This window comes from Lineus longissimus, chromosome 1 (assembly GCF_910592395.1).
Source record: "Lineus longissimus chromosome 1, tnLinLong1.2, whole genome shotgun sequence".
NCBI lineage: Eukaryota > Metazoa > Nemertea > Pilidiophora > Heteronemertea > Lineidae > Lineus > Lineus longissimus.
The window spans coordinates 22,594,177-22,845,208 of NC_088308.1; the positions used below are offsets into that span (position 1 = coordinate 22,594,177).

The 251,032-nt window shown below is 40.9% G+C and overlaps 19 protein-coding genes and 1 long non-coding RNA gene across 51 annotated transcripts; 11 read left to right on the top strand and 9 right to left on the bottom strand.

Annotated features, from left to right (window-relative positions):
• The first annotated feature begins 6,102 nt into the window (after nt 1-6,102).
• Nucleotides 6,103-26,459, top strand: LOC135492391 (coiled-coil domain-containing protein 33-like). Of its 8 annotated transcripts, XM_064778874.1 has the most exons (24): nt 7,083-7,398; nt 8,242-8,503; nt 8,799-9,056; nt 9,291-9,517; nt 9,824-10,008; nt 10,720-10,853; nt 11,120-11,229; nt 11,597-11,701; nt 11,868-11,959; nt 12,078-12,204; nt 12,472-12,604; nt 13,212-13,345; nt 13,641-13,712; nt 14,868-15,023; nt 19,801-19,961; nt 20,272-20,516; nt 21,091-21,179; nt 21,367-21,562; nt 21,706-21,773; nt 22,031-22,129; nt 22,280-22,393; nt 23,662-23,738; nt 23,983-24,033; nt 25,343-25,429. In XM_064778874.1, the coding sequence occupies exons 1-23, from the start codon at nt 7,345-7,347 to the stop codon at nt 24,017-24,019; spliced, it is 3,135 nt and encodes a 1,044-aa protein (XP_064634944.1). In that variant the 5' UTR covers nt 7,083-7,344; the 3' UTR covers nt 24,020-24,033; nt 25,343-25,429. The 8 variants fall into 8 exon arrangements, with proteins under 8 accessions (XP_064634970.1, XP_064634944.1, XP_064634927.1 ...); XM_064778900.1 differs by lacking the exons at nt 7,083-7,398; nt 23,662-23,738; nt 23,983-24,033 and adding exons at nt 6,103-6,343; nt 23,203-23,262 and having other exon boundaries at nt 25,343-26,459; XM_064778857.1 differs by lacking the exon at nt 23,983-24,033 and having other exon boundaries at nt 25,343-26,459.
• A 5,930-nt stretch (nt 26,460-32,389) lies between these two features.
• On the bottom strand, nt 32,390-47,036 carry LOC135492438 (BTB/POZ domain-containing protein KCTD5-like). Its single transcript, XM_064778930.1, has 6 exons — nt 46,774-47,036; nt 46,270-46,378; nt 43,685-43,776; nt 41,230-41,325; nt 38,751-38,876; nt 32,390-36,182 (listed from the first exon to the last, which is right to left on the bottom strand). Exons 1-6 carry the CDS (start codon nt 46,969-46,971, stop codon nt 36,153-36,155), a joined length of 651 nt encoding a protein of 216 aa, XP_064635000.1. The 5' UTR covers nt 46,972-47,036; the 3' UTR covers nt 32,390-36,152.
• A 136-nt stretch (nt 47,037-47,172) lies between these two features.
• LOC135492429 (ATP synthase subunit d, mitochondrial-like) lies at nt 47,173-49,055 on the top strand. Its single transcript, XM_064778919.1, has 5 exons — nt 47,173-47,387; nt 47,720-47,816; nt 47,989-48,066; nt 48,261-48,323; nt 48,630-49,055. Exons 1-5 carry the CDS (start codon nt 47,266-47,268, stop codon nt 48,783-48,785), a joined length of 516 nt encoding a protein of 171 aa, XP_064634989.1. The 5' UTR covers nt 47,173-47,265; the 3' UTR covers nt 48,786-49,055.
• Nucleotides 49,056-53,167: 4,112 nt separating this feature from the next.
• On the bottom strand, nt 53,168-85,509 carry LOC135492445 (ubiquitin conjugation factor E4 A-like). Of its 6 annotated transcripts, none has more exons than XM_064778961.1 (18): nt 85,444-85,509; nt 75,435-75,543; nt 75,005-75,157; nt 74,552-74,655; nt 73,838-74,005; nt 59,889-60,021; nt 59,118-59,329; nt 58,726-58,911; nt 58,483-58,600; nt 57,961-58,179; nt 57,593-57,850; nt 57,095-57,351; nt 56,649-56,803; nt 56,309-56,501; nt 56,075-56,188; nt 55,459-55,962; nt 54,913-55,064; nt 53,168-54,689 (listed from the first exon to the last, which is right to left on the bottom strand). In XM_064778961.1, exons 1-18 carry the CDS (start codon nt 85,444-85,446, stop codon nt 54,572-54,574), a joined length of 3,156 nt encoding a protein of 1,051 aa, XP_064635031.1. In that variant the 5' UTR covers nt 85,447-85,509; the 3' UTR covers nt 53,168-54,571. The 6 variants fall into 6 exon arrangements, with proteins under 6 accessions (XP_064635031.1, XP_064635046.1, XP_064635054.1 ...); XM_064778976.1 differs by lacking the exon at nt 85,444-85,509 and adding an exon at nt 76,551-76,592; XM_064778984.1 differs by lacking the exon at nt 85,444-85,509 and adding an exon at nt 76,517-76,545 and having other exon boundaries at nt 75,005-75,145.
• On the top strand, nt 63,339-73,468 carry LOC135492484 (uncharacterized). Its single transcript, XM_064778995.1, has 2 exons — nt 63,339-63,730; nt 69,831-73,468. Exon 2 carries the CDS (start codon nt 69,881-69,883, stop codon nt 72,905-72,907), a length of 3,027 nt encoding a protein of 1,008 aa, XP_064635065.1. The 5' UTR covers nt 63,339-63,730; nt 69,831-69,880; the 3' UTR covers nt 72,908-73,468.
• On the top strand, nt 76,587-91,638 carry LOC135492494 (ethanolamine-phosphate cytidylyltransferase-like). Of its 3 annotated transcripts, none has more exons than XM_064779015.1 (17): nt 76,587-76,717; nt 77,867-78,059; nt 78,516-78,558; nt 79,130-79,175; nt 79,626-79,711; nt 80,017-80,092; nt 82,036-82,105; nt 82,566-82,613; nt 82,972-83,050; nt 83,285-83,302; nt 87,043-87,181; nt 87,490-87,566; nt 87,815-87,892; nt 88,127-88,192; nt 88,634-88,699; nt 89,055-89,143; nt 89,464-91,638. In XM_064779015.1, exons 2-17 carry the CDS (start codon nt 78,010-78,012, stop codon nt 89,546-89,548), a joined length of 1,116 nt encoding a protein of 371 aa, XP_064635085.1. In that variant the 5' UTR covers nt 76,587-76,717; nt 77,867-78,009; the 3' UTR covers nt 89,549-91,638. The 3 variants fall into 3 exon arrangements, with proteins under 3 accessions (XP_064635085.1, XP_064635076.1, XP_064635092.1); XM_064779006.1 differs by lacking the exon at nt 83,285-83,302 and adding an exon at nt 84,975-85,016; XM_064779022.1 differs by lacking the exon at nt 83,285-83,302.
• Nucleotides 91,639-93,891: 2,253 nt separating this feature from the next.
• On the top strand, nt 93,892-115,409 carry LOC135492516 (synaptotagmin-17-like). The gene is made up of 5 exons (XM_064779033.1): nt 93,892-94,114; nt 100,131-100,220; nt 105,813-106,670; nt 110,741-110,861; nt 111,829-115,409. The coding sequence occupies exons 2-5, from the start codon at nt 100,191-100,193 to the stop codon at nt 112,179-112,181; spliced, it is 1,362 nt and encodes a 453-aa protein (XP_064635103.1). The 5' UTR covers nt 93,892-94,114; nt 100,131-100,190; the 3' UTR covers nt 112,182-115,409.
• A 1,531-nt stretch (nt 115,410-116,940) lies between these two features.
• Nucleotides 116,941-132,021, bottom strand: LOC135492525 (prosaposin-like). Of its 7 annotated transcripts, none has more exons than XM_064779053.1 (19): nt 131,876-132,021; nt 130,465-130,610; nt 128,514-128,591; nt 128,070-128,135; nt 127,568-127,762; nt 127,276-127,314; nt 125,953-126,075; nt 125,389-125,451; nt 125,114-125,173; nt 124,509-124,733; nt 123,185-123,359; nt 122,475-122,629; nt 122,171-122,251; nt 121,702-121,851; nt 121,284-121,467; nt 120,395-120,489; nt 119,870-120,041; nt 119,426-119,523; nt 116,941-119,136 (listed from the first exon to the last, which is right to left on the bottom strand). In XM_064779053.1, exons 1-19 carry the CDS (start codon nt 131,910-131,912, stop codon nt 119,092-119,094), a joined length of 2,187 nt encoding a protein of 728 aa, XP_064635123.1. In that variant the 5' UTR covers nt 131,913-132,021; the 3' UTR covers nt 116,941-119,091. The 7 variants fall into 7 exon arrangements, with proteins under 7 accessions (XP_064635123.1, XP_064635134.1, XP_064635115.1 ...); XM_064779064.1 differs by lacking the exon at nt 123,185-123,359 and adding an exon at nt 123,884-124,058 and having other exon boundaries at nt 120,395-120,486; XM_064779045.1 differs by lacking the exon at nt 123,185-123,359 and adding an exon at nt 123,884-124,058.
• Nucleotides 132,022-132,468: 447 nt separating this feature from the next.
• Nucleotides 132,469-137,154, bottom strand: LOC135497823 (glycosaminoglycan xylosylkinase-like). The gene is made up of 8 exons (XM_064787804.1): nt 136,548-137,154; nt 136,160-136,283; nt 135,745-135,831; nt 135,414-135,523; nt 135,137-135,311; nt 134,694-134,879; nt 134,208-134,267; nt 132,469-133,893 (listed from the first exon to the last, which is right to left on the bottom strand). Exons 1-8 carry the CDS (start codon nt 136,876-136,878, stop codon nt 133,674-133,676), a joined length of 1,293 nt encoding a protein of 430 aa, XP_064643874.1. The 5' UTR covers nt 136,879-137,154; the 3' UTR covers nt 132,469-133,673.
• Nucleotides 137,155-138,729: 1,575 nt separating this feature from the next.
• LOC135492560 (ras-related C3 botulinum toxin substrate 1) lies at nt 138,730-156,327 on the bottom strand. 2 transcript variants are annotated; one of them, XM_064779114.1, is made up of 5 exons: nt 156,174-156,327; nt 151,610-151,681; nt 151,075-151,192; nt 150,570-150,632; nt 138,730-144,686 (listed from the first exon to the last, which is right to left on the bottom strand). In XM_064779114.1, exons 1-5 carry the CDS (start codon nt 156,206-156,208, stop codon nt 144,396-144,398), a joined length of 579 nt encoding a protein of 192 aa, XP_064635184.1. In that variant the 5' UTR covers nt 156,209-156,327; the 3' UTR covers nt 138,730-144,395. The 2 variants fall into 2 exon arrangements, with proteins under 2 accessions (XP_064635184.1, XP_064635178.1); XM_064779108.1 differs by lacking the exon at nt 138,730-144,686 and adding an exon at nt 145,558-148,205.
• Nucleotides 156,328-157,834: 1,507 nt separating this feature from the next.
• Nucleotides 157,835-160,679, top strand: LOC135497895 (aquaporin-8-like). Its single transcript, XM_064787933.1, has 5 exons — nt 157,835-158,148; nt 158,516-158,642; nt 158,940-159,187; nt 159,612-159,761; nt 160,131-160,679. Exons 1-5 carry the CDS (start codon nt 157,940-157,942, stop codon nt 160,177-160,179), a joined length of 783 nt encoding a protein of 260 aa, XP_064644003.1. The 5' UTR covers nt 157,835-157,939; the 3' UTR covers nt 160,180-160,679.
• Nucleotides 160,680-161,690: 1,011 nt separating this feature from the next.
• LOC135492575 (calpain-8-like) lies at nt 161,691-170,376 on the top strand. Its single transcript, XM_064779123.1, has 19 exons — nt 161,691-162,081; nt 162,977-163,046; nt 163,544-163,654; nt 164,092-164,245; nt 164,849-165,026; nt 165,319-165,399; nt 165,676-165,764; nt 166,067-166,226; nt 166,502-166,589; nt 166,820-166,965; nt 167,268-167,485; nt 168,013-168,043; nt 168,218-168,332; nt 168,588-168,655; nt 168,887-168,955; nt 169,149-169,227; nt 169,428-169,544; nt 169,705-169,766; nt 170,088-170,376. Exons 1-19 carry the CDS (start codon nt 161,884-161,886, stop codon nt 170,112-170,114), a joined length of 2,061 nt encoding a protein of 686 aa, XP_064635193.1. The 5' UTR covers nt 161,691-161,883; the 3' UTR covers nt 170,115-170,376.
• A 1,471-nt stretch (nt 170,377-171,847) lies between these two features.
• On the top strand, nt 171,848-174,994 carry LOC135487018 (retinol dehydrogenase 12-like). The gene is made up of 6 exons (XM_064770306.1): nt 171,848-171,855; nt 172,273-172,373; nt 172,735-172,932; nt 173,598-173,666; nt 174,236-174,455; nt 174,641-174,994. The coding sequence occupies exons 1-6, from the start codon at nt 171,848-171,850 to the stop codon at nt 174,870-174,872; spliced, it is 828 nt and encodes a 275-aa protein (XP_064626376.1). The 3' UTR covers nt 174,873-174,994.
• Nucleotides 174,995-205,313: 30,319 nt separating this feature from the next.
• LOC135492584 (alcohol dehydrogenase class-3-like) lies at nt 205,314-210,081 on the bottom strand. Its single transcript, XM_064779136.1, has 10 exons — nt 209,949-210,081; nt 209,408-209,509; nt 208,845-208,986; nt 208,391-208,478; nt 207,973-208,114; nt 207,453-207,669; nt 207,065-207,195; nt 206,531-206,660; nt 206,007-206,145; nt 205,314-205,717 (listed from the first exon to the last, which is right to left on the bottom strand). Exons 1-10 carry the CDS (start codon nt 209,955-209,957, stop codon nt 205,687-205,689), a joined length of 1,131 nt encoding a protein of 376 aa, XP_064635206.1. The 5' UTR covers nt 209,958-210,081; the 3' UTR covers nt 205,314-205,686.
• Nucleotides 210,082-210,510: 429 nt separating this feature from the next.
• Nucleotides 210,511-215,575, bottom strand: LOC135492592 (alcohol dehydrogenase class-3-like). Its single transcript, XM_064779143.1, has 10 exons — nt 215,438-215,575; nt 214,717-214,818; nt 214,126-214,267; nt 213,773-213,860; nt 213,367-213,508; nt 212,977-213,193; nt 212,289-212,419; nt 211,702-211,831; nt 211,258-211,396; nt 210,511-210,959 (listed from the first exon to the last, which is right to left on the bottom strand). Exons 1-10 carry the CDS (start codon nt 215,444-215,446, stop codon nt 210,929-210,931), a joined length of 1,131 nt encoding a protein of 376 aa, XP_064635213.1. The 5' UTR covers nt 215,447-215,575; the 3' UTR covers nt 210,511-210,928.
• Nucleotides 215,576-215,662: 87 nt separating this feature from the next.
• On the bottom strand, nt 215,663-222,407 carry LOC135492634 (calmodulin-A-like). 2 transcript variants are annotated; one of them, XM_064779206.1, is made up of 6 exons: nt 222,291-222,407; nt 221,075-221,174; nt 219,442-219,472; nt 218,332-218,475; nt 217,194-217,436; nt 215,663-216,810 (listed from the first exon to the last, which is right to left on the bottom strand). In XM_064779206.1, exons 2-6 carry the CDS (start codon nt 221,078-221,080, stop codon nt 216,782-216,784), a joined length of 453 nt encoding a protein of 150 aa, XP_064635276.1. In that variant the 5' UTR covers nt 221,081-221,174; nt 222,291-222,407; the 3' UTR covers nt 215,663-216,781. The 2 variants fall into 2 exon arrangements, with proteins under 2 accessions (XP_064635276.1, XP_064635266.1); XM_064779196.1 differs by lacking the exon at nt 222,291-222,407 and having other exon boundaries at nt 221,075-221,517.
• Nucleotides 219,109-225,258, top strand: LOC135492602 (uncharacterized). 5 transcript variants are annotated; one of them, XM_064779161.1, is made up of 8 exons: nt 219,109-219,226; nt 219,944-220,064; nt 221,913-221,981; nt 222,166-222,202; nt 223,002-223,145; nt 224,088-224,229; nt 224,453-224,559; nt 224,763-225,258. In XM_064779161.1, the coding sequence occupies exons 3-8, from the start codon at nt 221,964-221,966 to the stop codon at nt 224,786-224,788; spliced, it is 474 nt and encodes a 157-aa protein (XP_064635231.1). In that variant the 5' UTR covers nt 219,109-219,226; nt 219,944-220,064; nt 221,913-221,963; the 3' UTR covers nt 224,789-225,258. The 5 variants fall into 5 exon arrangements, with proteins under 5 accessions (XP_064635231.1, XP_064635248.1, XP_064635240.1 ...); XM_064779178.1 differs by having other exon boundaries at nt 221,916-221,981; XM_064779170.1 differs by having other exon boundaries at nt 220,000-220,064.
• An 852-nt stretch (nt 225,259-226,110) lies between these two features.
• LOC135497958 (uncharacterized) lies at nt 226,111-228,085 on the top strand. Its single transcript, XR_010448980.1, has 2 exons — nt 226,111-226,204; nt 226,818-228,085. It is a non-coding gene; the product is annotated as an uncharacterized LOC135497958 (long non-coding RNA).
• A 2,560-nt stretch (nt 228,086-230,645) lies between these two features.
• On the top strand, nt 230,646-240,730 carry LOC135492646 (gamma-aminobutyric acid type B receptor subunit 2-like). 5 transcript variants are annotated; one of them, XM_064779214.1, is made up of 15 exons: nt 230,646-231,138; nt 233,476-233,613; nt 235,254-235,424; nt 235,650-235,763; nt 236,214-236,279; nt 236,573-236,788; nt 236,936-237,178; nt 237,431-237,494; nt 237,717-237,806; nt 238,191-238,341; nt 238,524-238,656; nt 238,822-239,052; nt 239,338-239,676; nt 239,989-240,121; nt 240,439-240,730. In XM_064779214.1, the coding sequence occupies exons 1-15, from the start codon at nt 230,905-230,907 to the stop codon at nt 240,540-240,542; spliced, it is 2,427 nt and encodes an 808-aa protein (XP_064635284.1). In that variant the 5' UTR covers nt 230,646-230,904; the 3' UTR covers nt 240,543-240,730. The 5 variants fall into 5 exon arrangements, with proteins under 5 accessions (XP_064635284.1, XP_064635290.1, XP_064635298.1 ...); XM_064779220.1 differs by having other exon boundaries at nt 239,989-240,109; XM_064779228.1 differs by lacking the exon at nt 238,822-239,052.
• Nucleotides 240,731-240,737: 7 nt separating this feature from the next.
• On the bottom strand, nt 240,738-248,139 carry LOC135492674 (organic cation transporter protein-like). Of its 2 annotated transcripts, none has more exons than XM_064779266.1 (10): nt 247,688-248,139; nt 244,840-245,023; nt 244,508-244,611; nt 244,113-244,267; nt 243,479-243,647; nt 242,963-243,187; nt 242,477-242,703; nt 241,895-242,076; nt 241,384-241,535; nt 240,738-241,049 (listed from the first exon to the last, which is right to left on the bottom strand). In XM_064779266.1, exons 1-10 carry the CDS (start codon nt 247,831-247,833, stop codon nt 240,968-240,970), a joined length of 1,626 nt encoding a protein of 541 aa, XP_064635336.1. In that variant the 5' UTR covers nt 247,834-248,139; the 3' UTR covers nt 240,738-240,967. The 2 variants fall into 2 exon arrangements, with proteins under 2 accessions (XP_064635336.1, XP_064635328.1); XM_064779258.1 differs by lacking the exon at nt 247,688-248,139 and adding an exon at nt 245,993-246,506.
• Nucleotides 248,140-251,032: the final 2,893 nt, after the last annotated feature.

The following is a 251,032-nucleotide window of genomic DNA, read 5'->3' on the forward strand; positions in this document are numbered from 1 at the left end:
AGCAACAATGACAGAACAAGTTTTTTCAGGAGTTGAAATGTTGGTTTTATTATTTCTGTTGTGAGTATGTATCTGTAAATACTGCTGGCTTGATTGGATATGAGCATTGAAATACTGTAAACCCAGAAAGACTTGTATGCCTTTTATTTGCATTTTTCACATTTACAAATAATCATGATTATATATCACACTTTCGCAGTAACAAAAAAAAAATAATTGAAATTACTATTGCGGGATGCCAGAGTTGTCAAAGGGCCAGGACGAGGGCCTCTTTAACATAACTACCAGAGTCACAATCAAGTGAGTAAGGGTCTTTAATCATGCCAATCAAGGGTTTGAATAAGGGTCTCGTGCCCTGGGGTGGTTGATTGAACAGCAGGATCCTTATACCATGACATAATCTCTGGTCTACCCCCAGGCAATGGTTACGCGAACACACGTCACAATAGTTCACCTTTTCATCCACAGGGGGCTCCATTGAGCCCGTCTCCAGAATTCGGTATTGTATAAATTTAGGATGGCATGATCTCACCCTGACCAATTTAGATAGCAGCCACTCAGTTAGAAGGACAATATTTCTTTTATAGTTCAGAATTAACAATTCTCCTTTACCCATGTAATGAGGACACCTCCCTCTGAGGGGCAGTTTTATTTCTCAATTCATGGTGTGTAGGACACCTTCAGCACCATCAGGCATACATCCAAGTCAGATTTTTTCAAGTTTTTTAGTTTTGATTTCAATAGTGATTAGAGAACAACAAATAAAGCCACAAATAAGAGGAGGCACGCACGCCTCTGCACCACCCCTTGGTGCACCCCAGAATGCTGATCTAGGGATTCTGGAAATTTCCATTCCTGGCATTGATACATGAACATGTAATTTCATTTTCTATAACCAGAATCCCACATTCAAGGGTTAACCGAATTTAGAACGAGTTGAGCAAGACTACACCCCTTACTTGTGGCCGTATCTCGACCCTCTCCAATTTCAAGCCGAAAAGATAGCCGCATCTCTCTCAGCCGACACAAGTGTGAAGAGGCATCATCGCCTCAATAGTTCCCATACTCCGTCACAAAAGAAACCCCTCAACACGTCCACAATCCAAAATAACATTGAATAGAGATTTGAAAATTAGCATATTTTTGAAACTGATACGGAATAAGATTAGGGATTTAAATCGATTAAATGATTCTGAGCCGTCTCCTCCACTTTAAATTATTGCATCATTTCCTCCATCTCGCAGGCCAATAGTTTTGTTCGAAATTGCGATATTTTTGGAGGTTCCAAAAATACTGTAATTGAGCCTCTAAAATGATATGCTTGGACCCTTTGATGAATTTTGATTCAAATTCTTGCTCGCACGTATTCGTCCAAATTTTCTCCAACTTTGCCGATGGACTTTCAAAATCATGGGTAACATCTAGACCAGGTGATAAATCAGATTCTTAACTGAATCATATTTAAGCATGTGAAAAAAGGTCCATGTATCAGAAGCGATACCATTTTAAAGGTCAAATCGAGCTCAGTTACTGGTAATGGACTAGACAGTAAAGTGTTTTCCGCAAGGTCACTAGCAAACGTGCCCTTCATACATGTACGACATTGGATATTTCCTTTAAAATATCACAAACAGATGAGTATGCCTGATTAACTTTCAGCACTTCTCACAAAATCTAATCGACCATGTCAACGGATTTTCCAGATAGAAATTTTCAAATCTTAACCCGAGAAATTGAAAAGGCATCACAACTGATCAAAAATTCTTAAGATGCCATTGAAAATTAAACGAATTGAATTATTCCCATGACCCAGCCTCTCTCACTGCTTGTGTCATCCCTAATTGCCAATTAAAAGGTTTTAATCGTTGAACGAGAGATATTTTAGGAATGGAGCGAGAAGGCAATATGTTGTATCACTGCTGGATGTTACACTTGGCATGCTAGGCAGGAAGGGAGATACCCAATTTGGTTTCTATTTTTATTTCATTGGTTAGTGGCATCACTCCCCTCAGGTTGGTCGGTGATTAGGAGGCTCAGAATCTGGGGGTTGGTCCGGAGGAGGTTGACCGATGCTTTTCAAGGACCAAGATTAGCTGGACAAACAATAGAGGTCAGCTATAACAAGATTACCAGACAAGGGCGAGGAAGCTAAAATTAGCAGCTTACATAAACTTGTGAATGACACCACTTCCGATTGTGTCGGTGACATTTTGGGTTTGAGATGGCAGAGTTTATCTTGGACACAATCGTAATTTGTCAGGAGGAATGACGGTTGTGACAATGCAGCCACAGTGAATGTGACGGGAGGAATTCACTTATTCAGGTGGCATTTGACTGCTGCCCTAAGAGATCTATACGAGAGTAAAGTAAATATAAAACTAAAGAAATCACTTGCTGTGGTCATTTGGAAAGGCTTGAAGTGAAGTGGGGTGGTGACTAGATAGATTTAAAGATATGATGTGCTTTTCATTTTGGCTTTCAAGATGATAATAGAAATTCTTTTGTTCTGGCCTTTGACAATGTGTGAGAGGTCTTGACATGAAGTGGTCAAGAAACATGATAAAGACCTTGATAAGACACGGTAAAAGACACCAGACAATGCCTCTCGAGCCATTGTCTGGCGTCATTTACTGTGAAGATCTATCAGGTGGTTCCAGCGTATTTGGCAAAGGGCCTATAGATCTCCTGTAATCACCAAGGTGGAAAATTATCCATAGTTTTGAAAAATTAAAACTCACCATTTTGTGCCAAGGAGTCTGATGATACGGACTTGGCAATCTCCTTCAGTCTCAGCAACCGTGCTGCCAGCTCGTCAATCTCTCCCTGAAGACTTTTAGAATCCACACAAGATGAATTCCGCGTCGACACGGAGAGCGAACTCGAACTGTTATATTTTTCAAATTTTGGAAACTCGCTGCCGTAACAATTTTCATAAATTCTGTCATTGAATGATTTCACCTTTGGACTGGAAGAGCATGATTCTGTAGCTGAATTTTGCTTAGCATTTCTGAAAGTGGGAACAAAGTCTGATTCTGGATCATGCAAATTTTCCGACTCAAAATCTCTCCTACTCTGGTCAGTCCAATTCTTTTGAGCTTTATTCTTGAATAGGTAGTTCTCAGCACCATCAAAGTTTTCATAAGTCCTTTTATCACTGTTGATATCGATATCAACAATCGTACAAGGCCTGCATCTATAGATACCAGATCTTGCTGACGCAACATCGTAGCTTTTACTTCGGCCGTGGTTTCTCATTATGGGATGGCCATCAGTCATATCAAGTCTTTTCCGCATTACACCATCAGGCAGAACTTCTGCTCCTTTAACAGAAATCACGTCATCCGGAACACACTCATAAAAGTCTTCTTTTTTGACAATATTATTATTCATTTCGACATAGTACCCACTTGGATCCTCCTTTTGCAAATAACCATTCATATCCAAATAATCATCGCTGAGATCGAATTGCGGAAGGTCCGATCTTGGCCTGGGGGCTGGAATCGTTGGACGATCAAACTTCACCCGATCCTTACGTGTCAAAGTGCCAGCACGACTTTTGGACCCTACTGCTTCATTCAGCCTGACATAAGACAAATCATTATCCGAAGACGACTTTTGCCGGCAGCTAAAGTTCCCAAAATCTGTCCGAGAGGAATATCTTTTTGGAACGACAGGTATCATAGACAAAGTTTGATGTCTCTCTGCATGCGATTCTGACGTTTTTTCCCTGATTCGTTGCTGCCTGTTAAGGTTGCGCACCCTGCCCTCTGAGAGGAATCCATACTCGTCACTTGGGTCGCTATTCCAGGGTTTACATCTGGCAATTTGTGATTGTCCATTATAGTTGTTCACAGGGTTTCGGTGAGGGGTTTGTGGCACTCGACATGGTGAGTTGACCTCCATGTTGATGTTGTTATCACACCTCTATGAGGACTCAAGAAACGCTTGGTCTCATGAGAGCAATCATCTGGAAAGGGACAACATCAATGTTAGCCTTAGCCTTGCGAGAATGTACACACTAAGCATCCAAGTGCATCATGTGCATGTCGTGCATGTTGTGCACTACAGATGGCGTGCATCGTCTTACAAAATGAAAAAACTTACCATCAATTAAATTGTCCAAATTCAAATTCTGCCATCAATAAATTCTGTTTCCACACTGAAGTTTTAATTTTGAATATGTCTTCTTACATCCTGACATGTCTACTGCTTGTGTCATTAATAATTTCATTCATGAAACAAACGGAGAACTTTGGAGAAAACCACACACTTCTGAGACTGAGTGACAGCTTCCTTGTTTGGATGAAGCGCCAACGAGTCTCGCGCAAGCCAGACCACGATTGTTAACAATAGAGCCGTTTCGAAACGCACAATGTGACGAACTAAGGTCCACGAATGCTTCAACGTAAGAGTATTGTTACGAGATAACATTAGTAGAGCATGTAGGAGACTCATTAAGTGTAGTTCGCCCCTAACTTCACTGAAAAGCTATTAAAATGATATGATTCTTTTCTAATTCTACTGTGATGTAGGCCTTGGGCCCTTTGATAAACAAATCCTTGGTTCCAGGTGGAAGTGTAATGAAATGTACTTTGCTTGGCATGGCCGAATTTCACTTCATGGCCTGGACACGAGGCCTGTTGGAAATTGACCTAGTATCCAGGCCATGTGGGACCTTGTGTCCATATCAGTCACTGTACAGTAGATTGAATGTTTACCTGGAGACAAGAATTTGTTTATCAAGAAGGGTATGGCCTAATTGGGGGATTGGCCACGTTGTTCTGATTAGCCCTTGACCCGTCCACCTCGGCAGTAGGGGCCTATAGTATCCCACAACTGATTGAGGAGCTCAAGGCCCCTCACAGTAGGCAAGGGTCAAGGGACGAAAGTGCATGAACTGATGAAGTAAAAATTATTATAGTGATATATATATGATTTAAGTGGTTGATATCCCATTGTTTAAAGATTTGATTAGACCAGTAAATTGATTGAAGTCGGCAGGCAAGGGTTTGTTGAATGCAAGACAAAATCGTAGCGCTAAAAATCGATGACGGTGACAATTGTTTTGAGAAAAACGCGACATGAATTGTCAGCCCAAATTGTCTTGGCTTCTTCAGTGACTTCTGACGTTCTGTTGCTAACCACCCCTTATTTCTATTTCTGAAAGGTTCATCAATAAATTGGCGCTTCCGAATTACTTGTGCATGGTAGTATTTTTGTGAAGTAGTCAAAATAACATTACCCCATCATGAATAATGAATACAATTATTGACTAAGTAGTGGTAAGGTTTTATTCAGGGTGTGTGGTTTCACCCTATTCATAGCTATTAGCAACGAAAAAAACTGCGATGGGCTGCTGAAAAGGCAGGGTAAATGGCTATAGTTGATGGCCAGCCATTGCAAGTGGATCTATGATACGACGGAGCATCATCGGTAGGTAGAAGATCGCTCTGATTCATCCTAAGAAATGATGGGTTGTAACAGCATGCTTCCTTGGTGTCGGAAAACAGGATGGGATTTTCAGTCAACTTGTGTCTATTCAAATTCAATGTCTTTAATGTCTACTTTGGTCTTATCATGCAGAATAGCGCCTCACATCAGTCAATTTAGACAGTCATTGTGCGAGTTGTGGTTACATATCAATTCAGCCTCTGTACTGGTCACAGCTAATTTCCTCACTGCATGAAATGAAATGAAAGGGGGGGGGTACAGTGAGCGAACTGAGGCCGAGGGTGCGATCCTGGAAGCAAAAGAGGTTGGGCTCTCTCAGAAAAGGATGCCAGATACGCACTATCCATGCATTTGAGGCCTAATATACTTCAATGAAGCATGACCAATTCTTATTGTCCATCAAAGTTGAGCTTAACTTTGGCTTCACTTTCTATAAAGGCCTACTATTCATAAACTTGATGTCAACCGATCACCCTATGGTTTGAATTCAAAGCAAATAAACAGGGCATATTATAAACTTATTCTGACGGTGACAATTGAAATGGTTCATCTTCAGAAATTCCAAGCTTATGCATTGGATGAAGTATTTCATTTCATGTTAGGATATTCATATACTGGAGCGCTATGATAATAGCCTACAGAATAGTTAACGTTGGGAATATTTATAACGCCTTGCTCGCTGGGCTTTTAGGTTGTCCCTCGTGACCGTGGAGTGTGAAATTTTCTTTTCTTTTTAGGCACAGCGCGAGACGGGACAGAAAGTACTTGTCATTTCCGAATTTGGGAACTCACTGATAGTCAATTAGGGAAATCCTTCATACTGGGTAGTTGTACAGGATAACTGGAGTTGGTGACTACATGCCCTACTATTGCCTGAGGATTTTTACTCTTGGTGAGTACTGGTATCTAGTTTTGGGTTCAAATTTTGGTCCTCTAGGCCAGCTTATTACAAATATCATGAAGGTAAAATAAAGAATTATATCTTAATGCCGCTCAGTTTAGCATGGGGATGGAGGAATGAGGGATACATGTCCCTATGTTCATTTCAGTTTTGTGCATGAATCTGCCATCTGTCGTTTACTTCATGTTCCTGGTACAGGTCGCCCTCAAGAATCATAGTGATCTCTTTAGTCTAAGTCTTAAAAAAGGAGATGTGCCTAATTACATGAATTACAGATTTTTAATTGAATGCCAATTGATGATATAAGTCGATTCGGTTACATTGGTGCACTCGAGAATACCATAAACTTGCAGCCTCAAACATTTTATTTGCAATTGGGTTGTAATGACCTGTCATGCCAGTTGTGTTTATGGTACGGTTTAAATCGATATTCCTGACATATAGAAGCCTAATTAATCCCCTGTCCATTATGTGATATCATAGTTTAATGCCCATGTTGTCAACGCACGGCGCAAGTCACTCACTGTTTTACTGAATATCAATGATATCTCGTGCTTTGTTTGTATTGGTGATTTAACTTGGTGATAAATTGTGTCGATTGGCAAATGTGACATTTCTTTTGATGTCTTCGAGTGCCTCCGGGTATACAGCAGAATACACAGTTAATCAGTGAAATACTCATAATATACAGCAGTTGCTGAGTTGAGTCTCTCTGAGTCAATATATCATAGGCTCTGGAAAGGAGAACATGTCCACTGCTGTTGAATTCTCTCTGGATTGACTGGGAATTTTGGTCTTTGCATGGTTTTAATTTCTGATAGGCTGTTCAGCAGGACATCCTGTCACCTGCTAGCGTATGACATGAGGCTGTTCTTTGCTACTTAGTGTGTCTATTTCTGCCGGTGTCAAATATGGAGGTGTATAGAAAGTAGTCGTACATACATTGTCCATTTATTTTGTTGGATATGTACATTTTAGACATCAATTGAATCATGAATATCTCACCAATGATAAGCCCAAGGGATCCAGTCACTGGCATTCTGCTGGTAGGTAATAGCACTCTAAGTCCAATTCCACTCATCCTGACAATATCAGGCCATTTCACTCTGGCCTCAAACTGTTTTTCTTACCCGGGTTGTGGGTAAATTGGGAAATTGAGGAGTTCAAAATTGTGGGGGTGTTCACGTCAGATCCTAGTTTTTACCCTGTAGAAACCAGGGTAGAAAGTGTGAACACCATAAGTTACCCGGTCTGCTGTAAGATCTGTTGTTAACAATGGTCATGTCAGTGAGAGCTCCTGTTTATGATGATTGGACTTGTTGCCAATGGGTCCGTCCTGCTGGGTCTTTCAAATCCATGGGTCGCTGTCACATCTGATAGCCACCCCCACCCCTAATTGCATTTGAAGGGTCTTTTAATTAACTCTACAAGTACACAAAGAATAAGGTTAGTTTAAATCACAGATCTAGTTGAAGGACAGGAATTTTCCAAAAGCCTCTACCTGTGCTAATGGTATTATACTCTTCCGCCCAATGTGAATTGTCCATCGGAACTGGAGACTAGACGAATGAAGAATAGCGAGGAATACTGGCCAAAGGACACATACCATCCTGACAACACAGCTCTGGGGCTATATATGGATGAACTCGCGAGGACAGCCGACTTCTCGTTGTTGAACAGACTTACTATTGAGCGTGCATCACAAAATTTCTCTAAAGCTGATGTACTTGATGCTCCTCATCCTCACAGTGCAACACAACTCACTCCCTGCATGTTTGTTTTTTTGTTTTAAAATCACATGGCCGCATCATCTTTTGTTCAACAGATCATAGAGTAAATCTGTCGTCCAGCTATGTATGTGTTATCTTTGTTGACTTTTTCACTTCCAGACTCCAGCCATGGCGATGGAAAACAAAATCCTGGAATTTATGTTCCAAATCCACAATGGGCAGTTCAACAAACTTGGAAAATTCTACCTAAAACTCTCCGTTATAAGCGTGTTCGCTGATAACTATGATGGCGTAGAAGTTACCATCAACAATGATGAGCCAGAGGGAAATAATTACGCAATCACGGATGCTGTCATTCAGAAGACGGAAGATGAGGAGTTAGACTTTTTTCAGAATGTCTTCAAGTTTAGGTTACCAAAAGGTAAATGTTCTGTTATTTGTTTCATTTTTGTCAGGCAGCTTGAGGCAATTGCAGTCTAAAGAACTGAATGAAATGAGCGACACGGGGAGTTTAACCCACAACCATCTATTATCATACATTCTGTATTGTAATGCGAACCAACACAAGTAATTTTTCGATAAGCACCTCGTTCTCTGATCAAAATCGGAAAAAATTTGCGTCAGCTAGAAACAGCAGCAATACACACAAAGTCAAAGGACATGAAAAATCAGTCTTGAAAAAAAGCTTGCATCAGAAATATAATCTCCAATTTCAGGTTTCTGTAAAAATGATAATGCCCATGATGTCTTCCTCTTGGCCGAAGCATTTGACAGCCCAGAGGGAGACGACGATGGCCTTCCAAAAAAGACGGGTGAAGCGAAGTTTGCGATCTACCCTCGTACGAATGCGCCAAGGATTGACCTGACGGTGGCCCCTGGGGAGGACATGTATCACTATTCGGATGTCTTGACGTTATTGAAAACCCTGGAACAAGAAGATGTTGAAATGCATTGTGGCAGAGTCAAGTTTTCAGGTGGGGACGAATTTCCTAAAGAAATGAAATGTAAATTTTTAGCGATATTTAAATGATGAATCAACTAGAACCTTTTGGTTAGGGACACTGATTAAAAGTGGTTGCACATGGACAGCATCCCTTACTACGTTACTTTCCTTTAATTTGGCTTAAAAATATCATACAACAATATGCCCTATGTAACTCTTATATAAATATCCAAGTCAATTCTGGGTTTCGCTATCATAATTTCAGTGTCATTGCGTGAGGTTTCAGCACGGGTGCAGAGAACACCAACACCAACACCAGAACCCACCCCGCAACCAACCCCGCAACCAACACCAAAACCTGTGACACCGCCACCTCCAACTCAACGGGAAAGAACTCCACCACCGAAAAGAAAAACGACACCTCCTGAACCTCGGTGGAACTTACCAACGGGCGATACACCCCCTTTGCCATCTCAAAAATCTTACAGTTTGGTAAGTCTATATTACAGTTTGGTAAGTCTATATTACAGTTTGGTAAGTCTACATATCCTTGATCATGTGTTCTCCACATTTACAGCTGGCAGGAATTGACGGTGCTCCAAAATTGGAGTTTCCATCTTACTAAAAAAAGTATGTTGAGATGGTATTGAAACCCATTTCCCTGGCTAAAGTCGTCGCTGCTTGGCCTATGGTGCTGTGGTAGAAACCGGAGTCATAAGCATAGTGGCACCAAATTGGAAGAAGAAAAAGGGAAGCTCACTTCAATGGTATTTGTAACATTTTATCTCTTATTTCCAGACTGCAGACAAACCTTTATCAGAGGATCCGAACAGTCCCCGAGGGCAGGAGCGTCATCTCAACGATCACTATCTCTTCAAACACGTGTCTAGACCTGGGACAGAGGACATCACAGTTATATTCCATGGTGCTACAACCTTACCCCCTGTCAGCAATGGGGCAACGCCATTACCATTTGCCATAGCGTAAGCATGCACTTTTCTTCTGTCTGTTGGGAAAGCATGCTTATCTGTAGAGTAAGAGAGTGGGGTACATACATGTAATCATTGGTACCTGTAGGTGGTAAACGGTGATTGGCCTGACATGTCCCATCTTCAGGTCTAGGCGTTTGGTGGTGTACTGGCGGGTGGGGTGCTGATGTTTGCAAATGCACAATCTTTCGTATGAGAATGTGTACCAGAAGATATTCGTAATGGTTAGTTGACTACATTTCTAGGTCTTACAGTCGGACTTTAAGATACGATCGTTGGTAAGATGTTATTGTTGTGTTCATGTTTATTCACCAGTTAAAAAGTGACAATGATATCAATGTTCTTTATTGAATAGTTGTAGCTTTTTTAAGCCCGGAAATTTTTGCCTTTTGACACTTTATGTCATTTCTATAGTATAATTCTGTTAGGAATTTTTTGGGTATTTGATTGATATTATATTGTTGTACTTGATGTAAAGGATTTTTCAGTTAATTCTTTCATGCACTTTTGCAGTAGTTGTAGGCCTAGTTGTTGCTGTCCTTGACTGTGTGAATACTGTAAACAACCGAAATTTCAAAATGCGCAAAATAAAACACCTTAAAAAATTGGCAGTTACATACTCTGTTGGACATGGAGGAGATGTTCAGAAACATTCTCGTTCTGTATCTTCACCGTAATTTCAAAATCGCCTATTTTCGATTCCAGTAAAACAAAAAGTGACGTAGACCAGCAACATAAGGTAGAGACGGTTACTCATACGTCAGAGCATCCTACTCACTGTCCTATGTGGGAAGAGACAGTTACGTTGAATGTAGAAGATGTCAAAGCAAAAAATGAAGGTGAGCATACTGCCTGGGGGGAGGGGGTCACTTCAAAAGATGGAAATCCGTGTCCATAGAAAATTTTTAAAGCCCCTTACGGTGGGCAGGCGCTGGCAGTGAGCAGCTTCAATCCACACTCCTTTAACGGGGTGAGAAATAAAATCTACCTGAAGACAGTATTGCAATTTATTATTTGCAAGTCATAGTTTTTGTTTCAAAATCGAGGCTTCCCTAAAACAATAAGCGTGGCCTCAAAATTATTGAAAACTATGTTTTTATTCCAGTGTTGATCATGACTGTAGCAGACAAGAACTCACGAGAAGTGTTGGTCAGTTATAAATTACCCATTACTCACCTAGTGCCTTTCCATCAGTATCATCTAGAAATGGTCATGGTAAGGAAGACTGACTTTTCTTAGGATTTGTAGCTGCTTTGATAAGCTGATCGTTACTCATACACAGTAACAGTCTATGTGTCCTGTCAACGACATGGAAATGGTGAGCTACTACAATTGAACCTCCTTAAGTGGACACCTCTGTGAGCAAGATACCCTCGTTTGACCTCTGACCCCCGCAGATCAGTTAGCTGGATTCAGCCTGATGTGCTAACATGTGGACTATAGGGCTCACAGTAGGGATCCATTTAGAAACTCGTGTATGACTTGATGCCATGCATCAAGCAGGTCAACATTTGTGTTGAAAAACATCAAGCTATAGGAAGATTTTCAATTCATTATGCCCACATTAAATTGTCAATTTCAGCCTTCGAAGGGTGTGGTGAGTGGTATACGATTATATGCAACTATTTTGAGGAAGACCACCACACTACCCAGAGACTTATCCTGTCCAAATTATGTGGCTTTTGAGGTAGGTCGGTCAGATATTGCCATTAACATGAGCAAGTCCAAAAGTGGGACAGGAGTACAACCATAAACTAAAAGAAAGAACAAAATCGAATGCTTAAAAGAAAACTAATAAAACAGGTTGTGAAATATGCCTCGAAAACATATATTAGTTGTCTTTTCCCTTTCAGTGTTTATTGAGAGCAGTACAGAAGCCGATGGTCAACCCTGTAGGACCCCTCATAGCCGTGGCTCGAATAGTATCAGACTTTCACTTATACAAGTAAGTTATTTATTTGCAAAATACTGTAACAGTAGTCCTGTAAATCGGCGATGTGGAATCAAACTTATCAATACTTCAGGAGGTCCGTATTGTCAGGTTCTATCATTTTTCATTCCAGAAAAGAATTGTTACATGACGATATAAAGTTGGCCGGGATAACTCTCACTACAGTCATGTTCCCATCTCCTCATCCATCGTCTTTCCATGTGCCGCTGCAGGTTGACTCATACCAAGGATGTCCACAGGTAAGACAAGCTAGGCCAATGAGCGAGTTCTTCTTCTTCTGTGCTCTCAATCTCTGATGGGGAGTTCTGTCTGAGTGACAAAAGCAGTGGCGTGATAATTCATCCTGGTCACTGTTAAGCTCTTCCTTGATGCTGGTTCCAGATGCCCAGAAATCCTACCTTAGGCCTGCTACTTTTAATAGATAATATGATAGTATAGTTGGCACCAAAGAGAAATTGATACAACATTCATGAGCCACAACAATATCTTATGTCTTCTCTCTTCAGCTTACCGCCCCAGGAAACCCGGATGTCCAGCCGATATGGAACCACCCATTTCTGTTCAGTAACCGTCGAGATGTTGCTACCCTTTTCACGTCGACTGCAGCTCTTGTCTTGGAATACTACACATTCAATACTGGTGAGATGCTATTTGAATAATCTTAAAGGGAACTGGAACCGCCGAGCGATTTATTCAACTTTTCGTCAAACTTCCAACTTCCTATTCGAGTTCAGATTTGTAGCTCCGCCCCCAGTGCCCGAGCATGCGCAGTTCAATTTGTTGTTATTGAGAATCATGTGAGAATCACGTGAGTCATGCGATCTTTCATTCATGAGTTTTCGTAGTAAATTCCATAGTAGTGACGTCACTCAATGATTGACAGCTAGGCGCCATGTTTCATTCATGCCTCGTTCTGATCACCCGATACGCGGGAAATGAAAACGAGGTCATACGAACTGGCTTGGCGGTTTCAGTTCCCTTTAAACTAAGTAATGACTATCAGTTGGGGGATTGTCCTGACACCAGATAGAGCATATAACATCTGGGGCAAAGGGAAACAGAGGACCTACATGTAATTCTGTAGGACAAGAAAACTTCTCCATTCTCAAAGCGCTTTAAATTCACGGGCCTCGGACCGAGAGCTAAGGTCTGGAGAAAGCATGCAGATTTCTCAATAGGCAATAGACATTGGTTTCATAGGGTAAAAATTCAGTTGGTTTTTAGAATGAATTTCTGTGATTTTCAGTGATGACGGAGGCAGCATGGAGTATCCAGTCCCCTGTTGGATACTCCTCCCTGGTCCTCGATGAGAACATGTACAAACAGTTGACTCGTGGAGACGGCAGGTTGGGTCTGCGCATCAATGGCTTGCCCATTCAAGTAAGTCTTTTCTGATACCGCTCGTCAAAGTATTTGTACAGTACCCTATTAGTGCTACTCCACTGTGCACTAATTGGGTTATAATGACCTATAGTCTATTCCTTTGCCTGGCGAAGACCGTGATTCAATAAATCGCACCCTAAAACATCTCAGTATATGGATGTGGTAATGAAAGTACCTTCCCTATGTCGCATGCATCTTCCACCCTAACTATCAGTTTAAATTGATTATCTATATCGTTTGACAATGAAGTACGCCAATTATTCCCCTAAAACTTTCTCATTTTAATTGACAGGGCACAGAGTTAATGTGTAAAGAGGATGCTGTCCCCACAGTGGGCCTTATTTTACGTCTCATTACAACTGAGGTAAGTACCAGTGCATCATTCACATTCCTATTTTACCCCAAGAAATAACTTTTGGGTAATTCTGTTTGAAGTTGCGTCTGCTTTCTGAAATTTGATTTGTTATTCTCTTTCAAAAAGGTCAAACATTTATTGACATGTAATCTAATAATGTTGTTACCAAATGAATTATTTATTCTGTTTCAGGCGTTGGTGCTCACTCATTCATTCAGAACATTTGCTACACGATGGTTACTATTTTACACATTTTTCAGGGCCACACCGCACATCGGGATTGGAAGGACTTGCTCAACTTTTAATTTTTTTCAGCTAGAGAAACTAGATCAGATGTTCAAAAAATTACTAGATTTTAATAAGGCAAGGATATTGAAAGTTTCCAAGTCACTTCTTGCATGTTGTGTGTTTATTCAACCTGGGTTTAAAGGGAGACTATAGGCAGGAGCCAGGTAGGTTGGATTAAGTTACACAAAATCGCTGATAGGGGTCTCTCTTATCTAACAGTGCATCCAAACCATTCACATGAATCCTAATCCTTTATCTGTGCATATTTGTCACTTGAAAATCACCAATTTGAATCCTGCTCCTGGCCATATAGTCCCCCTTTAAAAGATTTCACTTGATATTCACTTGACTTCATCCCATAAGTCTGTTATCAATCTGTCTCTGTCCTGTTATCTTTTAAAATGAGCTTGTTGGTTGGTGGGTGGGGAATGGGGGTCATATATTCTTAAAACCACTCCCCTGAAGACCATTATCAAATAGTACAAAGTGGACTAGATGGCTCCCGTATGTGAAGTGACTTTATTGACTAAGATGATATGTGAGCATGCGCATTACATCAAATACATATATGGATAATGTATGAACAAGATACTATGACAACCATTTGACCTGTGGTACATGTATTTGGTATCTGAAATTGTTTGTCCAAAAAATCAGGATCGCCCAAAATCATTTCTGCCTAGATTCAGAAAACAATATTTCCCTTGAAGGCCATTTAATGACATTTTTGTAGTGAAGATAATAATTCTTATTTTATTTCGTGTTTCAGAAATTGCATGCTGGATGCAACGCGTAGCATACTAAACCAAAAATGAGAGCATCAAGGAAAATAGAAAGCCACATCCAACTTTTAAATTTCGTTATCTTTTTTCACAGCGTCCTGACAATCTAAGCCAAGTCCTTCAGCATTCTTATGAAAAGTTCCCTGCGATCAAAATCACCTACGAGGAAAAACCAGAATCACCCCCACCAGATGAACAGCCACGGCAGAAAGACCCACGCTACTATTTACAGTACAAATTGAAAAATGCTGTAAGAAATAGTAGGAGTAGGAAATGTGTGCTTTGTTTAATAGCATCTCTTTCCCTATGCTTCCCCAGCTGAGTATTTCCATGAAGTCTTGAGAAAGATGCATATCAAATCATTCGACTTATGTGGAATATACTGACATTCATATAATTTGACCAAAAAAATCTTTTTCATTTGAGTTGGCAATTTCTCAAGATTTCATATCACAGACTGCCTTCCCCAATGCAGACTGAGATGCAGAAACCAGCATAGCTTGCTAGAAAAATCCTCACCCCAGAGAGTCAGCATATTTTTTTCTTTCTCACGCTTATTCATTTGCAGCCGCTTCTTACACAGTATAGGGTACATCACATATTACCTTTCAGAGGCTAATCTTTAGTCAAACAGTGTTATTGGTATTCTAAAGTAGCTGTAATTTCACTTTGCAGTTTGCTGTCATGTAGAGTAGCCCGCATTACCCTTAACTTGGTTCCACAAGGTCTTTTAATATTTGTCAATATTTTGTATAAGTGTCTTCAAAAAATACAGTTCAATATTTTAGTATTGCCAAACACTCATTTTAGTATTGCTAACAAACAGGGAGCTAATACTTTTGTAGCTATTTTCTTACAATTTTGAATTTTTGGTGACGATAATATGGAAGATTTGACCTAATTTGCTGTCATTGAATTAATCTATAAAATTAGCCAGCAAATTTGGTTAAATCTGACATGCATTATGAAAAAGTGGTTATTTTGATTAGGTTATGCAATATAAATCAGGGTCCTCTACTGCCTCTTTAATAGAATGTGTTCATATGCAAATGTCAAGGTCATCTTTACATTGACCTTGATATACTGTGACCTTGTGGAACCAATTTGACCTTGAGGAACAAGAAGACAGTTGCAGAAAGTAATTTTTCATTTTGTCATAGCACAAACTCCAGGTACTGTATCATTAGATGAGGCAATTGCTTTACAAACCAAAATATATTTGAGTGGACCACTTTGTCATATTGGTCTAGTGTCAAGAAAATTGTGTGAAAATTAGGGACTTTATTGCCAAAAGATGGCAGTAGTAGTAGTAAGTGGTCCAATACAACCTTTTGCAGATGAAATTGACATTGGTTGGAAAGGTATTGTGTATTGGACTGCCACTGGTCTGTTACCTATCTATGATAAAGTTCCTCATTGAATGTGGAGCGACTAATTTCTCTTGTCAGATTGAATGATACTGTACCTGGATATGAACTGATAACTACCAGTAATGTCGACACTTCTTCTAATACTAACAAACATTATTTTAACCCCTAGAACATCTCAGACATCTGCCGCGGTATTATCAATACATTGCTCCCTGTTAAATTAACATTTGATGATGATATAATAACTTATGTCAGTAATTATTTTGGGGGGAAACTATAATGCTGTAACCTCTGTGAACACAGCCTAACATTTCCAAATGATATTCACCAAAACTCTGAATGTCCTGACAACTTTTCAGCACCTCCCTCACTGATGGTAAGCATGCCTCCATTAACATCACTAATTGCTCTCCATTTGTGCTTTCTCTATATCACATTTTGTTTTGAAACAACTGTGTGAATTTGTATCCTGCGTGAATTTTGCTTGGTCTATACTGTACCCGTATTAACCTGAACATTGACATTTTATACTTGCTGGTGTAAAGTCTATTAGGGTTCAACTGATGGATTGTACTACTTTACCTTACATGTACATGTAGCCTTTCGGTGAGAGTTGCATCCAGTCTGAAAACGATATGTCTTATATGTACTTCATTGATTTAGTATGATGATCAACAAACCAGTTCAGACGTGTTTGCCAAGGATCATGTGACACAGCCTGACGAGACGACTCAGGTTTCCAAAACGGACAACGTGACTAAGAGGCATAATCAAGAAAATACGGGAACTGTTCAAAAAGATGTGGAAAATAGGAAGAATGGGTTAACTACGATCCCGAATGATTCTTCAAAGAAGAACTCCCTTGTGTTCGGTACGCCTCTCATTTACGAGGACACTATGCCGTCCTACACAGACCTGGAGAAACTTCACATCGACCTGTCGTACAACTTTGATGGCCTGGACGAGATCTTGCGCAGCCATGCACAGCCACCTCTCTACTCGGATCTTGGTGAATTGTTATCGACTGGAAGAATAAGTCGTCAAGTAAGGCATTCTGTGTCAACTGATCCTGATCCCAGCCTCAAGGCCTTGAAATTACAGACTGTAGTAGGTTCTCCTGTAGACATATGGAATACCTGGTACCACGACTTCCCCATCTTGACCCTGTGTTATATGGACCCGCGGCTATGCTGTCCCAGACCTGGCTGTGGGAGAGTTAGGTTAGGGAGAGAAAGCCTTCCCCCTAAAGCCATACACCTTTAGGGGAGGATTGTTTGGGCGTTCGACCTTTGCAGCACCCTGTAGCCTCCCTATTTTCTCTATGGGTGAAGGTTAGAACATGAAGAAACCGCATGAGCACGCATAATACATTCAAGATACAACCCTCCAACATTCATGTCGCTGAATGTGCACCTGTCTTTATTGCTTGAGAATGACAACTTTGTTGAGTTAGTTGGGATGATTGTGCATTCCACAGGAAAAAAACATCTTGACACGCAAGGTTTTGATGCACTAGTTTGTGTGTGTATTTTTATGACAACTAAAGTGCCTGAAGCACATGGGGTCGAAACAGGTCCCAGTAATCATGTTTATTACAGTACCTGTTTATGACAGCTAGGTTTTAAGTTTTACCCAATAAGTTTATCTCATGGTAACTGTGATAGATACTGTGATTGACTTGTTTGGTGTGACACTTGTCTGACCAGCCTGAAGGTGGCTGCTTATTTCTTAATCCTTCATGACAGAATACCTCAATACTGGTTGTCAATTTGTTTTGGAAAGAAAGTGAGGAAAATTGTAAACCGCTGAAAGTTTTACCTGGTGTTTGACCTCACAAATGACCTTGATTAGCCACATTAAAAACTGCAAACACTTTGATGCTCCCCACCTGGATTCCTTTTGTTGCCATTTGTTATGGAATTCAATACAGTTTGATTTATAGGTTTATAGGCTTACCCATCATATATCTAAGTTCATATTGAGGTGCAAATCAGTTTAATAGATATAATGTCATGCATGAAATATTCAAATAAAACTCCTGATTTGTATGAGATAATGGTTGAATTTATAACTATTATGAACTTGAAGGGGAATTTTATCACTTTGATATAAATTTCTTCATGTCAACCCTAATAAATCAATATCTTTGATTAATTCATGATAAGAAATTATTCATGCCAGTAATGCAATTCATATTTCTAGCACATAATAATATTTTCACGCCTGGCTATTGCAGTAAGGTCCCCTTTATTAGCCTCCTGATCCCAAGTAGGCCTATGGCTAATATTTGATCGCGTCTGATGGACACAAACATGCCAGTGGGGACCCCCTTCTTGCCCCTCTGTATACTTTTATACCAATACACACAATAGGGTTTAGGTTACTTGCCATTGTGGTTAACCTGTTACCGGGAGACCAATATAACACTCGAACTAACCTGTACGGACATACGTCACTGCGGATCGGAATAATATTGTCCTATACTCTTGACATGCAAACGCTATAGAGTTCAATAAAAATCCATACTGTTCAATAGGAATTCTATATATCGATTACGGAATGTGCCAGGATTGGCCTCGGAGATAAACTCACTTCTAAAACAAGATGTAGTTGCTGGATTATACTGCAAACTTTAGGATATTTAGTATACGTATTTGGGATATTTTCTGGAGTGTTGACGCAAGTTGACCACCTTTTCTGGCATCTTTTGTGTTATTGATTCGTGCCAGTTGTGGGCAATACATTTTGTAGTTCAAGATGGCTACTATGTACTATAGGCCCTACACCACAGAGGTAAGCAGTTTTACTGGTAAATGATCATATCAATTAGGCCTATTCATGGCAGTTGTAAAGTGCTTTGGGTGTGTTTAAGATGTACTGTTAATGGCACTGACAGCTATCAAGTTCACACTTGCAAACGTATAAATGTACATTTGAATGGACCAGTGAAGTGACCTGCCAAAGTGCAAATATGTTGATGTATGATGTCATCAGCAAAATCTGATGAAATTCATGTTCAACTATTAACTTGGGTGACGCTTCCCAATATCAAGTGGTATTGATGATGATGTTGTAATTAATGTTGTTGTCCTTACTGTTGACGATATCAACCACATTTGTCAGGAGCCTCACTACGTAGGGATGCAGAAAATTCTTTATGGTGATGGTGATGGTCATTAGTTCTTTTCTGTAAACATTTGTATGTTTCCATTAAATATCCCCTTTAACATTTCTGTCAATTTATAACCATATACCAACCTTCATGCATCTCCGGCCGGTCTCCTTGATTTTTATAGCACACATCATAATCTAGATTCAGTGCTATTAAGCATTTGATATGGTCCAGCATATAAATAATGCCACGATTGCATAGCAATTTGATTAAAATAAATCTATAATACCGTCATGTGTAATCAAAATACAATAATCACCAATTGATTAGGTTGGCCATGATCCAAACGGTATTGAATATTAAAGGGGAGTCATCCCTCATGATGTTTTGCTATTTTTTGATAGCCATCAGCGGATTATTTTGTTTTCACAGCCTGTAACTGCATTCTGTAGTTGAAAAGGGGCTTCTTGGAGTGTCGTTTAGTTTTATAACGCATTTCTCGACAGTCAACATTTTGCCTAAACATTCCTCGATCACCTTTTTAGCCGGTAAAAGATGGTGACAACCTACCCTCCCACGATGCCATGGACACGATCCTACCCGAATACCAGTACATCTTTATGGATCAACATGGAGGGGGACAGCAGCAGCAACCAGGACCAAGCACAGCACGTCAACCACCACCACAAAAACAGATCACTGGCGGGTAAGAACGGGTTAATCATTTGTCCAGGCTTGTCTTCAAAGTCGTACAGATGTATAATGTGTACGGCTTCTGAACATCCACTTGCCTGATTTTGCCAATATAGGCACTACATTTTATACTGTCATTCCATTAGGAAAAATATGAGCTCCAAGTTGAAAACAGGATATTTACAGTGCCAATGTATGAGATAACAAGTCGTCCCTTAACTTCATTTATTATATATTGGCCCGTCTCTACTTTCTCATGGGAATTCCATCAAATTGTCTACTCCTGCTTGAAGCACTCCATTAATTACCATCTTCTCCTCCAGAAATGACCTTGATAAACAGCAATTCAACCTTCTTGACCATCAAATGAACGAGTTGGACCGGTACCGCCTTGCCGTACAGAAGATGGGCCAGGACATCCTCTCGTTGCGAGAGCAGGTCAGGGACTCCGAGATGACGAATAGTACACTCAAGCGAGAAGTCTTACGCTACAACGACGCCACAAAGTATTTTCTCGACTCATCGGACATGGACGGATTAACGAAGGCAGAATTAGCAGCCAGATATAGTAAGAGTTCTCTTGAAAACTTTTGAGTAGTCACACTTGGGATTTTTGAATGTGATGATAAGTGTATATTCTATTGAGACTTCCACATGATGACAACGGCATACTCTCCTCATAACATGAAAAAGAAGGCTGACACTTCTGTGGACATTTATCATATTGAGGTGTTCACTTTCATACCTCAGGGAGATTTATGTTATTTTTGTCTCCGGGCTTATTATTATGGGCCTTTTGTGTATTTACTGAATACTTCTTGAAGGCACTTGTAGACAATCTTTAGTGGATATATCGAGTGGTTTGGTATTGATAGTATTAGATTTATTTTGCAGTATTTGATATTGTATATCTACAGTGGAAACTCCCTTATCGGACACCTCTCTAATAAGGGCACCCCCTCTAATAAGGTCGTTTTGGTCCCAAATTGGTTGTCTTCATTGAATTTGACCTCTCTTATCAGGACACCTCTCTAAGGACAGCATGATATTATAGAAAAATAAATTTGTTGGGAGTTTTCAAGGTTGTGGATCCTGTGCTAGTTTTGTCCTTCATACCCAACTATGTTCTTTGTCGCTTTCAGTTTCCTTAAAACAGACCCTGTCCAGTCAGACAACAGAGCTTGCTCATTACAAAGAAAGAACTCAAAAATTACAAAATGAATTAATAAAGGTGAGTCTGTACTCATTGTCATTATCATTATAGGCCTCATGGCCCGTTTTCAGATCTTTGCATAAAAAGGAATTTCGTCCACATCAGGTTACACATCAACATATCCATCTTAACCCACAATGTTTTGAGTTGGCATCCAACTGTAATGGTAGCCCTTGATAAAACAACAGTTACATCTCCATTTCAGAAAAACGATAAAGAAAAAGAGTACATTCGACTAAGTCAGGCGCACAAAGCCCAGCAGGATCTTCTGCATCGACTGCAAGATAAACAACAGAGGGAGTCCAAGATGAAGGAAGCATTTAAGAAACAGGAACAAGTCATTGAGAAGATGGAGAAGATGTTATCAGAGCAACAGAAGGGAAAGGAGAAAGACCCAACAAGTAAGATTTTCTGGGCATGTTGTGACACGTCTAGCTCAGTTTGTGCCCATCGAGTTGACTAATCTCATCAATCACTCAAGTTTTTATGTTCTGGTTGTTTGTTCTCCTTTTGATGAATAATTCCCTCTTTCTTATTCTTGCAGAGGATGCAGCATATCAGGCATTACTGGCAGAGAATAGACGCTTACGGGATAACCTGAAGGAGGAAAGGGTAAGCTCATATGGTGGATTGATTCAAATTCATTTTGTAAATGCGAAATTTCAAACTGTCCTGCAAACTGTTAGGCCCAAGTGATGAACAGTATTGATCTTTAAATCCCTTCCCCACCCCTTTGTTCTTTCTACCTTAGTCTAAAACGCGCTTAGTAGCTGCCCCTTTGCATCCCTGGAAGATTCCAGGATGCCGAAGTGCTTTGAGAAAGTAGTCGTTAGTAATATGCTTTATAGAATCCGACCCTTTTTCTCTAGGCTGATGCAAGGCGGGGGCCTGACGACGAGGATGAGAAGTTAGAGCTCTATCAGCAATTAGACAAAGCCCAGGGCCGTATCATGGGTTTAGAAAAGCAGGTAAGCTAAGGTTACTCATCGGTCTCTCTCTTCTGCTTTTTATCTGCAATTGATACCAAATAAATACAATCTTCGAATATCTGTACAGTTGTTTACTTTTTGCTGTACCAAGTACTCAGATGTTGAAGTTTTGACCGTTTTGTTTTTCAGTTGGCTGATAATGCACGGAAGTGGGGCAAAGAGAAGAATGAACTCCTGGTGCGACTCTCAGAGATGGAGCATGGCCTGGGACGGTCGGGGCAGAAACCACTGCAGGATTATCTTGTAAGTATCGTCTGGTGACTGACCAACTGATAAATAGTGAATCAAAATGGTATCACCAAGAACTTCCCTACGTCACTTGGTAAAGGCGCACTCTATGATATGTCCAGTTGATTGTCATTATGTACCTAGTTTTAACATGTTTTATCTTAAATCTCTAATTGACTTTTAATACGACCTTAATCCTATCACACCTACATTGTAGCTTGCCAACTGCAAGAAAGGTGCTTATTCAGACATAACCATAATTATTTCACATTTTGCATATTCCTGTTGCACGAATCTAAACAACTGTAAATTGTACATATGTATGTGTATTTTGAACTTTACTTGAGAGCTTTTGGAACAAACTTTAACAACATCCTTGGTTAATCATCCTCCCAGCACGAATCCTTCTGATGATATGCGTAAGGTTTAATTTTACTGCTGCCATGTTTTGATTTTAATGCTCTTATTCAAGTCTACTAATAAAAGGCATCCCACACTCATTTTACATGTAAGGTGTCAGTCACATTTTGGAAAATAGCATCGTCTGAGAACGTTGGTTACTGGTATCGTGCCATCAGATGAGGTCATCTCCATCGGTTGATGGCAAACACCAGGCCACAGACATAAAAATGATGCTCTAGGACTGATATTAAGGGAGGCATAATATCGAGAGAATTAAATTTTATTTTTCTTTCCATGGGAGGAAAATTTCTGGTCTTTGGTCAGTCTGAATATGAGGATCTGCCAGACCTATAAATGTGACTGGCCCCAAGTTAACCTCATAATTTCATCATTACATTTATCCATTTGGTGTCTTTGTGTAGCCAGTGCCTGCTCCCTATTATATGGTGCCCACAGTACCGGCTCCTCTCTGGATCCCGATGGTAACCATAGCAACTAACTGTAAACAAGACCACCACACTAATGGCCGCCATTGAGAACTAATAATTTGATTACACTAGTCACAACTTTATGTCAGATATTTTCATTGGTTTAGGCAAAATTGTAAATTGATAGGTACATGTATCCTGGACAAAACAACTTTACAGGTAACACTGAAACTTATCGTATAATCTGGGTGATGGATACTATCAGTGTGGCGGTCTGTTGTTTATTGTTCATATCAGTGCTTTAGTTATCATTATGCTCAGATTTGCTGCTGCTTGCTTAATGAGGGCCTGTTTTATTTAGCTTGGTTATTATTGAATTGTCCCTTGAGGATGTTGAACCTACTGCTCTTGAAAAAATACGTATTTATGATGAATGCTTGTGCTCCTCTGCAGCTCTCGCCCATGGCAATACCCCAGCTCCTACCAAACCTAAAACCCCCTCTGCCTTCAATATCGGAACGACCAATGACGTAGGTTCAGTTGGCGAGTGTTCGCATGTTTTATATATGGTATATTTCATTTTTCTCTGTCAAAAATGTTTTTTCTTCATTGAAAATTTGTTTGACTGCTGCCACCTTTTTCTCGAGTGTGGAACCAGGTTTAACCTGATTACAGATGAACTATTGAATGAAGTGTGAAATTTATTTCTTCAGTGCAATTTAGTTTATCTGGATTAAAATTGTTTTTAATTTCTTATAAATTTTACTTTGGTAGAGATCTGCCCTTATTCCAATGGGTGAACCGAAAGTGAAGTTTGACTTTGATGTAAGAAAGCAGAGTACATTCATAGTTTAAAAAATACTCACAAGTCACATCCAAATGCCTATTGGCATGCAGAATTCACAATCTTTTTCACAAAATGTAACTTCGGCAGTTTGTGTCATGTATAATCTTCCGTGTTTGTTGCAAAGCATCAGATTGTTAGGTAGTATCAGGTGTCACAAGTGTCACCCTGCGTCGTCTGCTTGCATCGTCTGCTTGAAAATTGAAGACCCATTTTCACTCTACTACTCCATTGTGGTTTGTTATTGCAATGCTTATGAGTTCTTCACTGCATGATTTCACTGCTCTATCATTTTGCTGCTTGCTCCTTTCAATATATCAAGTGCTGTAAAGTGCCTAATTTTTGTGGGTGTTTATTTTTCGCGGAGTTTCACTATTAGATATTACCTAGACTCGTGAAAATAAGTTGCATGAAATCATTTTTTGATTTTTGGAAAAACAAATGAAATTTTGTAATCCACCAAAATAAAAAACATTTTCTTTCCAGAAATTTTAGTAAATTGCAAAAAAAACTACAAAAATTGATCAGTTTACAGTATTTGATAGCCCAAGTAGGCCTATCAGTACCTCCTTAAGACTATCTGTGCATCAGGTAATAGCACTTGTATGTAAATCCTACTTAATATTCTGTACAGATACCAAAAAGCTATGTGCTACGTCCAATAAAGGTAAAATTGTTTTAAAAATGTTCTTAAAGGCCTTGTGCACTTGTGATGTTATTGGGGGTTGGGGGGGGGACTACCACTGATATTGGCCAGACCCCAGGTCATAGCTGGGCATCCTGATCATCATGGTCTATATTCCCTCCAGACGTAGCCGAGGTTGACAGACAAGACAAAGAATTGAATTGTGAATTCACAGCAAAATTACAAATTATGCTGACAAGTGCACTAGGCCTTTAATCAGTTGTAGAGATGTCTGTCTTTTGTTGTTGACTTGGATACCCCTGTATGTCTAGAACAACCTTATCCATATCTTCGACCCCTTGGGATATGAAATAGGCCATTTCCTATGCTTTTATACAGTGCATGCTATGTTCATTTATCCCTCTTCCTTTTTTGGTTGATTTGGCATGTGGGTAACTGATACCGTGTCCTTTCTACTCCATTGATATTTAAAAACTATTTGTAAAGTAATTGCTCTTTGTTCGCAACTTAAAAGTTTTTAAAGTAGAGAAGCCTTTTGTTGCTGAATTAAAGCAACTGATTTAAACATATTCAGTTATTCTTGCCCTTGCAATTCTAATGAATGTATGTTTTAATGAGAAATGTTCTCTGCCTCCGTCTTGCAGGATGATGAGCCGTCAAGAAGATATTCCAAGGCCCCTCGAGGAAACAAGCAAAAGTTAAAGCCGCTCGGATACTAGACTTTTCATCCTGTAATGTTGCAGGGTACTCAATCAATTTCAGGTATAGAAACGACCAATCTGGGACCAAAATCACTGTCCCTGATAGAGGTTCCACAGTACTGGTATATGGAAGTGGGTCTTATACTAAGGTGATCTGAATGATGTGTCATGGCCCCAAAGGTCTGCCTTGACATGGTCAAGCTGTCCAAGAAAGTACAAATTCTGCTGAATCTTAAAAAGTTAAAGACTTTTCAGTGAATGCTTCAAAGTGGTCTAGTGGTTGCTGTGGATGGAGGATGTTGTTTTTCAACTGAATACTCAGGATCGACGTTCAAAATGAGCGCCTTAGTAGGAGCTGTGATAGGGCAGTTTATTTGATCATAGCCATGCTGCAGGGGGATGGGTTGGGGTGGGGTTGAGGTGTCTGAAGAGTCTGCTGAGCAGGTCAAGTGGTTGGTAGGTGATAGGATGTCACGGTTTGATACTCAAGATGTGCAAAAAATATGAATATGAATATTGCCAGTTATGGCCCAGTACATATACCTCTGTTTAAAAAAATAAGAGGAGTATGATTTGAATTTTACTGACCACTGGGCATGTACAGTTCTGTATTGTAATGAAGGGATAAGTCCTTCTCCATTTCATGAAAAAATGGTGCTGAAAGCAAAACAAACCTAAAATCAGAGTGCCAATTTTTTCATGAAATGGGAGTATAGGTCTTAAAAATCACACATTTTCATTAATCATTGTTGTATTGTTGTATAAAACAATTCAGTTCTTTGTTGTAAATAATTCAATTACCTCAAGTTATGAATATAACCAGAATACTTTGATCCCCGGATCCCACTTGCAGTTGTCTTGTCTCGGAAGGCCTGGTTTTGTTCGGGTGTGGTTTAGAGGTCATTATCATTGTGGAAATATTCTCAAGATCTCTAGTTACAATTTCATCATGATTTCTGTTTAGATAATGTTCAAAAGCATTCCACGTACTTTGTAAATACATCTATCGTTGTTCAGGTGTATGAACTTGCAAATAAAGTAAATCATAGCCAATCAGAAACTTCCTTAATACTGATTTATCACACTCCATCTTGCAACTCTGAACCAACCATAATTGACTCATGAAACAGGTGAAATCCAGGCTGGCTGCCTAACCGTCTTCTCAACATGGTGAGGGAGATGAGACAGTCACAACCTGACCGAATCTGCCCTGACTGCCTGACCGTCTTCTCAACATGGTGAGAGAGATGAGACAGTCACAACCTGACCGAATCTGCCCTGACTGCCTGACCGTCTTCTCAACATGGTGATAGAGATGAGACAGTCACAACATGACCAAACCAACCATGTCCAAACCATGTTGAGCCTGGCAGGTTCACGGTCTTGCCAACACAGTGAGAGAGATGAGACAGTCACAACCTGACCGAATCTGCCCTGACTGCCTGAACGTCTTCTCAACATGGTGAGAGAGATGAGACAGTCACAACATGACCAAACCAACCACGTCCAAACCACGTTGAGCCTGGCAGCTCCACGGACATGCCAACACAGTGAGAGAGATGAGACAGTCACAACATGACCAAACCAAACCACCTCCAAACCACACTGAGCCTGGCAGCTCCACGGTCTTGCCAACACAGTGAGAGAGATGAGACAGTCACAACCTGACCAAACCAAACCACACCCAAACCACGTTGAGCCTGGCAGCTCCACGGTCATGCCAACACAGTGAGAGAGATGAGACAGTCACAACCTGACCAAACCAAACCACCTCCAAACCACACTGAGCCTGGCAGCTTCACGGTCATGCCAACACAGTGAGAGAGATGAGACAGTCACAACCTGACCAAACCAAACCACACCCAAACCACGTTGAGCCTGGCAGCTCCACGGTCATGCCAACACAGTGAGAGAGATGAGACAGTCACAACATGACCAAACCAAACCACGTCCAAACCACGTTGAGCCTGGCAGCTTCACGGTCTTGCCAACACAGTGAGAGAGATGAGACAGTCACAACCTGACCGAATCTGCCCTGACTGCCTGCCCGTCTTGCCAACGTGGTGAAATAGATCGAACTGGGCTACCTCACCATCCTACCAACGTGGTGAGAGAGACGAGACAGTCACAACCACCCTGGATCGGACAAGGCTGCCTTGCCAAAGTGGTGCAGTGGGATAGATAAGACAGTCACAGCCAGACTGAATCGGGCATGGCTGTGGTACCCTCTTGCCAAGATGGTGGGGTAGATGAGACAGTCACAACCAGACTAAATCGAACCTGGCGGCGTCACAATCTCCAACGGAGTGAGAGAGATGAGATAGTCACAACCGGACCGAATCGGACCTGGCTACCTCAGCATCTGGCCAACGTGGTGAGGCAGATGAGACAGTCACAACCTGACCAAACCAAACCACGTCCAAACCACGTTGAGCCTGGCAGCTCCACGGTCATGCTAACACAGTGAGAGAGATGAGACAGTCACAACCTGACCAAACCAAACCACCTCCAAACCACGTTGAGCCTGGCAGCTCCACGGTCATGCTAACACAGTGAGAGAGATGAGACAGTCACAACCTGACCAAACCAAACCACCTCCAAACCACGTTGAGCCTGGCAGCTCCACGGTCATGCTAACACAGTGAGAGAGATGAGACAGTCACAACCTGACTGAATCTGCCCTGACTGCCTGCCTGTCTTGCCAACGTGGTGAAATAGATGAGACAGTCACAACCTGATTGAATCGGACCTGGGTCCCTATCATCTTGTCAACATGGTGAGGTAGATGAGACAGCCTGACCGAATCGGACCTGGCCGTCTTGCCAACGATGTGAGATAGACAAGACAGTCACAACCAGACCAAATCAGACTTGGCTGCCTTGCCACCTCTCCAACCTGCTGAGATAGATCCGACAGTCACAACCAGATCGAATCGGACCTGGCTGCCTGGCCGTCTTGCCAACATTTATGCGATAGACGAGACAGTCGCAACCAGACCAAATCAGACTTGGCTGCCTTGCCACCTCTCCAACCTGCTGAGATAGATGAGGCAGTCACAACCAGATCGAATCGGACCTGGCTGCCTGGCCGTCTTGCCAACATTTATGCGATAGACGAGACAGTCGCAACCAGACCAAATCAGACTTGGCTGCCTTGCCACCTCTCCAACCTGCTGAGATAGATGAGGCAGTCACAACCAGATCGAATCGGACCTGGCTGCCTCGCCGTCTTGCTAACATTTATGCGATAGACGAGACAGTCGCAACCAGACCAAATCTGACCTGGCCTCATTGCTACCTCTCCGACATGCTGAGATAGTTACGACAGTCAGAACCAGATCGAATCGGGCCCCAGACCGTATCAGGCTGACTGCCTTTCCGTCATGTTAGCATTGGGAGATATATGAGACAGCTACAACCCCATCAAATAGGGCCTGAAAGACCAACAATCTTGCCAACATGGTGGGAGAGACGAGACAATCACAATCAGATTGAATCAGTCCTGGCTGCCTTGCTGTCTTGCCAACATGGTACGACAGATGAGACAGTCACAACCTGATCAAATTAGGTCTTGCTGCCTCACCATCTCGTTATAACATGGTAGGATAGATGAGACAGTCACAACCAGATCGAATCTGGCCTGGCTATCTTACCGTCTTGCCAACATGGTGCCTTATATTAACTTGCCAGTTTGGTGATATAGATGAGTCAGTCGCAACCAGACCGCACTGGACCTGGCAGCTCTACCGTCTTTCCAGCATGAATCGGGCCTGAGTGTCTGACCGTCTTGCCAACATGGTGTGGATGTGATAGATGAAACCGCCACAACCAGACCGAATCAAACCTGGCTACCTTACCGTCTTGCCAGCGTGGTGAGATAGACAAGACAGGCACAACCTGTCACATAAAGACCAATGGGACCTGGTTGCTTCACCGTCTTGCCAACGTGGTGAGGTAGATGAAACAGTCACAACCATACCGAATCTGACCTGGCTGCCTCATCGTGTAGCCAGCGTGGAAAGATAGATGACAAAGTCACAAAAATACCGTATCGGGCCGGCTGCGTTATGATCTTGCCAGCGTGGTGAGATAGTCACAAAAAGACCGAATAGGGTCTCGCTACCATTGCGATGAAATAGATGAGAATCACAACCAGACCGAAGCGGGTCCAGTTGCCTAAGCGTCTTGGCAGCGTGAAAAGATAGAATTTGGCCTGGCTGCCTAACCGTCTTACCAACTGGTGACATAGATGATACAGTCGCCACCTGGCCTGACCGTCCTGCCCACATGGTGAGGTATATGACACAGTCGCAACCAGACCTAACCTGGCCTCGCTGCCTCTCCATCTTGCTAGCTTGGTTAGACAGATGAGGCAGTCATAACCAGGCTTAATCGGACCTTGCTGCCTTTCCAACGTGTCTCATCTATCTCGCCATGTAGGCAAGACAATGAGGCAGCCAGGTCCAATTCGGTCTTGTTGTGACTGTCTCATCTATCTCACTACGTTGGCGAGATGGTGAGGCGGGTGGCAGGTCCGATTCCGGATGGTTGTAACTGTCTTGTCTATCTCAACATATAAGCAAGACGGTTAGGCAGCCAGGCCCAATTCGATCAGGATATGACTGTCTCATCGATCTCGCCATGTTGGCAAAACGTTAGAGTGCTCGGTCGGATTCAGCCTGGTTGTGACTGTGTAATTCATCTCAATACGTAGGCAAGACGATCAAGGAAGCTAGATTCGATTCGGTATGGTTCTCGCTGCTTAGATTGCGCAACCGTCTTGTCAACATGCTGAGATAGATGAGACAGTCACAACCTGACCGAATCTGACCTGACTCCCTGACCGTCTTGCCTGCAGAATGAAATACATGAGACAGTAACAACCAAACCGAATCTGACCTGGCTGCCTAACCGTCTTACCAACTGGTGACATAGATGATACAGTCGCCACCAAGACAGTTAGGCAGTCAGGCCCAATTCGGTCAGGATATGACTGTCTCTTCGATCTCGCCATGTTGGCAAAACGTTAGAGTGCTTGGTCGGATCCAGCCTGGTTGTGACTGTGTAATTCATCTCACTACGTTGGCAAGACGATCAAGGCAGCTAGGTTCGATTCGGTATGGTTCTCGCTGCTTAGATTGTGCGACCGTCTTGTCAACATGGTGAGATAGATGAGACAGTCACAACCTGACCGAATGTGACCTGACTGCCTGACCGTCTTGCCTGCATAATGAGTCACAATCGGACCGAAATGGGCCTTCTGGCTACTCAACCGTGTTTCCAGCAGAACAAGAGAAACGAGAGTCACAACCAGAGAATCGCTAACACCGAGTTTGAAACATGGTGGGCCAGTCAGGAGGCTCGATTTGGACAGGTTGTGGCTATCATCTTTTTCACAGTCTTGGGAACAAGGTGAAACTCTCAGGCCTGATTCGGTCTGGTTGTAACAGTCCATCTATCTCACCATATTGACAAGACGGAGAGCAACCAGGCGCAGTCGATTTACTAATGGGTGTCTTATCTATTTCACCGTATCGAAAAGATGGTGGAGCTGCCAGGCCTGAATTGGTCTGGTTCGACTGTCTCATTTTATCTCACCATGTAGGCAAAACAGTTAGGTAGCCAGGCTCATTCGGTCTACTTGTGACTGTCTCATCTCACTCACCACGGTTTAGTAGCAAGGTCTGATTCGGTCTGGTAAATCTGTCTCGCTGTGTTGGCAAGACGGTAAGGCAGTCAGGTCTGATTCTCACCTCCGTCACCCTGTATAAAGAAACACGGTGGAGCAGCCAGAGTTCCGATTCGGATAGGTTGTGGCTCTCATCTTTTTTTCGGTCTTGACAGGGCGCCACGTTGAGCTTCGAGGCAAGTTTCGGTCAGGTTGTGCCTGTCTTATCTATCTACCTTCGTTGGCAAGATAGTGAGGCAGCCACGTCTGATTCGGGCAGGTTGTGGCTGTCTCGTCTATCTTACCATGTTGGCGAGGCGGTACTTAAGGCAGTCGGCAAGATTCGGTCTGATTGTGACTGTCTCATCTATCTTACCACGCTGCAAGATTGTGTGGCAACTATGTCCGATTCGGGCTGGTTGTGACTGTCTCGTTTATCTTACCACACTAGCGAGACGGTGAGGCAACCAGACCATATTCGGTCAGGTTGTGGATGCCCAATCTATCTCACCACGTCGGCCAGCTGGTGAGGTAGTCATGGTTGTGACAGTCTCATCTATCTCGCCATGTTGCCAAGACGGTCAGGCAGCCAAGCCAATTTGGTCTAGTTCTGACTGTCTCATCTAGCTCACCATGTGAGATAGATGAGGCAGTCACAACCTGACCGAATTGGACCTGGCTGCCTAACCGTCCTGCCTACAAAATGGGATAGATAAGACAGCCACATCCTGGCCAATTGTACCTGGCTGTCTTACCGTAATAGATGAGAGTCACAACCAGACCAGCAATATACCGTCTTGCCAGTTTTGGGAGATAGATGAGACAGTCACAACTAGACTGCACCAGGCCAAGCAACTCCACCGTCTTGCTTATTTGGTGAGATAGATGAGACAGTCACAACCAGATCTAATAGGGCCTGGCAGCTCTAGTGTGTTGCCAAGACTGTGAAAAAGATGTGAGGCACAACCAGTCCATTCTGGACTCCTGGCTACTCAAGGGAAGAGAGATGGTCACAACCAGGCATATTTGGGCATCCGGACTGCTCTACATTGTTTCAAATATTGTGCTTCCTGGCAGCTCTACCATATTCTCAACATGGTATTGTCTGGTTGTGACTGTCTCTTCTCTCCAGCCTTGTTGGGAACATGATTGAGCTGCCGAGAGGCCTTTTTCGGTCGGTTGTGTCAGTCTGGTCTCCCTAAATGTGCTAGAAACAAGAAACACAATGGACCAGGCCCGACTAGGTCTGGTTGTGACAGTCGATTCTTGATAATATGTGCCTAGATATATCATGGTCCGAGACAGAAAATGGTGAAGGACAAGTTACTGGATAAATCATATTTATTGATAACATTCATACAAAGATTTTGGGTCAAATTGAACCAACCTCGGATACAGTCTACGGGTACGACGACACTGCTTACACATGAAAAAGGTGGCCAAGAACATGCATCATAACGAAAATGCCTGTCTTCATGAAAAGTACCCACCTAGATGCCAAACCAGAGATTGCAATGTTATTGCACAGATGTACTCATCACCCTGGGAAAGGTTTTCCAGCTTGCCGAGTATCAAACAGACTTCCTAGCTTCAGCAGCGTTTTGGAAAGAAATAATTTTCCAATAAAAGCTTTTTGGCCTGTGCTGACTGTAATGTACACTTACTCTTTGTCACTTCCCAGGGTAGGCCAGCCAAGAAGTTGGCAGGCCTGCCTGAATAAGCATGTTTCTCGACTAGACCAATTCGACCAATTCAATATATAAACACACTTTACTTTTGGCTCAAACTGTTTGTGAATTTTGTTCCAATTATTATCACTTGAGGTTTATACATGGTGCTACAACATTTTTTGTGATCCTTATAGTCATATTTTGGCAATTCAAGATGGATTAAGAGAACACACATGTACCACATTCATGGCATGTAGTCTCAACAGCATAAAGTGAAGTTGGTGAGACATTTGCGCTCAAAGTGAATTTGCACCAATAATACAATATCCCTCCATTTCCCGTGCCAAGTCGGTATTAAAGCTGTTGATGCATCTACACGTACATGTAGTCATTACTATGGAATTCCCATATGCGGGTTTCTGAATGGAACCCTATTATCAACAGCTAAGTGATCTGCACAAGGTTTTAAACAGGAAATGAGAGTACGTTTTCGTGGGCAGTGAAAATGTAAAAGTAGGCTAAAATGCTGATCACGCAAAATTCACCTTGTATGGAACCAAAAGAATGATGTCATTGTAACCAACAAATTTGCATATATTGAAAATGGACATTGAACATCTTATGGTACATTTACACATAAAGCTTGTAGGTTTATATAAAGCAAATGGTTTAATTTCGACCAATGGCCATGCAGCCAGGGCATATACATTTAGTGCATGTACTGGCTGCTCAACAAAATTGGAATGGAACTAGGCATGGTGCTACTGACTAGAGATATTGCTTGTCATACCACAGTATATTGCCTGTAATACCATGAAGCTCTTCACTTGAAGGCATTCGACCAACGTCAAAACTGACATGCCCAAAAATGTACATGTATTATCAAGTATGTATCAAGACCTTGCAATGTACTTGGTGAGCGACAGTTTTTCCCCCAACGGAGCAAATTAGATTCCTCTATTCACAACAAAGTTTCCCATTAAAAAGATCTCCACCAGCTTTTGAAACACCTGAATTTGGCAACAATCATAAAACACCTTTAAAAGTCTACATACCAGAGACAAGCAGACAAAATCAAAGATTATATTAGTACATGTTGAACGTTTTTCACCTGAGTGCATAGATTTATAAAATCTCAGCCAGATTTGCGGGTATGATGTAGAGTGGCCAAAGGAGAAATCAGACTGTGATTGTGTTTTGAAGTATTGCACATCAAAGCATGTGACATGTTCTGGGAAAACCACTGCAACCTCAGATGGCCAAGATTGCACCAAACAAAAGGCGTATACAGTCAAAATCACAATATATTGACATTCGTCCTGTTTGCGTCAGTGACGCGCGAGTTGGTATCTTACCATAGTATTACGCATATAATGTATAATGTCCAACGTGGCCGAGTGTTGGCCGGCGTCTATTGCCGATATAAAACAGCTTGTTGTGATGTATTATTAAAATGAGAGCAAATTCAGAAATAAACACCTTGCGGTATTACCATTATTTGTGAAATTGGTCATGATAAAATGCAAGCAGACGACAACAACATGTGACATATAACTGATGTTAATTTGAGGTGGTAGATGGCGCGATCGTCAGTCGAATACGGTGATCAGTGTGTAAAATCGTGCTTTCGGTGCGTAAGTACACTTTAGCTTTGACCCCCTCTCCCTGTACCCGGTACGCAGGCTGTACACATTGGTATCAAGCCTCCCCCCTCGGTGCATACATACTTAATGGATGGCCCCTAAACTGAGTACTTTAAACTCTGAAATGTTCATTGCACTAAAAGTTCGCTAAAAAATCTGTTCACAGTTTTCCATAACCAAATTTCTATTTTTTAGTTATATTATTTCAAATATTGGCCATGAATGTGTGAAAACAAAACATGTGAAAATATCCGAGTTCACAGGATGGAGCCCTCAAAAAGAAGTGTGATTGCACCTTGGTGGGCCTGGCACTCTACAACAACCAACATTTGGAATATCTTACACCCATTTACTAGATGCCATGTTCCAGACATAGCTTATAACTTTACAAGATACCACACTCATGCCATACATTCACTGAAAATACATAAGGCTAATTTGTACAATTATATCCCAGTACAATTATATCCCCTACATTGTAGGAAACAGAGCTGATTGCACACATTTATGCACACAGAGGCTATAACTGTACCAAGCTTTAATTGTACCACCTAACCTAACCCAATAAACAGCATCAAATCATATGAAAGATCATGACTTGAGTTTGTGATACCATGAGGAGCAGAAAACATATACGTTTTATACTGTGAGTGAATACTGAGAAATGATGCAATGCCAAATGAAGATTACACCCCTGACAAGTACAATGGGCATAACTGTTTTTATGTATGAGGTGTAGGTTGGGTGGAACCATTCCTACAGTATATTTCTTTACGTCAAACCAAAAGTTGGACAAATTTGGCAATTTGACACAAAATAGATCTGTGAAAAAAATTCATTTACCCAGAAGTTCATAGTTTACGCTATTTTCTCTGACAATACTTTGTGAAGATGTGTTTCCCAGAAATACAATAAATTAATTGACACACCGACAAATTTGATCGTTGGCTTTGATGAATTCAGCTGAATGATGCAAGCAAACAAACAAGTTGATCACACTGTGAAAACATCCCATAACATTAAAGTCTTGAGCCATAGTTCGAAGAATATCCAGAATCCCAATGGCATCAACGGCAGTCATCGTCCGTAGCTGCACCGTGAAAGACGACGCATATGATTAAAAAGAACCTCACTTTGAAAATAGACAGCGAGTCACAAGCTCACAGACGCCAGTAAAAACGACATGAACATCGTCGACAGTTGCTTCACACAACGCGTCAACACTTGCACACTCTTGTGATACACTGCCACTCATGATTGCATTTAAAAACAAGCCAGCTTTTGTAGGACCTGGGACAATTTTGAAAAGTAACGTACGGTTACTTGAATTCGAGGATTACCCATGAAATTAGAATCATTTCAACATTCAGTACTGGTATGAAGAATCCAGGGCATGAATTCAACCACTGCCTCTCAATCTTCCTTAACATTTTCCAGTACCCAAAGTCAAAATAGCTCTAAAATGGGTGCCATAATAATTTAGCAAAAAGTCGTCCTAAATAGCTTGACATGAAAGTCATGACTCACACAAATACCTCAAGCACATGGTGGCAATTACATGTAGCTATACCAGCCTGCAACTGTCATTTTTTTTCAGAATTGCCCCATAATGTCTCGCCAAACTTGTACAAAAACACACAATTACACCTGATTGGAGAACTCAATGATCTCGCGCGTGTGACGGTAGGCGGACGTCTGTAGTTTCCGAATGAATTTCAGCGCATGGATACACCGACGCCACTTTCTTATTAACAATGGAGGGCATTTTAACTGTCACATTCGAGAACCTTTCTGTTGTAATACCTGAAAAGATACAAAAGACGACAACAGTTTAGTAAACAATCGCAAAGTTCTCTAGGTCTAGGAATGTCCACAAATCATATGTTGGCGCAAAATTTTGCAGACCTAATAGAAAATATGCCTCGGCATTCCACTGCCGCTCTCCTTGCCCATATTGAATATTGATCATATGTAACAGAATAAACCCAAGTGCTTGATTTCGATCCCTCGTTCTTGAGCCCATGTGATTTGGGCATATCGAAAATTATCAAGATTATAGATTATCGGCTTACAATACGCAAAACAAATTTATATATCCTTGGGGTCTTAAAAAATACTTCTTGCATAGGGAGGTTTATTTTACAACTTGATCATGTCTTTTAAAACAATCTGAACTAGCCTGGTGTGCAGTTGTAAGCGTGCGTTATCTACCAAATATAACTCTCAGCCTGCCAAACACGTTCTGAAATGACTGCATATTCCTATCAACTCTCTGCCCAACTTGTTTAAGAGTCTTTCTTCCACACAGAAACCAATTACTTCATGCTTTTTGTGGGCAGTTTATAGGTAATTCCTGACAGATTACAACAAGTTTTATGGTATCCACTGTATCCGCTTGTTTTCGGGAATTTCTGTTTCTTGGCAAGAATCGGGGATGAAAACAAAAGCCGTCTTGGTAAGCAAAGAGTTAAGATTCAGAACAACATCTATTTGTAAACATCTATTGTGCCACATCGTGTTCAAACGTGTTAAAATAGTACACATAAAACACATAAAAAGGCACTTGTCTGTCTTTGAATTTGACCCCAAGTGCTTATGAGAAGGTTGCAGATGAAGTCATTAATCTACTCCAAGACTAACTTAGGTCTGAACTTTAACAAGAGCTTAAAACCATGTGCCCATTTTCAATCAAAAGACAGGTCTGCCAGTTAAGTCAACAAACAGTGTGCAGGAAATCAATGACAGTAAAATGACAAAACACTGTGCTGATGGGTTTTTTAAGCCGGCCTATTATTATACCTGTAAGGCTACGTATCCACAGACTGTTCGCTTGCGGCATTTTTGCTTGTGACTCTCCTGGATGTTCCCATCAGTGGACCAGGGAACATGCTCCGGGGACGACTCAAGTCAACAAGTCCACAAGTTCACAAGGGAACAGTCTATGGAGACATCTTAAACGCATTAACACAGTACATTCTAGGTATAAAATGCCATACCAATTGTACAGTAGATGATCCAAATTCATGACAAACCGATGACCAGTGTGAGTGATAAACACAGACATCATTGTCTATAACAGCTGCTAATTTTCATGATATGTCTATACTTCATACAACAGCTGAAAATAGCCACAATCCCAATTAACACTACACTACTCTGCTAACGAGTTATATTTATACATGTTTACATTTGTTCATGTTTAACCAAATGCAGGACAAGTGGCAATACTAAGTCTTACAGTCCAAATCACAAGTGTCCTGCTTTGAGTCAGTGACGTGCCTCAGACATGCTCAGTTGCGTGCCAGTGACGCACTTTGTCACCAAGGACAGTGATCTCATCCATAGACATTCATTTTCTAAAGCGCTTTGCGACAGACCCTGGTCAACAAAGAGTACTGTAGCCACTATAAACGCCTTGTGTGATAAGGAGAATTGTTTCAAAAGAAGCTGATATTTAGTGCATACATTGATAGTCAAAGTTTTCCAAGATATTACCAGGTAAAAAACGAAGTACTTCAGCATTTGAAGTAATGGTAATACGTTATTTTATGGTAGTAAAACTAAAAGAGTGAAGTCATCACTACTGATACAATTGATATGACACAACTAAGCATATTACCTGATGAGTCATTGACAAGATGGCATTTTTACAAATATTGCGATTGAAAGGTGAGACTTTGCCTCTACATGTAATCCTCATTTCAATCAACACAAACTCATAAATCAATTTAATGGATAATTATTAGGTCATACACGCAAATCAAAACATGATTTCATTTGATATCATTTAGATTTCAACGTCATTGTTCAAAGATAACGCGTGGAAAAAACCCTGTCCTTGCAATAAATTGCACATCAACAAGGTATTATTACAGTCCAAAACACAATTGACATCCCCTAATTTGGGTCATTGAAATAGGTTACACGTAATACACGCGAAACATAGAGAGATATTACGCGTGTTACTGATGTGTCATTGGCGTGCAACTTGATGCCTAACTTTTTTTTGGTCATTTTGTCTATCGCCTGAGTGTAGCTTCAGGGATGAACTCATACATGGGTACTGCCCAATTAATGCAGACCAGTATGAACACAGCCGGCAATGAAAATGAGTTAATAAATGACCACTCATACATGATATGATTACCGTTTAGTAATTACATTACATTACTGGTGTACTCCCTTCGGCTAAAGGAATGACACTGCACCATATAAATGTACCGTACTTTCAAAGACCGCAAATGGATAACTTTGTTTTATTTTTTCATTTTCAGATATCATCCATGAATTTTTATCAAATGGCATTTCACAATAATCACAACTCATTTAAGAGTGGTAACTTTTTTAGATTTTTCAAAACGCCTCACTCACCTTAGCTTTATCTGTCGGTTCATACTCCTGACCGTTTAGAACATTCATACACTCTTTAGACACCACACATAAAAAATCGGCGTGATCCTCGGATCCGTAATTATATGAAGAACCTATATTTATTAACTGAAAGAGAAGGGAAAAGATAATTATCATAATAAGAGGAAATAAAACCAAAAGATTTATGCTTGCTTCTCTCCACCCAGGAGGAAAATGGGTCTGAGATTGGAACTTGAATCATGAATGTAAAGGCCATACCTTAATACATACATCAATATCAAGATCATAAAACCATTTTTTTTTTCTCATTTTGAAAAAAAATTGTCTAATTAGTCAAACTTTTTGCCAGTTGATGCTTGCACTTGCAGCATCATTACCTATGGCTAATATGGCGAATATGGCATCACTCCCAAGCAGTGCATAGATTGATGGTACGTTGTCCTTTTTACTTCACCACCCAATAAAACCCCCCATCCAGTACCATCTGCCACCCAATAAAACCCCCCATCCAGTACCATCTGCCAAAGAAGCTGACCAACACGCCTACAAGCCATCAGGTTATCTCCCATTTACTTGCTTGAAACAGGAAAACATGAAAACATAGGCAAGGCAAGTCAGATGATAAACAATAAACAACAAGGTAGAAGATAACAAAGAGAGGCAGATATTCAAATCAACCTCACGTTTCGCTCCAAGAATTTTGAAAGTGGCAAAATGATCTTCTGTCGGAATCTTTGGTGGTCTACTGACTGATTAATTCCTTTCAACATGTTCAACAAGTGGGTCAAGGTACCATGGAAATTAGAACATCACAAAGCAGCTGTTTTGAGAGATTTTTCAGCTTCTGGCAGGGAAGCTAAAAGAAAGAATGCAACCCCACCTAAGACAGTTCCAACAAATGATGAAATTTTATAACTACCAGGAATTTCTCTAAATCTTTTTGGTTTACTCAGGGATAGCTCTACTTTAAATGCAATATTCAAACAAATTTGGCTTCAAATACACTCTACAACAACGTCCTTAATAGCAGGCAATGAGGGACTTTATTCCCAAAAGGTGGCAGTATATGTACTAGTCATATTGTAGACTCTAAGGATGCTGCTCGGCCAGCTGGTATGTTTGTGTACATTTTCTGATGCATCCTTTAACTGCCCTCTACACTGGAACCTGTTCATAGTGCTTGGCAGGCAATAATTTGTGCTACTACCTTTAACATACCACTGACCGCCTGGATGCACCTTGCACCTGGCAAGGTGAAATGTACCATAGTCAGGTTGTTATGATGGCAACACTGATGAGAAGAAGGCTTTAGGAGTACTCGGCAAATAGAGGTATCTGACAAGTAAATATACCACCCTCAGCTTGGCAAAGGTCGGTAATCACGTATCCTACTTCATGCAAACAGAACAGGATGGTTGGCTATTGCAGCAAGAATTGAGAAAATCATGGTTGAGGAAATTTGATGCATTTAAAAATCATTCAGCAAATATCTTGCAACACTGTTCATACAACATAATGAGCTAAATCGGTTTTGGATTTTTTTGGTGACCTTTCACCTATCTAACCTCAGAGGTGCTAGCTGGGCACAAAATTTGGGGGACAAAGTCCATCTCATACCGTCCATCATGCCGTGAAGGTGGCAGAGTGAATTGGTCAAAGGAACTCTCCTCGAAACAATTGTATGTTCAATATGTGTAAGTTTTTTCTCCGTATCTCATTGATATAGCTCAGAGATTTGATAAATAATGCTTGTAGATGATCTGAACGTTTGAATAGCCTATTTGAAGTTCTTTTTTAGAAACGACTTCAAAGAAATAGTTTTTAGTGCCAATGACGTCATGGCGGATCTGACTAAAGTTGGAGTCGATTCTCTTGGAATCAAGTCGAATATTCGAATGAAACATCTTGACCACAAAGGCTGAGTTATAGCTACACCCTCTGGTATACTGGCAAACGACTTCAAACACAAGAGTAATCTCTTGAATTTCATTATGTCAAACCGCTGCTAAAAATCATCAGCGCCATTTAATCGTTTAATGATTTCTAAAGACTACAGAAGTGTATGTTTGAGAGTGCCTAGAACTCGGGAGTCTAGTTCTCAAACAACCCAGACGCTCTGAAACTGTATCACAATAGAACTGTCAATACAAACCAATGTTAATCGATAGAGCTTATTATCACTTCAACTTATATTTCAAAACCAAGTGATACAGCTAAACCTCCTTTTAGATATCATCAATTTGCTCAATAAATTCCATGATTGATTTGAATGTAGGGTAAAACTTGGGTGTCCTAAAGACAGAGGTGTCTGATTCTTTTAAACGTTATATTTTAAGCCATTTTTACAAGTTTTACTAAGAAAAGTCTTCAGTATCAATTAATAAGAGGGAGTCCTATTGTTTTCTTAACGTTATGACCACTGACCATTTTTACACACTATTAGGTCGACTTGACTCTTGAACCTGAGTTGGCCACAAACCTGTTCGAATTTCCAGCCGTCGGACATGGTTGACACCATCTGTGTGAGTTCCTCTTCTGAACATTGTAACACCCTGTAGACATTCTTTAAATGCGACTGAAAGAGAAACGACAATTAGAACCACATGAGCGGTGCTCGACATAGAGTAAGGAAAACAGGAATCCAAGCGGAAGCAGACGACAACTAAAATAATCAATCATTGAATCAAGTCATTTTCTAGTTTTTATGCACTATGGGGTAAAAATAAAGTTCCTGACTGTTTCGGCTGTTTTTATGGAATATACATCTTGAATTCTGCCAAAATTTAATGATTTGTTAAGAACAGATTCTGGCGCCTGGCAATACAGATGATGACATTTCCTTTTCTTTTGAAAAGACACAAGAGTCGCATGGATCTGGGACTCAGGGTTTTGTTTATCTTTACTTGGGTAGCAGGTGCACCTTAAGATCAAAAGCTTGATAGTGCTGCAGTGAGGGCATTAGCTGATCGAAGACAAAAAGATAAAAAGTTTATGTAACTGTATCAGAGTTCACTTGCACTCTATAGTGTCATCCAAAATACAGTTGAACAACAAGGGCCTTGAAACTACAATTCCACATCAAACAAGCTTTCATTCCCAACTGCCGCTCCCTGCAATCAAAATGGCGGCCCAGCTATCTTTATTTAGAAAATCATTCACACACAACGCGCATACAAGAAGGAACCGTTCTCGAGGCATAACATAACAAGCAGATAATCAGTTCATCGATACATTTTAGGTGCATTATCAAAATTGTTTTGGTCATTATTGAATTTTCGTTGCCTTGGTTACTAGAAAGCAATCACATTTAGAAATCGATATACGAACGCATTTACCTACAGCCAGGAGGTCGCTGTCAGTTGTTCGAGGTTCTTTAAAACTTTCATGAGGGGATGACTAAAGGAAGACAGGCCTTCGTGACTCAGAGTCACAAGTCAAAAAACATTGAGAACTTGGCTGTTTTCTTCATTTTCTTGATGGTGTAATAATAAACTGTGTGCTGCAGCTACGGTATTCAGAACGACACCCCGCAGCCGCAATCAGTCCTTTGCATTTGTCATCGACCACCTGACCTTATCAAGAGCGCTTTGGCGCTGGCAATGGATTTGTTTCTCTGTACTGAGGGGTTCAAAGTGTCCCATACTGGCCATAGTCATAAATAATGCAGCATAACTGCTGATGAAAGTAACAGCCAGTTCGACACATTACTTTATTCATGTTATTGAACCAAACTTTCAAAAGAGAATTTCTCCTACAACGATTTTCCCCACCCCCTAAGGCTGATCAAACATTCCACATATTTGTGCTTTTACTGACGACTGAGCAAATTCAATGCCTCCCTTTGGCCAACTTTCATGTTTTCATCTTTTCCATCAGAACTCAGTGATGCAACCTGTTTTTTTAACATTAAATGATTAATTCTTTAAAAAATATATTCACAAGCTCAGCACAACATCGTTAGAAATTTCTGGGGTTATTTTTGTTGGTCAATCATTATTACAAATAGAAATTCCCGGTGACTTATCCAGTAGCTCTGGAAGTTACCCGCCTCTCACAGGGTTTCTGCAAGAAGTTGATGGGAAAGAACCCAACTCAAATATGCCAGTTGTCAGCCTCTCCTCATTCTCCAAAATAGTGCTAGGAGCAAGGCCCTATTGTTTATATCCGTAACCTAGGAAATTTTTCGCATCTATGTAAAAATTTGATTTTGCGGACAAACCACTCTCCATTGAACAATGTACTGTATAAACATGGAAGAATGACGATGACGATGGATCTGAATGGTAAAACTTGGTAAAAAGATGAAACCACATTTAGGCAAATAAATTCCCCAGCATCCAACTCGAAGGTCCATCACTCATGAAGATGAATGAACGCACAACGAACAGCTTGGCTAACGACTCGTGAATGATCTTATTTTTTAGCAATGAACGGCAGAAACATGATGAAGCCATTTTGTGCCGGCAGCGAGATTTGTTTGAGAGCTAATGGTGGAAAATGAAATGATTATTAGATGGAGATGAGCGGTGTAGATTGCTGATCATGCCATCGGTGGATGTAGTTGGCAGGAGTGGCCTGAAATGTACATGCAATGGCAGTGCAAACATATGTAAATCTTGAAATAAATCGGTGGTCAATTTTCGTTTGGTGAAGGCTGGTGTATATTGTATTTACTGGTGGCAAAGGAAAACAGGAATAAACACTGCCACTGTACAGTAACCAGACTTGTGTTGGTGATGAAAATTGACTATAGAATCATGTATGTCTATCAACAGTGTACATGTACACAGCAGCAATAATGATATTCAGTGCATAAAACTCAATTAGTGACCAAAGGTCATCAGAGGAATAGGATAGAAAAAATATTACCAATGCAAAGCAAAATTCGACAAAAAATCCTGGCTAGATCCCCGAACACACAAAATGGTACTTACTTGGTTTTGCTTAGCATCTCTTTCTCGTATTCGCTCTTTTACTAGTTTGATGAGGTCAGTTATATTGTAAAACTCGGATTCTTCTAGCACACCTAAAAAAGAGAATGACAAGAAAATGTGACTTAAATTATATCAAACATTGCAGTAATCGAGAATAAAATGTTACTTGTTTGGGGAATTTTTAAAGGTTATGGTTAATGCCTTAGACTTGAGAGTAGAAATTTTTGTTCTTTGGTTCTTGTTTGGTGGTGCCTTTGCGAAAATCTCGAAAAATAAATAATTTAACAGTTTACAGTAAACCCAAAATGTTTAAAATCATTTTTCAGTATCAAGGGTATCCTTAAAAGAGAGAGGTTCTACTGTGTTGCAAAATCTGAGCTTATTCCTGCTGCAACGAATTGAGAAAATCTTAAATCAATTACCATGGCAGACTTGAGAAAGAAGTAGCATCGTCATCATTTTCTAATTATAAAAAGGTGATGAGTTCAACAGCCTGACTTAAGGAGACAAGCAAAAGTGTTAATGACTGACAAGCCATTATTACATTTTATTGATTAATTTCTTCCATCCAATATTTTCCATTCCATATCAGAGACTTTGCAGTCGGCAGAAGAAATGGGATCATCTCCTCCTTTCATGAGCCTCTAATCACTTTACTTATCAATCTCACACAAAAGCCTGGCATCGCCTGCTGGTGTTGCCGCGATGTGAAGCCAAAGTTGATTCAGTAGTTGTTGATGCCCGGTCGCCTACCAATACCATGAACTAGGAAACAGTGTTCCCCGGCATTTCATTTTGTCGTGTTTCTGAGCTGATGACAGTTTTGTTTGTTCATCTTTATTTAGCGGATGCCGATTTCGTCCTTTGATACTCATCTAAAAGTGATATTTTCACATTTTCATTGACTTTGAATGTATTTTATTAGGATTTTTGAGTCAACTGGGTGCATTTTTCATTCGAGAAACATACCAATACCCTTTCGGGTCTTTTGAAGTATATATTAAAAAGAAAATGCCCGACCCCAGCCACAATCCACCATCGAAGAGTGTTCATTTTCTTATTGAGGCACGCCACGCAGGCGACAATGTGATATAGAAGGATTCTTTCTAGTAAAGAATCCAATTACTAAGTTCTGATGGCTGCACAGTTTGGCGTGTGCTTTATACTGACTGGCAACGGAAAAGTCGATAACCAAGTGGCTGTGATTTTCACTCGTATCTTACACAAGGAAGCAACAGGAAAGGAAAGTCCATGATCAATAATGGGTAAAAGTTTCATTTTTTAATGGGTTCTGGTATTATTCAACTTATTCCTGGGGAACAGTATCAAAAATAGCCGGCTTATAACGACTGCATGAATTTCAAGGTAGGAATCCCCACTGTCCTAATAACCTATCTCACAAATTATAACGATGCAAGAATTTGACTGAGGAGGTGCGTAGGGATATTGAATCTGCAACAAGTACGAAATGAATAACAGTACACAACAATGAGTCTGACGAAATTTTTTTCCCATAATCCAATCATAACTATTAATAGAACGGCAATATCACAGCATTCTGTATTGGCTACAATCATGAAAGCAAGTATTGCACAATGTACGACACCCAGTGCGGGATCGATAAGAGCTCAACCTCAACAACTGAACATATTGAATTTATTGACGTTCTATAGGTCTCATTACTTGTGATGCGGATGCTGCAGGAACAAAGAACGCATTTTGACGGAACGGCGCCGATAGCGTGCTAACTACGACTAATTAACTCAAGGCAGTAATTGCAATGGCGGCGTTGAGAGTCAAGATCAATACCTTGCTCCACATTGAAAGTAAAGCAACCATCCCAATTTCATAATTGATCACTCTATATCCAGAAGGTCATAGGGAGAAATGAGGCATACATCTGTCGTTCCTTTGACACGACCAAAGCTAATTGGTGGGTCTTGAATGGGTAGCCTCCCGCGGAGAGAGTTGAAATGAAGATGAATCACATGTATTGTACAATACACGTGTGCATTTAATCACTCAGTATGCCCAGCACTAGTTTTTTTACAGTGTAACCTCCCTTTGCGGACACCTCTCTATTAAGGACAACCTCTATACAGATAACAGAACATAAGTTTGGTCCAGATTGGTTGTTTCTATTCAATTTGACCTCTCTTTTGCTTTTTGGTACGACATCCCTCCCACCAGTGGCCCTCATGAAGTTGAACTGCAGAACTTTCCTAAAGACAGGTACAGCTGGACCAATTTTTGACTAAATTGAATCTACACTTGGACTGGAACTTCTTATTGTATATATCGGGATTCCTGGCTCCACCTTGCAGGGTTCGCCACAGGGTTTTCTTAAGGTAGCGTGGTACCCTTGATATCAAAGAAGTTTTGCCAGTGTGCTACAGAAAGTAGGGTGGCCAGCAATTTAAGGGACATAAAGGGTGTCCCTATATAACCCTTTACAATATTACATAATTCTATTAGGGCAAGGTTTGGAGGCTGCTTCCACGGTAGGGTGGAATGCCCTGACAAATGACCTTGCGGACAACACTGACCTTGGTCTTTCATTGCGAATAGAAATAGTTGAAACTCACCTTCTTCAGCTAAATCTTTATTAATTACTAATTTACCATGCCGTAGGTAATTTAGCACAGGTCCAAAATATGTGGGATCTCTGTCGATTAAATATGCTCCATTTTCATCCTGAAAAAGAGGAAGGAAGAATATAAGAAATTTGCAACAGATAAAACTCAATTGAAGTTTTTTCTTCTTCACGGCGGAGAGACGGGGTTCAGACTCAGAATAGCCAACAGGGCCTACTAGTTACTACTGTCACTCAGAGACAGAGACTGACCTGGGGCCTGAGAGTAGCCGGTAGAAAGCCGGTTCAAAGAAAAATAGGCAAGGAAAACTATGCTGGTGAGTGAATATGATGGAGCCAATATGATGATAAATTTACCTATGGAAAATGAGTAAACGAACCATACATCATTGTAGTATGCGACCGATAAGTCTACATGCATGCATGAATGTTACACAGACAGTACATTTGTACAGTACAAGCACTGTCAAAACAAAATGACAGAAAAGAAAAGCACCTTGTCCGAGTTCAAGTCGGGATCTTCTTGGCATAACCGGTATAAAAACGACTTTGGGTCTCTACATAAGGTTGTTCTCGTCGTAGAAAATAACGTTCCTCCAACATTGAGCTTCACCCATTCATTTCGCCGCGAACTGATGTCATATTTTCGATGATGATGGGAGTTGTACTCCATCTCATCTCCAGTTTCCGCCATCTTGAAAACTCTATGCACTGCCAAGCCTACGTCATGCAGTACCAATAGTTCGTCCCCAAAAGGGACGAAGTGCGAGGTGCGTATAGCGAAAATGATTGGTTGACGAATCAATGGCCTGATTGGTTGGCCAGTCTCGTGACGTCAAACTATTTTTACACCGAGGGGTTTTCCTGTAATACTTGGGTGCCTCGTTTTCGAGCGTCGAATGACCTTGAGCGCTGAGCGGCCATTGCTTCCGATTGTCGCACAGAAATCAGAATTTGTCCAAGTAAACCAGTCATAAAAAACATCAAAATGGCTGCTAAACGTATTGCCAAGACGGCAATTAATTGGGCAGCATTTTCTGATTCTGTCCCAGCTGCACAAAAAGATTTTTTTCGTGCATTCAAGGGAAAGTCTGATACATTTGTGAGCCGGTAGGTTGCTTTGCTGTCTTAACATAACTGACTAGGCCTACAGTACACACCGAGTACAAATTCCCTTATAACTCACTTAATTTTCGTCCTATAAAGATGATATTGGTACCATTGGATTCATCAATGCCTCATCAATGCCTTTCCAATGAGCTATGTTTCATTGATATCCATTAACTTTGTTTTTTTTAGTAACATACCTACACACTCGGTGTGCTAAAATGTATGCTGTCAATATTGTCATGATCATTAAATTCATATCCATCTATTTTCATAATTCTGTGTGTGTAATTTCTTGTAAAATTGTCATTCATTTAGTTGTTACTTTATTTCAGTGTCCACCAATACCCAGAAAATCTCCCAAAGATCGACTTTGCTTTATACAAATCTCGATTGGCCAACCCAGCAATGGTGGAACAATTTGAGAAAACTGTAAGCATACATGAAGTAAAACTGCATGACAAGCATCGAATTATAGTTCTACGCCATTAGTAAGAAAATTGAAATTTCTAATTGATAAGAAAATACCGATTGACAGTTGACTAATCTTTATTGCCCACAAATGTTACCCTCTTCTTGTAAGTGACACTTTATATTCTTCCAGTATGGTGGCTTGCAAATTTCATATCCCAAAGACAAGAGAAACGTTCTTGGCGAGATAGATGCACAAGAGAAACAATCTGTAAGTATTTCACATGACTGTGCCGAGATTAGAACCTACAACCTCTTTGCCATTGTGCCTCTGTGAAACAGACGCACCAAAACCGGCTAAATAGCATCTACACAGTATAAGCGAGCGTTGCAGGTATGTGCTGTAACTGCTCACCAGTGAAGTATCTGTTCTGAATTCAAAGATATTACTGTTTGTCCTTTCAGGGCGTTAGCACTGACCAATTCATTCAGGACTCTAAGAAAGCCATTGAAAATGCCAAGGCTACGGTGAGTTTTTCTCTTGCATCTTAAGCAGAATTGTCAGAAATGGCAGAATTGAAAAAACAGTCTGACTGAGTGATGGTGTACATTTGTTATAATAAAGTTTTCTTCATATGTTTCCCCAATCACACCTCAGTATTTTGAAGTAAAATGAGAGGCGCATGAACCAACCCAGATCAGGATGTACTTGAGTCAGATATCCACCAAAAGTGCTGAAGTACCGGGTATCTGTTTTTGGAAAGCTTTTTCTGTAGTCTTCTCTTCAAACTTTTATCACAATGATATTTTCATAGATAGTTCACTACTTTTCAGCTGGCCCATCTGGAAAAATTGCCACCGTACGAAGAACTGACCATGGAGCATATACAAGATTACTTCCCAGAGCAGGCCCTCGATCCAGTCAACAAGCCAACGTTCTACCCCCATACTCCAGACGCCCAACCTACAAATCCACATTTCATTAAGTAATATCAATCAATTTAGGATTTTCTAAAAGGAGTGTAAATGACAATTATTTGTACATACTTGTGTGAGATAACTATAAGAACCTTTGGATGTTTTGAGGTTGCTGGGGAATGTAGAACTATCGTCGATATCAAATATGTGCTAAAAAAACCACACCAAAGCAAAATGTACTTTTAGTTCTGAGACTTGTAATCAATTCCCAGTTTCCTTGGAGTAATTCATAGCAAATGTATGTTCAGTTATGGTACAATAAAGTGTCTGAAGGTTGTGTTATTCATCTGTTCTTTACTTCATTTGGGCTATTTCCTGGTGAATCCATTGACCTGGGTGGATGAGGCCATCACAAGCTGTTTCTCTCCACTTGGATCGGGTATTTTTCTCATAGAAACCAACAATTTAAAGAGGAATCTCTGTTTTATTTCACATTGGAATGGAAGTGAGGTGACTAGCCCAATGTCGTGAGTGATGTGCATGTTGACAATCAGATCATGCTGTTCGGATCAGAAGTCTACCCGTCCCAGTCGATAATTTATTGCAATGTGGAGTCCTCGGGTTGTCTGTCTCAGCTGCATTAATGATGAGCACAGGGACCCTGATGAGACATGGTTGGTCCTGGAGGAAAGGGGAGTCTTTGGGTTGTGACTTGTCTCTCACCGCTGTGTTCAATATCACCACGGTGAATCCTGATGAGACATGGTTGGTCCTGGAGAAAAAGGGGAGTCTCTGGGTTATGACTTGTCTCTCTCAGATGTGTTAATTATGAGCACGGTGAATCCTGATGAGACATGGTTAGTCCTGGAGGAAAGGGGAGTCTTTGGGTTGTGACTTGTCTCTCTCAGATGTGTTCAATATGACCACGGTGAATCCTGATGAGACGTGGTTAGTCCTTGAGGAAAGGGGAGTCTCTGGGTTATGACTTGTCTCTCTTAGATATGTTAATTATGAGCATAGTGAATCCTGATGAGACATGGTTACTCCGGGAGGAAATGGGAGTCTTTGGGTTGTGACTTGTCTCTCTTAGATATGTTAATTATGAGCATAGTGAATCCTGATGAGACATGGTTACTCCGGGAGGAAAGGTGAGTCTTTGGGTTGTGACTTGTCTCTCTCAGCTGTGTTCAATATGACCACGGTGAATCCTGATGAGACGTGGTTAGTCCTTGAGGAAAGGGGAGTCTCTGGGTTTTGACTTGTCTCTCTCAGATGTGTTAATTATGAGCACAGTGGAGCCTGATGAGACAGGTTGGTCCAGGAGAAAAAGGGGTGTGCTTAGGTTTTGACTTGTCTCTCTCAGCGATGTTGATTATGAGCACAATGGGTCCTGGTGAGACATGGTTGGTCCAGGAGGAAAGAGGAGTCTCTGGGTTATGACTTGTCTCTCCCAGATGTGTTAATTATGAGCACAGTGGGTCCTGATGAGACATGGTTAGTCCTGGAGGAAAGGGGAGTCTTTGGGTTGTGACATGTCTCTCTCAGCTGTGTTCAATATGACCATGGTGAATCCTGATGAGACATGGTTAGTCCTGGAGGAAAGGGGAGTCCTTAGGTTTTGACTTGTCTCTCTCAGCGATGTTGATTATGAGCACAGTGGGTCCTGGTGAGACATGGTTGGTCCAGGAGGAAAGAGGAGTCTCTGGGTTATGACTTGTCTCTCTCAGATGTGTTGATTATGAACACAGTGGAGCCTGATGAGACATGGTTCGTCCAGGAGAAAAAGGGGAGTCCTTAGGTTGTGACTTGTCTCTCTCAGCTGTGTTAATTATGAGCACAGTGGGCCAAGATGAGACATGGTTGGTCCAGGAGGAAAGAGGAGTCTCTGGGTTATGACAAGTCTCTCTCATATGCATTCAATATGACCACGGTGAATCCTGACGAGACATGGTTGGTCCTGGAAGAAAGGGGAGTCTTTGGGTTATGACTTGTCTCTCTCAGATGTGTTAATTATGAGCACGGTGAATCCTGATGAGACATGGTTTGTCCTGGAGGAAAGGAGAGTCTCTGGGTTACGACTTGTCTCTTTCAGATGTGTTAATTATGAGCACAGTGGAGCCTGATGAGCCATGGTTGGTCCTGGAGGAAAGGGGAGTCTTTGGGTTATGACTTGTCTCTCTCAGCTGTGTTCAATATGACCACGGTGAATCCTGATGAGACATGGTTGGTCCTAGAGGAAAGGGGAGTCTTTGGGTTGTGACTTGTCTCTCTCAGCTGGGTTCAATATGACCACGGTGAATCCTGATGAGACATGGTTGGTCCTGGAGGAAAGGGGAGTCTCTGGGTTACGACTTGTCTCTCTAAGATGTGTTGATTATGAGCATATTGAATTCTGATGAGAACATGGTTAGTCCTGGAGGAAAGGGGAGTCTTTGGGTTATGACTTGTCTCTCTCAAATGTGTTAGTTATGAACACAGTGGAGCCTGATGAGACATGGTTGGTCCAGGAGAAAAAGGGGAGTCTTTAGGTTGTGTCTTGTGTCTCTCAGCGATGTTGATTAATAGCACAGTGGGTCCTGATGAGACATGGTTAGTCCTGGAGGAAAGGGGAGTCTTTGGGTTGTGACTTGTCTCTCTCAGCTGTGTTCAATATGACCACGGTGAATCCTGATGAGACATGGTTAGTCCTGGAGGAAAGGGGAGTTTTTGGGTTATGACTTGTCTCTCTCAGCTGTGTTCATTATGACAACGGTAAATTCTGGTGAGAAATGGTTAGTCCTGGAGGAAAGGGGAGTCTTTGGGTTGTGACTTGTCTCTCTCAGCTGTGTTCAATATGACCACGGTGAATCCTGATGAGACATGGTTAGTCCTAGAGGAAAGGGGAGTCCTTAGATTTTGACTTGTCTCTCTCAGCGATGTTGATTATGAGCACAGTGGGTCCTGATGAGAAACGGTTAGTCCTAGAGGAAAGGGGAGTCTTTGGGTTTTGACTTGTCTCTCTCAGCGATGTTGATTATGAGCACAGTGGGTCCTGGTGAGACATGGTTGGTCCAGAAGGAAAGAGGAGTCTCTGGGTTATGACTTGTCTCTCTCGTATTCAATATGACCACGGTGAATCCTGATGAGACATGGTTGGTCCTGGAGGAAAGAGGAGTCTCTGGGTTATGACTTGTCTCTCTCAGCTGTGTTCAATATGACCACGGTGAATCCTGATGAGACATGGTTGGTCCTGGAGGAAAGGGGAGTTTTTGGGTTATGACTTGTCTCTCTCAGCTGTGTTCATTATGACAACGGTAAATTCTGATGAGACATGGTTGGTCCTGGAGGAAAGAGGAATCTCTGGGTTGTGACTTGTCTCTCTCAGGTGTGTTCTCTATGACCACGGTAAATCCTGATGAGACATGGTTGGTCCTGGAGGAAAGGGGAGTCTTTGGGTTATGAATTGTCTCTCTCAGCTGTGTTCAATATGACCACGGTGAATCCTGATGAGACATGGTTGGTCCTGGTAGAAAGAGGAGTCTCTGGGTTATGACTTGTCTCTCTCAGCTGTGCTCATTATGACAACGGTAAATCCTGATGAGAAATGGTTGGTCCTGGAGGAAAGGGGAGTCTTTGGGTTGTGACTTGTCCCTCTCAGATATGTTAATTATGAGCATAGTGAATCCTAATGAGACATGGTTGGTCCAGGAGAAAAGGGGGAGTCCCTAAGTTGTGTCTTGTGTCTCTCAGCAATGTTGATTATGAGCACAGCGGGTCGTGATGAGACATGGTTGTTCCAGGAGGAAAGAGGAGTCTCTAGGTTAAGACTTGTCTCTCTTAGATGTGTGAATTATGAGCATAGTGGAGCCTAATGAGACATGTTTGGTCCAGGAGGATAGAGGAGTCTCAGGGTTAAGACTTGTCTCTCTTAGATGTGTGAATTATGAGCATAGTGAATCCTGATGAGAAATGGTTATTCCTGGAAGAAAGGCGAGTCTTTGGGTTGTGACTTGTCTCTCTCAGCTGTGTTCAATATGACCACGGTGAATCCTGATGAGACATGGTTAGTCCTGGAGGAAAGGGGAGTCTTTGGGTTGTGACTTGTCTCTCTCAGCTGTGTTCAATATGACCACGGTGAATCCTGATGAGACATGGTTGGTCCTGGAGGAAAGGGGAGTCTCTGGGTTATGACTTTTCTCTCTCTCAGTTGTGTTAGTTATGAGCACAGTGGACCCTGAGGAGACATGGTTGGTCCTGGAGGAAAGGGGAGTCTCTGGGTTATGACTTGATTCTCTCAGCTGTGTTAATTATGAGCACAGTGGACCCTGATGAGACATGGTTGGTCCAGGAGCAAAAGGGGCATCTTTGGTCCCTAATACATAGTCACAACCATTATGATAAAAAGGATATCGAAAATAAAGTCACAATATGTCCTTTTGACAACAAAATACAATGATAAAAACGAACACTTCAGCTGATCTGATAAATAATTTACTATTGTAAAATTATACTTTTCATTTACATCAATTTGTCTTGGTTAACCCCTTTAGATCCTAGAACATTTTTATGTGTTTCCCCGTATTTCCCTGGTGCATTTCAGTAATTTTCATCCCCCCCCCCCAAAGCACCCCTGTACAAGCCAGCCACTAAATCTCCATAATATTTCACCAATAGATCCCTAAACGACCGAAAACCGGCCTTAGTCTCATTTCTTAAGTAGAGTTGGCGATGGTGTCGCTCGAATAGGTACGTACTGGTGGGCGGTTATGGCCAGCTAGGGATATATAGATGAAAATCAGTGGCCAGACACCAGCCGGTAAGGATCTAAACGGTTAAAAAACATTTACACTGCAATGCATGTAAACGTACATGTAGGCCAACATTGAAGAACCCAATATGTCGGAGGCCAATCATGAAGAAGACGCACAACAAAAACCATTCCACCGGCTGCTATACACCATACACCATACATCATACATCATAATTTTTCTTTTTCCATTGAACAAAATACATGTGCAATTAAATTCCTGTAAAATTATACTTTCCATTTACATGTTTACACTCATTGGTTTTGGTTAAATACACTATTTTACATTGCAATATACATGCACATGTTAGGCCCACGTATGCCCAGGAGGGAAACAAAATCAAGCAAAGCTGGCTGCATCAATCAATGGATTGCCAGATTTTTACCTAGTCGTGTCTTTACATCAGAAAGCATGTTACATGTAAGACCAGCAAAATCTAGTTTTGAAAAATTAAATCTATTCCATTGGACATATACATGTACATACTGTAGCAGTTAAAGGTTATGAATTGGCGGCTAGAGACCTTCAGTGATGCTAGTGGCCACCAAGGAGAATCACAAAGACTCATACCGACAAAAGACAGACGCAACCCAGGACCCGAGCAGGAAACACCTACAGCCATCTCACAGCCAATATCGCCCAAAGACATTGCAAAGAAGCCTGGCACCACAGGAATACAGGCACAGAAAGAGGTAATCTCTTTCAGTATCAAGTTTACGCACCCGTATGATATACCGGAATTTGAGAAGTGACTATGTCAAATACACGTACAATTGATATGGAGAAATATTTTGATTTGCTGAAACTCACTAATGATGACATCAAATTAGTTTCCACAAACACTGATCCTCTCATCAAGTTTTCTTGTACAGTAGAACCTCTATCAAAGACACCCTCTGGACTGACAAGTGGTGTTCTTTCCAAAAGAGAGCTATCCTGATTAGATAGGTCAAATTCAATGGAAACAACCACTTTGGGACCAAAACTAGTGTCCCTACTAGAGAGGTGTCCGCTAAGGGAGGTTCCACTGTACTTTAAAACAAGTCTACAGAAATGTCTGGATTAATGCTGTCATGATTTCTCTGCCTTCATCTCAACAAGCCAACTCCTAATCCTCTCCTTCAGGTCATCCTGAGGTAGGACCATGTCCATGGTCAGAGGATCTCGGTTGAAGGGGTCAAACTGATCGCTGAAAATAACAAAGAAATTTTGAAAATTGGAGTTTTGCTTTAAAAGGTATCATGCAATACAAGAAGTAAGTAATGGGTTTGGAGAAAGATGGTGTACCCCTGTGCTTGAAACTTAAAATCCTTGTAAACAGGTCCAAGTGGTGAGTTCGCTGAGAATCAAACCACAATCTCTTCATCACAAAGCGATGCTTTTTCAATTGCTCCAATATTTCTTTCCCTTACCTGAGAATATGCCTCGCTATGGTTGATCTGTCAACAATCTGTTTTGATGACGGTAACATTACAGGATCTTTCATCAGCGAGCCCATGATCGGGTCCAAGAACTCTTCTGGCGCATCATACACATCCTCCTCAGCCTGCTCTTCCGCAAATGCCTTGAAATATTAAACAGTGATCTTTATATCAAATCATATCAACCAAATAAGCAGAACCAAGTACCTTTACCCTTTGCTAGCTGAGGGTTTTAGCAGTGTACTGTACCCCTCGCCTGCACCCCGTAAACACTGTGTGCCCTGGACCACAACTTGGCTTCATAATAGGATGTGTGAAATCAGCAAAAATCAGAATGCAATTTTTTGGTGAAACAGAGTATAGGTAGGCACTCAGGACTAGCACTCACATTTTGCAATCTCTGCCAGCTCTGTGCCCATTCTTTCACTAAGGTGGAAAGAAGTAACTCGGTCAATTGTCCTGCTCAAGGACACCGAGATTAAACAGTGGTGGTCTTTCTGAGAGTCAAACCCCAGCAGATATCAAGCTCACACCCACCTGAACTTTTTTTGCAAGTCTATCGAGTTCCTCCACCATGTAGACAGGGCTCCTAATCCTGTTCAACACATCACGAGCTTGTACAAACAGTTCAGGGGAATACGATCGTCCATCTCTCGACACGGCTTGGCAGAATTTGTCGTCTTTGCCGAGATTCAGGTAGATCTTGCAGATATTCGAAACGAGTTCCTGAGGCTTGAATTCAAGTTCGTCTAGATTATTTACTTTGAAGTTTTTCCTCTTTGGACCAACCAGATGCAGCAGGAAGTAGTTGAGCATGGCCGCAACCCTATCCACCATCACATGATGCGTCCAAATCGTCTTGATGTTCCCTGTCATCATCTCGATGGTGTGGACCGTATCGTTCCCCATCGAATTATGGTAGCGACACAACATTTCAAGATGGCGGTAATTCATGTCTCGTTCTTGGCGCTGGTCGGCTGGTAACGCATTCCACTCACCTCGTTCCTTCTCATCTTGCTGGTCTTTGATTTGTGTCAGATACTGGAAAAAAGACAAAGCGACTTTACCTCACTGATGTAGTCTCCAAGCCAATAACCCTAAGTGCAACCCAACCGGAGTGGCTCACAATGGAAAATGCCAAAGAAGAACTTACACTTAGAGCCTCATCAAGCAGGAATATGGCATCATTGACTAGAATGTTGATGAATCGTAGAAACAATGGAGGGTTAATGGCATCCATCACTCCTTCTGCCTTCTGAGCTAATCTCTGAAAAAGAAGGAAAGTTAGATATAGTTTGAAGAGAAAAATGACAATTTGTGTGAAATATTTTGTGAAATACATGCAGACTGTGAGGATTTGGGGGCGGGGGATAGGAATAATGCTTACCTGTATCACGGACTTGTGAATGTCTATACCCCACATGTGTTCGAGCACCATGTACATAGGATGTCTGTAGTTGAATTTCTGCTCAAACTCCACGCTCTGTCCGGTCATTTCTATGCTGACAAACACATGTAGAAGTGTCCTCGCTAATTCCTCAATGTGAGGATGATTCAGGAATATCTGCTCTCGTCGGAAGCTGCAAGAAAATCATTCAAATAGTTAATCTGTTTTGTACTTTTGTACTCAGTGTTAAATTTTTGTAAGTTGACCTCAGTGCCCAGAATCGTATCTGAAAACTTTGAAAGTGGCGACAAAAGCATGTCAAAACCTAGATTGCCCTTACTTGGACAGGCCAATGTTTCCATCATCCTTATGAGGTGTGAACGCTTCCAGTGCTTCAGCCAGACGCGCTCGCAGATGTGGGTTCTTCATACGTTCAGGACTTCCCATAAAGACCAAGATCATCGTGAACAGATCTTCGAGACTATCGCCCATCAGCTGAAAGAAGCAACACACTTGAATACAGTAGAACCTATGTTAGTGGACACCTCAATAGCAGGAACATGTGGGACAGTGATGTTGCTCAAAAGGGTCATTTCTACACAATATGACATTATTTGCAAGGTCCCTTGTAGGATATAACTGCAAAATTAGCTGTTGTTCAATGTGTTGGCGTGCCGCCAATTAAAATAAACTTCGATAAAACGATGTGGACTGTGAGAAACAACACTGATGGCTAACATCTGTCGTCTCTTCTTCCATACCATAAATAGACATTATATTAACTACCTCGAAGTTTTCGTCCTTAAATCTTCGCAGGAATATCATATAGTCTATCACATTGTTGATAACAAACTCTGGCAGACACGTCAAGCAGGGCGGAACCTCCTCGCACAACGGGAATGAAATTGGCAGCAGCTGAGATCTATCTTTGTGGGATGCGGCATGGCTCAAGAACTTTGCCGTGGACGTCTGGAGGAGACCCATCATTTCCAGCATACGTGGCTCCGTCAGGGCGGCTTTTAAACACAAGTAGAAGGTCATGCCTGCAAAACGGAACAGGGAATAGATTAGTTTTATAAGGGCAGAAAATATGGGTTTAGTATTGAGGACGATATAAAGAGTGTTATTGCAACATGCGATAGCATCATTTCCAACCATACTACGGCACAGCCCATATGATGTCTGATCTGTCCTTAAAATGTAAGAGCATTCGGGCCAATGGTTAAATTCATACAATAAAAATGGATGTATCTTGTCCTGACGTTAGTAGCTAGCTGTATTCACCTCGATCCATCCTCTCCCTGACCCTCTGGCCAGGCTCCAAATCCGTCGCACCCTGTAACTGAATATCACGGAACAGCCGCTGCATCCGATGCAACTCGGAACTCAAGCGGACAAACTTCTCGTTCACGACATGGAACCCCAAATTCAAGCAGCGATGCGTGATGAAGAAGCACTCGGTGATGAAGTTAAATGAGGCATCATCCAGGGCTACCCTCTCTCCCTCCACAGCAGGGATGAGGCACGTCTCCTCAACCAATCCTGAAATTGGATATCAATATCTTTACAGTGGTAATTATAGTTTAGTTATAATCAGCCTATACAATACTGACATCTCTTAAGGACATGCAGGTTGCGTTCTCAAAACCTACCTCGCATATGAACATTCCTTGCCCTCCCCTCTTGTGTATCTATCACATTCGTAATGGTGTATTCAGGACTAACGGTCATCAGCTTTCTGGCATTCTCAGGGGCACAGAATGGTTGGCACAGCCTCAACAGGACAGCACAGAGGTTCATGAAGAAGCCATCGCTACAGTTCATCTGGTTGTAAATCTGAGGCATCTGGCTCGACCACAGTTTGGCTCGCCCTAAAATAAAACATGATTAAAAAAATTGAGTCAGAAGTTCACAGCAAATTGAAATAGGTGCTTGTCACCACATAAGCTGATTAGAACAATTTTGCCTTCAATTATTTTACAAACAGGATCCAATGCGGGCCCTATTGCATGGTTGAGCCAGCAGTTATGAGGCTTCTCATTTGAAAATGGATCCAATATGTACTGCATGTACTTGCACAAATGAACGGAAGTGACCTTTTAAACACACATCTTTGCCCAAAATAGGCCACAAAAGATTTACAGGTTTACAGTACGAGAAAGAAGAAGTCTTACCAGCATTTGCATGAATGCAGTTGCCGAGCCACTCCAACATGAGGTGTTTACTGTCGCCCTTTGTTGACAGCAGGCTGTAGATGATCACGTAGAGCTTCTCATTCAACAGAGCCAGGCGCTGGAACGAGAATATAAGAATGAAATTTAACAGGAAGCCAGAGAAGACTCGCCTACAATTTCTAAACCATTCAACGGACCTCTGATGGTTCAGAATGCCTGATGAAGAAGCCAGTATAGACCTACCTCCCAGATCCTTGCCTCCAGGGCATTGTGTTCCTGTGCCGGTTGAGCAGACGGCTTATCAAAGAATTCATACGGTCCCGCCTCATTCTTGACAATACAACTCAGTGACAGTAAAGAACCTAGAAGAGTTGTCTCAAAGGATTTGGCATTTTTTATATCCGTCACCTTGCTGTACTCTAAGAAAGCCTGAAATGAAGACAATAAAGCTATATATTTATTTATGTCAAAACAAATTGCAACATGCTTCTTCTTCGCCATACTTTGTCCGATTCTGGCAAAGTAAGTATTTATAGATACTTTGGACTTTGAAGTTTCAGATGTAATATAACGTTTTGTTCAACTATATTTGTGCAAAATCACCCAAAATCAGATTGCCAATTTTTCGTACTTACCTCAGACAAACAAGGAATTTTACTCCCCACAATGAATGTTACAGTATTCATTACATTATGTAACTCCACGTGAAAAATCGTTGGCTCTTTTGTGATCTTCCGTTTCAGATCATCCAAGATGGGCTGGATAACACCAAAGATGGGCCCATCCTCCTTACGAGCTTCCACTTCAACAAGGACTGATATGAGGAAATCTCGCATGATTAAATCCTCTGAAAGGACCAAAATTTAAATCAAAGCATCAGAAAATTTGATAGATTTTTTGTATCATACCGAGGTGATGGCCAATGATGATGAAGTCTGACGGTCTGACGTCACAACGAAATAAGGTGCTTTGTATAGGCATTTTAGGTTGTGAATGCGTGCGTACCCGGTTAGACGCCAGTATGGCCGGTGCGCTCCGTCTTCGGTCAGGTTTTATATCGGAGTTTCCGTCTCCTAGTCTGGTTGCCATAACCCGGCTGAAGAGCCCAGACTACCAAGTTACCCCTAGGCGACCAGTCACATGAGTGTCTAGTTACCTGGGAGACATAGTTTCCGCTAGGCAATGCTAGGGGAAAACTAGTCGGCCGTTGACCCTATGACGAGCTCATCCGCCCTGAGTGACTAGTAACCTTGATTTCTAGTCACCCACCTGAGACAGGTGGCACTGAATTACAGGGCTACCAGTGGCAGGTAGCCAGCCTGACCTGACCTGGGATGATGAAGTGTATGTTCATAATTTTTATCCTGGACAACATTCTGAATCTGAGGTAAGAGGGTTCAGCTTACCTGCACTTTCCAAGATTAAGCTTGCAAGCTGCTGAATTGGTTCCTGTCCGAAATATATTTCGGGCTGCTGGAGACAGGTCCGGGAATTAAGGAGGATAATCTCTCTGCATTTGGATATATTTTCTTGGGAGGCCTGCAATGACACCGAGAAATTCAAAGTAATTACGGATAGTGCATCATTTAACCAAAAATGTTTTGTGATGCCAATAGTGTCTGCAGTTTAAATGTAGCCATTCTCAGATAACTGCTTCACTTCAGTATTCTGATGGCTACAATTAAGCTATTGCTTCACTAATCCAATTTGCAACTGAACAACATGTTTATAGAGATGGTCTATCAAATGGATAACTATTGTCTGCCAGTGTATGATAGCTAACTTTTATGTCTTCAACATTGAGGCCCTAGGAATGTCAACCTATTGAGAGACATTGCTAAAAGTCATCTCTTTCTTTTGATTATCACTCAGCCCGGTATTCACAGGTTGTCAAGAGAATTGTAAGGTATCTTGGTGGAGAGGCAAACCTGGCCATTGAAAGCGGTACTGTAAACCACCAAATTTTCGACTTATATTTTTGCAAAATTTGCAGATAACATTTGCATGGCCGAATGTCATGTCAGCCACACGTCTGCGGCAGCCACTCCTTATATAATTTTTTTTGGCGGAGGAATGTCATCAGCTAGGAATATTGCACCAAATAATTGCATTTATTGGAAACCTTTGTCTGGGGGTTTTATGCTGAGTGATTGCCATGGTAACTAATCCTTGGACAGGGTAGCCGAGATTGTTAGCAATAATAACAGCGCTTTGAAAAGTGTGCCAACGGCTTGTGATAGACCATGTTATTTCATGGGACGAGCTCTCACAATTCGCAAAATGTGTCTCTATATCGGTTATTTTTTGTCCAAATTCGTAAATTTTGACCCTCCCTGTTTTGGCCTTTATTACACAGCAATTGAAATTTAGGCATGATGTTTTCCTATAAATAAACATTGGGCTACATGCAGTGTGCGGAAATATGATTTGTAATCCAAACGATAAGGCGCCGCACATCAGAGAAGCAATCAGCAGCTGCATTGATTTTATCTTTTGAAGTGTGCACGATATCATCACAGGAATAATCATCAAAAATGACTATATCATAGCATCGGCCGAAAATAGCAATGACAAGGAAAACAATTACGGCATCTCTGATCTATTTCACTGATGATGTCAGTCAATAACGACGTTGCTGTCATGGTGTTGGGAAACAGAAGGGATTATACTAGAGGCTTGAATTAGACTAAGAATTTCTGGCACTTTATGTCAATACTGGAGCCAAGCTGTACTGTCAAAAATTACACTTTTTGAAAATTTTCTGCCAAAATCACGGTAAATTTTTAATTTGTTTGTGTCTCCTTGGGGTACGTCGGCCCCCTTACTAGCTATGCCTCTGCAGGTACAGCATTCAGACACACTTTAGGATCTCACTGACATCACCGAATGACTCCTGCCAAGCAGCCGTGTCGCTACATAAATCAGTTCGGTGTGAATCATCATGACACAGGAGACTAATAATCTCGCTTTACCATAGGAATAATGAAGTCAGCGCTACATCTAAATCTATCATTTGCCATGTAGAACCTCTTATTCAAGTAATGAATCTTACCTCAGGTAATTTTTTTCAAATGTGGAGATCACTGAATTCTGGGCAACACCATTCATGCATGTTAGTGCCCAACTATCATTGATAAGGTCAAAATGGGTGAAAATATAGAAAATATCTCTGAATTTGATGGAAATACAGAAACATAGGAAATATCCCAACCTTACCACCAAAATAAGGGAAATAAATGAATGGTTGACCCCTGTGATGAGCTACACATACCCAAACTATTTGTGACACAGAAGCAAAGGAATTCTACTTTAATAACTGGATCGTAACAAGAAATGATATTTGGTCAAAGTATCCTAAACCACTTGTTTTTTGTTTATCTTTCTCAAGCTACACGTTGTACCATGAGGTTTTCCCAGAACTGGCCTTCAACCATCAATCATAACCGACAACATCGCATCTACTCCATCAGCATAACCGTATTCCCGTTAGCTCAAACAAGTCGGACAGTTTCTTGGAACTACATGTAACTCCATTTGATGAAGTGCCATGTATCCTGACAGCAGTTGCATTTACAAATATGGGAGATTGCCCTAATGTGGAAGACATTGCCATAAATTGTTTTCTATGAGTGTCTGGAGAGCTAAGTATCAGGAAAAGTGGTCACAGCAGTCAAAATATTGCCGGGATGTACCTTTCGTCAAGGTTGGCCACGAGCGCCCTTGTTTTGAAGTGTCAAGCAAACAATGTGCAATAAACATATTTACAAATAAAATATTTTGACCATGGTGCCATGAACTGTTTCCAAGAACTGTCAGGATCAGTGATCAGCGTATGATCCAAGAAGAAAGACTGGACTCCTCATTGACCAATCTAAAGCTTCCTACACAGGAAGATTTATCACAAATTTCGACGACGTTTTGTCGCAATGACATTTCTGATTAGCCTAATTTTACAATGACACAGTTCTTTAAGCTAAACACTTCTCTTGTCTTCTTTGAAGCCTTTTTTCTCTAATATGGCGACGGCTAGGATGATCTCATTTGTCTGTGTACTGATCCGGTTAATGTACATTTCCCTGTGTAAATGTACATGCAAAGATAGCATGAGATGGATGCGGTCTTTGATCAAATGCCTAAGCCTTTTCCCAATACTGATGATTTTTAGATGAGCCAGCTTTGAAGAAAAAAGTTATTGAAAATTGATATTTTACAATTTAGTTCCTTCCATCAATGAGCTTAAATAAAATCATAAATATTCCATCAAACAATTCATTCTGTTGGGAGTGTCTTCGATATAGATGATAAAACTGTTTTATAACTATTTCCACAGAAACACAGTGCCTCCAGGTCACATTACATGGATTGAGTCGGAAACTTATACAGAAATTCAGCTGACAAATTTAGTGGAGAAATGATGCCATTACTGCTTCGGAGAGGTAACCTCCCAGAAATTGAGTGTTGAGCGGAAACATGGTTAATACTGCATTAAAGCACTTCAATTTGGTTCTTGTGCGAAAAAAAGATAAGCTATATTCAAATACTGCCAATTGCTTTTAGATGGTAAAGTTCCAGGAAATTCGTCAAGTGGTTGATCCGATAAATAGCACAGAAGTTGCCGCACCGAGGTAGATTGAATCTCGTCAACACTGAAAGGCAGAAACGATGAGTCATCACCGACCCTGGGGCCGACATTCTCCTTCATTGATTTTTCAAAGAACATCTCAACTTCGCTCAAAACAACGCGTCTCACCGTCGAACCAACTCGCGTCGATTGGACAAGGGAAATGCTAATCAAAATGATTATCGGCATTGCCAACAGGTGGCTCTTTGCAGTATTTCTGAGCTGAGTGCTCGGTTGGTGGCAGGTTTTGGGAATAAGCTTGATATTGAGGAGTTGAATGAACTCTGTATGGAAGTTTAATAAACACAAGGAGACATTAGCCAAAAGATACAGCATAGTTTTGCCGACTGTCTTCATCAGAGGAAAATCAAGGATTCTGTTGAATGGATAAAAGTTTATAGGAAGTTTTGAGCAAGAAAAGAGGCTCCAATAAACAAATGAACAAAACTATTATCGGTGGTGTCAATTAAAGTGCGATGGAATAGGATCACATGGAAAGTGAATATAAAAACAACAGCATCTGAATTTGTTTGGATTAAAGCTGGAAGGAAATTCTAATGAACTGGATGCAGTGAATACACTTTGATGCTACCTTCAGGAACAGATGGAACATGACAGTGACCATTGGTAGGTAATAATTTCAATTTCAGATTTCCAGATGCACCATCCTCTGAAGCTTGCAGAACCATCAACTCCAGCATCCAGAGGAGAACTCCTCTTGCTGCCAGAGTTGGCCGATGATCTTGGTGAGCACACACCTGCACAGATCAGGTTGTCTGCGGCATCTTTTGCCCCCACTTTAACTCATCCTTGTCCAAGTTAGCCTGATTAGTTGACCCCAAAAAACCAGCTGATTGGCAATAGTCTTGCAGCCACCTCCTAGACTGGCTGAATCGGTAGCACAACAGGCTGGAGACCAGAATCGAATCAGCCTGACTTCTTACCACCAGTGGAGGTCATCAGCCATCTCCCTACTTCAGTGACCACATCACACTGGGCACTTTTCTGGCATTCAGGCACAGGAGGCAAAAAAGTTCTCTTGTTCCTTGGTCAGTGAAATATTTTTCTATTGAACATAACATCATATGACTGGCTATCTACAGGAGGAGCGGCAAGAATGTCCAATAGGGGATCAGAGGTAACCGTCTCGATGTCCAGTCATAAAGTTGGTCCGCCCTGATGAGCAAGGTCAATACTCCTTGACCTAAGACACAAAAAACAGATCTCACCAAACACTCACTACAATGAACATATACCATGCCCCCAGCAGCAGGATCATGACCAGAATATAAGACCTGTCATTTCCATGTTCCAATAGTAACATGAATATGGCCTCAGACAGAATAGATGTCTGGGGAATTGGCCAACGCCACCTCATTGCTTGATAAGTTTCGTTGATGATTCACGGCGGCATTAGCAGATTTCAGACGCTTAACCTATAATTCTGTTCCGACTGGAAAAAATGGCCAGAGCTTACAAGGTGTGGACTGGGAGGGAGTTGAAATCAGGTGCTGGGTGCTTGCATACTTTATTGACAGCACCCAAGCCCATCCTATGTTTTGCCAGACACTATTCAGTTGTTCCGATGACCTCAACAACCACAAATGGTAAAAAGATCAACACCGCTGAATCACCAACCTAGACATCACCCGGAGTTGGTGAAATCCATGCGTACGATGTGTGTGGATCAATATATACCAACATCTTACTTTCTCGTGGTGAATCACGGCAAGCCAAATCCAGCATCAGGTTCCCACTGTACCTGCGGCTCAATCAATTATTAGTGTCACATTAGAAACATTTGCATGCGCCCCAGAACTTTTGATGAGCTTTTATATTCACTTAATAATTTATTTATTGTCACTTTGGATTAGCCTCGTAGAAAAGCATGGCCATTAGCAGTTAGATTTGATCAAGACGAATGAGAGACATCAAACTGTCAATGCCATCAAGTTCCGTCTCAGCTGACATTTGTAAGCAGCAGCTAAATGTATTCGACCCATCAAATCTATGAAAGTGTTTGACCTATCAAATCTATGAAAGTGATGATCAGAGAAATTGCTGGTCAATCTTCAGATTGGCGGCATCAGCTCTTCACTTTATCAGAGTAGGTTGCTCCTCTAAGGATACAACCACTTGTTGATGAGATGAAGAAGCCAAATCAATATTTGGTGATCATTACTTGCTGATCACGGTTCTATGGCATGTTGATGCTTATTGGTGATCTGCTGCGGCTCGAAACCAATCCATCAATCCTACAAACAATGCTGTATAACCTTTGTTGACCATTGTAACGGTTAATTTGTTCCGGACCATAGCCAAATCAGTGCGGACAGAATCTCGTATTGATCGATATGATGGACAGGTGTTACGAGAGATGTAATCATCAGATGGCTATTGGGACGAGGTAATCGATTTATATCCCAATCATCCGATATGCATCTGTATAAGTTGGAGAAAGATGCAACCAATTTATCAAGACATACACTCCTGTGTTCTCCCCGGGCCCTATTGCAAGGTAGCCAGAAGTAACGCTGAGATCAAGGCTCTGAATGACATATGCACTCTCGGTAGACATTTATGTGTTGGTGATACCATGAATACATTACCCATTTGATTTACATGGTCCCGGAGAAGGTAACGACATGAACAGAATCATAATCATCCGACGTCTGCCTTTGTAGTTTGCCCAACAATCACATATCTCATCAGAGACTATGAATACAGGCTGGCCCGATTTGGGCATTACAGTTTCCGGCCTTGTCTGGGGATCTATTGCATTCTTTTGTGTTGGTTAGCCGCCGTTGAAGAAGATGTCTCTTCTTGGGACTATTGACAGGGCTAACGAAAATTGATTGCCCTGGTTCAGCCATGATATTTTTTATGACCTATTTCACATTCAAGCATCAATCATTTTTGTTGTGTGCATTTTCACCTTGAGAATATATCATTTCTCTTCCCTTATGACAGAAGCCAGTATCCAATTTTCTCCCGAAGCTTAAGCTTAACCAAGAAGACAGATCATGGTTGATATCGCACTTGACTCAAAAAGACTTGATCATGAATATCTAGACCAGAATTCTAAAACATCTTGGTAAACCATACATCAATTGGGGCCCTGGGCACACTGTCAGAGGAAGGAAATAATTCCTACCTTCTGACAACGGATAACAGATATTTTTGCACTTCTCAGAAATCACCAACGAAATTGCTGAGACATAAAATCCAGGCTGTTTTATTCATCAGCGGCTGGTGAATCTATTATGGTAGCTAACAATTCTTACAAGATAGCTCCTCACAGAAGGTTTATCGCCTTTAACATGTCATGAGACTGCCAGACTGGCAAAAACAGCATATTGTCGACATGGAATATCTCAGAGCCGATTATTCTTTCACCTTTTGGGTTGAACTCATAAGAATTCTTAGCAGCACAAGATTCCAACACTTCCTCTGGTTAATAGCTCTAGAACATTATGTCACTATGGTGACCAAAATGGAAAAACTCCCTCTGTAAGCATTTGGAGAGAAGGATTATTCCAGTCACACGCAGACCTAATTTACCAATGAGGCAGCTTAAAACTAGTTGGACCAGATTTTGCTGATGCTGACACACATCGCCCAAGTTCAACCCCAAGGAAATTGACATTTATCTCCAAAGCCTGTTTAGAAATAATGGACTGCCAGTAAATCTTCCACCCATGGGAAGAAAACTTCACCTCCTCTTCAAAAATTTCAATCTTCATAATGGGATTACTGAAATTGGCTTTGGGCAGTCAGGGGATCGCAATCCTTGTTGGGTCGGGTCTTGTAGGCTCAGCGACATCAAACAGAGTTATAATCTGTAACAATTGGGAGACATGACAATGATGATTTTCACTGTGATAAGCTGATTTCTACATGGATTCCTAATACTAACAAGAATTAGATACATATTGTTGTTGTATTAGCTTCTCAAATTGGCAAGAAACCAATATAGGCAAAATGTGTGGGTTGGGTGAAATTAACTTATCCCCTGATTAAGGAAGCAATAAAGGCAACCTAGAGTCAATAAACACGTCAGATGCACGTGTTTAGGGCTGATTGCAGCTTCAAGCTAATACAAGCATTGACTTGTTGGTCTACCAGTCTTACAGAAGCTTTGGATTGGTGACCAATCATCAGCTTCAAGATCAACTAGTATACAAATAGTGGATGTTTGGGAGTCCGATATGGAATTTTGATGGACGAAGAAATGTCATGGCGGACGAGGCTTGGCGGACGAGGCTTTGCGAGTCCGCCATGACATTTCTTCGTCCAGCAAAATTCCATATTGGACGACCTTAAACATCCACTATTTGCTATATTATGCAACCAAATGTCTTGGCAAAGAAATCAATCCAAAGGAAAATAATGGATTAAAATAATTAAAATAATTGGATTAAAACCTTTTAGGATCCGTTACAACATTTTTTTGGATCCGTTACTGCTTTTTTGGATCCGATACGATGTGATGACTTGAAATCACATGATGTGAATCGAGTTACGCTATTGGCCAAGAACATTTGGTAGCATGATATATAGTACCGTATACAGCAAGTAGACTCTGTTACTGGACAAGAAATCATTTAAGCGTGGCACGAACAAGCAATTTCAATCTCTGCAACCTGTAATTATAATTGCCGCTATGCGAGACAAAAAGATATGTTGATGACAGGTCGCTGCGATAAGCATCCAGTTTAATTTGGCTTTGTCACGATGCCACCTTCTTTTGTATTTAGCCCTCCATATTCTGGCTTTAACCAACCAAACAATGACACCCGTTTACCATCCATCATACCTCGATTGAATACAAATCAGATGTATCGGTAAGTGTGTTTCACACATCATCGATAGACGGGAAAATACAGATTGTGAACAAATCGAATTTTGTCTTGATGATCTCATTAGGTTATCCGCGTGCTGTCGAGGAGGTACCCTGGATTTCATCAATCCTGTATCGCTCATGTCAGAATCAGGACAACACACTAATAAAAGAGACACATGAATCATTGTCATTGTCATGAATCAGGAATCAGATATCACACTTAATTGGCACCACCACTGGAAGGGATCTCAGATGATATGTGCAGAGGCCAATGTTCTCACCGCTCTTTGCAAGAAACACGGTGAGATACATGTAGGTCAAGTAGGTCAAGTAGGTCAAGGTCAAAACAGTGCCTCCTCATCAAAAGATGCAGCATTTATAACGAAAAAACATGGCAGATATTGAATCGCCCTCCATCACTGCTTCATTAGCCAAACGTGCGTGTTGCCACATTGCTACTTTCTCAATTCATGATCTCTCATATTTCCGACGTTTTATCACACTTGGCCTCCTCATCGAGAACGCTACAAGTTGCAGGAATCTTGTTGTTGGCAGCTATCAGGGCTGGTCGATTGTTAAATGGCACGATTCTCCCATTGAATGGTTCGATTGATGGAACCGTGGGTGTGAAATGGGAGATTCCATGAGCCATGATAGCATTAATAGCAATTGATCGTTCAACATAGGAGGCAGATTTGCTGTTTTCAACGTGGTCTGCCGCATACTGTTAACCAGGAAATAATTGCAACGTTATTGTCAGTCATACGAACAGCGTACTGGCCCTTTAAGCAAAATAACCAACTCAGCTTGGTTGCATGCTAGGAAACAGTTGCAGCTGCCTTTGTAAAGCAGAGTTAGCAAATGATTAGCACATGATAGCAACTTCACTGAAAACTAGCATGTGTAAATCACTTCATATAGCTAGTTATCTGCCCAAAATCTCCATTTGACATGCCAGAGAGTACCCCAGGGGCTAGTGACACGAGGAGGCAGCCTCAAGGGACGAGGGAACTTAAAGCACCATAAAACACCATAATTATCTCTAAATTCCCAATTACAATACTATAAATTATCAGCTGTAATGAGTAACAATTGAATTATCATTCACAAGATAAATGCATGAGTCAAGTCTGTCATAATGCTATTACGGTAATGAAGAAATATCTTTCATTGATTCATTTACAAGCGGTAGTGGAAACAAGACCCACACAGAAAATACGGGATCAGGTGTTCAACCCTAAGCATCGACACAAACAGATTTGTCAAACATCAGCTTTTGACGTATTGCGCCCAAAATTGTGATCGAGCGCTATTTGAAACTAGCTTTTATTCATTATGTGATGAAGTACCAACATTAAAAGACATATTAGCTGTCCCCATCATCAATAACCTAGCAACAGGTACTGCAGACAAAGAGTCTGCCAACAACCACTGTAACCGCGGATGAGTCACCTCCTTATATTTGGACCTTAGTCATCCAAATAGCGAGACAAGCTACGGGACCTGTGCTATCAGCATGTCTGCCAACAAACGTCACATTGCCGTGCTTGATCATTCTCCCCGAAGAACTGAAGCCACCAGAAATGAAGCCCATGAATTATTCATGCTGTGAAACTGATGGCATTTTTTTTATGGCCTGCAACACAGTATGCTTTATCAGAATAATGTATAATCTTACGATAGTTCCCTTATCCAAAATAACCAAATTTGACATCTGTTTTGATCAAATTTCATGTAAATCTAGATCAAAGGGTAATTTTCATTCATGGGCCCAATAGAGACTTAAAATTCCAAATGATATATGTAATTAAGTTCTTATTGTACATTGAAAATTGTGACGATGATCTCGTTTTATTGGCATCTTCACTTCTTCTATACTTGTAGGTTGATAACTAGGACACGAAGATGAACCCAGCTTGAAAACCGAACCTAAGATGGATGGTTCGCGCATTAATCGTCGCTATGCCCTATGGATTATTTTGATCCTCATCATCGCCAGCTGTCTTGGTCTAAGCTCCGCCGCCGAACCCAAAACGAGAACAGGAGCGATGTTGTCAAGTCACATGTACGTCGAGGAAACACCGGAAATAGTCAACACAACGTCGATGCTGAATTCGCTCTGTCGGTTACACATCAAGAATGACGGTATCATGGAGGATCTTACACATCTGATCATCAACAAGAAAAAGAAATTCATCGAGATCAAATTGAAATTTCCTCGGGGTGTCGATTTGGATATCAGAAATTATAGTAAGATCACAGAACTTGATCATTGGTTCTGGGTAGATAATCACCAGGGGAAGCCACTCCTCGAGTTGGATTTTCGTTTTTATGTCCTGTCGGTTACAAGCCTGTCGATAGATGTCGCAAGCGTTGACGCAGACGTCAGGATGGAGCCGCGGAACTGTTTGAATAAGATGCATTTAGCAGAAAAAACACACTTAATTCAGGACATGTTGATGCGGCATATACACCAGATCGTTGGCGGTGAGGGCCGAGAGGATACATCCTCGGCGGTCTGTTATTCCCGTCTAGCAACCTATAAACTGATGTTGAGTAAACATTATGTTCAGAAGTTTTGTTGTGACATCCCGCTATACCAAGGTGCACCCTGGTCATGTGAAGCTATCGTATCGAGCTACACTAATACGTATGTTGTGATTCTGTACATCGTACTTTTCCTTGTCAGTCCGTTGCTCATAAAGTTTCTCCCGCAAGAGGAAGTTATCTACACCGTTGACGATGATGGTCGTGCACACGAGATGGTCAAATGTAAGGTTTTATACGGAAGGCAACACAGCACGCTTCCACAGGCGGCGAGGAGAATTAACACAAACAACAACAACAACCTTCCCGGATTCTGCCTTTCAGACAGCAGAGACAATTATCGCAACGACAACCTTCACAATGGTCAGAAAGATATTGTGGCCCCCGCATGCCGTTCACCTGAACGACCCGCAGATGTAGAATCAGTCTGTGCCTGCACATCGGGAGTTCCACGTCAGTTCTTGCGCATACATTCACACGAGAGCCAAAATGACTCCATTATGCGTACAAGCATGCTTAGTCAGCAATCCAGTACGTTCAGCCAATCACTGCAGAGCTTACACGAGACCCTAAAAGCCTTCGAATTCGAAATCTACGACAGCAATGGAAATCCTGAAAAGCTCTGCAATGGTTTGATAACGAATCACAAAGAAGATGGGAACGAAATCCACCAGCGCATTATTCCGGTCCGACAGATCAGTCAATTCTCTGACCTCACACTGACTACGCAGGAATCTCAGTCGGGCCAGAATACCCAGCAGCGCGGCACAGAATTACCCATCAGCCTCGAGTTGGAACAGAATGAGGCAAACATCTGCGCAAAAAGATCCGGATGTCAGTACTCGGCCCTGGACAACACTACACCAATTCGCATCTGCACGCCATTGTACTACATTTTCCTGCTTCATGTTCAGAATGATTGGATCTGCCGCATACGCCGTATCAACTTTTTCTGGATTCTGTTCCCGATTTTCATCCACGGGATGGTGATCGGTGACATCATGCTGTATCATGACCACATCACACATCTCTACAACATGGAGCGCAGAATGGGAATAGTTGGAGATTTGGCAGACCTTGAAAACTACGACTACATCTGGTTAGGCGCAATCTTCACGAATCCAGAACTTGTCATTGGGACGGTGTATCTCTCGATGTACTTTCTCATGACGGTAGTCCTAGTTATTGAGGGCAACTTAGCCAAGCTTCTCAACAAACTCATGGTCCAGGATCACTATTTAGGATGCATGAAACTCCCAAAGGAACTCCGGACACCAAAGTCAGAAAATAAAGGCATGCATTTGTTGTATCACAAAATGAAATTCAGGTTATGTTTGATCGCTGAGCCGCGATTTTGGGTATTCTGGTTCAAGCAGTTAAGGTTGTCACTCTGGCCTGAGAAGTCAGAAGGGTGCAAGTCGTGCTGCAAGGCCTTGATCTGTCGACCGATACGATTTTTCACATGTATAGCATCTCTTGCATTGCTTTTTCCTCTGACAAACTTTTTTCCATGGGATATGGTCATAGATTTCTTCAGTGAGATGAAGGAGACAGACAAATTTGCGCGGAGCTGCCTCCGCAGATACAAGAAAAGACAATACGGAAAAGCATTTCTTTTTCTAACCTGCGCAGGTATTATCATTCTAGGGCTTCTCTTTGCACTTTTGATTTTCATATATTCTTGTAAAATTGTCTCGCTTTTTATTCTTTACACGATAAAAGGTGTCATCAAGCATTACATGGAGACATTACCCATCATTTCTATAAAAGTTGTCGCCCTCTATTATCTGCTGAGCACAACGCATAAACTGAAACTGTTTTATAAAGAAGTCAAGAAACAAATATTTGAACTTTGCGTGGAGGAACAGAAAGAGATGAATGAGAAAGAGAAGGAGTTGAATGCGAAACAAGCACTGCAAGAAGTAAACGATCAGGAAGTACAGGAGGATAACAAAATCTTTCTGGTGGCTTACAGAAAAGATGGAATTCCACTCATACCAAAACAACTGTATAACAAGATCTTTGATCGCCATTGCCCCCTCAGAGAGCACGAACTCGCAGCCTTAGCAAAACTCATGATGATTGCAATTTTTCTATTCTATGTCGGTTCGATCATAAATATTTATCAAATCGGCAATATCTCAAGTCTTGGGCAAGCCATAGCGACGTTCTTTGCCGTGACGCTCCCAAAGTTGTTTGATTTTTTCAGCGGGAAGGATGCCGTTGAAGACGACATCCTGAAATATAAGATTAAACACACGATCAGGGAATATGTTGAAACGACTCTCATAAATGGCGATGACGATGATGATAAGAAGGCTGGGGTTGATGAGACATTGGAGCGGCGGCCCAATGGTACTATCAACAACTGTATGTGCGTACCTGCTACACTGGATAGGGAGACACAAGTATGACAGACACGCAGATGAAGTGTTTTTGAGATCGCTCTGGCCAAAGGTACTTTTGTCCCTTGTTAGCGTTTATAAAGAATTTTATTGCACGAAGGTGTTGTTTGTGTGAATTTTTCAATTCATTTTCAATCAATGTGTTTTCTTAACAAGACTGAAACAGACGTTATGATGTGATTATGTAAATAAAATGTAGGTGTTTTTTGTCAAGTGTGAACTGTGCCTATCTGGGTTGCCATGGAGGAAGACAAAGTTGTATCAACTTCTGAATATGTTAACTGAGGAGACAGACTCGGTTCATGCATCCACCATTAGTCTACGAGCTTGGCCATTTCAGTTCATCGACAATCCTAAAGATGGCAACATTGTCGTACTGATGGAAACATTGTTTAGACAACCGACAAGATGGAAACTTTGTGTAGGCAATGTCTCCCAAAATACCCTCAGGTGGATATGGCTTTTTTCACCTAAGTTTTTGCAGCAACTGTTTGTATATTGTTGGTATATCACGGATGTCTTGATTAAAGTCTATGGGAATTTGAAAAAATGTAAAAATGGAATAAAATTTCGTGAAATTGTAAAATACATGTACATGTACTTGTGTTTATTTGTACGATTTAGCACCTCACCCAAAGAAACCTGCTAAAAGCGAGTTGAACTCAAGGGAGCTGACCTCGATTAGATTCTGTGCAAGAGAGAAGATTCGCTACAACATGGTTTGATCATGCTTACTCCTTTTAAGTGACAGGTGGCATTCATGACTTTCATGCCCTTTGATAATGTTGATGAGGACAACGTCAGTCCTATGAAGGGAAAGTGCAAGACCATTTTGCAAAATCGCAAAAATCAATTTCAGAGAAGGCAGATGTTTTTATATCGATAGCCTTTGAATTCCGTTTTTGGTAACCTCAGAGCAGAATAATATAAGACTCCTACCTTCTTTGTGTTTGCATACTGGTTCGTTCTTATGTAGCAACCGGTCAGATATCGCAGCACTTCAATCTCTCCTGCCAAGCTCGCTGCACGAGGGTCAGATACGGAGGGATCTCCGGTCTTGATGACACATTCTCCCGGGCTGCTCAACATCAGGCGCTCAAACACTGCCTACAAGTGGAATGACGTTTTGACAATCCATGTCCAAGTACAAGGGTATAAGTAGTCACCAAAAAGTGTGTTTTTGACCATGATTTTGGTCAAATTCAAAAGGTGCCAAGAGTCAAGACCGAAATAGTCGTAGGGCTCTCAATTGCACTTAATACACACCGTTTAACAGTGTGTCCACCTAAACTAGGGGGCTACTGCAGACAGGACACAAAGGTGTAACATGCACCATTGATGTCCTAGACATCAGATTACCAAAGAGAGAAAGAGACACACAGCCAAGTTGCTAGGTTCATCTACCAAGAGCTGATGACAGCTTGTGTAATATTTTGCAAGACATTCACATTTTAAAAGGGAACTGATCACACTCAAATCCCCATCACTCCCCTCAAATCATTCTTTGGAAAACCGTTGTTATCACACCCCATGAAAATACACTGTCCTTATTTTTAATCTATGGAGAGTGAGTCAGTTCTTCAAAGCCAACTTGAGAGGGAAAAACAGCTCAAATGTGAAAGCCTGTTAACATAGCCTTTCCATTTTCCCTACCTGACCAAGTGAATCAAAATCCAGCCATGTTTGCTGGTCCAGCATGTCATAGAGTTCAGAGAGAAAGACACATCGAGATGGTCTTCCAGAGTGGCAGTCTGCTTCTGAAAGGACAAGAAGTTACATATTTTCCTCTCCTACAAGACCAAATGTGACCGGTAACGGCAAAACCAGGCGCATGTTGCTTGGAGCTTGTCAGGTTCATCCTGAGATTCGGCTTTTTCACTCCTTCGTCTCATTTTTTCTACCGCTACAATATCGAGAGGCCGAGTATATTGAAAACAACTGGTGCCAGGATGTGGCATTGTTGTCTGCCTTTTGTGAAATCTGAGTACATCAATTTCTTCCATTATCTCCTGGTGTCTTTTAGGCTCATCTCGTCTTGGTTGTTCTTGTGACGGGTCGCATATAGTGACTGCAACAGCCATTCAACTGAAGCTGACCTATTCATACCTTTGTCCAAAGTAATCAGAAATATTTTCTGAAGCATCAGATCTGTCTCCGACTTCGCTTGTGCCAACTTTTTGATGTCTTCCTCCGGATTTTGTTTTGGTGATTTGGGAATCGGCAGGCTGCTTATTTCATCACTTGGCTCTGGAGACATAACTGCAGACAGTTTAGTAGAAAACTTTGGATACTAAAACTATAAAACCTACACTATATCAAACAATGACTATTTATTTTAAAGGGAAATCTTGTAAACATTTAGCGCGGTGGCCTGAATGAATGAATGGGTTTGACCCAATATGGGGTCAAATGTAACTAGTTCTCATGCACTGCATTACATGCACTACTTGAAATTTCCCTTTCTGGGAATTGTCCCGTCTGTAGTTTTAAAAGGAGATTCTGAAAGCTTCATATCTGAAAGCACAGTTATTCTTACCTGGAGCAGCTGTTTTGTTGAGGGAAAAATCCTGAGCTTGTGCAACACTCGTAAAGAGTGCCGCAAACGGGTTAGTGGAAAGGTCACGGTTATTCATTTTGAAAAAAATCTGAAACAGAAAATGGTCTTACATTTCGATTGTAACCTAGATGCAATGAAGTCATTTTTTCTAGCACTCGGTAGGAATAGGAGGGTGGCAGGGTTGTTCCTAACCTTTTGTAGTGTAGCCTCCTGTGTGGAGTAGCTATAGGCCTATAAAGCCCAGTAAATGTTCAAAGTGTCAGTTGACATCCAAAATATACAAGAATTAAAAAAACAAGTGCACCAACTGAGGGAGCATGTCAAAATGATAATGAAGCCACATTTTTTTGTCTTTCTAGGGGGGCGGAGGTCCTACAGTCAAAGTCAAGAATGACCTCTGTCCTGCTTCGTGTCAGTGACGCGCAACTACGAGCAAATTGCACACCAATGACGCACCAGTGATGCGCTTATCTCTCAATGTCCTGCGTATATTACAGGTGACCTAAGCGCTGGCATGATGATCGCTGATAACACGTCTTACAGGATGTCAATTGTGTGATTTGGACTGTACAGGATTTCTGCTCTAGAGGAAAGTGGTGAATGGTGGTAGCCTAGGTTACCGTCGTTTTACTGAGTCTGGCGAAATATGACGAGTCGATCGAGACTCTGCACTGGCCACTTAACTCACTGGTCTGGTGGTTACTCACTCACTGCCACGGCACAGTGCCACTGGTAGCACTCTAATATAGGCCTATCTGTCTAGTGAAACAGACTAACGTTCTAATGGGCAAATGAAATCATGAAATAACCTTCAAATGAATCAATAGACCCGATATTCTTGTTACATGCAAAATGTTTGGGATGAGTATGGTACTTGCATATTTCCCCATCACGAAATATATTTTTTCTTCTTCTGAAAAACCTTGCAAATCTAATAAATAACGCAAGTTTCTGGCATCTGATTAGTATTTTAATGAGCTAGTTATATCCATCCATAACCAAGTTACCCTACTGAATATTTTTATCACCTATAAGAGGTTAAAATATTGAATAAAATGTACTTTTTTGAAATAAATTTCATGTTCTGTCAATTACATTATAACCACTGCTAGATGTCGCTCTCTACATCCGGTTCGAAATTTCCAGGACAAATTATTTTGGGCCTCAAATTTCATGATCTAGTCATTCGATTTCTCCACGAAACTGTGTCTTCCACTAGAGATCACAAGAGAGGATTTCCTGCTAACTATCTGCTTTCCAAAGTAATGCAGTACTTTTGAAATCCACACAACAAAGGCCTACTTCTTGGCCCCGGTGTAACATCTGTGGTTGTTTCCCATGTGTCAGTGTTTCCAAACAATAGGCAGCTAGAGAGACCACGACTTTTCAATAGGGGGGATACACAGAAAAACTTGTCAATCTATTTTTGAGCGTTCCCAAACAATGAGGGGAAACACTCAAAAACAGAAACACTCAAAAACATTACACCGGTCGTGGGCCGGGCTGGGCCCGGCCCTGGGCTGAGCCTGCCCCGCCCCTGCCCTTGTCCTGGGCCTGGCCTGACTGCCCTGCCCCTGGAGAGCCTTCCCTGGAGAGCCTGCAACTGTAGAAGTTTTAGTTTGTGTCTGTCGACATTGAGGCCACAGCGACATTGAGTGTGTCGGTGTCACATGGTCAGTGATTCTGATTGATCACGTCCGACAGAGTGTCAGTGTCAGTGTCACTCAATCACTGTGATTTTATCATAGACAATATGACACTTCGGTCCTGACTATGATGATGGTACGGTTTGCGCATAACTGACCAATCAACTAACACCAACAGAGTCAATAAATGACATCAATCGTGCATTATCTGGTGCACAAGGCAGTGTTTCTTGAAGGAGATATGCGTTTATGTCTTTTTTTATGTGCCAACTGTGCCGTGACTGAAGTTCTGAAGTGCAGTGCTTAGCGTGAGGGACGAGGCCGGTCCACTGTATCCAGAGTGTAGGAATTGGGAGTATAAGTTGAAGGAAATAAGTTGCCAAATTGAAGCAGATCTGCAGGAATAAGAAGATGAATTCTGCCGCTGTTACACTGCAGCTATTACACTGCAGCTGTTACACTGCAGCTGTTACACTGCAGCTATTACACTGCAGCTGCAACTAATGGTAGAATTGAGATGGCATGACTAGGGCAAGGCTATATCTAAACTCTGTCATGTCTGTATAGTGGTGCCATCAATCAGAACAAATATTGATATGACTGAATAGAAGTGCTGGTGGCTGACGGCAGATGGTTCAGTTCAGACTAGTAATAGCCAGTTGCAGGTTGTAGTATTGTGTTGGCTACTCTCAATGCTCTTACAATTTACATGAATATGTTTTGTATGACATACTTGGATTCCAATCGATGAATTGTTTTTACCAGGCAAATTGGAAACTCCTCATCTCTGAAGTTCTGTCCAGATTTCAACCACATTTACCGAAAACACCCGAAAAAAGAGATCCGTAAAACAGTGAGCCAGGAGACAAGTTTTTTTTATTCCATAGCGATTGCTGAAGAGGTTTGACATGGCTGAGAGCAGTGAAAAGAAGCCTGTTAGGGTTTACATTGATGGCTGGTAAGTAAATTGTCTATTGAGCCTCTAAGTCAACTTGATTGCAGAATCCCTTGCAGATGCTTCAAGGAGGGGTTTTGGTTCCTGGGTTAGCTATAGAACCTTTTGCAGTGATGAGCTTTTTTTGACTTTTTCAGGGATTCTGCAATTGAGCTGACAAATCTTTATGCTGTACATATGGGGCTTACTTGTTTATTTACTACTTCTCCAAACTTCTTGGTTGGGTGTTTTTTTTACCATTTGTCATGATTGCAGAAAAGGTCATCATGCTGTAACAACTTTCGATTTTGTGTTTTGATTCCTGCATGTGTTTCAGTGTATACAACAAATAGTTGTCAGCTGTCGCCTAGATGCAAATTTTAAACTGTTAAAACTATTCCAATTCATTTACTTTTGTATTATTTCCTATTATTATATAAATTAGTCAAAAATGATTGTAATATTTTTGGCTATTTTCAGCTTTGACATGGTTCACTTTGGTCATGCAAATGCCATCAGACAGGTGAGTGTTGAGATTTAATATTTTCTTTTTTATGAGGTAGGTCTAACGGGCAGATCCAGAGGGGTGCAAAGGGCCTGCACTCCCCCTAAAAATACAAAAGGCTGCAAGACAAATATTTTTTTGAAATGGTCACTTGTGTTCACAACTTCTTATATCTAAATTTTATCTTCTACACTTTAAATGTGTATTTCATGGCTTGATTTTCTTGCAAGGTTTAGTGTCAACAGAATTTTGAATTTAAACGTACATACAGATATGTATTCTGTCAATATCTCTTGTAATTTTAAAGTACTTGATCTTTGTTAAATAGTGTTATCTATTTTGGACTGTGCCCCTTTGCTTTTGCCAACAATAATACTGCCAGCACAGCTTTTAGCATGCTCACCGTGAAAAATCCATTCCCCAGATTGCCGAGAATCTTATCAGGCCTTCCAGCTTACAGAGCAGCCTGCCCTGGATAGTGCTACATCACGTACTTGAGCCCCAGGACAACACAATCCTTGCTAGAGATTGTGACTTGACCTTTTAGTTGTTAAAGAAGTTGATCAACTGTTTTGGTCTATTTCCACAGGCAAAGCAACTAGGGGACCATCTGACCGTTGGAGTTCACTGTGATGGTAAGTAAGTCAGATTTCTGTCTTTGGGAGCCTTGTGGCTGCCTCAGAGTAGGGGTATGTAACCTCATACTTTAAGATGAGGCCCGATTATCAAGGTGTGAGTCAAAACTACCCTGAGTTTTACGTTCATAGACTATTGAATATTAGTTTCTTCCATTGACTGATAGACCAGGTGAAATCCTGCCTACATTATAGAAATGTAGTTCAATAGTCTTTATTTTAAATTCATGAGTGAAGGAAATACCTGTCCCAATCTCTCTATCTTTCAGTTGTTTAGCAATTTTGGCTAAATTCAAATTCAATAATATTATATTGCTTTATCCAAATCCTTTTGAAATGAGGGTGTCGATCCCGAATCCTGGCTGTGATTTTCTGCCCATTCCACATCTTGAAAACAACTATTCTCATCTGATAACTGCCTGATTGTGATGTCACTGTGTTTGTTTGTAGAAGAGATCACGAAACACAAGGGACCCCCAGTCTACACTGAACAAGAACGTTACACTTTGATACGGGCTATCAAATGGGTTGACGAGGTGAGAAAATTATCCTGTTTCCTACGACTTCAATTTAGGCCTTTGGATAACTACAATACTAACTGAGAAGAGTGTCCTTGCCCCAAATGCATGACAATAAAGAACTAAGTCTGAAGTGCAGTAGAACCTCTCAAAAGATACCCCAGGGACTGACAAATGCTGTTTCTAATCAAGTGTCATCAATACTGAGGTCAAATTCAATTGAAATTGCTAATTCGTGACCCAATGCGGCATCCGTAATAGACGGGGGTGTCCGTCATAGTGAGGTGTCCGCTAAAGAGAGTGTCCACTGTTTTGCATTTCAGGTCAAAGAGGCTGCCCCCTATTTCTGCAGCATGGAACTGCTTGATGAGAACAACTTGGACTTTGTAGCCCATGGAGGTAGGTTTTCATTGATGGCTTGATACAGAGGTTCACATAGTGATATTTCAGTTATCAGGCAATGTAGAAGGCTGTGTAAATGCAGTAGCAAAGGGAGAAAAAGACTGTAAAACCAAATAGGGTACCAGCAAAACTACGGCCGTATTCCCATCATAGAATCTACCATGGGCTATCATAGAATCCATGATGGGCTGTCAGGGAATCTAGGATTAGCAAACCTATGTTAAAGTGCATTATGATGCAACCCATCGATATAGAATCTATGATGGAATTCCCATCATAGAATCTATGTTGGCCCATCATAGAATCGGGGATTGGTGATCCGATGTAAATCATGGTTTGTGATAGACCTAATATATTCTACCATGAGCCCATATGATAATACATGTAGATTCTGTAACAGAAACTTTTTCCTGTGTACTAGACTGTATTTGTTTCTTGTTAGGTTGCGTGATATTTGCCCATTCAATCCTTAGGGCTTAGTTGGCATGGAGACAATTTGTGCCAATCCATCAGTGCAAAGTTTAATTGACTCCAGCCTTCCATAAATAAAACGTAATAATGAACCCACCTGGAATATCAAACTCTAAACTAATATTCTGTTGATGAGTGATTATGACAATAAATCTTTAAAATCAATATGACTACCAGATGATAATCGTTAAGTTCCCAGTGATCAGCAGCAAGTGGTCACTTTATATTAGCAGGGGATAGCTAGTCACCAAAAAATGTGTGTTAGAACAAGATTTTGTCCAAAAAGTTTGAAAAAGGGTAATTTTATGTTGAAAATCCATATACATGTAGTCTAAAATGAGGCCTTGGTAAATGGAAAACATGAAAGGAAAATCATGAGGACACAAGGCCAGCATTGCTGAAGGTTGCACAGAAACTGATATGGGGCCTTGTTAAAATTCTTGTCCTGGTTTAAAACGGCATAATCATAATGACAACTGCGCAAAACATGGGGGTAATGTCCTTGCTGAACATGCCGTGGTGGTCAATAGGCATCAAAACCGACTAGCAACAGGGTGACAATTTATATGGTAGATTGTTGTGGATGTTTTTCTGATATGGGCTTTGTTGATTGCAACCATCATCTGACGTGACAATCAGATACCTCAAAGTGAATTCTGCACGAATGCTATAATGCCTCCCGCACCTCAGTCGGTATCAAAACTATAGATGCATCATCAAGTCAAACGCGAGTTTCTGAATGGAACCCTGTTGCGGGCCCTGTTGTCCACATGTTCATCAGGCCTGCTGAATCTATCTAGCTAACTGATCTACGCCAGACTTTTAAACAGGAAATGAGAAGGTTTATTTTCACCGCCCGAGAAAATATGAAAATAAAAATGGGCTGAATCGCTGGTTGTTTGAAATCCCCTGAAATTGTGTACATTGATCAGTTCATCATTAGGGTGTCCATTTCCAGCTAGGGACAAATGACTTAATTGTCCATCTAATTGTATTCCTTTGATACTTAGCAGTACTGGTACATTAGTTACTATGGCTACAGCATTGATAACGATGTCCATTTCCATATGCTGTCTGTACATGCAAACAATAAAGATTCAATACATCAAAATGTCATTTACTGTAAATCTCTTTATGTTTTGCTGCCCTAAACTTTTACGTAATCATCCTTTTAGATTTTGCTTCCATTCATTTCTAAGAATGGATGCATGTTCCAATGCTGAAGAAGAATTGTTTAATACATATTTAACAATCAGATGAACATTTTCAGAGACACATTTATTCAGAGACACATTTATTCAGAGACACATTTATTCAGAGACACATTTATTCAGAGACACATTTATTCACAGACACATTTATTCACAGACACATTTATTCACAGACACATTTATTCAGTATCATTTAACTGTGGCCTGTCTACAATAAAAAACACTGAATACAAATATTGAAGACTTTCTCGGTTGCAGATGATGTGACAGTGTCTGCTGCTACCGGTGTTGATGTTTACGACCACATGAAGAAATCGGGGAGATACAAGTATGTTGTCCTTGCAGCGTCTGCCAAGAGGATGATCTGCTGTCTCCAATTCTTCTACCTCAAAACAAGTTTATTTTCATTCGAGTCATGGTCATTTTGGCCCCCTCTTGTTGTTTATTATTTAAATTTTAGAGTTGAATTTGAAAATTTCATATAGCGTAACTACATACTGAATATAAATTTCAACAATGCTGTTGTCTAGACAGTTAGACAAATACTATACATACCAGTTTTCAGCAAGTTTGTATGCATAATAACTGCACTATGGCATTGTGTGTACATGTAACTGCATTACTATTTTCCTGTACCACCAGTAATTTTGAACGGCGTTCCCATTTAAGAACTGGTCTAAAAAATCTCTGCAAAATTTCAAAAGTCACATTTCATTTCAAACTGCTTATTTTGTACTAGGAGCTTTGAGTCTCACACAACTGATACCGTAATCATCTTCGTTTTTCAGAGAATTCAACAGAACTACAGGTGTTTCAACCACAGATATTGTCGGAAGGTGAGCCTTTATATCAATCTGACCTGGTTTAGCAGAGAGCAGTGTGAAAAGTTCAATCAGAATTCCAATTGAACCTCTATTTCCTTTCTGACCGGGTTCAGCAGACAACGATCTGTAAATCTGTAAAGTTTAATGAAAATTCCCATTGAACCTTTCTATTTCCTTTGAAAAGATTCAGCAGACAACAATCTGTAAATGTCAAAGAGAACTACCATTGAATCATGTGATGTTTTGTTAACATTGTGTGGTTTACAATCCTCACAACATTGTGATAGTAGCTGCACTAACTTCTATCACTGCAACACCTAAACTATACCCAAAATCTTTTTGTTTATCGCCTCGTTTCCTCTTATTTTAGAATGTTGTTATTGACCAAGGCTCATCACCAATACTCAGAAGATAACCTCAACAAGGATGAAGTTGGCGAGATAGGGCAGGTATGACACTATTTCTGAAAAATCATTGAAAACTTGCGGGGGGGGGGGGGGGCAGGGTTTATTCAAAACAGTTTGTTTTTATAATAACAGAAATTTTAGTTATTTTGACCATCTTTTCTGTAAATATCAATTGAGTGAACACAGAACTTTTGGAATTTTGGTTCAGAGGGTTAACAACAGTGGGCATTACTTGAACAATGAACTGATATGTCAATCTTATCCATTTATTTTCAGTCGACCAAAATGCAACCGGTACTTAAACACTTTTTTAAACTCGATCATAGAAAATATAATTGTTGCATTGATAATACATTTTAATGCTGCGTGATGCTCAGTGTAGCTGTTTGAAATAATCAACGCCTCCAATAGGATGCTTGCCAAGAGCACCAAGTCCCAGTGCAGATTTTAACGTTCTATCTTGCATGACCTTACATTTATCCACATGCGGCTCGGGCTAATGGTCTCCATTAACCAGTATTGGAAGAACAAGAATAAGAATGCTGGACTCCTAACTGGGAGGTTGTGGGTTCATATCCCTTCCAAGCCACTGAACTGCTCCCCACCTTTATGTGGAACAGTGTTTTTCAGTTGATTTCTCCTGTGGGTGCACATACACCCCATTTTAAGCAAAGCACCTTTGTATAAATGCATTATTGCCCTGAAACTTTCAGTATAGATTAATTTTTGTTCAGTCTCATTTCTTGTTTTGTGCGTGGAATTCTCATCACTGCCCTTCTTCCAGTGATCTTTTGAGTTTCCTCCAGGTATAGAGCAGATTCTGTCCATAGTATACCCTATTTGTGACCGGCTCTGTCAAAAGAAGGTGGAAGTCACATTACATACATATAGGGAAAAGGGAGAAAAAGGGAGAAAATCTCTTGACAAGTTTTTTTGCGACCAGGAGTTTGCCCCTTGGCCAATTGATAAGATATCGGTCTGTTGGGATTTATTTTGCTAATGTCTCAAATGTAAATAGTATTTCAAACATTTTCAGATGTGATCTACTGAACTTTGTTTTTTTTTTGTTACAAATTAGACACTGTGTTCAGTTAATTACAGGGTGGAGTGAATTCAATGTCTGTTGCTCTCCTATGTTTTGTTTAATTATCTTCACTGCTCATCACATTGCCAAGCTACTGCATTCCGTTGAGTTGTTTGTCCCCTTGTGCCCTCATAACAAAGGATAAAGCTTGATGTGTAGTAGCTCAATCTAATGCTTTTATACAACTAAATTATCATTATTTCGTTGATGATTTCACGAAATGGCCAATCAGCAAATTTTTAATTTTTGCGAAAACTCAACTCAAAGATTCTGTATTTGTTTGAATGATTCTGGATTGGATGCACTGCCCTATATTTTATTATGAAAGCTACTTTGAATATCACATGTAGACATGGGTAGTAGAACCTATATGACGCTGTTATCTCGATTTCAAAAAAATTGTAGATTGGCCAGTTTGTGAAATCATCGACAACTTGTTCCAATGCAAGTGTAGACATCTCGTTTTATTTTGATTTAAAACTTACATGTAGCTAGTGGTTACTTCTTGAGTAATAATGTGCCTCAGAACACAAGACACCACCTATCCTTGATGTTTTGATTTTGTTTTACTGTATTGTATTGTTCTTATGTATTGTATGTAAAGCTATTAAAAAATCCTTTAGAAAATGTTCTAAATTTCAAACATGTTAAAGTGTTTTTTTCAGATAGATCTGGCTAAAGGAACTTGGCTGACCTCTTGTGACTTAATTGTTAAAGTGCAATCAGAAATAGTAATGTTACACAGCCTTGGGTTGCCAGTGTCATATTTGACCTGCTTTAGTTGACCAAGTGAAAGAGCATTAGTTAGGTCTACCCTAGTTGAACCATTACCCATTGTATATTTCAATATATTTGTATGTGCTGCTCTCTTTTTCTGTACAGACGCAACGTGAGCGCATCGACTCATTCTCAAAAGAGCCTATGGTGAGACTCGGTATAGATACATCATCCTTTAATATCATGTGCCTATCTATCTATCTATCTATCGGCAGTGTACATCTGTATCCCTCCTTCACCACTGATATACAGTGGAACCTCTCTTCGCGGAGACCTCTCTATTAAGGACACTGGTTTCGGTTCCAAACCTGTCATTTCCATTCAAATTGACCTCAAATTGACCTCAGGACACCTCTCTATTAAGGACAGCAGTGACTGTTGCAAGTTATGTTGTAGAATTTGATCATAACAGCACGGTGGTTGGCAGCCTCAATTAGATTAACTTTTTTCAGGCAATTTCATTGGCAATCTAATAATGAATGGTTGACTGGCAGATTTCCTGCCAGATTGGATTGGAGGTGATGGAGCAGACTTTAAGACTTACGCACAACACTGACAAATCAGCATGTCTTACCATTGATACAACCGTCACTTTGATCTCGTAGGCTGTCCTTAGCTATTTTCCAATTCCTCCTTGAAAATCGAATTTGGTCATGGGTATCGAGAATGTTCAGCTTTTCTTAGTAGATGATGGTGTTTATACTCATATATATTCTTTTCAGCATAAGAGGAAAGTTCATTCCTGGATGTCCTCTCGTCATATCATATCCTGCAAAGAGTGCTGACCTTACTTCCTTCTTGTGGTTTATTATCCGTAGGCTACTGGAGTTAAAAAACAGTATGCTGTGGATAATAACGCATCATAACCCATGCCCTACCAAGGTGCAAATTAACACAAAACCATTTTCAGATATTTTTCAGTGAAACTAATTGGGTTTTTTTCAGCAAGATAGAGAGGTCTGTACCTCATTGTCTGTGTAATGGTCATCCCATTTCTTTTGATTGCATGGTTTACTGGTTATTGTAAAGAATTACGTTTCATTCTATCAAACGTTGTCAGAGGGCCCTACTTCTCTCCAAATGAATAATTCCAAAAAATTATTCTGCAACTAGAACATTTATTTACCGAAAATGTTGACAGTGTACAAGAAGCCTTTACCTCTTGGTGAATGTGCAAATAAACACGGCAATCACTGGTTTTGGGACAGTGAAAGGTCAAGATTGACTTAATACAGCTGCACGTGGGCTCGCAAGATGTTTTGACACTCGATTATAAAACACGGTGTCCTAAAATCACAGGGTTATGAATTGGTGGGAGTACAAATATAGATTCAGATCAAGATGTGAATGTGCAAATAAACACGGCAATCACTGGTTTTGGGACAGTGAAAGGTCAAGATTGACTTTATACAGCTGCACGTGGGCTCGCAAGGTGTTTTGACACTCGATTATAAAACACGGTGTCCTAAAATCACAGGGTTATGAATTGGTGGGAGTACAAATATATATTCAGATCAAGATGTGAATGTGCAAATAAACACGGCAGTCACTGGTTTTGGGACAGTGAAAGGTCAAGATTGACTTTATACAGCTGCACGTGGGCTCGCAAGGTGTTTTGACACTCGATTATAAAACACGGTGTCCTAAAATCACAGGGTTATGAATTGGTGGGAGTACAAATATAGATTCAGATCAAGATGTGTTTGTTTTGTTTGAAAACTTGTTTTGGTACATGTATGCAGATTTAAGATACACACCTGCTCATGGACTTTACTTCCATAAATGTCCAATAGTACAGTCCACTGGTAAAATCGGAAATTTAACCCGGCTAAAAATTCTTAGCTGGTCTACTGGTGTATACATGTCCAACAGCAAAATGGTGATGAAAATGTTGAATTAGAAGTAATTATTTAAGGAATTGATACTGTACTGGAGGTATTGATTGTCTCACCAAAACCGCGAGGGTGGAGCTAAAATGTAGACCAAAACCGAGGCAAAAGTGAGGTTTTGGCCAACATTTCAGCTCCAACGAGCAGTTTTGGTGAGACAATCAATACCAACAGTGAGGTATCAATTTCTATTCTAAAACATCGGAAATTAGATAACGAATAATGTGGCCTTACATGTTATGGTTGGCTCAAGAATTTTCCATATTCTTTCTTTTCTCTACCAGGATAACAGCACCAAAAGTCCGTACACTGGTACATCCCAGTTTCTTGCCACATCTAAGAAGATCATACAGTTTTCCTCCGGCAAGGATCCAAAACCTGGGGATAGGATTGTTTACGTTGCAGGAGCTTTTGATTTGCTGCGTATCCTTTTACTAAATGGTTCACCAGAAACCATTAAGGGTCATCATTGGCGTCCATGTTTTTGTGTTGAAGAATTAACATGCAAAAATAATACGGGGGAGCGAAATTATTGGCAGAAACCCGGCCAAAATGCGTCATTTCAGAAAACAAGATGGCATCCGCCTTAAGGTCACAGCACTAGGAAATCAATAGAGAAATGAATAGGCCATTGTGATTTATGTCTTTCTGTTCTGAAGTTATGAGATCAGAAAATGTTATATGGTTTGATTCATAGTCGACAGCTGTTGATAATCCTTGACGGAGTCCAGATGTCGGTCATGTAAACTTCCTCGAGGCTGCTTCCAAAAAGGGCGATTTCCTGATTGTTGGTCTTCACACAGACCTGGTAAGTTTATAAGTCAAATAGGAGATCGACAATTGTTTACATATTCAGGGAGGGCAACTTGGTCTAGGGCGTTTGGAATCCTAAAATCCAAACATTGCTGGTTTGTACCCAACTAAGACACCAACACTTTGTCCCTTACATCTACAAACCTGGCAGTCATCTCTAGTTCCTTTCTTGATCCCCAGGGATTCGTTTCCAAGATGGTGATTGCTTTGTGATAACGACTATTCTTCAATGTTTACTTCCAGATTGTCAACCGATACAAAGGTTCAAATTACCCCATCATGAATTTAAACGAACGAGTTTTGAGTATCCTCTCATGCAAGGTAAAATTTGCTTTCAAATTTCTTTCGTAAAAAAGTAAAATTGAAATCTAAAAGGTTGTTTTTATGAGCAGAATCTGTGCAAACTTGAAAAGCAAAAAGGTACAAAAGTCCAATGCATCACATCAGCGTCTCAAAAAGCTGCATGGTTGCTGGTTATTTTGCCCAGCTGTTACTGATTATTTTCCAAGCCATTTTGTCTTTGAATGTTGTCAATAATGCTTTCTTGTATTTCAGTTTGTCAGTGAAGTTGTGATAGGAGCACCATATACAGTCACACAGCAGATGATGGATCATTTCAGTGTAAGCTTAGATTAGATGAGAATACCAAGTCGTGGGCTGAGCGCAAAACTGTTGTAACTGACAAATTTGAAAAAAAATGAGTTAGCCCCAGAAATCAATGCAAAAACATCATATCTACAATATTATTGTGTTGATTAGTGCTGCCTTCTATCATACGCCCCTAAACTACCAATGTAATACTATTGTATCTGCAGATTACTGGAAAACATGAGTGCAAAAACATTGTATCTGCATTCAAAATGGCTTCCTCAAAACAAAAGAGGCTGATGACTGCTGATGAAGTTCAAATCTTTGAAGTCATTTTCCTCAAAACCAAAGGAAGTGTATAGATACAACAGTTTTGCACTCAGCCCACGAAGTCTAGTTTATAAAGTAACAATAGGCTCAGTTTAACCTCTCTAAATTGTAAGTGTTAATAACGTCTGTTTGTTACTCTTTCAGATTGATTTAGTTTGTCACGGCATCACCAAAATTTCACCAGATATTGATGGAATTGACCCATATGAAGTAAGTGCTTTGCAAAATATTTGGTGGGCCACAAAAAGCGAGTACACCACTAAATATGGAATTGTACAAATAACACATTGACTTCACTGTCATATTACAGACACATTAATATATGGATGGTTACCTTGGTGATGGTGTTACACCAACACCTGACACTTTCTCAGCACCAAGACTTGACCTGACCCAATGCCACTGTTCCATCTCCAGTCGAGAGGAGATGAGGTCTCCCAGCGTCTTGCCTTGCCTGCTGCCAGTTTGCCTCCTCGTGGAATGATATTCCACAGTGGGAAAAAACACTCACGAAGTGGCCCTTGATTTCGTTCTTCTGACATGTCTCTATCTGTATGCTTTCCAGATACCCAAGAAAGCTGACAAATTTCTTATGATCCAGAGTAACTCAACGTTGACGACAGAAATGGTGGTGGAGAGGATCATCAGACACAGGTAATGTTTCTTGATACTTAATGTTTTTTTATATATTTTTCAGGGGTAAGGGGTTAGGGGTAGTAGGGGTATAATTTTGATCATGAATTTTTTATATTTCTATATGTATTTTAAAATGAGGTGTATTTAGACACAAGAAGCCCATCTTTATCCATTAAATATCACTTCATCAGGGTATGGGTGAAGGAAGTAGGCAAATGTTGAGGTTGAATTTTATTTTTAAATCACAATTTTAAAAAAACAACCCGTCATAGGGTGGTCAGTAAGGAAAAAAATACTCAACAGTGAACTTGTTTGCATAACTTTCTTTGTATTTGCAGGCTCGACTTTGAGACAAGGAATAGGATAAAGCAGGAGCGGGAAGTTCAGAAAATAAATGAAAAGAAAATGCTGGATGAGCAATAGGAGAAACGTACTCATCCCCCTCCACCCTGCCTGGGGCATCACATAGATCAGACACCACTCCTCTCCACTTTCTCTGTCATGGGCCACTCTCCACGTCATTCAGCTCTTGACCTGACCTCTGCCTCAGTGGATCTTCTCCAGGTTGCGTGTGGTCTACCACTGCTCCTTTTTCCCTGAGGGTGCCATGTCAAGGGACGACGTGTGATGCTCTTTGGCTTGGGTGGAGTTTGGAAAATAAGGGAAAAACAATGATAACGGGGGTATATTTATTCGAATTTGTAAAAAAACTGGAGCTAGTAGTATTCAGATGGTAGATCTAGATAAGAAAGAATCATATGACATAGTTTTGTAGTTGCCTGAATTCTTGTAAATTTCATGAAGAATGATGTAATTATTTTAATAAACATGTACATGTACGACATGGGTGGATTATAAATTTTTAATCAACGCTACATTTTAGAACCTGTAAATTAAAAACTTACTGTGTATGTTTATGGACAATGTGACTAATATTTGAATGTATCTGGAGAATTAGCCATGAAAATGTAGAGAATGAATTTGCTTGTTGGCAAATGTGTTGATTATGTAGATGATAGAAACACTAGAGGGGTATGAGTGAGGTTACCAGGACGTGTTGTCCTTGATGTTAAGTCTTAACAGCAACATAGTGCACAGACAATGCAAATATAGATCGAAAATGACTCTCTGAAGTGTCTTTGTATAGATAAAGAATTGATTGTGTAGATGTACATGTCCTGTGTCAACAGGTTTATGCTGGCTGATAGGTCTTAAATCAGCACCATGTTGGGAACAAATTGGGAACAGAGTTTTCCAGAAATAACTACGCCGCATCTGAGCCAGCCGACGTCTTTCATTAGAAATTAGAAATTTGTACTTAAATTTGAAAGTTTCAGATTGTGTAAATACGTTCTATGCTGTTATGACGACAGATATCCATGTCATTACGATGCCACGATTCAGCACATTTGCATAATAATGGCACTACCGCGATGTATATACATGTAACTGCTTTTCTATCTTCCTGGACCACCATTAAATACAAATGGCATTCCCCTTTCATAGAGAGGTTCAACTGAGCCTATTGTTACATTATAAACTAGCCTTGGTATCCTCATCTAATCTAAGCCACCAGGAAAAACGAACAGTGTACCCCTTTAAGGACACATTTTATCACGATGAAGGCTTCCTTTGGGAGTACGCATGGTAACAACATTTTGTGTTTAAGACTTGTTAGTTTGCATACATTTAAATCTAAGTCATTTTCTCAGAGTGGTATAAATTGATAATCTTGTTTTGTTAGGAAACTCTTCATTAAGATCGCCATTCTAGCATTACAAGCATGTTAAACTGCTGGTTTATATCTTTTAAGTTTTCCTTTTATTCTATTTTAAAATTTTAGCTTGGGGATGATGGATATCCTAGAAGTTATAACTTTGCGAGAAATTTTTGTTGTAAATACAAAACTGTTTACCCAATTGACGTAGAATTTGTTAAGCCTTGCCCTGCAGCAGCCATTTTTCGGCCACCGCTGACACCAATGTTGAACAGTGGAGCTAACAGTTCGTTGGGCGTGTTTAGAGAGGGTGCTACCACGTGCTGGTATGTTTGTATTTTAGATAGCACGTCACCCGCAGAGAAAGGGTTAAGAAAGTCGCACCAATTGCATGTAGGCTTTGTAGGAAAGGCACCAATTATGATGATATATGGGAAACAAGAGCACCAATATGGCACATGTAAGGACTAAGGAAAGTGTAAATCTTTCAGAGTGATATTTATGAAAGTAGAAGAAGTAGATCATCTTTCAGTGCTCTCAAATCAAAAGCACAGTAAAATTTGTAGCCATAAACTTAAACAATATTGATCTCTGTTGATTAGTTCGATGAAGATTTTGTCTGTACATTAAGCACTGTCATTTAATTTTATTGCTATACACAACCATAGATTAGGAGATGCTGGATATACATGATATTCATGTACATGTATATACACCCTGCTTATGTCATTTATTAGAGGTGGCTGTTTATTTGTTCGGTTTCAGTGAAATGGGATAAGTAAAAAGCATATTGCCACATGTACATTTGTTGTTGTTTCTTGATCTTGGACTGCTCTTGAATACTCTTATATTGCAAAATTTTAACCAGCTTCGCCTTTTACGAATGACCACCTTAGCTTTTAGAAAGGGTTTGGAAGAGCCAAATATACAGTAAACAGTGGCTTGTGGAGATGATTTGGTTTGAAATGATATTCTGATCAGTCATAATAATAATATAAGTTTCTGGTGGCATTTCAACCCAAACCTGTGTTATTTTCTTTCATCATCATATCAGATTGTGACTTTGTCCTGATTCGTATGAACAGGCAGTTATACCATCTCTTGCATTATCAGATTGTGACTTTGTCCTGATTCGTATGAACAGGCAGTTACCATCTCTTGCATTATCAGATTGTGACTTTGTCCTGATTCATATGAACAGGCAGTTACCATCTCTTGCATTATCAGATTGTGACTTTGTCCTGATTCATATGAACAGGCAGTTACCATCTCTTGCATTATCAGATTGTGACTTTGTCCTGATTCATATGAACAGGCAGTTACCATCTCTTGCATTATCAGATTGTGACTTTGTCCTGATTCATATGAACAGGCAGTTACCATCTCTTGCATTATCAGATTGTGACTTTGTCCTGATTCATATGAACAGGCAGTTACCATCTCTTGCATTATCAGATTGTGACTTGTCCTGATTCATATGAACAGGCAGTTACCATCTCTTGTACATGTATTATCAGATTGTGACTTTGTCCTGATTCATATGAACAGGCAGTTACCATCTCTTGCATTATCAGATTGTGACTTGTCCTGATTCATATGAACAGGCAGTTAACATCTCTTGCATTATCAGATTGTGACTTTGTCCTGATTCATATGAACAGGCAGTTACCATCTCTTGCATTATCAGATTGTGACTTTGTCCTGATTCATATGAACAGGCAGTTACCATCTCTTGCATTATCAGATTGTGACTTTGTCCTGATTCATATGAACAGGCAGTTACCATCTCTTGCATTATCAGATTGTGACTTTGTCCTGATTCATATGAACAGGCAGTTACCATCTCTTGCATTATCAGATTGTGACTTTGTCCTGATTCATATGAACAGGCAGTTACCATCTCTTGCATTATCAGATTGTGACTTGTCCTGATTCATATGAACAGGCAGTTACCATCTCTTGTACATGTATTATCAGATTGTGACTTTGTCCTGATTCATATGAACAGGCAGTTACCATCTCTTGCATTATCAGATTGTGACTTGTCCTGATTCATATGAACAGGCAGTTAACATCTCTTGCATTATCAGATTGTGACTTTGTCCTGATTCATATAAACAGGCAGTTACCATCTCTTGTATTATCAGATTCTGACTTGTCCTGATTCATATGGACAGGCAGTTGCCACTCCTTGTACGATCAGGTTGTGACTTTGTCCTGATTCATATGGACAGGCAGTTGGCATTCCTTGCACTATCAGGTCGTGACTTTGTCCTGATTCGTCTAAACAGGCAATCTTAGCCATTCCTTACGGCTCAAGTTGTGACTTTGTCCTGATCCGTCCCAACAGATGATTTTAACAATCCCCTGCACTCAGGTTGGGGCATCTCGTCTGACAAAGCGCATGCCGGAAACAAACGACCCCATGATACAGTAGAATGGAGTTTAAACGACCGGTTTCTAATAGTCGTTTACACTCGATTCTACTGTACATAAACATTAAAGCACGGAAACTGAATTGCATCAGGACCCTACGACAACAGTGTAATAGCAGTCATTGTCCATTGGAGAAGATCTCCGCCCTATATTGTCCGATGACGGAGAACGGTTCATGGCAATAATTGAAAATGCTTAATGACTGAGGCACTCGGTATAGCATTATCTTTAGGGTTGACCATAGGCACCACCATTTTGGTCAGAACTACAAATCCTAGAACTATCGAGAACACATTCTAAGTGGCGTAAAGGTCCATTTGAAACGCGGGAGGCTGTTCTCTGGAAATCAAAGAACAGAGTTCTAGTTCCACTCTGGTATAGGCAGATTTACATGTGCTGGAAAAATTGTCTTTACAATCTCGAGTTATAATCCGCTCCCTTCATGACCAGATGACCAGCTTACTTGCCACATTGAGGTATCAAAGCAATCATCGCTAAAGGTTAAATTACTCATCGCACCGCTCATCTTAGCGGGATGATGTTATAGCACGGTAATGATACAATAGCATCTGACATCACCAGCCGGCGTCGCCTGTCGCGTTCACTTCGCGTACAGTTCGATATTCGATTGAACTAGCGCCTTCACTCCAGTCGTCCTGGTAACCACTTTCCAATAATTCTAATGCAGTTGGTATAGTCGGGCCCAGGCACTGCTTTGCTTTTGCACAACCCTTATAAGGGATGTTTAAGTGAGAGGATAGCCACCGACCCCTCGACCGAAACAAGCAGGAAGACAGATTTTGATAAATTACGAACTGATTCTACAACAGGCACAGGTAGGTCCTTCATTTTCTTCCGTTCGAAGTCAGCGCAGACGATAAGCGATCACAGACGGCAATCTTCCCGGTTCCATTGATCTGCCTCCATCTTGAAGTCGATCGATTGGCCCACCATATTGTGGCATATTTTCATCGCCAAACATTCGTTTTGTTGCTCCAAAGGTTTACAATATTTATTCACAGCATGCCTTTTTCACTTGAAGGCGACTCTAAACGTGAAAAATGCGGGCCGCCTTTTTGCAGATGCGGCTTTTCTCTGATCATGAAATTTTGTTTGTAAACATCCTGTCGCCTGGTCTGATCGCGATACATCACACTTGGCACGCTGACACGCACGCGCCGCCAAGGATATCTTTACGGTAGTATAGCGGATTTATAAATAAGCCGTGATAAAAGAGACACAATTGAGACTTATGGATCAATGCATTTCGTGATAGATACGGCCATGACTGGAAAAATCGATTGAGGTTCGATGCGCACGCAATCGTTTCTCGCCTTTTAATCCATCTAATTCAATGATAAGCCATATTATTGCCAGGGGAAAGATTATGATCTACATTGTAGGTGTTGAAATGTCACTTTATTTTCTCAATCCATCGCATCGAAGAATTGGCAGCAAATTGATATCTGAACACATAATCTGGGATAAAGCTTCTAAGGATAAAGATACAGGAAGAAAATGGGTAACATGATGAAGAGAACTCAACATCCCAGTTTCTACCAGTTCGTGCTCACCTGATTCATTTACTAGTTTCATTATTTCTTTATGGTATATCTAATACGCAAATACAGCAGCCTCATGTTTGTAGGAAGAACGTATTCCTTTTCAGCGCTGGACAATCGAGTCCTGTGGGAGAAAGATTTGTTGCTTAGATACGTCATGGGGTATTATTTGCCTCAGCGTATTTGAATCGCCGTCTTCTTCATGTGCACCTTGTCGGCGCTTTCACTGAAAGAATAAAAAAAGCACTGGGCATGTTGTAAGATTCTGCTGTCTAAAGGTGAGAATGGACATACTCATATGCGTGTTTCAAGATACCCCGCCTCTCGATAATTTGTATATATGTATGACGTATGTATATGTAGGAGTAAAAACCCCGCAGTCTTTGGACAGGGAATGGGTATCTCAGCACTTCGAGACTTACCAGGAAGGTTTGCATGTGTTAAAACGTAGGCCTACCTGAACTTGGTGACCCCATCCCCTTGTAATCTATAAAATGACAAGATAAAATAAACATCCTGGGCCCGCGGTTGTTCAACAGCACAAAAGTCACGTTATCCCTATAACGGTTACGTTATCCTTATCTTTTTCATTTAAACCCATTAAAATGTTCACTTTAAGACTTAGCGCTTCCGTTAAAGCTAACGTCGTGTTGAACAACTCAGTCCCGAAGTCAAAGCGTCCATAGCCAGAAATCGAATTTGAAGCATAACGGATGTAAATGTTCAGGGAAGCCAAAGAAATGAGTACTCGACCTTTAAGCAGCCGCTTCTCTAAATTTTCTGCGAGTATCTTACTGCGCAGATACCGCTTCCACCGGATGGTGTTCCAGGCACTTCCTCTCAAGGTAAAGCGCATTTGCAGAAATTTAAAAATTGCCCGTGAATGTTCTCTTCGACATCATAGCGACTCTGGAAACTGATTTTTGCTCAGTATCTTGAATATCAGCCTCATAGGCACCGATATGTCACCAATTTCTATCAAACAGAATAATTTCCCACCTAAAAGAAAATCATCAAAGCAACACAAAACCGGGATCGAATAAACTGCGCCCTTATAGGGGTAACATTATCGACGACCCTTGGGAAGATCTCAGTGGTGGTATTTCTCAATGTTTGCACCTGTCAAGCAAGGACCCCCATTTTACGAGTTGTCGCCAATTCGGGAACTGCCGCCTATTCGGGCGACAACCCCCTCGAAACTACCCAATTCGTCAATGGTAGATTGTAATGTAAGTATAGAAGAAACCAGTGATCCCGGAGTCGCCCTCTATGACGTGCGGGACCGACCGGAATTCGAACCCGGAACCTCAGAGGTGACAGGCGCTGATGTTACGACCAATGCGCACTGTTCAATAATGACTGAAGCTCCGGTTGTTCGGGGATATATGCTTATTATTTTCACTCCTATTTTCAACCGCCGTAGGCTAGCCGCAGCAACTCGTCCTTGATGGCATCATGTTCTCTTCGACCTGCCAAACACTTCCCGTCAACTCCAGGCATCACTCCAGGCACATCGTCTGCCGTCCTCAGATGCCGTCTGCTTCCCAAATGGAATTAATCAGTAGGGGTTTCTGAAGGCACACGTCCAATTAAAGTCCTCATGAATTACGCATATCAGAGAGGGCAATAACATTAAATAAGAATATTGCCCTGGTTACTTCGAATCAATAACAATTTTCTTTTAAATTGAAATAAACGAGGTCTCATTAGAGATTGGACTTTCGTGTTCCGTCAACCTGGGAAAACATTGTTGCAGATTTTGGGAAGCTGCGACCTACATAACGCTTATTGCATATTTTTTTGACATTCTCCTTTCTCAGTTTGCCATCAAAATCGACAAATTGACGTAACTAAATGCCCTTGCTATTTCGCTAAACGCTGTCGCTTTATGATCGGCGTTTGACTCCCCTAGTTGCTTTCACTATTAAAGGGACGACCGAATTGATACCTTTGTCGCCCCTTGTTCCGGAAGTTCCCTGGTTGGGGTGCCGCAGTACAAGATGAAAGATAAATTAGTGGTACATGTACGTTAGCACAGTGGTGCTTGGCGAGGTAACAAGACCGTTGGGCTTCATTTTTTTAAAGCCACGCTTGTACGTTCATGTACAGCTTCTCCGAGCGGTGGTTCATTTTCTGGAATGGCGTGTTGGCCAAGAAAAGGGTTTCCACCCGAGGTTCGCACCAGTAGGCCTACCATTATCTTTTTCCAGCAAGAAATCGTTTAAACTATTAGGGTACTTACATTGTATCAAAAAGTCAATGTAGATATCGAAACGCTTAAAATATTTCTGAATTCGATACTGAAATTACCGAATCGCCCAGTCAATAAAATGTTGCAGGTTATTTTCAAAGATGGAAATTTTAAACGTCATCTTTTATCTAACGACTATGAGTATAATGAGTATAAAATGATCGCTTTCTCGCCAGCGGCGAATTTAAATGTCAAAAGTAAGAAATATTGTCAGAATAATGAGAAAGTGATAAATGCAATATTATGATACTGACCCTGGACTTTTGCGTGAGTCACGTGTTTAGCGTATCTCAGGTAATTCTTCGTGCAATCGTTTTCCTATGAAAGAGTATTGCCCTGAGGAGAGATGGACAACAACGGATAGAAATCCAGGGTTTTCAACAACCCCGCATTCTGTTCATCGGTCCCTTGATACATGTTATTAAACCCCAAAGGAAAATTATTTCTCTTCCGCCGAGGTATGATGTGTAAAAGGTTTAACAACAACCCGAGCAACACCCCTGTATTTCTGATTTGAAGTCTTTTGAATTGAAAACTGAAGATGCACATTTTATAGGATAACATATTTTTCTCCCACTCGGGAAGATTATACCGACGTGAGAAACTCATGAAGAAAAGAAGTGCTTGTTTGTTGGTTATGAAAGTTTTTTTCTGTTTACACCAACTCAGTAGGTTTTTCTTAGTGATATGAAAATGCAATCAAAAACACAATGACGGATCGTTCGCCGCACCTTTTTATAGATATATTTTCCATAGCGTTAAATATCAAAAATGATATTGAATGAATCGTAACGATAATGAGAGTTACATAATTCTAGTTATTGGTAAATAGTTCCCGTAACAGCCCATCATACTGAACCAGGTACCAAGTACAAAATGCAATTTATCACCTCGGGCCCATACTTGGAAACATTGCGTCACCATGGCAACAACTCAGCGCGTCGTATCCGTTGTTTTGCGGTAGCTGACCTTGGCCGTTCTCAGTTTGAAGGCAGACGATGAACGTTATTCTTGGACTTTGTCGGCATTCTCTCCTTCAACGTGATGGAAGTTTAATCCCAATTGTAATGATTACATCTTCAGCCATCATTTGTAGAACTTCATCATGTCAATAATTCAACCTTTTCCAAGAATTTTAATCATGTTGTCGAGTTTAGTTGAAGACACGCAGAAGCCGTAGTACAGTATCAGCAATATCGTGTCGAAATGGTGAATGATTCTGTATACACGAAGGGTAACGTTTCTTCTGTCAGTGTCAGAACTCGTAAAATATCACGATGACTGATTTAGAATACGAAATGTCAGAAAAGAGGCTGATTGCTAATGTCATAGTACGAACTTTCGAAAGGAGAATGATTGCTGATGTCAATTTATACGAACTTCAGTAAAAAGGATAATTACTGATGTCTGAGTACGAATATTTTCCCAGTCCCAGCCAGGTCAATGTCCGATCAGTCGTGAACGACAACCGGGAAAGCCATGCAGCCAATCTAACAAGACAACCGTTCGGAAATTGCAGCTGGAATGGTGCCTCGGGCAACCAAGTTATCAACGTCGGAATAGCCTAACACCCGGTGCAACTGGAATGTCACAATTACTTTCGATTTTTTAATCCCTGGTAATAAAATACTTCCAGCTGCCAGGAAATAATGTCTTCGTCCGTTGCCGGGGCATTCTTAAGTGTCATTGCCACGCCGTCCTTTTTTTGGACCTGAATGATAGGTCTAGACGTAAGCCTTATCATCGAACAAGAACAATAGTTGCCTTGTTATATATGCATAGAAATAAATTCGTTTCTATCGCAAAATATCCCTCTTTACCCCTTGACTATATTTTTTGTCGGCTGCTGGTTAATCAGTAGGGGAGTAATTGGCGCCAAATATGGTAAACATTCACCTCCTCGGTTGAACCACTTTTGAGACAGAGTCAGTAATACAATAACTTCATAAACAGAAATCTTAGCGTGCCCTGATTTCAGTATTGTGAATCCCCGCAAATGGCATCCTTCTGGCAAGTCAAACAAAGGAACCATTTCCTCGTCGCGATGCTGCGACTCGAATGTCATATCCGTGATCATACATGTAGTTCGTGCGTCACCGGCGGCAGAACTAAAAGGCATCTTCAAGAGTTGCTCAGTATTTCAATATGCTCGGCATCGAACAGGAAATGTGAATAGTCTGTTCTTCAATAATGCAGCAGACTTTCGTTATAGGTCATGGTAATTGCGACGCCAGACACATTTCAACAACTTTGGCAATCGCAGAACCAAAGCAAGTTCTGATAGTAACCTGGATTCCTCAAAGCCAAAACCTGGTAGAGGAAGCGCTCATATTTGTTCCTAATGTCACTCCAACTTCGTTATTTTCGAAAGCAAGCAGAGGATAACCATTATCCGCATTGTAGAAATGCGCTCTGAAACCTGTAGCTGCAGGCACTCTTCCCTCGATAAACTTATCGGCGATATTTGTACAGAGAGGTATTGCGGTCCACACCCATTAATGCGCACACAGAGTAAAGCCTAAACCTACTTCTTGGAAACAAATTGCTGTGTTGGAGGCTGACGCGGGGCCACTGGTTCTATACGTGTAGCTGCAGTTTCCTTCCGGGTACACGTTTTAAAAAATGTCTATCTCTTCCCTGGTGATCATCTCGGTCAAAGCTTTGATCCTCCCATAATGGAATGGAACATGGGTTGACCTTTAGACACTCTCACCAGGAGGACAAGGTGGCTACGGGAAAAGAATTCTCACAAAAGATCATCCAGACCTACCTGGGGTACGGCGAATTTCGTCTTTTTACAGGATTTTAGATTCGATTGAATAAATATGGAGACGAAATACCGATAGTGTGCTATAGCACGACAAAAAACAGGCTTAAGAATATCTGGATGTTCGGGTATTAGATACCCTGGGCCAAAAAGAAGAAGAATATATCATCATTATTTCAGCTCCTGACGAAGTAATCGAATTTAACTTAAATGCCCTTCCACGAATGCTGTCCTCACAGGTGTCAGTAAATGCAGTTTCCTCTCTATTTTAGATGTTTGTATTACGCTGACCATCGACCGTGCATCGAAAGTAACATCCCCACGGCTTCATCATGAACAACATTAGCAAGATAACGGAAAAGGTAAGGACATTAGCCATTTTGTGTACAACATTATTGGCAGAAGTGATTAGCTATTCTCTATACGACATTGGACGAATCCGTAGAGGCTGGGACTTTAGGGTAGTACACTTATTGTTGAGTGAATGACACGGAACAAGTCGCAGTATGTGCTATCGCAAAAGGGCGAACTTGGGGAAGGCAAAGTACAAACTATATATAAGGCTGATGTCTTCTTCTGTCATCTGTGTGCTCGGGGAAGCAAAAGTGCATTAGAAGATGGAGTTTATGTTTACAAGATCGAAATAAACGATAAACAACCTTATTTACAATTACACATGACTGTATGAGTAAACAACATATTGTTCACAAGATCTGCCCCACGACACAAAGAGAATAATGAATCAAAGTCTGCAACATGACTAATATGCTCGTGACGTTTGTGGCGTTGAATCGACTTGGGAATTAACGCAGTTTAGCATCCAGGGCTGGCATAAACCCATTAACCAGTCTGAACTATAGGAGTGACAATCTCCTAACTCATCCCCTATCTGCTACTTTGAACCCGTACCAACGATGGTCTCGTATCATAGAAACAGAGAGCCATTCTTTAATTTTTTCAAAAGCTTCCTATTTGGACACTCAGGCAATTTATACCTTAATGACTGACGTCAGAGACAGTAAACAGTGCGCAATAAAAAAAACGTGTTATCCAATGTGCTGTTCTTGACGTTATTCAGATGAAAACACCAATTCAGCTATTTCTTACAAAGGATTACGCATGTCAAGTATTAGCGTTGTCACTTTTTCAAAATGGCCGCTAGTCAGCCATCTTTGACTTTGTTTGTGTGGAACGAGGCTAGGGGCGACAGGTTTGACTGTGTGAATGAATCTTTGAGACAGGAGTGACTATTCGGAACACAGTGACCTCAAATCAATCTGATTCTGAGAAACGAATGAACTTGTGACGTTTGGCATTTCGACACCTTGTGTCTTAAAATTAAATCAGAACCTGTCTTCATTCGTCAACCCGACAGGAAATAGTGAGGCTGGTGATGTTACAATTCTGAAGTAACAGACGTAGCCGTTAATGGCATCCTTAACGAGATCACTACCATTCTGCTATATTCGGAAAACTATTACTTGCCGTTTTGAAGCACTAATGGGGAATGTGGCGCGAAGATTGTAGCTCATAGCTAACATAATGGTACCTTCGGCACCCAGGTGAAAGCATTTGTGATGGAGATTTCACAAATTGAATTTAACTTGAAAATGTGAGTGTTTATGACAGGGAGTTCAGGCGTTAAAAAGTGCAATCTCGAAACACGTAAATAATCCTAAAATAGTACAGGATTTTGGAATTTAGCTCTAATGATTTGATGAAATGATGGATAACGAAATCAAAGAATAAATTCGCTGCATCACATGACTTCCCTTAAATTGGAAAGATGAGGACGTCACCAGCACGTCATCTGAATTTGGCCTGGTGATAAGATGTTGTTGAATTCACTTCAGCTTCATAGCTGCTGCCTCTTTCGGGACCCTGTGTGACTAGTTATAAAACTAGCTCGTTAGGCTTGATATATGTTTGCAGCCTCTGCCTGGACTCCGCGTGATCTATATCAAAAACAAACTCGCTCACTCTGCTAGATATTTGCTTACTCTGCAGAGACCCCGAGCGATTCGCTTTCAACAACAAACTCGCTCGCTCATCGGTTTGATATTTGCTGCCTCTGTCTGGACCCCGTGTAATATGTCATCAAGAGATCAAGCGTGCTATACATCACACTCTGAGTTTATAGATGATGCGCCAGGGACGCAATTTCTTCAACTTAAACATTTGTTTACCGGCACCTCGAGGTACACAAAAATAGCTTTAGGTGAATAAATGAGACTCGTTCAATCAGGCAATGCTTCATTTGAAGGCAATGCAAGGTTTGATCACTCCTTAGGGTCTCTTCATTGTCATACATTTGCTGAATCAATGTTTATTCACCAGTTCGCCCCAGACTGGAGCGAGCGAAGCAGAACGATCAAACACTGAAGATTCAATACGGACGAGCTTCGCCGATTGACTACATGTAACATTCGAACGGACACCGTGTATTTTATCCTAAATGTATTGATACACCAGTGTAGCCACGATGCAGTCAGAAATCGCACGCCTTTGATCTAAGGTATCAAAAAAGTACTTTGCCGCTTATACATGTACAGAGGTCTCCGACTTCGACTTTGAGAGGAAAAACAGTCGTCTGATGACAACTTCAATTCAACTGTGAACTGACGAACGCTTTCATACTAAGGAGTTTTCGCGAATCGCCGAATAGCCAACACGAACGCCGATTTCAATGTTTGGCCTCCTGATTACGAAGTCCAACAAGGGGATAGACGTTCACGTGGACGTCTCGGGGGCTTCGCGAAAACTCCCTCATAAACTACGTGTACCCGCACAAGAATATCAGCAGCAACAGTCAGAACGCGTCATAATCCAGCTTGCAGCTTCTCCATCTAATTGGTTGCAACTGGTTGCGTGCCGGTGGGCGCTCATGTAAGAACTCTCAGAACCATTAACGCAATAAAATGTCCCCCATTTAGTGGCTGATGCATTTCGCGGAGATAAACATCAGAAAGTGACAGAAACAAAAAATGTAAATGTTGCATCAAGCTTCTTTTTTTTTCTTCGCTAAACGAGAAGCAATTCCAAAATGCTATTGATTTTGTCAACGCCTGTGTATCATTTAGATGAGGGGCTCAATAATCATGATCCTAAAACCCCCTCGAACCCCCCCCCCCCTCCCTCGGTCCCTGCTGTTAACCAATAAACACTCGCAATAAATCCTATCTCTATCTGACCCTCCCTATATGGTTGTTTCATGTATATATTAGTATACGGTATAGTATTTACATACAATTTGAGGAAAAGATAAGTTTATGAATCTTGAATTGATCATCAACTTTTGTTCTTCAAAGAAAGGGAAGGTTTTTCGCTCAATAATGTATTAAATACCCAGAAAATGTACCAGCGAAAACAGATAATAGATTTCCCCACTGTTTATTTTTTTCATTGAGGACATGACGGTGCGTTTTCATTGATTGATCAGGAAAATATTTAATATTTACAGGAACCTCCATAAAATCGCTTGTTTATCAATACATGTACATTGTTGTGAGCGTGCTGTCTGTTTACTTTCTAAGGGAGTGTACTAGTGCATTTTGAATTCCGACAATTATTCAGACACTAGATATACATCACAAAGAGAAATGAAAAAATACTTCGAATTCCGCGCATACTTATTGTTGTCAATGGATACGGAGGACTCTCTCTTAGGCCCCTTGCTAAATTCCGTTAAACTCAATATATATAACATAAATAATGAACGTTATTGCATTTACTTTATTGATGAAAGATTACTGAGTACATTTCAGAGTGTCCCTTTCTTCTTCTTCTTCTTCTTCTTCGATCGAATTCCTTGGTAATTCAAGCTGGCAACAACATTCGCCTCATGGAATATTGCCATGTTTGCCAATAACGTCCAACAGGAAACCCAAGGCAATAAAATCAATCCAGCTAAATTGTGCCAGTTCCATCATAATCCCTTGCTTCAACTCTTGCTGAACTTCTCGAAATCAGCAATATCGCTGATGGGAAGTGTTTTGTTGTTGTTCTCGCAATTGTACGCAGACGACATTGACGAACAGAATATGAATCCAGAAACTAGAAGGTCGATATGGAAATATGATCCAGGATTTTATAATTTGTAATGTAAGCAGTTATTGTCAGGATTTGATGGTGTTTTCTATAATGGTACCTCAGAATGCCAAAGGTAATATATAGTAAAATACTGAAACAACGAAGTGAAAATCGGATTGTAATACAGTGTTCTAATCTTTTAACTGTAGGAATTCACCTCAAAAAGTTTGATTCAAAGCGTAATCATTTTCATCATCCTCGTCATCATCATCATCATCATCGTCATCATCCTGATCGTCATCATTACCGGCGTCGAAACACCCGTACAATTGGATTTTTCCGAGGTGGAGTTTACGAGGCTACTGTCCACCTGTCTTGGATCTTTTATTTGCTGGGATGGACACTCAGGTACAAGGGACCACGGGTAGTCTCATCCGACGGACCCTCTTGGATCATCTCATGCCTCAAAATCGTTGTGATGAGACAGGAATTTTAGTTCCTCGAGAGCCACGCCGGTTCATCCAGGAATCCAGGGCCGAGTTGTTCAAAACCATGTTAGCTTTAACGGCGCCGTTATGTCATAACTTGAAAACTTTGCTGGGATTAACTGAAAGAGATGAACGTCCTTAAGGATACTTAACGTAACCGTCAGGGATAACGTGACTTTTGTACTTTTGAACAACCGGGCCCTGGGTTCTTTCCCGGGTCGTGTACTGTTGCGTGGTCGCCAGCAGTGTTAACCACTAGGCTATGAGGCTCCTCAATGACTCTGGCCCAAGTACTCGGTCTATGGAGGTTTCCCTTGACTCATGAAAGCCATACGATTACAAGCAACAAGCAACAAGAGCAAAGCAAATACGATAGAGGGGCTGAAGGCAGTGATGTGATCTGTTAGTGGTGATACTTGCTTTGGGTAAACTGTAAAGTTCATTCATGCCGTAACTAAAAGTGGTATGAATCCGGGGCTATAGCATCCAATAATAGAAGTCAATGGTCAGAAGAAACTTTCCGTTTACGATAACGAAGGTATACGCCGTATAAAATGTTCACGCCATTGAGCTCCTCATTAGAGAATCGAGGCCAGGCAGAAGCCTTGGAACATTCCCCATTACTCTTTAGCAGAGGTAATACCGTTTTCGAGCCAATTATAATGATATATTATATCGCCATTCTGTTCACCATTTGGAATCTTTGCCCTCAGTCATTAACTTTAACGGTCGTAGACATGCCCCGTTTATTGGAGGGCGAGAGGCTGAGAAGATGACCAGAATCTGTTAGTGTTTCATCAGAGGCAGGCAGGTGGAAATGCTGATACAGAAGGAAAATCTTTGAGGGTTTTTCGGTCAACTGAAATATGCCGAGAGGTTATTCAAGTTCCATTCCTATGAACCCGTTCATGCGCTTGCATAACCAAATACAAAATATCTTTGTCTCATATTCTGACGATCGCGCGGTCAGTAATGACAGTGTCCTTGTTGATACGTGTTCCTCGAGTGGGCTTCAAGAGGGTCACCGGGTTAATGGACCCTGGTCCTCAAGATAAGCTAACATCCGCCATGATTTATGCCCAATGATGATTCAAGTTCTCTCGCATCACCAAGGTGGAAGAGCAACTGGCTAAATAGCGATGGCGGCAAGAAACCATGGAGCAATAGAATGATGAAGACATTACGTTATTTTGCCTCCAACGTCGTAGTTAAAAGAATTCAGTGTATATTTGAAAGACTCTAGTCTTATCAAATGGTACCAGGGCAAATCTTGATAACATCGACCCTCACGAAAGGCCTGAACCGGTAGGGCAAATAAACGGAATAAAGGTGATAATACCTTCAATTGCAGTCTGAGATTTTAAACCAATCAGGGCTGAGTATTTACATGGCTTTCGGTCTGTGTCATTTTAATTTCTTTTTTCTCTTTTTTTTCAGGTCCACCACATGCTCGGCAAAGCCTACGAGACCCTATGCTGCACAGATGGCTGCTGCGACCGATGCCTCGGCCTTGGGGAGAAGAAGAAAACACTTACCAAATCGGACATCCAGTACACGTTCAAGCAACCATGCGCCCGGATCAACTCGGACACAGACAGTGTTCTCAGCTATGGGACTGGCCGTGAGCGGATTGACTCGGACAACTCCGCAAAAGATTCTATCTGCTCCCAAGACTCATTAGCGAACAGACGAGCCGGTACGACCCCCGTGATTGACATGAAGCCTATCGAGTTTTGGACGGCTAATAGGGAGACCATACAGCCACGGACACCACGCATGAGGCTGTCAAGTGAGACGGAAAGCATCACCAACATTAAGCCGGATTTGTACGAATCTCCTAGCGGAACTCCCACCGAGGAATGCCTGACGGACGAAGAGAAACTAGCGCGGTTCAAACTCGGCCAGATTCATTTCAGCTTGCAATACGAGATCCCCACCAAGACATTGATTGTCAAGATCATTGAAGCACGTGACCTCCCGGCCCCTTTTTGCATGGATGAGAGTAGACAAGACATGGCGCACTCGAATCCATACGCGAAAATCTCTCTCCTGCCCGACTCTAAAAACTCAAAGCAGACGTCAGTGCAGAAAAAGACGCAGGACCCCTGTTGGGGAGAAATCTTCTCCTTCGAGATACCGTTCAAGGAAGCGGGTAGGCGGACCCTGGAAATTATCGTGAAAGACTTTGATAAATACAGCCGCCATTGTATCATCGGGCAGGTTCATCTGCCGCTGGCCAACGTCAACATAATCAAAGGAAGACACATGTGGAAGCCATTAATGCCGTCTAATAAGGTAGGTTACCAATAGATGGAGCTGTTTTAGTGCTCATTCTTAATGGGTCACGAGGCCGGCGTCAAGACTCACGTTGTGACGGGCGGGGCGGGAGTATGCGACTTTCATAGGTATCAAAGTATTACTCCAGGCATCACTTAGCGGTGTCGGCGACTGGGTCTACCTTCGTCAGAACCCGTGCCTGGCCAGGAGCTACTGATGAAGTGAATGACGGGAAATAAAAGAGACAGCTGGTAGAAAAAGCGCGAAATCATTTTCTCCGCTTGTCTTGCTCAGGGTGTTCTATTGATTGCTAAATATTAGAAGCTTATTTCATTTTTGATACAGACGAGAATACACATTTTGTGCCAGAGACACTGACAGGCCTACAGGAGGTTTTCAGTTTTCTTATGGTACTTTATGACGGTTCTCCTGTAAATGTCCTCAGCATGTATCTCGCTCGTTAAACTGGTTGCATCGTGGTCTTAGAACAACTTTGATGTGTATTGCTTTGGCAGAGGAAGCAGTTGCGGTTGTGGTGTGACGGGTCGCATGCACACCAACCAACTCCGTCATGTTTAGTGGAAGATGAACTTCTTATAATGACATGTAAAAGGGGCAACAACCTTATTGCCAGAGTGGTGATGCTGAAAGACATTCTCCAATGCAGACATAATATTCAATCATATTCTCTCTGTCAGTATTAGCTTCTAAGGGTTGTGTCGTTTCTCGAGCCAATATCCGACGCCCCATCACTGGCAGCATGCGTGGGTTGATAGGAGTCTTTGATGTCACCGCAAGTAATTTCATGATTAAATCAAGCGGAGAAATATGTTCCCTCTCTATCTCAATTAATATGATTGATATCGAGAGTAATGAGAAAATTGTGATACATGTATTTTACATTTTTTTACATGTACTGTACAGAGAAACACATATAGACTGATTCACTGTAGAGTAAATCCAATGCGTCATTGCTATTGCTATTGATGTTGATAATTACATTTATTATTTTTGTTGTCCGATAGCACCGCGTATCGGTTGTTTATTATTGATTGCTTTATCAGCCTCATATTTATCAGATATTTTTGATGTGAAAATACCAACCTAGGGCATTGAGAACTCTGACATTAAGGCGTCGTTATTCATTGCATGAACATTTTAGAAACATTAAAACTAGCCTATATAATAATGCCTACCAGAGACAGATCAAGACATTTTGGAAGGGCAGCTACGTGACGAAGATATTGTTGTGGAGCACATGGGGGTCCTGGGAAATGCCCCGAGAAAAAAAAGAAAAAACTGACAAATATGCGTTTTCCGGGCATCTAATGAGGGCGGCCACGGTCGCGTAAAAACAGCTTCAAACATGACAAATCTGTTTATGTCTACTTCATTAATCAAACAAACCACTACCGGGTAATTCAGTGATTAATTAGTAATTCAGTGGATGCAGTAGCAATCCTAGTGTACCATATCATAACATAAAACAAATTTAGATGAGAGTGCCAGTATACATGGCAGCGATAATTAAACTGTCACGGCCACTGTCTAGACGGAAATGGTGGTTCGTCGCAACTGATGAGCAGTTGCGTTTGGAGGCTGTGCGAAGGCCGACCTTCTTTGGCCAGCATAGCAACAATGTTGGTAGGAACCATCGCGTAAACATCGTTGGTAATTCATCGCAGGATCAGTCGGAAATAGCGGCTGGATCTCGTTGCCATGTAGACTTTATGTGTTATGTGCCAGGTCATCCCTTTGAATGTCTGCCAGTATCAGTGAAAAAGGTCCTCAACCAACCGCAAATCAAAAGGGAATGATATGTGTATATGTGCAGTCCGTCACGCCGGTCATCCCCATGCTGAACTTCCAGCGGTATTGCCTATTGATGCGCGATGTCTGGAAGTGAAGGCTGAGCAATGTCTATGCATTGAGGGTCAAGATGGTCGTCACCCTGTTTCAGCCAAGGCGTCTGCCTTGGTAGTACAAAGAATGTTGCTGATGCCCACAGAGTGTCTGCCTGCTGGAAATCGTGGCCATCACGAATGACGTCATCAATCATGTTAACTAAATTATATCACCTGTCGGCCGCTATGAAGGCAACTTGGATAGTTCCCATGGCAACTGTGGAGATCGATTCCTTATGTCCTCTTGAATATTTACCGTCAGAACCAATCTTGCACCGTAATTATTTTAACTATCGCCCTGTGATTTTCACCTGCGATTTCAGCGGACGAGGGAGTGTGGGATGGTTGTAATACCCTGGGGACCCACTTATAGCCATTGGATTTCTTGAGGTGTGGGAGCGTCAAAGGCGTTTTATAAAATGTTGGGTTGATGTATAAGTTTAGGTGTAACATCTTACTCTCTTAGAAGTCCCCCCCCCAGGCCCCGGTTCATCTGTACCTCTGTCAAGGAACGAGGGAGATTGAATTACGGCGAAATTCTTGGGCCACGGTTCGCCTGTACCTCTGTCAAGGAACGAGGGAGATTGAATTACGGCGAAATTCTTGGGCCACGGTTCGTCTGTACCTCTGTCAAGGAAGGAGGGTGATTGAATTACGGCGAAATTCTTGGGCCACGGTTCATCTATACCTCTGTCAAGGAACGAGGGAGATTGAATTACGGCGAAATTCTTGGGCCACGGTTCATCTGTACCTCTGTCAAGGAACGAGGGAGATTGAATTACGGCGAAATTCTTGGGCCACGGTTCGTCTGTACCTCTGTCAAGGAACGAGGGTGATTGAATTACGGCGAAATTCTTGGGCCCCGGTTCGTCTGTACCTCTATCAAGGAACGAGGGAGATTGAATTACGGCGAAATTCTTGGGCCACGGTTTGTCTGTACCTCTATCAAGGAACGCAAGTGATTGAATTACGGTGAAGTTCCCGGGCCTCAGTTCATCTGTACGTATCTCTATCGAGGATCGAATTACGGCGAAAACTAGTCCCCCCCCAGGCCCCGGTTCATCTGTACCTCTGTCAAGGAACGAGGGAGATTGAATTACGGCGAAATTCTTGGGCCACGGTTCGCCTGTACCTCTGTCAAGGAACGAGGGAGATTGAATTACGGCGAAATTCTTGGGCCACGGTTCGTCTGTACCTCTGTCAAGGAAGGAGGGTGATTGAATTACGGCGAAATTCTTGGGCCACGGTTCATCTATACCTCTGTCAAGGAACGAGGGAGATTGAATTACGGCGAAATTCTTGGGCCACGGTTCATCTGTACCTCTGTCAAGGAACGAGGGAGATTGAATTACGGCGAAATTCTTGGGCCACGGTTCGTCTGTACCTCTGTCAAGGAACGAGGGTGATTGAATTACGGCGAAATTCTTGGGCCCCGGTTCGTCTGTACCTCTATCAAGGAACGAGGGAGATTGAATTACGGCGAAATTCTTGGGCCACGGTTTGTCTGTACCTCTATCAAGGAACGCAGGTGATTGAATTACGGTGAAGTTCCCGGGCCTCAGTTCATCTGTACGTATCTCTATCGAGGATCGAATTACGGCGAAAACTATAGCAGATAACACCTTTCTTGATCGATGACTTGGATATCAGCCTCATCGATCGATTCCGACCTGGAATAATCTGACTGTTGCCGATACAAGAGTCATCAATTCACCAGTGGACATCGATCAATTGCCTTCATTATTGTCATTATGTCCAATAATGCTGTGACTGATGACGAAGGCTTTCGGCAAAGTCTGTGACGAATGTTCTCGAGGAGGTCTCCTTATTACGGCCAGGATGGAACTACATTTGTAGGGCGAGTGACTGCAAATAAGCGCAGCTTCATATCTTCTGCATCCTACCTATTATGGTAAACCCTGCCTCTCATGATAAAAACTAACCTTAAATGAGACATGGCAACTGGCTGGTTGTAAACCAAGCACGACTGCATCTACTCGGAAGGTCATTATTTCAGTCACTGATTCGCAGAAGAGATCCATAAACTTCCGGATCCTGCTGATACCGACCGGGAGACGAAATTTCCCGAGGGTAATAAATGGTGGGGCAGTAAGAAGGAATCTACCAGCGGTATGAGGCAAGATAAGAACACCCTTTATAGCTTGTGCTAACTTCTCTTTGCAGGATAGACCAGACCTCGGCGAAATCCTCCTGTCCTTGAATTATCTACCCAGTGCAGGCAGGCTGAACGTTGATGTCATCAAGGCAAAACAGCTCCTCCAAACAGACATGGTCGGTGGTTCGGGTGAGTCTCGTATTCGGTATGATCCCTATCCTGAGAACAGCTAGGCTTTTTGGAATGCAAAAATACTGAAATGGCGAGAGGGGAAGTATATTGAAATAACTGGTGCAAGGATGCATAATTGCCTTCTAAGATTTTTTAATCCATGTATATTCCCCGGTTTATGTACCGTACATGAGCATCTGCCTTTAATCGGCGATTTGGTTGTTATGACATTACTTCAACCGAGTAACCATTGGTAACACTGTCTCAGCAATTAATTCACCAGGCATTTCTCATTTTCTGTAATACATGCATGATTCCTTTGAAATGCTAATGGTATCATCTCGAGTATATGCACATCAGCCGCTGTTGACGACAACATGGTGACGAGATTAAAATGACATTCTCAAACGTTGTCATCCATTCGTAAAAATTATGCCCGTCGCATCGTTTTTGGTTCTGGAGCGCGAAGGCTACTCCTGGTCGGATTACTTTTAAGTTGGGTTTTAATATAACAAACAGGATTTAAAATTTTACCGACCATGGCAACGAAATAGTACTATTCTGTATTTTATGTAATACATGCATTTATGCACATTGACGTAGTGCTCTTTTTAGACATTTTCCGCTCTGTACGGTTTATTTCTCTACTAATATGAGTGATATGAAATGTTCAGGTTGTTATTTTTTCGTATCCATCTACTCAAGTGCCAAGTATGAATGAGAAGGCCACGAAAGAAAATATCGCTTATCAGATGACCCCAAAAATGACCATTGGGCTCCGCCAAACACTTGTGGGTTTATTCAGGGCTTAAGCTCGGTCAAAGTGCCGAGTGAAAGGCCCTGACGTTCAGGATGCTGGTAGTCTGGATGGGTCTAATACTGTGCAAAGAATGAAGTGGGTTCGTCCCGTCTGTGTAAATCACAGACATTATAAGGACGTGATTAACATATATACGTGAAAAGCATGCATCTCTCTTTGTTTCAGATCCCTTCGTCAAGATCACATTGGTCCATTCTGGCAAACCAGTGAAGACCAAGAAGACGTCGTGTAAGAAGAACAACATTGACCCAGTCTTCAACGAATCTTTCAGTTTCAATGTCACCCCGGAGAACCTTGAGCACACCAGTGTCGCTTTGTCAGTCTGGGACTATAATAGCAAGAGTCGGGATGATTTCGTGGGGAGGATTGTCCTTGGCCGCTACGCAACAGGTCCGCATGAGACAACGCATTGGAACCGCATGCTGAATTCTTTACGGTCGCCTGTCGCCCAGTGGCACTCGCTGAGATCTCGCGAGGAGTGCGATCAGGTGTCTGCTGCGTCCATCAGCACGATGTGAACCTCGCCTCCCAGGCTACAAGGGTTGATTTCAACATGTAACGAGGATTGACGCAGAGTTGAAGCTGGCAACTGAGGTTAAATACGAAATGATGGTTTGAGGTTACTTAAGGTAAACACGAAATGAGACTTTAAGGTCGAATCAGAAGTAATCGAGTTTAAGATTAAACACAATGAACCTTTGGAGGTTATGAATGGAAGCATGATCGACCAAATATGGAGTATTGGACAGAATAGCTGACCAGATACTAAGGTGAGATCGATGAAATTTAGTACCAAGGATAATCCATACTTGATATTAGGCCTACTTAGATAACTAGAATATGCAGTTATGAGGTGTTGTGAAAGGAATATCGTCTCGTGTTAATCGTATACATCATAAAAAGTGTCACTTACATAAGTAAAAGAAGAAACACCAATGTCATGGTCATCTGAGGCCGACCGGCCATACAAGGTTATGATAGACTATCCTTCAAATAAAATAGACTATCCTTCAAATAAAAAAATATATCAGCTAAAGATGTCTATTGGTCTGATTGAAAGTATGATTAGAAACCGTCTTGTTGAACGCTGGACATGAGCATAGGGTTGCCTAGGCTGAGAGGTTTTGAAAGAAGGGTTTGCCTAATTCAGTGTCTTTAGTAATTCTGCTTATTTCATAGCTCATTGTTGTTATACATCGAAGACAGACACTGATTTACGTGTCTTACGTATGCTGGTCAAAAGTCACAAAATTGTTTTTTAAGAGCAACAACTTTTTAGATAGTTTTATTTTTACTTTTTTTGCTGGTATAGATATAGATCTAGTATCTTTTATCGCACAAATTATGCCCTGCCTGATTCTCTAAACCAAATTGCTATGTACATGTCTTTGAATATGTGGCTTAGTCCTGGTCAGTTGGCTTTTATAAGCGACCGAGACCTTGTATGGTTTCGAGGAGGAAATAATTGGGCAATTAACATGTATATATATATTCATATTTTTTCCCAGGGTTTCGAAATAAAACTTTTAGTAGTATATTATATGCCAAGTAGTTTTGCTTTAAAACGATCAATAAAAACGCAATTTTGATAGTTTAATATGATGACAGAGTTGTGTACGTTGAATGTTAGTTAGAAATATGTACCTTTTGGAGACAATCTGTAACCTCATATACTTCACATACATAGATGTATTTATTTGTTAAATGTGACGTCCATACAAATTTGTTTAATCACTGACCATATTTCAATGATGTAGTATTGTAGAAAGTAAACCACGTTTTTCTTGATCGGATATCTCAGTCCGTAACCAGAAGCGCTGACTTCGTTCCAGACCTTACGCTTTAAAATTTCGTCACTCTGCGGGAGACGCATAATTTTGTCGTGACAATTCTTTTACGAACCACAGAGGTTCATCACGTGACGTCACGCCGTGACGTTTTGACGGCCACCTGCCAATGCATTTCCTTTATGTCGTGACCACGTGTGACGGCCAATATGGCAGTGCAAAACAATTGGCAAGTTCATCATGTGCCGTCTATAGTGCTATAGAACCTCTATATAGTGATATAGAGCGGTGATTTAATAACTGCAGTTTCCCGAGAAAGTCAAATCCGGCATTAGTAATTAACTCATCTAGTGCCCTCCTTCACTTGTTCATCCCAACCGTGTATCACATCACTATCCCATATAATTAAAGCTCTATTTTTTTGAAGAAGTTTATTTTTGAGACACTCACAATATGTATTTGTGGAAATAGTGATAAGAGAAAGTTTCTGTAAATAAATCAGTTGACTCTGTTGTGAATTAATTGTACATACATTGTATTCTTGTTGTGTGCGAAAGCACGTTGTAGATGGAAAATAGCTCGCCCACGTTTGAACAAGAATAATGCATACAGCACAAACCTAAACTATTAAAATAAATATTAAAATAACATTAAAATATCTTAGGAAAAAGCACCGGATCAAAGATAAGATAAAAGACAGTCTTCGGGTTGTCGATTGTCGAAGGGATAGAGGAACGTTTGTGAAATCAAGTAATTTAACTTGGGGTACGGCCTTTCGTATTTAATCTTAGGCCAGGAAAATAGAAATGCAGATGTACACAATGCTGTAGTGCAGTTATCATGCACGCAACTTTGCCGAAATGAGGTACATTTGTCGACCTACTACATGTATATGTGTACGGTGCTGTGTTAATCATTCTGGGAATCTAGGGGATGAATGGTATTTGTATATTTGTCTTAACAACGGCAATGTTGAAATTTGCATTCAGTAGGTAATTTACAAGATTGGAAATTTTAAAATTCAATTAAAAATTAAAAATTTGTAATCGACGGCGTGGACCTTTAAAGGTTACTCCCACTAAGTTTGCCGAAAGTAACGTCATCATATCATCTCCGAAGAGATCGAGCGGGGAGAACGGTGTCTATTTTGTAGTGACATTTATTGTGTAGTTTTTACAGAATCTCTGGAGTTTTGTATGACGTACACATGTATATAATATTATGGTGTAGATAGTGTCCGATTATGAACATATCAAAGACAGCTAAATAAGAAAGCTCAATATTATATCATTTGTCCTGAGCGTTGGGCTCATTGTATTTGTAGCATTTATGGACAAATTGCTGTTATTTCTAGAAATAAATGTTGTATGCCTGTACAGCTAGGGTGTCAATCGAAGAAGTCCAATGAAAATTCAAGTGACCAGCAATTCATAAAGGGCGTTTAAATTAAAACAACGTTTAACTACTGAATAGACAGATTCAGGTCCTTGATGGCAATCTTCACATAATATGAATAGGCCCTGAAACTGATTAGAGAAAAGTTACACGCGTCTAACCCTTAAAACGCCCTTTATGAGTTCGGCAGTGAATTGATTAATACTTTATACGCACTTTCCATGATACCCTTTGTATAGATATATTATGTATGATTTGTAATGTTTTGTGCAATTTCAAAGTGATCCTACATGTTAGGCCTATAGGGACAGCATCATTTTGCAAAATTCAGGCTAATGAAAATCAAATATTTTGAACTTCAATGTAGAGAATCCGAGTGGTAATTACAAAAATCATATGGTAATTTAATGAAGCAGACCATCTCGTTCTTTATCTATACTTCCCACCGAATGCATTCAATAACTTGCCCATCTTGTCTGATTTGATTGATAACGTTTTTTCCCTTAATGCCCATGGTTGTGAACTGTAGACGTGAAGAGCTGTAATAAAGTTGATATATTCGTACTTAAGCCTTTTTGCCATTTATTGGTGGTCCGTCCCCTTAATCAGTGGACGTCGAGAGCTGCGCTGAGCTCCAAGGAGCTTGAACCCCGGGTTGGACAGCACTCAGAGGGACATGGATGTATTTACATCTGTGAAAGGGAGGAGTAAAGCTCCCCGAAAGCGAGCGATTGGAATCACAAATCGAGTTGACAGCGCCACCAGTGTCGTGGCTTGGTGTCTAATGTTTTGGGTATAGAAAGTGGCTGACCATGTGGGAAAGAACTTTTTGCTCTGATCCAATGGTGCGACACATACATATGTATTCGTACGGGAGAAAGACCATTGCGCAGCACCAGTCGCTCTTGAGAACACCAGCGTCATAAGGTTGCGCCTAGCCTTGGGGAAGCCCTCGACGGACTCGGGCTGGGCTGCCCAACTGACGATGTATGACAATTCAGGCAACCTTTAGATGGAAAGGTATAGGCGTTTTCGGCAATGCAATGCTCCTCACAGGCCTTGTTCAAAGCATTCGAGGCATAAATGAGAGCAAAAAAGTGGTTCTACCTCACGCAAAAATTGCTACTTACAGCAAACTGTTTCTCTCCAAGAGTTTGATGACTCCTAAAGTTACCATTCGTAGAGATTGAAATGATATTGGCAAAGGATTACCGAGATGACATCGGATAAATTTGCATCAGAAATTCCCTTATCTGCCAGTTTGAACTGTTGCTCGCCGCAAGACAGGGCCTAAGACGTCAATCCCACAAGGCCTAGCATAATGTCTGAAGTTTTTGGCGGGATAATTCAAAGTTCTTTCATCGCCCGCGTGTTACTTCGTCCGCAGCAAACAAGCGCGGCCATGAGTTCGCAATTCGATCGTGCGACCTATGATTTAAATAAAAATCTCTATTTTGAAAAAGGTGCGCCATAGGATAAATAATGGGAATAATCACACACGCACCAAGTAAATATTGCCGGCTTCAAGCAATGACCTGACAGAATCAACTGACCACGTGCTCGAGTAAAAAAGCCCGATCTCCGCATAAGAGTAGCCACCTTTTGGCCAATGATGGAACTAAAATGGTGACCACCACATGCTAGAGTGGGTGTGGCACTGCACAAGGCTATGCAAGATTGCTTCTGATCTCAATCTCAAGCTAATCCATATATACTCATTATGAAGAGGCCTGCATTGTTGAGTTAGACAACCATGATGCAGATGAAGTTTGGAAGGATGTTGTTGACAACATTCCTGTATTATTCTTGGTCTTCAAGAAATTCTCGAGATCTCATCCAAAAGAATGGCGAAGATGAGGTCAAAATGTGCCTCATAAGTAGTCACTCCTGTCTCTGACATGAATGTCTTTGCATTTAGTACAGCCAATCGAGCAAATATCATTCCATCTTTGACTATATACAAGAGAAAAGGTGATTAGGCAACCCAGTCTTCCTCTTTCCAGCAAATGTTACTGAAGGTCCAAGAGCCTGCCTTATGATAAGAATCATAGAAAATATTCCATAGATGCAAGAAGAACGCAATAAACAAAAAATATTTAAGAAAGATTGACTTTTATTACAGTTTTAGATGATTAAAGGAAGAAAAACCATCAAAATAAATACGTGCACAAATTCTAAATCTTTTATGGTGAACAGAATAATCAAACCTCTTTTGGCAGGTCAGATAGAGTTACACGAAGTCAACAATTGGGGTCTATCCTCGCTCTCTCCTTTTCTAGCTTGTAGACTACAATGCTAAGAACATAATATCGCTGAATCAAACACATCCAGGCTCCTGTCCATACTAGTCACCAGAAGTCAACCAATTAGATCCCAAGCTTCTGCCATTAGCCCCTTTAAAAATCACTGTGCCAAATTGCAATATTGCAATATTGCAAATTGCAATGGACCGTTTTTGTAGGCCAAAAAATTCAAGGGAGTATCAATATATACAGACAGAGTTATTATGAAAGAAAAAAATCTGTTCTGATGAGGAAAGATTGAAAAAGTCGACCAATGTATGTTCTGATTGTTTTAAACTGATAAAATGATGAAGCACAACTAAACAAATGTAAGCATCAGTAATTCAATATTTTCCTGCACTTAAAACGGGTACATGTTTTATTATACACCACATGATTCTGACAAACGCACATACAGACAACAATTTACCTCACCATGCATCATTTGATGCTATGAAAGTGACAACTAAAATGTGTAGGCCTGCAGGTGCATGTACTAACTAGACGTGATTACCTTTTATGCACACGTATTAGCAAACTGTGGGTGTTGAGCTGACCCATTCTCAATTACTACTGCGCTTTCAGTTTGTAAAATTAGCCAGTTGGTGAACGCATGGTTGGCAAACCACCAATTTTATTTGCAAATACTTGTGGGCCTAACACGGTTTGTACATGTACAGAATGTGAAGAGGAAGTTATCATATATAAATAGACACACATATACAACTCATCTACCCTGGGTCATGTGACTGACAAGGTCAAGGCTTTCAGGAAAACAAGAATAACCGAAAAACATTTCCTGATCAAGTGGCCAATTCACCTCTTATCACACGAAGAAAACCTGCATGCGCAATTCCTATCAAAACTTGTTATCACAAGACCTTATCACATGCCTTTTTCAAGTACTGAACTTTAAATGCCAAGGTACATGTAGATTCCTTAAAGGCTTGTGATCAATGAACAGTTTATCATGAGATCATTTATCGCCTTCGTATATTGGATATTGATTTAATCTCAAAAGTCCATATTTCATACGAACAATAACCGACTAAGGAAAATTATGCAATATTTTCAATTCCCAAGGAGACAATTTGAAAAGGGGACAATATTTCCATGTGAAATAAGTTACCCGTCTTTTAAAAATATTTTACAGGGCTTCCACTAAATTTGGACAAGGAAGTATTCAAAATGCATCGAATATCCTTACGTACATGAAGTTCTTCTTTTACTCTTGAAGCCAGAGGTTAGTTTTTGGTGCTTCTGTAGTAATTTTCATCATTTTGCCCTTCTGTTCCCAGCAGAAGCCCCGAGTTCAACTATTAGCATGGCAAGAACATGAAATATTACTACCGGCACATGAACATGTAGCAGCAAAAGAAGCACACATTTGAGTTTAAGAAAACTTTTCCATTAACACCGAAGAAGAGAATTAATTATGTAGCAGAAGTTTGTTGCTTCAAAGCCTCATATATCTATCGTGCAATAGACCTGCTTCAATATCCCAATAAATATTCAAGAATTAGTATAATCAAACACCAGAGTTCTTTAAGTCCAAATTTATAAATGATGAGTTATACAAAGAAATCAATATATTTTGAATCTGGGGTTAATACAATTACACTTTTAATAGGGACTGCAAGTCATAAAATGAATTCGTTGCTCAAAAAAGTAAAACACATACGTGCAGTCAATAAACAAAAATCCTAGAGTAGAATAAATTTCTGATAAGTAATAGCATACATGTACATGTAGCAGACTTCAATTTACAATGTAGACCGATTTGAATATTTTACATGTCCAAATGTTTGATCTTCATTGAGTTGAATACCGGCGAAACAATCATATTCAGGTTTTTAGTTTATGAATGTTGAAAAATACACAGAAAAGTTCCCAATTTTGTGTACTTTCTTGTGTTCTTCATGTATGTTTATAAGTGAAGCATGGAACCTGTTGTTAGCTCGGATTTAGACCTCATTCTTCCAAACATGTTTGTTGCAATGTTCAACGGCCTGGAAAGATATGAAAAACATTGATTAGAATTTGGGACATTGAAAACATGCCAAGTAGAATTTCTGGAATTGTCTTCTAGAGGACACCAGAAATCTGGGGAAGTCACAATCTTCAAGAGATTTACACTTTCAAAAACACTTCACACAAATCAAATTTGATATCATATAGAGCGGACCATCATGGATTTCACGAATCACCTAATACCACCAAAAATACTTTCTGTTTGGAAAGCCAAAATAATTTTTTTTAAATTTCCAAGTGAAATCACACCCCTGTTCAAATACTTACATTACATTTCTTAGCATTGTCGAAGTTGGTACACCAATAGGATGGTCCCCATGTGCATTTCTCTGCTCCAAGAAGGTGAGGTTTAGGTGTAGCTACAGCTGAAAAGTTGAATCAGGAAGTACAATCAGGAATCCAATCACATGGTTCCACTCAAATGGCTGTGGGGGAAGTCAATCAGGGGAGCAATTTTCTTTGAGGTGACGTGGTCTGGTGTTTGAGGTGTCGTATCATGCCTTTTTCTTGCCATATTCATAATCTGAACACCCTGGCTTATAGATATCCGGCACTCAACTGACTAACTTCTTGTGATCCTGGGCAGGCAACTTAACACTACTGATTTCATTGTCCTCCCATCATACCAAGTGACTTAGTTACATGTAGTTGCTGATCAACATCAAGCAACTTCGAACATTGGAAGCATGTGAAATTGATCAAACATCATACCTTTTTGAGAGATGCAAAGTCCAAGTTCTTTGCAAATCAACGAAGGCGAAAGTTCCTGAACCATAAGCTTAATTATTATGGGGCCATATTGTTTCACTAAGGCATCACATTCTGACTTGACAGAGGAAGGCAGGTATCCACAGAGCTGGTTCAAAGCAGCCTCAATCTGGGTCTGAAATAGAAAACAACATTGAAACAATAATCAACTGACAGGGCTTGAAGTTTTCGGCAAAAATCATGTTTCCATATTTCTCGGCTCATTTCTTTCTTTTTGGAGCAGATAAACCCAACAGTCACACAGCAAGTGTGTTCTGGCTATGCACTAAAGGCGTAAAGGGGATTATGAACTAATGTCTATGTACCCAAGACACACTCTGGTCGGTTACTATTGCACTGTTTCATATTCAAGATATAACAGTTTTCAATTAAAGCTAAATGCATGAAATAAATCTTTGCCCAACATCAGCGTTTTTCGGAGATCATTCAGTTGAGCTGTTTGGCATCAGCATTGAGATGGTACCTTACCTCGGTTGAATTTTTCTCCAGCAAAGCATCAAGATAGCCAGCAGCTAATTGACAGACTTCACATGACACAGCGCTTTGAAATTTCTCGACAGCTACTGAAATAGGATATTTTAAAACCGTACATTATTCATGATATTCAGCTCAGTTGCAATTCATAGTATCACCTCAAGATAACCACTCACATCGACTTGTACAGACCCAGCATTACACAAGGCACTTCTCTCCATTCTCAATTTCACTTGCGGAAGGCAGGCCTCAGTGGCCTGTGCAGTAAATGCATGTAAAAGTCCACGAAAGTCGGCAGGATTCACCCATTTGTGATATGGCTAAAAATTGGCAAGCATACTATTGTCTCATGATAATTCCATTTTACATTTCACACAAAAACCTAACTTGAATAATAACTCTTCATTTTGTGTGGCCTCATTTTCTACTGTCCACTTCAACCTCAGTTGAGTTTGTGGCTGTACATGCACAAATGTGACCTGTATACCTGGGAAATTTATGTACAGTTTAATACTTGGGCAACTACGACTGTGATAGTGCCAGCCAACCTCTACACATAAAGCCAAGGTAATTCTACAAGGAATAGTCTATGGGTGGTCTGTATTTCATGGTGGTCTATCTTACGGGTGGTCTATAGTACCAGGACGAGCTACCTTTATTCACTGGTGGTTTACAAAGTTTTATTCTCTTGCACACAGCATAAGGTTCCAAATCTTCAGTAATAATCTTTATCAATAACCATTCATATTTAGCGACAAAGGCATCACACTGGTCCTTGAAAATTGTGGGCAACTTTGAACAAACCTCGTCAAGAGCTGATAAAATAACAGCCTGAAAGTGGACAAAACAAAAAGATGAAATTTACCAGATGATCATATCATACCTTTCTTTGCTTGTGTTGTCTTAGTACAAAGCCCAAGCTTAGTGCAGACGTCCTTCGGAACGATTTGTAGAGCTAGAAGCTTAACAACCATTGGTCCATACTGTTTCACAAAGTCATCGCACTCAACCTTGACTGTTGCGGGCATGTAGCTGCAGACTTTATCCAAAGCCTCCACAACCATTGCCTGGAACAGAAGGAAGGAAGTCATGACCTCATTCGAAGAGATCAGGTCATAAAACAGTGAAGAGCTGCTTGATGGTTGCAATAAATTTCAAGAGTTGATGTAAAATATTTTGCCAAAGAGAGAAAAACCACCAAACAACCATCGTGGAGTAATCCAATTATAGACAAACAGCCATAACTTTGATTTTTCAACAGGATTTAATAAGATGCTTCTGATTGACTCGGGCATACTCACCTCTGTTGAATTTTCTTTAAGGAATTCGTCAATTTTAGTCACGACCAGTTCACAAATTGGACAAAACTCGATTGATTTCACATTAACTTGGAGTTCCTTTACGAGTTTGGGAGCTTGGTAAGACTTTGATTTTGGGCAGACATCAATGAACTGAAATAGGAAAATTCCCATTTTTCAAAGTGAAAAGTGCCAGGGGCCATGTGCCGACAAGAATATGGTTACCATAGATGACCTCTGTTACCTTGGAAATCAGGCCAAGGTCAAAATCGTTTGACCTGTCTTTCAATTATGATTGGTGAGAAAAATTGCGCAATGTGGACATTTTGGCTTCAAATAAGCTTTAGTCTTCACAACTATCATGTTTCATATGTTTCTTCTCTTTGCATTCCAATGAAGGTTGAACTATTCAAACTGGCCCATTAACCCATGAAAACAGATGCTGAAATTTTGCAACTACAATATCCTTTACCTGGCAAATATCCTTGGCACTTATTTCATTGGCAAGTGCAAGAACTATCTTATCTCCATACATGACAAGTAGGCCATCACACTATAATAGAGAATATATAATTATACCACAGTTCATTTTAAACAATATCCGACTAGAAATACTTCATGTCCAAAGTAAGGCAAGTGAAACTTGTAAAGGAATACCTAACAGTTGATTTGTTCTCTGGTCCTGTTGGTGTAGTTTTGGTTTATAAACATTACTGAATTGCAGAAGGTTCAACTAGTGTAGCTAATTGGGAAGAATGAAAGTCTCGTGAACTCACAATGGCTGCCTCGGTATCAGGAAGGAAGTTGCACACTCTCTCCAACTCTTGTCGGATAGCAATCTCAGTATTTTTCTCCTTCAGTAGAGCCTGCAGGTACATGGCCATAGTTTCACACAGGACACAGGCTTCAGTGCCGAAGACGTACTTAGGAACTGCAAGATCAATTGAAAACGAAATTCATGATTGTATATCTTGTGAAGAAAATAAGAGATATGTCCAATGATTTTTAGCATGCTTTTCAGGTAACTATCCGTCAGGACCCCACTAGTAGAGAAGATCTTCCATCAGGCAGCAGAGGAAATATTTACTTGGTTACAACATGTAACAATGTTGAAGGAAGAATATACTCAGTAGCGCGTGTTACATTAATCACTTGTGCTAGGAGACTTTGTGCATGAACAAGCTGGGAAGAATTAACAACTAAGTAGCATCCAAGTGAATTGACACTATAAATGTACTATGGTGACACAAAGATGCAAGGAAAACAGCAGCTATAACATGCTTCAGTTCAAACAATTCGTTGAGGTTATTCAATGGTATTCAGTGTTTTTATTGAGTTGGAGGTATTGAAATACTCAACATCGTGGCAAAAACTTGCTAGAGAAGACCAATTTTTGGGTTGTCACGTCCCGTTACCGTATACCAGTGAATCAATGAAGGCAAACCTGGAGCCGAGGAAGGGCATGTATCCTGACCCAGCAACTTACCTCTATCCGTTGCAGAACACAAACCAAGTGTAGTGCAAACCTCTTTTGGTTTGACGTCATTCACGAGGAGGGTGATGATAGCATTGCCATACTGCTTAATAAGATTCTGACACTCGGTCTGAACCGTCTTTGGCAGAAGTGTGCACACTTTCTCCACTGCAGTGATGATTTCTTGCTGTAAATTTGACATGCAGGACACTTATCATGATATGATTCCTACAGAGTTTGGCAAATAGATTACCTGGTAGGCAGGAACATGGCGAGGTTGGAGTTCTGATGTACATGTAGGAGGAAAGTGGAGGAATGGATAGAAGATTGAAAACAAAATGCGTCTACTTACCTTCAACCATGTTTCTCTTTGTGCCAAGTTACGGACAGAAGGCTTTGATATTCACAGCATACGCTTCATACTGTGTCGACGTAATTAGGCTGCTGGGGGGCACCTGCACAAAAGACCTTTTTCCCCTTTAACAGGGCTCTGTGTAAATTTAACAGATGCCCCAACCAGCTAGATTATGTTGACATACTCTAACATTGTATAGTGATATTGCTCCCCGTCTTGATTTCATTCCATGACTTTTTTCCTCACCTTATGTCCTCCCTTGTAATGACCAGTATCCACAGTTATTGCTGCGCAGACTAGTGACAAGCGTCAGGGACATCACACAAACATCATGCAAAATGATATGAATACACTACCTCGTTTTGAGGGCTTGCACAAACCAATGAGAGTGCAAACTTTTTCGGCATCCACGTCGTTGACGAGGAGGGAGATGATGACAGCTCCGTACTCTTTGACAAGAGCTTGGCATTCTTTGGCTATAGTTGATGGCAAATAGCTGCAGCCTTTGTTCACAGCATCAATGATTTCTTGCTGAAAATTGAAAGGCAGGGAGCTGGTTGGAAACAAGGAAAAGGTACAGGTATTGTAAAGTGAAAAGGATCCGGAGAGGCTAGGATGAATATTTAACCGTTTGTAAAATCCCATATGAGACTTTCAGTGTTTTATGATAGTAAAAGAGCACTAAGTATTGTGTGTATCAAGTGCATTGTAACAAAAAACTACACACGTTTCTAAATAATTTTCGTTTCCAGAAGTTTGTTGATGATTTGATTAAACATTTTGTGAAATCCTATTCGAAATGGGATATTGGCAATAACCTTTTCAACTATGTTGTTACCAACACAACTACACTACATGTAACTTTGATGGCATACTGAAAAATCGGGCAACAGCTACATGCAAGAAGATGGTTTGATACTAAAACATATTGACAGAAACATATCAGTCGAACATGTGATTGAGTAAGATACATGTACTTACCTCAGTTGCATTGTCCTTTAATTCAGACTCCAATTTGGATATGAGGAATTCACACACGACACATTGAGTGCTGGAACGAACTGTCAACTTCTTGGCGGCTGGAGACATCATTTGCATTGGGACCTGGCTCATGGACTGTACCCCATTTGTTTCTTTCAGGAGGGACATTAAAGGCTTCTTCATGCTAGTGCACAGGCCAATAGCTTTACAGAGGGTCTCAGGGTCCTGGAATACATTACATGTACATAATATAGAACAATTCATTGACCCCTTTACACAACCAGTGATGTTCTCAACCAGTACGTCTAATGCAATGCTGGGATCACGACATACATGTATTAGCCATGGCCTGGTGTGGGTCTGGGAACTTGGAGCTGAGAGGGTGATATTGGAATTGATCGTCTTTTAACTCTTGTCTCAATCAATTCAAAGATGGAGCGAAGCGAAGTGACTCAAACGTCAAAAGAAAGGCGGGCCAAGTTTGGCTCAAGATATAAATGACAAAAACACATTGGATAAGGGGAGTCTTTGAAACTTGATAAAACTGTTAGTCCACACAATGCTGGGGAACTCGCATGGTGTCGGCTTCAATTGGAAGTACTCACTATTTCCTGTGCAAGGAACTGGAAGATGAGTGGTCCATACTGAACAACCAATTTATCACACTGAAATGGAAAACACCAATAAATATTTTTATCACAATCCAGAATGTGGTTCGGTTCTTCAACCTAATTTACAATGATGCAAAGTGTAGAAGGCTGCCACCATATTGAAGGTGTCTCTATCTCCATTGTGTCTATTAAAAAAAACATGCTCCCGACAGACAAACACTATCTAGTATAAACATTGACGACAATCATGATGCTGCCTATAGACTCACCTCGTCCTTTATACTTCCAATATTGCCACATAAGTATTTCTCAATAAATGTTTCAATCTCTTGCTGGAAAGGAAACAGAACATTTTAATCTTATGAAATTCTGGCAACCATTTCATAATGTTCGCTATGCGGTTAGGAGAAGGGGACATCAAAACCTGTATGACAGTTTTTTAGGAACCATCGCTACTGACATAGGTTGCATGTGCAAATTGTTGCGAAATGTGGTTTTAAAAGTACTACACAACACTACTTGTATGCAGTGCCAACCAAAAATGTCCTTTGCTACTGAATGTGCATCAGTTTTTCTACTGATAGTTCTTCTACTAGTGATAGAAATGGTTATGGGGAAGCTAGCATATTTCCGAAGCCAGCGTTACAAATGTAAGAATAAATGAATAAATACAAACAAGCCCATCATAAACGAATAAAGAATAAATGAAGCATAAATAAATAAAATGGTATACAACAAACAAGCAGACGTACAGGACATAGAACCTGGAGAAGATTGCAGAACTAAAAGCATGCAGTACAGCCACACGGAACAATACATTCACCAAGTTCTACCTGCTTTGCCTCATCTGTGGTAATCTTTTTTAATTCTGCAACAGCTAACTTGCACATTTCACATTGCTCAGACGGACTAGCTTTCTTGTCACCAGAAGTGTCCTTAGGATTGAATACTTTGACCTGTTTGCAAAAGACAGCGAATTGAGATGGATTGTAGTTTTTCTTCAATATCTTCAATGGTTTACATGTAGATTTAATCACATCTTCAGTACAAATCTAACCTTGAAATGCATTTCTCAAAAGTATGCACAAACCAATTGAAACAGTAAACTACAGTTTTGTAGAGTTACACTGAATTCATTATTTTCTATTATTCTCTAAGGAGATTGGAAATTCATCCATAAGTCAATTTATGTGGGGCCGACCATCAAGAGATTAAAAAATGTCCTCTTAACAACATTTGAGAATTGCATTTCAAGACAAGATAAGTGAACCAAAGTGTGACTAACTCACAGGGCTTATGCTGAAATGAAACGTATGGACAATCACAATTTGTAGTTGTACCTCAGTTTTGTTGTCCTTGATTTCTGAACGGGCCGCAGCCATGATGAGCTTGCATACTTCACACTCCTCACCAGCAGCTTTCACAGGAGCCTGAATGAAGGCAATGAACATCCATTACATTTACATAATATTCAACCATAGAAAATGGGGAGTTTTGATGTTTTGTGAATTAGTCAACGGTTTTATGTATATCAATCACACTTTTATTTAAATTCGCCACCTTTCCAACACTATCCAGTGCTGTAGTACAACCCAGGACTAAGTAATAGGGCTTATAAAACATCACGCATATCAAATGAAGCTGAGGAAATATCAATACCAGAGATTTAAAAAAACAAACCACCAAAGCAACAAAAATGTGCCAAAAATGTGCTAACTTTCTTGGTTCACAGAACACAAAGTCCCCCGTCTTTTTAAAACTTTGTCTCCTCGATATACATGTACATGTACTTATTCATGCAGTCGGGCTTCTCAAAAGACACAACAGATTGATTGAATATACTTCATCATATAGCATACCAGCAGAACAGGACACTGGTGACCAAATAGACGTAGGTCATATGATTAAAAGCAGTCCTGGTGATCACTATTATCTTTATAACCTATTTTGACTTGATTGAGTCAACACACATCAACTCTGAGAACATGCAGAGCCTGCAATTCGAAGGGCTTAAAATAGATCATGACCAAGCATTCCTCCACAGTAATTCGCCTTCCTTTCTTCTGCATCTGTCATGTGTCTCCGTTTTTAGCCAGGGAAAAGTGTAAACCAACACCCGTTTGCACATTGGATATTAAACCTGAACCAGTACTTACATTATGTGCAGGTTCAAAGTTCAGAGTGTGTGATACCGCCTGCATAAAACCAATCAAATTCAGCTTGTAATGGTTTGAAAGTAACATTATTTTACTGTGCATACTTGTTTTTACCTTGCTCTTTTGGATGTAATATCCAATCCGACGCAGACATTGCAGGTTGTCGGATGGTAATAAAACAACGCAATCCTGATGCTAATTAAACATTGTACAATGAACAATATACTGTCTACTGATACCAGAAATCCATCACAAGCTAAAGCTCGTCTTATTCCTTTCTGCTGATACATACCTTTGATTGTGTCTTAATCAACTGGACATGACCAAGGATGTTGTCCAAAGGCTTTTGGCCCTGAACCTTGGCTTCAGGCTTGGGTTTGAACCCTTGGGTACAGAATCCCACAGCAGTGCAAATTGTCTTCGGGTCAAGCTCGGCAATAACCATCTGCATGATCTGTGGGAAGAACTCATCAACCATGCTCTTGCACTGTAAGGAAAATCTACATACTTGTACTTGAAATACAGGAATTATATCCTTTCAGTACGAATGTTGGTACCATCATTCTTACAAGGCTTGTCAATCTCCAGAAGAATAGACAGTCACTTCAAATCTAGTATGTTGTAAGCTTATTTCTAGATGCATATCTGTTGCCGGCATTGGTGATTTTGTGTCGTATGTATTATAAACCGCAACTCTTGTCATTACTGCATTGCATTGTTAATGAATGAGTGTACTCTATATTGCAATATAAAGCCGATTTTCTCAAAAGCAATTCAGGCAAAGATTAAATTACCTGGGCTGCCAAGCCAGAATCGGGAATGATACTACAAGCCTGTTCCAAATAAGCCAGAATCTCCTTCTGCAAGAAGAAAGAGAATAACGTTGAAACATGTACATGTTTTCTACTAACTAGTGCTACAGCATGTGATAACACAAGTCAACTTAATACAAGTTCTAGTCATTTTAACAGTCTGGAACTTTTCATAAATTTTTCTACTGGTCAAAAACATCTTGGAGATTTCCAACTATCATTTTGACCCAGACTTTCAAATTTCAAACTTTGCAATACAAAATCAAACCATATCGTTCATGTGCTTGGCATCCTCCAAGACTTTGAAAACAACTTGAAGTAAGGTCAAGTGTTTTCAATTGTTACAAGTGTACATGAATGTTATCTGACGAATAGCAGTACATGCACAAACTGAGCAAGATATTTGGCTGAGCCAGACTTCATTACCTCTCCCCCTTTAACCTTGTTCAGCACTTCTTTCATAGTATCCTCACAGAACTGACAAAGCTCTCCACTCTTTCCATCCTGAAATATTGGCGGATGTTGGGAAAATGGATGAATATTGGTTTGGATAAGGAAGGACGGGTTATCAGACTGTTCCATGAACCACTTTTCACGATATCATTAAAAAAAATCAGCTACAAGTTACAACCCATTCTGAATCGTTTTGTATTTTTCCACGTTGGGCAATTAAAGTACTTTTAAGAGGCACCTTTTTAAACCCCCTCCCTTTTTTCAGGTTGGTTGAGTTTTTTTTTTCTTTTCTGTACTTGTAATGGTTCATAATTGATATGTAATTTGCTCCACTAAATACTTCAGTAATGTTCGATTACAGCATTACTTTGAATCGCTCCACTAAATACTTGGGTAATTTGTACACACATGTTCGATTACAGCATTACTTTGAATCGCTCCACTAAATACTTGGGTAATTTGTACACACATGTTCGCTTTAACAGCACTACTTTGAATTGCTCCACTAAATACTTGGGTAATTTATGTTCGCTTACAGCACTACTTTGAATGGCCAATTCCATCTAAGTGGGCCTCCATTAGAACACAATCAAAGCCTATATTTGTACTATGTTGGCCGACAAAGGTTGAAATGTCGATTGTGTGGGATCACATGCTGTTCCCAGTCATACACTTAGTATCACATGATAAATACTAGATGACACACTTTATATCCTGCTATGACAACTGTTGTAGAATAAGTAATTGAAATTATCGAGGAAGGCATGGTGGAGATCATTCAAAAAACTTTAGGACACGGTGTCGAGGAAACAGGAGCAAAAAACAACTTCAATCATAAAATATTGTTGAAGCAACTAATTCTGGTTGCATGGATGAACTGATGCACATCACACCATGAAAATTCAACGCCACCCAATCGACCAACTAGTTTTTCATATATAAGACAGACAGCTAATCCTTTAATCTGACCTGCCCGATCTATGACCCTATCAATCCTGCAGGCCTATTATTGTCATGTGTATGTAACATTGAATAGTGGTCTTTTTAAAGTCATACCGTACCGTAACATACCAAGGTCTAAGCTTATATATTTCCCGACAATATCCATACAGACACCTTTTTTTACTATTGGGCCTTCAAGCTGTGGTAAATCTCTAAGAGTTGTATCAGATTATCATAGAAATGATAACTCTCGCAATATCAGTTATAATTTTTTTAAATCAGTTATTGTTTTTTATAAGAAATCACTGTGAAGAGTGGTTCATGGAAAACTCTGTGTGACAGGGATGATGATTGATGTTCTATTCTTGTAGTGGATATCCTGAAAATAATAGCAGGGACAGGACATGATGGAGGGCTGAATTGAATACTTTGATCACCATCATTCATACCTCAGTAGCGTTGTTTTCCAGGGCAGTGTCGATTTCTTGAAAGACAAACTTGCAGACATCACAATTCTCATCCTAGGATAGGATAGATACCATGCAAATCAGTCATGACAGTCATGTGGATGAAAGGAACAAGTTCTTAATCTTAGATTTTTTAGAAATAAAATTTCACAAGACTAGCCTACTTCATTACATTTACAATACAACTGCTTAATCAAACCTACAAAGCAAACCATATTTCATATGACTTTCTTATACATTATATCATTGAATTCCAAATCATCCTGAAAAGCAAATACATAGCCATGATGTCAACTCAGATGACATAAGTAAAGTATACATCAACTAAGTCTATAAAATGAGCAGACTGCAATATCACTATTAGTCATTTGTTACTTGCGCCTCTGTCATGGCCTGCTATTGCTTTAATTCGGGTTTGTTGGAAATGTTGCTGCAGTACATAAACTTCTGAGGTAAACTAAATGTACAAGTAGCCAGACAGTTTGGATTGGATGCAATAAGAATAAATATCTTACCGTGACAGCTGGAAGCTTCTGGTTCTTCCAAACTGTGCTGATGCAGTGCTGGACGGCATTACATTCTTTGGCTGCTTTAATGTGACTGCACCAATATGACGGGCCCCACGTACAACGTTCACTGCCAAGTAAGGGAGACGCGGCAGCTGAAGAAAAAGTCATGGTACGGCTAGAATCAAGTCAAAACTCCAATATAAATTTATCAATTGCTCAAAAATTAATTATCGTGTATATCTTGAGTTCTGACTGTAATAAACAAACGGTTTTGCTGAAACCTGGACTGTCACCTGCCGTTTAGGCCTGCTATTCTATCTGTTCAAGAAGTTGCTGATCATCAACATCAAGCGCATCGCATGCAAAATGCAAGAGTCGGTCAAGAGTATAGGGCCTAACAGAGAACAGTAATAATGTCACTTTTCTAGCCAAAACATTCCAGATCTCGTTGGGCTTCCTGCTCCCTCAACAGCCTAAACACTTTCGAATGTTTTGACCCCTTACTGACATTAAATTCAGTAGCCTGTGCTGCAGACTACTTGTTTTGGGACACCCCGTACTTCGTTGGGTATCAGGCTGTTTCGCTACATTGCCAGTTCGCTACAAGTCGTTTCGCTACATGTGGCGGTCGTTTCGCTACATGGTAGGTCGTTTCGCTACATGGTGGAGTCGTTTCGCTACATGATGGGTACGGTCGTTTCGCTACATGGAGGACGTTTCGCTACATGGGTGGAGTCGTTTCGCTACATGGATGTAGGTCGTTTCGCTACATGGATGTAGTCATTATTTTTACTCTATTTTACCCTACTATAATTCCCGGTGGTGACTGCCGGTAAAAAAACTTATACGGTTTGATGGCGCGCAAGGGGTTCTTGTCGTCCTGGCCTGGGTTAGGCCACATAAAAAAAGAGTTGGTGATCGTCCCCGCCCGCCCCTACGAAAAACGCCCGGCCCCATTTTTTGTTAAAATCCTAAAAAAGTTGGTACAATGTATATTGTTCACTGCTATAGGGTCAGAATTGCACGATTTATTTCTTTATTTTTATTACTTGCTTAGAAATATCTGTAGGCCATGCACATTTGTCTCTTTTACTTTTTTGAAAAAAAAAAAAATGACTACATCCATGTAGCGAAACGACCTACGATGTAGCGAAACGACCTACATCCATGTAGCGAAACGACTCCACCCATGTAGCGAAACGTCCTCCATGTAGCGAAACGACCGTACCCATCATGTAGCGAAACGACTCCACCCATGTAGCGAAACGACCTACCATGTAGCGAAACGACTTGTAGCGAACTGGCAATGTAGCGAAACGACAGTAAACCCTTCGTTGCATAAATAACAAAATAGATTTTTCAGGAAAATAGGTTTGCAGCAATTTGGGGTTTAAGTTCCATACGTATTTAGACTTACCCGCAGCCACTAACAACGAAAGAACAAGGAGCTTCATTGCGGAAGGTCTTATCACCACACAACTCGTCAAATCAATGTTTAATCAAAGTGTTCTCGAGCAATATTAGGAATATCGGTCACGAGAATTTCTGTCATGTGACTATACATTTCGGACTTCCGGGTTCATGGACAAATCGTCAGTGCGAGATTTGATTGGATGATAATCTTATCAATTTGACGTCATCAAACTAAACAAAAGCACATGGCATCACATACCACGCCACCTTCTGGAGTGATTTCGAATCAGGATATTTGGCTTGTTGACTTTACAAAGTTGTGCTCCTCATACTAAGACCGATCTGGGAGGTGGTTTAGGGAGCATGACAAAGTTATATGGAAGCCAAAGAAAAGAACACAGTTCGTCTTGGAGGAGGGGGTCAACTATTTTGCAATTACTAAGAAACTGCGGTTGACGCCAGAAGAGAGTCCTGCTTCATCTTTGGGGGGTTCCACGAAGAGACAAATAGCATTGGCCTATATTTCCAACACCAGACAGCATATGGCATGATCTACTAAGTAGAATCAAGAACAAAGATGAAGACGTATTTCATGGATCAACAGACAGACATCATAGATTTTATTCCCAAGCACCAATTACAATATCACAGCATCCTATATCTACACAGGATAATAATATGAATATTCAAATCTCCTGAAAGAATTTAAATGAGTAACATTACGTGTATAGTGATATGATACAACACATTGAATCTCTTTTTAACTATTGTCAATTTTCTCTCTGCTTGAGTTGGACTGATGATCTAAACAAAGGCCAAGCTCAAAAAGGTAAATTTATCAGAATATCTTAGAAGCAATATCATGGACTGTTAAATCTAGATATAAAGTAAGCATTGACGGGAAATCGTAAGAAGAATCTTGTTTCCTTGGTCTAATTTTGATTGAATCCCATGTGTTTCATAAAAGAAAATATAGAGACTGGCAGATGAAAATTCTTGGGCAGCTCGGCAACAAATTCGACAACAATACAGAAAACAACAGGCTAATATCAAATAAACTTTCACAAGCATTAGAAAAACATATTATCAAAACTACGATATTTCATGGGAACTGTTGGCACGAGCTAGGTGGTCCAATTGGGGGTCTCCTGTTGCCTTTTGCACAGTTTATGAACTGCATGTGGTTTGATTTGCATGCAGTGATGCTGAAAGCATTCCTCACACACAAGTGTGACCAGTACAGTACCAATGTACTATTTAACGCATTTTTTATATGTCAATACCAAAAATCTCTGGACCACCTGGCTGCTGTCAATAGTCTCAGGAGATGCTCATCAGAATTCGAACAAGTTTGTTTTCTTTAACAGAAGTACAGTTTATGACAAAAAGATATGGAAATTATTGAACAGTTCACAAATTTTAAAGGCAACAAGTCTAAAATTTTAACAACAAAGGAAACACAATTTTTGTCTTGTAGAAATCTTTTTAATACATGTAGATAGCAACCCCAAACACCGACCCCCAGATCTGTTATCTCTACATATCATCCTGTAACAAAGCACAAACACTAAGAAACCATCTACCGATAGGCTATAGTCATCATAGTGACATAACAGACTTCTTTCGAGATTCAAGATAAGAGGTTATCTCTGCTAATGAGCACTCGCGTGCATGTAAAACATTAACTACGAGCAAGAAACATCCGTTCCTAAGTTTACATGACCTGTAACAGTAGCAACTACAATGTAGCTGCCAAAGAACAATAATATGGTATCATTCAATGGTAAAACATACCAAATCAATCAGGAATGTTTATCAACTAACAAGACTCTCTCCTTCGATTTGTCTTCGATGCATTTATGAATGAGCTGTATGATTTTCTTCATCCTACGATCCATTGCTTTGTAATATAAATCAGTGAGAATCGGCGATATCGGATCAGTGGCAAGAACAGTTCGCAGCACCTGGCTAAGGACACCGTTTTGTAAAAGGACTAGTTTTTCATAAGTAGACTCGCGCAACCTGAAAGCAAGGAAGATAAAGTTGTGATTAGTATTTTACTTCACAGGACCTCCCCAGACCTTTGTGAAACCTGATACCTAGTATACATGCAGGCTAGCTCAAACTTTTTCACATACATGTACGACAATGGTACCAGTGTTTTCATATGAACTTTGATGGCCATATAGCCATTTCTTCATGCTGGTCAGCATTTGGAGTTGGTAATGCTACCAAGAGCAAGCCAATGACTGTTATCCCGAATGGATTATCATGAACCATAGGCAAGTGGTTTCTCTAACGATATCAAGATTCCAAGGAACCTGTGTGATACTTACATACAGCATTGATATAACGGAGCAAGGATAGATAATTCGTCGTGGAATGGATTGCCAAAACTGAAAAATGCAAGAGAATACAATTGATAAAGCGTTAAATACGTGGAGAGAATACAATGTAGTAAGAGGGATGAATGTAACATTTGCAATTCATTTAAGTATCAAAATGCAAATGGAACGTAACCTGGCGCGCGGCTTGCGTGGGCAGCCGTGATGCTGTTAGTGTTATCTGCTCGACTCTGGGGAATAAACAAAAGGTTAGAACCAGCTGAGTCTGGATGTGGCATTGAAAATGCAGGAGGTGTATTGACGGTGGTGATTTTTAAAACATAAAAATTAATATGTCAGTCGGCATTACCAACGGCTTGTGAAATACTATCAATAGATTTGACGGTTGTGTAATTCAGTTATCTCATGAAAAATCTCTCCTCTTGATCAGATTTGAGCGATTACTGGGTACCTCCAATGATGTCATTATGGTGTTACCTTTTTGCACTATCAAGTAGCAGCACCATACTATCAGTCTGAGTGAATGTCTCGTAGTGATGTCGGTCAGCATTACCGATGAGGTAGTCGAACGCAGCTCCATCTAACAGATCTAAGAGTTGAGGTCCAGTATTATATGGGGGAGACTTTTTGACCAACTGACAGAATGAATTGTCAGTTTCCCACCTAGGAAAACAGGGAAAAGATCGGGTTGATAACGGTGAGATAGATGCAACTCTATAAACTGTGTTTATATTAAAAGTTTGTCCTAACGGCTGAATCTGTGGGTTTCACTGTAATGATTCAACCGCGCATCACCGAGCAGCTGACAAATTGTCTTTTACTGTGCCACAGAGGAGGATAAGCATGAAGCACTCATACTTGTACCGGGGTCTGATAATATTCCTGACCTGCACATTTCGGTACATGTATAAAATACTCACTTGGCATGTTTCCCCTCCTTATAAGTCCTCCTCCAAGGGTGTGGGTGATTTTTAAGTTTCCACTCAGATGGTAGCCACAGTACCATTGTACCCTCCAAGACACTGCCATCTGCGCAGACGCCATCTTCAGGACCTTTGCAGTAGTAACATTTTCCAAAAAAACAGGTATTGTTGTCTGAAAATGTGAGTAGTAAAAGATATTATAAGAATTTAAATCCCATTCCTCAAGTTCAGACTGTATTACAATTTCTCTTTCAGCATATAAGGTATCACTCACCCTTTTTGAAAAATGTTTGCAGCAGTTTCTCTTCAGCAATGGGCATAACTTCCTCTCTCAGATTGATTCTCCTCCCTACAACCAGAGGTGCCCTATTGAATCCTAATATTCTGAAAAAAGAATGACTTCACATCAGGCCCGTACTCTGAACAGCGGTACCAAAGAAGAACAGAAATCAGGGCTTGTCTCAATAAGGCAGATAAAGGCATCTTGCCAGGTCAATGTAGACAAGACTTCAGAGAAACAGTTAACATTTCATATTTGTACAAATGGCCTTTTTGAATCATAGTTTAAGGATTTTTCAGAATGTTTTTTTAGTCAGGGTACTGACCTGTTAAGATGAAATGCCGCTATTTCTCCATTGTGCCTATCTGCACCAGCATAAGGATTTCCTAATATCACAAAATCTCTAGCATACCTGAAGAAGAACAACGTCATGGGGAATAGGCATACATGGAGGAAAACAAAAAATATTGGTTTGCACTCAGTTTTTGGCAAGTTTGATTGGATCCATCAGTGTTTCAGCTCCTTTGCATGAACACTATTAGGAACAGATAATGGAATTGGACTTCTGAAGACCCCAGGCAGAGTTCAGGTATCTTTACTCTTTTAAAGTAGCCTACAACAGCAGTGGCAGTCAACTGCAACAACTGTTGGTCCTAAGTCTTCTTCCAAATTGGCTCACATCTGGGAATCCAATACAGAGAATCAGCTAAAAACTGCAGCCTTGACAATCCACTACCTACCACTTAGGCTTGAATGCTGCCCTCTGACCTCCCTCTAAAGTAAGAGACAGCTTAAGTTGAGTACCGCGATATCCCACATTAGCACCAGTAATTTTCCTAGTTGACAAATCTCTTAGAATGGCACCTGAAAAGACACAAAAGACAACATGCAATAATCTGTGCTGTTTATCAAGTATCAAATTCAGGTGAAGGCCTATACAAAACAAACTTATGGCCAATCCAATTGAGTGTTTCCCTTGAACTTCCACTCACACAGTCTGGCATTTTAATGGAGGGCACACTCTTGCCACTGGTTATAAGAAGTACCAACCGTTACAAAGTTGCAGGATTTGTGATGGGGACATTATCATCATCCTCCAACTCAGGTGGTGTGATCAAAATAACCTACCTAACTCTGGGGCATTATCTGGATGAATCTGACGTGGCTTTACCCACTTAGCAGCTGTCACCCATGGAGACTCGGGTAGTTTATAACTGTAATTCAGCCTATATTTCTCCACAAACATACTGACAATAGTTTGTAATGTTTTCTTCGACACCCCAGTGTCCTCTTTTTTGTCAGAATCATCATGGTTTGTCTCCGATTCGAAGTAGTCCTGGCTGTCTCGAAGTTCATGGTTCAGCCCATGGTCATGAATCTCGGGTTCCAGGATGATGAAGGATACCAACAGAATGAAGAAGACAATCACAACAAAAGCTAACTTGTGGTAATACTTCATTGTGATTAGATGACTGACGGCATTTCATCCCAAATCTAGAGTTGGCAGGCTCTGAAAGAGAGACTGTGACTGTGAGTGAGTGTGAGAGGTGCCAAGTCAGTAGTCAGTGATGGCGAGTAGGCCTAGGCCTAGAATAGATAAACTGAGTGAGGAGTTAGATAGCCTAGTTCCATTGATACTCCTTATTCATCGGCGTCTATCAGTTCCTTCGAATAATGGACAAAATCGCGATTTTTCACCAAAATTTATCAAACTATTTTACACCTTAGTTCTTAATTTTACCGCTAGGATTCAATGCACTTGTCGTTTAGTTGTAAACTCGATCTCCCCTTCAACCGGTGTAACAGTTTTAAATGTCACTCCTCGAAATTGTCTTGTGTTGCCTTGTTGTAGTGTTTTTAGCTTCATTTTACCACAATTTCAACTATTTTGGAACTTAAACATTTGCTTTTCATTTACAACTTTATTTCACCTTATTGTCTTCAGAATTATTTTTGGGCTAAATCATCACTAGTCCCGTCATTAGTATGACTGTTGTATGTCACTTGAACAAATTCAGATTGGAAGGAGCCATTCTCGAGTACACTCCAGACACAATCATCTTGACCCTCAATGTATTGTCATTGCTAAGCGCGCCTAATAGGGGCAGAGGTAACGGAGGCAATACCACTGGAAGTTCAGTATGGGCACAATCGATCGACTTCATCTCTCCCCGCGCTGCAATCAAGGACACTCTTGGGACTGACAAGTGCGGTCCTAGAGGTGTCCCGATTAGAGAAGTCAATGTCAAATTTAATAGCAACTACAACTTCGGGACTAAAACTAGTGTTCTTGATAGAGAGGTGTTTGTTGAGGTAGGTTCCACTGTCAAAAAGTCTTACCGCAATTACTTGGAGGCAGGTCTGCGTTCCAGTCCAACCGTCTGTGACCGTCATCAAAAGTTTTAAAATCTTGTCCAAGACATGAAGAAATAATAAAAATGATAGATCTGCGAGGTTATTTGCATGCAAATACAGCTAAAGGGCCCCGCCCTGTGTCTTATGTAATTGGCAATACCAAAAATCTATTCATGCAAAAGGCCTAAAAACATGCTCAATTTCATAGGCAACAGTAAAGCAACCTAGCGGTAGGAACTGGAACTGAGAGTTTTGGACCAAGTTTTCAGTTTCATTTTCTGCCGCGAAACAGCGCCACTTGCTCAAATTACGATATTTCGTAGGCAACAGTAATGCAACCTAGCGGTAGGAATTAGAACTGAGAGTTTTGGACGAAGATTTCAGTTCTCAGTTTTGCCGCGAGACAGCGCCACTGTCGCCTAAGCCAATTTCATACCGATTGGTTTTCATGCCTTTGGAAAGTAATCAGCATCAAACTAAGGGCATTTGATAGATAATGACTTGCTTTAGTTGTCAATCAGGTTCAGCACAGCCACATACCAACTTCCCACACAAACGACAGTAAATATGATTCTCTGATGGGATCAACGAGGGTGGACGCTTGTTCGGGGTACCTAATGGCTCTATTGATCTTGTCAGTTGTTCAATAGGAGGCATTCCCTGTACCCTCCGATTAAATCTCGGTGCAGTCACTGATCTTCAAACCTTTAGATTGAACAACACAAGTATTTCAAATCAACTTACACCTACATTCAATTGGAACAAGAAGCTGTATAAAAGGGTAAATTTTTGGAGGCCCAGTTTCTTTTGCAAGTGGGGGAAGAAATTTAAGGAAACAATTACTTTACATGGGGTAGGTAGTTGGACTAGCTCTGCTGACTTTGACAGTTGAGCTAAAAATCATCCGTAGTCCACAGCCTTTCATGGAATATCTAAATAAAATGCCAACAAGATATTTATTAAAGTTTATACAGAATCATTATTTATTGCAAAAATATATGGACCATGTTCATGCAATAATGAGCTACAAATGACACCTGCAATACTGTGTAGACATTACCCCCGTTTAAAACAAGAAGTAGTGGCTAATCAAATCCCCTATGAGTGCAATCACTCATGTAACTTTTCAGGAGTTTTGCTACTAGTACTAGCAAAAAACAAACAAGGTGGAACGACAACAGGAAAACCAATCACGTCTTGCAAAAGATCCAGTTCGTATTTTGACATCATTTACTGGCTCCATTAGTTGTGACGTTGTGTGATGTCATTTGCATCATCAGCCATTGGTGTTGTTTTTACGCTGTCCGCTCAGGCCTTGAAAAGGTACATGTCTCGCTGCGCCGTCTATACCGGGATTTATCAAAACCCGCTACCCCATTACCGAAAAATCTCCAACTTAACAATACCCCACATAGACTTTAAGATCATTTCAACCCAGTGCAAACAAAATCCTGAACAGCAAATGACAGCAAAAGAAAAGTTAAGTTTTTTTGTATATATTATCTACACAACTTCAGATCCCTGATGACTAATAACAAATGTTATTATAGCAGAAATTTTTTAGAATTCGAGACAGGCATGCTCAAGGAATAACTTTTAACTCTTCCAGAATTGGTTCAATCTGGTTTATATTGGTGTTTTCGAAAAGGGGGTTAGTGGGGACGCCATTCTTCTTACAAGTAGGTTTGCATTACAGAGAACTCATGACTCACAAATAGAAAGAACCATGTTGTCGTGTAAGAGGTCTCCCAAAAGCAATGTACGAGTCAACAAGCTGGTGATGAAAAAAGCTCACAACTCGGCTTATAAGCTACAGTAATGACAAAGACCAACCGATCTTCACTGATGACATATGCATGGATGAAGTCAATGCACTCGGGCCATATTTGCAGTCTTTAAAAGGTACTAGGTTCACTGATGACAACAGCATAAGTTTTGATATGAAGGAAAACAAACACTATAATTGTTGTAAAATACATGTATATGTCACTTGACACAATCATAACAGATACAACTGATACCACTGTTTTGGGTTTTAAAGGAGTTTATGATGAAAGATTGAAATCTGAAGCATTGTTGCAGCAATGACAGTGAAGCATGCCAAGTGGGTCAATGGCATACACCGTAATGGCACCATGACAAAGCGTGCCACGTGGGTCAATGGCATACACCGTAATGGCACCATGACAAAGCGTGCCACGTGGGTCAATGGCATACACCGTAATGGCACCATGACAAAGCGTGCCACGTGGGTCAATGGCATACACCGTAATGGCACCATGACAAAGCGTGCCACGTGGGTCAATGGCATACACCGTAATGGCACCATGACAAAGCGTGCCACGTGGGTCAATGGCATACACCGTAATGGCACCATGACAAAGCGTGCCACGTGGGTCAATGGCATACACCGTAATGGCACCATGACAAAGCGTGCCACGTGGGTCAATGGCATACACCGTAATGGCACCATGACAAAGCGTGCCACGTGGGTCAATGGCATACACCGTAATGGCACCATGACAAAGCGTGCCACGTGGGTCAATGGCATACACCGTAATGGCACCATGACAAAGCGTGCCACGTGGGTCAATGGCATACACCGTAATGGCACCATGACAAAGCGTGCCACGTGGGTCAATGGCATACACCGTAATGGCACCATGACAAAGCGTGCCACGTGGGTCAATGGCATACACCGTAATGGCACCATGACAAAGCGTGCCACGTGGGTCAATGGCATACACCGTAATGGCACCATGACAAAGCGTGCCACGTGGGTCAATGACATACACCGTAATGGCACCATGACAAAGCGTGCCACGTGGGTCAATGACATACACCGTAATGGCACCATGACAAAGCGTGCCACGTGGGTCAATGACATACACCGTAATGGCACCATGACAAAGCGTGCCACGTGGGTCAATGACATACACTGTAATGGCATCTTTTTACTGTGTGACAGCATCATTCATCTGCAGACCCTAAAGGTCAGAGACTTCCTTGAACCAGGGTTCTCACAATGAGCAGCGAAGAAAGTCCACAGTCAGTTCTTAAAAATATCTGCTCAAAAACTAAGGACTCATTATTTCCAATACAAATTTTCATAGTGGCAGAACAACACCTGAATTGGATGAAGACAGTAAGACAACCTTAACAGCAAAGTACTGTAATTAACAGAATTTTAAACAACAAATTCAAAATGGAGTGGACTCTCGACTTCATGCAAGAAACTTAATTTGATTTAGCGCTCATTATGGAAAGGATCTGGCCCAATGCAACGCATCATAATGCGGGGAGTTTCACGACATTCGCATATCCCCATTCCATTGTACAATTAGAGAGAGCATAATACATACTATGCAAATATTGCCGGCATACACTAACACAAGAATTGAAAGAGACTTTCTGCTTGATGCCATAGCTCATCTTGACCACATGGTCCATCCTTTTAGCACAAATTAATTCACCTTGGTCCGTACTATATACAGTAAGCAATCTAAGTTTCCAATCTTGTGTTTGAAGGGACAGGCATAATATGGCAATGAACAAATCCGTCATTGTGTTCATGCAGGAACAACTGGACAAGCTATTTCTCACGTCATCTTTGAAGGATCCATGGAGTACCGCTATCATAAAGTGGTCTCATTTGAAAAACTTCTCTTATAATTTAAATTTTCCTATCCAATGTTACTTTGTATTTTCTCAAAAATAACACTGCAACAGAGAATATTGTCTATCAACTGAATAACGGTACCTCCAAATTGTCCACAAAATATTCCCAAATCAGTACACTCTGAAGAAACCTTAAACTGGCCATTGTAGAAGCATTTACAAGGTATCACCTTTGAATTTGACGTACATTATAATATATACAGGCTCATCCATCACAATACTTGGCAAATTGTAACACAATTCTGGCAGTTAATTTTAAGAGGATTGAAGTGAAATGCCTTGCGTCACCACAAAAGAGGCAGATGCAGTATCACCTTTGACTTCAACAGGGTCAGAGCATTCATGATGACATCACAGAAGTTTAACATAGAGTAAAAGCTCTGAGAGTCTTCATGCAAATAATTGAAGAACAATTATTGACTAATTTTGCTAGTCCAGGTCTTTATTACAGAAGTTAGAGAAATTTCCAAAAACACACACTGCCACCTCCCTTAAGACCAAGTATCCTGCTTGAGCCTCTCCAGTGATTATAGATTAAACTGTATTTACATCATAGATACACTATACTGAGTGCAAGTAATGAAGGCGACACTACATATTATACTCAGAGACAGTTGATTCATTCTAGGAGCACATTTTCAAAACCCCTCTTAAATGTTCCCATCAAGTTAAGTTGCCCTATTTATACCTGAAATCCTCACAATTCAAAGGTCGAAATCATTCAGCGCTAAAGAAATCCATTGAGAGGACTATAAATACAGCCTTAAACATTCCCTGTACAAAATTAATTCATCGACCCCCTCTCCTCCGTTACCCAGAATTACCCAATTACAAACCAAGCTCCATCTAATGTGACGCTCTCTTGCTTGAATATCAGTGATATAATCTTAATGAATATACTATATAATAATATGTTAGTCAACGAAACATTGTCACCTTTTTAAAAACTATTCCATCCGCAGGGCTAACGAAAAGGTAAAAAGTACCATTTTCTAGTTCTGCAGAGCAAACCTTCAGCCATATCTGACTTGTCACTTTTACACCAAATACATACATGTACACAAAGAAGTCCTAGCTGAAAATTCAGTATGGTTCTTTCGATCAGTTGATCACTAACACCAGAAAATACTACGGTTCCATCACAAAATATTTCCCATGGTCAATTAGGACATATCAAAATATAGCAGGCCTCACATTCATTGTAGCATGCTGCTGAAATTGTTTCCCCAAAGCAAAATCAAATGGTTTTATTTACCAGTCCGACTGGATTCTATATCAGAGTTATGCTTTCATCGTCTCCTAGCAAAATATTTTGAGTTTTTCTGTAAGTTAACACAAGTGACAAGAGCAGATGACATAAAATTACAACACTAACTGACAGAATAAAGGTCTGTTTCCACATAGGCTATTATCACAGTGATTTATGCGCAGTCCAAGATGCATGAATGCGTTTAAACCATCAATGATACAGATGAGCTATTTCCTCAAGTCCACTATCTGTAGAAGTCAAGTGTCAAATTGCCATTCTCTGTGATAAATGCTTATATGGAGATCGGCCTTTCATTGCTCGATGTATAACATGTTTTAAAGGGCCAAAAGTATCCAAAAATGGCCAGTGCTGAACTGACTATCATGGTGCTGAAAAGTGAAATGAGCAGTGAACTGGAGGCCAAGTCACTTGCAAGCAGGTAAGAAGTGTTGCTATGTGTTTCATTCTATCAACTGCCATGAAAAGTCTCAGCATACGTATCAGATATTCTTTACTTATTGAAATGTCAGTAGCGGTAAAGCTAAAAGTAAAGTCCAAAAGGAAAATCATCAAGTAGAGACAAGATTATACATGAAATAAAGACCAATATCAATATGATCATTAAATACTTAACGTGCATGAATACCGTACTAGTTTTTAACCATAAATTTACAAGTATTGATGTACAAGTACTTTGCACCACTATTCATTTACAGAAGTCAAACCTTCACATCACCATAACTGACAAAACCACTGGTGCCAGAGTGACTAAATAAAGTGCTGTACAATGGCATACATATACAGTTTAAATAGTTATGTGAACAAAGACTATTTTTCAGTGCTTCATTACTTGTAGAAGTCCCAGGAATTAGGATCTGTGGCAAAATACATTGGCCTTTACTCTTACACTAAACAGGTTTTATAGAGATGTTTGAAAATACATCCCATGTGCCTTTGAATTAACTGAAGAATATTAAGACTTCGTAAGAAACCCAATTTTCTCTCGGCAGCATGGATAATTAGGATGGAGGATTGTTTGTTTGCTTAGAACAGATGTGCCATGTATGGGCATAGTGAAGATCAATTGGGTAAACAATTATTCACCCTTAAGTGTTACATTTATATGTTTGTGCACACCACAACTTTTTCAACCTGATGATCTCAAAATGACGATCGAAAAAGTGGAAAACTATCAACTAAGTCAAGCTTAAAAAATCTCTTACTAGTTTTCTTGAAGTGACCCTCATCATGTTGAAAATAGACATTGCCAAATTTGCATTCGATTCTTTTGAGCAAAGATAGAATTCGAAAGAGAATCAGCATACATTGCCTGCCATCACTTAGGTCAAGTTACAGAGTCCTTGTGTAGAGGCAGGTCAGGATGCATCAGAAAATGAACACAATCTTTCAATTGCTCATGAACAATGTCATAATCATAATCATAATGCATGAAGCACCATCTACACATGAACAATGTAACTAGACAAGTCCTTTGTGCCAACAGAATGCAACGAATACAACTTCATCTTTAAAATGACCCACTGACCATAAATTAACACATCCAACAAGATATTGAAGGCAAGCAATAGGGTTTCAGAACGGGTTTTATCCAAAAATTCTGGCTACAATGTTTAAGTTTACACGAGCAAATATTATAAATCTATTATCTTTTGCCTAGAAGACCTGATGACTTCTCAAAGGATCCTACAGTTCTTCTTCTTCTTCATGGGTCGCACAGGAATAAGGACTGCTCGTATCGCCTCATCAAATACGTTCTTGAGGCCCTTCTGCGTCAGGGCAGAACACTCAAGGTATTTGGTGGCACTGATTTCTTTCTGCATGGATAAGCCTTGCGGGTAACCGATCGGTGCCAATCGCTTTTCTTTTAGTTTTTCTAAGGTTTCCTTATCTTCTCGGAGATCTAGTTTTGTTCCAACAAGTATGATGGGCGTGTTTGGGCAATGATGGCTGACCTCTGGATACCACTGAAAAAGATGAAGCGACACTGAATATGAGGCAAAATGAAAAACATGCATACTTCATTATTACTGCTTGGATCAGGACGGTGAGGCCAAGATATTCAGCATTTTTTTATCACATCAATCATGGAGACCCAGGCATCAACTTTTTACCCTCCCAGTTCCAACATCAATGCTTTGAGTTTATTACAGTCCAGCTTTTGACATCCGAAACCATGACAGAAATTATCCATGATTACATTACCAATGGCCCTTGCAGTATTCTGTTCAACATAATGAAATGTATAGTGATTTCCGTGAATGGGTCAATTTCGATTTGATTGATCACGCCCCAGATATACCTCAAATACTCAGGTCATGTTAGGTGATAACACAATCAGAGGAAGAATGGTAACACGCCAGTCATACAAAATGGTCATTGCTGTGCAACCATTTCAGGAAAAGGAAAATTAAACCTAAGAATAAGTACTGGTCGATGATACCAGTAGAAAAATACCCGATAGAAGGGACACTTAAATAGCACCCGAGCATTTTGGCCTTGTGTCAAATCTGAGGAATATATTAAAGAGCTCCACCCATGGCCATGTCGTGCACTATGAAATCCTGAACCTGTAATCCTCTTTTGAGAACTTTGAATCAATGAATGTCGCAAACGGATATTGGGAGCTATGACTGAACATGGTATGTACGCATGTGGAGTGCGCATGCACACCAGATTGCAATCTTGGTTTTTAATTTCTTCCCATTGCAATGCAGAATTCAAAAGTTCTCAAAGCTGTTTCTCATAGACATAGAAACATTTGCAGTAAAAGAAGAATTCGCAGTAAGAATTCCTGAGCACATGGCCTCACAAAAATGGTTCGCTGATAACCTACATAAGCACAAACAATGCAAGATTTTGCACATATCGTTTTATTAATATAACTTATTGGAAAATACATCATATTATCAATGTTACACATTCTTTTGGTAGTGGGTACGAATACTTCCATTCTAGATGCAGGGATGTACCAAGTTGTGTCAAGCCCAGGTGGTAAAGAAAGGCATGAGAGAGTCCATGCACCCCATGGCCTATCACAATCAAACTGGGTCTTATGAAACCTTTACTAACTGAGGGAGACAAAACCTGCAGGAAAATGGATGCATCAGTAGAATATTAGGGGAGGTATCAAAGGCAATTTCCTCTTTGCATTCTCATGCTGTTTCGATGCCTGTATATTTCCACTTGATGCGTGAATCACAAATGAAGAAACTTCTCCATAAACCGTTTGAAATCGGAGACCTTGGGGTTTCGCTGATTGAATAAGAAATGTCTTTTACTTTGGGCAGTTTCATCATTAACACAATATGTCATTCTCAGTCAAGCACAGTGATTGCCAGACTTCTTATCTTCTTAGTTATCTTCTTGGTTATCTATGTGTGCATTTTAAAACATTCTAACCTAACTCCAAATCAAGCCACATATTACTTGGTCTGATTATTGTAATATATACATGTATACTCTCTGACCCAATTCAAAAAGATCATAATGGGATACGAGGTGATCATCTTAATATAATGTATGATAATTAGGTCATCAATACTCCATACATGTAATAAGAACAAAGGTTGATATACATGCGATTTCTAGTAAGGCCAAATAAATAACTAGTATATTTGAAAAGAAAGAGTAAAACTTGATGTTAAAATTTACATCACATTATTTGTTAGTTTTCTGTTCGAGGTATTTTTGTTTCCAGCAATGAAAAGGAAAGGACAATATCACTTAGTTCTACTTCCACAAACAAAATGCTTTTTACTTGCATTTGCTGCTACCATAAACTCTCTTCTTAAAACACTTATAAACCATGATGGACCAATATTTCTGGCGGTTACGTCATATGCCAAGAACCTACAACATGATATGTTGAAGTAGCTGTTAAAAGTCTGAACTTTTTGTTAATTTTTCACACATATTTCTCAAACTAATTAATCATTTATATGGCCTTTCACATTACTTCTTGAATACAAATGCACCAGCATAATTTTATATCTTACATGTTTACATTATCACTACTCGTATTTACAATGCATATTAAACAAGGGATATGCAGAACTCCGGCCAACATCACACCTTACAAATATCCCACTAACTGAAATATAAGAATACGTGAGGATGACTCCCCAATATCACTTTTTCCCCTCACTTTCAAGTCAGAAGCCCATACAGCCATCAACCAGAACAAACTAGGATGTCAGTGGTTAATATTAATACAACTGAAGGTGTTGGGATCAAAGTTGATTATTTACATATTTGTTAAGAAGTACATGACTCTGCCTGTAGTATTAACTTGCTTTTAGAGTTCTCGGGAACGAGGATATTGGACAAGAGGCAAGAGCAGCAATTCCCAATTGCAACGATAAGAATAACAGGTAGCCAATTCACTGGCAAGGACATTACAAAATCTACAAACAAGTGTTATTCCAACAACATAACAAGGTCTATCATGGAATATCATAAGGTCTATCCACAATGAGGAAGGGAGTGGAATTCTGAAAATGATTGCTGAATACACTATGTAGCCTCCTGTGCAGTGGCCAACAATTGATAAGGACTTTATCAATTCTAGCCAGGCCCTCCCTCAAACACTACACAACCTGAAGTCATTTTGGTTTTCATGAGAAATCCAAACTTGTATTTCTGACAATAACACAGCAGTTGAACATGTTGAACAAAATCACTTCCTTCATGTATGTCAGATGTATGACTTGGAGTGCACACCATAATTCCGACGATGCCAGTGAGGACTGCTCACGAAATGAACAAGAGTTCATGGTGCAAAACATATGGACCTTTTCATTGAGTGAAGCGTTAATAGACTGCACTTAAACGAGGTTGACAAAGACAGAGAAACTGTCATCAGATGATGGTCAAACACTGACCACTCATACATCACTATGGCATTGGTCCACTTGCATGTAGTGTGACAGACAACTCACAGGGAAGATATCTGAAGACTTCACAGTGGTGCTTGATCATGGATTAGCTGATGTCCACACCTTTGCAACCGGCAAATGCACCATGTAGCCTCCCGGGACTGCTAGAGATGTCCCTTCCTTGAGCACTACATGTTGCAGTCTCTACAGGGCAAAGGGTTATTGAATCTAGTTTTTTAAAGGTAATTACATGAATAGAAATTTCATTATATACACAAGAGCTAGTACAAAAACAATTGTTCGAAGGTTTCTGCATGTTCAAAGGATTCTACATGTTTTCTTTTTCTTTGCTTTTTTCACTGGCTGTAACACTGCTCGAATAGCTTCATCAAAGACGTTCTTGAGGCCTTTCTGTGTTAGGGCCGAACATTCGAGATATTTCACAGCACCGACTTCCTTCATCTGTTGCAAGCCTTGAACATAGCTGATTGGAGCTAAACGCTTCTCTTTAAGTTTGTCTACGGTGGCTTTATCGTCTCGCAGATCTAACTTTGTTCCCACAAGGATGGTTGGGGTTGCCGGACAGTGATGGGAAACTTCTGGAAACCACTGAAACATGAGAGGACCCTTGGTTAATTGGCAGCGAGTTTAATGGTAAATTATCTTGGTGCAAGCTATGATTTCCATTGAGAGGTGTTATATAATTAGTCATGCTGGTCACATATTCCTCCATTTTCGACCAGTGACAACATTAATCCAATCATAACAAGTGATTTGCATCGTTTTCACCAAGCTCCCTCTGGGGAGAGTAAAATGAAAAACATAACCAGCTCCAAAAATCTAAACTACTGCAGTTTGCTACATGTACATGTATAGATGATCTAGGTATTTGTGCAAGGTAGAATATCATACTGTGTCAATGTGTTTTAATGAGGTGGTTGAGCAGCGCTAGGCCTGTTGTTCAAATGCCCCACAACCGGCTTAAAATACATGTAAAAACAGCAAATTTTTTTGAATAGGAATCTCTTTACAATTGAAGCCAAATTTAGCATAAAAAAACTGGGTTGTAGGCAAGTCTTATGATAAAGAGCCCACAGTTAGTAAGAAGTTGTTCATGCGTAGATCATCCATGAAAAATAATCTGACCAATGAAGTGTCTGACCCCAAGCTTTTTATGTCATCCAGAAAGTAGGTCAACCATGCATTTTCTTCCATTTCTTTTCCTAGTTCCCTGGTAAATGCCACGGATCCCAGCACATGGAATTCTAAAGGAGTCTCTGAGAAAAAGGCTACAAAATGAATGCTATATCAGCTCAGCAAAACCTAGTGCTCGGTTTCAGACTTACAGGGGCAAGAATATTTGACCCGTTTAAATCCAGTATCACAGATTAATGTAAAGTTAAATGTTATATTGGTATGGCTATAAGAAAACATTAGTTTTCTAGCGCGGTAAGCTATGCACACATCTAATTGTTTTGATCTGGTTAGTGCGACTTCCTCAAGTTAAGAATGAAGGCTGCACCACACCAGCCACTACATGCACTAGCCAGCACACAGTCCCAACTGCTGTGATACACATGGCATCAGTTTCAAACTGATTCATGATCTCAATGCGCAGGAATTGGGCAATTTGAAGCATTGATCACTTCAGCAGTTCGGAAGAATATAAAAATTCTTACTGATCAACGTTTTTTAATGATACGGAGCAGGTTTTTATTGGCGAGTTGGGCAACACGATTGTATTGTATTGTATGCTCTGGGCCTGTTTCCACTATAGAAGTAACTGTTGCAGTTTCTTGCTTGAAACTAACATAACTAGCTGTAGTGGATTCCGACCCTGAGAGTGAGAATAAATAGAAGTATACCATCATAAAGTTCATGGAATAAAAGAGCTGGGAGAATGGGACGAGTTTATCAGGCAGTGCAGAGTAGAAACCTTGCCGAAGAAGAGGTAGGGAAAAGTAGGGGAAGACTTAGAAAGGAGTCTATCAATTTCATAAAGAATGCCTCACCTTGTATTCATCCGCGTCAGTAGTTGCGCGATCAAATTTTGGCAAACTATTCCATGTGTTGGATCAGCGGAAAAATTAATCCTCCCAATGATCAAATTCATCGTGAAACTAAACCGAGATTTCACATTCGCAAAATCATGCAAATATCTTTTGGATACATTTGCAGATTAGCAGAGGTTCTTCCGGATAAAAGATCCTATGTCTTCTTATGCACATTGATACAAAATAACATTGACAATGATATCGAATGAAGTCTATACAGAATCTAAACAGAAAAGACTGAGACACCACCCGTCCACATCAGCACAATGAACGACTATAACACATTCACTCTATTCAGCTGACAGGTGTTAAGCAACAAGTTTTACACAGTAGTCAAGTTTGGGCCACTGAGTGAAGAACTTGGCAATGTGGCTGATGAGGACATGAAGAACCTCCTCTGCAACTGAAACTTCAACCTCGACAATCATGAATATTTATTCAAGTGTAAGCATTTTTGGAATTTCCATGGAACAGCATGGTCCAAAGAACTGGCAAGAGCTACGCTCGAATAGAGTCCTGAGGATTTCTTTTTTAAAGCTGTTAATTTGATTAAGCATGCAAAAGCATTACATCGATCACATTGACATAAAGCTTGCTGGATGCTGAGGAGACTTCTCCATGAAATTGTAGAATCAAGTTGTTATCAGCAGACTACACCAGATGTTACATCACACCACATGGAAAACAGTGAGCATCATTACTATGGAGTACACACCGCAGACTTTACAATATGTTTCAGAAAGGTTAAAGCCAAATAATCGGATATTTTTAAGAATATCACTTTTAAAACCACACTTTTAAAACCTCTTTGAAAGAGAGGACACAGTGCAATATGGTGGATGTGTAAACCACAGAAATGATGATCTGTGCAAGTAATGTTAAGTGGAAATTCAGGAATAAAAACACGAATGCCACATACCTTCGCTCGAACATTTTCGAACGATGCTGGACTGATTAGAGAGAAACAAATTAGGAAGACATCCTGCAAAGAGAACAAAAGATGATGACATAACAATATCTGCTGTGAGAAACAGAGTACATGTCTAAACCACTTGGAAACTAGATCTCTCTGCTGACTGTGCATATCAGGTGATTTGCAAGCACAGTGCAACTTCCGTTCATTGACAGACCTGGACAAACAGGGTCGACAAACAGAAAGTACTTGCATTGGCAGACTAGGGATTTCGAACGTGGTAATTTTTTTCTCCTTTTAGCAGTTGGACGAATATAATAGCATCTAGACTAATTGATTGACAATATAGATTGTGCCACAATATGGTCACAGCACCAGGCCAAAAACATTTGTGGCAGAGAACAGATTTGATATGTCATAAGGCCAAAATTATTCGCTTTATGTGTCAATTTGGATACAAATTGCAAACCAGGTGTCATTACCACAGTATATTATCCATTGGCATACTTACAGTTTGTGGGTATGAAAGTGGTCTAAGTCGATCATAGTCCTCTTGTCCCGCTGTATCCCACAGACCCAAGTTAATTGGCTTCCCGTCTACCATTACATTTGCTGAATAGTTGTCAAAACTGAAACAGAAAAGATCAAAGGTGAATTAAAAGGTAGACCACAGCGCATTTCAACCAGCAAGCTTTCAACATGACGCCAGGATCGCGATCTTCAATTCTTCGACTTCTTTGGGTACTGTTTGCGGTCAGGTTGCTGTGCATATCACTGCGGTTTCTCGCACAGTGGAACATGAGCACATCAATTTAACATAAGTCCGCTTTAGCCCAGACAAAGGATGCACATTCACCACCATGTCCCATAGACTCTGCTACAAAATCTCGGTTTAGGGAGCAACAAGATTCTTCCTCGAAGACCACTATTCATTCAGAGAAACTGGTTCTCCCCCGACTTGAACCATTGAATTGAAGCGCGAAAGACCAATCAGTTATTAGCAAGTCAAGGATGAGATTTCTAGTGATTTGGAAACAAATACTTGCACTGTGGGAATATACTCTCCGGGGAAGGCATTTGTCGTATAACTGATGAGAAGGCAGGTTTTACCTACAGCACTGAAAAGACACAATAATACAAATGTTTTAACTTTACATTTACTGGGAATGTTCCGATAGCACAGATTGTAGCACCATCTGATAACTACCAATCCAACTATAATTGATTTAAAAGATCACATTGTCATATGTTGCTGGAGTCACCACGAGTGTATTGTCTAAGGCAAAGACATCTTGTCACAGTGCGGAAAATTTGAATTTGAAAAACCATTGAGTATACGGTCTGAGGCTGCGAAATCAAACATGGCGGCCCGTGTATGTACGGCTTGCGGACTGAAAGAGTTAAGCCGAGTTGCATTACAAAGTCCCAGGAAGTGACTAGTGACTAAACTATTTTCTTGAATCCGCATTTATATTTACATGTCCTAATGATGACATATTTAAAATGTAAATGTCAAATTTCCATATTCCCTGGCTGTGGGCAAATATAGGTTTTAGTGTGACCTGTAAAATGCAGCAAGATTCCTGGCACGATGTATGACAACATGATGTTGATAGGTTCTTGGATATACAAGAATAAGTCATCACTTGCCAATCTAAAGACTGTCTGTGTAAAGGTTGGGTCATCATCAAGCAATGTTTATGCTTTAAAATGATAGTGTATGACTGTGAGGATTGATGACGATGTTATATCGGACAAAGAAAGCCAGTGAGTCGACAATGCAGTCGGCAGCCATGAAATTCTTCCTACACAATATGAAAAACACTTGTCGGCCCAAAATTAGATCATTCTACAGGTCTAGGCATACATGTACACCTACATGAATAGCCAATATTGGGTAGATGTGACAACCAACAGTGAACAACCACTGCCCTCAATAGGCCATGCAAAATACACTGGGCAGCCCTACATTACCAATATCAACACAGATATGATAGACATTCATAGATTAAAAGTGGTTTGAAGGTGAAGATTACATGTAGGTTGTTGGTTTACTTTCTTAATAGTATTACTGCCAGACACGAACTTCTCCTAAACCATGCTGGGTCAACTCTAATTTTCCAGACATATAGATTGAGGAGACGGCCCACATCGACATGTAGGCTACCATCTTCGTGAATATGAAATCATCAATATGATAGTACACGTAACATCTGTCAATACCAAATCCATTAAAAAAAGTTAAGCATTTGCTTTTAATGTCAACTGCATGATGTATGCAACAGAGCTACTAGTGCCGAGCCCCTGCAACTGATGTAATTCTGATTTAATTGATTGAATTTGAATACTTTTTATCAAAATAGGGGGAATATCGAATAGCCTGACCAATTTGAGAAAAACTTCCCAATCCGAAACTGTTTGTTGGGTAATTTCTAATACTAAATTTTCATTCAACAATTGTGATCATATGCTCCCATTTTTACAATTCACATACTTAAAAATTCAACTGAATGAGTACTTCATTCCAAGGAATAATGATTAATAATTATGACGTTGGGCTGCCAGGAATAGGCACAGGCACAATTTGTGTAATTACATGTACACTTCCAATGCAATAACACGACGAAGGAAACGAGAGCTATCCAGTGCATGCACGTGTCATCATTTCAGGGTCATGTGGAACACGTATAGGAAATGCCTCTCGAGCACATTATACAAAACTCATCAGAGTCAGAGTCATTATCTACTCAGGATCAACATTGATGCAAATTTGTGATGATATGCACAGATACTGTAATGATTGTATTGTATCTGATCGTTACATGTAGTTGAATTACTCTATGGAGTTGGCACAATCATACCATGGGATTCATGGGACTCCAAGACCCCCCTCCGTAGTATGGGAACCATAAATGAGATGGATATCCAGCCTACTAGTATTGAAAAATATCCTGATTGGTGAAAGGCAACATACGATCACATAAAGGTTTGCACTTTGTAAACGACAGACTGGCGCAATGCGCAATACGGCACACATATGTACAGAAGGACCATGCAACTTTCTGGTAACACACCAGGCATTACATAGCTTACATCTTTTTGTCAGCGCCGAGCATATTTGATAAAAGGACACAATTTAAACCTTTACTTTTAGAATACTGTCTCTGATCATACCTCACCGCAGCATCGCATCACAAATGACCACCATGACCAAGAAAGGTTTTCAGCATCTAATTGATGTGGATAAGACAAAGTCCAATGTAACATGCTTCATGCATTCATTTACTGCTATGGAAAGCTGATATCATTTTGATAAATAGTTCTAAGCTACTGCATGTACTGTACTTCATTCACAACACTTGCTATTTACTTCCGTGGTACATTCAAGAACACAGTGTTTGGAAGTACGTATGAACCATAATTACGTACAGGCCGATACGAACTCAACAGATCATCGTACGCCTTGTTTGATTTCCAATTTCCATCAGACGAATTGGATAATTATAACTTGTGCCATGTACATGCAGGCCTAGAGAATAGGACTGAATCATCATCATAGGCACCGCAAGTATGCATGAATAGAATGTCAGCAGGCACTCAGGAGATTAGATCAAAATGATGTCTTCTATTGATGCGATTGTCCAGTTCGCAAAGTCACTCAGCATTGACCTGCAGCCCTATCAATTTCATTCAGCATGTTTTTATTTTGACATCGGTCAGAATTCCGCATGATGAAATACATATCAAAACAATTGTATATGTTCACCTATGCAGTAGCTCTACCTTTGGCTAAACTAGTATAGCACCCAGAGAAATCAGAATATTGTTTTTTGAGGATGATGATTTTTACCTGACTCTTTAAAACCAGAAGCACCCTTACTGTGTCATCAACATACTTGTAGCATTATAACATTTTTAACAAGCTATTTTTACAACATAATCTGAAAAAAATCAACGCTAAACACATACACCTGCTCAAAGAAATATTCAAGAGATGGGAGCCAGTTGAAAATGAACTGAAAACCAGGTGAGCCTTCACCTGGTTTCAGATACAGTTCTAGAATGAAGATCATCGTCTGTACATGAGCACATGGATGAATGAGGGGTTAACATAGTATAGTACAAACAGATGGAACAAGCTCTTGTGTACGTCCGAGGGCCGCAATAACATTAGATACCACAATTTATCAAAAGAAGCTGGATACACCATATCATGCGCTTGAAACTGCTATGAGATTATACTATGAGAAATAAATCAGAAAGTTGAATTTTTACAAGAATTTTGGTGTGTGGACCAATGAACTTCAAGGTTGAGGACCGTAGATTATGTCGATAGGTTTTGCAGAGGTGTCATTAGGCTAGATGGCATGCCTGAATTGGTTGGAATGGAAGAGAAACTAACATTATTTTTGGTTATTCTTTTTCCATGAACAAGCAATGTACAAGTAGGTGCTGCCACCTGCTCACAATGAGGCCTACTGAAGACACATTTTGAGCATGCACATTTGTTTTGTGTGGGCTGTGATTCACTGTTAAACCTGTCTCTGATATGGAGGGGAAAACCATGCACAGCCAAATCATCGATGCGAGTTATCAACTAAGATGTCCTGAAGAAAGAGAGTCCCATCAGATGCTACCCAGCGTGTAGGTAGCATGTAATTAATGTGAAACATAGAGATAAGCGCATCACCTATTGTCTCAACATTGCGCAACACTGACGCGAAGTAGGACGAATGTCATTTGCGACTTGACTGTGGCTGCCTCTCACATTTCCACCTAGGGTCGGCAAAACAAACCAACTTTACAATAGATCTTCATGGTAAAAGACGCCAGACAATGCCTCGAGAGCACGCCATAGGCCCTTTTCCGGATACGCCGATGCCACCTAGGGTCGGCCAAACAAACCATCTTTACAACAGTCTTCACGGTAAAAGACGCCAGACAATGGCTTGAGAGGCACTGACTGGTGTCATTGACCGTAAAAACCTATTGTAAAGGTAGTTTGTTTTGCTGTCCCAAGGTGGTACCGGCGGAGCTGGAAAAGGGCCTATAACATGCTCTCGAGGCACTGGGTGATATGAATAAAGACTAGCAAATGCTTTTATCTAAGATTCTATGTACATTTACACAAGGCCTTTCTGTAGAAAACTGAAGTAAAAGCATTTGCTAGTCTTTATTCATATCGCCCATTGTCTGGCATAATTGACCGTGAAGATCTATTGTAATGATGGTTTGTTTGCCCGACCTTATGACGAGGTGTATTTTATCATTTACATGCAGGCCTATATCATATAATATCATCATGATCATCATGGACAACGGCCTAGGCTATGCACCATCTATTTCTAGGATCACCATGACATGATGAGCATCTTTTCTTTTCAGTTTAGGCCTACATTTACATTACAATCATACAATTCGGAAATCATAAAACAAAGATTGACAAATCACCCACTCTACTCTACATCCTGGTATGATGCACTGAAATGCACTGTACATTAATGCACGCAGTGGCGAGTGCATACACATACACTAGCAGTATACATTATATACACATATCGAAGACATTCCGGAAATCTATCTCCAAAAACACTATTTTTCTCCGCTTACCCGTCACCCACCACCACACATTTAATTGCTTGCATCTTGTTCGTTCAGATATTCGTCAGAATCCTCTTCAAAAAGACGTGTCCTAGGTGTAAGACACCCCAATCTAACCCAATGTTGTGTCCCAACACGGAACAGTTCCGCTATATAAGGGTGTGAGGCAAGATGGCGGATATATATACCAACCCCCAACGAAGCATGCTATTTTTAGAAATAAGCATTTTAGTTCTAACTCTTGTTTGTAGAAGTCGCTAGCGTAGTTTCTAAATTTAGCACACTATTTTAAAGAGACAATATACACCTTTCCAGAAATGGGGCGCTGAGTGTCCGAAATAGTGATGTTGTCATAAGGGGAAACTAGGCCTTATGGTGGAGGGACAAAGGAGATAGTCATAGTTGACCAACACACTTGAATGCCTTTGATGACGGACAAGGAGGAAAAAGTTAGTTCCAAGGCAATAAGTTACACGAAGTCGCCAATAGGGGTCTCCCACATATCACAATACGTCGAAATGATGCACGCTTGTACGAGGAATACATTTAGTACTGAATCTGACATGACCCAGGGGCCTTACTGTGTATAGGCCTATAGTCACATGAAGATGGCCAAATTAGCCCCTCTGCTCCTGCCTATAGTCCCCCTTAAAGACGACTTTTGATAATTACCCCCCCACTCTTAAAACACTGATTTTTCTTGTTAGGACAGAAATCAGGAAGGTTTTTAAAACATAGTCTCCAGTGATGACCGTCTGTCACCCCGGATCTTATGTCGCAACCATGTCGTCACACCCTTAGTCCTCCTGTGCAGCCTCCCTGCTGGAGCATGGACCACAACCAAGATTCTTAGTTGGCAAAGACCGCCTTGGATCTCGTTTTTTCCCGCCATTACCGAGTTTCCGCAAATCTCGCGAATATGAATTACGAATTACGCCTGGCCTTGGCACCACTGTTTGTTAAATTATGAACTGTGATATGGCTTTTCCATACTCATACTGATGCTGCTCGCCCTGTTTTCAACTCAACTCTTAGTAAATCGATGAAAACTACAGTTATGAATATACCAATTAATAGTTCGTCAACACATTTGTGACATTGTGTCAAAATCTCAAATGTCCTCGACATTTTTGTTGGGGCACCTGACTGCCCGATCGTAACTTCATTAGAGGCAAGCATTATATTCGATGACTATAGGCGTACATCTGTTGGCCCGTAAGAGAAGACAAACCAACATCATTGTTTAACTTCCAAACGGAACGCTGACCGATGTACACCGACTGAGAGAAATCCAGTGTCCGTTCTGAGTCAGAGTGTTCCCCTTTTTGTCTGGGAATGCTGCATGCTGAAAGACAGACTGACAAGTTTTGCTCTGCTTTCCTCTATTAAAATGTGATGATCTCTCCAGCTGAAAAAAGCGTTACATCGGGGTCAAAAGAATAAAATGCTAATATCGTAATTTCAAATTGCCTTAATCGGCCAATATTCAGTATGCTATAAAATGGTAGTTCGACGTTAAATCTACTAAAAAACCAAAAGTAAAAGACGAACTCAATATTTTAGTTAGCCTATTTTGGTTTGCCGAAGTTTCTTTATGAGAAACTATCAAATCATTCTGACTGCCTGTCCACTTCAACGAAATGTACAGATGCACAAGGATAGCGAACCTAAGCAAGTCCTAATGGTATTAACAAGAAGACGTATATCACAGCTCAACTAGGCGAAAACAAAGGATTCGGAGGTGCACATCTGTGTATCTCTCAGTCATATTGACCATGCCGTCAGAGAAAGACTCTCTGATTAAGAAAGAACCAAATTCCGAGCGGTTCTTTCGCATCCTTCAGCCATGTTTGGCAGAGTTCGTTGGGACGGCGTTGTTCGTCTTCGTGGCTACCATGTGTATGCAGGATCCACGGACACTGACTGTGGCAGCTTCTCATGGATTTGCGATCACCTCTCTTGTCATGTGTTTCAGCCATATCAGGTAAGTCGCTTTGTAGACTTCTTGGATCTAAATGCATTCCATTGTAGTTTTTAAATCTATCGGATATGGTGTCACCGGAACATGTGCTGGTGAACATACCTTTATCCATCACCGAACTATAGGAAAGAACACCTTTTCCACGGGGACACCGATTCACCTACATCGGTATAAGAAGTGGTGTGAGAGAATTCGACTGCCAAAACAATTTCCTGTTCCGGATTTTCCTCGCTCCATCTCATCACAAATCAAACCAGAATTTTTGCTGCGAGGCGGGCATTTGTGGGTAAGAATTCCACATAGATTTTGGCCGTGAATTAGGAAAATAATTTTTTTACAATTCATGATATAACAACCTTATTACTTTTAGTGGCGGCCATTTTAATCCTGCTGTCTCCTTTGGTGTCTTACTTGGAGGGGGACTACATCCACCCATTTTCCCTTTCTACGTCGCTTCCCAGCTGATCGGAGGAATGCTGGGTGCTGCTTGTACCCGGGTAAGTCAAACTGGGTCTCCATAGGGAGCATAAAACCAGTCTAGAATACCGCGAATATCAACGCCTGAATTTCAAGAAGAGGGAAACATATATGGAGAAGGAGGATGCTTGCATCAATCGAGGATTAAATGACGTCATGTGATGGCTTTCCGTTTTCGTAGTGGCAGTATGCGTTGGAACCTCCTGATGGCACTATCAACATGATCAAGGAAACTTCCTTGCCCCCCCCCCAAAAAAAAAACTTTGGCGAGCCTAACCAGCACTTTTATTTCAAGTTGAAGAGTTTCTTTTTTCTAGGGAATCCTGGGCAGCATCATGATCAAAGGCGTCGGCGGCAAGATGATCAGTCAATACGAGAGCATAGACGGAGGTTCCGTTGTGTTCGATGAGAGTGTGGGGGTAGGCAGGGCCATTCTGACAGACATGCTCGGATGCATGTTCCTTGTCCTCGCATTCTTGATGACATCAGTAGACAGTGTCGGCAAGAGTTCCAGACTCGCTCCCTTTGCTGTCGGATTCGCGTACATCGTTGGGATATTACAAAGGCAAGTGACGAAGAGAGGCCAGGGTTTTCCTTGATCGCAAACCGCATAGTACACGTAGAGGCAAAAGAAGGACTATACATTACCTTGACTATGTTACTTCTAAAAAAAACACCAACAGAACATGCATGAATGCCGGACGTCAAACTGGAGTAACTCAAGCAGTACTGCATCAAAATGATTCGGTCGCATTGATGAAATCCGGCCATTTCTGTGATTTAAAAATGGTGCCTATTTTGCTTGCTGATGTCATTGCTGACGACGACAAATTCCTTGCGCTCATCATGATACGCTGAAGCTGAGATACAGTGCTTGGTTCTCATAGGCAGATTTCAATATTGGCGCGTCAGAACTATACGAGTAGCGACATGTAGATGAACTGTGACTATCCGTTTTAGCTGATATTTTCTTGAATTTGAAATTTCAGCATGCAGATAACTGGTCCATCATTGAACCCCGCCCGAAGCTTCGGCTCTGCCTTGTGTGTCTGGGTCTACAAACCGTCGATCTGGAAGAATCACTACATCTTCTGGGTAGGACCATTCGCTGGAGCAATCATAGCAGCGTTCTTTTTCAGGTATGTATCATCGTTCTTTTGATTGATAGCCTGTGTCATCTCTGGCCCAAGGCCGTTTGTTGTTTGGAAGGGTGGCTGTAAGTCACAAACAGGCTTTTGAGAAAAATATATATCGTTGAATTGATCCTTTTTATCTTACCAATCAGGAGCTTCCCAAAATCTTCCGTTCTGTCATTCCTCAAATCTGTTTTGAGGCAGCTGGGGTGAACGGGCGGATGTACGGGGTTTGTTTGTGACATAGCAGGATACCATTCTGAGCTGTGAACAGCGCATTCTAAGAAAAATAAATAAATATTTCTACTAATCCCTTGTTGTTGACAATGTGAATCTAAATGCAAGATTTACATCTTGTATCATTTTTTATTTCAGATTCGTGTTTGCTAGCATAGACCATCGCATTCCGAGACGAAAAAAGTGAGACGGATTCATCAAGTTGGCCTCACAATGAGATACCATCTGCCCCGTATGTGGCAAAGAACTGTATAGACTCGTAATCGAAGTCAAAAATATTACTTTTCGGACTTTAAATCTAGGATTATACATTTACTTGAAATTCGTCATTACGAGGATGTGATCGGTAGTCGGTAACTTCTTGGTTCATGGGCCTTTCAAATGGTAATACACGTGATATGGAGAAAACGCTCTTCAATATGGAGTAGATATCAAGATACATGTATAAGGTAGCTTTTTCAATTATTGTCGCACTTAGCATATGCACAACATATATCATTGTATCAACAACCCATGGAAATAGAGAAAGAAATTTCTGAAGTTACAAGTGATTTGACGAAGATGCTGAAATTCTGAATTCAAGAAAGAAACTTGAGCTGTTCAGCCATTGGCCATTTACCTATTGTTTCTGTCAAACTGCAATTTTGCAATCGTTGATAAATGTACAATACACTATCACAAAATGTACACGTGCATATCGTTGGTTCTGTTAGGTGATTATTGCAAACCTCATAGTAATTAATGTATTCCACCTTTGGTTTTTAAAACAGATCGGGAAATTAAATGTTTGATCAGATGCGCTAAAAAAGTGTCGAACTCTATCACTGAGTATAATAGACCTAATGGCTCATCAAGAATGCAATAGATGTTTTGAAACAAGCAATATGTCATTAATAGATAATTGTCTTGGAAATTCCGACAGAAGATCGAAAGTGTTAAAACAACTCCTGCTTCTTCACATTCTCAATAGTGGTTCTTAACACACATTTGGACACTTAAAGCTGCTAACTGGTAGTTGCAACACATGTAGATGTGCGAGTATTTACATCAACAGTAGAATGAAACGAATTTTCACGCATGGCAGTCCAAGCGAGATATTCGGTTGATAACGCTTTGCATACCAACATGACGAGAGATAACGACATCTTAACACAAGTTGCTTTGCCTCTGATGTTGTATCATTCTTGTAACGTAACATCACATGTATAGGACATGTCATGTACGAAATCTATACCTTGCGCTACCAGAGCCGGGCCTGGACTTACATCACTGAGCCCTGGGCACGTCTCTGTGACACGCCCATGGGCACACAAGAATTTGTCTTCAGTGGTACGATATATCCTGTACATTCAAGGGTGGGAGACTGATGGCGGTATGGGAAGAATATTACGGCCCCTAATTCCGTTTTCCCAGGAAGGGGGTAATACGTTATTGCCTCCTGCAGCCATGTTGATTGTCAGATGAATCTACATTCTACTACCAAGGAGCCTATGTTCGAGGCATCAAATGATAGGATCATAAAATACACATAAAATCCGAATAAATTAAACTGTATATCAACACTCATTGTGGCACCTCGTCAGACACAATGTGCAAGCACCCGTGACAAATTTATTCAACATTAAATAGGCCACCCTTTATATCACGAAGAGTACTTGAGCATCTGTTTTCACGATATACCGGACAGAATATAATAATTAAGCATGATAAAGTAGTTGGACTACGTAACGTTCACTGACAGCGTATTCCCAGGCCTGGCACATCTGTTGTGTTTGCTAACGATTTGTCACAGTCTTTTCAAATTCTGCAAACGCAAGCACATATTTTCACTTAAATTTCCTATTTTATGTAGTCTCAATTTTGCCGGTGCAATTTTGTCTAAATCACCATCATGAGTTCGGGTGGTGTCTACAGTTATGCGATGCCGCACGACGTGGTCGATTTTAAAGGTCAGAATTACGAGCAACTCAAGGCGAATCTTCTGGGGGAGCGCCGCGTGTTTGAGGACCCGACGTTCCCAGCAAGCGATGCATCCATTCGTTTGAAGAAGCCGCTCGGAGGAGGGAGGATCGTGTGGAAGCGACCGTGGGTAGGTTCTTAGCCGTTTGAAAACACAAAGCCTATTGCTTGCCGTCAATTCAAACTTTGAAATTTGAAAGTGAGATTTTTCAGTTACACATTTTCATGTAATATGAATTTCAACATACATGTATACGTGTAGCTGTTGTGTACATCGATATATGAATGTAATCTAAAAAAATATATATACTTTTATTTATAGTCATATTGATGTGTATGGGTTGTTCAGCGGCAACGTTTCTTTCTCGTATTTACTTGTGGCACAGAAATAAAGTTAAACGACGAACAGCTATCTCAGACAAGGCGGTAACCAAATCGGCAGGTGTCATGGAACATACGGGGATACTTGAATGACGCTGGTTATGAATGAAACACGAATGAAACACTGCAATATGGGGAGCGTTGAACGCGATAATCGGTGACTGATCTCGAAAAAGATGACATTCACCTTATCTTGAAACTAGGTCACTGTCAGTTGAAAATTGAGAAAAGACTACATCAAATTGTTCAGTCAAAACTCCTATATACTACAAATGCCCAGCTGAAAAGGTAAACATAGCGTGCCTATGAGAAAAAACATGCAAATAACCTTTATTCATAAGGTATTCATTTGCATCAAAGGTGCGTAGAACTTAAAACTTTACGACTAGCCACTTTAGTAGATCAGTGGCTTAGCTCGAGCAGGGCGAGGAGATATGCGCCCGGAGTCCGACGCATTGGGACTCAGTCGGGTCTCGTCCATCAGCTGGTGCCGGGGCGCCTGACCGGGCTTGTGGTAACCAAGAGGTCGTGGGTTCAACTGTGCATCCTAGTTACATGAAGACTACCGTACCAATTTGACCCCTATCTCACATGTCCCTAGTCCGACTTTAGCATAAAATGCAATCGATTCAATCTTTCTATAGGAAATTTGTCGCGATCCATGTTTCATCAGAGATGGTGTCAATGCAGCTGATATCGACCAGGGCGCGCTTGGTGAGTCTACCGCGGGGCAGAAGCTGACGAAAGATTGATCTATACTGCTGGTATACTGCTAAGCAAATGAATAAAGCTAATTGTTTGGTTATTTTTTTTCTCATAAAACTGTATTTTAGTAGCTGTTGAAATGCAAGATGATTTGCGAGTGTCCCTTAAACGAATTAAAACAGGATATGACAACACCACAGACCTTCGTACTTCATTGTGAATCAACTTGAGACAAAACTTAAGAAATTCTCATACTTAAGTCAGCTAAACAAACTTTAAGATTCGTCAAGAAGCCGGGCCCAGGACTTGACGACACAACAGACCTTCGTACTTCGTCGTTCATACGGATTACAACACGTACCGCTTGTCCTATTGATGTCTTTCTCCTCGAACGATGGCGGAATATTTTTATTGAAATCTAAAATTTCTGTTCGATTATAAATACATTTTGTACACTTTGTGTTCTGTCAACAGAGTTGGTTGCTAATATCATTGTCTCCATCTAGGTGACTGCTGGTTTATTTCTGCCACCGCATGTCTCGCCACCGATGACCAACGTCTCTTCTACAACGTGGTCCAGCCGAAGGGACAGTCCTTTGCCCCACACGAGTATGCAGGTAATGTCATTGTCTGAATCGTGAAATTATTGTGCTCTAAGAAACCCCTCTAGAATATGCATTTAGCCTGCGTAATACTTAGCTCTATCGATACATCTCTTCTTTGCTTCGATTCTCTAACCAGCCACCCGTCCACATAAAGTTGAACATTGAGCACTGCACTTGCTCCTAATTGATACCCTCCGAGACATAAAATTGAAAATCAACTGACAATCCGTGGTGTTTTGGAAGTAAGTTATTTGGGCAAGTTGATCTAGATAAGATGGCATTTCGAATGAATTAAAGTTACATTTAACTTTCTCAAAGCAAAGCTGAGCACACTCAGCTTTCAGAGGTTATCCAGTGTAAAATACAATGGGAACAGTTACAGTTGAATGATAAGTTATAGTAAAGTAGGCTAACTCGTTTCGGACAAACTCTTTTTCCTATGCCAACAGGAATCTTCCATTATCGGTTCTGGAGGTTCGGCCAGTGGAAGGATGTTATCATTGACGACCGCCTCCCCACCATGTATGGCAAGCTAGTTTTCGCCCACAACGTCACTGAACCCAACGAATTTTGGGGGGCCCTGATGGAAAAGGCATATGCCAAGTAAGTAGAACATGGTATACCATCAATAGTACCTGAGGTTAAAAAGAAAACTGAGTAATAAGAAGAGAATGCGTATGGAGAAGGAGGATGTTACAAGCCAACAATGTAAGAAGAAGGAACATGTACTGAGGAGACAAGCTGCATTACTTCCGTGGGATCCCGCATCAGGCTTATTATTTTATATCGCATTGTCTGCCAACAATGGCCTTGTTTGCGAGATACGGTACGCACGATTGTGGTGCATCATAGTTTAAGAACCTCGGTACTAAAGAAATGAAGTATGTAGAAATCTCCCCATCTTTGGAGCTGTGATAGTTTGTGATGGCTGATTTCAATACCGAGGCATTATTTAGCATTAACCTAGGATGTTTGATCGTCTTTTCAAAACTACATGTACTACACCATGTACTACATCACCTTATTCAAACAAAAACAGTATATAATGTAATGTTTATCACCACACAGTCTGCTTTCACAGAGGGTTTTGCTATCTCTGGCTGTTAAAGTAATATATTCGGGTGGGTCACAGTATCACGTCATCCGTAGAGGTCAAGTACTATCCTCAGAACTCATTTTGATTACAATATAAATGCTGTTCTTAAGAGTCAATGGAAGTTACGGTAACATCGAAGGAGGCAAGATTCAAGATGCACTTGTTGACTTCACCGGCGGAATCTCGGAAGTCTACAATCTAACCGATAAGCAGAACCTACCGAAGGACCTGTTCAGGATAATCCAAAAGAGTGTCAAGGCAAAGTCTATGCAGGGAGCTTCCATATCTGTAAGTCATTAATATTGAGGGGCCATGCATCTGTTAATCTCTTTGAGTACGCAATCGTCAACGATACAAGATTTTACAAATCAACATTTTCTTTTCCATCATCTAGAGTGAAGTATCATTCGAACTTAGCATTCCTAACTCAATAGATGGTAGTTAAAACTTCGAACAGCTTCTAATCGAGACGCAGTTCGTTCTGAAACGACTGGTGCCCAGATCATGACTCTTCAGGCACGACACAACTTCTAGAATAAAATTCTTTCCTTTAAGATAGTCTCATGTTGAAAATTTGCAGGCGAGCCAAAGAGAACGGGAAGCCAGTTTGACGAACGGACTCTTCAAGGGGCACGCTTACAGTGTTATTGATGTCAGACAGGTAGGGTGCCAAGCACAAGATATCGGTCACTGAGTTCAAGACCACTTTACCGCCATGAAACTTGGTGATTATTGTATAATATATTCATAATCAAAAAGAGAGAAAGTTACACAGGTTGAGAATATAATCAGAGATGCTGAGCTTTGAATATGCTTATACGAACTCTCAGAAAATGTCAGCAGCTGATATTCTAGTTCACTTCGAGATAGAACCGGACTACTATTCTATTCAAGGGCATTGGAAATATGTTTGTATGTCTTTAACTTGGTATTGCAGATCAGGACACTGGATGGTCGGTCTCACAACCTTATGCAGCTGAGAAATCCTTGGGGCCATGGAGAGTGGAATGGGGATTGGTCAGATAAGTACGTCATCATAAAGATTTGATTTATTTCAAGAGGAGGGTTTTCTACGAATTGTATTGTTAATTCGTACTCCTCCTGTCATGACTGTATGACCTAAAGGGATTACTTCTTCATTGAAAGTCACTTGAACCAGTGAAATAAACTGCTCAGAAGGTGAAGGGGCCTGGTGATTTCAAGTCATTGGGGGAGATTGGGGTTTTACATTGACCACTACCTTACGCATTCTCAAAAAGAATTCTCCACTAGATTTGTAACAGTATTTTATTATCATATTTCGTGATGCGTGTTTGTAAATATTCTAGATCTCCTGTATGGAATCAGGTTTCCGACAGTGAGAAACGAGGCATAGATTTCGCGAGGGCAGATGATGGAGTGTTCTGGATGTCATTCGAGGATTGGCTCGCGAACTACACAGAATTTCAAATATGCCATCTCTCCCCAGATTCCTTGACAAGCGACTCGGTAAGGAGTTTGACATGTACCTCTATCCAAGTTGGAATTCACAGGACTGAGCTCCACACAGGTTCTGTTGGGGCGTCTTTCTTCCGCACATTAACTCAAGTATGCGTGTCACTCTGTCTGTATATCAGTTGCCATTTTTCAATCAGTAAAGGTCCGTAGTCAAGGGTTCATGACCAAAAAGCAGCCTGCAAGGTTTCAACCCCGCCTATTTGTGTCAGAAAAAGAGCAAGAGCTGTTGGCATGATCGTTATGTCGATGGCTTTTCTTCCTTCCAGGCCAAGACGAAGTGGCAGTGTGTTCGTCATGATGGTGAATGGGTACATGGGGTCAGCGCTGGTGGAAGCGGCAACCCACCTTACCAAAGTAGGCTATGTGCTCAGATTGGCTGATCTATTTTGCCAAAATATCCCACTACCTTCTTTCAAAATATATAAGCATGCCGAGCATTTTCAAGTATTTTTTACGATGTCCGAGAGGCATATTTCGCTCGCCGTGTACATTTTTACTAATACGCAGTTCAATAGCTTCTTGACCAGTAAGGTTGTTACATCGACATCTTTCCTTAAATTAACGTCTTCCCTTTTTCTCTAAAGCGCTCTACTGGAGTAACCCTCAGTACAGCGTTCATTTACAAGATGCGAACAAGGATGACGACAGTGATGACTGTACCATGATCATTTCCCTGATGGAGAGAGACAACCGGGCAAACAGTGTCGCCACCGCCATGGATATCTATAAGGTAGGAGCTGTTGATTAGCCAACTTCAGAATTATTCCTTATACTCCGAGTAAGATGAAGTTTTGTCAGGCGTATGGATTTAAAAGTCCATTTACATGGCCATGAATTTGCTGAGAGAGATATTAGTACAGTATTTCGTATTAATTTGTGGATAGCATTTGCCTACCACAACGGTACACCGCAGTAGCGATGTTAAAAGGCTTTTGGGCCAAAACAAATCTTATTTGATGTTAGCCGAATGAAGCAGCATGGAATAACAACGCAGATCCTTGTGCTTAACGTTAACGTAAACAACCTTTTCAGCTCAAGCAAGGTATGCCTGTTCTCCTGACTGGCGAAAACTATGAGAAGAAGGCATTGCGTTACTTGAAGAATACTGGGTCGTATTCCTTCTACCGAGAAGTTACCATGCGTTTCGTCACGGATCCTGGCGTCTACGTCATTGTGCCGAGCACCTTTAAGCCCGGCGAAGAGAAAAAGTTCATGTTTAGGATATTCACTGAAAAACCTATTTCTTCTGCGTAAGTGTTGGATAACATGATCATGTCGACCCCCTATCCAGATTTATATTGCTGTGCTCAGAAGTGTGTCTGGGATAGCCTGCAACACGAATATGCGACGACTGACATAACATTTTACATTCTGCGATATATTTCATAATCAGTATCAGATCAATCAGAGTGGGGAAAAATACATGTACTTCACAGCCAAGAATTTTCTGGCAGCCGAGCATACCTTTTAATCCATCGTAGCAAAGCAAACGCTCTTAGAAATGAAGGGTTTTTTCCCAACACAAATATGCGCCCCGTACGCCTCAGGGGATGAAAAAACCTACTAGGTATTTCAGTATCTCGAAAACCTTATTGGTTTCTCAATACGTTGAAAGGGTGGTGCACATTTGTACTGGACCAAGGCTTTAAGGTTTTTCAAAAGCTCGAATACCGTTATATTCATTAAGAGTGTATAGCCAATAAGCCAGCCTCGTAAATCTCCGATAGCACCCTTGCTTCTATCATGCCAATACAACAGAATATCTTATTTCTTGCAGAGAAGTCGATACCCCAACTGGCCCGATCTCGGTAAGTTTTTCGTGTAGGTAAAGGGAAACAGTTTCTTCAATGAGATCATGACACAGACAGACCTTTTCATACTGAAATAGCAACTACACTATAGAATGTTCATAACCCTTCTGAATTTATTTAAAAAAATTTCATCTCGACGTTAATTTTCGTATTCTTCGGTTACCTTCACAGTCGACAAACCCGCAGCAGGATGTCTTGAAGAAGGCGTTTGACACCTATGCGGGACAAGATGGTGCCATTGATGCCAAGGAGCTCAGACACGTACTGAAGGCAGTATTCCATGGAAGTAAGTCGGTATCATATTTTTATAGTATGTTTTGTGTCCAATATTGATTCCGTATCGATCTTCAGGCCTTGTAGCAGCTCAAGAATATGAGCTTTGATTGAAATTCAAGCGATTCAAATTTTGTTCAACCGATGATTGAGATCACCGTATTTGTTGTTCGTTACTGGATCTTGCCATGACCTGATGAAATAACTCATTTAGGCTGACCCTTGTTAAAGTAACTAGTACTTCATTTTCATCTTTACCTATATATAGGTGCTGACGTTGCGGAAGAAGATTTCTTCGACATCGAAACCTGCAGAGCTCTCATTGCGATGATGGACGTATCCTTCTTGCAAATTATGTGTATCGACAGTCTGTGGTGACCCAATTAGCGATGGTCATGACGTCATAATTAATGAAGCTGTCTTAAATTAATGTACTTGTACATGTAGCTGAAACTAGTGTACATGAACATATACATGTTATTTTGTTGGCGATGAACACAGAAAGACGCCGACACATCACAAAATGAAATAATATCTAAAGTAGTTCCCTCCTTAACAGAATTAAAGGACAACAAGTCGGGTCTGATGGACTACGATGAGTTCCGTAAGATGTTAGCCGAGATGAAGACCTGGAAGGTATGTAGTCGCCGGGAGAGTTCGGGTAGACAGCTTGCTCTGGGTGGGAAGCTATATATACGATGACGCATGCAGCTGATATTTATATTCAACGACGAATATCATCCTCTCTTGTAATGATTTATACGAAATAGCAATCGGTATCTGTTCTGTTGATGGGGTTAAAATAATCTTCGGTATACATTCATTTCAGGAAAAGTTTGATAAATATGACAAGGACCAGTCAAACAGCATTGATGCTAATGAGCTGAGAAGCGTCTTCAACAGCATTGGTAAGTCAACCAGAACTGGGTGTCTGGTCATAAAGTAAAGTGCCATCAACATAACCAAGAATATGAACTCGTTTTTATTCATTCTACTTATGGAAAAACCTACGTTAATGCAGTTTGTGATGACGTCAGCGCCGAATTAAGGTTAAAGGAATAACTCTCTTAATTGTTTCATGCGGGACATTTCAACCTGATCTTTCTAGGTTTCAACATCAGTCGTAAGGTCCTGCTTCCCATTGTCCGGCGTTATGGTGGCAAGCAGCATGCCCTCAGCTTCCAAGACTTTGTGGTAGCCATGACCAAGGTCATGAGCATGTACAGTAAGTAGTTCTATAGTCTGAGCCTTGATAGCTTCATGCATTCTTTGGCAACAGTCAAAATTTGGGTTTACAGTCAAAATTTAATAAGCAAGTCGCTGGTATTCACCGTAATTAGATCACGAATTTAATTCCTATCTGATATCGATCATCTTTACTTCAGAGGCTTTCAGCAAATACACAAAGAAAGGAGAGCCCAACATTGCCCGAGTCACGCTCGAAGAAGTGAGTTTAATTTATAAATTAAAAAAAACAAAATAGCTTAGCGTCCGTTTACTTACGGTTTTCTACATGTAAAGGTCCGTGCTTAAAGCTCTGCTCTTCCAATGGCAATAGCCGTCATAATTTCGTGTACCGTATTCTGTCGCCAGTTCATACCCAGACGGCGCCAGTAACGACATTATTAATAACTTTGAACAACTCTGGGCGCTGTACGAAGAAAAGCCTGCTCTACCACCTGAGGATGCTTTCACATCCGCACATCTTAATTTTTGTGGGTTTTCTCTTGTCTTTTTTCTTTAACTTGGCGATTATATTTCGTTTCAGTGGCTGGTGGAATCCATATATTCGTAGGATGCGAGATATCACAAATTATCGTTGGCTATATGCATTTTCAGTCAAATGGTTAAGGCAGATATATACTCAAAATTCACGGTTACGAGATAAATAACATTTTGTTATGCGCAATGTAGGAAGAAGCTGCGGGGCTTTTTAACATTACTTACATAATCGGTAAATAAGTAGTGCAAATCCCGACATAGGGCCTATAAGATACACGAGAAATGGGAAACATGTCATTACTGGTGTGCACGGTGACTTAAGAGAAGATATGATACTAGTATAGAAAATAATAAGGCCTTCTTGTACACAATGCATACAAATCGAACGATTTTGTTTGAATTCATCAGTCAGACACAGTGCTGAAATTTGAAGGAACAGTAGTTATGAAATTACCATGCATTGATCAAAGTGGATCGTGTTACCGATATGGCATGTCTATGCTATCTCAATCACCAAGTCAAAGAAAACGCAGTTCCATTACTGGATATGAAGGTCAACTGAAGCCTCGGGCCTTCTAAAGCCTTCTATAACCAGTGCAGGCATTCTATACCTCCTTCAATACGTCGTGCAGAGAGCTGGTCGTGGACGTTCTAGTGCCCTGGTTGGATGCTTTAAGAGATTCCTAATCAATGTTCTTCTCGATACTGTAATATTAAAAGCTAAAAAATAAAAGTATTTTAGTCGAAATGTTATTGGATGCTAAATAGTGTTTATCTCAAGTTTGTTTCGGGATGAACTGAAACTTGGATTAAGGACACTTAAATGTATATTGATAGACCTTCGTACTTTGTAATTCGTGATACCCTCAAGGACAGTTCCAACGACAAACAAACACCCCATCCTCAAAGCAGGGATTAGTATCGAGAATACCTTCAAGGACAGTTCCAACGACAAACGATAAACTTTCAGCCTGATATGTTCACCGACGTGGATTCGGGGATCCAATTGGCTCACTAATAAGCCCTGCAACGTGACGTGAGGTCTTTCTGCCCTGCAATGAACTCACTTTGCCCCCTCGGAGTTTTCTTAGAAAAGGGTTTTATGCAGATATGAGGCAAGGTTTCATCAAGTTACATAGATCTCTAGAGTGAGATATTGGGAAAATGTTATGGCAGCTGGTGGAAAATGGCTTAAATTCTATTGGCCGGGTCTATTTGGCAAGCCGCTCGCCGAACAGGCATCTTTTTTTGTCCTGTTTGGAGAGCCGCTTGCCAAACAGCACTAAAAAGCCACCCTGTTCGGCCAGCCGGGCTTGCCAAACAGGTAAAAAATCTACCCTGTTTGGCGAGCTGGAGACTTTACAACACATTAGCCAGAGAGTTCGGCTCTCTATTCAGGACAAAAAAAAGTCGCTGTTTGGTAAGCCGGGCTTGCCAAATAGTCACTTCCAATTCTATTAGTTGTGTGTAGCCATAACGAATTCTATACAGTGTAAATACACGCATACATAAAATATGTTAAACAACCTTGACCACATTTCTAGAACAGATCATTCTAGTGGTTTATGCATACGTGTATAATATCATGCATGTATAGATACATGTTAAGACGAGTTTTCAGGGGCCTAAACTGTGCCTGTTAAATTGCAAGTCATTTCTAGCAACTGACCACGAGACCAATGTACAGCTATAGCTCAGACCGGGAGCTGTACGAGACACCACCACCAGCAGACCAATTTTGAACTTCTTTGCTGTTGCTGGAGTCTGTTGGAGTCGCTTGATAACAAGGGGCACTACAAAAACACGATGCCGAGGTGAGTAACACCATTGGTTGAAAGTTCATGTTGTTGTCCATGTATAATGCACACTATCAAACATTTTACGACATCATATGGTAACACAAATGTTGTAAAAATATTGCCAGCGCACAACATCGTAAGGAAATCAGTGGTTAATGTAGCTTCTCCGGCTCAGCGAACATTAACCCCCGATTTCATCAAAATGAGTTTACAAAGGCCATTTTGCTAAGTCCACACTATCCAACATTTAACAAAATCGAGTCGTACAATATAGTACTATGAATATTTTTAAACATGTTTCCATGTGTACATGTGCACATGCCTTAACGGTTTGCACACAATGCAACATTTTTTGCATCATAATGTTGTTACTCAGTGCCTATAGTATTCCTTTAATGTTGGCATATCCTAAATTTCACCTTTTTCTTCAAGATTTTCTTGGAGGCAAAAGCGCTTGGATGAACAGGTTGCCATCGTGACCGGCGCGAATACAGGCATCGGAAAGGCTAGTGCGTTAGATCTTGCTGAAAGAGGTAAAGTCATAAATCAATAAGCAATGCCAAATATTTTCATCTCATCGAACCTTTATTGTAACTCGATTCCTGTGCTGCAACATAGCTATTGCCATAGGATAAAGATGTTTCATTCCGCCGTTCATTCCTTATTCCCCGGGGCGTAATCAATTATAGTTATAGCTGTCGCATTGGGCGCGCATATAACGACACTGATAATCGATTTGAAAAATAATCCGTGAAATTTGAAAAAGTCCCGTATAAGGTACAAATGAATTTGAAAACATTTGCTAAATTATCCTTGAAATATTTTGAAAAAGTCCTGTAAAAAGGTATAAAAAAATTTAAAATAATTGTTTTTCGTCATTTTTCTCCAATACAGGTGCCAAGGTAATTATGGCATGCAGGAACCTGGACAGAGGGAACGAGGCCGCCGATGATATACGACAGACCGGGGTGGAAGCAAGCAATGTGGTCGTTATGAAGCTTGACTTAGTCGACTATCAGTCTATTAGGGATTTCGTGAACGAATTTAATTCGAGTAAGCCAAACGCTTCTCCTAGTCCACTGGAACTTTCATGCCAATAAGTTAAAACATACCACCTGAAAATGGACCACCAATCTTGCTTCGCGAACCAATGCCGCACCATCGAAAATCCATCAAGCGCGTACACCAGCGCTGCAGCTAGTTATAAAATCCGGCAACAGATGGCGCGCAAACAATAATTCGAAAGCGCCGCCTGTCGCCGAACCATCTAACTAGCTAATTGCCGATCCATTAGCGCGTAGCTTGATGGGACAAATTCGCCCGGCAATTTGTACCGGCAATGGATTGCCGAACAAATTTGTCGCGGCAATGTGGTGGTGTACGTGCAATTGGTCCACCAATATTTCGTGGTGACGCGCAACTATGGTTTAACTCGAGGAAAGAAATCACTGTAGACAATCCGTTCTGAACGTGTACTGCCACACCAAGAATTAGGCAGAATACTCCCTTAAATTATTGGGGTTGTCCTTTTTCGACACCTTCATTTTTGTATGAATGAACTTTATTCTTCAGATTAAATTTTTTTCTAATATTCTTAAAATGACGTCTCTTGATTTGTTCTTAGGGTACAGTAGTTTGGAAATCCTTATCAATAATAATATGATATCCCAAAGCGCTTTGAGCGAGAACTATAGTGTCACGGAATTGTGCTATATAAAAGACTCATTATATTATATATATATATATCAACAATGCAGGGGCCTTGTTCAAGAAGCGTACGTTAACGCCAGAAGGAAATGAGATGACGTTCCAAGTTAACCATTTAGGTGAGTAACCTACGCATCAAAATGATATATCTACCCGTGATTTGAATGAATACAATTATGGTTAATGTACCAGTGTATGTATTGTCTTCGTGACATAGCCACTCCATATTGGGTCGTAGGATGTAATTTTAAGGTACAACACTTATAAGGATCGCCAGTGTTTTGCCAGTGTGTTTAGCTTGTACGCCTCATTAACGTAGATCTCTTCTCAGACCGTGTCTCAAACGAGCAGCTATATCTCCCGGAAGTAGAGTCCGCTGGTCACATTCTTTTTTTACGAAAGGGTATTTCAATGCGAATCGGCATTGTAACTGCTCTGTAACCTGTATACATTTTTCAATGGGCTATACCGACCCTGTCGGCATTATTATGTACACTTGTCCACCCTATACAACAAACAATTGGGCCATTGGAATATACTTCCTGTTTGTATAGCAGGCTCTGCTTATGGCGCGCTTGTACACAGTGGTCCATAGGCTTTTAAATTTACAAACGTATGTTCCTTTTCCATGGAGCGGGCGGCTTAGAAATATGACAGTGTATTCACGACTACATTGCCTGACCATGTTTATACGCTTCTTTGCTCCCCTTTCCAGGCAGTGGCGTCACTACATACGCCCTTCATCCTGGGGTCTTTAAAACGGAGCTGGTAAGGGACGTCAAAGACTCGTGTTTCTTCCGATTTTTGTCTTGTTTGACTTCGGCGTTTACTAAGTCTGCTGCCAATGGTGCTGCTACTACAATATACTGTGCAACAGCTGACGATATTCCTAGCGGGGAATACTACAGGTATGTTGTCACTTTTAGTACAAGAGATTACCGACCAAGAAATGTCCCGTTGAAAAATTGAGCTTTTAAGAATACATGTAACTTTGTCGAAAACCTACAGCTATCAGAAAATGTCAAACTTTTATCGAACATCAAGGACATTGCAATCAACTGCTCTGTAACCTGTATACATTTTTCAATTTTAGCGATTGCAAAAGAAAGAACCTCAAAAGCATAGCAAGGAATCCATCAGCGGCAGCAGAACTGTGGAAAGTGAGTGAGAAACTAGTTGGCTTGTTACCATCAGCAGAAGGCGAGGATCAAAATGATCGTAAAACGTTGACTTTTCAGAAAGCTGACTGTGATATTAAATGTACACTTGCGCTGATTGGTCAAAATGTCATGATCGAAAAAGTTCCGGAACTACTACAGGACTAAATAGGCCTACATCATGCATGTAGTGCAGTTTAGAAATGGCGTGTTGTGAATACATGTTAACGATATACTAATTAGTAGCAACGATCGAAATAATGAGAGCAGAGAGAGATCTTTTGACGATGATAATCTATACTATAATGCGCGTTGTGGCCGCTATTTAGGAGGCGATTTTTGTTTCAAAATTGGGCCTTGGAAATGCGTCGAATTCTTGCAACCTTTGGCTTCGTAGGTCTTGATCATATGTAAGAGTGTCACTGAGGGTGTCATACGTCGAATATCTTCGTGGTTTTAGAATAAATAACAACTTTTCAGAGAGCACGTCGACTGGAGAGCTCCGCACATTCTCAAAAGCATACACAAACTTCACGCATATTCTCCCTGCCACATCAGTATTAGCTTCCAGCACGTATGTAGTGCTATACGACCTGGTCCATGGTGCAGGGTATTAGCAGGGAGATTAATGATTAGCCTGTTCTATTTTAGTTCTATTCGAGAAACACTGACCTGAGTGATAAGGCAAATTCTGGAGAGTGGCCTACCGGAACATGCAGTCAGGGTATCAATAAACAGTTATGCCAGGATGGACAAAATATGTACAGTGGCCAGCGCTTGCTCTTTGTTTTATTCTTTACTGACTGATGTTGTCAGTTTGAATTGCGTTCTGCATCTCTCCATGCGCCTGGCTTTGGTCCGACAGTGGCATTGGGTACGGGAGTGGGTAGGTGATATGCCTAATATGTGAGGGCCTTATTTGGAACAGGACCTGCTGTCACTGGTCTCAATGCATTGTGCAAAATAGCGTACTCCAATCAATCTATTGGGGGTTGCATGTAGATAGCAGCAATAAGTCCCTAAATGCAGTTAATTTCGTGTTTAACCTTTAATAAAATTTCAGTAACGTTAGAAATTTAATGTAGCTCAATCATCCTGCCCATTTAACTAATGTATATTACATTTCAACTTTGCCCGCTCCATGGGTATATGCTAGTCATAACAATTGGCGTTTGTGGAATGGAGGCAACCAAGCCTAAGCCAGTCAGGCCAGATAAACGTAATGAAAACAATACAATAGGTGTAGTTAACGTATCGTTATGACACCAGTCTCTACTTCAAAGTGAAAGTATTTATAAAAAAGACAAAGAATACTTTATATGTTTCACAATCACATCCTAACGAAGTTGGCATATTGTGTCTTTCAACCACAACAGTGGATATCACGATTATTCTTTGATATACAGAACTAAAAATGTATTCTAAAGATTATAAAAAAACGGAAAAAAAATATTTAACCAGTCAGAATTGCTCTCTTCTTTTTCTTAGCCTTCGCACCATTTCCCTGGATGGCATCCAATTCTTGCATGATCTCCTTGTTGTCAGCCTGTTGGCTGACATACGCTTCAAATCGTTCCATGAACTGGTCCATCTTACTAATCATCTCGTCGCATGCCACATCCGTACTGTTGTTTGCCCCTGAAATTGCAACAAATCAGAATGTACGGAGACATGGCGTAGATACGCGACAAGGTTAATTTACATTTATTTCCAACGAGGCCGACCCCTAGAATTCTCTGTCCAAAAATATGAAAACTAGTTCGTTTAACAAGATCATAGCACATTTAAAAGGCTTGAAACAAAAATTCAGTCGGGAACATACTTTAAGGCTATTTCAGAAGTAAATGCTACTGTGTCAATTTCTTCAAAGTTTTGGTTTTTAAAATCGTAAGCAAACAAACACTGATTAAAGAAATACGTCGGCCTACTCATACCCTGTGAATTTGACATTTGTTTGACGTACCTTCAATGTATCTTAAACGGCATTCCTGCTGAAATGGCGGTGGGCTCTTGTCTAACCCGACTGCCTTCTTAAAGGACCCGATCATGAAGGTCACAATCTCGTGGTCCTTAGACGCGTTCTGTTCGGCTATCTCCCCGCTACACATGACGAATGCTTCCATGATGATGGCCAGCATGAAGTTGATCATTAGGAAGTTGATAGTCAGCACGAAAGAGAAGAAGATTAAGCTTCCAAGTACAGGGGAGGTTTCGGTCAGTCGCTTGGCATCAAATTTGTCTGAAATGATAATATGATTAGTAATATACATCTATCGTGTGCCTACATGTTCATACAGTGCACTTCTAAAGATAAGGTTTTTGAGCTTTTGGGAAATGTGTTAGGTTTTATCAGCTATCACACAAATATGCCTCCCGTAGAGGCTTTTCAGGGAAAGGCATAGCCCTATAAGGTATTTCACAAGCTCAAACGCCTTTACATTTTGATTTTCATTCGCCTGAAACGCAGGGAACGTATCTCTGTTTTGGCCGAAAGTCATATTTCTAAGTGCATTGTCTTCCCTTATTTTACCATGTTTACCGAGAACCTTTTGGTTTCCTCAGAATATTCAACTTTTGGCCGTCAATCTTTGTACCAGTGATCAGACTCCTTTACATAATTTGATGAACACAATAACTCTCTTCAAACCTTAAGAACGCCTAAATCAAAAACTGAACTGACTCTACAATGTATCTGACCTACTCATGGCCGAATTGGTTTTCCCTTATCCATCATCCAATGTCAGTTATCATGGCAAGTGTCGTTAATAGGGCAATGAACGAATCCTTTTACTTACTTAGCATCATAGACAGAAGAGTTTCCAAGGTGACGATGTACGTCTTGTATTCTTCCAAATGAGTGTTAAAGACGAAGAATGTGATCATACAAAATGAAGTAAAGATCACGGTAAAGACGACCATGAAGTCGGCAAGGGGCCCGGCCACGTAATTCATCATGGCAAAGAGGCCTGCGACGTCCTTGTTGAACCGGAGGAGGCGGAGACACTTGAGGACGGACATGAAGGAGATGAAAGCAAGTAGGTAGGCGGCTGTCTTGTCCCAGAGTACAACGTAGGCCATGTTGATGAACTTGCTGCGATCCTTCATGGTTTCGCCGATGTCGTAAGCGATCAGGAACCGGCCAATGCTCATCAGGATGGCAAAGAACGATAACACGATAATGACGAACTCATAGTTGTTCCAGAAGTCCTGAAGTAAAAAGCACATCGCTCAATCGATTTTCCTAAAGAGCTGCTCGGCTTCGTTTAAACATTCTAAACTGTCATAAAGCGATATTATCCCGGCATTCTTGTAGGGACTTCGTAAAAGAATTACATGTAAACTGTATAAGCAAAACAACACAGCATATCGCTCTCGCTCGCTCTCTCTCTCTGTGCAACAGTGTCTCTTTTAAGGATGATCTACTTAACTAGTAGCATAACAGCCTTGGATGGCAAATGAGTGTCCTTACGTGTACATGTACAAGCGGGCGACCATTTATAGTATACGCAATAAGGAGAAGGAAATTTGTAAATCTGAGGTCCATTTTGCGAAGGCCTGCGTGGTGGGATTGAAATTAAGTAAGATTTAAAAGAATAATCATTCGCTGTAGCATCTGACTACGTCAGAAAGAAGAGAATTTATGGTTGGTTTGATATCTATTATTTAGAGAGATGTATCACACACAAAAAATAACTACAATAATCCTACTAACCATGTAGTAGTCCTTTCGGAGAAGCTTCATCTTTTTTAGCTCCTGCACGAAAAAGTAAACGATGAATCCGAAGAAGACGAAGAGTAGAATCATGGATCCCATCGCATTGGGGTCGTTGCCGCTGAGAAGCTTCAGGACATGCCCTTCATAATATGGAACAGCAGCTGGAAGAGAACGATTTGGATGGTTATTCAGGAATCATAGAAAAACAACTCTTAAAACCGCGCCAAAATCTATTGCGCAAACCCCTCAAAGATCCAAGAGTGAGACGACTCGTAAAAAAATGACTTTCACAGACTGACAAGTCGTCGAGTCATGTCAAATTCGAGTCACTTTCATCTTTTCAAATTTTGGGTTGACAGATTATTTGATGCGCTCAGTGGCTGAAAAACCAGGAAGGCAGCTACTGGACAAGTATCGTTTTGAAAAGTGCTATACTTTGAAGTCGATCTAATTGTTTTTGTAAACGTTGCTTACCTCCAGTTTCCATGAATTCGATGATGGTCTCTGAACAAAAGTATAACTTGGTGGAAGGATTGAAGGCTAGGAACTCAATGTGAACTCCTCGAGATTTCTTATCTATCCATTCTTTTTTCCGGTACTCCTGCAGCCTTGACTTGGCGATCTCTGCTGTGTCCCCAAGGTACAGGACATAGCCTCCTCCTCCATACATGGTGATCAGACCAGACTTCGGAGCACTGCGCAGCTCAATGGCCCCTTGGAAACCCCAGCCTTCGTCTGGTTTGTCGTTTGGATCTGTAAATAGTGTGAAAGATGCCTAAACGTTCAACACCATCGTTATTTTAAAAATGGAAGTGACTACTTGGCAAGCCCGGCTTACCAAACAGCGACTTTTTCTTGTCCTGAATGGAGAGCCGAACTCATTGATATTAAAGTAAAGTCTCCAGCTCGCCAAACAGGGTAGATTTTTTTACCTGTTTGGCAAGCCCGGCTGGCCGAACAGGGTGGCTTTTTAGTGCTGTTTGGTAAGCGGCTCTCCAAACAGGACAAAAAAAGATGCCTGTTCGGCGAGCGGCTTGCCAAATAGACCCGGCCTTTAAAAATATACCTTGCCAGTCATCTGTACAAACATGTATACATAAATAATCTTCAAACAAAACTGAGCTGAGATTTCAAACAGTGACTGTACCTGATTTGTTGACTGGTATCCATCCTCTCCGATAATTGCCCGTGTCTTCACTGGTTAGAGAGTAGCCAAAACGACACTTCGATCCGATTCCATAGTTAACAACACGCTCGTCACATGGTTCTGTAAAGGATAGATTTGAAAAATCATCTTTGAACAATTACAATAATTATATGTAGGTACAGGGTAGCAATGTTGCGATGATACAGCACCCCCTTTAATATTCTGTCACACCAATAATAAATATCAGACTGGGATCAAGTGCAATTGCAGTCATCATCAGAAACATTGAAATGCTGACGTCAACATCGGCCAGTAGATATAAATGAGATTTCTAACCCTCTGACTATCACAAAGATATATTAGTGGAAGTGATCAACCTGGTTTTCACCTACCCTCTGCCTGTCTGACCTGCCTTATCCTAACTGGTCCAACTCTAAAATTCACTCGGTCAGCCAAGAAGTGCGAGTATTTTTCTTTCCAGGGGTCTTGCTTGAACCACTTCTGCCCATACGTCCCTGGCACGAGGGTATCTATGGCCCAATTCCAGAAGTTGTCGTGATTGCGGATCTGCAACAAGAGAAGGGAATGTTATGAAACTTGTATAGCCACACCCTCAGAATGAGGCAGATGGGCCACAGCTGCTCTCAGCTTAGGATTTTGCCCAGTCTCCTGCGCAGTCGCCCAACTACATGTACATCGTTACATGACTGCCAACATAGGATGCCATTTTGGATCTGCTACTACATGACAATCCGTGTTGATTCGAATATCATCACGCAACTGCGCCACATCCAGACCTCCCTCTACTGGCAGAGAGAATAACCTTTGATCTGCTTGGAGACTGGACGAGCAGTGGAATTACATAAGTGCTGGCCAGGCTATAGCAATCCTGTAACTCATTCTTTTAGATCATTATGATAGTAAAACTGCTCACCGAAGAAGCAACATTACTTCCTATACCTTTGTCGAGTGTGAACGTATCTCTGTCGTATATATTCTTGAAGTTATTATAGATTGCAAAAGAGTTGTTATCTCTGATGTCGGCGGCTACCAGGGACAAGAAGATTAGGTAGACGATGTAGAACATCAGCCCCCAGATGGTCATCATCAACTTATTCTGCATCGTCCTGGAAGTTAAAAAGGCACACATTAAATAACAATGCATTGGAACATTAATTTTAGGCCGGGTCTATTTGGCAAGCCGCTCGCCGAACAGGCATCTTTTTTTGTCCTGTTTGGAGAGCCGCTTGCCAAACAGCACTAAAAAGCCACCCTGTTCGGCCAGCCGGGCTTGCCAAACAGGTAAAAAATCTACCCTGTTTGGCGAGCTGGAGACTTTACTTTAATATTAATGAGTTCGGCTCTCCATTCAGGACAAGAAAAAGTCGCTGTTTGGTAAGCCGGGCTTGCCAAGTAGTCACTTCCTTAATGTTAACTGGATTGACTACATAACTTGTAATACATGTATATATATTTTCATACGCACAAGGATGGGTGAAGTATTATTATGAAACTGGATAACGTTTTGAAGAAGTGATTGCCATCCAGAGATCGACGACGAAGTACATACCTGTGTTGTCTGACTTCTTTCAACATTCCCTCATCTGGTGGTTCTGGTAAGACCTTGTACTGTGCAATCTTCTCCCTGACGGCGCCCATCTCTGCTTCCTTTTCAGTCAGGTGGTCATGGAGGTATTCCTCATCATCTCTCAAGGCGATATCTTCTGGTTCAAGCTCCGTGTCTTCCCCATCGTCGGGCTTCTTCAAAACGATAGCGTAAAAGGCGGATAGGATAATGATCTGAAAGAAATACAGTCAAATAATAGGTCTGTCAAGCGTACGGCAGCAAAGTAATGATGTAGCTACTTGTACATGGTCGGCTATCATTTTCATATTCCGAACATTAAGATAGTTTTTGTTCTTTGCTGATATTTCGATTGGTTCTGAAGCTAAACTGTGCAATAAAGTCGTTGTTGCAGACTTTAGTGTGTAGCTTTCGCGTTCTCCTATGCATTGTTTGACCAACGTGTGCTTTGAAGATTTGCTCATAGTATCATGTACCTTAACTGGGTCCTGAAGAAGGATTGATTGCAGCGTCCCGAGTGAGAAGGAAGAAATCCAACGGACTGTCTTGTTGAAGCCCATCGCCTGACCAAACTTTACCGCAAAGTAGAATGCGGTGGAGCAGGACACTGCAACAATGAAATAAGCAAAGAAGAGGGTTTGCCACGGCAGTGAGAACGGCTTTTTCTTCTTTGGTTTCTGCTCTTTCATGGCCATAGCCACCCTTGGGACACCGTTCTGGTTATCAATGTAGGTCACGCCAGCGCCGCGCTCATGATTCATGTCTAGATTTCGTTTTCCAGAGTCCAGGTACTCCTTCTCCTTCTGCAGCTCAATTTCTATGCTGTCTAACGAAGTTCTGTCAGAAGCATTGTAAGCAATTCCTCTTTGTTTCTTCTTTGCCGACAACCAGCCTGTTGGTGGATCTTTTGAGTAGCGGAAGAGAAATACAATGAGGATGTTAACTGGAACAACCACTAGGCCCGAGTAGATGCCAACTTGGATGGTGTAAAACGATATTTTAATTGGTCCAATTTTTAACATCTTTGGGAATTCAGGTTCCGAGCCAAAGAACATCAAGCTGGACAGCATCGATGAATATAGGAGGAGGAGACAGCAGGTGAGACGCTGAACCCGGCTGAATTTACTCCTTGCTGGCCGCTTGAAAATGGAGAACCAGATATGACCATCCGTCAAGTCCTTCGTGGTCTTTGTCCAAAACAGGTAGTTAAAATCCGTCATTTCTTCAATACCTGCTGCGGGTATTATTCTGTCGATCTGGAAGTAGATTTGCTTTCTTGAAATAGATAACAACCAAATATACAACATGGAATTTAAAAAGTTCATTTATTCATTTGATTGGGTTTTGAAGTAGACATTCTACGTTTTTATATCATATGACTCACATACACGAAGTACTAAGCACGAGGTAACGTACATCCGATATGTTGCTAATTGGTTTGAGAACTCGTTTGACAACTCTGTGGAATGAATATCAGTACAGACCAAGCTATCATCTTCATTCCTGGCCAACCACCTCTGGCAAATGAAAAATGTCTTCTCCTTGGTCTGCAGATCGGTAACCTGCATCTGGAAAAAGAACCATCCTGGGGACTTCCCGCTGTCGTCATGCCAGATTCGGAGCGTGCTCAGGTTGCCAAGCGGAGCAGGTACGGCAAGTACGAAGGTGTCCGTGTCCCCTTTCTGTAACACCTTCCTTCTTTCATCCATTAAGACCCTTGGCTCTGTCTCGTTATCCTCGCCAATCAGGATGAAGGACACCTGGGCTGTGGTACCTAAAAAAGACGACACTCAGGCATATAAACAGGCAGTTTCAATACGGTAATTACATGCATTGTCATTACTTGTGACTCATTTACTTACGAATATTTACTTGTGATGCGAGGTAGATTTTACTGACCACTATAAGCGGTCTCCAAAAGACGGAATACCAAGAAATCATCATTATCGACAATTACCGCTAACACATCGTCACCCTCATAAAATAAATGCCTAGTCATTCTTTGAGAATGAAGTCCGACATGATGAAGCGTTGTGCTATATCATGTGGAGGCAATTACCAGTGACCATACAAAATTGCATTTCCATGAATATTTTTTTCAAACTTTGTTTCTTGCCTACCTGCGTTAGGTTGGTCTCGGGTGGTCACCAGTAACTCGTACAAATACTTGTCTCTGGGATCGTTATCCGGGAGAGGAGTGGCACCAGCCTGTAAAGGTAATGTTATATGAATGAGTATTTATTTGAGAGATGAAATAGAAGTGCGTAAGAAACATCCAGACCATCCGTTTCAATAAAAACACAACTCAACTGGATTGTCATTACTTTAAGAATGCCAAGGAAACCTTTGAAACCTCTCTCATCTTTATCTCGTTATTTCCCCCATTACCATTAGCACAAAGTAAAAAAGTAACACGACCAACTAAAGGACGGCGACCAAAATAATTGAGGATTGATAACTAAGCGTCAACACAGACAGCTCATAAAAAGATACTGAACAAATTGAAATGTTGGAAGAAATCGGAGCACACGGAGGAATCTTTCGCCATTGAAGTTGAACTCTACAGTAGTCCGGCTGGAGATAGAACACACGGACACTGGCGTTTGCAGTCATGTACGGGGACTTATCAACAGTGTGGGGATACCTCGGCCATCATTTACCTTCATTTCATCAATCCTGTCTGCCTTGATCGCCCATATCAATAACACACAATACATAATAACGGAACAGACATATGTAGCAAACACGGTAGGATTCTCGTTTAAGTTTCCAAAGCCAGGGCTACCTAGGTCAATAGGGTTCATCGGGACGACAAAAGTACTGCCAAAGTTGGTCAGGTGATTGCATTTGCACTCAGTCAGCTCAGGCGTCGTTTTCTTCCCCACCTGAAAATAAGAAAACAAAATTTTGACTGTATTCCTAATGCTCCAGGTTCAAGCGCTTCCACCGACTTGGAGAAGAGGACACCAGTGCGCATTCAGATCTGGAAAGTACCTACCCAGCAACCAGCGGTTGACCAAACTTCCGTATCCTCATCGAAGTAGAGACATCCAACCATGTACGCAGCCAGTCGATATTTACTATCAAGGAAACTGGTTACGTTGTGATCTGCAATAGAAATGAGAACGTCCCTACGATTTTTTTTTTAAATGTTGATTATTAGAGGTAAACGTCAGATTGTCATCGAATTTCAATTATTTAAGAGATTTTCCGTATCTTCCATTACAACTACATTGTGTACAAGGATCAAATCGAAATGTTTGGTGTACAGAATGTGGATAACATTTTGCTCATAACTCGCTTGTTGACAGTACTCCGATGGATTCGAAAAACAAAAACGACTGTGGGGAAATTAATATGTATCCTAGACAAGGCACGCTATACAACGGCTAATAATGAGGCTAGGCCTAACTAGGAAACACCAATAAAATTCGAGCTTACAGACGAGTATAAAGAAAACTAGACCTCACCTTCGGCTGTAGCATTGTATGGAACTGCATTTACACCAATATAAATCTTCGTGGTCTCGGAACTACAACCAAAGATTAAAAATACGGACGGTAAAATACGCAACTAAAGTCCAACCGCAGCCATACATATTTCATTTCAGGTGAGAAGGAGAAGTGCCGCAGTTGCCTCCCTCTCTCGCCTCAATCTTGTCTGCAGCAGAGAGAAGAAATTGGATCCTCTTCGCTAACGACACTGACCGGTTCGGTCAGTGTCGTCTGTATACTGTATACAGTGTCACTGTATACTTACCTCCACTCTACTCACAATTACCACTACAAATGACATATAACTCACATATTCATATCTTTGGGATCAAAGTGACAAGTATTCAGATCCCGGACAGGAGGTGGATACTTCTTTTTTCCATTTTCTGGTGGTTCAGGAAGGTCTGTCGTAAAATTGTCGCCAAACGTGTCATTCGACAAGAGCTCTTCGGCTGATGTGGCTGTTGAAAAGGGCATCTCGGTCGGAGTGGTTGTTGTTGTCGCTGTTGAATTCACAGAAAGGGTTGAGTTGCTGTCAACTTGAAGTCCTAGTTCGTCATCGGTCGGTGTATGAGGGAGGGTACAACTGAAGTCATAATTATCCAAAGACGGCATCTGACCTTTCTTTAAATAGATTATGAATCGCACCTCCTGTTTGATATCATCCACACCTTGGAGGGTTTTCATATAGACAGGAACCCCTTTTTTCGGCTTAGGTTGATTTCCTTTAGAAGTTTCATTGCCCTCTTTCCCTGCCAGTTCAGCTGTCCCCGGCGCAGGGTCTATCTCCGCTGATGGGTCGACATCCACGCCAGTGTCAGTGTCATTTCCGATTTCAAATTCTTCTCCCCATGTATCATTGACGTCAATGACATTGATTGCAAGTGTGCATGTCGGGTTTATTTCCACCATATGGAACTTTTTGAACGCCTTGTCTGTTGAGGTGTAGTTATCAGCCGTCTCTACCTGAAAAATATGAAAGAAATTACAATTTTGGAAAAGCGTGCCAATGTTATTTTAAGCAACAGGTCGAAGTTGGGAGTGTCGTCGGTGATGTAGCACATTCTATCGACAGAAAAATCTGTGGCAACACTATTACAAGTACATGTACAGTGGTTCTTCAGTGTTTTACAGCGGTTTTACAGTAGTTTTTCACAAGTAGTTTTTCACATGGTTCACCGTTGTCTAAAACTGGTACATTTATGTACAAAGCAATCATGAGATAGTTTTTTAATCAAGATTTGTTTTTTGGGGTTGTAACAAGCCCGAATACATGCCCCAACTAAATATTCTCAGCTCCGACGACCATCGAAAACGATCATTTGTTGGGCACCGTGTTTGTGGGGCGCTTTTCTTATGTTGACGTTGTCGTACAATTTTACCTCAGGTTTAGCTTGTGGGATGTTCATTACAAATGGCTCGGTTAGATCAGTCATAAGCATAGGATCTCCAGTCTCATTCCTGATTGAGAAAGATACAACGTTTCCAGTGACAGCTGGAGGCGCTGTCCCGTTGCTGTTTGAACTGTTTCCGTAGGTGAATGGGTTGCCGTTCTGGGAACTCGCCTGGCAAAATAATGAGAATTTATGCAAGATGTAATATTACAAAGGTATCTCCTGTGACACCGTATTTTGGCAGTCATATATGGCAATTGAACTCAATACTTCAAATTACCAGCATCGTGCCAGCTTCGAAGTCTAAAGATGGTAACTTGCTCTGCCCTGTGTTTCGTGTGATGAAGTCAATCAATTTAATGCTATGTTTTTCTTACAAGTATACCCACAAAAAACCTTAAACTCACAATTGCCTCTACACTTGGCGTAGATTCGTTTGCAGGTCCAAACATTCCTTCAGCTGGAGGCATGCTAATTTTACTGGCACCACCAGGACTGATTGGCTCTGTAAAAGCAGGAAAATTTTGAATTGAAGGCAGTTTTGTTCAACTCCGCAAAGCTTTGCTCTGCGGTCCTTATTAAGTACCGTTAGCTCAGACGTTTGGTTGTGTACTCGAAATTTCAATCTCTCCGGGCCTCTGTAGGGTTCTGGAATCGCAACAATTTTTAAACCAAACGTTCATATTTCAGATAAGACTACACCGTACTCTTTAAATAGATGTTTTATCTTTGGGCTCCTTCTCTTCAAGATTTCAATAAAACCCCGAACCCGAAATAGATGACCCAGGGATAAACAACTTAGCTGAAGTGGCGAAGTTTCCGGACAAACTGATTTTCTGGACGTTATTTCGATAAAATCTCGTTTCTCCCATACTCGAGCCCAGCAATTAACTTACTGCTTACCCTTGGCAAAGTTTTCTGTAAATTGTTTTACACAGCTTATATTCTTTGATTTCGTCGTGAGGATTGTTGGGCTTTCTCCAGCCACTTTGTTTTTCTGGACAGTCTTGTAGAGTTCACCCATCAGGTTTGTACCCAGGGTTACCTCTTCTTTTACCTGACAAAAGAGAGTGACATCAACAATCCTTGAACCTGGTCATGTCAACTATCGACGGAAAGATGAAACGGCAACTCAACCTTAACCTGAGTACGTGTTCGCTGTTCACATCAATTTTGATGCTCACTTCTATCAAATTATCTAAGTCAGTACCGCTGAAAAGTCGTGGACAAAATTTCAATTTCCACAGTTCTTTGCAATTTGTTGCCAATATCTTATCTAAACCTCATTACCGTAGATGATTATTTTCCTTACCCAATCTTTGTAGCGTTGCATTTTTTGCCTGACTTCATCAAGCATCACTGGGTTTTTCCTGATATCTTGAATGCTGCCGAGGGCCGGGTCGATAGTGGGTGGTTCTGTTGTTGGCTGACCCAAAGCTGGCGAACCGGTTGGTTCTGGTGCATCTAAAGCTTCGAGGCATTCATTTGCTCTTGTTCCATTCTCCCCAGCTGCGCTTGAAACATCGGCTGCAGTGTAAAAATTGTATGATGCATTGACTAGAAATGTACAAAAGATGTAATATAAGTTAGGCCGGGTCTATTTGGCAAGCCGCTCGCCGAACAGGCATCTTTTTTTGTCCTGTTTGGAGAGCCGCTTGCCAAACAGCACTAAAAAGCCACCCTGTTCGGCCAGCCGGGCTTGCCAAACTGGTAAAAAATCTACCCTGTTTGGCGAGCTGGAGACTTTACTTTAATGAGTTCCGCTCTCCATTCAGGACAAGAAAAAGTCGCTGTTTGGTAAGCCGGGCTTGCCAAGTAGTCACTTCCTATAAGTTATATGCAGCGCACACAGTATTCAATACTTTTCTTCTTTCCAAAAGCGCTAAACATTCATTCTCATCCCAATCCAGAAACTACGGAGCGCACATACTGCGCTTCACCATGGTCATTTCAACCTAGTTAACGTGGCACGAGATAATATTTTCCTCATTTCAGCAAAGATACCAATTTCCTCGGCACTGTGCTTGAGTAAAATTGCTGAAAATGTGATTGAAGTTAAAGTTAATTTCCGATACCAATCCATTGCTCTTTAATGGACAGTGTTTCTGGTAATATTAGTATCTGCATCAGGGCGATTCAAATACAATCACCACGTGTAGGGTACGCACCTATGATGGACAATATACCTCGCACACTGTCTTCAATCAGGTCGGCTGATTCGCCGTTTCCTGCAGCCGCTTTTACAACATCGACGTAATATTTACAATTACGGAGAACTTCATCCTGAAAAGGTAAAAAATCTCTTTGGTACGGAATTGTTGTGAAATCAAATTTATTCCATATTTATGCCATAAGTGTGCAGGTTATCCTTCAGAAATACATGTTTGAATACATTGTATAAAAAACGAATCGATATCTTTGTTTTAAAACTAACCTGTGTTTCCAGTGTTAACTCTTCTTTCACACTTGTCATGACGCCAAGAGCTGGGATGACTTGGTTTAGTGTTCCTAAAATCTTGAACTGAAGTTTTCGGAACTTCGTAATGCAGTCGAAACGTTTCTGAAAAGATAGTTGCATTAAACATACCTCGAAATTGCATTTGGTGTAGTCAGCAGTTAAACTTTACCCAGAAAACCTTTGTCCGGCTGTCGGTTAGCCTCATAGACTTTTAGTAATTATAACGAGTCTTTATTTATTATAGCTATTTCATAAGCCCGCAGCACACTAGCCGCCAACTTTGGCGACAAGAAGCGTTCATCTGACGCCTCTCGACGCCGAAGTTGGCGGCCAGTGGATCCCGGTCAGAGCACATCTGCCCAGAATCGGCGTCCAGTAGCGTCTTTTCCGCCACTTTAGGCTGCCATTTTGAAATCATGTGATATCAAGACGCATACTGATTGGCCATAGCCTCGCCGCCGACGCCAATTCAGGCGGCAATCCGTAGCACACCTGGCTTCTTCTTGCGTTCAAACGCGGCGACACGCGTCAAAAATCAAACATGTTAGATATTTGGCGTTTAGTTGCGGCAAGTCAAGTGTACTCGTTCGTTCGTATTTTTCCGCAACATGTCCTACCTGTGCTCTTTCGTTCGTATTTCTCCACAACATGTCTTTTGTGAATTTAGCACTTGAGGAGGTTGCACCGCTGGCAGACTGCTGCACAACAGATTGGGTACCACTACCTTGCGTTGATCGCTTCCTCCGTGCTTTAGCTTGAGTACTGTCAGCCGTTGCTGCAGTTCCCCCAGCCGTTCCTGTCGGCGAGCCATTTGCTACAATGGAATGGAAAGACATTGCTATTTGGTAAATATAATGGCTATTTACCAATGTAGAACTTGATAACGCATAGAAGACAGCATCTTGTTCCGAGTGTTTAACCTACCGTCTTGAGGTGATGAACCTGTCGTGGTTGCTGGTGCTTCCAGCTTATTTAGGTCATTCAACCTAAGCTCGTTTAAGTAAGATCCATAAAGAGCCATCATCTGGCACATAGAAGCTACGTTCCCATTGTCAATTGCCGTGTTTAAATATTGCTCAACGAATGTCCAGTCACCGAGCTTAGACTTGATTGTTGCTTCATCTGGCGGAATTATCTGGAGAGATAAACGGTTCGTGATTATTCATTAGGTAGGTTTTGCAACCCTTACGAAAGCCTCTGAACGATGAAGTATTCAGGTCCTCATTTCGTTAATTGAGTGCCGTTCGCGACGCATCACTCAGCTTCCATGCTTAGAACCGAATTCGTACTCGTGTTGATTGAAAAATTAGCCTGCTAGTATAGTAACTGTAGAAAAGCACATTTGCCCCTACACTACTCCTTGATGGCTGTATAAGGAGGCCCATCATCTGAAACTTCAAAGACCAGATTGACATCTTTGTGGGCAATGCCATTTCTTGTGAATTGGAGTACAGGTGATTTTTTAAAAAAGTGTCATGCAAATGTGTCCTTGATCAAGTTTATTTGCTTTGAATCCCAATAGTTGGAGACTCACCCAAACAGGAAAGTCAAGTTCCGAGTAGCCCCCGACTGTATCCACTGCCTGAATAATCATTGAGACGGTGTAATTGTCTTCTTCAGAGCCTTGTGGGATCAGGGCGCCATCCGGGACAGTCGGCGATCCCCCTGAAAGTAAAGAAAATTATCAAGAATTCATCAGCTGAAAAACTGAGGTGGTCTTTCTCGAAATGAGACTAGGTTCGAATTCTGGGAACAGATTGCTATACGTTGTACCAAGATTATTCGCGTGTTGCTCACACTGGACACAATCGGGGATGAATGACGAGTCCCTCGATTTTTAGATACATGTATTTCCATTTTTGTTTAGTTTGGTGATGGAAACTGTTTCGTAGACTGGACGGCGATCAGTTTGGTTATAATGGCCTTACTAATGTCGTAAGTCCTCTAACGTTCCAATTTAGATAATCATATCATACCAATAACAAATCACAACCACTAGAGAACTGTTGAATCAATTATAAGCGAAGTCAACGCAAAATCTATCTGAAATATAGAAGGTGACCGATAGACTAATAATATATACCTTGATAGACCCATATCATTTCACCAAACTTTCGTTGCCTGTAAGCAATCTTATAGGTCAGTGGTAAATCCTCATCAACAAACTCTCCATCACATATGATGTTAAACTTGTCTCTCACGGCCATGCCGAAGGCGGGGTGTGTGCGGCATTTCGCACTCCTGGTTTTTGGAAGCCTATTCACAGCAAACTTGTAACTGCTTAAACCTAGATTAAGATAGTAAATCATATTTTAAGCAAAGTGTCGATACGTTCTTTATCCACGTAGCTGCATGCAGGGGCATTAGGTGCATTGTGGGCGAGTTGGCGGCCTGCTGATACATGACTTCGTCTGTAGGGTTAGTACGCCATAAAACCAATTTGAATGAAAGTCCCACTCAACAGAGCAAGACATCCACGCTTGTCATGTCATAGGCATATGTAATACTACCGAAGCTAAATTTTCAATGTGTCATCATACTTGTACAAACAAGCAGTTACGTTCCGAAAAAATGATGTCGCACCATCAGAAAGGCGTCACTGTTTTACGAAGCGCTGGAAGGGAACCTCTATCTATTCTCGGGAACAAGACGGAAACGTGACAGGATTCATCCTCATCCGCATCATCCTCTACACTTGCACTTACCCCAATCCTCAGTGCCAACTCGGCGACACCTCAATATAAAGTTAAACACTTTGTCGGAAGGATCGTTGGCAAACTGTTTAAAGTAAGGTGATGCGTTCAGCGCTAGATTGCCTGACGTCGTCCCCGTTGACGCCTCATTTTGCCATTTGTACAATGGAACTGGTATCATTTTTAAGGCAGCGCCTTCTGTTATAACTTCCTTTAGCTCCCATCTGCAATAACACAGAAGTCACTTTAGACAGAACGATTCAGATATGTAGACACGCTTATGAACGATACTGATTTGCAACTGATAAGTTGCAAACCCATGAAACCTTTCTGATCGATCACTGACCTCTTAGAAATTGCTTTAAAGTATCATATCTTAGAAATTAAAAGTATCATGTACGCGTATATTTTAGGTTCATCGGTCTTAGGCCGGGTAAGACAAATGCCAAAGCCTGGGTCAAGGTGCTGCTGTTGGTGCTGATCATGAAACTTTCAGCATCGAGAATTAATAAGAAAGACCTTAATACAGACTGGTCTCAATTAAATTTTGATAGTATGCAGCCACACATTTATGATGCAAGCTAAGACCACTAAAATTCTAACTTACTGACAGGTACAGTAAATTTAAATTACTGATTACTGATACTGAAGTTCGATTTTGGGTCGGCTGACATTTCGGTACAAAACGTGTTGATAACTCACTTGTAATTGTATTTCATTCCCAGGATGTAGTTTTTGATTTTTGATAACAGTGAGAACCTGTTACTGGGATTATACTTATCATTGCAGTTGGTCACACAGCTGTGGCAATGGAAGAAAATATCAGAGTTAGGACAACAAATTAGTCAGCCCTTAAGGGCTGAATTGGGAGTCGTAAGCTGGCATTGTACACGTCTAATCGCGTCGCGTTGACGGCAGAAAAAGTCTCCAAACTTATGGCGTCAATTCATGCCGAATACGCTTGATACAAGTGTATCGCAAGCATTCCCTTTTTGCAGTGTGAATAAATTGAAAGGCTGATAGGTGATTGCATAACAAAGTTTCCCCCTCCCCTTCCCTTATGCCTGACCAATTGCAAAAGTGGTAAACGCGCAAAGCTTGCACTATGCGCATGGCAAAATCGAATAAAACCATTTCAGGTACAAACGACAGTTGTAATATCAGGCAGCGTGCACTATGGCCCCCAAATGTAATCTTACATTAATTCTATATTTGGAGGGTCCCCTTGCAACACCTTCAATTCTTGTTCGAACCATCCACTCCTGCCAAGTCCGTCATCCTTATAGACCACAACCTTAACGTTGAGGGTACCATTTTCTCCCTCTCTCAATTGTTCGCCGTTGATCATAAGGGTGCCGGGATCTCCGTTCTCCATCAGCAGGCTTGTATTCAGAACCCCTGTCGAAACAAATGATTGTTATGCTTAACAAGGTTTAACGGTTCCGCAAAATATAGGCCATATCGGGCCCGTGTAGAAGTTTGAAATATCCTAGGATAGAATGTCCACATAAATTGAAGGATTTCCTAAAATTGTTAGACTTACCAGGCATAATTACATCCTTCTTGCTGTATGCAAAGCATCCATACTTTGTCATCAAGACTGCCAGCTGAGCTTCGTCCGGGGTGCAGTGGTTGGTGCTGTTCTCAATCACATGTTGATAATCGTCGGAATATTTGGGCCAAGTCTCGCAGTATCGTTTGCACATCCAAATATACCTTAGTTTAGATTGGTCCGAAATACTCACATCGGGGTCAATTAACGAGTAGTTCGTTGCAGCGATAGTAAAATTTGTTCCAAATTTTGCAATTGCTAACATCCCTCCTGCAATGTCGACTGTTAAAGGTGAAGGTACAACATCCAACAACATTTCGTCATAGCTCCACAGCCCTATTTCGCCGAACATTGAGACGTTCAGAGTTATCTTGTATACACCATACTCGAATCTGTTCTTAGAAAAAATCTTTGGTTGACCATCATTGCAGTTCAACTGAATAACGTCAGGTTTGAAATCTTTCTCTTTGTATTCCTTCACTACAGTTTTTCTGTCACTAGCCAGCTTATAAATATGGAATGTGTAGTTTGCTATATTTGTTGAAGAGCAGTTAAGATACACTGACGGATATAGTACGTACTCCCTCGACTTCCAGAGCGTAGTACTTTTGGCACCCAGGCTTACCAAAGGTAAATAACACGGTCCTGACGCTATCCCTAAAGGCTTCTTGCTTACATGTTTAGATACTTTGTTTGCCCCTATAAACGTGAAAAAGAGTCGACCAAGTGTCTGGAAGGTTATGTTAAAATCGACCCTCTGGTCGCTAACTTTCTTGATTTGCCGCGCCTCGTCCGTTTCTATTGGAAATACTTCCAAGCCAGATTCCTTCTTGAAAAGTGCTGCGTGTTGTCTCTGGCACTCTTTCGCCGTCCCAAACAATACATATCGCCGCGGCGTCATGATGGGACTTGGATCTCCAAAGTCGAAAAAGTAGCATGGTTCAAACCCATTTCTGTCAGTTATTAAACCAACTGTAGTCGTGAAATTCTTTACCGCCGTGTTACCGAGAATATACGACGCTTCCCCGACTGCTCGCATTACCGTTATTGTCTTCGATGCACTTTCTTTTGATACGACGTTCTTTGCCGTCAGAGTGACAGTAAACTCCTCATGCGAGTCTACCGTGAACCTATGTGTGATGTTGTCCTCCTTGGTGGTAACAGGTTGCTCACTGTCTCCAAATTTCCATGTGAATTCCATGAGTGAACCGAACTTTGTACTAGCCATGAATGACAGGGGTTCATAGTCTGGAAACAATGTGCCCTCTTCGCTACCAGGATGGCATTTTCCGTCCTTGTCGCAGACCTCTAAGGTTACTTCAAGACCTGAGATAACTGCATATAAGTTGAAAACCTCAGATTTATAACCCCGTGACACTTGATTCCAGATATTCACACTAACCTCGTATGCACCTCCTTTGGTGTAGTCATGTTTGATTGGTTCAGCAATAGTGCAACCTTTATCGTCCTTACAGATAGAATCATTAGGTTCTGGGTTCGACCCATTGTAATTGGCACTCCCATCATCGAAGTTAAAGGAGTACTTCACATTGCTCGGTGTCCGAGAACCTTTCTCGATTTTAAGATAGAAAACAGCCTTGTAGGTTTCACCTTTTTCTATCTTTTGTGTACCAGTCGGTTTGGTGATTACGATTCCATCAATTTTCGCCTCTACGACTAAAGGATATGCCAATGTTGCAACAGTCGGCCCAATGGCATTGACAGCAGTGAGCGTAACGTTAAATATACCAACTGTTTTGTACTGATGGGTGATGTTCAGAGGTTGTTTTCTGTCCAGAGACATCTTCTTAACCGGGGAGCCGTCTTTGTAGTCGATTGAGATGCTGACCCTTGACCCCCAGGTCATAGACATGGTGAAGGTTACAACGTCATCGACCACAATGGCCGTTTCATTGATCTCCAGCTTCAAGCCAAGAACCTTTTCATCAATGACGATCACAGCCGGAAATACCTTAAAACTGACCTCATTGGACACGTTACATGATATCGGATTGTCGCCATGAACCCTGTACGTTCTCATTGTTTTAATCTCCCTAACGTTCTCGGTGAAGTCTAAATCCCCGGCTTCCTGATCCTCTGCAGAGAAGACGAATTTATACTTTGCCTTGGTTGGGATAGGTTTGCCTGCCTCCAGTATAAGACTTGTCTTGACGTTTACAGAATCTCCAATTTCAAGTAGTGACCCGGGACTTGTTGTCTCCATGACAACATTTTCAACAGGATACTGGACATTTATAGCTATCGTCTTCGTCAGACTTCCTAGTAGATTTTCCGCTCTTACCACAACGTTGTAGTTACCCTCGGTCTTGTATTGGTGGGTGAACACATGCGCCGATGTAAACTTGGCAATGTAAGCAGAGTCGCTCTTGTCATCAGCGTATTTTGCTGTGATCCAAACGCTGGTACCCGAGATGACAGTGGCCGTAATCTTGCTGTCTTTACCCACGGCAACGTATTCCCTATCAATCGCCAACTTGAGGCCTTCAATTTCCTCGTCTACGATGACATCCGAAGCTGCCGTCGTCATTGTACTTATCATATTCTTTCCGTTCAATGTTATGGAATAATTCTTTGCTTCCTTGAAAATACTTGGAGGTGCCGTAAAGGTGCACGCCCTGAATGGTTCGGTACAATTTACTGGGAACTTTGATGGTGAATGTGTTCCATACTTGACTGCAAACTCAAGAGAAGTCCCCTCCGTTGTCACAAAACCAAGTATCCCGTCCTTTCCCTTTGCCATAGCTAGTGGTGTCTTGAACGCTAGACCTGCAATCTTCTTCTGTACTGGTACATAAACAGTGACAACTTGGTGGCTGACCAGGTTACTTGCGTTCAGCGTTAATGAAAAGTTGCCGGCTTCTTTGTAGGCGTGGGTGTATTTTGTTAGTTCTGGGGCTGCAAAACGAACCAAATTATTTTTTAATGATATTACACTCTTAGTTAGCAGATGGTTTGATCAACCAAAAATAGCAGTAGTAACAGCGTTAATCTAAACACAGGCCATGAGGTCATGGGCTATATTCAACTTGGATTATAGCAGTCTCCTTACCGAGAAAAAAGGACAAAAATAGCAATACTAGTGATGAAAAGAACTACTTTCGATCCTGTCCACATCTGTCAACAACCTTACCGAATCTGGAGCCAGCGAGGCTATAGTTATGCCACTAACACTCGTCAGCCAGTTGTTCCGTCCTTTGACACCTACCTTCCATTCCAGAGTCATATGTTCTGTTGACGATTGTCTCATCCCCAAGGTTAATCTCATACGATACATTTGTACCTGAAATACAAAGATCATCCTCTTAGTTTTAACTTATACAAAATTAAGTAGCACGTATTGACGAAGAAACACCAGAGGAAACATGCAGCGTTTGACCAATATATCTACGTTTAATAACGGATCTATTACACGAGCAACTGTTGTCTAGCAGATTACTAGATGTGGAGTATCTCGATGCGTTGCTCTTCGGCCCAGAGAGGCCATCCGGCTGTCAATGTGTGACGCTATTCGGCATGTCCCAGCAATTGGTAGAAGCTGACCACCATAACAATGTGAGCTTTTTTTCGAAATTTGAATTGATATTGCTGGTCCATGAAAAACAAGAGCTGGGGCGTAATTGGATATCACTTCACCGATCATTCGCCCTCTATTTCACGTACCTGCCTTCTTAGTCCACGAGAGGGAGGTTTCCTGAGGGAACTCAGTGGCTGGCTTTGCAAGTGCCACAGCCAGTCCTGCAACCACTTCTTGTATGATGATCCATTTCTAAAATGAAAGTCAAATTGATGAGAGAGAGAAGGGTTACTTAGTCTGTAGTTTCAAAATACTAAAATGTGACTTCACTGTGTAGCTAAAAGCATGCAGAAGGACTGGTTATCCCTCGAGCATATATGACGACATAGCCTCCTAACTGTTGCAAAAATGATGAACAAAAGTCAATACACAACGTTGTCCAGCAGAGATGATCTAGACGTATGACAAAAATGACTGAACTGATAGTAAAGATGACCTGGCTGACTCGCCTTGCTGAGAACAGAGTTTGTGCAGTGCATCCCTAATGGTTTCTGATATTCTGAAAATTTTCCAAGGGCTTTTAATTTCGGTGAAAAATCTCTACGGGCTGCGTATTTGTGTTGGGTAGAAAAACCTTTATTTCTGAGAGTGTTTCTTACTATATTATCATACAAGAGCAGGGGCGACCCAATTACTCCCAAGGCGGTTACACTCGTGATGATGAAGGATTAACAGTTCTGTAATTCGAAAGGTACAACCAATTCTTAACCGGCTGCAGCACACATGGTGAATGTAATTTGATGTATACCGGGTATGTGTCATGCTGATTTTAAGCCACCATGCTGGTACCGCATGAACGCTGCGTCTTTAGCAAATGTTTACCTAACTCACCGTTTTTGTCATCTTACTGACGCTATTATAGCCGACCAATGTGACGTTAACGATGCCGACTTGGCCAAATGTCAAGTTGTGCTTGTTATCAGTCTGCTTTAGGTCCTTGTCGGTGTCGAAGTACCAGTCGTATAGGACATCTGATCCCGGGTGAGGTGGGATGTTACAGGTTGTAGGTACCTTGACAGCCGCTGAAATAAATGAGATCGTATGTTAGACAACTGCAAATAGACAGTAATCATATTTAGACGTTAAGGCCGGAAAGCTACAAATTAAATGATCAGTTGGCATGCATGGTAAGGCAAAGCAATGTTTTTTGACGAATAAGTTTTTTTCTATGGGAGAAGAAAAATATTGTTCAACTAACCTGCTTCCGGGCATTCAAAAGTCATATTAGTAATCGGTTCCAATACGGATATGGTCATATTGTTCGTAAAAGGCGTTTTGTTGGTGGCGCTCTTCACATTGACCACCACGGTTTCATTCGTATCACCCGTGAAGTAGGTGTGCTGGAATCGTGCTCGGAACGGTCGTACGAGAACGGGATAGACCTCGGGGAAAGAAGATTCGATCTTAACAGGAAGAGATAATTTGGCAACTGTCACGGCGGTTGTCCCGGAGTTCATTTGAACCTTTGCTGTCATCACTTCTCCAGGCCATCTTTGTATCTGGTTGTAATACTGTGGTCTGTCAATCATGAACATATCACCAACCTCCACATGTACATTCGCGGGGATGAAACTGCCTCCTGCTAACGTGTTTGCCCGGATAGTTTTTAATTTGAGGTAATTTTTTATGCTTAATAGGCTGGCAGCAGTAAAAGGGTACTTCTCTACGATGCCGTTTTGGTCCAAACATTTCCTTTGCAAAAGGTCGTAGCTCTCTTTGGCAGCGGCGTTACACCTTAAGGCCCACCTGTCTGTTTCTTTACTACAGTCCGCGGTGAGTGGGATGCAGCTGTAGGATCGCATGCAGAATTTACCTTTGTTTTGGGATTTACAGTCTGGTCGAAATATCTGAAATCGACAGAGGTTCTGTTTTTGATCCGAGAACGAAAACGAGGTACAGTTTTTCTCTGGTTGACGCCATCAAGTCAAGTTGATAGTTTTGTAATACTAGTATTGTTTCTTGGTATACAAGACATTAAGGACACACTGTTTGATTGCATGATATTCTGAGAATATGCAACGCGATATCAGTCATCTTCTCGAATCAAAATCTGAACCCCTCCAATGATAATACAGTGAGGGAAACGTCTCTCCATCAAACCGAGAAATATTTTTTAATACAATCTGTCGCTGCTTGCTAAATTTGTATTATTGTTTAAATCGATAATGAATATATCATAAATATCAATTTAAAAAACTTTGTGTCATCCAATTGATGCTTGACATGGATTGTGCTGAAGAAAGAAAGAATGCCCCTTCAAGGAAAACATCGGAGGATTAGCACACATGATCTAATGTTGCCTGCTGGAAAATATTCTAATGGAATAACTTACATAAATGTTACCAGCAGACCTGACTCCATTCCCTTTCACGTCGAATCCTTTTAACGTAGCGTTTTGTCGAAAAACATCATTCCAAAAAAAGGTGTGAAGGTTAGAGGCTATCTTTGTTACAGTGCCGTTAGATTGGCCTCTCTTTGGTTTGATGACTTCAACAAATGTGTCTGAAGCAAAAAACAAAGAACATGTTAATTTTGTTCTTCAAAGTCTCAAACAACCCACTTCGTGCTACAAATATCATTACAAAAATGGGGCAACAATATGAGTTACAATCATGTGCACGGGCACAGAGACACACACAAGCGACGATGTTCAAGTGGATGAAACTTCGATAATGCAGTTCATCATGGAATTAATACCACGGTGGGTGGGGTTTTTCAATGCATTTGAAATTCAACCCGGAATGGAATAGAGCTTACCAGCATCTTGGATCGAGGCTGATTTGCCTTCCTCGAAATTGATTGTCACCTCCATATTTTCACCCTGGCGGATGATAACATCGCAGTCAAATTTTGAAGAGATGTTGACGGCCGGTGGGCACGTGAGCTCAATGTCAGAAGACTGGAGTGCAGTTACCACCTGGACAACAGAGAAGAGTAAATAGAGAAAAGTAAATAGGGTTTAGTGACGAGAACTCTACAGACGTGGAAGGGTTAGTGAAGGGTGGTGATGAGACTACTGAGAAGACAGCTGATGTAATTTTGTGGCATCATTAAACGGTATGGACTATTTTCCGATCAACATCGTATTTATGTAAGAATGGACCGTACCGTCTTCTTAACATGTCAAATTGTTGAAATAAAAGAACCATATGAAAAAAGTGCTAAACGTATTATGGCGAGGTATACCCAATTTTAAGTCAAAGACAGGCAGGGAGGGGTTCAAATATCTTAGGATGTCTTAGACCACTCTCAGATACCTGAAAAGAAATGGAAGGAAAACGCGGCAGCAACTAACGATTCCTTTTTAATAACGTAATCTAAGAGACAGAGGGGTTCCATCGCCTAGTACCTCATCCATATCGAACTAGAGGGTATACTCTTTCTACAGGGAGACTACATTTCTTTCCACATCGCCACTTACTCTCACCTGTACTGTCTGTGTCACTTGATAGTTCTTCTCCTCTGCGTCCACGACATTAATTCCAAGGAACTGTTTTCCGCCGCCAATGAAGGTCATCTTTGCTGTGGTTGCCACGTAGCCGCTGGGACCTCGCCCATCCACATAGAATGAATTGAACTTCACGGTCTGCTTTGAGGCCAAGTTCAAGGTCAAGGTATTCACCGTCCATTCCTGAAGCTCGGCTGAAAAAGCATATAGTTATTTGATAGTTGAAAATATTTGAAGCAGACTAGGTAACTTGTCGGCTGCCTTTAGTTACTTTACTAAACTACTAAGTAGTAGATACACCTTTCGGCTATTTCTTGAAATTTAATCTGGCTGCTGCCTGGTTAATGAAATAAAACATTCCCAAGATCTAACTGCCGTCTTACTTGATATCTTTCCTCCTACATGGAAGACTGGCGTGATGTCTGTCAAAGGCGGTAGCACAGAGTAGACATTAAACCCTTTAGGGCCACCGCACATCGTTGCGTTGTTTCCGGTACATGGACTTTTACACACATTACCAGCTGTGACCGCTGGTCTAACTTTCCCACAGAAACATAGAGAACCGTTGTTCAACCCAGCAAACCTACGGAAAAAAGTCATAAGATAAAAAAACCGACACTGTTGGCAGGGTCAATATGAGGCTGGGTGACTAACCCCGTTGAATACGATATACATTGTTCTTTAATACATGTTGTTATGAAAATTTAGTCATTACAAAAAATTAGGGCCAGTGTAACATCTGTGGTTGTTTCCCATGTGTCAGTGTTTCCAAACAATAGGCAGCTAGAGAGACCACGACTTTTCAATAGGGGGGATACACAGAAAAACTTGTCAATCTATTTTTGAGCGTTCCCAAACAATGAGGGGAAACACTCAAAAACAGAAACACTCAAAAACATTACACCGGGATGGCATTGACTTGGAAGTATCGCAACAATACACAGCGCGACGGAACCGCGGTGTGACAGTCCGCAGAATTAAGTACCCGGGGACGATGTATTCTAATGTGCTCAGTCTTTTAATCTCCAAGATCTTTGTCGAAGGGGAAAATATATTTCTGCTTCCCTGTTCTCTACCCTGTTCCAGTAGCCCATGCCTCGTTTTCAATGATTGTTCAGGGATTGAAAAAGCTTTGGCTTGAAAAAGCTTGAAAAGCTTGGCTTGAAAAAGCGGCTTGAAAAAGCCGCCAGCCATAGGCTGCGATAGATAGATCGAACTAACACAACTGGATCTTGATCGGTCCAGATCATAACATCTAGCTTAAAATGTATCGTTGCTTACAGGCATATCTATGAAAGCTAATTCATACCAAATATGAGCTTTGGTTATACTCACAAATATTTCATGCTACGGCACTCATCCCTGCATAGAGTTGGTGTCATTTCTGCCATGTTGGCAGTGGCGGCAAAGCCCTTTAATTCGCGGCTCTCCGACTTCTGGGAGAAGCATCCCAAAAGCTCTGTAACAAAAGGCAACGACTATAACAGGCAAAGAAGAAAATTGGAAAACATCATATTTCATCGAGTGATAGGCCTACATGTTCGTTTTTGAAATGATGAATTTGGTGTGCGTTTTATTATAATATTATACCACATAGTACCTGTACCTTTTTTTCTAACCTTTATCGCAAAGATCTTTACAGCAGCTCTCACTACAACAGAACTTCTCTGCAGGAGCAACCTGAGCCATGAATGTCCTACATCTAATGAAGCACTTCATTTAGTTTGACCTTCGGAGGAGAAAGTGGTGACAATTTGCTCTACATCCGTGGTTTAACGCAGACGAGGGGGGGGCCTACCATTTTTGTTCTAGATGATGAAATAAATCTAATCATTTTATGCAAGAAAGTATAAAATCCGCCATTTATATCTCTGAAGACACAACGATCTCATATTCCTAGACATAGAGACATAACCCTTTTCCCAAAAATTGATGCAGGTAGTAACGAGATCAAACAAACTGGAAAAAAAAGCGTTAATCTCAGTTGCATGTGGTCGACGTTTGGTAAATCTATGACCGACATGAAAAATCAAAGTATTTTTTGTGCGTGACACATTGGCATTGTTAAAGGAACAGGAAGTCGTTAGGGGTAACACTCGCTGAGTCAAAATGGAATTATGGCCACCATCTAAAATTTTAACGACAGTATCGATTTTTCAGATACTAGTTTTCAGAGTTTACGCAGAGTACCTCAATTGTTTAAAAATTCTCAAGTGGCCTTAACTGCCTACTTTCAACCCGTTTGTTCAATATATACTGGTACAGGTGAAAGTAACGTAGTTTCCTCTAGAATGGTATGAATAATTTGATTTTAGTGTAGGCCTATATATGCGCTCTTTGGTAAAGCTCAAGCATATTTTGGTAGAGTTAATGATGGAGTGAATGCAGCAATCTTTGTATAAAACAGCCAATTTTGGTATTACATAAAAGCACTTAATGTGTCAGCTTTTTTTTAGGTGTTCCTTAAAAATAACCCGCCGCTGCAAGAATACTCGTGCGTAGCCCCGACGTCGTTCCGTGAGGGCATGAGAACAGTTATTCAATTTATTCTTGGTCTCTAAAATGAACCATATCTTTGCCTTATGACATTTCCTAGGCACTTTTAAAGGTTTACCGATTCTTCAACTCAGCTTTGTCATACTTACTTGTTGCTACTTTAAAAGCGGCATCTGTGGTGCAAACTCCTGTCATAAAAAACAGCAGGGCCGCCAACACCTGAAATTGAAAAGGGGTCATCCCTTTGTTCCGCGGGTCCTGTGTACCTCGGGATCTGCGTTTCCCCTCAACGATTAAGACCAGAGTTATGAATTGGTTATTAGGGATTGGAATAAAAAGAGCACTATAAGAACCATGGCTTCTCCCCACCATTCATTTGCCCCAGAATACAGACAGATTCGATGCATAAAACGGGTTTGGGGGTTTTGGCAGACCAACACAATAGGGCCCGGGAACATAGAACCCAGGAAACATATTCTATTAGGCGGGTTAAAAAACCTAAGGTAAAGTAAGGTAAACCAAATAATGTCTCAATGAAATGGCCAGGGCCATTGTGCTCACCTCATGTGGAGGAAAGATGGATAAAGAGCATGGTATTGTGTCATGTAGTGTTAGGTTTGATGTAGGTCCAAGCAATTACAATTTCCCCAAAATGGCCAATTTACAGTACATTCGACCTCTGTGACCTTGAAAAGTAGGTCAAATCAAAGAAGACCCGGGTGACACATTGAATGGTTGTTAGAATTAGATGTACCTATGATATAAAATTGGTGCCAATCGGGCAAGTCATTACTAGGAATAATGGCATTTTGAAGAATTTAGGATTTGGCCCCCTCCCTAGAGGCCAAACGGCAAATCAGATCGCACCAAACTTCGGTACCTAAGATCACCTGACCAAGGGGTACATGTGTACTTAATTTGTGATCAATAGTCATTGCAGTTAAGAAACGTGCCATAGTTACGGCCTGACGGCGAATTTACACCATTTGACCTCTGTGACCTTGACAAGAAGGTCAAATTAAAAACCTGTGTGACATATACTGTATGGTGGTAAGATGTACCCATGATATCAAATTGGTGGCAATCGGGCAAGAAGTTAAGGAATAATCACATTTTTAAAGTTTTTGGATTTTGCCCCCTGGTGGTCAAATGGTGAATCATATTGGACCAAACTTCGGTCCCTGAGATCACCTGACTAAGGGGTAAATGTGTACCAAATTTGGTATCAATAGTCATTGCAATTTAGAAACGTGCCATCGTTACATCCTAACGGCCAATTTACACCATTTGACCTCTGTGACCTTGAAAAGGAGGTCAAATCAAAAACCCGGAGGATATATGATGCACCTTTGCTAGAAGTACCTACCATATTTTTTTCAAAATTTCCCGACTACTATTAAGGGAGATATTGCATATTTTCACTTTTAACGTTTGGCCCCCTGGTGGCCAAACCATGAAACGAATCGGACCGAAACTTGGTCTCCAAGGTGTCATTACATAAGGGTACATGTGTACCAAGTTTCAACTCAATAGCTCTAACAGTTACGAAACGTGCCCTGCTAACGGACGACGGACGACGACGACGACGACGACGACGACGACGACGACGACGACGACGACGACGACGACGACGACGACGGACGACGGACGCCACGGTATGGGATAAGCTCACCTCTGCTAAGAGGTGAGCTAAAAACGAAATTGTACCTGTATATACTATAAGGGTTGCACCTTTTACATTTCAGACACACTAATGTACTGATCATTTAAAAATGCAATGCCAGACTGAGGGTCAAATAGAAATATTACATTCTGCCTTTTTACAGAAGCTGCAATGATTATTTTGTTTGATCAGAAGGTGATGCCACACATTCGAATAACACAATCCAAATTTACCAAACTTAGGTGGCAATTAACTCCACTTATCATTTTCAGAGAGAATGTCCACCATGGTCACAATAAAAAGCCACTATGCTTTTCTCACCACATTTCTTAAATTAAAACTTGTTGCAATATGATACTGGTTGAAAAATATCAAATATGCCTTCCATAAACATTTTGTGCAATGTTTTGATAAGAATGTAGAATTCTGACCTACCGTGAGAAGGCTTGAACCCATGGTCGTGAGCAGTTTGTCACTAGAACTGCACGTTTATTATTTCAGAATCCTCAAAAAACGACTGTCCTCAGACAGTATTGAACGACGTTAGGACAACTTCCACAAGTTGAAAATCTAGAAATCCTTCTCCACTGGTGTTGAATAGTTCATATGCGTAGTAATATTTCTGAAAATACTTCAGTTACCCAAATAGACCTAGATTTAGCTCATTGGAACTTTCCAATAAACCTTAAAGGAGTGTCGATGAATGCTCGTGACTTCAGCAATGCAGAATAGCATATTAATAAACCGATTAGGATTGTCAATGATGGTATTAGATCAGGTAAGAAGTGTTAACGGAAGAGGATTTGAACACGGGAAATGTCATCAATGTGATTCCATAATCGCTCTACGGTCCACTTTCTCTCCGATATATGTTGGTATGTGTCGACACTACTGGACAGAATGTCGCCTCATTAGGCCGAGTCACCTTAAAACACAGACACTGTTCAAACTGTATAACTATCACTATATTTCCATCCTATGAGCGCCGGGCATTACTGCAAGTATTGGCTAAATGTCACACTTGAACATTTAGTAAATATACTAACAAAAACCAAGAGTGGACCACTCCCGACTTCGACTGCATTATTGAATGACGTTGGCATGGAAATGAAGTTAAACTTGTAAACACAACTACTGCGTATGACGTTTTCTAATATAAGTTGGTTAGGACAGCGTTTATCCTATTATAAAATAATGGTATACCGTGAATATGATATAAAAACGATAGTTTTATATGAAAATGTTGGGGTACCACTTGCGTCACTGTAGCCTTACATTGTTGACCTTGCTATGAATACATGAGTATGTATAATGATCACGAAATCTCTTGGATGCTGTCTTTAAAACAAAACGACGAGAAAGATGTTAATCAACTGAACTGTCGAGCGACTTTATTAAACACTGTAGAAAGATTGCCCTTAACATCAAACCCATCACCTCTATGCTTAGCACTAGGCGCGTGCAACATATCCATGTCTAGTTTTACTTTAGGTAAATAAGTAAATAAAACATAAGTAAGGAGCGTTTTAACGCTGGCAAAGGTGCTTCATCCCAGATCGAAAGACCTTTCTCGCGACTGAATTATATGCTTGTTGGGCAACAATTTGTAACAGCACTGCACTCCACCATGCGCCATTTCATGTACTGATTGTACTTAGTCTTTGTTGAGTACGAATAAAAATATATATAAAACAGAAGATATTTTGATCTGTTGTCATCGCTCAACATTCCTTCTTCGGATTTTACTTGCCAAAGGTCATGACCGATCGGTAACTGAAAAGAAAAAATTGAATTTCAACCCGGTGCTTCAATCTAGAAATTTTTAGTTGCCGCGCTGTAAAGATATCGAATTTTCACAGCCTGTTAGCTGCATGATTTAAGCGTTAGTTTACAAGTACTCTTTAAAGCTTTAACAACATCGACCGGGACGTCCCATATGCATTCGATTGAGCTAAACCTATGATAATAGGGGGAAAACATTGATGCTAAGGAATAATAAATACATGTAATTTGCCTCTGGCAAAGATTAAATTCCTCTTTTGAGATCGTGGCTTTTCCATACCTGGTCCCTGCCTTTAAAAGATCAAAGGCCTTGTTTATATCGTCGATGTCCATTCTGTGGCTGATGAAGGCATCTAGGTTCAGATTACCCGCCATGAACTCATCTACCAACTTCGGGATACTGTCACGACTTTTGTATCCTGAAAAAAGTATGCAAGAGATATTAAACGAATGAAAAACGCACAGCGAAAAATGGGTGACGTATTTTCAAAACTGGAGAAAGTGAAGTTGAACATCAATGAGATTGATAATAACATCTTTTTAGATTGACTTACATCGTAGATTGTACAAAAAATAAATGAAGATATTCTTTTTAGTCTAATTGATAATACTGATGCGGATCGAAATCAAATCCATCGTAAGCCCACTTTTCAATAATTATACGAGATGCATAAATTAATAACCTTACGATAAATTTAACAAATTTAGATAAAGATAAATCTTACTTAAAGTTGATAAATAATTAATTTTCAGTGATTAATTATTTAACCACTGCCCGCTGACGTGCAATGAGGAAACCCGTACCTCCATAGTAACAGCCATGAAGCGTCTTTCCCATTAAGAAGTTGTCCACGCTAAGGGTCAGCTTTGACTCGGCAAGTCCAACAACCACAGCCAGTCCTATGCCGCGGCGAACCGATTCCAAAGCGGCTTCCTGAAATTAGTTGGTCATTTTGTGTTATTAGAAATGGTCTGTACCAGCGCAATTTCGGACGCCGTTACCTGGCGCTGACTGACACTAGGGTATGTTGATGGTTCAAACTAATCTTGAACGTAGTAGTTCACGCTAAAAAGCCCGAAACGATGCGTTACGAAGGTAATGTTTGACCTACATTGGATATTTCATCATCAACGACAAAACATAAGACAGTTATTGCTATACGAAGAAAGTATCAGGTTACATGACGATCTGCCAAGATGGTGGCGTCGAGAATCGAAAGGAGGGATGATTTCGGGCGACACTTCTCACCGAGATAAATCTTATATGGTATTCCATTTCACAGCTTTACAGAGTAATCGGTAGCCTGCGGGGGAACTCCAAAGAGAAAGATAGCTTACCACACACTTAGCAGCTCCAATACACTCGATGGCGTAATCAAGTCCACCATCTGTCTTCTCTTTGATCACCTCTTGGATTGGCTTATCGTAATCTAGGGGGTTCAGGAACTCGGTGATCCCAAGTTCACGAGCTGAAGCAGACGATACCAGTATTTACAGTTGTTGCCACACTAATCCATGAATTGTCAAACCAAAGCCGGCTTCTTTAATGTATACCAGTAAACATTCTAATTCGTTTTGTATTTTAGTATTTTTAAAAAAATGTCCTCGCCAAATCCCCACCCTTTCCTTTGAAATCCACTGAAAACATTTACGAACTTTCTAAAGTTTTGACGACGTCAAGTGTTTTCCTTTGTGTCATGATTATCACAGAGAATGATCTTCTAACCTTTTGCTTCCTTGTCAGGGTTGATGTCGACACCGAAGATCGTCTTGGCCCCTCTTGCCTTGCATCCCATGACGGCAGCCAGTCCAATGGTACCAAGTCCCCAGACTGCACATGTGGAGCCTGCCTGGACTTTGGCCACGTTCACTGCCGCCCCGTATCCGGTGGGAATACCGCAGGAGAGGAGGCAGACAGTTTCTAGAGGAGCGTCATCACGGACCTTAGCAAAGAAAAATCACTAATCATTTGATTAAAGTGTATCAAAGGAATGAATGCGATAGTATTTTGATGAATTTAACATTATGCTTTCATGCACTGGTATCAACTTTCACTTTAACCGAAGCAAAATTACGAAAAAATGAGTTATTCACTAACCTACATCTTATCCATGTCAAGGACATTAAGATCCGGGTACCAGTACCAGAATCCGAAATAGTACGTGTCACTTCGATTATGAATCATTGCAGAAGCGCCGAAACTGTTTTTTCGTTGCAAAGCTTATTAGTAACTTTGAGACACTTACCTTAGCCACCTGTATTTCAGGAATTACTGTGTATTCGCTGAAGGTGCTTGTTCCAATAAACTGACGCGCTTGATTGCCATCTTTGAGCGTGATACGGGATGAATGGCCGGTTGCGTAGGTATCGAAGTACCCAATTTCTTCACTAAAACAGACATAAACGATAAACAGAGGGTGGTTTTTTACGTTGAGATATGTTTTAAGCAGCGACTCAGTCTGAGCTAAGAACGAAGTTTAAGGATGTAATTTGTGCGAAGACTTCGGACGTGTCAGAGAAAAAAACCATTGGAATATATTCATGTATCAGTTTATGCCTTGTCAAAGACAAGAAGTAGCTACTCAGTGATCATGAAACTTGCATAAATACTGTATTGCATTTGAATACTTCAGCATTACTCGTGGAGTGACAGAGTTAACTTACGGAAATTGCTCACATAGATTCGTCCTTGGATCCTTACAGTATCTACAGTCTCCACATTGGCACAAGAAACACGGCACAACCTTGTCTCCTACAAAAACAATTACGGTAAAAACTTTCAATTCCAATATCGGTGTCTGTTCATAAGTCTCTTGCACAAAATGTTGCAGTTGACTCTTTAAACAAATAATTTAGATTGGAAAACTTTCATGACTGGCATTGTTTCTTTTTCATGCATTACTGTTCTTCCACGGGGATCAGGGGTTTCAAAAATTATTGCAAAGAACTTGAGAACATATTAATAGATCATTTTCCGCCGTTCTGTAGAGATCCTTTCAACATTTAGTGCATTGACCTTTTTCTATACATAGATCTCGCCAAAAATCCTCCACAGCGGAGAATCAGCTAGTCAGGCCTGATGGAACTCTCCTTTTGGCACACGTATATCGATATTTACCTGGCTTGACTGACGTCACACCTTCGCCAACGCTTTCAACGATGCCTGCAGCCTCGTGCCCAAGAACGTAAGGGTACGCATCTTTGGGCATTTCCCGCCACACGAAATGTGCATCACTGTGGCAGAGGGACGTGGCAACAATCTGTTGATAAAGTAGAAGTATCAAAAGCTAAACCACGCCGATGAAAGCAAATATTAGAAAATATATTCGGTACCCTGTATATTTTTCGTTATCAAAATTGGCAGGTCATCAAAACGGTATGAGTGCGTCACCAGGAAAGATAGTAGTTTTCAAATATTCTAAAAAACATTGATGGTATTTGGTGCACTTGATGACACACATGCTCTAGTTTCACAGGTATAACGATAAATCGAAAGAGGCGACGCAGGGACACGATATCGCGACAACTTGGTGTCAACAACCAATTGTCTATCAAACCAAACTGAGGAGGCCAAAGCCTGCCTGGAGCTTCGGCCCACGTCTTTATGTCGGCGCTCGATTACCGCGATCCAACTATACATGATATTTACTTTATTCAAAAACCCGTGAGTTGTTTTCGTACCTTAATGCGAACTTCACCTGCCTCTGGTGGTGCAACAGTTATCATCTCTATTGAAAGCGGTTGGTTGTAACCGTACGCCACAGCCGCCTTACATTCAATGGGCTGGAAAAAAGAAGGTCAAAATGAAAATCATAGTCATCAACAAGGAAAATTGCAAATGGTTTTTCATTAGCATTTCAACATCGCCATCCGAGATCTCAGATCAAGATTCAATTCGCATCCGAATTGTAAGCTACACGTTTGAGGCCCGAGCGATCCTAATGATACATGTCCTGCCTGGTTCGTTGCAAATGTTTTGGCGAAATGTTTTGAGCGAAGTAAAATAAAAATGCTTTTGCAAGAAAATTTGTGATTGGTGTCAAATGCAGCCCAAATGATCAGTGACCACTAATTTTTCTCCGATAACTTATCTGTTGCACATACACCGCATTTGACAAACGTGTACAATATTTTGAAAATGGTTGATTTCAAACCGGGACCGGTCTTGCGGAAACAATTCACAAGGCAACGATTGAAACAAGAGCGGCTATCGAATACTTACTGCAGCCATACTGTACGGTGCGAATAGGAAAATCACAAGAACAGATGAAATCCGCTTAAATCGAGCTTAGAACTCCAACGAGGTTCCGTTTGCCGTTCAGATCTGCAGAGACGACTGAATGACCCATTTGGCCACTCCCTGCGCTTGATCAAACTTATATAGGTGTAGTCGTCAACATGTTCAAGGGTCATAGGCTATCTGCATCAAATGGAGTAATATATCAACTTGTTTACACTAAGTGGTACGGTTTATGTCGTGTTTTTTGTATGATTTACAGTGAAATTATGGGGACATCATTCGTTACAGTAGCTTTTATAGTTTTAGGGCCCATGGGATACTGGTTATGCCGCGACTTCGCCATTAACATTCATCGGTAAATGTTTCTGTTCTTCGTCTGTACGGTCCTTAAGGCGGTAGCACATTTTGTGGTCATTAGTGGGATGCTTATTTGACGTAAACATGTCCTTAATGTGTCTTTCTTCAATAGTCATAAAGCGATCGACAAATAAGTGTATGGAATGTGTTTAGTGTCATGGAGAAAGAAACTGAACGCACGAAGCGATTGTGAAGACTCAAATTTTATTGTCATAGAATTATGCACTAAAATTGTTGGAGATGAACAGGAAAATATAAATGCAGAAATGACGTCCACTAGTGTTGGTAAAGAGGATCACGAAGAGATTGGTTGTATGACAAGAGGCCAGGGTTACACGAGTTCCAAGATAACGTACTGCACAAACATATGTAGCTTACTGAGGAAAAGGCAGGGCTTCAAGTACAGTGATTTATACAATTTCATAAAACAATATTTTAGCCGAAACTAAATTTGGAGTAATGCTGTTCTTAATAGATTCTGGAAGTGTATTGGAAAAGTATGCCTGTGGTATAGGGCAACAACACACTCCCGAAAAATGTTTTGAGTCAGCTTTCAGGTCTTGCCGGTGATCAACTTTTAATCGCTCAGCAGCACATCTTCGGATCTATTTTCCAAAGGTCATAACAGATCGGAAACTGAAATGAGAAAAACGCATTTAAACGTACAGAATGCATTTATTTTAATATATTGAAACCATTTACGCTACTGCCGTATCGATTTACCATTTTGCACTACGCTGGCTGCTTGATAGTCGATTTACTGCCTGCCATTAAAGCCACAGTGATATCCTCCAGCAAAGCTTAACGAGTAGCTGGCGTCGCCATCTTTGGCTAGGGCGGACTTATTTTGAATATATTGTTGTCATAGGCTTATAATAGATGTCTTCAGTATAGACAGACGCACGTTTAATGCTTTTGGACCGATTTATCATACCTCTTTCCTGCTTTAAGAAGATCAAATGCCTCGTTTATATCTTCGATGTCCATTCGGTTGGTAATGAAGGCCTCTAGGTTCAGATTACCCGCCATGTAATCATCAACCAGCTTGGGGATACTCTCACGACTCTTGTATCCTGGATTCAAGGAATGCAAGATATAGTCAAAGAATGAAAAACGCCCGCTGACGTGCGATGAAATAACCTACCTCCATAGAAACAGCCATGAAGCGTCTCTCCCATCAAGATACAGAATGATGCATATCGAAATCAATTCCATCGTAAGTCAATTTCTTTTGATAATTCAATGGCAAAACAAAAATTAATAATTTAACGATAAATTTAGCAAATACCGATATCAATTTAACTTAACGATATATTATAAATTTTTAGTAATTAATTTTATGATACTGATCGCCGACGTGCGATGAGAAAACCCGTACCTCCATAGTAACAGCCATGAAGCGTCTTTCCCATCAAGAAGTTCTCTGCACTGAGGGTCAGCTTTGACTCGACAAGTCCCACCACCACGGCCAGTCCTACGCCCCGGCGGACTGATTCCAAAGCTGCTTCCTGAAATTGGTTGCTCGTTTTGTATTACTTACAATTACGTGTACTGAAATACCAGTGTATATTTCACTTGATCATGGAGAGCTGCAAATGCTGCTTGATGGTTACAATATTGGTAGCTCCCACATGGCCAAGCGTTTGGGAAAGGCGATGCGTTACCTTCATGCAATAGCCAAAAAAATAAGCGAGCGCTCGCCTGATATACTTTTGTGGACAATTTAACTCTAGACAGTTAAAAATCCGATGAGTGACAAATCCGATGACAGTCAATGTTAGTCAAAGAAATGATCATTTTTTCGCGATAGCCAGCTGACATTATGGAAGGAAGGATGAGCCAATGCTGATTTTGGTTGACATTTCTCTCAAGGCCTAATCTATGGCGTATTGGATTCGACAGCTTTACAGAATATGCATCGGTAGCCTGCGGAAAGTAATCCACGAGGAGGAGAGAATAGCCTACCACACATTTCGCAGCGCCAATACACTCGATGGCGTAATCAAGTCCACCATCTGTCTTCTCTTTGATCACCTCTTGGATTGGCTTATCGTAATCTAGGGGGTTCAGGAACTCGGTGATCCCAAGTTCACGAGCTGAAGCAGACAGGGTATAGAGTCATTTATGCTATTGTTGAATATATGGCTCGCAGAAAAAATAACATTACATTTTTAATAATCCTCGATTCTGATTTTTTACAGTTAATTTTTTATACATTTCATAATAAAAATGGTGCCTAAAACACAGAAGACCTACAACCTTCTGCATGCCGTAAACTACATGGAGGGTATGATCAAATTCACTAGGTACGATAACCAATCAGTGGAACTAGAAGAAAAACTTCCGCAAACATGCAGAGAAATGCACAACTTAGAGTCTAGTCTAGAAAGTAACCAACGTTCAATACTTGTAAACATTCTCATTCAGAATTTCATTTGTATCTTTTGTAAGTAAGACAATCATGACCGTGTGCCGCTGTTTCTAATGTGCCATGTTACCCTGGCGCCATTTCCCCAGCCTTCATCTTGAGATCCACCGATAACCTTGACTAACTTTTGCATCGTCGACAAAACACAAATCTAACGCTTTCTAAAGCTTTGACTACGTCAGGTGTTCTTCATTGTTTGATAAATAAGGAGAATGATCTTCTAACCTTTTGCTTCCTTGTCAGGATTGATGTCGACACCGAAGATCGTCTTGGCTCCTCTTGCCTTGCATCCCATGACGGCAGCGAGTCCAATGGTACCAAGTCCCCAGACTGCACAGGTCGAGCCTGCCTGGACTTTGGCCACGTTCACTGCCGCCCCGTATCCGGTGGGAATACCACAGGAGGTGAGGCAGACAGTTTCTAGAGGAGCGTCATCACGGACCTCAGCAAAGGAAATTGCAAATCAATGGCATAAAGACAGTGTAAAAACTAAATGAATGCATTAACATTTTGATAAATAAAGCAACCTTTAACTTTTACTTTCTCTAGTGAACAGGACGACGAGCTATATCATTGGTGGCTCCTTTACGAACCGTAGCATTTTGAGACACATACCTTTGCCACCTGAATTTCAGGAGTGACTGTGTATTCGCTGAAAGTGCTTGTTCCAGCAAACTGGCGTGCCAGTTTGCCATCTTTGAGGGTGATACGGGATGAATGGCCGGCTTCATAGGTATCGTAGTAGCCAAGATCATCACTTAAACAGATAAAGACAAAGGATTATATTTTCTTCTTTTCAAATATTGAGATTATTTTCAGGTAAGGCCTAATCTGAGCCAATAACAATGTTTCAGGAGTCGAATTGGATGCCAACTTGCCTTGTCAGAGTCAATTTAGAATCGTTACTAAATGGCCACCCCGTTAACTCGAAAACAAAGCAAAATCGACCAACTACTAAAGTATGCAATCATTTGCGTGTATTTGAATTCTTTGTCGTCCACTATAAACTGGGTCAACTTACGGAAATTCCCCACAGAGGTTTGTTCTTGGATCCTTACAGTATCTACAGTCTCCACATTGGCACAGGAAACATAGCACAACCTTGTCGCCTACAAAAAAAGACAAAGACATTAAAACTCCCACCTTGGCTTCTAGAGCCGTTCAGAGGTCCTTTACAGCCGACTGCCCGGCCACTGGGAAAGTTTTTTGAAACCTTTTTTACAACAGGCCAAGACCAAAAATTTCCCCGCCGTCCTGTAGACATCATGGTAAAGACCCTTTCAACAGTTAGTACCTACAAGCCTAAGATTTCTCCATTTTGTTAAATTTCAATCAGCGGTTACAAAAGGTCTCCCTTTGGTAGTTGATAGTTACCGAGCTTTACTGATGTCACACCTTCGCCAACGCTTTCGACGATGCCCGCTGCCTCATGCCCGAGAACGTAGGGGTACGCTTCCTCGGGCATTTCCCGCCACACGAAATGTGCATCACTATGGCAGAGGGCTGTTGCTGCAATCTGGCCATAAAGTGAAATTCCAAAGTATTTTAATTGTACGTTAATGAAAACAAGTCAAGAACAAATGGAACAAATGGAACAAAAAAACGGTGGCACTGACCTGATTATTTTGACAAATTGCTCGTGTCATTTGCAGGTCAACAAGAACGAGTCATACTAAGAAAGATATTCACGAGTATCAGTAGTATAACCGAAATACTTTTTAAAAGATTATCTTGGCATTTTGTAGATAACTGGTGAACTGATGTACACTATAGCATGTGATCGAAGTAACAATTTTTTAAACATGAGTCTTATGAAATATATTTCAATGCAACGCAAAGAATACACTGAGCAACGCTAAAAAACGTGTAGAAGAAAAAAAGGAAGGAGCATTGACTTGCACATTTTTTCAACCATCAAATTACGAATACATGTACTTAATTCAAATACAGCAGTTGTACTTGTACCTTAATGCGAACTTCGCCTGCCTCTGGTGGTGCAACAGTCACCGTCTCTATTGAAAGTGGCTGGTTGTAACCGTACGCCACAGCCGCCTTACATTTAATGGGCTGAAAAAGAATCTCAGAAGTCTCAGATCAAAATGCTTCGCACTCGAATTGTAAGCAACACATTTAAGCAAAAGAAGGCACGAGTGACCCTAGCCACATTAGGATGAAACCTCGGATACACATAATCATATTGTTGATATCTTCCATTTGAGCGCCGTGTAGAGTTAGCTTTTTGTGATAGCTTATATAGTATAGCACGATAGTTTAGCACGAATGTGTGCATTAGCAGACATGCACTATCATAATGGTTCCATATATTCAGTCAACGTTGTCCTGACCGTCCTAACGAACAGGTTTAAAGTTGCAAATGTTAAAACGAGAGCACAGGCATTAACAAACCATTTAACACACACATGCTTGTATCTTGGTGTGTTCTTTCCAATCAGGTGCAAACGCTTTTGTAAGATACTTTGTGACAACGTATTTTTCGGCACCAGCGATAGCTTAAGCTAAAGCTTCTCTGTTGAACTTTATTTGACAGACATGATCAATTTATTGTGAAAGACCTGGTTGGCGTGATGTTGAATTTCACCACTCTAACGGTAACCGCCGGCCTTGCTTAAACACATCACAAGACAACGATTGGAATATTCAAAAAGAGTGACAATCAAATACTCACAGCAGCCATACTGTATGATGCGAAGTAGGAAAATCACAAGACGAGATGAAATCCGCTAAAAAATTAGCTGAGAACAGGTTATGCGCTCCGGTCAGTTCAATGACGACGTCCGAATGATCTAGTTCGCCAATCCCCGGGCTATCATAAAAGGTTATTATCGGAGTCGTAAAGGCTCATAATAAGTTGTAAAGCATCATATTAAATGGAGTAATTAGTATCACACTGAATTACATTTATTTGCATATGTGTATACATTTACTGAAATGTACCAATTACTATCGTATATATATACATGTATGTATCATGATTTGCTGCGAAATTACGCGATCATCATTTTTAGCAGTAGCATCTTTTCACACCGGTCAAGATCACCAATAACGCTGATCGGTGGAAGCTGTCTTACAGTGTGTGAGCTTTTGGACACAATAGCGATAAGCACTGACGACGACAGAGAAGAACCAACGTCCGTAGAATAAATACAGGGAATACGATGACTTTGATTTGAAGTGATCACCGGCAAGAAACTAGCATGCCTTCTCTGGTGTTTATGGCTAGTTTTAAAAAGAGGGATAGATGGAGCAGTTCCAAGTTGTTATCTTGTTCGTGTAAAATGGAAAACGGGACTCGTAAGATATTCCGTTTGTTTAGTATTAGAATAAACTGATCGTTCTTGTCATTTCTTCATAAGAATATTTATGGATAAAACAAAGATTTAAAAATGCTTGGAGAAGAAGCTATACCTGCTTTATTGTGCACAAATTATGATGAAGCTGAAGGCAATGGATATGAAAACAATAGGTGGAAATTAAATGTGATATTATTTTCTTCGTGTTGGCATTTCAGTACCACTAGCCAATATGTAATGTGCGGTGAATATAACGATCACCAACGATATTAGTCATGTTGCTCACGCAGACAGTGGAGTTAGCTGCAACTGTTATGATTGTAGGACCAGAATCTATTTTAACTGGAACTCACGAAAAGGTAGAATTTTTTAAATGCTAATCCGAAAAAAGAGAAGGACTTTGATGGATATCATGTGAATATTTACAAAAACACTATATATGTGTCAAAACCTTGCATACGTCGCCATTGATGCGAGACACTACGTCAGAAGGGAAAGCCATTGTCGCTACTTAGATAATCAAATCCAAAATGGCCAGATTTCTTTCGCACGACGCTGACCAAGAGGTAACTCCGCCTAAGACGTTTCGTTTGAAAACCGAGATGTCGAACTCCGAATATCGGATTATTGTAATCATGCCGTTCCTCCCATTGCGAAAAAAACAATCATAGCTCAAGTGCATGATTCGAAAGACTTTACAGGAAAGTAATGTATTCTGTTCATTTTGCTGTCATCATCGTCACAAATTCTGAAAGAGGATGAAAATCGTATGAATGTCGTACAAGTTAAAGGTAATGGTACTACAGAGCGCACCTGCGTAGATTCTATTGTATATCCTCATAACGAGTACGTGCTCTTTTAATGAACTAGAATAGACACATCATACAATGTACATCTATAGTCGTACACCAAGCTAGTTAGAATGAATCAACAAAGGGTGAACCAGACTTGTTCATGAGACTAATGATATTAATAAATTACTTAGATACATATACCATCATACATTACCAACCAGACAGGGAAGACACAATACAAAACTACCAGCAAACGATACTTTCGACTGCCCTAGACCAGGCTGGGGCCCCGCACGATGGCGTTGGTGGCGGCAGTGGGATGTCCCGCAATGCTCACCTTCATAATTGACCATGCCGTCTCCATCTAAATCTGCCTCTTTGATCATCTCGTCCACCTCCTCATCCGTCAGCTTCTCTCCCAGGTTGGTCATAACGTGCCGTAACTCTGCAGCGCTAATGAAGCCATTGCCATCCTTATCAAAGACCCGGAATGCCTCTCGTAATTCTTCTTCACTGTCCGTATCCTTCATCTTCTTGGCCATCATCGAGAGAAATTCTTCAAAATCTATTGTGCCATTGCCTGCAAAAAACATTTAAAATTATATTCAAGTGTGGGCCTTTTTTCAAACTAGCCTACTTCTTATCCATACAACTTGTTATCTCCTCAAAAGGTTAACTGTAAAAAGAGAAGACGTTTCCCTCGTGTTTTTTCTAGTAGTGTATTTGTTTGATTCATACCCGGGATTCGTACCTTCAGGATCTCACGTATCATCTACTATACAGGTATCAAAACGAATTAAATCGTTACATGATACGCACGTATTTCTGTGCAGGGCAGGGTAGGGTATTAGCAACAAAATTTCAAAAATGTTTGGGACTGATGATGTTGCTTCCTTTTGAGCAGAAAAAAAACAAGTGAAAAAAATGTTTGGACTGGGCAATGGTAATTAGAGAGGAAACCATTCGGGACCATTCTTGGTCGTCATAGCGGGGTGGTTGCCGACCGGGATTCCACCGTACTCAACTTTTTGGGGAAAAAAATTAAGCTCTTCTCACTACGAAAAGCCAAGAAAAGTCAATGTTATCCCTGTAATTAACCCTTGTTTAAGGTGGAACATGTACCTCAACAGGAAGTACTTAGTGTAAGTGAATATCAAGGCTATGCGTCTACCTAGTGTGGAACTAAGACACAGAAAATATCATACATTACCTGCATGTAAAGTAGTACTAATGCCATGCAAGTAGTATTGCTATAAGCAGGATACCGAAGCGTACGACCTGAACCTTACGCATACTTGTAACGCTTTTTGCTTTCTGTTGCCATTGGACCCAGATTTTTTTCAGCGTATTTACCTTGGACCCAAGGCTGCCGCCAAGAAAATAGCAAAAAACTGAAGATGATGAAGAACGAATCTTCCTGCCATGCACTCTCTTGATGAAATCATCATCGTGTAAAATGTGTTCTTGTGACCTACCGTCGGCGTCCACCTCGTTGATCATATCTTGCAGTTCATTCTCCGTTGGGTTCTGTCCTAGTGACCTCATCACTGTACCCAGCTCACTCGTCGTAATGGTGCCGTCGTCATCCTTGTCGAAGAGCGAGAACGCTTCTTTAAATTCTGGAAAGAGGTGGGCACAGGGCGATCAGTAAAAATGTTGGTTACGACATGGCATTTTGGCAAATTTTGATAATCTACCCTTAGCTACATGTAGGTATGCATGAGATTCATTTCATAAACTGACTGGTAAATCAAAGTACAAGCAGGGTCTTTCGTTTTCAGATGGGCAATCAAGTAAAATTGGAGACAAGGCAGCAACCAGATCGGTCGTTTGTTTGTTTGTTAAAATTTTTTAAAAGAGTCTTCCATTCACAAAACATATCCATGAAATGTCATCTTATAGTCGTTGGCTTGGAAACACAACCACATAATCATACGTTAAAGGAGTATCTTATTATTTAACGAGACGCTATCACTGTTAAGTGTAGAGCCGAGCAAAGAATTGAGATCTCATACATGTGGTTCTTTCTTCTTCACCGGTTTAAAATGGTCGCTCGTTCTCACATATCTAAAGTGAACTACGTACAGTGAAATATTTCCTTTACCAAACGAGGAACCATTTCTACACTGGTATTGCATGTAGGCCTTTGGAATATGGTTTCACACTGATACACAACCCGCTGTGTACATAACTCTATGGACAAAGGCCCAATAGAAAAATTAGCTTCTAATGTATATATTGTTAGTGACCTGGGGCTTGTGCAGTCTTCATTAGGGTATATACCATATGCTATGTTGTCCCGAAATTCCGTGGTCACTTAATAAAGATCTCGGACAATTTTAAAAGTAAAGGATTTCCCCTGAACAGGAGGTAAGTTTTAAAACACCAGTTCAGTGCTTTATTTTTGTTTGCGCTTTGTATCACATTATGGCTCCCAGACCCCAGAGTAGAGAAGCGCTGATGTTGTAATCTCGAATAGATATCTCACCTAAGTAAAAATCCCGATAAGATTGATATGAAATTTGTAATGATTTTAAACGAGAAAAAATTGCCTTGAGGATGATTGAAGACAAATATCCACTTACCGGCTATCTGTTCGTCCGTCAATGCGTGGTCCTGCAAGAGAAATATCTTGGTACATAAGTATTGACACACGTGGACTATCTGAAGCAGATAGTATAGCCATTTAGACATAGAATGGTTATCTTCAACGTCCTTTATCATCTGGCTCTCGCGAAGTGTGATTGTGAGTTAACAAGAATTTTACTCTTCTGCATGGGTATTACATGCATTCATAATTATTTGACATCACAGAGCTGTTTGACGGAATTTGTCCTCGAGGCCATGCCGACTAAATCTCATCCGTCATAAGGCAGCATCAGTGAAGATGCTACAAAATTGATAGTATGTTCAAGCTTATGCATTAACCGTTGCGTCCATTTGCCCCAACATTGCATGTTCGTGCAATGCCAATGGAATAATTAACCCAATTAACCTAAGTCAAGATCATTGATATTTTGTGACGTTATACGCGTATGAGATGTTTGTCAGTTAGTAAGGTCTTTACTCTTCGTCAACACTTAACAGTTGACACCGATCGATAAGACACAGCCTAATCAATCACTTCCTTGATGTAAACCTAGGGTCGTCGTTGTGGCCATTGCAACCACCTGTCGAAGCTGCTTCACCATATTTGAGAAGAATTTTAGTGAGTATGCGTTTTCTCAGATAGCCCTGATTTTTTATTCAGGCACCATATGCTTTTATCACTTCTCAAGTGCGGAAAAGCAACCTCGACAATAACGTCTGTGGTATTCTTGCACTGAATAGTCCCTTGGGTAACTTTAAAGTTATGATTGATCCTGAATAACTTCACACATCAGCGTATAAATATACCATGTAATTAATCATGCTCGGTGTGTCACTGATGATACTTTAAATAATTTGTTGTTGGAGTGATGTTTGGAGTCTGTTTAATATATGTCATGTCTCATATACACCAGGTGCACTTCAATTTTCGTAGCTTCTCGTAAAGGGAATCAGTATCATCCAATCGATGATACTGGAAGCCATATCAGCTGCAGTATCAGCCAGTACCAGCCATGTCAGGTTTAGTCATGTCAACTATCAGTACTGTAGATACATGTACATCAGTAGGCTACAATAAACCCCCTTCAATTTAATGTTCCTCATAGGTCGTGTTCGAATGTTGTGTGTTAGTTTAAAGCATATCAGTAACGAAAGGTAGGCCTAACTCAATATTCTCCGACTTGTTATTAGCTTGCAAGGCAAAGGCATTAATTCCAACCCTTGGAGGTCATTGAGGAACAGGTACGGCAGGCTTGGTGCCGATATGCTGCTGCTGCTGCAGGGTCATGAGAGGTAGGCCTCTGACCACTTTATTGGCGGCCCGCACGCAAGCATGGTATGGCGATAAATCTTGGAGGGAAAGACACCTGATGAATGATATTTCTAGCTATACTTTAGGAACTACCATTCCAATATCCATTAGAAATGTACAGCAGATACCGGTATGTCATTTTTCACAACAAAGGAAACTGCATTTTATTCATAAACTGAACTTCGTTAATTGAGTTAGGCAATTATCAACCTAGATGTATCCCACTGCAACTTTATCTGTCAGTGATTAAAAGGTAACCCAATTAAAACCTTACTTTAACTTTTAAGATTCTACGATAAACAATGTAGTCCACTTACCACCATTGTCGCCAATCGAGTCGGTATTCCCCTCGAGGTCTTTCCGGTAACGTCAGTAATACGATATATCACAACGTCTCACAAAAAACAAATCTTCCACCTAAAAAAGTCCAGGAGTCAGAATTTCAATTCTTTCACTTCTACACAGCAGCCTACTTCCATTACCCAGACTTTCGATAATATGGCCTGGTGGTTCCTCAATTGACGTTTGATAAACGCCTTGGTGATGGATTTTACCCTGATCTACCTGCAGCACAAAGCATGCTTTTCCGGATGGTGTCCGATGGCGGGTTCGGTTACCTAGCCAATCTGCTACGATCCCTCTCACTGCATTGCACCACGCTGCTGATAGGCCTCATCGTACTTGCATTGCTCACCCACGCCGAGTGAGTTAGTGCATAACGCATCTTTTGAACTCTATCATCATGATCATGCCCAGCAAGAAATCGAATTAAAAGTCATGCCTTAGCATGTTTCAGTGTCTATCCCTCGTTCATTTTGAAGAACGATCGAATACAATTCATTAGTCAGAAAAGACAAATCATTTTTATCTCGAAAATATGAAAAATAACGTGGGCTCTTATTGTTTTATTTTTTAACACAACTTACATGTACGTGCTCTTTGAGGCGGAATTCCCAAGGCTTTTCAATAACATTCACCAGCCCGCCGTACGTTATTTAGTTGTTGCTTTTTTAAGCCAAGTGAACCTTTCTCATTTGTTATATCTTTATGATTGAACGAAGGCTCCATTTACATGAAACGTTAGTCAAAGAATATAGTCTCTTATCAAAATGTGCATCATCAATGTACATCGAATTATGAAATCGATCTTTTCAGCAGGAATCGACGTACACTGACTGAAGCATATTGAACACTCGAAGGACAGAAATGGCGGACGAGAATGGGGTAAGGTTGGTTTGAAAAAGCTGAAATAAACAATAGTAATGAACTCGTCCTCTTATTTTTTAACATAGAAAAGGAAATATTGTGTATTATCTAATTAATGAATGATAAGATGACTCCCTAAGCGCTTAGATTACACAGCCATAGTATTGCATAGGAAGATTTAATAAGGATATTTTTGTTACAGGAATTTGAATTAAAAGTTACCGATGAAATGATAAGCAGTAAGTATAGCCTAGATGCAGCTTAATTATCAACTCAATAACGAAAGAAGAAAACATCTAAGAACATAGGCCTACCACAGAGCCTCACCGTCTTAATCCCAACACCGACAGTTCCTTTCCAAAGAACTACTGTGTAATCCTGTAACTTTCGAAACTGCACCGAATGCCATGCATGGGTAATGAAGTGATCTCCTCATCACCACCGCACCAGAGCATCTCATATACACTATACAAGCTAATCCTAATCTTCATTGATTTTGAACTCTATTATTAGAACAATGAAACACCATTAACATCATTTAAAAGAAATTAGTCATTAATGAAGGAGATGCTATCAGTGTTTTAGTAGATCATTTTCTATGTTTTAGCATCATTTAAGTACATACTTGGGAACAGGAAAAGGCACTGCTTCTAATTTCAGCTTAGAAGTTTGACACCTGATCATACAATTATTGCATACAATACCCTAGTCACGTAATTGTCGTTTAATATCATTTTTCACTGCTGATATCTCAAAATGAACAATTTTTAAAAAAACTACTGCATACTACTAATTTCTAAACCCTGGTTACTCTAAGCTAAGCCATTCCTGCCATTAATTTTTTTGTTATTGGCCTTCTCCAGTCCTAACGTCGGTGCATGCAAGAGTTGGCAGGCCCGGTAATATCACTTGCATGCATGCTCTGAACTGAACCTGAGTTAATATAATATCAATGCGTTGATGGTGTTTTGTTTGATCAAAAGAAGCGATCAAAGGTAGAAAACTGTCAACTTACCTCCTTCCTTTTCCTATGTTAAGGCATACGCAGCTCATTCGATGCATACGATGAAGACAAAAAGGGGTATATCTCTACAAAACGGCTTGGAGACGTCATGAGGAACTTTGGGCACAACCTGAGGCATGTTGAACTTCGGGAATTGATTGCAGAGGTGGATAGCGATGGTGAGTAACAGTTTTTTTGCATGAGAATGCCTGAATAAAACTACATTGCAGGCATTATATCGATTTTGATGGTTGGCTGTCATCCGGCAGCATTACTTCCATTTCGGAAGTGATTGCGCCCGATGGCCTTTTTGAAGCAGGGAGTTATCGCTTATTTTTTCCATATGCCGCCAGACGTATCTAAGTTTGATAGCAAGTGATCATTTTTGACACAACATTACTGGATTTATATCGTTAGACAAGTAGCACATTGCTGTCTGGCTACAACAAACATCTCGTGTATATCGAACCCGTTGTCCAGTAGCCTGTATTGCTAGTCTCAATATGCTAAAATGCATAGCAATATTTTTCAACCGCGTGGAGTCTGCACTCTAAAAGGTTCTAAAGAGCTTTCAAACACTCCAGACAGTGATCAAACATGTTAAAATTGCATATTAATATTTTTCACTCAGGAACTATAGAGGAACTCGAAACAGGTAGGTATGACGTGTATGACATGTCCCAGTCTTTGTTCGTTATTCACTTCCATAATCTAACATTGTTTTATTTACGTCAGCTAACACTTTGCTAATGATGAAATAAATATGTGTCGCAATATTATGATATCATACCGATATTATGCCTCATCTTATTTTTTAAAATGTAACATTCTCAGTTTGAAATCAAATATAGTACATGAAATTTATGCATGTAAATTATATGTTATAACGAACCATAATCCAATATAATAAGAAAAAAAATTAAAATGCCGGTGAGAATGAATTCAACACTTGGACATATATTGTATGCCCCAATAACATACATATGTGTATACATTTTTTTTCTTTGTGTTAATTTTAGAGCGTCTAAATCATTATTACTATATCCCGATTTTTTTACTGAAGCCTTACTTTGAAAAAAGTTCTCTAACAGAAACCTTTTACACGAGACCTCATTTTGCAGGTAGTGGGACAATAGACTTCGACGAATTCCTTCCGCTGATGCTGGAGAAAATGCGAGAAAAGTTCGAAGAGACTTGGTACAAGGATTTGTTTAGGGTGTTGGATAAGAAAAACAAAGGTTACATTCCATGTGAATATCTAAGGTGCGATAAAAGTTTGAAGATAATTTCAAACCCCTAAATCTTCGCGATTCGCAAATAACCATGAAAAAAAATTAACAAGTTTTGAATTGGCAGATTACGAAATGCCTTGGTTTTTCAATAAAAAAGTATATGCATTTGCCATTTTTGTTTTAGCATATGAGGGTTATTGGCGAAAGCCACAAAAAATCACTAAAATGGCTAAATTGCATCGCCTTACTTGCAGACACATTCTGGACAAAATGAAAGGTGAACTTGAACTATCTGATGAGGAAGTGGACGAACTGATTGCCGAGGTAGATGATGATGGTAACGGTCAAGTAAGCTTTGAAGGTACGAGACATCTCCAAGAAATCTCCATGGAGGCCCTATAGAATATGGTATTCTAAAGTATAACTAGACACCGTGAACTAAAGGCCTTGTTGATATCAAGGCAACACCACGCATTATATTCCAAACGAAGTATGGAATATTCATCTCTTTTTGAAATTTCAAACCACATATCTTCCTGAAATATTTTTCTTTTTTAATTTCAGAGTTTTATAACCTGATGAAATCTTAGTGGACAGTTCCTGTTACTGGATCTAAATAAACGCCTAAATATTTTATGGACAATTATTTACCCCTTTGATATTATTAAAATGCCGGATTCAAAATTGTAGCTTATTGCTACTCAATATTGGCACCTTGTAAGTCGATTTGTCAGCCATCGGGCGACCCTTCATCGTCAAAGCACGGAATATTGCCAAGATGGAATATCTAAGGTTGCCCGTATCGGATTTTGCTGCCAATGCGTTCACACAGCTGTTCAACTTACATAGTCTAGTTACTCTAACTGATTTTCACTTTTCAGGGTCCAAATACTTGTATAATGTATTGCACAACGTACATGTATACATGTATAACAGAGTCGTCCGGAGCTTGTAGCATTCCATGATCGTCCATCTTTGTCTATATTCGTATATAATCGTGTACATTTTTTTTTCAATTGTAAAATAAAGTCTTCACCAACCTCAAAATGAATAACGCGAATTTTCATCACAGTCTTTTGTTTGTTATACACGCTTAGAAATAAAGGTTTTTGAGCTGCCCCTTTTCTCGAGACAGTTGGCTTTACGTTTAGCATCACCGATTCATGGCATGGGGCTTTGAGAATTATTTCCTATAATTGGAGTATTGACCATTGATTTGATATTGGATCAAGTCCATAAATCTAATTTTATGTATGATCTAATCAAAGCCAGTGGAGTAGGCCATACGGTCACTGGTACGTGGCGATACCGGTCGGGACATGCACTTGCGTGACAACGTATACATGCACAGGCTATTGAGATTTCTCGCATGATGTACAGCAAATCAATGACCACATAGTTCATGAAAACTTGACTCTGTTTGTTTGGTGACCAACTCTCGTCGGAGTACCTTCTGCACTAATTCATTTATTTTGCAATTAGTGAGCATTTACCAAATTTTTAAAGGCAGGTACATCTGTAAATTTTGTTTCCATGTTGCCAACGGAGAATAAGAAATACACATGATCGTGCAATAAAACATGACACGTGTCTGCCTAGGATACAATGTGCAGCACCGTTATGATTAATATCCAGGGCGTCGCGAGTCACTATAACACTTGAGTTAACTTGGCGCTATCTCATTCAGGTAAGCCCATTTGACTTAACGCTAAGTTAATGTTAACGCTCAGATAACTTTCAGCTGGCGACCAGCTTGTTGTGAACAACCAGGCGAACGTATTACATACATAATTACCATTTTTATTATTATTATCATTATTATTAATATCATTAAATCGTTAAAATGGTGGCGCTGTGCTTTACGATCTTTGAAAGTGTCAGGCTACTGGGTTATCTTTAGAGTTGTTGACATTTGAAAACAGAATGGAAATCACTCGCGATTAACATTCTTAATAACACATCATTTCTGGTGGTCATACATGTATAGGACAAATTCTGCGTCTTAGGTAAGTTAGTATAGGCGTTTTTATTTTAATCGAATTTCGACAGAAATAGAGAAAACAAATCTTGCTATAAGAGACGCTAGATTTCATGCCTTCGATAGCTGCTGCTGTCACCCCCAAAGACCTTCCTCTGTCGTTGAAAACTTATCTTGAATTTGAAATTGTCCGCTTCTTTTCTCCGGGATCAAAACTGACATGACAGGGTCTGAAAGAACCTTTGATATTATTCACAACGAACTACACCAAGGCGGATATAGTGAGGGAGGGGGGCAGATACCCCTTCCCTTTCGACGATGAACAACGATTTTCTTCACGGCGTCTCTCCCTAAAGAAGCTAACTAATGCTAGCCCTAAGATGCCCGAAAACGCCTATCTGGCACCGAAATTTCAAATTTATCTAAGGGAGGGCCGCACTCCACCCAACCCCTTCCATCGTTTTCAAGATCACACCATCGGGGCTCTCAAGATTAGGCTGCGCCCCCCCCCCCCTTCCTAAATTTATGTATCCGCCACTGCTACACGCCTTTAATTTACCCATCCACTCATATAGGTGAAGACATTATGCATATGCGCACCTGGTTTTTCGGGCTAATACAGTGTCTTAAACATTTTTCAGGGTACTGTCAAGATGGCTGAAGAAGCACTTTTCCAAACAGGCATTTCGTTTGAAATGACACTCTTCAACATCTTTTTGGCACTTGTTACTCTCTTCATGATTCTACTTGCTGTTCGCACCCTACGTTTTGGGCAGAACCAGCATAAGGATTAGGATGTCTATCCCGATTGTCCTTCGAAGCACCAGCAGCACATTTTAACCGACGCGATGGGCTGTTCATGTGTTTGAACTGTTCTCCTTTACCGTTACGTGAAGAAAATTCGAAGAAAAAATAGTAAAAAGTATCATAGTGTTATCTATGACAGCAACAGTAGTGGTGACCAACTCATCGAGAACAAAATCATGGGATTCGTATGCCTCCTGTGATCCTAGAAACGACAAATTTGTATCAATTGCTTAAGATGTCTGTGTTATGGGAAGTAGAAGCGCAGTGTCCCGCGACAACCCTACAAGCCATCACAGAGAATATGTCCAGGCATTAGGTCGTAAATTGTAAATATCTCAAAGGAGGGTATGACATCGGTGTTGATGAGGTTACCACAGCTACGAGTGGATGTATGATAAAACAATATACATGAAACGGGAATTTATTGGGGTACTAGATAGACCGTGTTATCACTTGCTTTTGTACTATTTCAGTATACAGTATGTATGTTTTTGCCAATATCATCATGTCACATTTTTTGTACGGGTTCGCTGGGGAATTGATTCTCCAGGGTGAATGTGTACATCGCCGTGTACATCTCGAGCGTTTGTAAGTCAATGGAGATGGCACTGTATTTTAACATTGCGGCAAGGCAAATTACTTCTAAACGCCATATGATATTGGAAACGTCCCTGGACCGGAAGAACTAATAAAATAAATATCAATCACGAATATACGGGCCTCACATGGCAGTGTTGTTATAATCATTGCCATGCCCATGTGCTGGGATGGGCATATTTGAGCTTTAGGGCTGCAGTTTCATTTGCTGCTATCATGATCCATATAAGCCTTTATTAACCTATATGATCCACATAAGCGGGAACCTGGAATTCTTTGTACAAATACTTTACTACGGTGTCAGATGAAGGACACAATGGTTTTATTTATACGCGACATCGCTCATGCATAACTTATTTTCGTTGTCGTATTCGCAGTTAGTCTGGCAAACTGGAGGGGTGAGGGGTACGCTGTCACCCCTGCTGCCTGCTTGAAGAACTGCAAAAGAAATCACCACGATTAGTTATGCATGAGCGAATGAAATAAATTTGTCTTTAATTGGTAACCTTGTTAACACATTTTTTTCGATAAACCCTACGCATATGATGTGACACTCGATTCTAACCAATAGGCTACGAGGTGCACTAAAAAGGCGCAAGAATTTTCGATGAGTCCTTTCTGTGGAGTGTAGTTCTTCATTATGCTTACTGAGGTGATTACGTGGCAAATATCAGTAAGCTTACTTGGAAGGTTTCGTTTGCGAATCGGAGTAAATCCTTTTCAAGGCTGATTATGTATGACGACCCCAAAACTGACTGAACGCCACAATTATAAAATCATTAATCCCCTAGACTTGTCTCTATTTCTTGCTTCACTTTCTCCTTAAGATGATATTGAACGATTCTTTTTTAAATTTACTTGAACTCAAGCAATATATATAAAAGTTAATAGCAGGGTTTAAATATCTAAAAACATATGTGGTGTTCCAACACATTATTCGGAGTTGAAATTCAAAATAACTTGGTTCTCCAGGGAAGATGTAAGTCCAAAAGAAGTAGTCTGCTTGATAAGGAATGTTGAATACGAGAAATGCAAAGGTGTTTGTCAATAGCATGGCCGTAAGGGATGCTTCCTTTGCTCCAGATTTGTCCGTCTGCTTGCTATGAAGCATTTGCTTTCGTTTTGTGCTACTGCGAGCTACGCCTAACAATATTCCTAGATTTGCGGTAAATAGAATAATAAACAGCAACCATTGGTCAATGACTAAATCCTGAAGATAAAAAAAATTGTAGTATTCAGGGTCGAGCGCGAGGTCGCACGACCAGTAGTCGAACTTTTCAAGAAACTTTGGTACGCCCCACACAGCACAAGGGACACACCGTGCTACGTTTAGCAGGGTACAAATCGTCACTGCAATCTTCGCTCGGAACTTCGTACAGATAACTTTAGCTTTAAAGGGAAATATCACTGCAATCATTCTATCAATCGTCATTAATAAAATTACCCAGCTAGAAAGTTACCAAAGAACAAGAAAAACATGAGAGAATGACAGAATGGCGCGTTGACGACAATCGGACCGAAATTTCTTCGCAGATAATGATGGATCAGACAATTTGTCACCAAGTGTAGGTCGCATATAGCTAAGGCTATCATGTAGAATCCAGTGGATGTTCGTCTGTAGCTTGGCTGATTGAGGACAAAAAGCGAGAAGACGTTTCCAACTGAACCAAGAACGATCAAAATTGGTGGGAAATACAGGTTATAGGCGTTGTAGATGGACTCTAGATATTGCAGTGTTGCCAATTCATCTGTGGAGGCAAAATATAAAGTTACATTCGATGAAATGTAACCCGGGAACACGTCTTCAGGGGATGTCAGGTTTATCGCCATGTCACCGCAGTTTATAACAGATCGCCGATCCTAAACAACAAAAGAATCAAGCCGCCAATAAATCAAGCGCCACCTCAGATGCGGAGGGCTAAGCCAATCGACCGCGTCGGATTCTGACTGATACTCTGCGTCTTGTAAGAGACTTTTTGACAAGTGTGACCCAATCGCAGGTACTCTTCACGCCTAAAGCATTGTCATCCCACTAAGTTACATGTACAAGTGAAGATACATGCATTTGAGGCAAGACGTTCAACGGCACACGATAGATGCGTATACAGTGAGACGCAAGGTATATTTCTTGGAAAATGCTCTTGGCATTACATGTACGTTGTATATTCCCACTCCAACAAAGCAATTTTGATAAAATTTATACCGGTACATGTACATCGCAAAATGCGCATGTACATGTACAAGTATGTAAAGGTTGCGGCTGTCACCCAGAATTCTGGTGACCGGATTTGTTGAGATACGATATTTTTCGGTTACAATATTTGTGATACGATATTTCGCGGCCTCAGAAGGACGAACGATATGAGAAAGCAGAACCCTTCGCTTATCCAAAGGCGATTGAATGCTGTTGTATTTGGAATCATCCAATGAAAAGTTTTTCCGATGCCCAATATACTCGAACATCAATGGGAAATGCGAAATCGGTGGAAATCTATTTAGTGTTGCAAGGTCCAGTGCAACAGATGGAGTCTTTGTCTGGAACCAACTATACAGTCACCGAATACGTCTGCTAAAAACCTGTTCGAACCTTGATACATAGCTCGAGGGCGTGACTGAGTCATTCATAGAATATGAAATTACAAACTTCTTATTTGAAGCAAACAGCAGAAATCGTGTTACACATTGATTTGGGTTACGCATACACACCACGGGTGTGGCAGAGTCTGACATGGAAATATTTAAGAAAATCGTACATGCAGTACAACAGACTGCAAAAGTCATATATTATATTTTATATGTCACATATTCAAATTAGTACGATTGCTTCAAATGCAACATGGAAGACCGAAAGTCTGAAGATGCAATGATTTTGTTTAACGCTATACACATCAAACTCATGTATATGTACAGGCATACTCGTATTTTCAGTTATTGCTTTAAAAGTCTTTGACATTGACGACTTACCCCTCCCCCTGGCATTGCCCATCGATCGTCACATCATGATGTGGTGGTACGCGCCTTAATTGGTTAGAAGTTCTGACAGCCTAATTACATGACTACTCGAACAATGCGCACGTTTGCTGACAGAATGAGATTGGTTTAAACCAAGCAATGGCTAGGAAGTTCATGGACAACCCAAATCGACATCCGTGTATCTTATAGTCATGAACAAGCCACGAAACCACCTCAAATTAGACTCATATGATGTACGCTACCAGAACAAGTGTGCCGCTGTAGGAAGAACTCACGTCACTCCCTACATTGATAGCTACATGAACGCTTGAGAAGGCAAGAGCGCCAAACGAAAAGGAGGCGAGGAAGAAAATGGCATATTTTAAATCAACTCGTTTCACAACAATTCTGATTTTGTTCAGCATTTTGAGACAGGGTGAAGGAAAGACTCAGTTACATGTAGGAGGTTTTAGCGTTTTGTCTAAGCATTGGTGGTATCATGCTCAGACCTTTCCCTATGTCATACAGAGTGCTTTCGAGGACATCAATAACACTGATGCGATTCTGAAGGATTATGAGTTGGTGCTTCACATGAAAGATACTCAGGTAAGAGGTTTCATTGCAAATGTCCCTTTATTCTATTTTTATTGCGAATAATACATTTAGGTACACGTGTGCTACTAGTAGAAGAAGAGTAGAAGTGTTTTGCCAAAGATATCGTCAGATTGACGCACTGAACTCGGAAATGCGCAACATGACCTCAGTCAAATGTTCGAAAGTGCTCACCGGAGAGGTTCTGCAATCACTGTCCGCTGTACAGCTACCCTGCCATACTGAAATGTTAGCAGCAATTAGAAGGTGATGGTCTTGAAATAAACTAATATCGGCTGATTCAGAAGAAACCAGCGATTGAACAAATTCTGAAAGTGAGGAACCTGTGTGTGTATGTTTAGAACTTCTGATTTCCATGTAGGTAAATAAAATCATTGAGAGATAGTCCATTACACTTCTGTCACAACCCACTACAAGGCTTAAGAATGAACTTGTACGAACATTTGTAGGCAACTTATTCAATGATTTCTGTGGTCCTATTGATATATGAGTATGGGAACAATTAACATCGATAGCCGTGGTATGATTTTCGGTGCTAACTGATATATTGAATGATTAACTATAACAGAAGACATATGCAGTGAAATACAGGATTGTATAATGTATATTACATATCATAAAACTCATATGACACGAAGCCTGATCTGGACAAGAAACAGATATTAGGCGACGTTGTTAGTCATCACATCTTCTTCACATCATCAATAGCATTGATGAACTCAGATCAGATCAGATCAGATTGTCCAAAGAAATAGACTATGAAGACTTTGGGAATATAAACAGGTCTTGGAAAATCTAACGAGTTTTCAAAGTAAGGCCGCCGCAAATATAATTGAGAATTACATGTAACTGGATCCATCAAATTAGTTTTTGTCGATATAAAGATGATGAAATAGTAGAGGTAATGAAATTGCAATCTCGGATACATAATTAACTTACATTATATATGGTCATGGTGATGGTAGTGAAATATGGAAATCAAAGGCCGAAATCGATGTGCTGATCTTTTGCGATCCAAACATATTACCGTGGTGGTTTTCATACAACAATTTTAGTACATACAAAGGTCTGCACCAAAGTGCTTCACAAAAACCGTCACGAGATCTCCACAGGAACAATCTGGGGAAATTGGTGGCCGCCATCATTTGAGCGCACACCCGAGCTCGATCTCGGCGACCACACTGGGGTTCGAAGAACGTGAAAGTTTGACACCGAACCATACAGTACGCCACTGCGCGCTCCACTATACATGAGAAGCACGTAGTAAAATAAAAATATAGCTGATTGGATGTTACGTTATGGGTCTTTCGATATAATATCAAAAATAAAAAAGCTGGAGTCATAATTTCTTTGTTGATATTATCTGATTTCTCTATGTATCAGAATCAAATAAGATTTCAATCGCAATCTCTCATCACGCCTTAACTCTGACATTTCCCAAGGACATTTCCTTGGACATTTCCTTTATTCATAACAAACACATTCTTTGCAAACAATACAACATCAACGCTATCGTTTATCTGCATGTTGTGAGATTAAAATATTCAATCAAAGTCCCTCTGTTTTGCCGTTGGCGAAAAAATAACGAAAACAACATCTGCCATTTGCATCTACTTTGATGACTAAAATGATATAAAAATGTGCTATGTCCTCGGGCAAATATTTCTAATTTTTAAGATCGCTTCCTGTTATGTCCTCGGCGAGTGTCAAGAGAAAGGCGAGTGAGTTCTGCTCCTTTGGCTGACCAATCGATGATGTCATAAGATCATGAGATCTTCACGCATCATCAAGCAGAAATACTCTGTCGCCTACGGCCATAAAAGGCAGCAGTGTCTAATGGTTACGCCCAGAAAGTGAGATAGCAAAAAAACAGGCTTTGGACGGTTCGGCAGCTTTTTTTTTTACCAATGACATTGTAATGTCACTGTTCTAGTTCTAACACATTGTGGTGTTTGTTTCATGCCGCGGCTTCAATATCAGCCACAGTTATATGTATGATATATGGGTTCGAAATTTTTTTCAATAATATTCCGGCATTCATTTAAATGAGTGCTCTTTCTCGTATAACCAATGGTTTTCATTAAACTTCGCCTCTCGATATTAAACGAACGGCGTAGGCCTTTTCTAAGGTGAGAGAGACCTCGAACAGCCTGTTCTGTTGAAAGAATGAAAGTAACATTATTGGGTGATATGAATAAAGACTAGCAAACGCTTTTACTCCGGTTTTGTACGGGAAGGCCTTGTGTAAATGTACATGGAGATTTAGATAAAAGCATTTGCTAGTCTTTATTCATATCACCCATTATCTCTGCTTTCTATTACACATGTTAGGGGAAGCCCAGCTTGGCCGTTCGATCGTTGTTTGAATACAGTAATGAGAAGCCAGTGAAGATAATGTTGATCGGTCCCGCCAAATCCGAGCCAGCAGTTGCCGTTGGAGAAGTTATACAAGAATGGAACCTTTTGTCGGTGAGTTCTGAATGTTTAGACCAAAATTTGAATCAATTTATATTGTTGGCCCACGATTTGAATCAATTTATATTGTTGACCCACGGCTAGACAGACGAACGGCCCGACAGACAGACATACGATGACCAGCTGAATCAATATGGTTCCAGATACCCTTATGATAGGTCTTTGGGTAAAAAACCGCCAAGACATGCACGTCATCTAGCGATAAAAACACAATATTCATGAAGTGAAAAGAGAGACATGAAAAGGTTTCCTACCTGTCCGCTTCATCATCACCAGAAGACATGTCGGAATGACTTGGACTCGGCCTAAAGGGGTTAAAATCACGGGCACGAGCTATCATTTTCAAAGTCAATATTACCATTCATCAGTTGGTTTTCTTCATCATATCCGCTGCTAGCCTCTGTCCGAATCACATTTCATTCCTAATTTCCCGAGAGAAAAAAAGGCATCGGTGTACACACAACGGTAACAAGTTAGCGCGAGGCCACTGACCATCGCTATTGCTCAATCAGCGGTCTGATATCTCGGCAAGTGTAGCGTTTTTGTGACTGATTTGCGTTGAAACTTTAATACACAGTGACTAGAGACGATTAAAAGGGCAAACCCCGTGAAGTTATTTTGAAATCCAGCTCAAAGTGAGGCGCGCGATATACAGATAAATGACACATATTTCTCCAGTCGTATAGGTGGAGGTAACGGAGGCAATACCGCTGGAAATTCGGTATGCAAACTCATCGTCCACAAACAGTTCATCAAACACTTCCTTCACATTCATTCCGAGAAAAATTGAAGTTTTCAGCACAAAAATCGACTTGACTTAGACTTGACTTAGATCGGCAAGCCCATCCCTCCGTGTACAACGGAGCGTAACGTAGCACATCGGGCCTATTTCAATGGGGTCAACACATGTAAAACAGATCAAACGAACGAAAACAGCAGGTGGCATAATGGTCAGGTCTGATATCGCGACTGGCTTATTATAAACCGCGAGATGAGAAATCGCGAAATCGCGAGGTGAGTAATCATTATTTTCTGCCACAAGATTTTGGACAACGACAATCAATCACCAGTTCTGATGCTGCTGTCCACTTCTCCATTATAGTAGGGCCGAAGACAATACAAAGGTAACATGCAACTGCATGTTCATCTTGACCACAAAGGTTCACAAGGTTCAGGATGCTGCATGTATCAAGATTATTTTCCCTTTACGCCTGGCGGCAAAAGTCACCGTACACATGATTGACCGATAACTCAGGGCATGCACTTGGTGAACGTCTGGTCATCCCTAAACATAGCACGGGATAGTCTGACCATCGAAACTGGGGAATAAATTAGGTTAAATTCCACACATCGCACAGCGGAGTCTATTTCATTGGGCCAATCAAAACAAGGATAGCTCTCACTACAGCCTCGGTCTCATGCTCGCCTTGCTCGCATGGTACTCTCACCGAGGTTGGCATCCCGCGATTTCGCATTCCGCATCTCGCGGTTTATAATAAGCCATCGCGACCTCCCCCCCCCCCCCCCCCCCCATTCGAATTCAAATTCAAAGACATGCCGTTTTTTTCTAAATAACCCGATAAAAACTGATATTACCGACTATGCCATCCTCCTGTCCACATGATTTTTTTCAGTTAATTTACTCTGCAAGGTCCTCTGATTTGGATGATCGGACTCGATTCCCCAATGTGTACCGAGTCAACTTTCAGGACAGGTCGTACAATCCCGTAAGGATAGCTCTCATGAAAGAGTTTAGTTGGGAGGCAGTTGCCACGGTTACACCAAGTACAGAACCATTCTTTTCGGTGAGTGCGGTACATGTACATGTAAAGCGTGTCAGTATTTTATTCTGTACCGAAAGGACGGGGCTCTCCTCGGTGATCATTTCAGGAGCAATCATCGGATTGATCTCAGATAAGTTGGATGTCGATTGTTTTTTGTTTTACTGATTCAGAAGCAAACATACGCGTAATGCGACAAAAACAGCGCTAAAATTATTCACTTTTGATTGATATCTATCTTATTTTCAGCAAATGGACCATTTCGTTTCTCTTGTTCAGGCATATAACTTTACAGTGAAGGGGTCAATTATCCTACAGTCAGATGAAAGTGCTCATATCCGAAGCAAACTTAAACTTATGAAGGTAATATTGACTTATTGTCCTATGTTAGCACAGTCAAAATGCAAAACAAGAGGCAAGCATCTGATTGCCTCGTATTACAAAGTCATTAAGCTCAAAATGAATAAGGGTCACAACGCTTTTTCATGCCTCAACCTTTGGGCGGGGATCGATCTGAATCCTTTAAAATTTTAGTCACACTTAAAAAGTCCTCGTTCAAACAATACCACTACTCGCTGACCACTCGGTCACCGCGAAAGTTTTGAATGAAGAATTCCATTACAAAAAAATATTGCAATCAAGGTATCATGATATACTGTTATAATGTTTGGTAAGGGTACCATGGTATATGCTATTTCAAGACCATATATTGCGTTTATCTCAATAATTTCACATCAGTGAATGAAACAAGTCTTGAACGTGCATGGCCAAACCTGTATGACCAGTTGTTGCAGTCTTTAATTCACCTTCCAGCAATATGATGCAAGGATCATAGTGTCCAATGTTCATGATTTATACGTCCGCCAAACATTCTGTGAGGTAAGCTTTTATCGATTTCAGCCTCACCCCCCCCCCCCCCCCTCTTATAAAATCAATCTAAGCAGCACCGCGCCCAAGTGAGGCACACAGTGAAAGCGCCCAGGTTCGGTTCACTTCGTCGACGCTACGGACCTGCGGTCATACATGTTCTTCGTTTCTATGGCGACGTCATGTCGCAAGACCGATAGTTGATCGATTCAATCGTTTCTTTCCAAGAAATACTTCGGGAAATGCTGAAGAATTCCCAAAAAAAATCTAGAAGCTTTTTTTATTACAAGTTTGCATTTTTTCAGGCTTTAAAACTTGGACTGACCGGTAAAAAGTACCAATGGATTCTGCTGGATTTTGCTGCCACGCCTGGCTGGCCCCATACGCTGGACCTGTCCTGGGGAACACCCGCCCCACATGAATGCACCACGTCAGAACTCTACCAGGCGGCGGAAGGTTATCTTAGCTTGGGGCAGATGGATTACCTGAGCAACGCAAATGTGACAACTATCTCTGGAATGGTAAGGATCTTTTAAAGTTTCATTTCGCTGCAGTTTTGGCCTACATTTCAGATCCCCCGTCGCGGTGATATAAGGTGAGACAACTGATACTCCCATTGTGGTATCAATTACTTATTCCAAGAGATTTCTTTGGTTGATTTTTTTCAGACCCCACTTGAAATCGACCAGCGGGCAATTAAGCGATACGCCCATCTCTTGCCGCAAAATGACCTGTCATACAGTCATGGTTATGCCTATGATGCCGCATGGGCTATCGGAGTAGCTCTCAACAAATCCATCGAGAAGTTAAAACCTCTTAACAAAAGGCTTGAAGACTTCACATATCAAGATAGTGGCATGTTAGCTGTGATGCGGGAGGCTTTGGAGGAGACCAACTTCTATGGTGCGACCGTACGTTGACATTTTTTCTTCTTCTTGATTCTTGTCTAAACAATGGCTTAAGTTCGTGTGCCTGAGTGCGTCAGATGCCTCCATTGATCGGGTAGCCCGTACATGTACTTCGAAGTAATATGTTTTTGGTTACAGTAACTTGTATTTGTATTGACAAGAAGGTGTACATGTATCATATCCCAATCTTGGTACAGTCTTGATCTTCATGGGCACTCTATAATGTACCCAATGGCATCCTCGTTGTCGTTGCAGGGGCCCCTTGCCTTCACCAAAAACGGAACCCGGTTAGGAACTACACACATTCGGCAATGGCGAGGTGATGAGGCTTGTGAAAAAATTGCTGTGACCAGTTACTTGTATTTTACTGTGATACAAAATGTCAGCCTGTGGCAGACCAAACTCGTGGAAGAGGATGGTTTTTAATATTGGCACTAGTTAGCATATGGTAGATACGCGGAACTGAATCTCATGTAAAGAATGGCGAAATAAAAAGACATACTTGTACGCATGGTGATTTAACCGTTTTCTGATTTTTCAGACAACGTTAGTCATGACGTGGGAGAATATGATGATAGCAGGACGCACCCTCATATAGAATGGTACAAGGATGACAAGATCGTATGGCCTGGTTAGACTTTTATTTCTTAAATAGGGTCACATCGGGTGATGTACATGTACACCAGTTACGTCATGCAACCTTAATTAGTTTCTCGATGCGACGGAAAAGGCGCACAAACTTAATCTCACTTACCGTTTTAATAGACCTAAGGCTGCTTTATCTGAATCATCACTGGCCTACATATAGGCCTATTGATTGATACTGGTCCGTGGTAAAACTCTGCATACGAAAAAAACTCTCTATGCAGATTTCGGGCGAAAGTGGGCGTTGCCCACAGCCCCCACCCCTTCCTCCTCACCCCAAGAAAGCGTATTGCTCCCCCCCTTGCCCATGACCAAAAAAATTAAATGTGGTCCTGGAATTATTCGACGAATAACTTCTTAAATTTCGTAGGTGGATATCCGCCGAAGGATAGTTTCGAGCGTCGAGAAGAGACTACAGTCCTCCCGCTCGCCTTGACTGTGGTCATCAACTGCCTGTGTCTGTTTGGAGCAATGACGGCCGTGGGATTCCTGGCGTTTAATATACACCAGAGAAACAACAGGTAAACATAAGATGATAAGAGGATAATTAGTAATTTACGAAGACAAAAACCCATTTTACTCCACGTCTGCTGATGATAGGTCAACTCACAAGAAAATGGTGAAAATAAATCGTCTTCCGGATCTCGCCAGGTGTATTCATCTCGAGCGAATTTGCATTTATTTCCCATCACTGTAATTTCAGGGTGATAAAGATGTCATCCCCAAGATTGAATAACTTCATTTGTATCGGTGCAATCATCATGTACGCGTCTGTCATCCTAGCCTCTATCGACTCACGATGGGTAACGGTGGATGCCTACGCAATACTTTGTAACGTAAGTGGCATATTCTATGTTACGAAGAGTTATGACAAATAGTGTCACGAAATGTTTGATGAAACGTAGGTGGCATATTCAGTGTAACGTAAGACCAACGCTGATCTTTTAACAAAGGTATCGTACATTCTAACCAATCTGTTTATTGCGCGGCCCCCATTTCAGGTGCAAGTGTGGCTGACGAGTGTGGCCTTTACCATGGCTTTCGGCGCCGTCTTTGCAAAGATGTGGCGGGCACACATGCTGTTCACGAATGAGGCGCTCAAGAAAAAAATCATTCGAGACCATCACTTGTTTGCCATCATCTCTCTACTGATCGGTTGTGATGCCCTCGTGCTTGGCCTTTGGATGGGGTTTGATCGGCTCAGAAGCTTTACGTTACAAGCAGAGAGTCGGGTAGGTTGTTGCAATAATTGCATGTTGATGGCACGACCCGCTAACAAGTTTTGGGTTATCTGCAAGGACCTATTGACTGGTTTGCCATCATGTCCCTATACTCGTGTACCGCACTAAAAGTATACCTAGTATTTTTAAGGGGTGTATTTTGGCCGTACCGCGGATTACGGTAATGTGGAAAACGGCCCACTAATATTGACTTCAGCCCCACTCTTATGACAAATGAAACTTCAAGTTCGATCGAATTAATTCGGTACATGTTCATGATATCCTACATACATTCAGATTGACCCAAACAACGATGACCTCATCGTAGTCCCAAATTACGTCGGCTGCAGCAGTGCGTACATCAACTACTGGCAAATCGCCGTCTACAGTTACAAGGGTCTGATCCTCGTCATAGGGACCTTCATCGCCTGGGAGACTCGGAAGGTTAACATCCCGGGACTGAACGACTCCAAGAGCATATGTGTGTGCGTGTACAACATCACGGTGCTAAGTGCCTTTGCCGTCCCCATCAGTCACATCCTGACACACGAGCAGTACACCGTGCGCTACGGTCTCATATCCGTTTTGGTCATATTCTGTACCACACTGACTCTCCTGTTGATATTTGTCCCAAAGGTACGTGATCGCCCAGTTTTTTAATGGAGTCGCAGTAGGTAGTTTTTGTGATGACGTCTGACCCAAATTCATTAAGGCCAAAACTTTCTTAATCCAGGCTACGACCAACCAATGGCGATATACAGGTATATATGGCATGAGATCACAGACATGATGTCAGCATGCCTTATGTATCAGAAATGCACCTCCAATCGAGCATTTTCCCGATTGTGTGACGCTTATGAAAACGTAATCTATTCTAAACTAAATTTAAAGCCACTGGGTTTTGTAAGACTTTCTCTGATGCTTTCACACCGGTCACGTTTTTTACAGGCGATGTTGAAGGTAAACAAGGTCACAATTGGCCGGTTCACAGCAGACGGGTCATCAATCGGTACGAAGTCTGAGCATTCTGTGACAGGAACAGAGAGATCCATTAACCTCACAACTCAAGGTAGAAACAACAGTGAGTAGGCCTAATGTCCACTAAGATATGATTCCACTAGAGTGTCTTGATTGAAATTGTCAAAATTCTGATTTACAGCAATGGCCGTTGCATAACCGCGGTTTAAGATGATGATTTGCTTCAATGAAATCACGGATGACCTTTATGTATGTACTGTACAATTTGGTCATCGTTAATTGCCCCGGGACAAGCGTTTGGACGCTCGTTGGACGTTTGCACAGAAAACGATAGCTAGAAATCTCATCCACATAGCTTTAAGTTTTGTATACATGTACCAGTTCCGTCATCATGACCAGTGTTGCTTCTGTCTTTATCAGATTCAAGAATCGCGGATGGAAACTCCACGACGTCGCTCTCGGTGATCACAGTTAGACCAGCCAAAAGCAGCCGGGGGTGTCTCGTAGAGGAGTTGACGACGTGATCGATTGATAAAACATTGCAAGGAATTATAACATCCAATCTGGAAATGTCATTTTACCCAGCTAGTAACTGACATCTCTGAATCAACAAAGCGGTCCCGTTCGGTTATGACAAACACGTCTGAACATTTCGGGCATTGAATGGTAACAACTAAGTATAACATCGGAAAACATTTATTTAGTCGTACTATATCACTTGGGAACACTTTCTCCATTACTTGGTCACACGCCGGATATTGTATTTGGCAATATTGAATGTTGTTAACATCATCCAATCCGTTTACTGGTGTTGACAGATCGAACTTCACAAATAATAATCTCTTAGAAACACTGATGGGAGTTTTCTTGTTTTTGTGACGGGATGTAATGAAAATAGTTGGGAGTAAATATCGATTAAGAACATGTAACTAGTTGTAGAATGTAGTTCCTAGGAAGTAATGTTCAAAGGAATTTCAGTCTCGTTCTGCTGCTTGTCAGAGTTCTCCGAGATGCTATAAACTGCTCTTTTCCTTGAAAATAAATGAAATATCTGTTATTGCAAGACCTTTTTCAAACAGAAAAACAAATAAGGTAAGGTGGTATGATTATCGTTCCGGTACAATTATAGTATTTGTGTGCATTTGTGTGTACTGTCCGCGGTTTTTTTCACTGTAATGCAGCTCCACCTGCGATTGGCACGATTAGAACCAAGAGGGAACGAAATCCGAACAATGCAGAACGCCAAACCAACAAAGTTGCTGACATTCTTTTTCACAGCCCACTATAAAGATTCCGAAGAACACTTTGCCCGAAAAAAGTTCCCACCAGTTTGGCAACATGACCACGAGATACATGTAGACTTACATATCAATGGCTTCCGCCTCTGCTATGGTTTCGGGTAAATGCTTTCTGAAAGTCTCTGGCAGGAATAGGCTGAGGATGCCGGCAATGACACAGAGCGTTCCAAAGACGATCAGAGGAAGAACATCCGAGTAAGGGCCATCTATAAGTTCGCCCTAGAATGAAACGTATAGTTTTACCAGAAGGAAGAGAGAGGTTCCCCTTGTTTTTCTTAAATCTATTATAATACACAGTCACGCTCAGCTCAGGAGATGAGTTCTAAAAATGTTCAAGATATATATCGTTATTTTTTGTTTCCTATATTGACTGGAAAACTTTGAAATCAGGGCTGGCCGAATAAGACGGAGCCACAAGGCCAAGACACCTAATTGGCCCCTAACCGCAGTGGCACGCAAAAACACTCATCCCGCCTTGGAGGGGGTATACATAAAAACTACCTAAAATAAGCTATTGGTCGGTGCTCGGGAACAAATTGACAGGTGACAAACTGGCTAGCAACCGAACTTGTACTTACCAGGTCTGATATATAGGGTGATATCATATTGCCAACCCGAGCACACATCCCGCATATCCCGACGGCTCTGTTCCTGAGTGGGGTTGGGATGACTTCGGCAGTGTAGACATAGACCGAGGCAAATGCAGCAGATGCACCGAATTTACCAATTGTAGATAAAGCAGTTATTACCCACTCGGTGCCTGAAAGAAGTAAAGCGAGTTTGTTTGTGTAAAATGAGTGTTTTTAGAGAAGGTGATAGCAATGGTGAGACGAAGTGACGATGACGATGGCGAAGACGATGACAATGACAATGACGATGACGATGCTCATGAAGATAACAATGATAATGATATTAATGATGATGACGACAATGTTGTGATGAAATGTCGATAACGATGATGAAATGGCGATTATGCGTTTGCACATACATACGTTTGCAAGAAATGATTTTTTCCGCACTGCGGTGTCACTGTGACAGCCCGAAAAGACAAGCAGTTGCCACACTCTTGAACCAGACACACTGCAAGAACAATTCCTCTTTTAATACGGCGCACTAGTTGAGAACCTATTCTGAAGGAGACAAATCTTATCAAAACTTACCGTCATTTCCAAAGAGGACAACGAACACAGAAGCTACACAGGCAACTCCTCCAAGGAGCATGCAGAACGTGTGAGGGATTTTACGGCCCAACTTGTAGGGGGCCAGTAGAGCAAATAAGTACGCTGGTACTTCGATCAGTGACATGACCAGGTAGTTGATGTATAGATCACCAGAGAGATTACCAGAATTCAACGCCAAACCATAAAATGCTGTGGATATCGCTACCCTGAAACACATAAACGCATTTAGTTAATAAAAGTCACAGGGGCAGAGGGTAAATGTCGCCCCATTTAGTCGGTAAAAGGCCAAGACGTGTTCATTCTTGCAATTTATATTTGCCCTTTTTTGCTCCAAAAATGCGCTGTGCTCTCGTCCTGCTCGGTCATAACGCTACCAGGTTAGGGAAATGTTATAAGGGAAGGGCATCATGTATCATAGATATTGATAGCAGCTATGAGCTCAGAAATCTAGCACTCTAAACTAACCAGTTGAGTATCAAGATGAACAGACGTATCATACAAGTCCTGCTTTTCGCCAGATGGATTAAGCTCTCTTCTTTCACGTGATGTCCGGGTTGTTCCACGTTCAGTTCTTCAATGTACATCTCAGGTAACACCCTCTTATTGACGCGCGCAATCTTTCTAATTATCTTGATTGCTTCTGGCTTTCGGTCCTTTGCTAGCAACCATCTTGGAGATTCTGGTATAAGCCTGAAAACACACAGAAATAGACATAAATGAAGTTGGCCTATATATGGTGCAGTTAAACCAACCTTCAGACTTTCGGCATTTATCAGCCTTTCAACGAGGGCAATATGGATTTTTGAATCCGGAGGATTGTCATGTTGCCCAAGGCCTTAGGCCAAGGGTGTACTACATTGTACATGTAATCTAAAAAAGCCCGTTGAGAATATTCTACAGAACTGCACCTTTCCCGAAAAAGCCCAAACGCTGCATTGAATCGTAAATAATTGTTTCTACAATGTTTATGGTCATACATACCACCAGTATGATATGAGCAAGGCAAAGAAACTTGACGTAACGAGTGTCAGATGCCGCCAGTTTCTAATGAAGTATGCAAATAAGGTCAATGATGATACCCCGATGGCATAAAAGAAGTTCAGGCAGATTCCCACCAACTGCCGCTTGGACGGACCAACCATTTCCATCACTGGAAGGTGAAACAAAGAAAAAATGCTCAATAGATTTCGAAAGCAAACCTTCTTTTATCTCAAATACAAACATGTCGTGTCTGGTAGCATTTATACAGGGCGTTTATAAAACATCCCACGTGCAAGGTTGAATATATGGTGAATAATTATCTACCTTAAGCGTAATGACTCCTAAATAAGTCTGACAGCGCAATGACGTGGAAATGATTATGGAAGTCCTCGCACTCATTCTGAAATTTGGTGTTTATTGTGCGATCAAAATAAATAAATTTGTGAATCAAATGATTCCTTTGGTCATAGTCCAGTCATTATATTACGACAATTAAGTTTTACACCAAGATTTTACACGCCGGGTCGACACAATAAATTATGTTTTTGCACAAACAGTTCGGAAAATAGTCTGTATTAGTATGTAATTCCTGATACCATCAGTTCAAAGCACCAATTTCACTCTTCTGTCTTACCTAGGACGAAAGTAGCTGAATAAGCGAATGTACCACCAACAGCGATCAGAAATCTCATAACGATGAAGGAATAAACCTCGGGAACGAGGCCACTCGTTATGCCCGCTAACCCCTGCAAAGCGACACCGCAAAGTAGCGCCTTCCTCCGACCAAACCTGAAACGTTACGAGTGGAAAGGAAATGGTATATGCCTTGAAACGTTAGGAGTGGAAAGAAAACGATATAGGCCTTTATACTGTGACCATCTTGAACTTCAGATCAACACTCGGCGCATGTGCCTAAACCCTTCTACTAAAAATCATGGATTCAAGAGAACAAACTCCATTAAGAGTCCCCCCCAAAAAAGCAAACTAATATATATTGTCCGCGCTTAAAACGTGGTCAGTTGATTATACCTGTCCGACAGTTCGCCACCTATCACACCTCCTACCAGCAAGCCCAACATGAAGGCCATGTTAGCATTTGAACGATAAATCATTCTTTCACACACCAAGTTGAACTGAAAAGAATTGAAAAGTGTTTAAGAAAGACCATAGACGGGGGCCAAGTATATTGACTCAGCCGTGACCAGCCGGGATCTCTCGATGGGGCGAAACTCTTCCAACTGCGCGACCGCTCCCCAATACCAACCTGTCAATACATACATACGTGCAGCGGATGCAATAGCGTAATGTAAGGTAGGAGCCGAGATCAGGGCCCCGATAAAACAATCCATCCGCATTCTTACCTCCATCACAGCTGATGGTGTAAAGTAGGTCTGGTCATAAACCCAAGATGAACATCTCGTCTCGTTGCCGTCCAAATCGTACATAGTACATTTCGAACCTACTGGAACGGTTGCATTTATCATTTGTTCGTGAGCAGCATTCTGAACTACGTATGTATCGTTCTCCCATCCTGGCAGCGAGCACCTGCAAGTATCAATGTTTATTCTGAACTGTATGCCTCATTCTCCCATGGCAGCGAGTACCTACAAGTAGGCTATCAATGCTTATTCTGAACTGCCTTGCCTCGTTCTCCCATGGCAGCGAGTACCTGCAAGTAGGCTATCAATGCCTATTCTGAACTGTATGCCTCGTTCTCCCATGGCAGCGAGTACCTGCAAATAGGCTATCAATGCTTATTCTGAACTGTATGCCTCGTTCTCCCATGGCAGCGTGTACCTGCAAGTAGGCTATCAATGCTTATTCTGAACTGTGTGCCTCGTTCTCCCATCCTGGCAGCGATCTTGCCGACACGCGATGCATGTTGATATTCAGAGTAGTGTGCACTGAGATCGTCAGTCGCTTTATATAGGGGAGACCGGGGCTAGTTCGCCTACATATACTTTTCACAATAATGGTCATATTTCTCACATTTTTTGTTGAAGTAGGCGAACGTTTGTTGGTGGAAATCCACCCCGGTGCATTGGTACCGTGTACATGTACAGGCTACATAAACCAGAACGGCCACTTGAACATCACTCACGCCGACCCCGCGACGGAATTGTGGTGCACCATAAATCAACCAATCAAAACATCGGATCTCGTGAATTATGCCACGGCATAAATAGGAATTGTGGACGGAAGTGCGATTTACGTCGCACCGTAAAAAAACGATTGCCACTTTCTGATTGGTCGAATTATGCCACACCACAATTCCTATTAATGCCGTGGCACAATTCTGAATAATGCCGCGGCATAATTCACGAGATCCGATGTTTTGATTGGTTGATTTATGGTGCACCACAATTCTATTTATGCCGTGGCATAAATCTGAATTTTGTCCACTCGCGCCAGCCATATGCGACTCATGAATTCGCCGACTCTGCGTCTATAGTTTCGAACTGAGCGTTCATGGGGAAAGATAGGAACTTCGTAAGAATGTTGTTATACATATACCTGTATTCTCTCTTTCCCAGCACAAAAACGGGCAACATTCCCATCCAAGCTGAGAAGATAATACGAAATGCTGCAGCGAAAAATACGATATTCTGTATCTTCCCGAAATCGCCCAAAATTGCGAGGATCGAGTCGAAGGAGACCATCGTCTGGATTTTAAGCAAAAGCCTTTCTCTGTCAGAAACATCATGTATGGTCATTTAGTATGGTTACTCTATATAAGAGACTATAATTATTTCCTAGCTATTTGAAGCTATATTTCATTATTATTATTCATACATTTGAAAGACTCTTATCATATTCACACAATAGTGGGTAGACCTATTGCCAGTTGTATTGTACATGTATATTCAAATTACATTGTACATGTATAAAGGCCTACATATTTATGGATTGTTGTATAGAATTTGGAGAAAATAGAACATATGACAAGAGGAGACATGATCAGAAGCCACAGACGACCAGACAATTGTGACGCGGGACCATACATACGCAGGATCTGGGGGAGGCAATGGTCAAGTATGGGCGGTTATTTCCGCATAAATAGAGGTTGTCTCAAATAGACATTTTATGTCGTGTTATGACTTGAATAGACGTTTGGTGGCGCTCGTTTTAACGGAGACGTATCTGAAATAAACATATTGTGTCGTATCTCAAATAGACATACACTCAAATAGACGTTTGGTGGCGCTCGTATCTCAAATAAACACTATTGTCGTGTTTTCAGCGTTTTGTGTATAACTCAAATAGACGTTTGGTGTTGCTTTTCAAATAGACATACACTCAAATAGACGTTTGGTGGCGCTCGTATCTCAAATAAACATATATTGTCGTGTTTTCAGCTTTTTGTTAATAACTCAAATAGACGTTTGGTGTCGCTTTTCCGCAAAAATGGAAGTTCCCCAAATAGACGTTGTGTGGCGCTGGAATCAATTTTAACGACGGCAACAGCGATATTGACATTATCATTTCGGTAAGCGGCGGCACTATTGCATGTATTGCATGTACATTTAATGTACTTGTTTCTCTCTTCTTCTGCCATAGCTAAATACACTGACAATCCAATTACAATTAAAATGAAATGGTATTAAGTCTCGAATTTCCTTAGATACGCGCGCAAATAGCCATGTGCACTGCTTAGAGCAATAACAATAATATCGTCGTGGCAGATAAACCAATTCCAAACTTGCTCCAGAATTGCCGCACGCCAGCGCCACCAAACGTCTATTTGAGTGTATGTCTATTTGAAAAGCGACACCAAACGTCTATTTGAGTTATACACAAAAAGCTGAAAACACGACAATATATGTTTATTTGAGATACGAGCGCCACCAAACGTCTATTTGAGTGTATGTCTATTTGAGATGCGACAGAATATGTTTATTTCAGATACGTCTCCGTTAAAACGAGCGCCACCAAACGTCTATTCAAGTCATAACACGACATAAAATGTCTATTTGAGACAACCTCTATTTATGCGGAAATAACCGCCCGTAGTCAAGGTATCATCATGATGCCAATATGCACAGTTAGGGAAGTGGGTCTGATTTGAGTAGGCCTACAAAACCTTTTTTGTACAAGCGTAAAGTACTGCCAATACTGTACCGTGATATATAAAAGAGAGACCAGTCGACGACTTTGTTAAACTTAATCTGGCCCTGCCTATAATAAGTCCCTTTTAGATAAACCGCATACCTGTATTCCCTGCTCCCCAAGATGAATATGGAGGCCATTGCCATCCATCCCCCGAGAGGTACACACGCTCCTCCCACAAAGTATGTTATCAACTGGGACTTTTTGAAGTTCCCCAGATGTGATATAACCTCGTCAAAAGACACCATAGTATTTATGAGGTAGGTCCATTAAATCACGACACACTCAATATGACTGAAAATTGAATTCCACAATCTGTTTCGCATTCCACATTGATTGAGATACAGTCACAATAGAAATACTACACTTTCTTTACCCGTTTCTTTAACCGTTTCATTTCAGATGTAACACGTTTCTTGGGCACAGATGTCACATCCAAATGTCCCTTGAGGCAATCGGGAATGCCTCCTGAACCTCATGCCAATACTCGGCGCGAACGACCGATGCGAGGGGAGTCGACTAACTCTGGTATTCGAGTGATGTCGGGAGCAGCATTACAATTAAGCATATACCCATGGAGCGGGCAAAGTTGAAATGTAATATACATTAGTTAAATGGGCACGATGATTGAACTACATTAAATTTCTAACGTTACCGAAGTTTTATTAAAGGTTAAACACGAAATGAACTGCATTTAGGGACTTATTGCTGCTATCTACATGCAATCCCCAATAGATTGATTGGAGTACGCTATTTTGCACAATGCATTGAGACCAGTGACAGCAGGTCCAAATAAGGGCCTCACATATTAGGCATATCACCTACCCACTCCCGTACCCAATGCCACTGTCGGGCCAAAGCCAGGCGCATGGAGAGATGCAGAACGCAATTCAAACTGACAACATCAATCAGTAAAGAATAAATCAAAGAGCAAGCGCTGGCCACTGTACATATTTTGTCCATCCTGGCATAACTGTTTATTGATACCCTGACTGCATGTTCCGGTAGGCCACCCTGCAGAAATTGCCTTATCACTCCGGTCAGTGTTTCTCGAATACAACTAAAATAGAATAGGCTAATCATTAATCTCCCTGCTAATACCCTGCACCATGGACCAGGTTGTATAGCACTACATACGTGCTGGAAGCTAATACTGATGTGGCAGGGAGAATATGCGTGAAGTTTGTGTATGCTTTTGAGAATGAGCGGAGCTCTCCAGTCGACGTGCTCTCTGAAAAGTTGTTATTTATTCTAAAACCACGAAGATATTCGACGTATGACACCCTCAGTGACACTCTTACTTATGATCCACACCTACGAAGCCAAAAGTTGCAATAATTCGACGCATTTCCGAGGCCCAATTTTGAAACAAAAATCGCCTCCTTTTTAGCGGCCACAACGCGCATTATAGTATAGATACCTCTTGTCTGACAAGTTGTTGGCTCCTCCTACCCCACTGACAAAATATATCTTTGACTTTTCATATGGTCAGAGGTAATCACGAATGGTTTATCTTATTCTGCTCAGACCACATTGAGATTTTTTCGATGTATGTGTAGATGTATATGATTACCTAGGCTCATTTTTTGGTGGTAAATGAAAGCTCATATGGTCCGGATCCTGTTACAGAGACAACTGGTATATAGTAACGTTACCGTGAACAATGAACAAAACTTCAAGCCAAACGGACGTATCAAGTTGACAAGTCGAGGACCCAGGTCGAGGGGTGCTCCCATCAGTATCTATCGAGTTATTACGCGATATACATGTATAAGTATGGCAGGAAACGCGTGTTCTCGCGGGATTATCGGCCATGCTGACGTCCTATAGTTCAAAAACATGTCGGATGTAAAAGACATCGTGATCTTCTATTTCCATTTGGGACTATAGAGTATGCCGAAATTCTCCAATGTTTAGCCCATGTCAATGGAGTAATACTCAGTCTAAGGACTTTTAACGTGTTAGTTATCGCGTAATAACGCGTTAGTTATCGGGTAATAACGTATTAGTTATCTCGTAATTACGTGATAGTTATCTCGTACACGTTAGTTATCTCGTAATTACGTGATAGTTTTCTCGTAATAACGTGATAGTTATCTCGTAATTACGCGTTAGTATCACGCACGTAAGCAATAGCGCGAATTATCGCGTTATTACGTGATACTATCTCGTACGTAGGCCCCTACGTGATAAAAAATTAAAAAAGATAATTAATGCCAGAAACTTTTTTTTTTCACTTGGCACTAATACGCTTCCGTAGTTAACGACCTATAGTGATGACTATTTTCTTAAGATGCAGAGTAAATCAAATGGATTTTGTGATGGGAGGCCCGATCGCGAAGGTGCAAACGCCCCGTAAAATACCTGGAAACAAGGTGCTTAATGAAGATAAAGGAAGTAACCGTGTCCACCCGCTGCATCAAGCACAGGTATGTCGATCTACGTACATTCTACATGCAATGACGCTGCATAAATTATGCCAAATATGGGAAACAAAATGGCGTCACCTGGTGTGAAAAATAAATCGCTCGCGGGAAATACGAATTAGCCTCGATCGGCTCCATGGTCATCCCCATCTATTTTAGACTGTACGTCAGCCCCAGTGACGTATTTACGACAAATCCCAAACGAGGCCGTACCACAGAATTGGGGGACCAAAATATGATCAGCCAACAAGCCTGCATGCCACACTGCCATACTTTCACTGTACATTGTACTGCAGGCCAACTGAAGTGCAAATACACTGACTTTATCATACTGCAGGTAATGCAAAAACAAAAACATGCCATGACCAAATCCACCCCGCCCCGAAACCGGTGACAACTGACATGAATCAGGCTAATATTTGACACTGACGGCATTAATTATTTTGGTCGCTTGGCCTTATTAGGCCTACCGTTTGCCTATCTCATCTGCATGCTCTGGCCCTGGGCCCTCGTTCGTACCCGTACCCACTACCCAGTGGCAGTGCAGTGGGCATTAATCTCTAACTAGATTACAATAACAAGTACAAACAAGCCAGCATGCAATTATAAGTCACTCCCCCCTCCCCAACCCTGTCATCAAACATCTGATCTGTATTTTCATTTTTCGAGGGTACAATAATTGAATAAAAAGAAAACCGCACGAGTGGCTGATCCGGGTAGGCCTATCCCAGATTGCACGAGAGATGATTTTCTACGGCCCGAAAGCTCTCCACCAGCCGGAAAGCTCGAGACCGCAGGTCAAGAGCTTTGGGGCAGTAGAAAATCATCGAGTGTGATCTGGATACCCGGATCAGCCACGAGAGCAGTTTTTTATTTATCATCCATTATTGCAAGAAAATTGAGGCAAAAAGGCCAATTTTGTCATTTTTGACCCGAATCCCTAACAACGTTAAAATGTCGAAGACGTAATGCCTGAGTTGACGACGTCACAACTTGATGACATCGTCGTGACTTCGCGACG

What these genes read in the sequence shown, in the direction of transcription:
- LOC135492391 (XM_064778857.1), top strand. Translation starts at nt 7,345, where the DNA reads ATGAATATCTCACCAATGATAAGCCCAAGGGATCCAGTCACTGGCATT. An exon ending in AGAATTAGCAGCCAGATATA is followed by an intron (nt 20,517 to 21,090) that starts GTAAGAGTTCTC and finishes TGTCGCTTTCAG; the next exon opens with TTTCCTTAAAACAGACCCTG. An exon ending in TCATGGGTTTAGAAAAGCAG is followed by an intron (nt 22,130 to 22,279) that starts GTAAGCTAAGGT and finishes TTTGTTTTTCAG; the next exon opens with TTGGCTGATAATGCACGGAA.
- LOC135492438 (XM_064778930.1), bottom strand. Translation starts at nt 46,971, where the DNA reads ATGGCGGAAACTGGAGATGAGATGGAGTACAACTCCCATCATCATCGA. An exon ending in TAAAGATTTAGCTGAAGAAG is followed by an intron (nt 43,777 to 46,269) that starts GTGAGTTTCAAC and finishes TCTCTTTTTTAG; the next exon opens with GTGTGCTAGAAGAATCCGAG. An exon ending in GAGATGCTAAGCAAAACCAA is followed by an intron (nt 41,326 to 43,684) that starts GTAAGTACCATT and finishes TTTCTCTTTCAG; the next exon opens with TCGCATTTAAAGAATGTCTA.
- LOC135492429 (XM_064778919.1), top strand. Translation starts at nt 47,266, where the DNA reads ATGGCTGCTAAACGTATTGCCAAGACGGCAATTAATTGGGCAGCATTT. An exon ending in TCTGATACATTTGTGAGCCG is followed by an intron (nt 47,388 to 47,719) that starts GTAGGTTGCTTT and finishes ACTTTATTTCAG; the next exon opens with TGTCCACCAATACCCAGAAA. An exon ending in TTGAAAATGCCAAGGCTACG is followed by an intron (nt 48,324 to 48,629) that starts GTGAGTTTTTCT and finishes ACTACTTTTCAG; the next exon opens with CTGGCCCATCTGGAAAAATT.
- LOC135492484 (XM_064778995.1), top strand. Translation starts at nt 69,881, where the DNA reads ATGGATGGTTCGCGCATTAATCGTCGCTATGCCCTATGGATTATTTTG.
- LOC135492445 (XM_064778945.1), bottom strand. Translation starts at nt 76,345, where the DNA reads ATGGGGAAATATGCAAGTACCATACTCATCCCAAACATTTTGCATGTA. An exon ending in GGAAACATTGGCCTGTCCAA is followed by an intron (nt 56,502 to 56,648) that starts GTAAGGGCAATC and finishes ATTTTCTTGCAG; the next exon opens with CTTCCGACGAGAGCAGATAT. An exon ending in ATAGCGAGGCATATTCTCAG is followed by an intron (nt 54,690 to 54,912) that starts GTAAGGGAAAGA and finishes TGTTATTTTCAG; the next exon opens with CGATCAGTTTGACCCCTTCA.
- LOC135492494 (XM_064779006.1), top strand. Translation starts at nt 78,010, where the DNA reads ATGGCTGAGAGCAGTGAAAAGAAGCCTGTTAGGGTTTACATTGATGGC. An exon ending in ATGCAAATGCCATCAGACAG is followed by an intron (nt 78,559 to 79,129) that starts GTGAGTGTTGAG and finishes CTATTTCCACAG; the next exon opens with GCAAAGCAACTAGGGGACCA. An exon ending in ATGGAATTGACCCATATGAA is followed by an intron (nt 88,700 to 89,054) that starts GTAAGTGCTTTG and finishes TATGCTTTCCAG; the next exon opens with ATACCCAAGAAAGCTGACAA.
- LOC135492516 (XM_064779033.1), top strand. Translation starts at nt 100,191, where the DNA reads ATGAACAACATTAGCAAGATAACGGAAAAG. An exon ending in TTAGCAAGATAACGGAAAAG is followed by an intron (nt 100,221 to 105,812) that starts GTAAGGACATTA and finishes CTTTTTTTTCAG; the next exon opens with GTCCACCACATGCTCGGCAA. An exon ending in CATTAATGCCGTCTAATAAG is followed by an intron (nt 106,671 to 110,740) that starts GTAGGTTACCAA and finishes TTCTCTTTGCAG; the next exon opens with GATAGACCAGACCTCGGCGA.
- LOC135492525 (XM_064779053.1), bottom strand. Translation starts at nt 131,912, where the DNA reads ATGAAGCTCCTTGTTCTTTCGTTGTTAGTGGCTGCGG. An exon ending in TAAAGGACAATGCAACTGAG is followed by an intron (nt 123,360 to 124,508) that starts GTAAGTACATGT and finishes TCAAATTTACAG; the next exon opens with CAAGAAATCATCACTGCAGT. An exon ending in ACTTTGCATCTCTCAAAAAG is followed by an intron (nt 119,524 to 119,869) that starts GTATGATGTTTG and finishes TCAACTTTTCAG; the next exon opens with CTGTAGCTACACCTAAACCT.
- LOC135497823 (XM_064787804.1), bottom strand. Translation starts at nt 136,878, where the DNA reads ATGAAGTATTACCACAAGTTAGCTTTTGTTGTGATTGTCTTCTTCATT. An exon ending in GCAGCATTCAAGCCTAAGTG is followed by an intron (nt 135,832 to 136,159) that starts GTAGGTAGTGGA and finishes GTTCTTCTTCAG; the next exon opens with GTATGCTAGAGATTTTGTGA. An exon ending in CCGTTATATCAATGCTGTAT is followed by an intron (nt 133,894 to 134,207) that starts GTAAGTATCACA and finishes CCTTGCTTTCAG; the next exon opens with GTTGCGCGAGTCTACTTATG.
- LOC135492560 (XM_064779114.1), bottom strand. Translation starts at nt 156,208, where the DNA reads ATGCAAGCAATTAAATGTGTGGTGGTGGGTGACGG. An exon ending in TGTGTGGTGGTGGGTGACGG is followed by an intron (nt 151,682 to 156,173) that starts GTAAGCGGAGAA and finishes GTGTCTTTTCAG; the next exon opens with TGCTGTAGGTAAAACCTGCC. An exon ending in TCGAAAATGTTCGAGCGAAG is followed by an intron (nt 144,687 to 150,569) that starts GTATGTGGCATT and finishes CATCTTTTTCAG; the next exon opens with TGGTATCCAGAGGTCAGCCA.
- LOC135497895 (XM_064787933.1), top strand. Translation starts at nt 157,940, where the DNA reads ATGCCGTCAGAGAAAGACTCTCTGATTAAGAAAGAACCAAATTCCGAG. An exon ending in ATGTGTTTCAGCCATATCAG is followed by an intron (nt 158,149 to 158,515) that starts GTAAGTCGCTTT and finishes TATTACTTTTAG; the next exon opens with TGGCGGCCATTTTAATCCTG. An exon ending in TGGGTGCTGCTTGTACCCGG is followed by an intron (nt 158,643 to 158,939) that starts GTAAGTCAAACT and finishes TCTTTTTTCTAG; the next exon opens with GGAATCCTGGGCAGCATCAT.
- LOC135492575 (XM_064779123.1), top strand. Translation starts at nt 161,884, where the DNA reads ATGAGTTCGGGTGGTGTCTACAGTTATGCGATGCCGCACGACGTGGTC. An exon ending in GTGTTATTGATGTCAGACAG is followed by an intron (nt 165,400 to 165,675) that starts GTAGGGTGCCAA and finishes TTGGTATTGCAG; the next exon opens with ATCAGGACACTGGATGGTCG. An exon ending in CCCGAGTCACGCTCGAAGAA is followed by an intron (nt 169,767 to 170,087) that starts GTGAGTTTAATT and finishes ATTTCGTTTCAG; the next exon opens with TGGCTGGTGGAATCCATATA.
- LOC135487018 (XM_064770306.1), top strand. An exon ending in TAGTCCACTGGAACTTTCAT is followed by an intron (nt 172,933 to 173,597) that starts GCCAATAAGTTA and finishes TCAACAATGCAG; the next exon opens with GGGCCTTGTTCAAGAAGCGT. An exon ending in CCTAGCGGGGAATACTACAG is followed by an intron (nt 174,456 to 174,640) that starts GTATGTTGTCAC and finishes TTTCAATTTTAG; the next exon opens with CGATTGCAAAAGAAAGAACC.
- LOC135492584 (XM_064779136.1), bottom strand. An exon ending in TCATGGCTGTTACTATGGAG is followed by an intron (nt 206,146 to 206,530) that starts GTACGGGTTTCC and finishes TACTTTTTTCAG; the next exon opens with GATACAAAAGTCGTGACAGT. An exon ending in CTTTTAAAGGCAGGGACCAG is followed by an intron (nt 205,718 to 206,006) that starts GTATGGAAAAGC and finishes TTTTCTTTTCAG; the next exon opens with TTACCGATCGGTCATGACCT.
- LOC135492592 (XM_064779143.1), bottom strand. An exon ending in CAGGCGAAGTTCGCATTAAG is followed by an intron (nt 214,268 to 214,716) that starts GTACAAGTACAA and finishes CTTTATGGCCAG; the next exon opens with ATTGCAGCAACAGCCCTCTG. An exon ending in TCCTGACAAGGAAGCAAAAG is followed by an intron (nt 212,420 to 212,976) that starts GTTAGAAGATCA and finishes TGTCTGCTTCAG; the next exon opens with CTCGTGAACTTGGGATCACC.
- LOC135492634 (XM_064779206.1), bottom strand. An exon ending in GACGGACGAACAGATAGCCG is followed by an intron (nt 218,476 to 219,441) that starts GTAAGTGGATAT and finishes ACCTCTTTCCAG; the next exon opens with AATTTAAAGAAGCGTTCTCG. An exon ending in CAACGAGGTGGACGCCGACG is followed by an intron (nt 217,437 to 218,331) that starts GTAGGTCACAAG and finishes TGTTTTTTGCAG; the next exon opens with GCAATGGCACAATAGATTTT.
- LOC135492602 (XM_064779161.1), top strand. An exon ending in TGCAGAGGTGGATAGCGATG is followed by an intron (nt 223,146 to 224,087) that starts GTGAGTAACAGT and finishes CTCATTTTGCAG; the next exon opens with GTAGTGGGACAATAGACTTC. An exon ending in ATTCCATGTGAATATCTAAG is followed by an intron (nt 224,230 to 224,452) that starts GTGCGATAAAAG and finishes CCTTACTTGCAG; the next exon opens with ACACATTCTGGACAAAATGA.
- LOC135492646 (XM_064779214.1), top strand. Translation starts at nt 230,905, where the DNA reads ATGGCATATTTTAAATCAACTCGTTTCACAACAATTCTGATTTTGTTC. An exon ending in TGACAACTATCTCTGGAATG is followed by an intron (nt 236,789 to 236,935) that starts GTAAGGATCTTT and finishes GATTTTTTTCAG; the next exon opens with ACCCCACTTGAAATCGACCA. An exon ending in TGACAAGATCGTATGGCCTG is followed by an intron (nt 237,807 to 238,190) that starts GTTAGACTTTTA and finishes TAAATTTCGTAG; the next exon opens with GTGGATATCCGCCGAAGGAT.
- LOC135492674 (XM_064779258.1), bottom strand. Translation starts at nt 246,192, where the DNA reads ATGACCATACATGATGTTTCTGACAGAGAAAGGCTTTTGCTTAAAATC. An exon ending in GGTGGCGAACTGTCGGACAG is followed by an intron (nt 244,268 to 244,507) that starts GTATAATCAACT and finishes GTAACGTTTCAG; the next exon opens with GTTTGGTCGGAGGAAGGCGC. An exon ending in TTCAGCTACTTTCGTCCTAG is followed by an intron (nt 243,648 to 244,112) that starts GTAAGACAGAAG and finishes TTCACCTTCCAG; the next exon opens with TGATGGAAATGGTTGGTCCG.